Below are 288,358 nucleotides of genomic sequence, written 5' to 3' on the forward strand. Positions count from 1 at the left end.
CTTACATTTAGGTCTTTAATCCATTTTGAGTTTTATTTTTTTGTATGGTGTTAGGGAGTGTTCTAATTTCATTCTTTTATGTGTAGCTGTCCAGTTTTCCAAGCGCCACTTTATTGAAGAGACTATATAACCTTGCCATTGTATAACCTTGCCTCCTTTGTCATAGATTAGTTGACCATAGGTGCATGGGTTTATCTCTGGGCTTTCTGATCTATATTTCTGTTTTTGTGCCAGTATCATATTGTCTTGATAACTGTAGCTTTGTTGTATAGTATGAAGTCAGGGAGTCTGATTCCTCCAGCTCTATTTTTTTGTCCTCAAGATTGCTTTGACTATTCTGGGTCTTTTGTGTCTCCGTACAAATTTTAAGATCTTTTGTTCTAGTTCTGTAAAAAATGCCATTGGTAGTTTGATAGGGATTGCATTGAATCTGTAGATTGCTTTAGATAGTATATTCATTTTCACAACATTGTTTCTTCCAATCCAAGAACATGGTATATCTCTGCATCTGTTTGTGTCATCTTTGATTTCTTTCATCAGTGTCTTATAGTTTACTGAGTACAGGTCTTTTACCTCCTTATGTGGGTTTATTCCTGGGTATTTTATTCTTTTTATTGCAATGGTGAATGGGACTGTTTACTTAATTTCTCTTTCTGATCTTTCATTGTCAGTGTATAGGAGTGCAAGAGATTTCTGTGCATTAATTTTGTATTTTACCAGATTCATTGCTTAGCTCTAGTAGTTTTCTGGTGGCATCTTTAGGATTTTCTATGTATAGTATCATGTCATCTGCAAACAGTGACAGTTTTACTTCTTTTCCAATTTGTATTCCTTTTATTTCTTTTTCTTCTCTGATTGCCATGGCTAGGACTTCCAAAACTATGTTGAATGATGGTGGCGAGAGTGGGTATCTATGTCTCATTCCTGATCTTAGAAGAAATGCTTTCAGTTTTTCACCATTGAGAATGATGTTTGCTGTGAGTTTCTTGTATACGTCCTTTATTATGTTGAGGTAGTTTCCCTCTATGCCCACTTTCTGGAAAGTTTTTAACATAAATGGTGTTGAATTTTGTCGAAAGCTTTTTCTGCATCTATTGAGATGATCATACGGTTTTTATTCTTCAGTTTGTTAATATGGTGTATCACATTAATTGATTGGCATATATTGGAGAATCCTTGCATCCCTGGGATAAACCCCACTTGATCATGGTGTATGATCCTTTTAATGTGTTGTTGGATTCTGTTTGCTAGTATTTTGTTGAGGATTTTTGCATCTATGTTCATCAGTGATATTGGACTGTAGTTTTCTTTCTTTGTGACATCTTTGTCTGGTTTTGGTATCAGGATAAAGGTGGCCTTGTAGAATGAGTTTGGGAGTGTTCCTCCCTCTGCTATATTTTGGAAGAGTTTGAGAAGGATAGGTGTTAGCTCTTCTCTAAATGTTTGATAGAATTCGCCGGTGAAGCCATCCAGTCCTGGGCTTTTGTTTGTTGGAAGATTTTTAATCACATTTTCAATTTCAGTGCTTGTGATTGGTCTGTTTCTATTTTCTATTTCTTCCTGGTTCAGTCTTGAAAGGTTGTGCTTTTCTAAGAATTTGTCCATTTCTTCCAGGTTTTCCGTTTTATTGGCATAGAGTTGCTTGTAGTAGTCTCTTAGGATGCTTTGTATTTCGGTGGTGTCCATTTAACTTCTCCTTTTTCATTTCTAATATTATTGATTTGAGTCCTCTCCCTCTTTTTCTTGGTGAGTCTGGCTAATGGTTTATCAATTTTGTTTATCTTTTCAACGAACCACCTTTTAGTTTCATTGATTTTTGTCATGGTTTTCTTTGTTTCTATTTCATCTATTTATGCTCTGATCTTTAGGATATCTTTCCTTCTACTAACTTTGGGTGTTTGTTTGTTTGTTTGTTTGTTTGTTTTTGCGGTACACGGGCCTCTCACTGTTGTGGCCTCTCCCGTTGCAGAGCACAGGCTCCGGATGCACAGGCTAAGTGGCCATGGCTCACAGGCCCAGCCGCTCCGTGGCATGCAGCACCTTCCCAGACCGGGACACGAACACGTGTCACCTGCATCGGCAGGCGGACTCTCAACCACTGTGCCACCAAGGAAGCCCTAACTTTGGATTTTGTTTTTTCTTTTTTCTCTAGTTCCTTTAGGTGTAAGGTTAGGTTCTTTATTTGTGATTTTTCTTGTTTCTTGAGGTAGGATTATATTGCTACAAACTTCCCTCTTAGAACTGCTTTTGCTGCATCCCATAGGTTTTGGATCGTCGTGTTTTCATTGATATTTGTCTCTACGTATTTTTTGATTTCCTCTTTGATTTCTTCAGTGGTCTCTTGGTTATTTAGTAATGTATTGTTTAGTCTCCATGTGTTTGGGTTTTTTATGTTTTTTTCCCTGTAATTGATTTCTAATCTCAGCATTGTGGTCGGAAAAGATGCTTGATATGATTTCAATTTTCTTAAATTCATTGAGGCTTGATACGTGATACAAGATGTGAGCTATCCTGGAGAATGTTCCATGTGCACTTGAGTAGAAAGTGTAATCTGCTGTTTTCAGATGGAATGTCCTATAAATATCAAATCTATCTGGTCTATTGTGTCATTTAAAGCTTGTGCTTCCTTATTAATTTTCTGTCTGGATGATCTGTCCACTGGTGTAAGTGAGGTGTTAAAGTCCCCCACTATTACTGTGTTACTGTCCATTTAATCTTTTATAGCTGTTAGCATTTGCCTTATGTATTGAGGTGCTCCAATGTAGGGTGCATATATATTTGTAATTGTTATATCTTCTTCTTGGATTGATCCCTTGATCATTATGTAGTGTCCTTCCTTGTCTCTTATAACATTCTTTATTTTAAAGTCTATTTTATTTGAAATGGGTATTGCTACTCCAGCTTTCTTTTAATTTCCATTTGCATGGAATATCTTTTTCCACCCCCTCACTTTTAGTCTGTTTGCATCCCGAGGTCTGAAGTGGGTCTCTTGTAGATAGCATATATATGGATCTTGTTTTTGTATCCATTCAGTGAGCCTGTGTCTTTTGTTTGGAGCATTTAATCCATTCACATTTAAGGTAATTATTGATATGTATGTTCCATTTACCATTTTGTTAATTCTTTTGGTTTTGTTTTTGTAGGTCCTTTTCTTCTCTTTTGTTTCCCACTTAGAGAAGTTCCTTTAGCATTTGTTGCAGAGAATTTCCTTTAGCATTTGTAGTAAAGCTGGTTTGGTGGTGCTGAATTCTCTTAGTTTTTGCTTGTCTGTAAAGCTGTTGATTTCTCCATTGAATCTGAATGAGATCCTTGCTGCGTAGAGTAATCTTGGTTGTAGCTTCTTCCTTTTCATCACTTTAAATATATCGTGCCACTCCCTTCTGGCTTGTAGAATTTCTGCTGAGAAATCAGCTGTTAACCTTATGGGAGTTCCCTTGTATGTTATTTGTCGTTTTTCCCTTGTTGCTTTTAATAATTTTTCTTTGTCTTTAATTTTTGTCAGTTTGATTACTATGTGTCTGAGTGTGTTTCTCCTTGGGTTTATCTTGCTTGGGATTCTCTGCACTTCCTGGACTTGGGTAGCTATTTCCTTTCCCATGTTAGGGAAGTTTTCTACTATAATCTCTTCAAATATTTTCTCGAGTCCTTTCTCTCTCTCTTCTCCTTCTGGGACTCCTATAATGCGAATGTTGGTTTCTTTAATGTTTTCCAAAAGTCTCTTAGGCTGACTTCTTTTCTTTCATTCTTTTTTCTCTATTCTGTTCTGTGGCAGTGAATTTCACCATTCTGTCTTACAGGTCCCTTATCCATTCTTCTACCTCATTTATTCTGCTATTGATTCCGCCTAGTGTATTTTTCATTTCAGTTATTGTATTGTTCATCTCTGTTTGTTTGTTCTTTAATTCTTCTAGTGTTTATTCTTTAATTTTTCTAGGTCTTTGTTAAACATTTCTTACATCTTCTTCATCTTTGCCTCCATTCTTTTTCCAAGGGTCTGGATCATCTTCACTATCATTATTCTGGACTCTTTATCTGGAAGGTTGCCTATCTCCACTTCATTTAGTTGTTTTTCTGGAGTTTTATCTTGTTCCTTCATCTGGTACCTAGTCCTCTGACTTTTCGTTTTGTCTCTCTTTCTGTGAATGTGGTTTTCATTCCACAGGCTGCAGGACTGTAGTTCTTGCTTTCTCATGTCTTGCTTTTTAATTTGGAGTTTGTTAGATTAAGAAAGATAGCCAGATATTTAGATTTTCTTGTAGTGGTGTATATTCTGATGCTCATAATTCTGAATTGTTCTATTCAATTAAATAGTTTATATTTAGTTTGAAGTTATGTATTTAAAACTTTGGTTCAGGAGATAGCTATTTCTAAATAAAAATATATGTTTACAAACAAATTTAGTACTAAAAATTTTTCCTATACATGTTGCCTTATACCTGGTTAACAGTTCTATGAATCCGATCACAGATCTGGCTCACAGCTGAAATGGGAAGATTTTTGTTTTTTTTAATGACACAGTGTTGAGCCTTAAAGATCACACTCTCTGAGGGAGATTGGCCAAGTCTTCTAGGTTAAACAGGTCTTCAAGAAGATGATCCTGCAAGAACTAATCTCAGTTATTATCAGACTCAAGTGGCAACCCTCTGAGACTTACTGACCAATGAAGTTGAGAAAGGTAGGGACGAGCAGCACCAAGAAGGGAAGCAACTTCAGGTGAAAGATTTTCTTGCCGAGTGGCAGGACCACGAAGAACAAGAAGCTCACATCAGCAGACCTGTCATCATCATCCCCACACTGCCTCAATGGATGGAATCTTATGGACTCAAAGGAGACCCTAAGAATGAAAAGGGTTTCTCATTTTCTGAAGGCTTAAATTTAAGTCAGAGGTTTGGAAAACTGAAAACTTTTCATGATTAGGGTGTCTTGAGATTGCAAAAATAACAGTAGTGACAATGATAAATAAGCTAACACTTCTATGGCACTAACTATATGCTGGATACTGTTGTAAGCACTCCATCTATAAATCACTCATTTAATTCTCAGTATGATCCTATTGGATAAGTAATGTCTTTTTTTATTGGAGTATAGTTGATTTACAATGTTGTGTTAGTTTCAGGTGTACAGCAGAGTGAATCAGTTATACATATACATATATTCATTCTTTTTTAGTTTCTTTTCTCATATAGGTTATCACAGAATATTGAGTAGAGCTCCCTGTGGTTTAGAGTAGGTCCTATTGGTTTTCTGTTTTATATATAGTAGTGGATAAGTAATGTCTTTATTCTGATTATACAGATGAGAAAGAGGCACAGAAAAGGCAAGTAGGCAGTTTTCCGGAGTTCACGCATTTAGTAGGTGGTGGAGTCAGGAACTGAACCAGGCAGTTGGACTCCTAGGTCTGTGTTCTCAGTAACAACCTGAACAAGGAACCAGATTCCTAAAACATATTGCCACCAAGGGAAGCTATGCATGTCTAGATTCAAAGTGCTGGAAGCAGTGGAAACAGGCTATGTATCTGGCCTTCTAAAACAATAAAAATTCATCTGTTTTCTGGGAAGGAATCATTTTGGGCTATTTCCTATTTAGGGGCTTCTTGATATCTATTTCTGGAAGGCACCTGAGGGGTCATGCGCCAGCTGCCAGTGGCGAAGGGGTATTAATCAAATGATCATTAATAAGCACCATAGGAACAAGTTCATTTCAGAGTTATCAAAAATGATCTTTTGTTCTTCTCTCTCTTCAAAGGAAAGCCATTGAGGGACAGGGAAACCAACTGCTAGAACTCTCTGTCTGGTTTAATCAGACAATGAGCCATTGAATCAAGCCAATGTCCTTAGCTGCCCTTTGTTAGCTGCTCCTTGATTAGGCCAAGTGTAATGTGAGTGACAGAGACATGTTGGATGTTTGTGCCACATATTCTGATGAGTTAGCAGTCAGTTGCTGCTGTCACACAGCTTCTTAAAAGGAGCATTAGGATATCCTGTGGGGAAATAAGCAATGTTTCAAATGCCAAAAGGCTGCTTGAGGAGGGACTGTCCACAGTGGCACACACTTGCTTAGGCACACAGCCAGCCCTTCCGTGACTGACAGATATACTGCTCCCTTCATTTGTGATACTGCTCCTTCATTTGTGCTGGGAAAGGTATGAAGGGAACCTTTGAAGGAGGAGGGACCATGCATAATCATGTCATCTTTCTTTTGTTTAATGCAAATTCGTTATGGAAAGAAAAATGACAGTCCACTCTTGGAACCATTACCCAAATCTACTAATACACATTGCTGTGCATCGGATTTGTATGTTTCTAGGATTTTTTCCATGGGGACAAATTCATTGGCATTGATTACATGCTTTTGTTAACTTGAAAGTGTCTTAGGAGAAATAGGCAGTGAATCTCCGAGCGTTCTCAGTGGATCTACTTTATGTGGAAATACATAATTCCTAAGGTTTTATATAGTAGGGTTAAAACGTACAGTCATAACTCGGGTGTATAGAAATGATTGTTCATTTTTCTATTATTGACTAATTAATCCCTTACTCGCTCCACTGGTTGAAGACTGTTACTCTTGCCACTTAAGCTTAGTTCAGTTATTTCCAGTTTATTCCGTCAAATTCTGAGATTATCTTTCTGGCCCCGTGCTTTGATTGTCTCTGGAGATGATCTGCTGTGTGGTTTATAACTCATCCTGCCATTGGGAGAGAAGTGTCTTGGTCCTTGTTGGCTTCCACTGAGGTGTGCAGCATCTGGTGCTGATGTACTTGGCCTGGCTCTCTTAGGTTCTCTTAGACCACAGGTCCTCTGAGCACTTCCTTGTTTTTCCTTAGAGGATGCTCAAGTACTCATAGCGGCTTTGTATTGCAGAAAGTGACTTTGTGGCACTCTAGGAGGCTGCCTGTGGCTCAGCTGTCTAGAGCCTTCCCCAGCCATTGTGCTGGCCCTTGCGCCATGTTGCTTTGGTGTCATGCTGAATTTTCCTAAGAACTTGCAGGGTTCCCTGGCTATGCTTTGAGAAACAAAACATTTGCATCCCTGCTATGGGTGTTTTAATTGCTCTTTTATTCTGGAGTTTTAATCATAGTGGGGTGGCTGGGTACGTAGACTGTAAGTTATTCATCCACCCATGTCAGCGTGCTACAATATGCCCGATCTCTGTAAGCCTCACATAGGGCTCATCTCCTCTCTCCCACCCGCCTCCCATTGAAGGCTTTATCTACCTTTTAGTGTTGGAAAAACCTCATGTTTCATCCCTGCTCTAAGTTTTGTACTATAAATACTATGCTGAGTCACTTGAGCTCTGGCTTATTGGGACCCACAAATCAGTTTTCTCACAATAATAGCTGAAAGCCTTGCTTTTCAGACTGTTGTCTCAGCTACTGACTTTTAAAAAGCCAGTTTTGAATACCAAAGCTGAGGAATGATATTTTGGTTCTCTCCTGGAAGGAAGGAATTCAGTGGGTAGAGTAGCAAACATGAGGGACACCTGGGGAAGAAAATGCATCAGTTACTATTTCAAAAATATTATCCTAGCTATAACACTTTTTTTTTTAACTGCATGCACTTAAAAAAAAAAAGTTCAGTCTCTCCTCTTTTATTTTCCTTCTCTATTCTTTGATGACATTGAAACTTCTTCATTACTGGATAAATTTCTGTGCAACTGCAACTTGACCCCTGCTCCCCCAAATCAGAGTGCTCCCCATCTATAGACCGTGTAAAATGGGTGCTGACTATGAGGGAGGTGCTATTATGGTTTTTCAGATGAGAAAACAGATTTAGAGAGATTATGTCCAGATTAACTTAGCTAGTAAGTGATGAAGCTGAGATTCAAACTCAGGTCTGTAACTTCCTATCTAAAATTTCTAAAGTTGACATTATACTGCCATTTCCAATTTGAGTCTATTTCAAGCTTATCAAACAGACATTAAGCTAAGTCCATTTGAATACATTACATGGAAATTAATTTCCTACAAAAGGATTTTATATGTATACAATTAGAAAATTACATACAATTTTTATATTTGAAGGAAAATCAGCTCTCTGGTTTCTAATAATCTCAAAGTTTTTTCTGGATAGCTAAAAAAAAATCATGATTATGGGGCTTACCTGGTGGCACAGTGGTTGAGAGTCCGCCTGCCGATGCAGGGGACGCGGGTTCATGGCCCGGTCTGGGAGGATCCCACGTGCCGTGGAGCGGCTGGGCCCGTGGGCCATGGCCGCTGGGCCTGCGCGTCCGGAGCCTGTGCTCTGCAGCGGGAGAGGCCACAGCAGTGAGAGGCCCATGTACCGCAAACAAACAAACAAACAAAAATCATGATTAAATAGTGCTTAAGTGGTTCTTTAGGTATAAGCCCAGTTGTCTGGCAATCTAAAATGTGCCAGTAGGTCTTCAAAGAATACTGGAATTACAAATACCAATTGTATGTTTTTCCATATGATACCTTTGTAGAGAATTTAATTTGCCTGATAGACCTTATATCCATTAAGAAGGAAATGAAAGTAAAAGAGAAAGAACATAAGAATAAATTATCGGATGGAAACTTTGAATAGTTTTTAGATTACTTCTAAAACTAAAATTAAATAGTACAAGATAAATAAACATGAGTAGAAAAAAGCTCATGTAATATTGACAGGTGATTTCATTGTTTCAAGTAGTAGACATGTCAGCAGTTGATATCTGTGATAAATTTACGTCATACTCATAAACACACCAGAAACCCTTTCTTAATAATACCAGATGCATTTTAATAGGAATTTTTAAACTCTTGTACTTTGAAATGCTGATAAGCTCCAGAGGTGTATCCTACATTAGCTAAAAATGAATTACCGATTTTGGATTTCTATTTCCTCAAATCACCACCAAGTTCAGTTACAACACATTGCTAAGGAGTTAATTTTCAAACCAATGAGTGGAGAGAAGGGCTAGTGATAAGAGAAGGAGACAAAAGCAATTATAACTGGTAAAACTCTCTCCATGTGAATATTGTTTTTTCTTTTGTAATTGCTGTGTGTTCCAGCAGGAATGACAACTGCCTAATTCAGTTTGGTTGGAGTAACAGGCATGGGGTTTCAGTAACGACTTTATGTACAGGACAGCAAGTTTGCTCCAACATGGAACTGCCATCCTCCTCCAGTCGTGAGCCTGCCACACACAAATAACATACTTAGCACCTGCCAAAAGAGCCCCCTGAAGTATTGAGTAGTGACATACCCGAGTGTTCTCTACGTTTTACAGCAGCAATATCCAACTCTGTTCAATTGTACTGTTAATCAAATATGATACCCTGATTCCAAGGTGGATGTCTTGTACCATCCATTTGTAGTAAGCTACCACATTTCCCTGAATGGTGTTTCATTTTATATGAAAACTGTAAGACAGCAGTGATTCTTTTAGGATCAGTGGTGAAGTGATTCATCGGGTACTGTTGACAGATGATGTGCTTGTGCTTAGTCTGGTCTTGCACTGAGGCTAGAGCAGTCTGTTATCCTACAAAACACATGCCGTTTCCTCTTCCACACTACTCTCCAGTACTACTAATCTTTGCAGGCTGAAAGAACAATACTATAGCACTTGGTTCTCTTCCCGTAGAATATGGTGCTTTGATCCTCCTGGCCTGGGGGAAGGCAGCATAATTCACAATCCTTTTTTAAGATCCTCTTGCATGATCCATTTTTGTTTATGGCAGGATCTGAAATAACATAAGAGGTTGTATAATTATATAATGAAATTATCTTCCAAATTAATAAGGTGCTATTTTCAGATTTCTTATCTTGTCTCAATATGCTATTCAAGTTCTAAAGGCCATTGTAAATTTTATAGGAGCCTGGATTTCCTATAATAACAATAGCCAGGACATGGAAGCAACCTAAGTGTCCAACAACAGATGAATGGATAAAGAAGATGTGGCACATACATACAATGGAATATTACTCAGCCATAAAAGAAATGAAATTGAGTTATTTGTAGTGAGATGGATGGACCTAGAGTCTGTCATACAGAGTGAAGTAAGTCAGAAAGAGAAAAACAAATACCGTATGCTAACGCATATATATGGAATCTAAGGAAAAAAAGAAAAAAAAAGGTCATGAAGAACCTAGGGGTAAGATGGGAATAAAGACACAGACCTACTAGAGAATGGGCTTAAGGATATGGGGAGGGGGAAGGGTAAGCTGTGACAAAGTGAGAGAGTGGCATGGACATATATACAGTACCAAACATAAAATAGATAGCTAGTGGGAAGCAGCCACATAGCACAGGGAGATCAGCTCGGTGGTTTGTGACCGATAGGGAGGGAGACGCAAGAGGGAAGAGATATGGGAATATATGTATATGTATAACTGATTTACTTTGTTATAAAGCAGAAATTAACACACCATTGTAAAGCAATTATACTCCAATAAAGATGTTAATAATAATAATAATAAAGCCTGTATCCTTAATTCTTTCCATATTTATGTATATATGTATATAATGATGCCACACTTGAAATGTTCAACTTTTATATATTAAAGACTTTATAATACAGCCCAATAGTGAAGGTTCATTTGATCTTTGAAAAGAATCAGGAAAACAGAATTTTATAGTGGCTAAACTAATTCATTATATTAAAACAAGGTATCCTTATGCATTTAAGTAAAGGTATGCATTTTAATTTCAATAATTAGCTTCACATTCTTTTATTTTTTAATAGAAATGATCTTGTCTCGAGGAACTATTTTTGGCTGTGTTAGTGTTCTTGGGAGAATGCCATTGATCCCTGTTTAATTACTACTGCATGATTAAAAATCAGTCTAATGACATCTGGTGAGGATGGTAGGATGAATGTTGTGCAATTTATTAACTTCCAACATTACCCAATACATATGCTTGCATTCTCTTATAATTTATTATAATATATGAATATTGCAGATAAAGTAGAAAATAAAAACATTACATATCATCATACCACCATTTTTAGTATCATATATTTTGTCAACTTAGCAACATGAGGAGTGCATTGCTGTAGCCTCAACGTGAAAATTAAAACATTATGGATAAGGCTAAAATCTTCTTTGACAACACTCCTCTCTATGCAAAAACTCTTCCTGCTGCAGAGAAGAATATTATTACCAGTTTGATTATATCCTTTCAGACCTTTTTCCAGTTGTTTACAGACATAAATCACATGTGTTCGTTTTTGCCTCTGTGTGTTTTATTAATGTTATACAGTAGGTATTATTCTGTAAATTGCCTTTCTCACTCCCCAGTATGGCTCAGAAATCTTTCTATCTAGGCCTTAGCACTAATTAGTAGGGGAATCTTGAGACGACAACTTAATATTTGTGCCTCAGTTTCCTCATACATAAAGTGAGAGTAACAACGGAATCAGCATGTCAGGCTTGTTGAAGGATGAAGTGGGTTAACACACATGAAGCACTTAGAACAGAGCCAATACACAAAGTAAATGCTGTGTCAGTGTTTCCTCTTTGTGTGTAAAGATCTACTTTAATCTTTTCACCTGCTGCAAAATATTCCACAAAATTGGCACACTCTGTCATATCTCCATTAGATATTTTGAAGTAAAGTTTGGAATTACCCACAGAAGGCTCAACTTTATTAAAAAAATGTAACTTTTTTTTGTTTTTATGACTGATCTGATCTATTTCACTTGCTAAAAATTAAACTTTAAGTTTAATCTGCTAAATGTTGTATTGAGTCCAATGCTGCAGTTCAAACACTCCTTTTAGGTAACTCTGTCCGTGCTTGGTTGACCTATGTAGATGCTCAATTTTTCCACATCCCATCTGCTCACCCTGTTCCTCTTCAAGGTGGCATCTGGTTGTTTGGCTTACATGATTTGATGGTGGAGAAAGGAAGGGGGCCCGGATTGATGTAGTGTCTCTGGATCCTTGTTGATACCTACAGAGGGACTGAGCTGGTCTGCTCTCTGTGCTGTCTGTCATTTTGCTCATGTTTTAGTATTTCTCTAGATTACATACTGAGAAAAGTAATTACCATAGAGTATGCACATTTTACATTATATATTTTACTATATAATGACAAATTATGCTACAAAGTGGCTAGACCGATGTACACTCACATTATGAATGACTTGAGAGGATCCTTTACTCACCAGTACCAGACATTTTACGTAACTTATTCCGCTTACATTCTCTCAACAATCCTCCACAGGAGGGATTCTTATTCCCACTTTATATATGAAAACACTGAGGTTCAAAGAGTTAAAGCAACGTGTTCAAGGTCACACAGATAGTAAGCGGCTAATTTGGGAACCTTTTTAAGCAAAGTATAAGACATCTACTATTTAATCCCTCCATTCCAGAAATCAGTCTCTATTTTGGGTTAAACTTTATGATACTGATTACAATTGTTTTCTCATGTCCTAGTTAATAATCTATGATAAAATGAAAAATGATATGCAAGGACGGACAAATGATGCTATTTCCTTAGTTAGCTCAGTTTAAACACCTATTTACCGGTCAAAGGCAAATAGTTGACCTCACATGTTTTTGACTTGCAGTCATTAGTGATACAGAAGAACACAACTCAGTTGGATGAAGGGCTGATCTGCAAGTAGGTTTAGCACTAGGAATTGTGAGGCCTGAGGCATAGCCCCAAGACTCTAATCATCAGGGGTGCACTGGTGCAGAGGGACACACACCTTCAGAGTCTATATCACCTGCTATTACAAGCATCTTTATTGAGACTGACAGAATTCCTCAGGTCAGAAAACAGAACTCTTTCAGCTGGATCATGATATTTAAAAATCTCTCCCTTGGTCTCTTGCCTGGCCAAACTCTCCTCGGCAGAACAAACTGTTGGATAATGAAACATATATACTGTAGTTGGAAAGTGATGTCCTATTTACAGCACCCACTTCAGCCCGAGGCACATCTCTGGCTGCTCCATTTCTATCTATAAGTTAAAGCAATGGCCTCGGCAAGCAGTACACTCTGTACAGCAGCTGCAACTCGTTATCGGCTTTGTCCAGAATAACAAACAGAACAAACACATTTTGCAAGGGCTTTTTCCCCCTCTTATGTAGAGAAGGAGGAATTAAGCAATCAGTGAAATGCTGATTGATCAGTTGTGCTGACTTAGAGAAGTTCAAGGCCGCATTAGTACTATTAACCCCTGAAAAACAACAAAAAAGTTTTTAGAACTTTCTTTGAACCAATATTTTTGAGCTAAAAAGTTATAAATTTCCCCAAAGGGAAAAATGGGAAAATACTTGTGCTTCACTTAGCATAATTTACTCATCCAGATTGCTTTGTAATGTAATGATGGTTAATTATTTTTGTAAAGAGAATTCATGTTATTTGGCAGATGTTGGTTGACCACAGAGTACTGGAGTTGCATGAACTGAAGGGTATAATGAAACTCAATTTTAGCAAACCATCCCATTCCTATGCCTTAACTTTGACTTCAGCCACCAACTCCTGTGGCCACATTTAGACCTCTCTTTACCAGAAATTGAACCACCTCCAAAATTCAAGCATCCCTCTTTCCACATACCCCTTCCTTATTCTTTGACCTCATGCACTCAAGTATTCCCACTGTTAACATTTTTTTGAGCATCTCTCTTTTTTTTTTAACGTAGCTTAGATTAGGGTCTACCATTATAATCGTTCCTTTGCAGGTATTCTCAACTTCCCCACCCTTGTTTCTCTCTAATTGAACTGGCAAAACTCAGACCTTTGGTGAACAATCCTCCATCTCCATGCCTGTACTCGTATATTTGAACATGGCTGGAGAAAACCACATACATGGACATTCTGGTGTCGCTATAAATTCATGATCACCAACCTCAAATAGGAATCTAATACTACTGGATCTCCTGCAGTGATTCTTTAATGAGAACATGATCTGACTCTTCACAGGAATTATTTTAAACCTTTCCATCCTCAGTTAAAAACCATGCATCTTATTTCATTGTAAAGTAGGAACTATCAAGTGACCATGCTCTCATCTTTATACCACCAAGTCTACCCATCTTCAGCTAGAGAAGGGATATTTCATACATCTACTCCTACTGCCCTCCTGTTACAATGGTGGAAATGTGCCCCTTCCTATGAGTCCTTTTCCATGTTCTCTAGATTTCATCTTGACTCTCCCAAAGTCATCACCTTTTAGTTATACTCTGATGCAAATTTACCCCTCCCTTTCAGATAGAGCAGTCTCATCAAGTGCAGGTATGCCCTGGTCACTTTCCATTTACACACACACACACACACACACACACACACACAGCAAATAAACTCTCCCTTGCTTCACATTCTCATCCAGTTTCTATTATTTTACTTAACTGCTTTTCTTCCCATGTTGTCTCCATTTCTTTATGTCCCATTCACTCTATGCACTTCAATCTGGCTTCTCCCTTCACCACTAAAATTAAATTAAATATGTGGTCTCAGATAAATTCTAGCCTTGGCCGGATCCACAGGGGAGGGCTGTGGAGCACAAATCACATGGCAGAGTTGTCTGTTCTTGAGGGAAAGGAGTTTGGTCTTTCATGACCCTATGATGGAGCAAGGCAACATTGTCAACCAGGGCAATTCTCTGGAAAAGGTGTCAGATGTGACTGATTAGCAGGCAGCCCACAGTGGCTGGGAGATGGATATGCTGGCCTGGTAGAGGGTCTCTGAGCAGGGCACACAAACAGGTCTGCCACAGTTAGCTTTTTGTGTGGACTTACCTCATATGCAATGCATCCTCTCTAAAGCAATTGAATTGATCTTTTTATAACATAAACAAGATAATTTAACTTTCTTTGTGCTACAGGCTGAATTTTTATGTCCCCCTCACCCCCCTGCAAACCCACCCAAATTCATGTGTTGAAGCTCTGATCCCCAATGCCATGGTATTTGGAGATGCAGCCCTTGGGAAGTAATTATGTCATGAGGGTGGATCTCTCCAGATGGGATTAGTGCCCTTGTAAGAAGAGACACAAGAGAGCTTGCTTCCTCCTTCTTTCTTCATTGTGAGAAAAATAGGAAGAGGGTTCTCAGCAGAACCTGAGCATGCTGGCACCCTGATATCAGAACTTCTAGCCTCCAGAACTGTGAGAAATCAATGTGTGTTGTTCAAGCCACCCGTCCATAGTATTTAGTTTAGCAGCCTGAGCAGACTGACACCATGTTAAAATCCCTCGGTGGCTTCCTATTGTACTATGAATAATAAATCTACACCTTAACATGTCCTACCAACCCCTACAGGAGCTGGAGTCTGACTATCTCTCAGTTCTCTTCATGTCATACTCCTCCCTTGTTCAGCATCCTTTTATCCCACCAATCAGTCCCTGGAAGGTATCATCAATTCCCAACTCAGAGTCTTCATGAATGGTGTTCCCTCTGGCTAGAATACTTTTCCTCAACATTACCCATTTAATTAATATGAATCATTCCATTTCAGCTTAAATATCATTTCCTCAGACTGTTTCTAACCATCCAATCTAAATTTTGTTCTCCACTATTATTTTCTAGTTAAATACCCTGCTTTTCTCCTGTAGAGTTGTAATTATACATTGTAATATAATTTGTAATTATATGCTATGTGATTAATTACTAAACTGTCTTAATACACTGAAAGCCCTGATTCATTCATATTTGCAACCATCTCCTATGAGGTATCATGAGGTTTGGGGCCATGTCAGTTCACTTCATCATTGCCTAATGGAGTATTGGGTATATGGTAAAATATACTCAACTTGTTGAATGAATAAATGAATGAATGGATAAATGATGAATAAATTAGACATACAAAATCAGAGGATCAAGAAACACTTGTTCTCTGGTTATCCCTTAACAATTCTATTAAGGCTATTAATATAAGGTCATTTGATGTTTAATCAAATTGATGTTCTTTTGTGCTCTCTTCTGAGATCATAGCCTTGGTAGATATTCTCTCATTAACTCACGTGTCTCTGTCACTTATGTGGCATTGACTTGCCCAGTTTTTAGAGAAACTGGGATATTGAAAGGTTAATTGACTTGGCTAAGAATAGAACAAGTTTATAACAGAGCCAGGGATAGAATTTGCCTCTACTTCTTAACTAGTTTAGCATTTTGCACACTTGTTAGTGGTTAAAGAAAACATATTGGGAATATATCCACATCAGTAGGTTTGTAAAACTGGAAAATTCCTTCTGAAAGGTAGTACTATAAATATTCCTTCTCTGTACATAGCATATTTGATGAGATACACCTTTAGGCCAAGAACTCTTTTTTTCATGGTCATTAATCTTTCTCAATTTCCTTATGAGAAAATGATAAGGACAAAGGTTAAATAACTCAGTCACTGTGGTAGAATTAATTCATGTTAGAGCTTCATTCTGGGGCTTTGAGTTGACTTGTATAAACACTCAGTTATGTTTTTCATCGTCATTTGAAGAAAGGTTTATACACTTAATATTAAAAATCCTAATTCTCCTGATTGCTAAGACTTTAACATATGGAAGGAAGATTAATAGGAACAAGAATGCTTTGAGTCCTTCTAGGGAAATATTTTGTGTAACCTTTTACTTAACTCTTTAGGTACCATTCATACATGAAAATATTACTTAAAATATGTTTAAAGCCATAAATTATTTTCAACTGGCTTTAACAAGAATTTTCCTCACATTAGTTTGAGTGTATAGATAATCCTTGAAGTAGAAAAAAAATGACATCAGGCTTGAAATATAATTGCAAATAAAATTGGAGTGAATTTCTGCTGGTTAAGTCAAAGTGTGGTGTGATATTTTGAAGTATAATATATTAAGTATGTAAAAGAATGGTTGTCATATTTCACCTTGAAATTTATCGAGATAGTTAGGAATGTATTTACTGAAGAAATATGTTGATTTGAAGAATTTTTTTAATTGAATTAAAGTGTCTAGTACTTTTTATTTTTTTCGCCATCCCTACTAATTCTAGGTCAGGTGATCTGGCAAGGCCTCTAATTCTATTGGCATTAGAATATAACCTGTCTCCTGGACTTTGGAGCCATGTATTTTCTTCAGAGGAGATAAGGAGAAGTCTCTTATCTTAGGTCTGGAAGAAGCACAGAGTCCAGCATCAAGGTAGTGGAGTAGGTATTTTCCCAGACATAGCACAAGGTTTTCAAGCCTGAAGAAAGAGATTAACCTCCTTAAAAAAGGACTTTGCTGACTTGGGCCTGGACATGGCAATCCTGTTTCCAGCCATCCTGTGTATAAGCTTTAGCAGCCAAAAGTTTGTTTGTTTTGATTTTGATGTGGCTCATCTTTTCTTAGCTGCTCATATTCAAGATTTGGAAAAGAAGGAACAGTGGTGAGCTGAGTAATTCATTGGATTCTGATGAGGCGCTCTTGAGAAATTTTATTATTCCTGAGTTTTAAACCCTTGTAACTTTAATATAAATTGGGTACGAGCCTTTACTTTTTTCTCTACTATTTAGTAATTAAATATATTTTGGTATTCCTGTTGAGTGTTACAGTAGCTATACATTTATAATTTCATGGGTGTTTGGGATTTTATTATTTTAAAATTTGCTGTTTTTAAATATTAGGCCTTAAGTGTTTGTAATTCAATATTAACCTAAACTTATTTAAAATGTGTTTTATCATAAATTTCTCTTTCATGTGTTTTTCAGAAAGCATTCGGTTTCTTAAAGACATTAATGTGAGAGTTCATGGTTTATTCCTTGTTCTTTGTAGTTACATGTGGAGTGGATATTCAGTTTTCTCTCGTTAATTAGTTCAGTGTTGATCACTACACCCTTTAGCCAAAATTGGCTGGTGAAGAAGCGTTATTCTTTTTGTTCTCTTGAGAAGTTGTTGGATCTGAAGTGGCTTCTAAGGTGTGGGTCAGCTCCTTTGGAAAGTGAAAGATGATATGAGGGGTTTTTACTTCATAAAGTTCATTAACAGGTGATCCCATTTCATCCTGGGAGTGCTGCTGGAGAGGAATATTGATTTGGAATGTTATGCTTGGGTCTCACAGGTCTTGAGTTTCTTAGGTCTTCAGTTCTTTTTGTTATTCTTTATTGCTCAGTCTTGAGAGTAGAAAATAGATGTCATATCTCTTTTTAAGAATAAACCTGAAAGGCTTTTCAAGAGTGAGCTTTTTGGGGGACAAGTCTGTGTTCGAGTCTTATTTCTATTCTAAGATTTAGCATTGTCCTTGGCATCTAAATGGCCTTCAATAAATATTGAAGGAAAGAGTTATGACCTATGAGAGGTCACAGTTGCTACTATTTCCAATTTGTTCATATAAAACGGAGACAATGGAGAAACTACTTTGGATCATACAACATGAATGATGTATAAAAGAGCCTAAAATAGCGGAAAAGAGTATATATTGTATTTTTAGCTTTATACTGTAGTCAAGAAGCAGTGTGGAGCTGTTTAATGATTTTAATCAGGAAAATACATGAAATAAGAGTATGTAAATAGCAACTTAACTATGGTACAAACAAGATATAGATAAAGTTCATGAAGTAGGATTTCACATGGCTTTGAAGGATTGACAGGATATAAACAAGTTGAGAAAATTAATCTAACAAAGTACAGCCTCACATTTCTTCATCAAGTAAAATACTGCATCATCTTATGTTGGCTAAATGATTCACAGTCTGTTCTGTTAATTATTCCTCATAGTTTTCTTTATCAACTCAACTTTATAAAGAGAAAACTTCGGTTGACAGAAGTTGCGTGGTCTTTGACACCATTGGCAGTATGTCAAGTCACTGTGAGATCCATTTACATATTTTAAATGTATAGTCTTATAATCAAACATTCTTCTTTTGACTCCTCTTTTTTTCTTGTTCCTTGTACTCGTTCTATCATGTCCTAAGCATTTTCTCTGGTGAAATTTGTGTGGCAGGATGAGGAAAAGAAGAGAAAAAGGTAATCAGAGATGGGGAATACTAAGATGTCTCGGATTCTAGCTGGTGGCCATAGCTGAAGGTGGTAAATGAACATCAGCAAAACTGCACCCTCCTATTACTGAATGGCTCTAGTCTCTGCCAGGAGTCAGTCTTAGCCTTCAGTGTCAATTTTTTTTTTTTAACACCTTTATTGGAGTATAATTGCTTTACAATGGTGTGTTAGTTTCTGCTTTATAACAAAGTGAATCAGCTATACATATACCTATATCGCCATATCTCCTCCCTCTTGCATCTCCCTCCCACCCTCCCTATCCCACCCCTCTTTTGCATAGGATTTTGCTTTTATTCCTTATAGTACCATTGTGAAATAGCTGTATGTCCTACCTTCAATGTTCAAGAGCCGTCTGGGCCCGTTACCGTCCCTGCCCTACATCCTTGTGTCTGCCCAGGAACTGAGCCAAAGACTGCTTATAAACTGCAAGAACTGAAAATAACAGCTAAAAAAATGATAGTGCTTCATAGACGTATTTGGTCATTTTTTGTCAGTTAACATGATAAACAATTTCTATTTAAAGGTAAACATTATTTTAAAAGAAGTATTTTCTCTTTAAAAGACTGATTTTCATTGAAATTGATTCTGGTCTCTAAACAGAGAGTTAAAGGCAAAGACAATTTGCAAAATATGCACCCCATTCAGGAGTTTAATTTTGAGTCATTAAAAAAGTTTATTCTTGGATTTGAGTTCTGTTTTCTCAGGTCACTGTGATATTTCAATTGCTTTTAAGTATTAGCAAGATATGTATCGGGATATCTTCACAATAAAGAAATTTCCAAATTTTCTTACCCTGTACATTAAAAAGATGAGAGTTATGTAGTCTAGTGAATAGCAATTCTTTTCATATAATGTTAACAGAGTGGTCATTAGATCACAGGTGCTCTGATTTGCATGTGAACGGGGAAATTAAATGACACCCCTAAAAGAACTTTAGTTGAAGGTTTCAGTAATTTTCATTAGCTATTAATTCTTCAAAACTTATATGAATAGAAAAATAAGAAAAAAATTATGTCCTAATAAAAGACCTGTCTTTTATTTAAAGTTTTATCACACAATAAATTTATCTAGAGGATGTATAATTTTACTATGTGCAAATTTGGAGAAGAACGAGATATATTTTTTTTCTTTTTCTTTTTCTTTTTTCGAGATATGTTTTTGAGAGAATCCTTGGTTTGTGTTGGGAGTAGCAATAATTTATAACTAATCTATGTCCCTAAAAACTCGCTTTGTCTTGTTATAATAAAGAAGTATTGATTAATCAATCAAGTACTAATTGATTCAGTTAATTAATGGTAGAAAAACAGACATGTACGGACAAGTGACTTTTTAAGTCAGGGTCTTTAATAATTTGAGGAATGCAGTCACCAATTTTAGTACAAATATTTTCTAACTTGACAGCCCTTTTTTTCCAAGTTACATATTGGTGTCCCATCCATAGTAAGTAACATGGTGATAATACTTCTTCCTTTATACAACTTTATTTCTTTCATTTGTCTTACTGTTTTTTACAAAATGTCTAATCATTTCTTTTGTCGGATTTTTATTATTACTGATTAACTTCAACTTCTAATCCCAGTCAATTAGCTTTTAAAAACAAATTTTTGAAACCTTGACACAGTCTGCAACTTTTTAATGCTCAATCCCTTGCTTTTTTGGTCTGCAAAGCTTTCAAGAGTGTTCTCTTGAAATAATCAATCCCTTGAGTCCAATAGCAAAAACATTATATAATCCCCTCTTCCTTTCAGCTGAGGATGATCTTGATTAAGTCAAGTAGAGGTTAAAAATAAATGACATCAAATAAACAATACCAGAATAAAACACTTAATTCTTCAACACCCCAGGGAATGTCAGCAGTTAAAATCCAAATAGGCATTTTTGACTGTTAGCAGTTTGTAGCATTGAAGGATGAGGATGGTTTTTTTCCTCCTTTCTCCCCTTCTGTGTCTCCTTCTTGTTTTTCTTTTTTCCCTCTACAGCATTACTTTCCCCCCAAAATTTTTAACCTCGATAAAATAAAAAAAGGCCCCCCACCTTTCAATCACTCAACTTAGGAATCTCCAAATCTGCAAGAAGAAATAGCTGTATGGTCCATTCATGGAAATTTGCAATACTAGTTTAGAAAGATGGAACTTTACTGTTTGTGAGAGTGGTGATCTGATTGTTAGGAGGGCGGAATATATTTTCCTGGACCAAGTTCCCTTGAAAGCGAGAGGTCGTGAAAGAAATCAGATTTAATGTAACAAATACACTACAAAGGGAATAGAGTAGGAATGTGCGTGGGTGACCTGTTTTTAGTTTAGAAAAAAAAGTCTTCTACGTCATTCCCATGTAACCGGCCACCCCTTACTTCACGAGGTCAGAAATTTCAAGACACGTTGCACAACTTGCTTCTTTGTGATCCTCAAATATATTTAATTTAAAGAGGATCCAATACTCTCCCAGCACATGACCTGGAGTACCATGGGTAACCCCTCCTCATGGCTAGGGTTGCTCTTTAGAGCCTTGCAAAATCTTTTGTGTTTACTCTTGGCAAAAGTTAAGAATTAACAAGCCCATCAGAGCTGTTCTGTTCAGCAAAAGATGATTTTGTTGCAATGATAATCATTGTGCAAAAAAGGCTGGTGATGAATTAAATTTTAAAATTTTCCTTAGAAATATTTTACTCTTTAGAGTGACAATTGCCTAATGATTTAGTCATTCTATTTTATGAAATTTATGTTGTAGGCATGTTTAGGCCAAAATTTAAGAAAATGCTTAGGCCAAAATTAAGTGTAGAGTTTGATTTATGTAGTTGTTAATTTCTTTCACTAACTGTTCCATCATTTACAAAATTATTTCTATTGGAAAGGTAGTAATTGTTAGGAACTTACTTTTCTACAGCGATTTCTACTAAAGGCTTTAGATTTAGTATTAACTCAAAAATAATGAGATAACGTTGGCTTATTTAGATATCTATTTCTTATATCTGTAAAACAGAGCAATTAGAAAAGATGATTTTAAAAATCACTTTCAACTATATAAAACTATCTATTAGATAATTATTATGTTCTCTGTTTGATGATAGTTTAGGCAATACATTCAAAAAGAGATTAATTTCCTACAAAGTATCTTTTAGTTGAAAACAATCCTTTTTCCTGTTATACAGCATCTGATACATAGAAAGCACTCAATAAATAGTTCCTGAATAGGTTATTCTTTTAGCAATTCTAACTTTATGAGCAATTATGAAAATTCAATGGCATTAAATTATTCAGATTCTGAAATAAGTAACTTAAAGCAATAGGATGTAACACAGAAAAATATAAAATTTCCTTTGCTATTTTAGGTAAGTTGGGCTGAATCAGTTAGCCAACTAGAAGTATGACTCCCAGGCCAATTAGTCCCACTAGATAGATTATTGGGAAAAATTTATAGTTTTATTTCTATATTACCTTCTTCATTTTTTATATTATTTTAATTTTAAACATAACAATAAATCAGAGAAGTTATGGATACTTTCTTCTTTCTCATTCTTTGATTTTTACTGAAGTTACATTTTATCCATTTCCAGGTAATGTCATAGTATTTCTGAGCATTGCAACCTCTGCAATCATGTATTCTTTCTGCAAAATTCATCTTAACCAGCCTACTCTTTCTAAGTCATTTCATGTTGTTGCCTCTGTTTTTCCCAGGTATACTTGACATGCTGGAAAAAGAATGGACGTTGGCTGAGACCTGAGTTCTGATCTTGGCTTTGCAACTTATTAGCTGTGTGATCATGGGCAAGCTAAACTCTCTGGGACACACTCACCATCTTCATCTATGACATAGGGATATTATTAGCTACATTTAGTACAGAGATTGCTTTTAAGATTAGCAAAAAAGGCATTCCAAGTGCCTAGCTCAAGGGATGGCACTTAGTAGGTGATCAAAAAATGACAAGTACCTCAACTGTCAAGCAGGATCATATTTATCATCATTGGACTCATTAAAATTGATTTATTTAAATACTTATTTGCACTTACTGGCATCATAGTAAGTGGTGTATATATCTCTATATATAGATATAGGTATATGCTAATATATTGTGGTTATAAATTCCAATGTTTTAGCTTCTATTGTAGGATTTTTAAAATTTATACCCAAGAAATTCCTCTTTAAACATTTTTTAGACTTTTAGGAAGATTGAAAGCTTTTGATTAGGAATCCTACATGACATGATTTTAAATTTATAGTTATCTCAATGTCAAAATTTTATTTTTTGTGTTTCAAGTTATTTAATATTTAACTTTCTAGTGACTTTGAGTTTTCTTTCTTAAATTTCACTCTAAATTCTTCCTTCTTTGTATAATTTATGATTCAATGATTTACAACTTTAATGATGACAGCTTATTATGACTAACTTTGGGCAGTTGCTATACTGTATGACTGCTACATATGCTTTTTGACCTACTTCTATATAATCAGTCCTCTACAACTTGTATTTGTAGCTTGTTTTTCTTCCTCTTTTTGGACTAACTTACACTTGACCTCCCTTTGCTTGTACTTTAATCTGTTTGTGTTTGACTATGTCTTCAGTTTGCCAAGGTCACTGTGAATTCTGAATCAGCTTTCTAAGGCATTGTCCACTCTGTTCTTCTAATCCCACAAATCATAGAAAGCTTGTTTTACTCACTGGGTAATTCACTACACCCTCCTACATTTATATACATTCTCCAGCAAATGTGTATGCACCTAATAATGGTCTAGAATATATACTCAATGCTCTTGAATTAAAGTAGGTTACGTCTAACGTTTCTACATAGTCTGGTAATAATGTCTCTTTTTTAAAGGCAGGAAATTGGTATGATAAGATTTATTCTTTACAAACACATGCTGCTTGTACCAACTAACCTGTTCTCTTTAAGTTTTTTTTTTTACAAATGGGGTCTTATAAATGATTGCTTTTTTTATTATCCTAGAATATAATCACTTGTGCCTTGGATTTTAATGTGTGAAATCATTTTTTCAAGATCTCTTTTCCAGCTTCATTTTTTTCACCTTCCTTTGAGTCACTTCAACCTTTATGCTATCAAATGTTAGATTGATAAGCACATTCATGAACTTGGTTCTTCACCTTCTATTCCTCAAAATGCCAATTGGACCTTAATGAATGTGTCTTACTTGATTGGATTTTCAAAGACATCTGGTTATTTAAAAACCTCATCATCTAACAACCTAACATCTATTGCCATTATTGACAAATCTTCTCCCTGGCCAAACTTTATTTGAGGAATCTTTCTACCAGCTTATCCTAGTTTCTATGATGAGAGAAAGTATATGCTTTTTTATGTAGGTACAAATCCACACCACTTTTCTTCAAAGAGTAGCCCTTTTTTGTCCATATCCTCACTTGTGACAGTGTTCCTTGTTATATTAGGCTAATAAAAATCAGAATTGAACCATAATAATCATGTCTACCTTTTCTATTCTGTCTTCATGCATCCCTGCTCAAACACAAAATAGAACTTTTTTTTTTGAGGGGGGTGGTTCTTTATTTTCTTCTACTCTGAGTTTATTTGCTCTCCAGACATACCTTGCTTCTTGCCTTAAATTTATCGTCTTTTGTATAATTCTTAATTGACAGCTCTCTTTTCCTATTCCAAAGCATCTTTACTTCCTCTTATGTTCATCTGACCTAATTTTATTTGTTTCTGCTTAAATAAACATCATTCATCAGGCAGGAACTTGGCACACAGGAACCAATTCATTCATTCAGTCATTTTTCAGAAGCACCTCTTGCATGCTTGCTATATTAGAGACTTTTTGAAAAATGCATCACTTTCTTAGAGTTGTCTCTATTCATTCCTTAGTAAGACACACTTCAAGAAAGCTGTTGGCAGTTTCTGTACTTTTTAAGAAGGAATTACTAATGCCATTATTTTCTCTTTATTCCAAAACCTAAAGCCTTTATTATCCAGGATGAGCTGGTTTGATTTTTCCCAAATGGTAGCAGGTCTCCCTTACTTATATCAATGGATCGTCCAAATGAAGAGGACACTTGAAATTAGTACAAATACAGGCTATATCAATCAGTATTGCTTTACGTTTCCTTTTAAGAGGCTTTCTTGATCATTAATAGAAATGGATTAATGGGAACAGAAAGATGTAAGAAAAAAAGGAGAAATAGTACTAAGTAAAGGTATATGGAAGTGTTTGACTTCACGAGTTATTTAAAATTCAAATGAAAACAAAATACCACTTCCTGTGCTCAAATAAGCAAATGAAAGATAACACCTAGAGTTGGCAAGGGTGTATTGAAAGGGACATTCACATTGTGATTGGTATTGGGTACATTCTTTTTGAAGAGAAATTTGGCAATGTTTATAAAAAATTGCAATATTGATATGCTTTGTAGCAACAATAGAAACAATGAAAATGAAATATTTTGTAGCCATTTCAATTAAGGTTTGAAAAGAACATGTAATAACATTGAACATACCTTAAATATAATATTACCTCACAAAAGCGTAATGCAAGTTGATCACTGTTTTCAAAATTATGACTTGTATATAGAAATAAATGCTAGAGGAAGATATGCTAAAATATTAACAGAGGTTATGTTTTGGGAGTAGGCTATTATCTATTTTTCAGTGTTTTCTAAATTTCTTTAAGTAACAGGAAAATAACTACCACTTAGTGCTGGATATAGCACCATTTTCAATACCAGATATCCTAATGACAAATTCATCAAATTAAGTCTTCTCAGGGATTTGGAAGGCTGAATGCTTCCATTTCTCTTAAGAAATGATAAATAATTGTATTAGTTAAGGATACTTTTCTTGCTGTCTCTCTATATGTACATACATATTTTAATCTCTCTGCATACACATAAATACATATTTATTCATATATATATAATACATTTTCCAATTTATGGAAGAAATAAAATGCTTTATTAGCACTAGATTAAAAAGTACTAGAATGTTACTTACTCCATCAAAACTGAGAAATGTTTAGGTTCAATAATTCTTAATTTTCCATATGGAGGTGTACAGAGGAAGATAGCCTAATGCTGTAAACTGTGATAACTATAATAAGTGTATCAGTAGAAAAGAAGGGCTAAATTCATAAACAGTATTTTGCTGTTTTGAGTGAGTGACTTATAAGATTAGAGAACCCTTAATGACCTGACTCATACAAAATACATTTCAAATACAGATTCCCCCCAACCTTCTGTGTGTACATGTGTTCATGCTTTTACCCTGCTTAGTTGTATGCGGATAGCTTATGTGAGAGGAGGACCATGTAAATGGGATCAGAGAAAAAAATCATTCCAAACTGAAAAATACTTTCTTTTAAAGTGTGCTGAAAAAATGTCTTTCACAAAACTGTAATATTTCTACTATCTTTATGTCTTTCATATTCACTACTAATCAACTCTTATCACCTCACCCCTTTGATCTATCCAAATGTAAACTCCCTAACTAACATAATTTTCTTTTTCAGTTTGGTTGTAGATTTCAGTCCACCCTGAACACTCAAATCTGAAACTACCCACCATTTAATTTATTGGTCTTTCCAATTCCTGAGATGATTGTAGAATCATGATGGATGAATTTTCAGAATATTTAACCAAACTCTCCAAATCTTCTGCCCTTTCCTCTTTTATTATGGTGACTAGAAACATGGACCATAGCCTACATCCAGGACCTTTTACTGAAAAAAGTGAAAGCCCATTACAACTCTCAGGCTTATATTTTTCTTTAGGTTCTAGAGTTATGGAATTGTACCCTAAAATTGTTGACATCTTATTGGGAAACCATGCTCAGTTCACCATGCTTTTTGGTCAACTGTTAAAAGTGGTTATGAAGTCACTTACTAATGTCTTTCCTTCTTTAAGTTCTGGACTCCTTAGTACCCCAAAGCGTAGAGAATAAAGGGAGGAAACATACCACAGTGTTCACTGCATGGGTACCTCTGGGTAATGGGACTATGACTGATTTAAATTTATTGTGCATCTTAAAATTTTTTTGTGATAAGTACATGTTATTTTTCTTATTAGAGAAAGACAAATCCTCACTATATATATATTTTTATGTATATAGACAAGGATGAGTCCACGACCTAACGTACTTACTGGTCTAAACCAGTAAGCTCTGTTTCTAAGCTCTTAGTTCTTTGAGTTGGGAGTTTTTCTTCTGTTAGTTTCATCCTCCTTCAGTTCACTTTCCATAATCTTTCTTTCACAGTAATTTCACCTTTGTTCAAAACACTTTCATGACTACCAGGAACACTATTTATGGATTAAGACCAACCATTATAAAGCACACATAATCTTCCTTGTTACGGTTCCTCTTCATTTCCCCAACCTGTACTGTGCACCTAGGCTTTAGCAGACTGTTTTAGCTTTTTTTTTTCTTTAATATGCCATATGGTTTAATGTACCTGTGCTATTGCTCATGCTGTCCCTTCTGCTTTTTTCCCCTCCATCTACTTGGTATACTCTTTGAATCCTTCAAGATAATATGGTTCAACATAATCACATATTTAAATTTTACTGAACATGCACAAGGGAGTTGATCTTTCCCTTCCTTCCTTCCTTCCTCTCTCCCTTTCTGTCTCCCTTTCTCTCTCTCCCTTTCTTTCTCTTTCTCCATTGTATTTGGACACACTACCATACATTACTTATTTTATTAATTATATACACTAGATTGAGACTGTTTTTTCAGTTTTCTAGCACCAGGAGCTGTGAAGCAGTTTGGCTTCAGAGAATGTTTATACATGAATACATTAAGTAAGGCAGAAGAAGATGGAGTTTAAACTTTGTTCCTTAAAAACAAAAAAATCCTCAAACCCTCCCCCTCAACTTAATTCTAGCACTCATCCTACATCATGAAGTTTACAATCTCTGTGCCATTCTATGTTGTCTTTTCCATTGTGAAAAGTGCTAGGAAAAAGCCTTTATTTCTTGGCCTCCTTTGCAAGGATATCGAAGGATAATACTGCAGAGTTTCCTAATCTACATAAACACATGACTTAAGTGAGAGCTTCCTCCAGCCAATGAGACCCTTTGACTGCCTGATTAAACATGGGATTGAGGGCTAAGTGAATCAATTTCAACTCAGGTTGAAACACAAATATTCACGTTTTGAGAATTTTATATGTAGCAATTAAACAACTAAAAAAATCTTGACTTAGGAATGTGTTCTCATTAAAATCAGTGTTTACCATTATTTCATATACTTTTTACAAATTGAAAAATTAAGAGGGATAGAAATAGGCTACTTTGCTCCAGTTGTGTTTTAGTTGATATTACTGATTGCTTTAAAATTTGGAACAAAGAACAATACAATGGTAAGAATAATACACTATTAACTAAAAAAAAAAAAAAAAAAAAGCACAGTGTAGAAAGGTTTGTTCTCTATTTGTGGAGAAAAGCTTATTCTGATGTCCTTTTTACTCTATGTGATTTCCATTGTCTTTTCCAAGCAGAAAGTCGCAAGTCTTCAGATTCTTTGGGAATTCAAAATGTCTTTTAAGGCAAATTAGGCATTACATCTCACACAAGCAAAAACCTTTGATCCTTAGCATTATTAGAAAGTTGCTACTCTTTAGGGCAAGTGATATTCTTGAGGGTGTCCACTGCTTCTAGATCATTCTATTCAGCTGCATAAGCAATTCCTTTGACAGATGACTGTTTTTCCACAACACTAACATTATTTCAGCAGGAGCAGGTAGTGTTTGATGTGTTGCAATTTGTATTACATGTCCATCTCTGGACACTACCTCAGGAGGAGGGCTTAAGAGAAGGAGGAGCTATGGCCGAAGACATTTAATGACAGAATGAATGGAATTTCAAAGATCACTGTGCAGTCAGCCTTAAACACTAGATTGCACACCCCCAGCTTTCTTCACATTAATTTAAAAATCTTATAGCAAAATTCTCATAAAGTATATGCAATTTCATTTATTTTTAGTCACAAATCAACATCTTCAAAATGATGAGGATTTTGACAGCTTGCAAAGTGGTGAAGACCCTGAAGACAGGTTTTGGCTTAAACAATGTGACTGCACACCATCCATGGAAATTTTCAAGACCTGGCATCAGGCTCCTTTCTGTCAAGGTATTATTCCTGTATTCATTGTTTCCAATAAGATTGTATGGGGTGTAGTTTATCATGAAGCAAAGGTGTCACTTACAAAGGAAAAACATAGTTCTGAACTACTAACTTACTAATTTTCACCCAACATAAAGAAGGATCACAATTCCTGTGAATATGTAAAAATGTAAGTGTTCTGTTTAGAAAACGAATTTTTCAAAAGGCTATCAGGGCTCTGCTTGTGCCCAGACACTATTGCTCACACTTTGGGTTCAAGCATGGAGTTGTTTATATGTACATGAGCCACATGGCTGTAGGTAGTGTGTTTAACCCCTATTCTGTGTTGGCTCACTGTAAAATTTTCTGGGAAGAAATGTTGAGAGGAAAATATCTACATAATTTTGATATTTACAGATCATCATGTAGACACTTCCTTTGCTTTTTCCTTTTCCCTCTTAGCTCTTCTTTTAGAAGGACAAATTTATTATACTTATTTTGCAGATTAAGACACTAAGGCAATTATCAGCTGATGAGCCTGTCTCTCTGAATGTATCTGTAACTGAGGAGCAGGTTCAGGAAGAGAACATTAAGTGCTCTTCCCCCGCCCCCACCAGTGAGTTATGAAATTCCTGTAGGAACTTCTGTTCCTTCCTATACCTTTATGAAAACATTTATTCCCAGAGAAATCTGAAATTACTACAAGGGAACTTTGCTACTGAAAATCATCTTTAGTGAATATAAAATTTAAGTAATCACAGTAGCTTTAAATATATTGCTTCTATAGTAGTAAGAGCTGTAAAAAGTGCAGTAGGAAAAAAAATACCCGAACAACCTCTAGCTGTTGATGTAAAAATAGGTTGTAATAGTTTTGAGTGTACTGCTTATATTTTGTGTGCTCAGTGAGTTGGCTAAAAATCCTCCAAATACTTCCCCAGCTTCTATTGCTTAGATTGCTCAAGGAAGGATTCAGTATGATTTTAGCCCAAATGATATCTGCAGGGCTAAACAACACCCGTAGATTCTCGTGACCTCCACTGACTGGAGTGGGAAAGAAATAGGGGTGAATAAAAAGCAGAAAGAAGAGGGAGACAGAAAGAGAAAGGAGGTCTGAAGGAGTAGGAATGGTGGGGAGAGAGAGAGAAAGAAAAAGAGATCTCAAGAGAAAGTATAAGATACTACCATTCTAAATTAAGAAACCCAGGAACAGCCATTTTCTTGGGTTCAGTTTAATTGTACCAAGAGAGCCAGAAAGGAGATATGTTCCAAACCATCATCAACGACAGAGTGACTACATGTAAGCTATGAGAGTGAGTATTTGGTTTCAGTTTAGTGTTAGTAATATCTCAAGGGTACTCCTATATCACTTCAGAGAGAATAACTAGTGATGAATTGTATTGCTTAAAGTTAGACGTCTTTTAAGACTTTGAAGTTGTGTCCCTTGGAATATCTTTTTCTTCTCACAAAAATAGGTAGATAGAGTTAGGTGTATCTCCATCAGACATCAGAAACAAAGAAATTGAGTAACTACTTAAAATGGCATAGATGTGACTGATACTAGAAGCCAATTCTCCACTATCATAATAAGCACTCTATACAACCACAACTACAACAAAATGGTTTAATTACGTGGATGGTCCACTGTGAAAGTAGTTCTAGTTCATGGTGGCAGATCTGTTTTAAGGGTCTGCCAAAGTTCACAGCTAAGAATGACAAGTTTCTAGGAGGAATAAGCCATCATTTCACAGTGTAAAAGCCATTACTCATACTCAATCATTTCTGGCCAAAGTTTTGGAGGAATGCCAGGCATGAAAAATAGAAGTTCTTGAACTTCACAGTAGTGAATTAAAATTCTATACAGCAATCTAAGGGAACTTGTGTTACTATTCACTTATTTTGAAACAGTCCTCTACCAACTTTTCTTCATGCCTTCACTTTTAAAACTCAATTCTCTTAGCAAGATATATTTAAACTTACTCTTTTTATATGAGTATCCTATTTAAAAGATAGTTAAAATCATTAGGATATAGTTATATATGGTCAGTGAAGGGCAATGAGACTAGTCACTAAAGGTTAATAACATTATAGCCAGTTATAGATAGTAAATGGATTGTGGAAGATACCCTGGGATCAGATATATAAGCACTGCAGTGTAAATGGGTTGCCTTTTCAATGTCTTTGGAGGTCACTTTCCCCTTGGTGAGGGACAAGGAGAGTGGGTTTGACGACAGCAGTGACGCACTTGTACTTTTATGTGGTCCTTCCTCATGCGTTTGTTTGTAGCTAATATTTAGAGTGTACCTTGTTAATAGGCACAGTTATATTTCACGTATAAGGAAGAAGAAAGAATTTCAAGGTACTCTACATTTTAAAGGAATTTGATATCAAGGGTATAAATGATCAATCACCATAAAATATGAAATCTCTAGAGACAGTAATCTTTTTCTATTAGTATCTAAAATTTTCAGTGCTCATTATTACATTCAGCCAGTTGTACCTTGCAGTGGAAAACACACTGGATAGGAATAAAAGGACCTGGATTCTAACCTTTCTTATGCATTTTTCAATGCTCTGAACTTAGTCAAGTCACATATTCTCTCTGAACCCAAATTTTGTCATCCATAGTGGAAACAGTTCTTGATTTACTCCAAGAATTGTGTGACCACATGATCAGTGCTTAAAAATCTATAAAATATTTTAAAAGTAAAAATTATTCAGCAAGGTAGCAGGATACAAGATTAAGATACAGAAATTGGTTGCATTTCTTTGGAATAACAATGAAATATCAGAAAGGAAATGTAAACAAACAATTCCTTTTAAAATCACATCAAAAAAATAAAATACTTAGGAACTAACCTCACCAAGGAGGTGAAAGACCTGTATACTGAGAACTACAAAATATTAATAATGGAAATTGAGTCATCCCTCAAAGAAATGGAAAGATATCCCCATGCTCTTGAATTGGAAGAATTAATATTTTAAAATGGCCATACTACCTAAAGCAATTTACAGATTTAATGCAATATGTATCAAAATACCCATGATATTTTTCACAGAACTAGAACAGATAATCCTAAAATTTATATGGCATCATAAAAAACCCAGAATTGCCAAAGCAATCCTGAGGAAAAAGAACAAAGCAGGAGGCATAAACCTTTCAGAGTTCAGACAATACTACAAAGCTACAGTAATCAAAACAATGTGATATTGGCACAAAAACAGACATATGGATCAATGGAACAGAAGAGAGAGCCCAGAATTAAACCTACACACCTATGGACAATTAATCTTCGAGAAAGTAGTCAAGAATATACAATGAAGAAAAGACAGTCTCTTCAGCAAGTGGTATTGGGAAAGTTGGACAGCCACATGTAAATCAATGAAGCTAGAACACACCCTCACAGCATACATAAAAATAAACTCAAAATGGCTTAAAGACTTAAATACAAGACAAGACACCATAAAACTTCTAGAAGAGAACATAGGCAAAACATTCTCTGACATAATCGTACCAAAGTTTTCTTAGGTCAGTCTCCCAAGGCAATAGAAATAAAAACAAAAATAAACAAATGGGACCTAATCAATTTTATAAGCTTTCGCACAGTGAAGGAAACCATAAACAAGATGAAAAGACAACCTATGGACTGGGAGAAAATATATGCAAATGATGCAGCTGACAAGGGCTTGATTTCCAAAAAGTAAAAACTTGATACTTAAAAAACATTCTATTCTATACATTTTAGTAGAAGGACTTAATAGAAAGTTAGATCAGAGTTTCTTCATGTTTTTGTAGGCTATAAATTATTACAATGACAAGATATCTGATAAAAATTCTCAAATATCTTTGATGATTTTTTCACCTTTGCCTTAATAGCAAGCCTATCTCTAGGAAGATATTGCTTATAATGAATTAAACTCAAGGACTATGAAGCAGATATTTTTTTTCCACTATGTTGAATTCAATTCCAAAAGTTAGGATGTACATCTTAATATCCTATTTATTTATTTATTTAACAAATAAACATGAAACTTGTACCCTGGGAGTATACAGGGAGAATCATAAGTTGAAATAAATGGATAATAAGTGGATAGTCTCTGACTGCAGGAAACTTACAAATTAAAAAATTCTGAGTTCACAAGTCTTAGAAAGTCACTAAGACTAAATAGTTTTATTTTTACTTGCAAATGAATTTGGGAATGAAAGGTATTAAGTTGAAAAGGATAAGTTCCTTATGAATAGAAAAGGATTCAATAAGTACTGCTTCTAACATTAATCCACTCATTTATAAAAATGGTGACCTGTGTTACAATTAAGCCAGGAACCTAACAGTCCAAGTGTCCTTCACTCTGGTACTTCAGATATGAATGAACCCCCAGAATCACTATTCCTTTTGAAACGTTTTCATTTTGTAAGATATTATATTCTGATTGTAACATAGAAATAGCTATTTAGCTCAACCTTTGAGGAGCTGTTGTCATTTGATTAGAAATTGGCAACTACAAAAACTCCTACAATTAGAATCATTTAATTATATTGTAGTAGCTTTAAAGACATTCATAGGAAATAAAATTCATGATTATATAGGAGCCTCTTTATACATATTAAAGGTGGGGGTAGGGGTAAATTTATTATGCATCTTCAAGACTAATTATTGTATTATACTTTTACCACATATAGATACATTTATTTATTCATTTATTGGCTGCGTTGGGTCTTTGTTGCTGTGCGTGGGCTTTCTCTAGTTGCGGTGAGCAGGGGCTTCTCTTTGTTGCGGTGTGCGGGCTTCTCATTGCAGAGGCTTCTCTTTGTGGCGTCGCACAGGCTCTAGGCACGCAGGCTCAGTAGTTGTGGCTTGCAAGCTCTAGAGCACAGGTTCAGTAGTTGTGGCGCACGGGCTTAGCTGCTCCGCGGCATGTGGGATCTTCCCGGACTAGGGCTTGAACCCATGTCCCCTGTACTGACAGGCGGATTCTTAACTACTGCGCCACCAGGGAAGTCCCTAGATACATTTTAAGGATGGATTTTATCCATGATAATCCAAATTTTCGAAATAATAAATTGTGTTCCAATCCCAAATGAAATGTTGTAGAATTAGTTCACATGATTTAGCAACTTTACATATTTTTACTGGACAATATTTCATTAACTGGGAGGGGGCCTCTCTTTTGAACATTCTTGTTTTATGTACTCTACCATTCATAACCTCCCTTTCTGAGGTATAGACTCATTTGTTTGTCATCAACAGTGTCTTGACATTTTGAGCTTCTTGCCATAAAACCCTTGAAAAAGCTATAGTCGGACAGGACCTAGACTGAGGTAGGCGAGTGGGATGTCTATTGTACAACATTGAAGGAGGCTCTCACTACCAGGCCCACGATGTGCCTCGTCTGATATTGTGCCTTGAGCACCTCACTCGCCTCACCCTGGTCCCAGCCCTGGGTCGGAAGCCAAGAATTCTGGCTGGGGAAATGCCAGAAGAACTGGCACTAGTCTTGGCGTCAGGCAACCCTCTCCTGTTGACGGCACCTTGAGTTTCTATTTGACCATGTGTGGCCAGACTTACTGATAGTTTAAATGCAAATTTAGATCCTACTGCTGTGGAAATAAAGAACATTCCTCTGCTTTCAGGTCTTCACTAGACTTCCTTCATATTTCTGACTAGTACCGAAGGTTGGAGGGTGTAGTAGAGAGTTTCCAAGATCTCTTGGGCAATGGTCATACCAGAGCTCACTTCAAGGCTTCTGGAATTTGCTATGCAAGACTGAATGTCCTTGATGTGACTAGTATTTCCTAGGGTCTTTTCAATGACTGAAGGTTGAAGAAAGCTACATGGGCCAAGGTCGGGCCTGGTGTTGGACTGCTCAGCCCTAGCAATCCCTATCTTACACTTGATTTCCTTCATCTGGTCCAAATGAGTTCAACTCATGAAAATATTTTCAAGGCTCCTCTCTTCTTTTTCTCTTCTTTTTCTTTTTTTTTTAACTTAATAAATACCACATATTGATCTTTTAAATTTCACAGGGAGGTTATTGGCTAATGTGAGGTTCTTATAAATGAATCAATAGAGTTGCTGTTATCACTAAGAATTTTACTGAATAAATTTCTTCTATGATGTAGAACTAAACATAAGATGCATAATAATTTATAACCAAAAAGTAAACATTAGCTAACAGTATTGAAGATTCCTCCCAGATTCAGAACGATTTACCACATGGCAGATGCCCATTAAGTGCTTGTTAGTAAACCTATACTTTATACATGTATTTTGTGGTGGAATTTTTCTGAATGTTTTATTTATAATAAGAAACATAACTAGAATAAAAATTACTTATGAATCTGACTCATTTGTTTATAAATGTTCAGAACATAGAAGTATTCAAGTAAATTAACCGTGTAATTTTTTCCCCCAACATTGGTTTATGTTTAACCAAAGGCAGATGACTTAATATTAACTTAGGATGTTGTAAGGCTATTAACTTAAGATGTTGTAAGGCTTAATTGATTACTGCTGTTACAGTACTTTGAAATCCTGAAGTGTTAGGCATTGTAACTGCAGAGAAGTCTCATTAAATATTCTAGACATAGCAAATTGTGCTGTAATACTGAATCTTAAGTATCCATATGTTGAAAGTATTAACTCTAAGAATAAAAAATAAGATTTCATTTACCAATAAAGAACACTTCAAGATTTTAACTTTTAACCGTATTATCTGTGCAATAATAAACTAAAATTCTGGCTGTAAGGTTCCTACCTTCCAAAGGTTGGTTCAGATTTATTTTATTTCTTAAGAGGATGAGTACTGATGTCAACTAATAGCTGAGAAACCTCAGGTGCACCAGAAATCAAATATTTTATATAGCTTTAGGCCTGGGTGAAAATGGAGATAAACACATGGGGCTTCTATCTTTTCTGATATGCAAATAATTTACATAGACAGATGATTTAACAGCAATACAATCAGACTCCCAGAGTAAATAATTTTCATTTCCATTACTAGCTTAAGGAGATTATTGTAGCTATAATGTTTTATTCAAATCTTTTATGGAACTTATTGCTAAATTAGCTTAAGCTTTACCTCCAGAACATTTTGCTGGTGAATTCTCACACTCAGGGGAAGAAACAATGCTGTTCTTCCCATTTCATAGATGTGTAAGTACTGTAGTTAATACAAGGACACATGGATGTCTGTTTCTGCACACAAAGTGAATATACATGTAGCAACTCTGGGTAGAATTTTAATTAGGCCTCAAACATCATATGGCTCTTTTTAATTTGGCATTTTGTTAGTGTGCTTATATGTATATCTGAAGCCGTATTTGTTGTTTAACCTGGCTTCAGAATGATCTAAACAACTTCTCCTGCTGGATTTTATTTCTTACTCAAGAGCCCATATGCACTGTACTTTATCTCAATACAAAATAAATCAGATTTTTCTTTTCTTTTCCTTTCCTTTATTCCTTTTTTGATTCCATTTTGAGAACAGGTTGTTTAAATCAAAGAATCAGCGAGGATTCCTGCTTTATATGGACGTTAGTAATTTTATAAATACGATATTTTAGGGCAGTGCTGTTTTGTTGACATATTTCTTCCACTTCAACCAAAATATTGTCATGTGTTTGTAACAAAACAGGCTGTTTTTCAATTTCTTGTTTTCTTATATAGTCCTGTAAACTCCACATATACAAAAGTCTAATATGGTAGGTTACCTGGTGTGGGCTACTCCAGGAAGGGCAAGGCAGCTCTCTGCAACTGAGGTAGATCCTGAAGGAATTGACAGCTGGTGACCATCCACTGACCTCACTCCTTGCAGCAGGATGGCAGGTCCTTCCTGGAAGGGGACTGAGAAGAGCATCTCCATGTTTACAGCATCTTTGGTCCTAATAGTCTTGAGAGCTTGAAAATTCAAGGGCCTGGAATCAGAGTGAAGAGTTCTTAAAACCTGCTAGTTCTCTTCAGATTATAGGTTGTAATTAATGACTTGACGTTTTCACTCTGATGATTTACAGATTTACAGGTAAGTCATTCTTGGTTGACCTGGGCATGTTGCAGCTTATCTGTGGCAGTTTTGAATTAAAATTCTTATAAATAAATTTAAGTACAGTCTATGACTGAATTGCTTTTTATGCCCATTTTTAAAAGATTAGAAAACAGAAATAGAAGTAAGCTTAGAAAAAGAAAAAGAGGGGTAATATGTAAGTCAGTTTAGGCTGAAATTTTCTACGTAACGGCTCCATGGGAAGGACTACCGTAGAGTGATGGAGGGTTGTGGATTCGAAGCCACACTGATTGGGTTTAGAAACCACTACTCCTGCATTTACCAGTGAAATGATCTTGACTACTCTAAGCCTCAGTTAGCTCAACTGTAAAATGGAAAGCTTAATTTAATCTACCTCAGTGGGGGGCGGGGGAGGGTTGTGAGGATTAGAGAAAAATCCATCAATAGCTTGAGAGACAGTGCCTAGTACATTTATGTTAACTATTATTAATGATGTCTTAAGGAAGGGATCAGGGTGGGGTTTTCAGTGAGGGCAAAGTGCTCCCAAAACATATTTTTCCAACATAACTTCATGGTTTTATTTGAAGTAAGATACCTTTCTCAGAACAGTAGAAATGTCTCATTCAAATATATATACACAATTTATCTGTGCAACTGCATATAGACTTTAATAAGCATTGGTCACTATGTATGCAATCTTGTTAATGTCTTAATAGGGTCTCATTAAAGCAATGCCAAAGCAATGCCAAATGCCGAAGGGTAGAAATAGGACAGTGATAGGTCAATCTACTTCTATAAGGCATGCTTAAGAAATGTTAATGCTTTACTTTTTTCAAATATAAGGATTATTCCAGAATTAAAAAATAAAACAAAACAAAATGGGATGTGCTTTAACACATGAACTCAAACTAGAGAAAAATTGAAGTATACATGTTGTCCTTAGTTACTCTCCTCAAAATTAATTATACAAATATTTATTGAGTGTCAAGTATGCATCAGTACCATATGTAAACCTCAGTAACAATAACAATAGAAATATAGCAGCCTCAGGGTTTTTTTAGTGGGGGATAAAAATGGACTAATTATCAGTTGTAAACTATTTGGGAATTTGGCATAGAGTTGGTATATTATGAGACTGCATCAGTAAAGGAAAACAAACAAATTTGCTACTGACATACAGTAAAATTGGCAAGCACTTTAGACAAAAAGTAAAGAGAGGAAAGAGAATAATTGGGTTATGTATGCTGAATTCAATTTTCTTTCTTTTCCCCAGTGATGTTAAATTTTCTTTCTTTTCCCCAGTGATGTTAAATTTCTGTTAACATAAGATAATAAAATTTTATTTTATTGTGGTAAGAGTACTTAAGATGAGATCCACCCTCTTAACAAAGTTTTAAGTGTACGATATATACAGTCTAACAAAAAGTACAATGCTGTATAGCAAATCACTAGAACTTATTCATGTTGAGAACAATTGAGATTTTATGTCCATTGGTTAGCAACTTCCTATTACCTCCTTCCCCTAGCCCCTGACAACTATAATTCTTCTCTCTGATTCTATGAGTTTGACCATTTTAGATACGTCAGATTAGTGAAATCGTGCAGTATTTGTCCTTCTATGATTGGCTTATTTCACTTAGCATAATACCCTCAAGGGCCATTCACGTTGTCATATATAGCAGGATTTCCTTCCTTTTTTAAGACTGAGTAACATTCCATTGTGTGTATATGCCACATTTTCTTTATCCGTTCATCCATTGATAGACATTTAGTTTGTTTCACTATCTTGGCTATTGTGAAGAGTGCTGTGATGAACATTGGAGTGCTGATATCTCTTTGAGATCCTGATTTCAATTCTTTGGATAAATATCCAGAAGTAGGCTTCCTGGATCAGATAGTTCCAGTTTTAATTTTTTTGAGGAATTTACATACTGTTTTCCACAGTGGCTGTACCATTTTGTATTTCCATCAACAGTGGAATTATTTTTAATTAGAGTAGTAACTATTTAAGTAACTTTATTACCTAGCCTATAGGCCCAGATATGATTTGAAAGTTTCACTCCCAAGAAATGTTAGGAAAAGATGTCAAAGGGAGAGAGACTGTAACTCTAATATCTTACTATTAGAATTAATATCTGTGGGTTCGAAAGATTTGTAAGACTAACCACTACTAGAAAAATATTGAATTAGAAATCTATGTTTTAGAAAAGAGTTCAACCAAACATAAAACAATTAAGTTTAATTTTAAATGTGGTTACAAATAAATATTATATCAAGTATGAAATGAAAAAAAATAAATGTTTAATATTTTAAGTATGAAAAGTAATAATGGGGAAGATGCATGTAAGGTAAGAGAATATATACTTTTACTGTTTTCTGTTGTAATTTTCCCTCTTTCACTGAGTTCATTATTTAATCATTTAGCTGTACTCTGCTAAATAGTTAGTAGATTATCTAACTAAATTAACTTTACTAAGGTGTGAATAAAGCTTAATTATTATATAATGGCTTTATAAAAAGGAATTGCTGTACCGACTTACATCCCTACTTGGTGGACTATGGAAGAGAAAATACTATTAAAGTGGGTGTTCTTTATTCCCTTAACTAGTTTCCCAGGAAATAAATCACGTAGAATTAAATACAGCTATAAATTGCCCATTTCTTCTCATGTTTGTGAGCAAAGCCTAAGAGGAATAGTTAAAATACGACTGGAGTAAAGCAGGAGTGCAATTTGCAAGCCAGTTATGTCTCAGAGAAAGAAAAGTAGAATTATGCTGCATCTTTGCCACCCGATAGCCATTCATTCATTCATTCATTCATCCATTCATCCATTCATTCAACCAATCAGTATTTTCTAGGTATCTACTACAGGTAGGACTCTAGGAGTGATAATTAATCACACCTCCTTCTCAGCCTCTAAATTTAGAATCAACAAGACATAGAATTCAAAGAGATAGAGATCTGAGTATCAGCTTGATTACTGTTAAAGCTATTTGGAAAACAGGGTCTAGATCTGCAACCAAATGGACTTCTTAGAAATCCCCATTCCCTGAGTCAAATGTATTTGCTCACAACTGCAAATCTCCCACCTTGATGTGCACCTGAAAACAGGCTTCTTTGAAAAGACTGTTGAGAAGAGTTGAGCCAGTCTTGCTCAGTTCTGTTTCCCAAAGTCACCCATCATACCTGTTACTCTCCCTTGTGGACCCGGGGTTAAATGATCTTTCCAAAATCCCTGAAAGTTAACTTCATGGGCCAAAGTATGAATTCAGAGAGATGCAAAGTGGTTTCCCCAATTACCCACTAAGTGCCAGATGCTGTGTTATGTGCTAGTGATACTGTGTTGGACACAGAAGGCAGGGTCTCTCTCCTTGATGTTGTCTGGTGTTGACTATGATCTTATTGGAGAAATTAGTCAAATAGTTGGGTATACAGCAGTAAATTCTAAGAGCCAATTTTACTTAACCTTAAATTTAGAAGTGACGAATCCTTCAATACCTGTTTAGTTAGTGTACAAAGATGATCAGCTTGAGTTCCTAGCAAGAAGTAGAATTTGGATATGTGGAAAGAAGAGAGGGCAGGAATGAGGTGTCAGGATCTGGGTATATCTGAGTCATTATGCCTAGTGATCTTCAAGGTTTGTTTTTCTGACAAAGTCTCCAAAGACATCTGCAGAACTGACCTTTAATATACAACAATTGATCAAGAGTATAAAACCAAAAACCCAAACTAAGCAAACAAAGAAGCAAACCCAAAACGAGTGAAATCCGTATTTCAACAGGCAGGGTATGGGAGGGAAAAAGAAACCCAGATGGTGAAAGGTGGAAGAGATTATCAAAAGTGCTGTCTCCAGCCCAACCTCATTCATACCCCCTTTCCTTCCCTTACACAGAGCACGATTTCAAACAGTTCCTAATGGATAGGGCTACATATAGATTGGAATAATGGGGCCAGGGTAGAGGAAGTGATTGCCATAGTGTATGAATATTCTTTTCCCCTAAAGCATCTGCTCTTCTCAGTGCTTTTCTCCAGAAGTCTGCCCTCTTTATACTTAAAATAATTCCTCCCCGGTTGGATAGAAAATTATACTCTACTCTTATGTGGAAATGTCTTTCTAAACTGGTTTGCAATTTAGATTATGAATATATAAGCAAATTTGGGCAATAGTTATTTAGGGAATAGTGAGATATATATACATATATATAATGGATAGTTATTTTATCTTTCAAAATCTATGATCTAAGCATTTGCCAAACCCAATGTGCTTGATCTTATTGAAATAAGATTTCCAGATAGAAGCTTAATGTTTCCACTGCCCCTTGTGGTAAGGTTTCCCTTATTTTCTTTATTGGACTATGTATATTTGGGTTGATAAGTTACATTGAGTGAAGGATTTATTTACATTTGATTAATGAAAGCAGTTTAAATATCTCAACTTTTAAGTTGAAGACTAGTAGGATGGAACTCGAAACTTCTTTGTTATATTTCAGCATTTTGTGTCTATTTGGTTGAGTCAATATGAATAAAAGATAGCAATATCAACATCTAACTAGTCCTTTGACTCTGAGGCACTTAGATCTAAATTAGGTAATGAACTAAAAGTTAAATTTTTCTAATTGGCTATGATCTTGAGAGTTGAAGAATATTCTTATAACTTCATATGCACTTAAATAGCGATGAAGAATTAGACTATAATGAAAATGAGTACCCAGTTAAAATTAAGCCACTAAGTGGATCCTGTCACACATGGAATTTAATTTACATGAAGGTTTTACTGAGAAAAGTTATTGGAATATTAGTAAGAGACCCAGAGGGGAAAAAGTGAAATGAAGAGCTGTAAGGACATATTAAAAGAATTGAGACTGCTTATTCCAGATCAGGGAAAAAAGTAAAACAAAGAAAAAAAACCCAAAGTAGTCATCTGCCAATAAGACTTGTATACATATTCATATTTCGGAAAGAGAAAAGTTCTCTGTGTCTCGTGAGAGCAAACCGAACAAAATCTTTCTCAATTCCACTAAGAGGGAGTCAGATTAAACTCACCTTAGAATTTATTGCTTGCTTGTATTGCCCTGTAGTGATTGACCTAGAGAGAGGCAGCAGCTAGTTAGACTCAAATTTCAAATTGAACTGGGTGAATAATAGTCCATGCTTATTCAACTAATTTTGACGATTAAAAAGTTAATAGCTTTCACTGTTCAAAATAACTTTTGATCTCTTTGAATCTGACTTAGACCTGTCACTTGAATTTGCTATGGCAAAAATATATGAGAATAATATGAGAAATGTAAAATGTTTTTTCTGCGAAATTCATTTGTATAAGCTATTCTAAAACTAAGTAGAAGAATACAGGATTTTCTTTCCATACTCCTATATTTTAGAATACACTGGGTAAGGAGAGCTTTCTCGTTTTTTCTATATTTTCAAAGTGAAAAAGGGACTGAAACAGTTTGTTACGTTAATTCAAGCACTGTCATCCTCTTTCATGTGAAATCCCTAGGAAATTGATATGAATGATCCTTTTGTTTTGAATTACCATGATACTTGTTTTAACTCTGCATAAGATGTATTTGAACACTCACATGCAGCATACTCAGTATGCATATCCTGGGCTAACCATCCACTAACCTTTCTCCCTCAATGTCGCACACATCTCTTTCCCACCATAATATCTCCACATTGACTACACTTAAGGTATTGTAGAAAGGCACTGTTAAATAGTGAAAAGGCAACTCAAAACAGATATTTGCTATTTTAAAATATATATCTAGAATAAACTAAAAACCGAATGGATAATTATGTCTTTCAGTATTTTTAAAATAGTATTTTATTTCTTTATTTTTTAATTTTATTTACTTTTGACTGCTTTGAGTCTTCCTTGCTGCACGTGGGCTTTCTCCAGTTGTGGTGAGCAGGGGCTACTCTTCATTGTGGAGCACAAGCTCTAGTCACGTGGGCTTCGGTAGTTGTGGCGGGTGGGCTCAGTTATTGCGGCACATGGGCTTCAGTAGTTGTGGCACGTGGGCTTCAGTAGTTGTGGCACATGGGCTTCAGTAGTTGTGGCGCACAGGCTCTAGAGCACAGGCTCAGTGATTGTGATGCACGGGCTCAGTTGCTTCACGGCATGTGAGACCTTCCCAGACCAGGGATCTAACCTGTGTCCCCTGCATTGGCAGGCGGCTTCTTAACCACTGCGCCTAGGGAAGTCCCAGTATTTTTCTTTAGATTGTCACTTAGTGATGCTTTATTCATCCAACAAAAATTAAATGACTACCTACTCTGTACCAGGCACTGATGTTGGCCCTGGAGACAGGCACATCAGTGAACAAAGCAAACCCAAATACTCTGCCCACATAAAGTTCACTTTCTAGTGGGACAAGACAGATGTTTTAAATAAGACACTGGATGATATGTTAGAAGGCAATAAGTGCTGTGAAGAAAGAGTAGACTAAGTAGATAGGGTGCTGAGGGGTATATTGTAATTTTATTTATTTCCACTATTTTTCAGATTCTATTCCTGTATAGTTCATTACAGAGTATTCAGTAGAGTTCCCTGTACTATACAGTAGTTTCTCATTAGTTATCTATTTTATATTTAGTATAATATATCTAGTATAATCTGCCAATTTATCCCTCCCCCCCTTTCTCCCCCTGGTAATCATAAGTTTGTTTTCTACATCTGTGATTCTATTTCTGTTTTGTAGATAGGTTCATTTGTATCTTTTTTTTCTTTTTTAGATTCCACTTATAAGTGATATATGATCTTTGTCTGACTTACTTCATTCAGTATGACAATCTCTAGGTCCATCCATGTTGCTGTAAATGGCATTATTTCGTTCTTTTTTATGACTGAGTAATATTCCATTGTATATATGTACCACATCTTAATCCATTCCTGTTGATGCACATTTAGGAATATTGCAATTTTAAATAGGTTTTGCCAAGAAGATGGATGACATTTGAGTAAAGACTTGAAGGAATCTTTAAACTTTAGATTCAAAATTTGATGCATTTCTCTCTTAAAATTTTAACTTTATTACTGAAATCATGAATGGGAAGGAAAGGGTGAATTATTTTTTTAAAGAGAAATCTCTGAAAGGAAAGGATATTTTATTTATCTTTGTGTTTCTAGGTGTTTCAAAGGTAATCTTCTTGAGGTTCCTCTATTTTACCATCCAAGCACATAGCTGGCCCTTTTACTAAATTGAGGGTGGAAGGGGTGGGGGGGACTGGGGATATTTTTCCATGTAGCTCCAAAGCCTAGGATGAAACTTGGCACATGATGGGAGCTAAATGATGTTGTGACCTGAAGGTCTAAACTGTCTTATTGGCATATACATTTTTTGTTAAACAGTTAGGGACCATGTCATGATACAGGTCATTTATTTTGTAGAATTTACACTTATATAGCCTTTGGTTACTTTTCCTGACATTCTGTGAGTGTACAGACTTCTCATTAAGGTTTCCTTTGCACTTTCAGCATTCAAACTACCAAAGTGCTGCTCTGGCAGTAGGCACTTAAATGAACCCTTAAGGTTATAGTATAATGCCTAGACTATGGTCCTCTTTCTACTAGGACTGAGGCTACTAAAATATCTTACGCTGGTAGCAAGGTGATTTCTTTTAGACTCGTTGGAATGAAATAGCATTTGGGAACTTATTCGCTAGAAAAGGGGATTCCAAATAATAGCTCTTTGTTCAGAGTTTCTCCATCAATTCATAGATAAGTCAATTGGCACCCATCATTTTAGACTCGTTGGAGGCCAGTGTAGTTAAGTGAACTATAAAGGGTACTATAGGCAGTAAATAGAAGCCTTGTAACAATATAATGTGCAGTGGAAAAAAGGATTGGGAAATCTATAAAAGCTGCCGAAAAGAACAAAAAATATAATTAAAGGAGCAAAAAAGACGTATTGAACACAATCTCAGGGACTATTTCGGGCAACAGTAAATGTCTCCTCAAATATATCTTTAAAGGACAGAAAGCAAAGCAGAAAACTAGTCCCATGGAGAGAGGAAGAAAAATACCAAATAGAATTGTACGAATAGGCTAACAAGAGTCAGATTGCTTATGCTAATTTTTACCTTTCTTTAAAATAATTAGATGTTGTCAGATCGATCAGAGAATTTGAAATTCTTAGATGAGAATAGGATAGAGAAAAGCAAAAGGAACAAAATAAACAGAGGTGATATTTTAGGCAGGTATGGCTCAGAGTAGGGTAGATAAATTGGTATATAGAAGACAATTGAAATTTGCAGTTCACACGTCAAGTTTTGCCAAATAAGTACAGTTATTTTAGGTTCTATCAAAGTTAAATATTATTTAAGAAAATGTTTCCTACCTCACCTCCATTTGGTGAAAGCGTGTAGGCCACACATGACTTCCTCAAGAACAGAAAATAATACTTTCAGTAGAAAATATTTTTTGACAGTGAATTTCCATTACTTGGACCAAAGGTTTTCACCTAGTGAAACATGTCAGAGATACCTAGGAAATTTTCCCAATAAACTTACCCCTACTGAGAACCATCACCATAGACATTTGATTAGTTTATAATGTTCTTTGGAAATACACTGAACATAATCACACTTACTTCCTAAAATCAAGAACCTCTGTCTTGAATTATAAGTAAAGAATGATTGACAAATTAAAATATAAAATAAGAAAATTGTGTTATTAGAAGAAGTGACGTGCAAAGGTGACTTCCTGGACGCAGAGGCAGAATTCAGAACTTGTGTGTTAAGCCAGTCTCTGTCAGGGAACTCTTGTCATCATGTGTATTACATTAATTACTTATTGTGCTTTCCTCTGTGCTGAGTAATTCCAAAAACTTTTTTTTAATTTACTGTCTGAGAAGGTAAACCATGACTATTTAAAGAGAAAGTGTCAAGCTTGAGATCTTGAACACTGGTTCCAAGGCTGTAGATAAAACAGAACTTTACCTCAAAGATTATTTGATAAGCTGGGTGAAGGACAACATTCTTTTGGCTAACTCTGCCCATGGACACTCACATACAAACTCACATACACAAACACATATAAAATGTGCCGGACAGTACTTTGTCCAACTTTCTTCAAAATATAAATTGAAATCCGTGCATTGTACCCCCAATTAAAAACTAAACTTACTGTTGAGAGGAGTACCATAAACATATCAAATTTAATAGGGAATACTAAAATAGCTTTGGGTGTAAATATAAATTAATGTGTATGCACTACACATAAACAACACATAGGCACATGGTCTATTGATTTAAAGATAAACACTACATTGAAAAGCAGTCATTCCAGTGTCAAGGGACTTGTGTACTTTACAAGTAAAAGAGGCATCGTATTTCTAAAGAGAAGGTTACTATAGAAAAATAATGAGGTTTTACCATTTTAACTCTTGAAAAGCTGGGTGCTTGTAAAGCTAGAGGAACATATAGACAGAGGTCTAGAAATCATGTATTGCCTTCCTGCTGTATACTGAGATTGGTGTCTGTGTGTGCGTGTGTGTGTGTGGTAAGACTGGAGGTGGGTGATAGGATAGAAAAGGATTAGACGCTATGGGATCCAGAGCTAAAAAAGTGAGGAAAGTAGTGAATTAGTATGTTTCTATCTTTAATGGCTGCACTTAACCCTTGCAGAGAGAACAGCACAATGATCTTCCTTACTTCAGCAATTTCAACTCATGGCCAGATTTGTTTCATTCATATCCCTATTCATTCCCCCTAACCTCTGATTATTTTGAAGCCAATGTCAGATACCATATTAGTCTATGCTTAAGTATTTCAGTGTATATCTTTAAAAAATGAAAATTCTTAAAAATATAACCATAATGCCATCATCAATCTTAAAAATTACACTGAATACAATAAAATATCAATTTATTTTCAAATTTTCTAAATTATTGCAGAGATGTTTTCCTTTATAGTTTTTTTTTTTTTTTGCGGTACGTGGGCCTCTCACTGTTGTGGCCTCTCCCGTTGCGGAGCACAGGCTCCGGACACGCAGGCTCAGTGGCCATGGCTCACGGGCCTAGCCATTCTGTGGCATGTGGGATCTTCCCGGACCAGGGCACGAACCCGTGTCCCCTGCATCGGCAGGCAGACTCTCAACCACTGCACCACCAGGGAAGCCCTATAGTTTATTTTTAATAAAATCAAATTGTTCCCATTATTTTGTCCCATAGAGTTTTTTACAGAGTCTAGATTTTGCACCCCAAAGTGTGGTACTTCTCTCCCCCATGAATTGTATGGAAATTGAGAATTAGACCCAAATTGTTTCAACAATAGAATTTAGAGTATTTTTGAAGAGTAGATGATGCCTGCTTCTGAGATAAGTTTCTGTAATTGTCCCTCTTTTTAACCAAGAATTTTATAGAAGCTGGTTCAGAGATTAGTATGGTGAAGTAGTCAAATTCAGAATGCCTTGTAGTCTAAAGGGAGAACCAGACATGTATATAACTAACTCTACTAAAAAGCAAAATGCGATATATTTTCAGAAGTTCCACAGTGCTTGCTTTTGTATCAGTATTAACAGAATGATAAAGTTTCAGTTTCTTTATGATCCTAAAGCTCAGGGAGGCGGCAGCCCCTGAGACAACTCCATCAAACACAAGAGCTCTATGGAACGCAATTTGATGTATAACTTTGAAGATTCCTTCTAGCTCTAAGCCTCAGAGTAATGAGGAGCTGTATGGTAAAATTCACAAAGTTTTTGCAAACTCATGAATTTCCCTTAAGCTATACTTGACAAAGCTAGGGAATATTAAGAGAGAAAAGACAGACACATAGCATTAGAGCTAAACTGAAGTATTTCTGGATTGTCAATAACTCTACAAGTAGACTTAGGATAGACAATGTATCAACATGCTTCAGTTCCTCTTTCAAGCAAAACAAAATAAAACACCTGCCTGTGACAAGAGCCATACGTTTGAAGAAAACAGGAGAGTGACTCAGAATCTAGATAGTATGGTTTCATCAAATATACTGTTCATTTATTTAATACCTTTATGTGGTGTACCTTTGGAGTTTTTCAACTAGTTGTACTTTATATTTTGTATTCTGCTATGATTCATGAATCTGTTTCTTTAGGCACAGACAGCGCACATTGTCCTGGAAGATGGAACTAAGATGAAAGGTTACTCCTTTGGCCATCCATCCTCTGTTGCTGGTGAAGTGGTTTTTAATACTGGCCTAGCAGGGTGAGTAATGCTTCTATTCCAAGGCTTTATTCTTCCTCTATATAGAGGAATAACTGGATGATCTTATTCATGGTGGGAAATTGAAATCACCACATCATCATCATAATACTACACATTGTCCTGACGTTGCCCTGTGCTTGTACATAGCTTGCTCAAGCCAACCCTGAAAACGGCCATAGACACAAACTCCTCCCTGTGGCTGTAAATGGAAGAGAATACAGACACTGGTGTTCCCCTGCTAAAAAAGAACAAAATTAATTCTAGAAACTTAGGATACAAAGACACAAGTTATGTGAGATTACCAAGTGGCTTCTGTAAGGTGGAGAGTCAGTATCAATCTGACTTAAGGTGAAAATCGAACAGGGAAAAGGATGGGTAGCACTCTCTAGTGCCATTCCATTAGTGAAATTAAGAATCAACTTTGCACATCTAATATGAACTATTATAAAGAGCTAAGAAATTCCTTAGGTATTATAGTGCAAAATTATATAAAATACAATATATAATTTGCACTCTAATAAGAAAGGTAAAATAACAGATACATTTATTTTCTTAAAGTAATACACAGGAGAGCAGGTTCAAAGATCGGATATTTTCAAAATTTATCAACTGAGACTGAATTCAGTATTTAATTTCTGCTAATAGGTGTAGAGCAACAAAGATAAGAGTTGCTATAGAAATCATGTAGCTGTTCTTATCTAGCCAACAAATGTTCATCTGGGAACCAGGTGGCTGAAGTTCTGGTCTCAGTTCTAATGGTAACTGATTATGTGATATTGAGAAAATCACTTAACCTTTCTGAATCTTAGTTTCCACATGTAAAGTGTGAGGGGATTGGATTAGATAGTAATTTATGGCTAGGAATTTAAAAAATTACATCTTAAAAAATTAGATGGTTTCAAAAGGTTTCCATTAGAGATTCAGTAGACTAAACTGTAAAATATTTGATGAATTCTTTAGGGAAATTCAGTTAGCCTTTTAAAGACAAGGAGGCATTGGGTTAACTGGTATTGAAGATATTGATTGACCAAACTTCCATTATATTATTAATGTGCATTATCCTCTAAACTCTTAGCTCTCTGTTTGAAATAAAGAATATTAGATGGTTTTTAAAATAGTTCCACTGGTGAGAACATTAAATTACAGTGTATGAAAACTGTTTGCAAAGTTTTGCTTCACCAGGCAATTATTTAAGCCTTTTGACAGCACTAATTACTAACTGTGTTAATATACCTGCCAACAAACAGCTGTTTAATATAGATCAGAATGATGGAGGGCACTCGAGTTTTCTTCTCTGTGATAGATTATGGGTAATAAATCTTGTCACATCACAAAAGTCAAACAGGACCTGATGGATTAATTTTCTTCCAACACTGCAGTTCTCTAGGACAAGCTATATTTATTCATTTTCTGGAGAGAGCATTGTAGGCATATGTTTGAAGGGAATGGCCAGTTCTTTCATGGGAAGAAAGAAGAAAAGAAGTAAAATTAAATTAATTAAAGACTTCTTTTGATGTAGAAAAATGCATTCATTAATAAGATTAGTCCACACATCCTATTTTCCATTGAGAAATGCTGCTTTTATTCATGCGTGGCTCACTCAGCAAGGGGTTGATAATTAAGGGAGTTATTTTGTTTTTCATCTTCAAGAAATGCATTTATATTAGGTGTAAGCCTTGGTTAAAAAATTATTAGTTCCTGACAAGTGAGAGGGAATCTGAGAAATTAGCTGATGGAGGTGTGGGTAAATATCACAGCATCTTAGTCACTTTAGAGGTTGCTGAGCTGAGAGACTAAGTATTCTGTTGGCAAAGGGAGTTCTGGGAGAAGTTAGTCTGGATGAGGGTTGAAGAATTCGTGTTGACTACTGCTGGAGCTGAATTTTATTGCTTTCGAGGTTGTCAGTCTGTCCCCCTTAGTACCTAAATTGACTTTCAGTAGTAATCCACAAGAAAGATTAGGTTTAACTGTCTCTGTGGGAAGTGAAAATGTTAAGAGGGTGGGAAAAAAATCTCATTGCAATGCATGGAATAGCTGTAGATAGATCCTGGTATTTATGGGAATAATGTTTCTTATTATTAAGAATAGAAATTTTATATATAATTTTATTTATATGTAGAATAAAAACAAGAATACATGTATTCTTTTTTTTTTTTTTGCGGTACGCGGGCCTCTCACTGTTGTGGCCTCTCCCATTGCGGAGCACAGGCTCCAGACGCGCAGGCTCAGTGGCCATGGCTCACGGGCCCAGCTGCTCCGCGGCATGTGGGATCTTCCCAGACCGGGGCACAAACCTGTGTCCCCTGCATCGGCAGGCAGACTCTCAACCACTGCGCCACCAGGGAGGCCCAAGAATACATGTATTCTTATTTTTTCCTCCCCACACTTTAAAATAAATCTCTTCTGCATTTCTTCTTAATTCCACATCAGTACTTTAAAATAGTTACTTGGAATCTTTTAATTTAGAAGACAGAAATGCTTTGGGTCAATATTTTTGGGATTGATTTTTTTCTGTAATAAAATAATAACTATCAAACATATACTATCAATGATAACTTGATAATAACTATCAAACATACACCTCTCTATATAACTAAAATATTAAAAAAATCAACTTTATTAAGTATTTCTTTCATAGAAAATAAATCAGAGTTTTAAATGCTCAGTGAATTTTAATAAACATACATACCCAGGCAACCATCACTGACGTAATCAGCATGATCTTCAGTATCCTCAAAGATATTTTTTAAAAACTTTTCAATTTTTGACAGTTAATATTTTGGTGAAACTGTCAGCCCTCAGTAGTAAATATCATTTTGGACTCACTCATATCTGGTAGGCTAGGGGATTCTTGAGGATATCTGCAAACTTTAAATAGAGCAATATTTAAAAACTTAAGACCCGGGCTTCCCTGGTGGCGCAGTGGTTGAGAGTCCGCCTGCCGATGCAGGGGACACGGGTTCGTGCCCCGGTCTGGGAAGATCCCACATGCCGCGGAGCGGCTAGGCCCGTGAGCCATGGCCGCTGAGCCTGCGCGTCCGGAGCCTGTGCTCTGCAACGGGAGAGGCCACAACAGTGAGAGGCCCGCGTACCGCCAAAAAAAAAAAAAAAAAACAAAACTTAAGACCCTGTGAAGAATTTTTCAAGGAATTAAAACATTTAAGAAATTGAGGGAATGAAAATTAAATGAGAATATGCCATATTACTTAAGAGTCTTTTCATATCAGTAATATCATGGGATAAATTTCCATATTCTCTCATAAAATTTCCTTAGGTTTGGCAAAATCTAGAGACGAGCTTGTAGGATTTTATTCTCATGTTCTCTAATTTTCAAGAGTTCAATAATTAAGATCATGTATGTAGAATACATTTTTTTGTTGATAATTTCTTGGCATCTTTACCTAGGTACCCGGAAGCTCTTACTGACCCTGCTTACAAGGGACAGATTCTCACCATGGCCAATCCTATTGTTGGGAATGGTGGAGCCCCTGACACTACTGCACTGGATGAACTGGGACTTAGCAAATATTTGGAGTCCGATGGAATTAAGGTAGTACCAGTGATGACTATTTAAAAAGCATAGTTGATTTATTAAGAATCTAAGCTGGACAAAATTTCGGCCTCAATCCTATAGTACAAATCATTAAATTTATATTCTCAGTCTTACTCCTAGGTATATGAAAATAATCTTTAACATGACATTATTCTGAGTTTCATTTCTCAGGGCACTCTGGATTTATTTTTAATGCTGTGGATAAAACTGGCTTCATTTGGAAAAATGTTGTTATAAGTTCAGATAGCAACTATGCTGCAAGAATTCGAGTTGAATCACCTTTTAAATGGATTTTAAGAATCAACTCTGTATCAATTATTTACCTTTTAAATCTTATCCTCTTTGGGAGATGAGTAAAAGATAACGTGTATGCCAGCTGAAAAGTAAACACAATTAAAATTTCCTATTCAAGGCAAATTTGAATAATATCTTAGGGATGTGAACCATATAAACGATTCAAAAATTTACACTCTAAATTCATCACTCTATTTTTGAATGACTTGGACTGATCATTTAATTTAGTTTTATATCTCACCATTTCCCCCCAATATTTAGTTTCTTTTAAATGTAAATTTAAAAATTGTCTTATTCTCTACGTACATTAAGCAAATAATTATTAATTAGATTATCGATAAATGCCATTGTGGAAAAGTGCAGGGTACTGAGAAGGGGGACCTAGTTTACTCTCAGGATTTGGAAAACCAAGTAAGACTGTTCCCCGCATGGTAATTAAGGTAACAATTATTATATTTTACGAGAAAACTTTTTAATCACATTTTTTTTCAAGTTTCAAAATTTTAAGTGTTGTATCAGCGAATATAATAAAGCTTGAAGAATGCAAACTGACTCTTAAGTCATAACAGAGGGGATAGACTGGGAATTTGGGATTCACATGTACACACTGCTATATTTAAAATATATAGATAACCAACAAGGACCTACTGTATAGCACAGGGAACTCTGCTCAATATTCTGTAATAACCTAAATGGGAAAAGAATTTGAAAAAGAATGGAAAAAAGTAAATTTATTAATTAAAAAGAAGACAAGTCACAAGAGTTGGGTAGTATTTTGTGATCACATTTTTAGAATGACTGCCTGTCTTTCTAGGTTGCAGGTTTGCTGGTGCTGAATTATAGTGATGACTACCACCACTGGCTGGCTGCCAAGAGTCTAGGGCAATGGCTACAGGAAGAAAAGGTGAGAAATATGATAGGTCATCCAGCATCACCTAAGGACGATTGGTGGGGCCCGTGGAAAGTTGGGAAGGTGTATGTAATTGAAAAGGGCCAAACAGATAAAGCAGATCAGGCAGTTTGGGACCCTTTTGTTTCAGAGCGCGATTCCTTCAGGCTGAACTGTTACTACTGTCCAGAACTGTCCAGAACTCATTCTTTATATAAACACTGAGGACCTTATATTTTCAGTTTATCCACTAGGTGGCACTCATACATGCTTGGTAGACAGACTTTCTCATTCTGGAAAGGGGTTAGAGAAAATTTTAGAATTTTCTACTCTCCGGAGCAACATAACCTCCCCCTTTTAACGAGGATCTAGAGATGTAACTTGTGTCGTGGATTCTAGTACCAGCTCTACCATTAACGAGCTGTGTGACCTTGCTCAGGTCATGTAATCATACCATACATTCTTAATTTTAATTCTTAATTAATATAAACTGATTGCTGTCAAGTCTCTTTGGGCTTAAACGTTATGACTATGACGTATAATTAGATATCACTTCATTTGAAGTAATAAATAAGTTACTAACCTTATATCTTCCTTACTTTATTATTTTCTAATCAGATAAGGGGATTCTCCTGGTTTGAAAGTCAGACCTACTTAAAGTTAACAGACCTAATATACTAAGCTTTATTTCCAGTGTTACTGTACCTGCTTTTTGTTAAATTGCAACTGGGCCTGTAATTGACCGAATATTATTCTGAGAAACTCTGTCTCTCTGAGGAGCATCTGCCAACTGAGGCTAAACGTTTCCTCTTTCTAACAAAGCAAAAAATCTTGATCTTTGTTTCCTCATTCTTGCTAAATTTTTACAAGAGAGAAGAAGGCATATGTATTATCTCCTAGGTCTTTGCTAGTTTCTTCTCAATCATTATCTGAATTTACCTCCTTGTAATCATCATTCAGGAGACTCCTCCCTCTTCCCCTTAATGTTTCCTTTGTGTTATTTAGACACCTGATATTATAGCTGCTTTGTGTCAGAACTAATAGTCGAAGTATAAACTTAATCCATGTTTTGTTAGTTTGTTTTTAAAATGTGCTTTGAATCTTCTTCCATGATCATAGACACATAGAGTAGAAGAGTGTCTAACATAATAACCAGTTTACCTCCTTCTATGTACAGGTAATGGGAAAACATCTTGCTCAAATATCACTCAGATAAATGATGGAAGAAAAGAAACTAAAACCTGTTTCCTCATTCTTAACTTGCAGCTCTTTCCCCTTTTATCCGCGGTGAATACGTTCTAAGACCCCCAGTGGATGCCTGAAACCATGGATAGTACCAAACCCTATATCTACTAAGTCTTTTCCTATGTGTACATACTTATGATAAAGTCTAGTTTATAAATTAGGCACAGTAAGGGAATATCTGAATTGCCAGCGTCACTACTCTTGCACTGTGGAGCCATTATTAAGTAAGATAAGTGTTACTTGAACATAGAACTGCCATACCGCAACAGTTGACCTGACAATCCAGGTGGCTATTAAATGACTAATGGGTGGGCACCGCTGGACAAAGGGGTGGTTCAGCTTCTGGGTGGGACAGAGCAGGATGGTGGGAGATTTCATCACACTATTCAGAGTGGTGTACAATTTAAAACTTATGAATTGTTTATTTCTGAAATTTTCCATTTAATATTTTCAGATTATGGTTGATCACAGGTAACTGAAACCACTAGAAGCAAACCTGGGGAGAAGGGGGAACCTACTGTACTACATCTATCTCTATCCAACCTAGTCAAAGAAACTAAAACAAATGGTGGTGCCTGATTTACTCATAGATTGGGCAATATTTTAATACAGCATGACTACCTAACAAGCACCTTCAGAAAACCTTCAGGATTGCCTACCATGTGCCAGGAGCATGTGGTTCACAACATGGATTTGCCTATTAATTACATATCTTTGCTTATGAAGTTCACAAATTCCATTTTTTAAAAATATATATGTATCTATAAAATTATACTACTTATTTAACATCCTGGATCAAAAGCAAAAGAGCTGTAGCAGAAGACTGATGTTCAGAATTTCTCACTTTTCACTCTGAGGAAGGGTCTGGATATTAAGAGTCCTGTGCCCAACTGAACAGCAGTTTACCTTGTTCTTGTGACACAGACACCCTGGATCAGAGAAAAGGAGTAGGGAAATTATTTACTGCTCAAGAAGATAGATGATGTTAAGTTTGTAATTTGAAAACACTCTGCTGGACCAAATTTCCTCCAATTTTACTGTCACTACAATTATTTTCCTTACAGGTCCCTGCAATTTATGGAGTGGATACAAGAATGCTGACTAAAATAATTCGAGATAAGGTATGATAATCATATTTAGCCAAATCTATGTTTACATATATATATGTTTTATTCCCTTTGCCCAAGGAACCCATTGGTGTGTAAAAGAACAGATCTGGTCAATTTCTATCATTTGGGTCTCTGCCATCCTGTTTTACTGTTTTTGATGTAATTTTCAAGACTGAATACTTGATTGGGATGTTTGTTACTGAATGGTTTTAAGATTACTTCACTCAGCAGTAGTTTATTGAGTGCCCACTCTATGTTCACTATTCCAAGTGACAAGTTAAAGCCGTTGTAATTCAGCTCATGTGATAGGGCTAGTAAACAAGTGGAGAAGGTAACTAGGTGCATAAGAATTTTGCCTAAATTGAATACCTACCTGCTGAAAAAGGAAAACCAGGAAGTGTACAGCACTGGGGCCATTATTTGTTTAGTCCTCTTGGAGGAGTTTTTGACCTTAGTGAGTTATAGTTCATGGGTATATTAAATGAACCCTGCATGTATTACCTCAGTTATATAGTCTTTCTTGAAATTGTTCCAATGACCAAGATGAAGGTAAGTTTATCTTTTGCTTTCATATCTGCTAGATGAGATATTTGACCCTTCTTCTGAGAATATCTCAGCCCCATCTACTTCCTTCTTGTTAAAAGAGGTGGACACTTGTTTTAGAAACCTTCATATCCCAGAACAGAAAGAAACTTTATCTCATGAATGTTAACTAAATTCCCTTAATGCCACCAAAGTTTTCTCATTAAATTATATATTTTTTCTTAAAAAAGAAAAAAAAGATACAATTTCAAAGTGAAAAGGATTCTTCAAGAAAATCTGTTGTAGATTGTTGGCATATGTATAGACACAGGATCTCTGTAAACAGAAAGAACAGCTTTGAAAATAAGAACATGGCCACATACCCATGACCAGAAGAAAGACACTGAGAATTTTTGCAATCCTTCTACTCTATCTCTGATTTTATTCCCTCCTCCATGATATTCCTGAGAATAGATGTTAGTGAGATTATATGTCCCAGGTAGATTTTTGTAGCCCAATGATGTTGTGGGAGCAGTAAACAATGATGAGGATACCAGAATGGGAAGGGAATAAAATTGGGAAATTCAATTCACGCTGTAGATTTGGCAGGTTGAATAGAATATAATCAGTCCTAGTATTTGGGAAAACACTTTACAGGACCATATCATGTTCTTCATGTGATAGGTTAGTTTAAGGTGAACCCTGCTTTTATCAGAGGCAGTTAGGTTTTCAAAGTTTGGCTGAATAGATTAGCACAGACAAAATAGTGGTATTGCCTATTATATTTGATTATGAGTGATATGGGCTCATATTAAAAACATATGTTGAGGGGGAGACCTTCAAGATGGCAGAGGAGTAAGACGTGGAGATCACCTTCCTCCCCACAAATACATCAGAAATACATCTACATGTGGAACAACTCCTACAGAACACCTACTGAATGCTGGCAGAAGACCTCAGACCTCCCAAAAGGCAAGAAAGTCCCCACGTACCTGGGTAGGGCAAAAGAAAAAAGAATAAACAGAGACAAAAGAATAGGGACGGGACCTGCCCCTCTGGGAGGGAGCTGTGAAGGAGGAAAGGTTTCCATGCACTAGGAAGCCCCTTCGCTGACGGAGGCTGCAGGTGGCAGAGCGGGGAAGCTTCGGGGCCATGGAGGAGAGTGCAGCAACAGGGCTGCGGAGGGCAAAGCGGAGAGATTCCCACACAGAGGATCGGTGCCGACAAACACTCACCAGCCCGAGAAGCTTGTCCGCTCATCCACTGGGGCAGGCGGGGGCTGGGAGCTGAGACTCGGACTTCGGAGGTCAAATCCCAGGGAGAGGACTGGGGTTGGCCGCGTGAACACAGCTTGAAGGGGGCTAGTGCACCACAGCTAAGCAGGAGAGAGGCCGGGAAAAAGTCTGGACCTGCCTAAGAGGCAAGAGACCATTGTTTCGGGGTGTGCAAGGAGAGCGGATTCAGAGCACCACCTAAATCAGTTCCAGAGACAGACACGAGCCACAGTTATCAGAGCAGACACCAGAAACGGGCATGAAACGCTAAGGCTGCTGCTGCAGCCACCAAGAGGCCTGTGTGCAAGCACAGGTCACTCTCCACACCTCACCTCCCAGGAGCCTGTGCAGCCTGCCAGTGCCAGGGTGCCGTGATCCAGGGACAACTTCCCCAGGAGAACACACGGCACACCTCAGGCTGTTGCAAGGACATGTTGTCCTCTGTCGCAGCAGGCTCGCCTGACATACTATACCCCTCCCTCCCCCCGGCCTGAGTGAGCCAGAGCCTCCTAATCAGCTGCTCCTTTAACCCTGTCCTGTCTGAGCGAAGAGAAGACCCCCTCAGGCGACCTACACGCAGAGACGGGGCCAATCTAAAGCTGAACCCCAGGAGCTGTGCGAACAGAGAAAGGAAAATTCCTCCGAGCAGCCTCAGGAGCAGTGGATTAAATCTCCACAATCAACTAGATGTACCCTGCATCTCTGGAATACCTGAATAGACAATGAATCATCCCAAAATTGAGGGAGTGGACTTTGAGAGTAACTATATATATATATATATTTTTTTTTTTCCCCTTTTTCTCTTTTTGTGAGTGGCCGTGTGGTTGACAGGGTCTTAGTGCTCTGGCCGGGTGTCAGGGCTGTGCCTCTGAGTTGGGAGTGCCGAGTTCAGGACATTGGTTCACCAGAGAACTCCCAGCTCCACCTAATATCAAACGGCGAAAGCTCTCCCAGATATCTCCACCTCAACGCTAAGACCCAACTCCACTCAATGACCAGCAAGCTACAGTGCTGCACACCCTATGCCAAACGAATAACAAGACAGGAACACAACCACACCCATTAGCAGAGAGGCTGCCTAAAATCATAATAAGGTCACAGACACCCCAAAACACATTACTGGACGCGGTCCTGCCCACCAGAAAGACAGGATACAGTCTCATCCACCAGAACACAGGCACTAGTCCCCTCCACCAGGAAGCCTACACAACCCACTGAACAAACCTTAGCCACTGGGGGCAGACACCAAAAACAACAGAAACTACAAACCTGAAGCCTGCGAAAAGGAGACACCGAAAACAGTAAGTTAAGCAAAATGAGAAGACAGAGAAACAAACAGCAGATGAAGGAGCAAGATAAAAACCCACCAGACCAAACAAATGAAGAGAAAATAGGCAGTCTACCTGAAAAAGAATTCAGAGTAATGATAGTAAAGATGATCCAAAATCTTGGAAATAGAATGGAGAAAATACAAGAAACGTTTAACAAGGACATATGAGAACTAAAGAGCCAACAAACATGATGAACAACACAATAAATGAAATTAAAACTTCTCTAGAAGGAATCAATAGCAGAATAACTGAGGCAGAAGAATGGATAAGTGACCTGGAAGATAAAAGAGTGAAAATAACTACTGCAGAGAGGAATAAAGAAAAAAGAAGGAAAAGAGTTGAGGACACTCTCAGAGACCTCTGGGACAATATTAAATGCACCAACATTCTAATTATAGGGGTCCCAGAAGAAGAAGAGAAAAAGAAAGGGACTGAGAAAATATTTGAAGAGATTATAGTTCAAAACTTCCCTGATGTGGGAAAGGAAATAGTTAATCAAGTCCAGGAAACGCAGGGAGTCCGATACAGGATAATTCCAAGGAGAAACAAGCCAAGATACATATTAATCAAACTATCGAAAATTAAATACAAAGAAAAAATATTAAGATCAGCAAGCAAAAAACAACAAATAACACACAAGGTAATCACCATAAGGTTAACAGCTGATCTTTCAGCAGAAACTCTGCAAGCCAGAAGGGAGTGGCAGGACATATTTAAAGTGATGAAAGGGAAAAACCAACAACCAAGATTACTCTACCCAGCAAGGATCTCATTCAGATTCGATGCAGAAATTAAAACCTTTACAGACAAGCAAAAGCTAAGAGAATTCAGCACCACCAAACCAACTTTACAACAAATGCTAAAGGAAATTCTTTAGACAGGAAACACAAGAGAAGGAAAAGACCTACAAAAACAAACCCAAAACAATTAAGAAAATGGTAGTAGGAACATACATATCGATAATTACCTTAAATGTAAATGGATTAAATGCTCCAACCAAAAGACATAGACTGGCTGAATGGATACAAAACAACACCCACATATATGCTGTCTATAACAGACCCACTTCACACCAGGGACATAAAGAACTGAAAGTGAAGGGATGGAAAAAGATAGTCAATGGAAGTGGAAATCAAAAGAGAACTGGAGTAGCAATTCTCATATCAGACAAAATAGAGTTTAAAATAAATATTATTACAAGAGACAAAGAAGGACACTACATAATGATCAAGGGATCAACCCAAAAAGAAGATATAACAATTGTAAGTATTTATGCACCCAACATAGGAGCATGTCAATACATAAGGCAAATACTAACAGCCAAGAAAGGGGAAATCGACAGTAACACAATAGTAGTAGGGGACTTTAAGACCGCACTTTCAGGGCTTCCCTGGTGGTGCAGTGGTTGAGAGCCCGCCTGCCGATGCAGGGGACACGGGTTCGTGACCCGGTCTGGGAAGATCCCACATGCCGCAGAGCGGCTGGGCCCGTGAGCCATGGCCACTGAGCCTGCACGTCCAGAGCCTGTGCTCCGCAACGGGAGAGGCCACAACAGTGAAAGGCCAGCATACCGCAAAAAAAAACAACAAAAAGACCACATTTTCAACAATGGACAGAAGATCCAAAATTTTAAAAAAGAAGGAAACACAAACTATAAATGATACATTAAACAAGATGGACTTAATTGATATTTATAGGACATTCCATCCAAAAACAACAGAATACACTTTCTTCTCAAGTGCTCATGGAACACTCTCCAGGATAGATCATATCTTGGGTCACAAATCAAGCCTTAGTAAGTTTAAGGAAATTGAAATCATACCAAGTATCTTTTCTGACCACACCTCTATGAGACTAGATATCAATTACAGGAAAAAATCTGTAAAAAATACAAACACATGGAGGCTAAACAATACACTACTTAATAACCAAGAGATCACTGAAGAACTCAAAGAGGAAATCAAAAAATACCTAAAAATAAATGAGGATGAAAACATGATGACCCAAAACCTATGGGATGCAGCAAAAGCAGTTCTAAGAGGGAAGTTTATAGCAATAAATTCCTACCTCAAGAAGCAAGAAATATCTTAAATAAACAACCAAACCTTACATCTAAAGCAATTAGAAAAAGAACAAAAACACCACCAAAGTTAGCAGAACGAAAGAAATAAAAAAGATGATATCAGAAATAAATGAAGGAAACAACAGCAAAGATCAATAAAACTAAAGCTGGTTCTATGAGAAGACAAACAAAATTGATAAACCATTAGCCAGACTCATCAAGAAAAAAAGGGAGAAGACTCAAATCAATAGAATCAGAAATGAGAAAGGAGTAGTAACAACTGACACTGCAGAAATACAAAGGATCATGAAAGATTACTACAAACAACTATATGCCAATAAAATGGACAACATGGAAGGAATGGATGAATTCTTAGAAATGCACAACCTTGCAAGACTAAATCAGGAAGAAATAGGAAATATAAATAGGACAATCACAAGCATTGAAATTGAGACTGTGATTTAAAATCTTCCAACAAACAAAAGCCCAGGACCAGATGTCTTCACGGGCAAATTCTATCAAATATTTAGAGAAGAGCTAACACCTATCCTTCTCAAACTCTTCCAAAATATAGCATAGTGAGGAGCAGTCCCCAAATCATTCTACGAGGCCACCATCACCCTGATACCAAAACCAGATAAAGATGTCACAAAGAAAGAAAACTACAGGCCAATATCACTGATGAACATAGATGCAAAAATCTTCAACAAAATACTAGGAAACAGAATCTAACAGCACATTAAAGGGATCATACACCATGAGGAGGTGGCGTTCAGCCCAGGAATGCGAGGATTCTTCAAGATACACAAATCAATCAATGTGATACACCATATTAACAAATTGAAGGAAAAAAACCATATGATCATCTCAATAGATGCAGAAAAAGTTTTTGACAAAATTCAACACCCATTAAATGTAAAAAACCTCCAGACGATAGGCATAGGGAGAACTTACCTCAACCTAATAAAGGCCATATATGACAAACCCAAAGCCAAAATCGTTCTCAATGGTGAAAAACTGAAACCATTTCCACTACGGTCAGGAACAAGACAAGGTTGCCACTGTCACCACTCTTATTCAAAATAGCTTTGGAAATTTTAGCCACATCAATCAGAGAAGAAAAAGAAATGAAAGGAATACAAATTGGAAAAGAAGAAGTAAAGCTGTCACTGTTTGCAGATGACATGATAAAATATATAGAGAATACTAAAGATGCTACCAGAAAACTACTAGAGCTAATCAATGAATTTGTTAAAGTAGAAGGATACAAAATTAATGCACAGAAACCTCTTGCATTCCTATACACTAATGATGAATAATCTGAAAAGGAACTTAAGGAAACACTCCCATTTACCATTGCAACAAGAAGAATAAAATACCTAGGAATAAATCTACCTAAGGAGACAAAAGACCTGTATGCAGAAAACTATAAGACACTGATGAAAGAAATTAAAGATGATACAAACAGATGGAGAGATATACCCTGTTCTTGGATTGGAAGAATCAACATTGTGAAAATGACTCTACTACACAAAGCAATCAACAGATTCAATGCAATTCCTATCAAATTATCAATGGCATTTTTCACAGAATTAGAGCAAAAAATTTCACAATTTGTATGCAAACACAAAGGACCCCAAATAGCCAAAGCAATCTTCAGAAAGAAAAACGGACCTGGAGGAATCAGGCTGCCTGACTTCACACTACACTACAAAGCTACAGTAATCAAGACAGTATGGTACTGGCACAAAAACAGAAAGAGATGAATGGAACAGGATAGAAAGCCCAGAGATAAACCCATGCACATATGGTCCCCTTATTTTTGATAAAGGAGGCAAGAATATAGAATGGAGAAAAGACAGCCTTTTCAATAAGTGGTGCTGGGAAAACTGGACAGCTACATGTAAAAGAATGAAATTAGAACACTCCCTAACACCATACACAAAAATAAACTCAAAATGGATTAAAGACCTAAATGTAAGGCCAGACACTGCAAACTCTTAGAGGAAAACATAGGCAGAACACTCTATGACATAAATCACAGCAAGATCCTTTTTGACCCACCTTCTAGAGAAATGGAAATAAAAACAAAAATAAACAAATGGGACCTAATGAAATGTAAAAGCTCTTGTACAGGGCTTCCCTGGTGGCGCAGTGGTTGAGAGTCCGCCTGCCGATGCAGGGGACACGGGTTCGTGCCCCGGTCCGGGAAGATCCCACATGCTGCGGAGCGGCAGGGCCCGTGAGCCATGGCTGCTGAGCCTGCGCGTCCGGAGCCTGTGCTCTGCAAAGGGAGAGGCCACAACAGTGAGAGGCCCGCGTACCTCAAAAAAAAAAAAAAAAAAAAAAAAAGCTCTTGTACAGCCAAGGAAACCATAAAAAAGACAACCTCAGAATGAGAGAAAATATTTGCAAATGAAGCAACTGACAAAGGATTAATCTCCAAAATTTACAGGCAGCTCATGCAGCTCAATATTAAAAAAAAAAAACCCAATCCACTAATTGGCAGAAGAACTAAATAGACATTCCTCTAAAGAATATGTACAGATCACCAACAAATACATGAAAGAATGCTCAACGTCAGTAAACATTAGAGAAATGCAAATCGAAACTACAATGAGATATCACCTCACACCAGTCAGAATGCCCATCGTCAAAAAATCTACAAACAGTATATACTGGAGAGGGTGTGGAGAAAAAGGGAACCCTCTTGCACTTTTGGTGGGAATGTAAATTGATACAGCCACTCTGGAGAACAGTATGGAGGTTCCTTATAAACCTACAAATAGAACTACCATACGACCCAACAATCCCACTACTGGGCATATACCCTGAGAAAACCATAATTCAAAAAGAGTCAGGTACCACAGTATTCATTGCAGCTCTGTTTACAATAACCAGGACATGGAAACAACCTAAGTAACCATCGACAGATGAATGGTTAAAGAAGATGTGGCACAGAAATCTCTTAGATAACCTCATCCACCAGAGGGCAGACAACAGAAGGAAGAAGAACTACAATCCTGCAGCCTATGGAACCAAAACTACATTCCTAGAAAGAGAGGCAAGGTTAAAAAGCAGAGGGCTATGTACCAGGTGAAGGAACAAGATAAAACCTCAGAGAAGCAACTAAGTGAAGTGTAGATAGGAAAACTTCTAGAAAATGAATTCAGAACAGTGATAGTGAAGATGATCCAGGACCTTGGAAAAAGAATGGAAGCAAAGATGAAGAAGATGCAAGAAATGTTTAACAAAGACCTAGAAGGATTAAAGAACAAACAAACAGAGATGAACAATACAGTAACTGAAATGAAAAATACACTAGAAGGAATCAGTAGCAGAAGAACTGAAGCAGAAGAACGGATAACGGACCTTGAAAACAGACTGGTGAAATTCACTGACATGGAACAGAAAAAAGAAAAAAGAATGAAAAGAAATGAAGATAGCTTAAGAGACCTCTGGGACAACATTAAATGCAAAAACATTCACATTACAGGGGTCCCAGAAGGAGAAGAGAGAGAGAAAGGACCCGAGAAAATATTTGAAGAGATTATAGTCAGAAACTTCCCTACCATGGGAAAGGAAATAGCCACCCAAGTCCAGGAAGCCAGAGAGTCCCAGGCAGGAAAAACCCAAGGAGAAATTCACCGAGATACATAGTAATCAAATTGACAAAAATTAAAGACAAACAAAAATTATTGAAACGAGGGAGAAACGACAAAGAACATACAAGGGGACTCCCATAAGGTTAACAGCTGATTTCTCAGCAGAAACTCTGTAAGTCAGAAAGGAGTGGCATGATATATTTAAAGTGATGAAGGGAAAGAACCTACCACCAAGATTGCTCTACCCGGCAAGGATCTCATTCAGATTCGACGGAGAAATCAAAAGATTTACAGACAAGCAAAAGCTAAGAAATTCAGCACCACTAAACCAGCTCTATAAGAAATGCTAAAGGAACTTCTCTAAATGGGAAACACAAGACAAGTAAGGGACCTACAAAAACAAACCCATAACAACTAAGAAAATGGTAATAGGAACATAAATATCAATAATTACCTGAAACGTGAATGAATTAAATGATCCAACCAGAAGACACAGGTTCACTGAATGGGTACGAAAACAAGACCCATATATATGCTGTCTACAAGAGACCCACTTCAGATCTAGGGACACATACAGACTGAAAGTGAGGGGATGGAAAAGAATATTCCATGTAAGTGGAAGTCAAAAGAAAGCTGGAGTAGCAATACTCATATCAGATAAAATAGACTTTAAAATAAAGAATGTTACAAGAGACAAGGAAGGACACTATGTAATGATCAAGGTCCTTATTGTCAACTAAGCTATGACAAAGGAGGCAAGGATATACAATGGAGAAAAAACAGTCGCTTCAATAAATGGTGCTGGGCAAACTGGACAGCTATATGTAAAAGAATGAAATTAGAACACTCCCTAACACCATACACAAAAATAAACTCAAAATGGATTAGAGACCTAAATGTAACACCAGACACTATAAAACTCTTAGAGGGAAACATAGGCAGAACACTCTTTGACATAAATCACAGCAAGATCTTTTTGGATCCACCTCCTAGAGTAATGGAAAGAAAGACAAAGATAAACAAATTAAACATAAAGCTTTTGCACAGCAAAGGAAACTACAAACAAGACGAAAAGACAACCCTCAGAATGGTAGAAAATATTTGCAAAGGAATCAACGACAAAGGATTATTCTCCAAAATATATAAACAGCTCATGCAGCTCAATATTAAAAAAACAACCCAATCCAAAAATGGGCAGAAGACCTAAATAGACATTTCTCCAGAGAAGACATACAGATGGCCAAGAAGCACATGAAAACCTTCTCAACATCAGTAATTATTACAGAAATGCAAATCAAAACCACAATGAGGTATCACCTCACACCAGTTAGAATGTGCATCATCAGAAAAGCTACAAACAACAAATACTGGACAGGGTGTGGAGAAAACGAACCCTCTTGCACTGTTGGTGGGAATGTAAATTGATACGGCCACTATGGAGAACAGTATGGAGGTTCCTTGATAAACTAAAAATAGAATTACCATATGACCCAGCAATCCTACTACTGGACGTATACCCAGAGAAAACTATAATTCAGAAAGGCACATGCACCCCCATGCTCATTGCAGCACTATTTACAATAGCCAGGACATGGAAGAAACCTAAATGCCCACTGACAGACAAATGGATAAAGAAGATGTGGTACATATATAGAATTGAATATTACTCAGCCATAAAAAGGAACGAAATTGGGTCATTTGTAGAGACGTGGATGGATCTAGAGACTGTCATACAGGGGGAAGTAAGTCAGAAAGAGCAAAACAAATATTGTATGTTAACGTATATGTGTAGAACGTAGAAAAATGGTACAGATGAACCAGTTTGCAGGGCAGAAATTGAAACACAGTTGTAGAGAACAAACGTATGGACACCAAGGGAGGAATGTGGCGGCAGGGTGGTGGTGGTGTGATAAATTGGGAAATTGGGATTGACATATGTACACTAATATGTATAAAATGGATAACTAATAAGAACCTGCTGTATAAAAAAATAAATAAAATTAAATTTTTTTAATTAAAAAAAAAGATGTGGCACGTATATACAATGGAATATTACTTAGCCATAAAAAGAAATGAAATTGAGTTATTTGTAATGAGGTGGTTGGACCTGGAGTCTGTCATACATAGTAAAGTAAGTCAGAAAGAGAAAAACAAATACCGTATGCTAACACATATATATGGAATCTAAAAGGAAAAATGGTTCTAAAAAACCTAGGGGCAGGACAGGAATAAAGATGCAGACGTAGAGAATGGACCTGAGGGCACGGTGAGGGGAAAGGGTAAGCTGGGACGAAGTGAGAGAGTGGCATGGACATATATACACTCCCAAATGTAAAATAGCTAGTGGGAAGCAGCCGCATAGCTCAGGGATATCAGCTGGGTGTTTTGTGACCACCTAGAGGGGTGGGGTAGGGAGGGTGGGAGGGAGACGCAAGAGGGAGGGGATATGGGGATATATGTATATGTATAGCTGATTCACTTTGTTATGAAGCGGAAACTAACACACCGTTGTAAAGCAATTATACTCCAATAAAGATGTTAAAAACAACAACAACAACAAAACTATGTTGTGGCTTTCAGTTTTGTTAGTCTTAGGTTGAAAAGTAAGGGTGTTTGTCATTCAGCATGCTTTGAGAAAAAGGGAATGAGAACTGAAAACGGAATTTCAAAATTAGGGATCCATAACTATAGTCAAGGACTTCTGTGATTTGGATTATAAAAGTAAGTGGAGATCACTATGAAACTTAATAATCCAGTATGGAAGTGCAAGGTGATTTTTACTATTTTTCCCAGAGTGTGAGGTAGTACTCTGGTTTTAATAATCACACTGAAATAACCATTTGACCCTCTAACCATGTTGCTGGTACTCACTCACTCCCAAGTTACTTCTCCTAAGGAATGCGTTTCAAAGGGAAATAAAGGCTTTCCTCTATTTCCTTCAGTGCAACAATTTCGTTGGAGAAAAGCAAATCAATGAATTATTTTGATTTGTTCTCTCCCTCAATAAAGTCTTGATTACAAAATATACCATTTTCTAAATAGGTCAAAGTAGACTTACTAACAAATAAGTAAATCTCAAGACAGCTAAGAATAATACAACATTTGCCACGTTCAAGCTAGCAAGGTTAATTTGTGAAAACTTTACAGAGGGTTAAGGGTACTCTAAAGTTCAAGCCCTTATTAGCCTGTCTAAAGCAGCGAACCCTTTCATTGCAACTTCTCAAAGTTTGTGACTTATACAGCATTTCACAGTTTTTTGTTTGTGAATTTTACTCTCTAATAAGTTTGCATTCTTTTTCAATTTTCAGCTATTTTTAGATTTCTTTTTTTCTTCTCAATCGATTATTTTGTCGATGTCACCCACGAAATAGCTTTAGGTCATAAGTACTCTAAATACTCTGATTTGCATCTACTGGAGACCTGAATTCTGTTGCCCTTTGACTTTGCTTACCCCAGGTGACTGTCTCAGCCCTAAAAGAACTAAGGTAAAGTTTTCACAGATTAACCTTGCTAGCTGGTACCTTCTCATAGTGTTTCCCAAAATGTACCATGCACACTGCTTCACCTTTCCTAGTTGAGAACATGAAGATCTCTTGCTGATGGTTATGAGTATGTTCTAAAGACATCTAAATAGTGGAGCAGCTGTGTAAGTCCCTGTGAATTTAACCTGTCAGCACCTGCATCATTGCTCCCTGTTAACTGTCTAAATTTTTAATTTGATAGGGTACCATGCTTGGGAAGATTGAATTTGAAGGTCAGTCTGTGGACTTTGTGGATCCAAATAAGCAGAATTTGATTGCTGAGGTTTCAACCAAGGTGAGAAATTTTCCTTCATGTTTTGTAGTTTTATTTTATTCCCTTTAGACCTTCCTCTTTTGTAATATCAAAATCTTCTTTTAGGTAGAGGTCATCTTCCAGAAGCATCAGAGAGGGAGGGAGAAAAGGGTCTCATAGCAGTTAAAATTGATATATTACAAAATCAGTGCATTTAAAGTTATAACTTTTACTTACAGAGTGATCTTCATGGCCTGATTTAGAGGCTGTTTACTGTTGTTTTAATTTTTCTTCTCTCCTCTTGTGGTTCCTTAGCTCAAGACTTTAACAATGTCAAATAAAAGGGCGTTCAGTTGAATATCAGGAGTCAGTGAATGGTCTGCCAGAGAGTCAGGAACACTTTATAGAAATCAGACCCAGTACAGTAATCAGAATCTGGGGTCATTTTGTGCAGGGAAAAGTATTCCTGAGCACACTGAAGATTTAGTGTATTATAGCTCAGTTCAAAGAGTAGTATTCAGGATGATGACTGTATCACCCCAAAGTAAGATATGTTTATTGTATATTTACAGGAAGGTATAGAATACATCTTAGAAAGATGTGTTGATTTTGATTGAATATCTGTTAATGTAGTTGTGAGTCTCTTGGGCTACAGCCTCTGTCCTTGGGGACCATAGAGATTGGTGGGGTAGGCAAGCAAGTAGGCACCATGGAGAGAATACTATGATAAATGCTGTCCTTGGAATGTGCATGAGGTACCATAAAGGCATGTGTGGGGAAACATCCAATGTAATAGGTGGATCAGGGGAGGTTCTGCAGAGGAATTAGGCTTGTTCTGAGGCATAAGGAGCAATTCGGTAGATGGAGAACAAGGAGAACTTCGTTTCAGGCAGAGGAAATGGCATGTGTTGAAAGGCACAGAAGCATGAGACGATACGGTGTCTTTGAAGAGTTATGTGTAGTTTGGTGTGGCTGACCTAAGGGTTCACACATATAGGTTCTCGCATTTGGCCAAAGATGAGTGGAGATGGACGGGGCTAGAGCTAGATGGTTTAGTATCGTTGGCTAAATAAATCAGCTAACTTGGAGACTACTGGGAACCCATTTGGCATCATTTTGGAGCAAAGTAAACTGGATAAAAGAGCAGATAACTAGAAAGTTATTGCAACTAATTAGGACAACTCGTGAAAGCCTAGCCTGAGCAGTAACAGCAGGAAAAGAGACAGCAGGGTGGCTCAGACGAATAGGAGAAAGAGGTTTTAGCATATTTTCCTATGAAGTGATTTTGTTTGAGACACAGCATGATAGAGGGCTATTTTTATAGAATTTTAGAGTTTAGAACTACCTTGGGGATCTAGTCTAGATTTTCCAAATGTGAGAAGTATTGGCCTGGAGAAAGTCACCTTAAAAAAATTCTGTGGTCAAATAAGGTTGAAAAATACTGCATAATATATTCCTCTCTTGGAGATTCCTAGCAAATTCATATATCCCAGTTTCTGTGAGGTCTTGCTTACTTCTGTCATTCTGTACAGAGAGTATATGGTGTGTTTGTGTAGACACCAGGCTGCAAATTTCATCTAAAACCTTTAATAAACTTTGAAATCATTCTAAATTCAGAATGTGCTAGCTGACTCTTGAAGCTGGGACCAGTGTGGGCACCCAGCCCTCTAGGCTTTCTCTCTCTATATATTATTTCTCCTTTTATGACTTTGGGGAACTACTTCTTGGGTAAATGCCTGTGAAAATGGATCTGACTCCAAGCAGTGCTTAAAACATAGGTAATGATTATGATATGCTCTGGGATCCTTTTATGAAGTCTACCATTTAAATGCAAATGATTGCACAGTAACCTAAAGGGACCAGGGGTCTACACTAGCTTAGCAAGTCCTCTGACTCAGACTGATTTTATCCATTAGCCCCACTGCATAAGCCTAACGCACAACAGTGCTATCTCATCCAAACTTTATTGCAAGTTGAGGATCAAATGGTATTTAAAGCATGATATATCTATTACTACATCTGTTTAGTGCTGAATCAGGCAATAATATTTGGAAATTCCATTGCTACTGGTTGTTAATGAGGCCAAACATGGGAAAGATATTTGTTAATTATGGAAGCAACCAATTTCTTAGGGATAAATTGTTATTACTGTAATCAACATTTTATACAAAACAGCAAGGTACTTTGTTCTCATGAAGAAGATAGAGTTTGTGGCATTTGCTGTGCCTTTCTTACAAATTGATTGTTAACTGCCAGCCACTCCCTAGTAGTTAGCAGTCAATCTGTTACCAAGTGCAGAGCATCCTGAGATGTGTTTATGATATTGGTGTGTTGCTCATAGCTGGACCTTCTCTCTTACTCTCTGGTTTTTAAAATGGCAGGATGTCAAGGTGTATGGCAAAGGAAATCCCACGAAAGTGGTAGCTGTAGACTGTGGGATAAAAAACAATGTAATCCGCTTACTAGTAAAGGTAAGTAATTTGTTCCATCTCAAGGTTGGGGGTTTCTAATATTGATCATTAGTGTTAATCTGATTTCCTCTATCTGTTTCAGAGAAAGCTTGTGTATTCTGTCAGAATGTCAGGGGATATACTCTCTTCTTGTTGCCTTTGATCTATTAGATAACACATTTATTTCTGTTAAAATTAGAGATGTAGATTTCTGTTAAAAAAAACCCAAAAACCTCAAAGGCCACAAAAACACAGAAGGAAATGAAGACTGTTCTTTTCACTTACTGACGGACATTCTGAGACAAGACACACTCAATTTCTTGGGGTTTAGAGATAACCAAAAAGGTAGTCAGTAGGAGAACTCCCCCTTTGGGTTACATTTATTATGTACCACATGTTTGTAGGGATTATGCCCTGATATAGTACAAACTTGCACATTGCTTTATATCAACTCTTAGAGAACCAACTAAAATTAGACCTTAAAAAATACTTGAGGAGAACGTAACCATTATTACAATGTTTTCTTTTTTCTTTTTTTTTTTTTTTTGCGTTATGCGGGCCTCTCACCGTTGTGGCCTCTGCCATTGCGGAGCACAGGCTCCCGACGCGCAGGCTCAGCGGCCATGGCTCACGGGCCCAGCCGCTCCGAGGCATGTGGGATCTTCCCAGACCAGGGCACGAACCCGTGTCCCCTGCATCGGCAGGCAGACTCTCAACCACTGCGCCACCAGGGAAGCCCACAATGTTTTCTTAAACATTGTTTTGTTGAGATTTCTCCTTCTCTTTCTCTCTCTGTCTCCCTCTGTCTCTTTGTCTTTCTATTTCTCTTATACATATGTACCCCACCCCTAGATATATTTGCATAACACCAAATTAGCATGGGTAAAGGAGAATTCTTCAATTCACTTTTTTTGTTATAGAATATCACCAACATCCAGATCATGATTTTGAATGCTGGTCAATTTTATTAACAAAAATGTGCATGGACCCTTAAATAGTAGATGCTGTGGTTGGCCTAGCCATATCTCCCTCATTTTATCATCTTAAGGCATTTTGTTCATCTTCTAATTGCAAGTGTCTGCATCTTATTGCCTCAGAGCTCTCTTTGGTTGGTTGGAGGCTGCTGGCAGGCAGGAAATGACATAGAATTAATGGTCCCTGGAGCAGCCCCAATCAATGACAGAGTATAAATTCCCCAGCTCCTTTGCCACATTGCTAAGCTGTTGTTAGGTGAAATATGCTACACTGGCTCTCAGAATTCCCCAGTGGGCTGAAGCTCCTTTTCTTCATTGTGGTAACTGCCCCAAAATGCACACTTTATTAGGGTCTTTCCCCATGTTGCTTTCTATTGGTATTTCCTGGAAACCCCTCCAAAGAAACTTCTCTCAAATTCTTATATCAGGAAATGCTTCTAGCAAAATAATCAAAGACATCTTCCCATCCACTTTTGTATAGAAAAGTTCTAATTTTTCTATCAGAATATAGGTATTATAGATAATATGAAAAATCCCTAGGAAAGAAGTCACTAAAATTTGGTCAGACAAAAAATACAGAATTGAGGGCTTCCCTGGTGGTACAGTGGTTGAGAGTCTGCCTGCCGATGCAGGGGACACGGGTTCGTGCCCCAGTCCGGGAAGATCCCACATGCCGCGGAGCGGCTAGGCCCGTGAGCCATGGCCGCTGAGCCTGCGCGTCCGGAGCCTGTGCTCCGCAACAGGAGAAGCCACAACAGTGAGAGGCCCGTGTACCGCAAAAAAAAAACAAACAAAAAACAGAATTGAAAAAGGTGAGAGGTGGACCAAATTAAATTTTGGAGAAAGGAATTTATCTTCTCTTTTGCAACTCCCTCTCCCAGAGCTAGGGAAGATAAACTGTATTCCTGTGTGCCCAGTCATGAAGCCTTTAGGTCTACAACCTCCTGAAGTGTGGGGAAATGCATTATCTATTTTTTCAGAATCAAAATGTAAATAGTGTTTTTTTCCTCCACTTTCTATCCTAGGGTCCATTTACATCACACAAAATATGAGTCAACAGAGAGTTTTTTGCTCAGCATTATTTATTTGAATCGTGGACTCTGTTTCCCTTCCCTTTCGGGATTAATTAGCCAAGAGAAGGTTTACCACTTTGGCGAAGAAAAATGTTATTAAATTGACCATTCTTGTGTTTCTTTTCCAGCGAGGAGCGGAAGTGCATGTAGTGCCCTGGAATCATGATTTCACCAAGATGGAGTATGATGGGCTTTTAATTGCCGGAGGACCTGGGAACCCAGCTCTTGCACAACCACTAATTCAGAATGTCAGAAAGGTGCAGTGAACCTGGGATAGTCTGTGTCTGTGTGTGAAGTGGAGAGAGTCTGCTCTGCATGGCCGAAAAAGCTGTAATATATTTTATTCATACAAGTAATTTTTTAGTACTCCTATTTGTGACCTCTGAGGCAATGTCAGCACAGATAGTATATAGGGGGAACCAACGAGGAGAGAGTTCAACAGGAAGAAGAACAAAGAACTTTAGACAAAGTGACTGGGATTGTGTCCTTGAGTGCAGAGAGCTGGAGTCCAATCTCCAAATGTGTTGTCTGTACAACTGGAAAATGACAACTTGGGACCTATAAGACCTTCAAGGTTCCAGAGAAATATTAAATTAGATGTAGTTTAGTCTGGATGTTAAGTACATTCTATTGAACTTCAATGCTGCAAATTGTCGATCCCGTCCTTATTTATCGTCTAACTTTTTATTCAATTACTATTCTCTTTACCTTGTAAATTAAGAAAAAAAAAGAATGCTTCATTTTATTCCTTCAGAGATTGCATGTTTTGGAATCGTTCTTCTGGAGTAATAAAATTTTTCCCTGACTTAGATCTTGGAGAGCGATCGCAAGGAACCATTGTTTGGAATCAGTACAGGAAATTTAATAACAGGATTGGCGGCCGGTGCCCAAGCCTACAAAATGTCTATGGCCAACAGGTAAGGCAGTTATGCTTCTGTTTACATGTCAAACTGGCTCTGAAATACTGGTAGTAACTAAACCGAAAAGACTTAGAGAACTTACGTGCCATTTTCTTCAGAATAAATCGATAAGCACACTATTATATGGTTCACAGTTGTCTGACTACCTGATACCACTTTTATTGCATTTTGGAAAGGCAGCCTTCTCTAACGATAACTTTGCTGTAGTTTAAAGTTATTTTCCTTTCCTTGGCATACATTGAAGTTACAATACTCAATCAAATAACATTCCAAGGGAAATTGTTCTGATTTTAAGCTTGATTTCAGAGCATTGATAACATTGTAAAACTCTAGTGTGACTTAAGAACCAAGAAATCTTCAGCTCCTCTTGGTTTTACTTCCTTACCCCAAATGATGTTAATTTATTCAACATGGAACTTTCCTTCACAGTCCACCCTCCACATAAAGTATAATTCAGATTGATTCAGGACTGAGTAGTTATCTCTTTATTATCCCCCAAGAACTCTTCTTTGGCTTTAAAATTACTGTAGCTCCCTTAAAATAAGTGGCTTATGTGTGTCTCTGTTAAGCTAGTGAGCAAATCTTAGCTTTTTGTTATGAGTGCAATTCCCCTTTTCTAAAACTGATTACAGAAGTTTAATAGAACTGATATTTAACACACAGCAAAGCTTCCTGAATTGAATTTTTTCCTAAAATTATTGGGCTTAACAATCTGTGACTTTTCTCCTGCAGTAATTTTCACTAAGCAATTGAAACGTTTGAATTTTAATAGGCTTTTCTTGTTCACTATTTTACAACTAATGCATTTATATTCTTTTCTTCACTTTTCCTTTTCCATATTCTTTTTCCCCTTTTCCCTCCAGAGGGCAGAATCAGCCTGTTTTGAATATCACAAACAGACAGGCTTTCATTACTGCTCAGAATCATGGCTATGCCCTGGACAGCACTCTTCCTGCTGGTTGGAAACCACTTTTTGTGAATGTCAATGATCAAACAAATGAGGTAAGTGCTCTCAGTAAACCTGTTGAGTGTGTGATGAGAAGTGCAGGACTTTTAATACTCTGTTTTTCAATTACCTTTCCCTTGTTTATGTGGGCTTTTCTGGGGTGTGTATGTGGAAGAATTCTTGTCACAGATTATTTCCCACAGCCCTCTGCTTTTTAAAAAGTAATTTCTCTCTGTCTTATTCTCTTATCGGTTGACTCATTAAGAGCCACAATTTGAGTGGTTAGTCAATGGCTGTCTTACACATTCATTGCTAATGGGTGATTGGTGGAGGTCTGTTTGAGCCTAGTCTACGTGGGTCTCTGGGACTCACTTAGCACTGAAGTAGCCTTTGAGAAGACCCTTGGAGAAGTAATTTAGGAGTTGGAGAAAAGAAGAGGATTTGAGTTTATTCTGAACCAGAGCCTAGAGGGGCCTCAAAGGCTATAGACCAAATCAGTTGTTTTTAGTAAGGGAACGACACCAGTTGAATCTTTATTGGCCTATTTGTATTAGTACTGTTTGTTTTTAGAATGTTCTCAAACTTTTAACTTAGTTTTTAAAGTTTGGACTTTATTGTCCACTGAATCATACCTAGTCCTGGTTGACATTCTTTGCTACTGAAGGAATTTCTTCCCGTTTCTTTTTCCTTTAGGGGATTATGCATGAGAGCAAACCCTTCTTTGGTGTGCAATTCCACCCAGAAGTCAGCCCAGGGCCAACAGACACTGAGGTATGTCAGAAAGATGAGGCCCATTATGTATTAAAATTGTTTAAATCAGAAATATATTTATGTGAAAAATTGAGAAACCAAAATAATCACCTGGGTGGTCTTAGTACAGAACATTCTTAAAAAGGGTGCTTTGGAGCTTCCCTGGTGGTGCAGTGGTTGAGAGCCCGCCTGCCGATGCAGGGGACGCACGTTCGTGCCCCGGTCCGGGAAGATCCCACATGCCGCGGAGCGGCTGGGCCCGTGAGCCATGGCCGCTGAGCATGCGCGTCCGGAGCCTGTGCTCTGCAATGGGAGAGGCCACAGCAGTGAGAGGCCTGCGTACTGCAAAAAAAAAAAAAAAAAAAAGAGTGCTTTGATAATGCCTATATTGTAAGAAAATTTCCCCATGAATATCATGGAGGAAATTTCTATCGTTTTAAACAGTTAAAGTGGGAAAGCGCTTAAGAAACTGATGCAATGTGATTTTTATTTAAACGAGTATCATTCTAATATATTTAGTTCTGAAATTTACAATTGTGGTACTATGCAAATGAATTCCCTCTTGCTATCTCATTCTCATAACTGAAATGAAATTTTAATCCCCCATCTGTGACTTCACAAAAATCCCTATGGCAACTGTTTGCGTAGCCACGAAGGGAAAATAAACAGCAGCAGGAGCAGGAAGGAGGTCAGGGGTGTCGGGGAGGGTATACATGCACATGCATACGAGTCAGATGGCTTAAGAGAACCATAAGGAATGCTTAGAGGAGTTTTGTTTTTAATTTAAATATTTTTACTTATTTTGTAAGATTCTGGTGCAATGTTTAAGAACATCTTTCCAAACAAGAGCTTGTGGTGATACTCAGAAAAGTCTGGGAAGTCTGAAGTGACTCTTCCTCTCCTATACCCTAGGGCCTCCAGTAGTAATGCTGACAATTCTTCCTTATCAGCAGATGCTCTCAGAATAGACACCTGGGTAAAACAAAGAGGAGAATAAAAATTTTCCCATTGTAGACTCTACTTCCTCATCCCTGAGTTGCCTTTTCAGATATTTGTATTTTGTTCTTGTTTTAATATTATTAGGAAAGAATGGTTCTTAATAGCCAAAGTCACTACAACATTACCTACCCATGATGACACTCAAAAATAAAATTTAGTTTCATATATCTATTGCCTAATGCATGTTAATAGTTTTTTAACTTAAAATTTAAATTATTTGCCTATAGTAGGACTTCAGATTAGGAACACTGAAATTAAGATATGTGATATCCAGTATCACTTAGTTCTTTTTTTCTCCTGTCCTGCCAAATAGTTGCAAAATAAATATCTTTGTTGAAATTTGTCACCTCTAGTGCAACAGTGGAAGTAAATCATTGATAAAGTTTAAGAATAACCTTAGAGATATTTTAATACATAATACAATCTTTAGAGATATTTTTGACCTGATAGAAAATTTAAATATCCAGTTATTTCTAACTTTAGGGTGCATAAGTAATATAGCTTCATTTTTTTTGCATAGTTAGAATTTTATTTAGAAGAAGAAAATGATTCATAATTAAGGGGCTGAAAATGACATTCTCAGAAGGCATTATTTGAAATGTTCATTCTCTGCTGAAAACTTTTTTTTTACATCTTTACTAGATTATAATTGCTTTACAATGTTGTGTTAGTTTCTGCTGTACAACAAAGTGAATCAGTTATATGTATACCTATATTGAAAACTTTCTTTTAATAGGATTTGACATGAGCAGTTAGAAGTGTTTATTTGATCTAATTCTTATAGTAGTAAATATTTAGTTTTGCCAGCTTTGGCAAAACAAAAACAAACAAAAAAAAAAACAAAAAACAAATACTGCATAGCAATACTCATCCTAAAAAGTTATTTGTTACTTATCTAAAGTTCAACTTGAACTGGGTATACTGTATGTTATCTGAGAATTCTGTGAGTTTTGAAGCTTCTAACTAGTTGGCTATATTTTTTTTCTAGTACCTGTTTGATTCCTTTTTCTCACTGATAAAGAAGGAGAAAGGTACCACAATTACATCAGTTCTACCGAAGCCGGCCCTAGTAGCATCTCGAGTTGAGGTCAGTATATGTGGGCTTCCTTTTCGTTTATGTATTTTGGATTTTCTCTATTGTGTGATGACTTCTTTTTTAAGTGAATGATGTAAACCTTTTTGATGTCTATGAAAAATGATTGGTAATATTGCAATCACCCATCATTTTAGCATCTAATTATTTGGTCAGTTCTAGATGATTCATTGGATGTTCATTGGGATCTTCATGTTTTGATTTAAAAATCATATCTTTTAAAGTTCACTTCTTCTAGAACATTTGTAATGAAAATAATTTAACAGAGAATAAGGTTTAATTTAGTTTCAAATTTGATATATTTTTCCATTACTCAATAAACCACAGCCCTGTGTATGCTTGAGATACAGTTCAGGCTACAGAATCATTATAGATGATAGGAATTTTTGTTTCAACGAAAAACCCAAACGAACTTTTGGACAACCCAATACCTCTAAAGAGCAGATAGATAAGGATTAATATAGTGTAAGACTCGACTCCTTATTTGTTTGAATATGTATTTAATATGGAAAGGTTTCTACACATTTCCTTCATAGTTAAGGCACACCCACACCCACACCATTATTACATAAAATTTAGAAGGGTGTATGTATATTTTTAAGTATATACATACATATATATATAATCCTCTTTTTATGAACAAAAAGAATTGATTTATATGTTTACATGAAATGATAAATTGAGTTAGATGGTTTGTTTTAGATTTCTGTGACAGCCTTTTTTCCTGAGATGGAGAGATCGGAGGTAATCCAGCCACTCAATGTGGAATCAAACTGTGGATTCTTGGTAGCTAAAGAAGCCACCCCACCATACAGTGTATTTCTCAAAATATCAACTCATGTTTTTCAGATGCTTTTCTTTTTTTAAATAGTGAGGGAAACGTGTAATTTGGGATTCTACATTGCATTGCACATAGCAGGCACTCCATAAATACAAAACAAGTTTCCCAAGTCCTTGTCTCTTGCAGTGACCTAGAACATTTTTCTCCTCTGAAGGGCTTGGCAGTTGTGGTTAAAAAATAAGCAGAATTATTATTTGCTTGAAATCATATATACAATTTGTATGAATTTCAGTATGCTGCCAAAACATGATCTTTTCATTACTGTATTTTCTGTAAATATTTCCGGACTGAACTGCAAAGTAAAGGCAAAATGTTAATATGAAGGTGTCCCTGTGTCCCCTTGCCTCCTGTGTTTTCTCTTCGTTTGTTAGGAAGGGCTTGTTTGTATTTATGCCTATTCTTTGTCCAGTAGAAACCCATGGAACAGTAACACATTTAGTCAATTAAATTTTAAGGAGATTTTTATCTAAAAATTATATATATAAATTATATTTATTATATATACACATATAGATATACATTTCCATATATATTTATATAGTTATTTTTAGATATTTATATATGTTTAATTAAAATGTAGACCTCTTCCAAAAAGTTTTTACTTAAGTGAAAAAAACCATGACCTTTGGAAATTCCTTTTTGAAATTAGAGATGTTTAAATTGTTGGTCTTTTTACTCATATATTATGTATATTTCAAAACATTGTACTTTAAATCACCACATAAACACAGACAATATAGTTTATCTTTCCCATACTTAACAATGACTAATTTCCCCATCTTAGTAATAAAAGCAATGCTATCTTCTTATTGCTTACAGGTTTCCAAAGTCCTTATCCTAGGATCTGGAGGTCTGTCCATTGGTCAGGCAGGTGAATTTGATTACTCGGGATCGCAAGCTGTAAAAGCCATGAAGGTGAGAGACTCTGATCTTTGCTGGAATTAATATACACTCCCTTTATGAGTCTAATTAGTATTTTATAATTTAGATTTATGACACTACCTCTTTTCAAAGTCACTATAATTAATTTCCTTCCACATCTTATATGAAAGGAAGTTTGATCACAGACAAGATTTTTAACTTAAATGTGCACACCTGCAAATTAAGAAGGTTGGCTTGATCTCCAGAATTGTCTATGTTATCACCTATTTATATTGAAAACATAAATCTACACTTATAGATGTTACTCAATGAGGCAGTGAGCTTTTAAAACATATTTGTCTTTTGTGTGAAAGAGGGAATTTGGGTATCCCTGGTGCTCTAAAGTACTTCAAGTGTTCTACAGGATGCTTCAGGCATCTCTTTGGTTGAAAGGGGGAAGATCCAGCTGGAGGAACAAAGGAAACAATGCCTTTTGTTCAAGCTTTAGAAGTTATTGCAGGTCACCTAATTCCCCCATCTGTGACTTGGACTGGATGACTTACCAGGAAGGTATGGCTGGATTTTCAAGTGGAATAGAGGGTTTGATACCTAAGTTGGGAAGAATATCCTCCCTGTTTCTTCAGAGTCTCTCGAAATCTCCCCAACCTTTATCATAGTAAAATAAACCTTTAGAAAACTGACACTGTAAGTGTAAGATATTTCTATTGAAGAGCTAACTTGGCTTCTCTTTGGTGTCCTTATTTTCCACGATAGTCCCCATTTTGGTGCTAATCAAGCCATCCAAAGTCAATGTGAGCTCTCTGTGACCTTGCCACAGGCTTTGTGGAGTCAAGCCACTCTTACCAAGAGACCTGGCTAGGAGAGAGCAACATAGGGAAGGAAGCAGGAGACTAGGACAACCAACAAGAGAAACAGTTGGCCAAAATTTTCCTTTTTTTCTTTGCTTTATTCAGTATTCTATATACAGAGATTTTCATCTGACAGATGTCTGTTGAAAACAGACACAACCCCCCAATTACCTTACTCTTCTTCCCATTCGTTTTTATTTTTAATACTCTTCTCCATACACGCATGGATGTCCACCCCATGCACACATGTTTTTTGTGTACATTTTCAAAGTGTGCTTTATTTCATTGTATTAAGATTCAGTTTTTCTTTAGATAGATAATTAGTGGGTATCCAATGGTTCAGATCGGTTAGAACACAGTCTAAGTGTGTTAAGGGTTTAGAACACATTTAAGTGGCATGCAATTTTTTATCCTATTTGGTAGTTTTATAAAGAATTAATATTTCCATAGGTTGTATTTTTTATATGCATTACATCCAAAAGGTGAAGTTATTGATTTGAACTGAAGAATAGGAATTATTAGATATAGTATTGTGATTAAGAGGTTAATAAAGATGAATTTATGAACTGAGTATTTTTTAAAACTTAGATTATGCATAAATTATAGCTGGAATTATATTAGAAAAAAATTATGTAACATTTATTAAAATGGTTTGAATAGACACTCATCACATGAATTTATGGGACCTTTTCCTATGTAATTTGATTTATAAAAATAGCTATATTCATTGTACAGCACATGCAGGAAAATATTTAACAAATATACCTATCCATTGGTACTTTTCTCTAGTAGTGAGACAGTCTATAACTTCTGTTTATGATGTGCTCTCCGTTTGGACTCAATTATTTAAATTCTAACCCATATTTTAAATGCATTTGCTTATCTATATGTATCTATTCAATATTTTGTTAACAGTACTCTTTAAAATGTTCCTTACAATCTTAGAGAGGGCTCATATTGAGGAAAGGGTGTAGAACTTGAGTTCTTGGATTAGAGCCCTAATTTTGTCATTTATCAGCTGTATGATCTTTGGAAGGTCACTTAACCTTATTGAATCTCAGTTTCTTCATCTGTAAGGTGAAAATTTCTTTTATAGTCTTGCTATAAAAATCAAATAAATTAACAAAAAAGTACACTACAAGTTTTAAGGCACTATTTGAATTTAAAGTAGTATGAAATATATTTAATTTTTCATTTGGATTCACCACACCCCCAAGGATATGTAGGGCTTTCAATGACGATTTCTATACTTTCATATGAATATTTTGTTGAGTTTTTAGAAGACTTCAAAATTGACATGCTAATAGGTAAAAAAATAAGAACCATCTGGCCAGATTTCATAATAATTATTTTACTAAATGTCGCCCTCATCCTGGTCTATAAAGCTATTATCCTTAGTAGCCTACATGAAGAATTATTTTAGGGGTCTCTCCAGATGTCAGGAATGAGATAGGGCTATGAATATCTTCACACACACACAAATTTTTATTTTTTATTTTTTGCCATACGGTCATTTTCTTTTTATATAATATGTATAAACAGTTGTATAATGGTCTTTGTCAAAGCACTACAGCAGGCATGAAAATCTAAAGAAAATGGAAACCAGCAGAAGGCTCTCAGTGCTCCCAGCTAGAAGGGAAACACATTATCTTGCATTTAAAACGTGTGCTCAATGCTGTTCTTCAATAAACGTTAGAAAAGGAAGCAGCTTTGATGCTGCCTTTTTTCCATTTTATGTTTTACTCATTCAAAAAAATTTGGAATATTTTATTCTTTTAAGGTCGACTGAGCTGTAAAATTGAGTAATATTTGTGGACCTCCAGTCAAATTCTATAGAAAACATCTCCAGCTTTCCTTGATACCTACAGTGACAAGGAATTCAGGGTGATCCTCATGAGGTAGCCAGCTCTTTTTGGATAGTTTTATTTTCAAGCAGTTTTCTTCCTTCCTTTTACCAAATGTTTGTCATCCTTTAACTTCCATTCACACTGGTCCCATTACTGATCTCTAGAGCCCACAGAATAACTTTTTGTTACCTGTTAATACCCTTCATTTGAATATGATTTTTCTCTTTAGACCATATATTAAGATTCTAGATCTTTTTCTTTATTTCAGGAAGAAAATGTCAAAACTGTCCTGATGAACCCAAACATTGCATCGGTGCAAACCAATGAAGTGGGCTTAAAGCAAGCAGATACTGTCTACTTCCTCCCCATCACCCCTCAGTTTGTCACAGAGGTTATCAAGGCAGAACGGCCAGATGGATTAATTCTAGGCATGGGTGGACAGACAGCTCTGAACTGTGGTGAGTTCTTTTAAGTTTAATTGCAGAGTTTTGGTTCACACACTTATATACAATATTTTTTTGTTTGAATTTATTTAGCAGTTGTGCTCTGTGTGTTCATAAAAGTTTTCCACTGTGTGAGGAAGCTTAGTAAACAGCCACCTGAAAATGTCACATGATGAACATTACCAGTTTATTTCACAGAACAGCTGGGGGACAAAAAGAAACCTTTTGCTTTAATGCTGCATGGTGACTGAGTAGGTTTTTTGAGTCCCCCTCCTCCGTCCCAGGATACTGCTTTTCTCTGTTACCAGTGAAACTCTGAGAACTATTATGAGTGAAAAAGGGGAATTAACATTGATTAAGTGCTCTGTGCTCTTAGGTATCAGCCCTGTGGCATTTGACTTTCACATATATTTTCATGTTTACATAGATCAGTCTCTCTACCATCCCTTCATGCATCTGCTGAGTCCAATGCTCTGTCCTACTTAAAATATTTCAAACCTTCAGAATTAGATCATGAATGAGAATCTCACTGGCTAGTTTGGGTAAGCAGTTGGTGATATAATTTGTATGTCAACTATAAAAAACAGCCAAAGTTAGAAGTTAAGTTAGTGGGAACACAAACGATTTTGTTAATTTTTAACCTAGATAGATACCCACATCACTGAGATTATTTACACAAGAGAAGCTCATTATAGGAATAGACCTTCCTTAGAAGGAAATGAAATATACTAAAATCTTAAGGCTCACTGTAATTCTATGATTTTTATTAACGAGAATAATAAAAATCATTTGGAGAAGGTGATAATATACATAATAGTAGCACCAGCAAAATGTTTTGCTAAAATGTCTTCAGAATTTTTCTTGCAAAAATTTTTTTACTCTAAGTGCAATTCTGTTGTGGACTCTGGTGGCTTTTTGGAGTTAAGATTTTTTTTTAAAAAAAGTTGTATTCAGATATCTATTATAGAAAACATAAGAGTTTGATATGTTAAAAATTGATTTATTTTGTTTTTCTGTAGGAGTGGAACTATTTAAGAGAGGTGTGCTCAAGGAATATGGCGTGAAAGTCCTGGGAACCTCAGTTGAATCCATTATGGCCACAGAAGATAGACAGCTGTTCTCAGACAAACTAAATGAGATTAATGAAAAGATTGCTCCAAGCTTTGCAGTGGAATCGGTAAGAAATCTTTGTTCTGGAGAAACAGGACCATTATGTGTCTTGTGTTGTAGAGAGAATGATTTGTCATGCCTAAAAATAATAAAGTATTATATTTGTATATGTTATCTTCCAGAAATGTGTTATTACTTCAGAGACACTGTGTATTATTTGTGGCATTCAATGCTAAAACATTAGGGACAGGTATTAATAGTTTATTTTTATGAAAAGGGAAGCATAATCTCAAAGGTGATGTGGTTTATCAATGGTTGATGTGACCTGAGTATCAAATCTCCTGAATCAAAACAAAGAACCATACCAACTTGCAATGCCAAAGTAATTTTTACCTTCTTCCTGGGATCAGTCACACATTTTGTAAGTGCGAATGTCCTGCAAATGGGAAATGGTTGAATTTAAAATTTCTTTTAGGGACTTCCCTGGTGGTCCAGTGGTTGTCTCTGTGTTTCCACTGCAGGGGGCACAGATTTGATCCCTGGGTGGGGAAATACGATCCTGCATGCCGTGCAGCATGGCCAAAAAATAAACGAACAAATTTTGTTTTTGTTAGAATGGAATAAACATTTTACAATAAAATTATCTAGAAAAAAAAAGCCATTGGATCTAATCAGTTATATTTATGACTGAGAAACCTGTGGCTTAGATGGTTAAAGAGGACAGATTGTTTTGCATTTCTCTTAATCATTTTCCATCGTATCCTGTGCCTATTGATGGGCTATTACCAGGTGCCAGGAAAAGATCAGCTTCCTGTACATCTCTTTTTGTCCCTGACTTTATTCCTGATTTCAGTCAGTGAAATGGGGATACTGGAGACAGTTTCTGATGCAACTTCCTCAGTGTAGAAATAGGCAAATCCTCTGGGATAAGGCAAGTACTACTGGGACAACTAAAAATGGGCTATGTATGTTTTCAGAAAAGCGTGCTATCAAGTATATAGCATGTTGCAAAGCTGTCAATCAGGAACAATCCCAGGATAGCTCTGCTGAACATGTGGAAAGCTCCTGCCATATATTTATTCTTTCATTGCCAGATTTAATTATGTCCTTGCTTCCTTAGGATGAGAAACAGGCATATGGGAAAGGTATAATTACATTCCCATTGGTAGTGTAATAATATTCCATGACAGAAAAATATAGCCAACATATGCTGTATTCTGTAAGTTAAAAAAAAAAAAAATCCCAAGCTTCCGAGACTACTCTCTGACTGCACTTGAAAAATGAAAAATCTCTTTCTATATAATATTCCAAATGGCTTATTGCAGTAATATCAAGTTAGATTCTGTAGTAGAAAACCTTGCTTTGTTAAGAGACGAAGACTTTTAAACTGAACTTAAAAATTCAGTATAGCTCCCATTCTCAAATTAATGGCAACTATCTCACCTCTGGCCATTGTTTTATTTTTTATACTGCAAAATAAAATTTACCCCAAAGGTGTTAAAAAAAAGCCTTCACTGTATGTTAAAAAATTCTAAAATTTAACTTAAAATTTGTAAAATAACACTTGTTTTTCAGAAGGAGATGAGGGAATAATAGAACATTTTCATAGTCATTTTTTCCAAATAAACTGATTTACCTGAATTACCAGACTCCCTTGGTTGGTCTTTTCTACTGTCAGCTTTTAAAACTTTGAGTCCTTGTTCTTGTTGACAGATTGAGGATGCACTGAAGGCGGCAGACACCATTGGCTACCCGGTGATGATCCGTTCTGCCTATGCCCTGGGTGGGTTAGGCTCAGGCATCTGTCCTAATAAGGAGACCTTACTGGACCTCAGCACAAAGGTATGTATTTTCGCAGACCAAATTCTGACCAGCCAAGAAAACTCCCTGATATAGTCTTTCAATTAGAGAAAGTTATGTAGGTGAGAAATAACCTTTTCTCTGTTTATAAATCACTGCCACATCTCTAAATTGTTGTCCAAGAGGTGACACTTTTGAAAGGGAAATACAGTGCAATTACTTACACTGGAACATAGCATTAACCCAAAGTCCGTCTTTACTGTACTGTCTATTGATTTCATTGATAGACAGTCAATCCAGTTCCATCTCCCTCTGCTACAAAATCTGCTCCAAAACACCCATCATGCTAAAATATATTTTAGTCGAGTGGTTTTAAAAAAAACAATATAATGTCCCATTTTGCCATTATCTTTTGAAACAATAAGACATGGATGACATCTGGTAAGGGAAATAAAACACATTGAGTAGTTTAGCTTTACCTCAAATTCAGGTGTTTAACATATATACAATATAAACCTCTTAGTACTATGAATGAGTGATTACTCTGCCAACTGCCACACACATATATAAGCAAAAGTGAAATCTGAGTGCTTACCATTTACATAAAAATCACTTTATTTCTGAATACTCCTTTTCTTAAGTATTAAAGGAAAGATCTTGAAAATTAAGATATGCTCCAAAAAATAAATTAGAAATTAACACAGAAATCATGCTTCATGAAATCAGCGACTTTTGCCCACACTCTATTCCCACAGAATACAGCAGTGCCTTGCAATACTGGGGCTCAGTAAGTGCTAGTTGAATGAATGAATATGTGTGTGGGCAAAGAGGCTTATGTAACTTTCCATGTGGCAGTTGTGGATGTGAAGCTGACAGAATTATTGTGATGGCTATTTTTAGGAGTGCTGAGTAAATATCAAGCAGAGTTTATACCCTTATCATTATTTACGTTTTAGAGTGAAAAAGAATGAGCCCTTGAATTGTTGACATAAGATTTTGAGAAGAAACAGATAAAATTAAATGTATTTTAATAACTGCAATGACAAACGTACATGTCTACAAATTGGATTGAGTTTTTCTAAAGTTGCCAAAAGAAAACTCCAAAAGGGAAACATATCTAATATAAATGTTCCCTATTTCCATCTGGACTTCTGAATCATGTATTTAAAGAAAAGACATGTTTGTGGAGGTATACATTTTTTTCCTCTAGCATATTAGATGTTCCCAATCTTTTTATTTAAAAAATTTTTTTAACATCTTTACTGGAGTATAATTGCTTTACAATGGTGTGTTAGTTCCTGCTTTATAACAAACTGAATCAGCTATACATATACGTGTATCCCCATATCTCCTCCCTCTTGCGTCTCCCTCCCACCCTCCCTATCCCACCCCTCTAGGTGGTCACAAAGCACCGAGCTGATCTCCCTGTGCTATGTGGCTGCTTCCCAATAGCTATCTATTTTACATTTGGTAGTGTTATGTATGTCCATGCCACTCTCTCACTTCGTCCCAGATTACCCTTACCCCTCCCTGTGTCCTCAAAGCCATTCTCTATGTCTGCATCTTTATTACTGTCCTGCCCCTAGGTTTTTCAGAAACTATTTTTTTTTTTAGATTCCATATATATGTGTTACCATATGGTATTTGTTTTTCTCTTTCTGACTTACTTCACTCTGTATGACAGATTCTATGTCCATCCACCTCACTACAAATAACTCAATTTCGTTTCTTTTTATGGTGGAGTAATATTTCATTGTATATATGTGCCAATTCTTCTATATCCATTCATCTGTCGATGGACACTTCCACATCCTAGTTATTGTAAATAGAGCTGCAGTGAACATTGTGATACATGACTCTTTTTGAATTATGGTTTTCACACGGTATATGCTCCATAGTGGGATTGCTGGGTCCTATGGTAGTTCTATTTTTAGTTTTTTAAGGAACCTCCATACTGTTCTCCATAGTGGCTGCATCAGTTTACATTCCCACCTACAGTGTAAGAGTGTTCCCTTTTCTCCACACCCTCTCCAGCATTTATTGTTTCTAGATTTTTTGATGATGGCCATTCTGACTGGTGTGAGATGATATCTCATTGTAGTTTTGATTTGCATTTCTCTGATGATTAGTGATGTTGAGCATTCTTTCATGTGCATGTTGGCAATCTGTATATATTCTTTGGAGAAATGTCTATTTAGGTCTTCTGCCAATTATTGGATTGAGTTGTTTTTTTTTTTTTTGTTATTGAGCTCCATGAGCTGCTTGTAAATTTTGGAGATTAATCCTTTGTCAGTTGCTTCATTTGCAAATATTTTCTCCCATTCTGAGGGTTGTCTTTTCATCTTGCTTATGATTTCCTTTTCTGTGCAAAAGCTTTTAAGTTTCATTAGGTCCCATTTGTTTATTTTTGTTTTGATTTCCATTTCCCTAGGAGGTGGGTCAAAAAGGATCTTGCTGTGAGTTATGTCATAGAGTGTTCTGCCTATGTTTTCCTCTAAGAGTTTTATAGTGTCTGGCCTTACATTTAGGTCTTTAATCAATTTTGAGTTTATTATTGTGTATGGTGTTAGGGAGTGTTCTTATTTTTTTTTTACATCTTTATTGGAGTATAATTCCTTTACAATGGTGTGTTAGTTTCTGCTTTATAACAAAGTGAATCAGTTATACATATACATATGTTCCCATATCTCTTCCCTTTTGCGTCTCCCTCCCTATCCCACCCCTCTAGGTGGTCACAAACCACTGAGTTGATCTCCCTGTGCTATGCGGCTGCTTCCCACTAGCTATCTATTTTACGTTTGGTAGTGTATATATGTCCATGCCACTCTCTCACTTTGTCACAGCTTACCCTTCCCCCTCCCTATATTCTCAAGTCCATTCTCTAGTAGGTCTGTGTCTTTATTCCCATCTTACTCCTAGGTTCTTCATAACATTTTCTTTTTCTTATATTCCATATATATGTGTTAGCATATGGTATTTGTCTTTCTCTTTCTGACTTACTTCACTCTGTATGACAGACTCTAGGTCCATCCACCTCACTACAAATAACTCAATTTCGTTTCTTTTTATGGCTGAGTAATATTCCATTGTATATATGTGCCACATCTTCTTTATCCATTCATCCGATGATGGACACTTAGGTTGCTTCCATCTCCTGGCTATTGTAGATAGAGCTGCAATGAACATTTTGGTACATGACTCTTTTTGAATTATGGTTTTCTCAGGGTATATGCCCAGTAGTGGGATTGCTGGGTCATATGGTAGTTCTATTTGTAGTTTTTTAAGGAACCTCCATACTGTTCTCCATAGTGGCTGTACCAATTCACATTCCCATCAGCAGTGCAAGAGTGTTCGCTTTTCTACACACCCTCTCCAGCATTTATTCTTTCTAGACTTTTTGGTGATGGCCATTCTTATGGTGTGAGATGATATCTCATTGTAGTTTTGATTTGCATTTCTCTAATGATTAATGATGTTGAGCATTCTTTCATGTGTTTGTTGGCAATCTGTATACCTTCTTTGGAGAAATGTCTATTTAGGTCTTCTGCCCATTTTCGGATTGGGTTGTTTTTTTTTTTTGTTATTGAGCTGCATGAGCTGCTTGTAAATTTTGGAGATTAATCCTTTGTCAGTTGCTTCATTTGCAAATACTTTCTCCCATTCTGAGGGTTGTCTTTTTGTCTTATTTATAGTTTCCATTGCTGTGCAAAAGCTTTTAAGTTTCATTAGGTCCCATTTGTTTATTTTTGTTTTTATTTCCATTTCTGTAGGAGGTGGGTCAAAAAGGATCTTGCTGTGAGTTATGTCATAGAGTGTTCTGCCTATGTTTTCCTCTAAGAGTTTATAGTATCTGGCTTTACATTTAGGTCTTTAATCCATTTTGAGTTTATTTTTCTGTATGGTGTTAGGGAGTGTTCTAATTTCATTCTTTTACATGTAGCTGTCCAGTTTTCCCAGCACCACTTATTGAAAAGGCTGTCTTTTCTCCATTCTATATTCTTGCCTCCTTTATCAAAAATAAGGGGACCATATGTGCATGGGTTTATCTCTGGGCTTTCTATCCTGTTCCATTCATCTCTTTCTGTTTTTGTGCCAGTACCATACTGTCTTAATTACTGGAGCTTTGTAGTGTAGTGTGAAGTCAGGCAGCCTGATTCCTCCAGGTCCATTTTTCTTTCTCAAAATTGCTTTGGCTATTCGGGGTCTTTTGTGTTTCAATACAAATTGTGAAATTTTTGGCTCTAATTCTGTGAAAAATGCCATTGATAATTTGATAGGAATTGCATTGAATCTGTAGATTGCTTTGTGTAGTAGAGTCATTTTCACAATGTTGATTCTTCCAATCCAAGAACGTGGTATATCTCTCCATCTGTTTGTATCATCTTTAATTTCTTTCATCAGTGTCTTATAGTTTTCTGCATACAGGTCTTTTGTCTCCTTAGGTAGATTTATTCCTAGGTATTTTATTCTTCTTGTTGCAATGGTAAATGGGAGTGTTTCCTTAATTTCTCTTTCAGATTATTCATCATTAGTGTATAGGAATGCAAGAGGTTTCTGTGCATTAATTTTGTATTCTTCTACTTTACCAAATTCATTGATTAGCTCTAGTAGTTTTCTGGTAGAGTCTTTAGGATTCTCTATGTATAGTGTCATGTCATCTGCAAACAGTGACAGCTTTACTTCTTCTTTTCCAATTTGGATTCCTTTCATTTCTTTTTCTTCTCTGATTGCTGTGGCTAAAACTTCCAAAACTATGTTGAATAATAGTGGTGAGTGTGGGCAACCTTGTCTTGTTCCTGACCGTAGTGGAAATGGTTTCAGTTTTTCAGCATTGAGAACGATGTTGGCTCTGGGTTTGTCATATATGGCCTTTATTATGTTGAGATAAATTCCCTCTATGCCTGCTTTCTGGAGTGTTTTTATCATATGGATCTTGAATTTTGTCGAAAGCTTTTTCTGCATCTATTAAGATGATCGTATGGTTTTTATACTTCAGTTTCTTAATACGATATATCACATTGATTGATTTGCATATATTGAAGAATCCTTGCATTCCTGGATAAACCCAATTGTTCATGGTGTATGATCCTTTTAATGTGTTGTTGGATTCTGTTTGCTAGTATTTTGTTGAGGATTTTTGCATCTATGTTCATCAGTGATGTTGGCCTGTAGTTTTCTTTCTTTGAGACATCCTTGTCTGGTTTTGGTATCAGGGTGATGGTGGCCTCATGGAATGATTTGGGGAGAGTTCCTCCCTCTGCTATATTATGGAAGAGTTTGGGAAGGATAGTTGTTACTCTTCTCTAAATATTTGATAGAATTTGCCTGTGAAGCTGTCTGGTCCTGAGCTTTTGTTTCTTGGAAGATTTTTTATCACAGTCTCAATTTCAGTGCTTGTGATTGGTCTGTTTATATTTTCTATTTCTTCCTGGTTCCGTCTCCGAAAGTTGTGCAGTTCTAAGAATTTGTCCATTTCTTCCAGGTTGTCCATTTTATTGGCATATAGTTGCTTGTAGTAATCTCTCATGATCCTTTGTATTTCTGCAGGGTCAGTTGTTACTTCTTCTTTTTCATTTCTAATTCTATTGATTTGAGTCGTCTCCCTTTTTTTCTTGATGAGTCTGGCTAATGGTTTATCAATTTTGTTTATCTTCTCAAAGACCCAGCTGTTAGTTTTATTAATCTTTGCTGTTGTTTGCTTCATTTATTTTTCATTTATTTCTGATCTGATCTTTATGATTTCTTTCGTTCTGCTAACTTTGGGGTTTTGTTGTTCTTCTTTCTCTAATCGCTTTAGGTGTAAGGTTAGTTTGTTTATTTGAGGTGTTTCTTGTTTCTTGAGGTAAGATTGTATTGCTATATACTTCCCTCTTAGAAGTGCTTTTGCTGCATCCCATAGGTGTTGGGTCATTGTGTTTTTATTGTCATTTGTTTCTAGGTTGTTTTTTTTTAATTTTGCGGTATGTGGGCCTCTCACTGTTGTGGCCTCTCCCGTTGAGGAGCACAGGCTCCAGACACGCAGGCTCAACAGCCATGGCTCATGGGCCCAGCCGCTCCGCGTCATGTGGGATCTTCCTGGACCGGGGCACGCACCCGTGTCCCCTGCTTCGGCAGGTGGACTCTCAACCACTGCGCCACCAGGGAAGCCCTAGGTATTTTTTGATTTTCTCTTTGATTTCTTCAGTGATCTCTTAGTTACTAAGTAGTGTACTTTTTAGCCACCATGTATTTCTATTTTTTACAGATTTTTTCCTGTAATTGATATGTAGTCTCATAGCTTTGTGGTCGGAAAAGATACTTGACACAATTTCAATTTTCGTAAATTTACCAGTGCTTGATTTGTGACCCAAGATATGATCTATCCTGGAGAATGTTCCATGAGCACTTGAGAAGAAAGTGTATTCTGTTATTTTTGGATGGAATGTCCTATAAATATCAATTAAGTCTTTCTTGTTTAATGTATCATTTAAAGCTTGTGTTGCCTTATTTATTTTAATTTTGGATGACCTGTCCATTGGTGAAAGTGAGGTGTTAAAGTCCCCTACTATGATTGTGTTACTGTCGATTTCCCCCTTTTTGGCTGTTAGCATTTTCCTTATGTATTGAGGTGCTCCTCCATTTGGTGCATAAATATTTAAAATAGTTATATCTTCTTGGATTGATCCCTTGAGCATTATGTAGTATCCTCATTGTCTCTTGTAATAGTCTTTATTTTAATGTCTATTTTGCCTGATATGAAAATTGCTACCCCAGCTTTCTTTTGATTTCCACTTGCTTGGAGTATCTTCTTCCATCCCCTCACTTTCAGTCTCTTTGTGTCCCTAGGTCTGAAGTAGGCCTCTTGTAGACAGCATATATACGGGTCTTGTTTTTGCATCCATTCAGCCAGTCTATGTCTTTTTATTGGAGCATTTAATCCATTTACTTTTAAGGTAGTTATCGATATGTATGTTCCTATTACCATTTTCTTAATTTTTGGGGGTTCGTTATTGTAGGTCTTTTTCTTCTTTTGTGTTTCCTGCCTAGAGAAGTTCCTTTAGCATTTGTTGTAAAGCTGGTTTGCTGGTGCTGAATTCACTTAGCTTTTGCTTGTCTGTATAGGTTTTTATTTCTCCGTCGAATCTCAATGAGTTCCTTGCTAGGTAGAGTAATCTTGGTTGTTGGTTTTTCCCTTTCATCACTTTAAATATGTCCTGCCACTCATTTCTGTCTTGCAGAGTTTCTGCTGAAAGATCAGCTGTTAACCTTATGGGGATTCCCTTGTATGTTATTCGTTGCTTTTCCCTGCTGCTTTTAATATTTTTTCTTTGTATTTAATTTTTGATAGTTTGATTAATATATGTCTTTGTGTGTTTCTCCTTGGAATTATCCTGTATGGGACTCTCTGCAGTTCCTGGACTTGATTAACTATTTCCTCTCCCATATTAGGGAAGTTTTTAGCTATGATCTCTTCAAATATTTTCTCAGTCCGTTCCTTTTTCTATTCTTCTTCTGGGACCCCTATAATTCGAATGTTTGTGCATTTAATGTTGTCCCAGTGGTCTCTGAGACTGTCCTCAATTCTTTTCATTCTTTTTTCTTTATTCTGCTCTGCATTAGTTATTTCCACTATTTTATCTTCCAGGTCACTTATCCGTTCTTCTGCCTCAGTTATTCTGCTATTGATTCCTTCTGGAGAATTTTTAATTTCATTTATTGTGTTGTTCATCATTGTTTGTTTGCTCTTTAGTTCTTCTAGGTCCTTGTTAAATGTTTCTTATATTTTCTCCATTCTATTTCCAAGATTTTGGATCATCTTTACTATCATTACTCCGAATTCTTTTTCAGGTAGACTGCCTCTTTCCTCTTCATTTATTAGGTCTGGTGGGGTTTTATCTTGCTCCTTCATATGCTGTGTGTTTCTCTGTCTTCTCATTTTTTATAACTTACTGTTTTGGGGGTCTCCTTTTCGCAGGCTGCCGGTTCATAGTTCCTGTTGTTTTTGGTGCTTGCCGCCAGGTGCTAAGGTTGGTTCAGTGGGTTGTGTAGGCTTCCTGGTGTATGGGACTAGTGCCTGTGATCTAGTGAATAAGGTGAGATCTTGTGTTTCTCGTGGGCAGGTCTGCGTCCTTTCGTGTGTTTTGTGGTGTCTTTGACCTTATTATGATTTTAGGCAGCCTCTCTTCTAATGGGTTAGGTTGCATTCCTGTCTTGCTAGTTGTTTGGCATAGGGTGTGCGGCACTGTAGCTTGCTGGTCGTTGAGTGGAGCTGGTTCTGAGCGTTGAGATGGAGATATTTTGATGAACTGCCACTGTTTGATATTATGTGGAGCTGGGACATCTCTCGTGGACCAATGTCCTGAACTCGGCTCTCCCTCCTCAGAGCACAGTCCTGACACCCAGCTGGAGCACCAAGACCCAGTCCTCCACACAGCTCAGAAGAAAAGGGAGAGAAAATGAAAGAAAGAAAGAAAAAAACCAACAAAATAAAGTTATTAAAATAAAAAATAATTTTTAAATATAATAATATTTAAAAGTAATAAAAAAGGAAAAAAAGAAAGAAAGAGGAGAGCAACCAAACCAAAAAACAAATCCACCAAAAATAACAAGTACTAAATTTATACTAAAAAAAACAAAAGCAGACAGACAGAACCCTAGGGCAAATGGTAAAAGCAAAGCTATAGGAACAAAATCACACAAAGAAGCATACACATACACACTCACAAAAAGAGACAAAGGAAAAAAATATATATATATCGTTGCTCCCGAAGTCCACTGCCTCAGTTTCGCGATGATTCGTTGTCTATTCATGTATTCCACAGATTCAGGGTACATCAAGTTGATTGTGGATATTTAATCCGCTGCTTTTGGGGCTGCTGGGAGAGATTTCCCTTCCTCTTTGTTCCCACAGCTCCAGGGGCTCAGCTTTGGATTTGGCCCCGCCTGTGCATGTAGGTCGCCAGAGGGCGTCTGTACTTCGCTCAGACAGTACAGGGTTAAAGGAGCAGCTGATTCTGGGGCTCTGGCTCACTCAGGCCGCGGGGAGGGAGGGGTACGGAATGCAGGGTGAGCCTGTGCAGGCAGAGGCTGGTGTGACGTTGCATCAGCCTGAGGCACACCGTGTGTTCTCCCGGGGAAGTTGTCCCTGGATCCCGGGACCCTGGCAGTGGCGGGCTGCACAGGCTCCCGGGTGGGGAGGTGTGGAGAGTGACCTGTGCCACACAGGCTTCTTGGTGGCTGCAGAAGCAGCCTTAGTGTCTCATGCCCGTCTCTGGTGTCTGTGCTGATAGCCGCGGCTCGCGCCCATCTCTGGAGCTCATTTAGGTGGTGCTCTGAATCCCCTCTCCTCACGCACCCCAAAACAATGGTCTCTTGCCTCTTAGGCAGGTCCAGACTTTTTCCCGGACTCCATCCCGGCTAGCTGTGGCGCACTAGCCCCGTTCAGGCTGCGTGAACACAGCCCCCTCCCTGGGGTCTGACCTCCGAAGCTCCAGCCTCAGCTCCCAGCCCTGCCCGCCCCGGCGGGCGAGCAGACAAGCCTCTCGGGCTGGTGAGTGCTGGTCAGCACCAATCCTCTGTGCGGGAATCTCTCCGCTTTGCCCTCTGCACCCCTGTTGCTGCGTTCTCCTCCGTCGCTCCCAAGCTTCCCCCTCGCCAGCCCCTGTCTCTTCCAGTGAAGGGGTTTCCTAGTGTGTGGAAACCTTTCCTCCTTCACAGCTCCCTCCCACTGGTGCAGGTCCCGTCCCTATTCTTTTGTCTCTGTTTTTTCTTTTGCCCTACCCAGGTACTTGGGGAGTTTCTTGCCTTTTGGGAGGTCTGAGGTCTTCTGCCATAATTCAGTAGGTGTTCTGTAGGAGCTGTTCCACATGTATATGTATTTCTGATGTATTTGTAGGGAGGAAGGTGATCTCCACGTCTTACTCTTACTCCATCTTGTATGTCTCCCCCCAACAATGTGTTTAATATTAACAACCTCATTATTACTGTCAATCGTGACCAATGTATACTTATTCTCAATTTAAAATGTATTTTTTTACAGTATAAAAAGCATTCTAAACACTCAGTCGTATAAAAATATTTACAATGAAGACAACTTTGGAATGGGATATTTTTAAATTATTTATATTCCTCTAAAATAGTTAGTAAGCCATTGAATGGTTTTCTTTGTTGAAACCCTAGCTTTTCATTTGAGAATAATGACTTGTATTGTTATATCCCAAGCTACCGCTTACTCTCTTGGGATTATATTTAGCATTATTAGAAACTGCATTAACCTGGTCTAGGTCTCTAAATTAATCTTTGTATAAAATCTGAGACTTGAAAGAGAAAGAAGAAGCTGAGGCAACAGGTGAAGACGATCTCAATAGTCCTTGTGTCCAGTCTACTCCATTAGAATGCAAAAGCCTTCCTCAGCTTCATCTCCTTTGTTTCCCAGATTTTTTTTTTCTATTAGCAGGCTATCCTAATGACAAATAAATCATTATTAAATTGTTCACACTGGCTACAGAGTTTCCTAACCACTTTGAAAACCTCACCATGGGTAGCTGTGGGGACAAATGTGTTACATTTTGAAGTGCACATGCTGGAGCCTGTAGTGTTTGCTGAGGTTAAAAAAACAGTGTTGAGACACATCACGGAATAACTTACATTGAGTTATTATTTCATTATGCTACCTGCTAATAATTTGAAATAATTCAGATTACTTTCCCCAGTTGCTTTCTCTTACTTTCATTGCCATAAAAAATCAAATTTATTATGAGACAAAGGGACATTTCTGTCTTGGATTTTCAGCCACTAAATGTCCTAAGGTCGGAGACCATCTTTTTCAGATTTGGGGTTCAGCATTCTACCCACCAGGGGGTACAGAGTAAATAAGGAATGATAATTATACTAATTCATATCTGTTTAATCAGGCAGGCATGATATACGATTCAGTATTTAAGCACTTAGGCAGTGATTACCCATAATAATAGTCATGTATGGTTCTTTTAATTCCCAAGTTTCATGTGCCATCTTGGCTAACTGTTTACAACCATCATCATCTCCTTTCTTCTCCTCATCAACATCAACTGACTTTTATTGTGTGTGTTCTTTACAAAGCACCCTCAGCTATTTTAGAGAAAGACAGAATCTTTAGACTTATTTTTCCATATTTATTTGCACTTATCACATCTCTGCTTTCACAGAAGCCTAGCTGCAAAAATAATTTCATTTCCCTTTGCCTGATTGCTCAATTATTTTCTCTTTTTCCTAAATTAGTTTGATTTAATGTCATATCAGCACTTTGAATGGCAAGCCTCAATAATGTAAATCAAGCATATTCACTGCAGAATGCTATTCCTAGTGCCTCGCTGATTTTCCGACACATTGTGCCTTCTGCAGCATAGAGGAGGATGGAGACTAGGCAGTGCAGACCAGGATTTAGGCCAGGGCGCTTTGCCAAATAGCCACGTTAATGCTAGTGCCTTTCCTTACTCTTCGATGTCTTTTGTCACCAATTTCCAGGCCTTTGCTATGACCAACCAGATTCTGGTGGAGAGGTCAGTGACAGGTTGGAAAGAAATAGAATTTGAAGTGGTCCGAGATGCTGATGACAACTGTGTCACTGTCTGTAGCATGGAAAATGTTGATGCCATGGGCGTTCATACAGGTAGGCAAGGAATCTTCAAGCATTATGGTAATGGCTTCAGCTCATATCTCTGGTGGCTCATAGCAGTCTTTATTAAGTCCCTTTCTTTAAATTACTATTCTTAGCATACACATTAGTGATAAAATTTTACACATATATAGTATTTTACAGCATTGAAAATACTCTCATATTTAATTTGATCTTTACAAAAACCCTCTGAAGGAGGGCAGATGTTATTATCCTGATTTCATTTGAGGAAGGGGTAAAATATAAGCAATGCTGTGAAGGTAAAATCTGTAAGACTTGGTGTTGAGAAGTAAGGCGTGAGGTTAAGAAGGCTTGAAGCAGACTGGGTGTTAGTCACCAAGTGAATGAGAAAATAGCCACAGTAAATAGAAATAGGTGAAATAAATAGGTTTCTCAGGAAGGGAAACTGGTTAGACTAGAGGGCAAAGCTGATGACTTAGGATTTAGAAATGCTGAAGTTTAAAAGTGGGCGGAAATCTCAAGAAGAGGAGAATGTAGAGCTGGAACTCAGTAAAGAGGATAGAAATAAAGAAGTTGATGCAAGGTCATTGGAAGTCTTTGAATAAAGAAAATAGCGGAAGCTGGAAGCACAGACTGAGTATTCAAGGGCATAGGTGTAGAAGGAAAGAGAATAGGGTCCAGGACCATAGACTGATCTATGGGTCAAGAACCATAGACTGATCTAGATCTAAATGGGAAACATTTAGATTTATAGGGCAGAAGAAAAAGGACAGATTGGTGTTGAAGAAAAAGAAGGGAATGATAGTTACCTTATAAGCCAATGCACAAAAATATTTTATAAAAGAGCTTTGGTTTTGACTGTAGCAAATACTATGAAAGGTCAAGAATGAAGATTTAATGTTGCTTTTGGATGTTCAAGAGGACAGTTTCAATGCAAAGTTGGTTATGTGAGCCGTATGGAAAGGAATTATATGACTATGAGTGATAAGAAGACCTGGTAGGGCTTCCCTGGTGGCGCAGTGGTTGAGAGTCCGCCTGCCGATGCAGGGGACGCGGGTTTGCGACTCGGTCCGTGAGGATCTCACATGCCGCAGAGCGGCTGGACCCGTGAGCCATGGCCGCTGAGCCTGTGCGTCCGGAGCCTGTGCTCCGCAGCGGGAGAGGCCACAGCGGTGAGAGGCCCACGTACCGCAAAAAAAAACAAACAAAAAAAAGAACTGGTAAATTTTCGAAAGGTTTAGTCATGTAAGGAATGAGAGAGATGGTTCTTATAACCATCTGGCAGTTCAGAGAGGGGCTCCTTGAGCCTGTAGTGATCTGAGCTTGTTTGTAGGCAGAAGGGATGGTGACTAAGGACTAAGAGATTGAAGATACAGGGGGCTATAATTGGAGAGAAGTGAGAAAATGGGAAGGGATGAGATTTAGAAAATTGATGGGTGAAGACGAGCTGATATTTTATGGGAGGAAGAACTTGAAAGCTAATTCATGAGACATAGAAGGGAAATTGAAGAAGTTAATGTCAATCCAGTAAGTAGATGACTAAGCCTTGATAGCTTCATGATCTTGGGAAAGCTTAGTGATTTCTGTAAATATGTCGGAGTAATACAGGTAAAACAATCAGAGGGAACGTGCCTTGTATGTGTTTCCCTAAGATAATTCTTTTCCCAGCAAACCCTCAGCCTGTTCTGTTTCTTGTGTCATGCAAATAGATTGTTAAGTTACTAAAGTTGGTTATTTAGATATGCTACCAAATAACAAGTATTGCTTGGATGTACAGGTGATTCAGTTGTTGTGGCCCCTGCCCAGACGCTCTCCAATGCGGAGTTTCAGTTGTTGAGACGTGTTTCAATCAATGTCGTTCGCCACTTGGGCATTGTGGGTGAATGCAACATTCAGTTTGCCCTTCATCCTACCTCAATGGAATACTGCATCATTGAAGTGAATGCCAGACTGTCCCGAAGCTCTGCCCTGGCCTCAAAAGCTACTGGGTAAGGCCAGAACGATTGACCATGGGTTTGCAGATTGAACTGGAAAATTGAAAGCTAGTGGAAGAATGTGCTGCATTTGCAAACTATAGTCCCCATTTCTGTATGCTGACTCCCAGTCATGTCCTATGGACATGGTTATTAATGAGCTTGCCGCCAGATTGAGGCAAATGGTATTGCTAGCTGGCTTTGTTTGCTGGCTAATCATAAACTAATCAAGATCTGGGTGGTCAAAGCAGGCTGTGAAAAATCTGCTTCTTAATTGCACTTTGCAGATGTTGTTAAAAAGTACAAATTAATCCTTAATTTTAGTCCTTCACTGCCTTTTTTAGGTATATAACAAATTTTGGACAAATAATAGAGTTCACTTGACTCAAGCATGCAATCACATTATTTTATTTTAGCAAAACTTCACAAGAACAAACAACAGTAGGTTTTTTCTATAGGTAAATCTTGCAACTAAATAAATAAATTTGTATCTACTTAACAATTGCTAGCAAGCATGACTGGAAGGAACACTAATTAATGTCTTTTGTTTCTATTAATATCTTTAACATCTGGTATTTAAATTACATGATATTTAAAAAATATTTACCTCTCGAGCTATTTTTATGTAGCTAGACAGTGCTACATGGAGTGTGGAAGGAGTGATGAGCTAAACAAGAGTCAAGAGACCTGAGTTCTCCTTCTGGTCCTTCTACTAATTGTGGGACTTTGGATAAATCACTACTGTCTCTGTCAGTTTCTTCACCTCTTAGGTGGGGAAGTTGTACTAAAGGACTCATATGTAATTCAATAGTTCTGTGAATTAATTTTTCAAATACAATTACCCAAACTGACATTCCAGAAGAGTATGGTCAAGTTTCCAGAGTGTAAGTTGTGTAAGGAGCCCAAAGTTCAAAGATAATTTGGAAACAGAGCAAGGACCGAAACTTTCAAGGACTGCATTTTATGACCTTTACATACCCCATAGCACCAGCTAACTGTACCATCTTCCTAGGTGCAGACATGTATATATTTTTATAAAAGAATATTTTGCAGATCCTTATCTTAGTGGAAATTATACACAAGTGAGTACTTTATTTCTCAAGGAAGCTATTGATTTTGGCTTGAAGAGGTGAAGGTTGGGAGTTGTAGCACTGCATGTCAGGCATAGACAGTGAACTCTTTTGTGATCTGTGCTTCTGTACTTTATCATGACTCACTTTATTTTAGAAGGAGCTATTAAATTTTCTTACAGAACTGAGAATCAGGTGTGTTTTATACCTTGATGTGAAATAATACCAGAATATCTAAGAAAAACCAATTTATATTTTGAGCTGTTTTTAATGCTTATTGCTGAAAGAAAAAAAAATGTCTCCTCCTTTATAGCTACCCATTGGCATTCATTGCTGCAAAGATTGCCCTAGGAATTCCACTTCCAGAAATCAAGAACGTTGTATCAGGGAAAACATCAGCCTGCTTTGAACCGAGCCTGGATTACATGGTTACCAAGATTCCTCGCTGGGATCTTGATCGTTTTCACGGCACTTCTAGCCGAATTGGTAGCTCTATGAAAAGTGTAGGAGAGGTGAGTCCTTGGTTAATTCCTCTCTTTCATCCTTGTTCTCAGTTATTTTGTCCAACCCTAATGTCATTGAAAGTCTTCAGTTTCCTTGGATACTGGGTTACTGATTGGAGGATACATATGAATTTCATTTCCTCCCTAGTGTTTCCACATAAGGCATAGCTGTTTTAAATCTTAATTTTTTTTTTATCATGCTTCAAGGTGCACAATAGAATTATAACTCAAATGCCAGGAAAAGTTTTGTTGGTGGTGTTTCTGCCAAATAAACAACTGTTATTTAGTTTACATTTCACGGAAAGATTCCCCTTTCACAATGTGCATGGGAAAATTTGTTGGCCAAGGAATATGAGATAATTTTGTAATGTGTTAATTTAGGGTTTATTATCTGAAAGGTTTTTGTCTTCAGTGAATATTTAACACTTTACATTTAGTTCAACTCAAGTTAGCAGACATTTCCTGAGTTTTTACTACATGCAAGACCCTAGGATGATAAAAACAGTGAATAAGATGGAGATAATTGTGACATTATCTCCAGCTGATGAGTTCAGAATATATTCACAGAACTAAATATAATATGAATTAAACTGTGGTAAAAGTTGGAATGCAGTATTTATATGCAGGTGCTGTGAGAATGTAGTAGAATAGGGTCAGGGAAAGCCACAATAGATATTCCACTGAAAAATGGTGAAATCTTCACTTAATGAATATGAAGTTTAATAATATAAAGTATTAAAAAGGACAAATTTTGAGCAAACACTGTTATGTATTCCTTTATTATTATGTTTACTTCTCTTTTATTGAATGTACTCCATATACTATTATGTACAGTGTACTTTAATGAAAATTCATGGTGAATTACTTATAGAATTAGTTACTTTAGGGCCAACTCTTAAATATATAATACTTTAAAATTTTCTTAAATATTCCAAAAATATTTTCTTAATTTGATAGTGCCATAAACTATCTTATATCTGGTACCCTCTCCTATGCTTAGGCTAGAAAATCTATGAATATATTGTCTAACTCTTCAAATACCACTATGCCTCATAAATTACGTATCTGAATTGGACTAATATTTTGTTTATCCCTGCTCTTGAGACTCTTCCCTTATTTCTAATTAAATTTGGAGCAGTGTGAAAAGGTTATCTGTTTGGCTTTAGTGATCTTTGTATATGTAGCTTGTCACGCAATTGACATGAAGATTTACTAAACTGACATTAATGAGAATTCAGGTCTGTTTGAGGCATCACGGAAGTTTACTGAAGGCAGTGTTATGACTGTTATTATTTTAAATTGTAGACCAAAAATGCATGGCAATCTATTATTCCATGGAAAGAATCAAAGACGGTATTTATTCACTGAAAATAACTGAGTAGGCTTCAAGGTTAATTTTAGTTCTCACTTGTAACTTGTCCAAACTAAATCACCACATGGTTTTCCTAATTGATTAGCATACAATCAGCTGCAAAGATTGTGGGACGACATGTTGAATTTGTCATGGGGAATTTAGTCTCCTATATTCAAAATCTGAATCTGTCAGTATTTGTTATGATTCTCAAGGTCCTATTAATATTAATGCTTAGCTATAAAGAAAGCCAACCTGTCTGGGATACTGACTGATACCCATTTAGAAATAGTTCTGTTTTTGTGTTAATATATGTCTGGTTTCTCTTCGTTTGCTTTTTTATTCTAAAGGACATCTGCATGAAAGCAAGATCTTATTGAGGAAGGGTCTGTGTTCTCTGGCCACAGATTCTTTCTTTTAATGCTATGGTCCAGAGCAAGTACAGGTGATTTCCTCATCAGTCTCAGCAAATCAAGCTAAATTCCCTAAGTGGTAAAAGAGTGACCTAATGATGTTAAAAACTCATTACACCAAAACCACAGTAAAAAGGCAAGAAAGAAAAATAACTTAAATTTGAGTAGCATTCTTTTGATATATGTCTTGCTCCTAAGTCTTTTCTGAAAAATAGTCAACTTCTAGCTTTGTTACAAATTAAAAATATGCAAGCTCTTTTTAAAAATATGAGTCTTAAATGTGTATTACAGGTCATGGCTATTGGTCGCACCTTTGAGGAGAGTTTCCAGAAGGCTTTACGGATGTGCCACCCTTCTATAGCTGGTTTTACTTCCCGTCTCCCAATGAACAAAGAGTGGCCATCCAACATTGATCTCAGAAGAGAGCTGGCTGAACCATCCAGCACCCGCATCTATGCCATCGCCAAGGTAATATGTGACAAGGGGCGGAGAGCTACCCTTTTCTTTTCTTTCCCAGAATACAATCAGCTTGGACTTGAATGTAAAACTGAATCACAAAGTGGTCTTGAATTCAGGAATTTTGGGAAAATCTTTAATTCTCTTTAATAGTATTAAACCGGAGGTTTCTATGGACTTCATCAGATTATTCTATAGCTAATGAAAAATTACCCTTTTTTATTTTCACCTTAAGCCTGGACTTAAAGGGAACACTGCAGTTTTAAAGGATGATCACATAGATAAAATGTTCTTCCCTTTTAGTACATATATTATCAATACTCTTAAATGTTTGATAATATTGACTTATGATTTCCCATCACTCTCATTACTTGCTCATTGAAAATGTGTAAAATTATATTTTAGAAAGGAAGATGCGTAAAATGGTATCACTTAGTATGTCCTACCTAAGACTCTAGAATAATCTTTATTTGATTCTTCTTCTGTGTTTAAACAACAAACTCTAAAGAACTTCCATGATTATAGGCTTTTCTATGTAATTATTTTATTGGTCTTACTTATAGAACAAAAAAGCCCCACATTTCTCACTTCCACCCACTAGTTCCCTTTAATGCAAATTAAATGCCATATTAATCTCCTTTCATGTTTACTATGCTTAGAGTTTTGAAGTTTTAGTTCATCTGATTTTATAAAAGGTGATTTGGGCAGCTGGGATCTGTCTGGTCAGAAATCCTTGAATTGCTTTTTGACATTTAAGGAAGGTTAGGTATTAATCCTCCAACAGTACCAAACCACACTGGAGCTACAAAGTCCTCTGACCATTTTATGTGTGTGTATGTACATGTGGAAAGAGTTGATGAAAATATGAATTTTGTCTTTAAAAAGGGAATCTGTCTTTGTAACTTGTCTTTGTAGCAACAGAAAAATGCTGGTCTTTGTAACGACAGAGAAATGCTGTTAGTGATTTCGAACTCTGCAACTTTTATGCTCATATATAGAAGGAGGGGAGGGAATGTTTCCTTCATTGCATTTAATGTATTCTCCTCACCTTTATGGTTTCCAAATGCAGAATATTTCATTTCCATTGAAATTCTGAAGTAGTCTGAGAGATACTAGTATTTTTTGATGGACATTTCTCAAAGTTGACTTTCAAGGGAATAGAGAATTAACATTTTTCCATGGTGGTGGGAGTGATAGTAGTAATGAGAGGTCATTCTAGAAAGCCGTTTCACCTTCTTTATTGTTCTTATTTCAGTCTTTTGTTTAAAAAGCAACCTACAACATTCATACATGTGTATATATGTGTATGTGTGTGTCTGTATGTATACATATAATTTTTTTTTCCAGACAAAGGACAGTAAATAGATTTTTTCCTTGAGTCTAGTCATCATACTTCTGCCATTTTGAGGTGGATGAACAAGGGAAGTATTTCCAAGTTCCCAGTGAGGCTGTAAAACTCAAGCATATCTCTCATTCTTTTCTAACAGACTTATAAAGGATGAGAATTCAGGGAAAATGTGTGGAGATTCTTTCTTGCACAGAGTATGAGCAAGAAATGCAGGGTCTGAGGTATAAATTATTGCCTGCCAGCGTGCTGGGAGAAGGAACTGATTTCTGTTTGTTAGAGGTCATCATTACTGTTCATTTCCACAGCAACCAGGAACTTGGTGATTTTGACAAAGAGTGTGAGGAGTGTGGTGGGCTGAAGGGGAAAAAGATTGAAGGGAGTGAGTACATCTTTGCTCGCTTTCATAATTCTTAGAAAGGGCAACTTGCTCTGAGGTCTGATTTTTGCAGCAGTCTTATTTCAGGATGACTGGATCATCACCTCTTTTGATTTGGGGAGAATACAGGGCATTATTTTTGATTTGGGGAACGTTAGAGTAACCTCCAACTTGTTTGGGGTCATTACGAACTTCATTACGGCTGTGGTGACATGGCAAAGCTGCAGCTCTTGAAAGACCGGCAGGATCTTGCTTTCTGTTCGGAACTGTGGATGTGATTCTAGTTGTCCTTCCTCACAGTAAAATGACTGCAGATTCTAGGTCCTTCATCTGTCGCAGGGTAATTACTGTGTGCGATTGTGTGAAAATGTCCTTTGGTCTATCAGAAGTGTCACTACGACCTTAAGGTTCTATTCCCCTCACAGTGTTGATGGTCAAAGAGCCAATTGTCCCTTTTATCCCTTGGCAAATAAGGCATAATATTAAGTCCTTGGGAACCTGGCTATAGTTATAGGGAGAATTAAACAAAAAAACATAAATAGACTTACGAAACGAATATGTCTTTCAGTATTCACATTAGATGTCATTTTATTCTAGTCAATAGAATTATGAGCTATATTGTTTCTCAACATGTATGACCATGGTCTCTCTGATACCAGAAATAAGTAAAAGTTTTAGGAAAATTAAGCTCCCTTGGTTGAAATATAACAGCAGTTATTAGTTACATATATTTCCTAATGGTATTTAAAAATATAGTGTACCATAATAAAATATGTTGTTTTGAAATATTTGATTATCATTTTTCATTGAGTATAAATATTATCTAAACATAGAAAAGAATAAGAGTAGGCATCTTTTGAATATGAAGGTTTTGGTTTTGAGAGTTTATCTCTTCTTTCAGCTGCCTTTTGTGCTCAGCTTAATGACCCATAGCTGTAATTTTACTTTTGAGAAATTGCTAAACTAAGCTTGAGGAAAAAGCTGAGCTGCCTATCAGAACAGAAGTTATTACTACATTGTTTTGGAATATATTAGGATTTTGTAAAATGCCTGTCTTAGCACAAAAGTCACAGTAACTGATTCAAAATAATTTTTTGTTTGAAGTCTTCTGTGAGGTAATATTTGAGAGAAATAACACCAAGCCAAATGTGATCCATAAATTCTCAATGACTGGTTAGTGTGAATATGGAATGAAGTGATAAAAATATGCTAAATATGCTAAAGGGTAATTATCCAAAATACAAGTTAAATGATCATTATATTGATTCTACATGTTCTTACCAATTTGGCATAACTATAGTTTCAAGAGATTCTCTTTAATGCCAAAAAGATATACCAGATTTAGAATATAATTGGTAACACAGTCATATAAAAAGCAGGGAAGCAGAGCCTGTTACAGGAATTTTTCTGAGCACACACTACTCTGATTAACTCAGAGTACCTCCTGTTCATGCCATTTGTGGATATAGTTGGCAGTATCTGTAAGTTTATTGGGAGGAACGTCAATGATGTGATATCAGTTTCATTCTCAGGCTATAGCCTCAGGCTCTCTTAACATGGAGAGGAATGGCTGCTATGTTTTCAACCAAATAAGACCTTTATAAGATGTTTGCCAAAGAAAGCATCTCTTCTCCTTTTGGCAGGCCTTGGAAGACAATGTGTCCCTGGATGAGATTATGAAGCTCACATCCATTGACAAGTGGTTTCTGTATAAGATGCGTGACATTTTAAGCATGGAAAAGACACTAAAAGGGCTCAACAGGTAAGGCACTTGTGCTCTGATTCACTCCAGGTATCTTCTGTGCAGTTTTGTCTTCCTCTTACCCTTAAACATTTGGCCAAAATTCTGCTTCAATGAAGGAAATAGTGCCAATGCTGCAAAGCAATAGCCACAACCAGAAGAAATGGCAGTTTTTAGACATTTACCTTTTTAAAGGCATCTATTAATAATTTTAATTGTCTTCTACCCCTGCCCTACCCTTGACATGAAACAGTGATGTTTTTATTAGGTCTTCTGAATTTACAAAAATTGGTGTACATTTATGGATTGATGTGCTATTTAATTACCAGACATTACCTAGATTTAAATTTTATTAATCAATAATGAAATGAATACTATTTCTGTTTTCTATACATTTTCCAAGTTCTGAAGTCTATTTTTCTCTTTTAATATCAACTTACGTATTGCTGTGTATTGATGAGCAAACATATTCCTCTTGCATTCTACTGATATTTTTAACATTGGGACATCCAGTTCAGCATACAAATAAGCCACATTCAAATTTTTGTTAATAGACTCTTTACCTCTTACTAATTTGCATTTTTATCTCCTTTATGGCCAATTATGTAAAAAATTTTATTTCATGTTCAGAACATTCCTATAATGTCAGTGTTTTAAAATCTACTTTTTTCTATTTTCTGAGAAGATCGTTTGTTGAGGCAGCTCAGGCATATGAAGTCACAGATAGGTTTTAAACTTGGATCTGTGATAACAGGAACATGTATTACCAGTTTAAGAAAGACAATATATTTCTCTAGCTTCTCCTCTTTAAGAGGGCTTTGAAATACACTACTAATGGAAAGAAATCTCACCTACAAGCCTAGGCACATGTTTAGAGAGGGAAAAATTTTGTTTGCAGAAATTATTCTCAAATGATTTTAGTAAATGTAGAAAAATTAATTGCTTAAAATGTTGAAAACAGTGGAAGCTCTCAATGACTGGATTTCTCGACTATTTAGAAACTGCAACATATAATTGGGTTACTGGGTTTACTTAATCAAAATGTACACAAACTGGGCACTTGCTTCTCTTTTTGAGCAGAAGGAGGTTCTTTTTCATCTATTCAACAATCACCCACAACAAATGCTTGGTTTTGAAAATGGGGGACTCCAATCTGCCAAAACTGAAACTAGCTGTAGTTGCTTGTAAGTCATCCTTTGTAGTGATCATATAAAATGAACAGTAGATAGAAGTTAAGAATCGAGCCTATACATTCATCTTAGAATTTTGCTGACTTGAGGTTTCCTTTCTTGGTTTATGATGCCAGCAGAACTTCTATGTTGAATTATAGTCTGTTCCACTGTTTTCAGTTTCAGACAACTGATTTCAAATGCCTGTGAAACCATTCCAATTAAACCACATGAGGGTGCTAGAAACTTACAGTATGCCAACCGTAGCAGTGGAGGAGTCCTGGGGTGAAAAACAGCAGATGTTATTGTGATTTAAATTTCCACTTGATATACATTCTGATTTTTGGACAAATTCAATGTTTTAATTGAATAGTTTTTGTTACAAACAGAAGGCAGGTTGAAATTCTAACTAAGCAGAAATAAGTGTATATTGATAGTGAAAAAGCTGTTTGGAGGATTATTAGAACGACTCACAGTCGTAGATCACTTACAACATCGTTCTGACTTCAACATTTTATTGCATTTTTTGCTGTTAATTTGACATTTTAAAATAAAGTCTCCATTTTCTGGCATAAGTATAATTGTAAATAGAGATTTTTCTATTGTTCATAATCATCTACAATAAAAATTTTTTATATACAACTTAATAATTTAAAAGATTCTAAAACATAATACTTAACAATTGTCTCTTGCTTCAAGACCTCAACAGAGGATTTATGGTGTTAGTAAACCTAAACTCTGAACTTATTATTATCTGATGGACACTTTACATCCTTTTTTTTTTGAGTATCTTAGATGCACACATAGCAATTCAATAATGACTGTTATTTAGAGGTGTTGGATAAATAGAATAAGAACAGATGGCTACTGAAGCTACCTGTCTCAGTCATTCTGTGGCACATTGGGATCTGAAGTTGAAAGGATATTGCAACTGATGGTGGGTGAGTGCAGGACTTACATTTGTTTGTTTGTTTGTTTTTGCCCTATTTTGATTATCTTCATGATTAGCCTGGATTACGACATGTTCTGCTTTTTATCAGCCTCTAAATATCCAGAGAGGCTTGGTCATCAAGGCAGATACTGCTCCAACAGTAATAGCTATCTAATAACAGTTGGCATTATATGGCTGAGTTATATATTGGAGGAAGGTTAAGGTCAGCTGGTTCTTTTTTATCTGTGATTTGTTTCAAAATTTCAACTGCTCCCATGTTCGAAAGGCTGACTTTAGATGTAGACCCAGGAAGTAGCTATTTATTTGGTCTGATTTGGCCCGACCCCCAAATTCTCTTGCCTTAGCATGTCTCTGGTACCAATGTGCCCAGGTCCCTTTGCAATTTTCTTATAAGTCCCTGGGAAAATGGGCAGTGGGGATCTTAATTAGGAGAAAGGAGAAACTTAAAGAGAGGATAAAGTGTAGAATGCTAGACGTGGGTTAAGTTTCACCTCGTTCCTTCCTGTGCGCTGGAAGGAGCACAGGCTATGGAGCCAGTCAGATATGTGGGTGCACAGTATTACCAACTGCAGCATCATGGGCACATCACCTCCCTCACTTCTCCAACCTCACGTGCTTCCTGCTAATGTCTCCTTTATAGTTTTGTTGTGGAGTTTAAATGATATAAATGCAAAGGACCCTTGGCACATGATGAGTGTCCAAGAAAGTTTTCTCTTCTTCTGCCTGAAAATGAAAATGCTACTTGTTATACTGATATATGCATTTTAAGACTCATTTTCAGAGTCACGATTTGCATTTGCATTTGCATATATATTTTGCAATGTATCATTTCTTAATTTTCTTTATGATGCATTGTCACTTATTTTAATACCAGGCCTATTTTTTTAAAATAAGAAAGCAATGATAGCTAGTGATACAAATGCCATTCTTATCAAAAGATCAGTAGCACTCCGTTATAATAATGAACAAAAATTCCCACTTTACAGTTGTTAATCATGCTAAAATTCTTCTAAAATGCAATAAATACATTCACTAGCAGAAGATGAGAATAGCACTTAGATTGATGGCAGTCTATTACTTGTATTTATATATAGTCACCTGAAATGAAGTCCAGAATTTGACTTCCAAATAGAATATACCCACATATTAGGTGTATATGTGAATGTCCACAGACTGGAATAGAGAAAAGAAAACAATGATTGTAACAAGGTTAGCATTATGGAAATAACGGATGAGTTTTACATGTCTATGAGAAAGTAGGAATTACAGTTTTCTCACTTCCTTGAAGGGTGGAGATAAACATGTTTCTTGTTGAGGATGAAGTATGAAATCCCAGTCTTCTTCAGGGTGATGGGCCAAGTTAGACAGGTGTTAGAATAATCAACTCAGTATCCCTCAGCATCCCAGCTCTGAGTGCTTGCTTCCATCAGAACTCAGTTTGTTATCTTCAATACATGATCACAGCAATGGCAACCCTCTGGAAACTTCCAGAGCAATAGCCATTGTTACCAACTTAGGTGTTAATCATTATTCAGACAGCTTCAGCAAAGAATTTCTCTTCTATACTTCGGTTCACTGACTTTCTCTTTTTCTTCTTAAACTGTTTATTGCTTCCTGAGGGCATGCTAGGAAAGTTGACTGTCCTAGGCAGTTCCCCAAATTTATAAGCTAGTGTAGTGGAATGAATCGATCTAGAGTGATAACGTATTTCACTTTGGATTTCTTTAGGTTTTGAAAAGTTTCTCTTTACTCAATGTGATGTGAGTTGTATCATGGAGGATTCCAATGCCTATTATGCATATGCATTGGGATTCGTATGTTTGATCTATTAACCTCACATTACCAGATCACTTTGCAAGTAGTTTAGGAAAATTGAGCTTGTCAGAATTTTCAGTGTAATTGCAACATTTTCAAAAGCTCTCTTCATTGGCCTTCACTACCAAGCTATCCAGACTTTAGTGTATCTCTTTTCCCCATACTCACTCATCTTACCAACATTGACTCTTTTACACATAATGCTCCTCCCATATAGCATTTTCACTAGAAGAAAAATGCATTTATTTTGGTCTATTAAAAATTACAGAAGTCTTACCTGTAATCCTTTCCTCCATTAGTTCATAGACAGATTCAATTCTAGTCACGCAAATAAAACTGGATTGGAGGACAGAAGCACAGGTAGTATAAGTTAAACAGATAAATATGTCAAATGTCTTTATCAGCTAGGTTCTCTTGATATAGCTGGTTCTCTAAAGTAAAAAAAGAATGGATTTAGAGCTCTATGTGTTAATACAGAAACTTGAATTTTGATTCCATCAAACGCCTTCCAGGTGTAAGATAATGATCAACGAATTTATTGACTACATATCAGGCACTGTTCTAATTGCATTATTTCATTTAATCCTTACCACAACCTAAGAAAGTCAGTAATTATCCCAATTTTATAGGTAGTAAACTGAGGTTCTGAGATATTTAGCAACGTCCTTGATATCACATGCTAATAAATGACAGAATTGAGATCAAACCTGAGCAGGACTCCGGAGCCTAGGATGTTTTATATTTAAACCCTATACACATGCGCGCACACACACACACACACACACACACACACACACACACACATATATATATATATATATATATATATTTATATTTAGGGATGTGGAAAGGTGGAAAGGTGAATTATATAACATCTGGAGGAAATCAGACTACATGTAGTAGACACTTCCAGCATAGTGACAGTATTTAATAAAGCGATGATAGTCCCATCATCATAGAACTAGCACATTTGATAAAGGTTTCAACAATATTAGTAATAAATAGATAAGCACAGGTACAAAAATATCACAGTTGAACCCCTTTCACTATAAGTAAGGAAGTTAGTCAACTGTAGTAAATCTTCTTTGTGGGCAAGAACTATTTAAAGACACTACACCCCAAACCTTTTTATTTATAATATCAAGTTGGATTAACAATTTTAGATTGAAAGACAGTCATGATACTTAAAAAAAAAAAACCAACCTGAATATGCAAGAAAAAATGTGAATATGCTAATTACCAGCTTTGAGCACCTGCCTATCTTCTGCCTATAACTCTTTTTTACATTTTTTTTCTTTATTTTAATTCTTAGTTTCTTTTGCTATTTCTGACTGACGTGTGTAGCTGAAGAACTTTATTATACCTGCCTAAGTCGTATAATTTTGCTCTTTTACTGACTGGAACTAAGTTGAATTAAGTTTTGAATCCTTCTTTCAGTGATTAGCTTAAAGAAGGCAGCCATCCACTGCTTGTGCTGTACCATGTTAAATCACCAAATGGAAAGTTTCCACCCGTTATGATGACTGCTTGTTCTTTTGCATTTCATTCAATTTGGGCAATTTTCCCAGTATGGTCCATTTTGCTCTCTGGTGGTTTTTTTTTGCACAATGCTGCTATTTATGTTAGCAACATAATGCTTGACTGTTTAAAAGGACTCTGTTTTCATCCATTTTAGGTGTTCAAAAGTAGGGGATATGACCACTGTGATACAGTTTACACCATATATGTGGCTAAGTTTGGGGGCACCATATATGTGGCTAAGTTTTGGATTTATTTCTCTATTAAGGATTGATATAAATTTAATTTACTATGGATTAATATGCAAGTTATTCAGAAATTGCTTTTGTCCACTATTCTGTAGGCTCATATGTTGTTTTTTTTAACTTTTAATTCTGATAATATTAATATTCTCTTCCCCCTTCACTGCCACTTATTGCTACAATGTAGTAAAAAAAGAGGAAAGTGTGCTTTTGAAGGGCCTAATTTTCATCTGAACATCACTATGTTCAATGTGATAAACTACGTCCATTGGTGAGTGCTAAAAAGTCATAGGTGTGCCTATAGCTCAGGAAAACAATCTGGGGAAGCCTGGTGAGTTCCACTTGGGCATTCAAGTGCTAAATTGAGCTCAGTAAAGTTGGCCATTTCCCTGCAGCCACAAACTTCTGGCAGATGTAATAATGCAGGTGTCACCTTAGCTGGAACACTCCCTTTGAATGTCCTCTCCTACACACGTTAGTTTCTATTGACTTTTTATTTAACTTGTTCAGGAGGCGTGGCAAAACCAGACAAGAACGTTTTGTGCTTGTATTTGATTGAAGTTTTCTAGGGAAAAGTGTCACCTAAAAGTCATTAAAACTTAGGCATAACTACTATGTATACAACAGATAACTAATGAGAACCTATTGTTTAGCACAGGGAACTCTACTCAATAATCTGTGGTGACCTAACTGGAAGGAAACCAAAAAAGGGTGGATATATGTATATGTATAGCTGATTCACTTTGCTGTACAGCAGAAACTAACACAACACTGTAAAGCAGCTATACGCCAATAAAAATTTAAAAAAGAAACAAAACTTAAGCTTAAGACAGAGAAGGATCAGTACTTTACTTTCTACTTTTTGGTAGAAAAAATTAACAGTAATCATTTAGCCTTAAAGGGTATTTAATATAGAAGCAATTTAGAGAAAAATATACATTTCACTATATATAATGTATAATCACATGTTATAATTTTTATGATCCTTTACTATGATATATGCTTGTGATACCATTTGTTGTTTTCTCCACCCCAGTCTGTGGACCTTCATATATATATATGAACATATATATATACATACACACATACATACATACACACACACACTAATGTATGTATATGTGTGTGTATATATATATACACACTAAGTGTTTGGGTGTTTATTATTTTGAATGTAGAATGAGAATAGAGATGGTTGGACACTTTAGTGGAACCCATTGATCTGATTTGCAGAAAATAGGTTATGTCCTCTGACTTCACTATCAACTCACACTATATTTCTAAGTCTCAGTTTCACCCTAGTTTAAAAAATATATATTCTCTTATTCTACTAGTTAGCCATGCTTCTAAGCTGAATAGATATTATGTATAAAGTAATTGACTCTAAAGGAAAACAATTTTATTAGTTACTACGTATTAGTATCCTATGGTTTGTCTTCATACCCTAAACCATTTATCTAATAAACCTCTTCACGAATACTAAATATTGGACCTTACATAAAAAGGTTTGTTTTTCTTCTGGAAAAGAGGAACATTACTGTGGGAATTTCCATGCCCGTGAACTAATGCCAAAAATACATTTTATTTTTAATTTGTTTTTATGTTCCATGTGATATTTTAGGCGATGTCACAGATTTGACAAGGCTCTATTAATTTTTCTAACTAATAATTTATTATATCAGGTATATTGTGAATAAAATTTTACATCAAATATTTAATGTTCTGAGAACCCTCATTGAATTAATTATTTAAACATTGCTTTCATAGTTTTGACAAATAATCTTGCATTTTGAAAGAGTGAGAGAGAACTTGAGTCTGGCATGGGCAAGATGCATGTTTCACCTAAAATGTTTTCAGAGTGATGTTCACATCATTCATAAAGTAAATATTATATATTTTCTGCTTATTGATTCTTATATGTTCGATAGTTCCAAAAATCTTAAGTTGGTTTAAAATAACATATACTCATAATTTGTAGTATGTATGTATCTATTAATAGCCAGGATTTAATAGATTATCTGTATGTCAACATCTGTGATCTCAGCATGATAGGTTATTTACTTGATGACATTTCTCTTTATTAGGAACTGTTATTAGACCAAATCGTATTGTTAGTTGCCTTCAATGGGTTTGTAATCTATTTTTGAAGATTTGTATATGCTTAGGTATACATAAGACAGGATGCTTTTAATGGACCAAGAAGCTCTAAGATCTTTGTGTACTAAGTTATCTCATATAAGTCACAGTTTAAGAGTTCTTAGAAGGTATGCAACCCTACCCCATATTTTATAAACAAGACAGTGACTCAGAACATTTAAATAAATTTTTCAAGATTTCAGGGGAAGTGCACACGGAAGCCACGATCTGAGTTCAGGACTTTTGGAATCCAAGGATAGCATCTTTCCTTCAATATATCTCTATGCCATGGGAACCAAGGGAAGAGAGAATTATAAATAAATAAATAGGAATACACTGTCAACAATATGTCATGGTTTAGGGAGAGCAGAGAGGGAGAGAACTGAGCAAGTCCACCAAATTTGTTGATGGGGAGGAAAGAGTAGGAGCCTAGACTAAAAGGACCAAATGTGCAATGAGAAAGAAGTAGGTAAATGGATGAATTGTACTCAGGAAGTGACAAATCATGTTTGCTATTATTTTGTTATATTTATGCTGTATTTCATAAAAATGAGCATCTTCCTATAAGGAAATTAAGGCTGTGAACAGAAATTAAAGTGAATACTCTCTACCTGTTTGCTCAATGTACGTTATAGTTGGAGCCACACAATTTCGCTCATTGTTCTGTAATTACTACATACTAGGAGGATGCTCCAATTAATCTGTAAATTCCATTAGGGCAAATTTCAAATACCATGTCTTAATATACTTTTATTATAAGATTTTCTTAAAAGCTTTTGCTGATTTGTGTGAATGAAGAATGGACTTCACCATTCTAAAAAATAGTGTCAGTTCTGAAACAGATAAGAATGATTTTCAGTTCTTTATATACTATATATTTTCTTGGAAATTGACCTTGCATAGAGTAAAATCTCAATAATATTTGTATGATAATATTCCCGTTAAATAAATAAAAAATATTTTTGGTAGAAAGTGAAAATCAGAATTTTTCAGTCATGCCAAAGAAGGGAGATTGGAGTGGAGGAAAATATATTACAATTCCTGGTTGCTCAAGGGACCCACAAAATTATTAATTGGAAAATGTGTAGTCCAAAATATAAAGTCTGGGGACTTTCTAGTTGTTAAGACTCTGTGTTTCCAGTGCAGGGGTCATGGGTTCGATCCCTGGTCGGGGAAATAAGGTCTCACATGCTGCACAGTGTGCCCAAAAAATAAAATAAAATAAACAGAATATAAACTCTGTGTTGGAAGACACTGGAAATCAGCATCTCTAGGTTTTCATTATTTAAGTGACTATATATTTACTAATTAGCTAGGAAGTCTCTGAATGACTATTTTCTAATAAAAGGGGATATATCTAATTGTTTTTTACAGTCAAATAGAAATTATATATACTGGGAGCACTATAATACTTACATGGACATTGTAAACTCTATTGCCTGTTGAGAACAAGCCAAAATTTACACAGTTTGTTTGTTTTTTGTCTGTGCCATGGTTCCCCGACCAGGGATCAAACCCACACCCCCTGCAGTGGAAGTTCAGTCTTAACCGCTGGACCACCAGGGAAGTCCCTACCTAGTTTTGATTTTAAAAGTTATCTAAGTTTTCAAAATTGCAAATTTCTAGAAAACTTTTTATGAGAAATATTCATAAATATGTACAATGGTAGTGCAGCCTCTGATTTAATTAACCAGCAAAGAAGATTAAGGTGAAAAATATATAATCATTACACTTATGATACAGAGATTTGTATTTCTCTGGTGACCTTAATGTGAATTTCTGTTATAATACAGGTGGAAAATACTCACTATTCTATCTTTGTAGGTGGTGAAACTGAGTCACACAGAGGTGTGTGTCATATTTTATGTCACACCAGTCAGAGGAAAGCAAGAAATCTAGCACAGGGCTTCTGCCTTCAGTTCTAGTCGCTAACCCTTTTCAAAAGCTTCTTTGTAGAGATATGACTTTTAAATCAGACAGCTGGAGATCAGCTCCTCCTTAGCTGTCAAGTTGTGAGCTGCGTGTTTCCCTGCCTGAATTGTTGACCCCACTTAGAGCAGAAGCCTTGTAAGAGATGTGCCCTTCTCTAAACCCTTGTGAGGAAAACGCGGGGGCCTGGAAAGCAGAAAGCCTTGGTGAGTCACCTTTAAGAGATGTAAACAGAATTTTCAAGAGAATGGAGAGCTAGCGTAAGAATTTTCTTTTTAAATTTTTCTGTATTTATGAGACAGTATATATACGTGTGTGTATATATGCATACATACATACAGGTACATATATTTTTTTCTTTAAATAAAATGTAAATGCCTTACTTCCATGTTAATGCGGGTGTGAGTTAAAAGTTCCTGAAGTGTACAATGGAAATTAAATGTAGACAAAATAGTCTGCCTGAGCTATAATTACAGATGCTAGATAATCACTCACTGGCCCTCAGGATTTTTCACCTTCTCATTCATACCTGAGATGCCTTTATGGGCGCATAACCTCCGCTAGTGCCCTGGGAGCTAAAGTGGGTGATGCGTATCTCGAGGAGTGAGGCAGTGGCCTTGCCTCCCTGACTTTAGATTCAGTCAGTGATATTGGCCTATCTCGGGTTGAAGTAGGCAGTTAGGCACTATTTGCCTATGTAAATATAGTAATGATAACATAATGGCCATCACATGGTTATGTTGATATTGCCCATACTGCCTCATACCCTACCTACCACCTATCTTTAGCAGATGGTCTGGTTTAATTGACCATACTTAGCTCTAGGTAACTTGAAGAGGGAGCTACTCACTCGGTTCTTGAGTATATAGTTTTTAGTATGAAACAGATGAGAATTTTTGCTATCTGGGTATTATATGTCTTCTTCTGAAAAACCCTCAGTGATAAAGATTTTTGACTTCCATGTACATAGTAATCCTCAAATTATCATAGATCTAGTGTGACATGTCACCAGGAATTTAATTCTAGAATTTTTCTACATCTACATTTTTCTACATTTAATTCTACAATTCTTCTAGAAATGGCTTCTTATTTTTCCCCTTTCTAGAAAAGGCTTACATTTTCTCATTTAAGAACTAGAAAAATTTGATGAAAAATTATTTCTCCACAAGTTACGTTTAGCAAGAAAAAAAAATCTATGCAGTAGTTATCAGTAGATAGGCTTCACTTAACTAAATAATTTTAATAAGATTCTAAATAATAGTTTCTAAAAGTCAAAGAAAGTTACACATTTGTTATATATTTGTTGCTTGGACAACATATGTGATATTTGGAAAACTACTCTGTGGAAACGTGACTTGCTTTAAACAAAGATGATGGAGAAGTTTTAAAATATAGGACTTCCAAATAAACTTATTGTGACATCAAAGAATGCTCATTCAGTGTCAGTTTTCTACTGGGGCCTTATACAATATTTCTTTTTATCCACTGGATTTAAATTCTGGAGGTATAACAAACCTATATTCATGGAAAAATCCAGGATTTTGCTTACTGAATACATCCTCTTAATTTTTGAAAAAGAATACACTGAGTGTATTTTAAATTATAACTACATTTTCTAAGCAGAAATAACAGAAGCAATATTCCATAGTATAGACTTTGCCTTTTAGCTCAGTCTGATCAGGTGAAAGCTATTTTCTTAGTAGAAGCCTGCTCTTTTGAATGTAGCAGAACACTTTTTTATATACTAATGGACAAGTCTTATTACTGTGATTAGGTGGTTTCCATTTGTTTTTCATTGTTAGCAATCAAGGGCAGAGAAGGAGAGTCACAGCATTCTCAACTAGAGATCACTGAGATACAAAATGTGATTTATTAAGGATCAAAAATTATGACTAACCTAACCTGTATTAGGTTATTTTCCCCATTTTCATGACTTGGTATTCATAGAATATAATTATGATGTTATAATCATCATATATTAATGATGTATATAAATGAGCTTACCAGATTAAAAGTTATATAACAATATTTCTGGATTATTGGGATCACTAAAGATTGGCTAAAAATGAACATAGGATTCAGGAATTTAAAAATTGCCTACTTAAAAATATCTACTGTATCAGTTTCTCATAAAGTTTTCTTCTAGGTTTTGATTTTGTTGTTTGTGATAGCCTTTAAGGTGAAGTATAATTTTAAGTGTGTCATCCCTTGAAAATCAGCACTTGAAATTGTATAGCATTATTGTGATAGTGCTAAGTGAACCCAAATCCTAATAAATGCTTTTCATACTGTCATGGTTTCACATGAACATCGGATCACTGTTTGTCCCAGACATGAGAGATAAAGATCAAGGTTTTCTTTAACTCTTCCAAAGACCTCATTGCTGTACAGAAATAAGGCATGGTGCTCTCAAAAATTAAGAGAAAATAGTAGTACTTACCCAATTTCCTGGGTTTTATCCTTTGCTTTTCTAAACGCTGCTTCTGCTTTTGAAAAATGTCTTTCATTTCTCTCAAGGAAAGAGGTAACAACCCGTCTCCTTGACAGAAAAAATGAGAAGACAACTTCTCCACTTGATTGCGTTATTGTGATTGTGGCATGGTCCTGAACCCGTGAAATGCCAAAAATAATCAGTGAAGCCCTGTAAAACTCAGGGAAGAGGCTGGTGAGGGGTCTTGGAACAGAGCACATACATCTTTCTCAGTTCTCTTTCCTTATTAAAACTGGTGTCATTACTGAACATCAGGCCTAGTGTTTTTCTTAGCTTCTGCCTTTTGGGGGATGTTTTAGAAGAAGATAATAATAAAATTGTAAGCCCATCCCATAATTGTAGGCCAAGTGGAGTGCTCATTTTCACATTAGAGTTTGTGCAATCTGGAGGGAAATTTGTTTAGTATTACTTGTGAGTTGGTGGATCAGATAAAAGCCAGTCAAGTGGAAGAGAGGACCGAGTGAAGCACGCGGGCTCCCCTGGTAATCGCGAAGCTGCAGGCGCTCCTCCAGTCAGCTAAGAGATTTCCCCAGCTCCTGTGTGCCAGGTGAAAATTTCCTCATTAAGGGGAATTTATTCCATTTCCTTTTATCATTTATTATTGAAGACTAAGTGTGAGTGGCGGAAGCTTCAGAGATGACAGGGTAGGGTAGAATTTTAAACCACAACAACAAAATCTACATCGGAAGTCGAGGAGAAAGAGAGAGGCTCGTATTGTTTATAAAACGGGGAGAACACATGAGAGACTTCTCGCTGTAGAAGCTGAGCCATCCTGTCTAACCGTTAAAAGGTGATGTCAGAGCGTGTAAACGTCTGATCTTCTATTTTTAAGACGTTTTTCCCCCTCTAAAATTTCAGACTGTCATTTGGTGCTGCTAAGTAGGAAGAAACTGAAGATTATGAAAAGGCCAGGCTCACAGCTATTTGGGTTTCTTTGTTTAATTGTTTAGAATCTGTTATGCAATGATGAACGTGTAACCTTTGAAGAGTTTGCCCTTGAACTCTGAAAGCAAGGAAAGCTGGTAGGGGAAGGAAAATTTGTATACGCAGTATATTTTAGAGGACACGGTTCTGAAATATGGATTTAATGTGTTCATGTTCAAAGGAGTAAAGATAAACATACTAGTATACTCAAATACATATCGAATAACAGAAGGGTAATTTGTTTATTATACGTATTTTAACACTGTGTTCTTTAGTGCAATATGTTCCATTCAGCTGAGTACATTTCTCTCTCGGTATAATGCTTCCTCGATTTACAATATAATATAAATGGAGCATTTCCTATTGAGGATTCTAAAACGGTTTTGAATTACAAATTCAGTGTTTATCTTTCTTTTAGTAATTATTCTGTTTTGAGTTTGTTCCAAATTAAGGTTTTCATTTTCCCTTGAAAAAAATAGAAATATTATAGCCCTGTCCCTAAAACAAGCTTTTACCTAGCTTGATATAAAAAAAAAAACCTCACTCTGGTGGGAATTCCTTTTAGCAGACAAAATGGGGGCACCTCAATATGGGCAGATAAAGATGAGAAGCATATATCTAAATCAGATTGTTAAATGAGCTTTATGTTCATTTAAGATGATTCATCTTGTATTTGACTCTGAAGAGGTTTAACCTTATCTAAATCACTGGCGCAAAGCTAATGAATCATGTCTTCAAACTGTCTCTTCTCTTATTTTATTATAATGGAACTCAGAATAAAATTTTGTATCAGAACAAGTAGGGAATGAAGTGAATTTTCTTCTGTGTGTAATGACATGCCAGCCAACCTTGTGTTACGCAGAAACAGTGGAGAGAGTGAATGAGGGAAATAATGGAGAGCGGCCACCTACGTCCTGTCTCGGAGTTAGGGGTAACACACAGAATTAGGACCATGATCGACGTGGAAAGGAATCTAACTTGTCTGTGTCTTTGTAACTGCCATGGTGGGTCAGAATCAACATCTCTTTTCTCAGGGAGGAGGATTGCAAAGTGCTTTGCACTATTTCATAAACATGTCTAAAGGGTAGAAATTAATAACCGGAGAAGCCATGAATGAAGTACTGTAGAAGATACATTACTTGGAACTTCATAGGAACATATCTACCCAATATTTGCATTCAAGTTGAAATAGATGAACATGAATATATTCATATGCCATTCCAATTTAATACACCCTAATTTTAAGATGTTTAAATATCATATCATGCTATTGATCTAGTTATTTGAATATCGAGTGAAAGTTAAATCAGTTTTTGGCTCACCAAGAAAATATTCTGAGAATCAGCTTGTGAGCTTAAAACATGCGCTTTGTAGGTCTAGCTTGAAGCATCTGTTTTAGAACTCTCACCTGAGCGGGTGCCTATGGAGAAGTAGTTTTCACCCCCATTCTGAAACTCTGTCATTCATTATTTTGTGTTACTGTTGCTTTTCTCAGCATCCCCTTTAAATAATGAAAACTCTCTGAGGTGGGGATGCTATGGGGAGCAATAATGATTGAGTTAGTCTTAGCTATTTCTTTGCCGTAGAGCTGAGCACAAAATTAATTCACTTTACTTTTGTATGCACAAGGCCAATTCTGTCAATCAGCCTTCCTTTTTCTATTTTTTTTTATTTGTTTGTTGGTAAGAGTCCAATTTTATTTGGTGGGTGGAGGAGGAAGACTGTGTATATTTGCTGGAGATGTCTTTATATGCTCTACTGGACTCTTTTGGTGGAAAAGAATAAGAGGAATTATGCATATTTCAGCAATAGAAAAGACTGCATTGCTGAATGTGGACAAAACAAATGCAAATTTACTGCATCCCTAACAGAAATTTGAGGAATCTAAATGGTTTCTTTTTTTGTTTGTTTAATACCATTATTTATAATTTTTATTTAAAGCACTATAGCAGCCTTTGAAGAATTGACTGATCCTCCATATAATAAGAAATAAAAAATAAATCATTCAAAGCAAAAAAAAAAAAATCTCACCAGAAGAGTTAAAGATAAATACGGTACTTCTGGTTTTCTTTGGACTTGAAGAACTTGCATTTGTGCTGGTCCATAGTCATAATTATAGGTGTGATTGTTCTTTTCAAGGCATGTTTCTTATGTGTGTCCAGACCATTGCTGTTCAGCGTTAGCATTTAGTCATTTTAGTTAGTGTGGTTGTTGATATAGAAACATAATATAGGTTTTGCCTCAGATAGTTTTTTGGAAGAATAAAGAAATGTCTTATTGAAAATCTGTTTATTTTTGCTTGTTTTTCCTTTTACTGCCATCCCACAATGATGGGAAGATGCTCTGGCAGGTAGCTAAAAAAATCTACAGGTAAGAATTGGCTCAGTGTCGTATGCACAGTGTTTCTCCACCTAACTCAATCTTCATACCTGTGTTTGTAATCAGATTGCAGATCACAGGGAAAATGTGTAGCCTTTCCTCATACAGGTAAACATGATTTGAAACCATCCAGGAAACTCATGATTAAAAAAATACATCATCCAAAGTTTTAATTTAGGAAAATTGTTTATTTGTCAGACACTTCCACTTTGAGGCTGATTGCACACTTGCACATAAGCAAATGAGCAATTGGTTTAGGAATATAGTGTTGGCAAGGAGAGTAGAAATATGCCTTTATAAAACAAATAGCGACAACAACAACAAATCCTTCCTCTGCTTTTGTCTCAGACATTTTTTTTTTTTGCTAAACTAAAGGCAAACACCATAAATTTGGGTGTTTCAAGAAGCTTAGAAGCTCAGCAGTCACCTGCTGGGTAAAGCCTTTCCAGACTTCCCCAGTAGAAGCTGGGAGCACTTCCTCACAGCACCTCTCACTGTGCTATCAGAGAAATGGCTATTTGTCTGCCTTCTTATATACTCTGATCTCCTTAAATGTAGAGATTTGATATTTTATCTCTCCATCAGAATACGTAGGACAGTGCTCTGATACACAGAGCACTTGTTCACTAAATGTTAAAGCACTAATGAAGGAAATGACAGTGAGTGTTGCCCCGCCTTCACCATCCACAATGTCCTACTAACTCTTTCCAACTACAAATCCTCAGTATGTTCCTATGCCTGCCACGATTGCTTCCTCACATTACTGTGAATGCAGTTGCCCTTGCCTTGTCAACTCCTTTCATCTGTATAAACCTGAGCGTATTTGATGGTTCTGTTCTCATCCCTCTACTGCCATAGTATTTCGCAAGTGCAACCACTCATATTGTTGTCTACTTTCTCTGACCTCACAATGCACTACACAGCTTATCTCTTCACAAAATGTTTGGATCACTCTCTATCGCTGCATTGCCTCAAATACTGTTTTGTATCGTCTTGAGCAGCACTGTCTAGTAGAAATTTCTGTGATGATAAAATATTCTATAATCTGCACTGTCCAGTGTAGTAGGCACTCGTCTGTATGGCTATTGAGCACTTGAAATGTGACCAGTGAAGGTGTGGCTCTGAATAATCTAAAAACTTTTAAACTAATTAGCATCTAAATTTAAATAGTCATGTTTGGTTAGTGGCTACCATATTTGATAGGTAGCACAGTGCTTGGCACATAGTAAGTGACCAATAATACTTAATAGACTGTGTTCAGGAATTTGACAGGAAAATGTGTCGCTCTGAGAGAATGCTTATCAAATACTTGAGAAGACTGAGAAATCAAAATGGGAATAGGAAAAAAGAACTTAAATTCACTAGGAGAAATAATGGATTTGAGAGACAAGACAAAGTAGGTACCATAGAGAAAGTGAATTGATTAGGAAGACCTGTAGCTTCAGAAATCCAAACTAACACTGATATAAAAAAGCCAGAGAAGTAGCTATTAAATGTACCATCTTGCTTCTTCTGTAAACTCAGAATATGAGTTAATTAAATTAAGAAGATTGAAGGATAGAATGAACAAAATGCAGTAGGTTTAATTCAACTGCATTCTATTAGCAGAATTTCAATGAAAATGTTTTATTTATTATTAGATCTCTGGCAACACACTGTTATATTTTAATTTCATTGTATTGACTATCAAACTGTTATAACTGAATTTTATCATATTGACTATTGCTTGAAACAGGTTGGCCACAGCTATTTGGTTAGAGATGCTTTTATAGTAGTATTTAATTCTTCTGTAACTCGACCCTTTGCAAATTATTTTGTGTACATTTTGAATTCTAGTTATAAACTGATTTCAATAATTCTTTGTCTTTTCTATAAAATAAAAAAACTCTAGTGTTACAGTTTCCTTCATTCATGTAATAAATATTTATTGAATGCTGTCTGTGAGCCAGACAGTGAGCTAAGCTTTGGGAATAATCTAGTAAATGAGCCAAACATATTCTTTGCCCTCATGGAACTTGAATCTAGCAGGAAAAATGTCTGGCTGCTGAATAAAAGCTAACAAACATTAAAAATATCAGGAAATGATACATGCTAAACAGTATGATTCCAACTATGCCCCTAGCTCCTGTAAAAGAGTCAGTTAAGAACCCAGGAAGATGTGTGTGAGTTAGGGCAGACTAAGAAGGCTTTGAGGATGAGCCCTGGCTTTAGCTGACCTATGAAACTGGGAGCTGGAGAGAAGATGGGTGGGTGACAGGAATGTCAAAGGCATTACAGGTGAGAGAAATAACGTGAGTGGTGTCTACACTGTGGAAATGAGCATGGGGAAAGTGAGGAGACAAATCCGGTTTCAGTGGGAAATAATCATAAAATCACAGAACTATCTTCTCAACACAGACAGATACGTAACGTTAGTAAATAGAGACAGTTTACGGAGAGGATACCCAGTCTGATGCCATGTTGGGATGTGCAGATGAAGAAATTCTCAAAGCCCATAAAGACCTGGAACACAGGTCAGACACTGGAGAAGGGGCTACGGATTTGGGAATCATCAACTAGTTATGTAGGATAACTAGTCATTATGAGCCAATGACAGTGACTAAATTTAGGGAGGGAGAGAAAGTAGCCGGATATAAGCAGGTAACAGAGGATAGAGCCTTGGAGAAAAAAAACAGTAAATTATTGTTGTAATAAAGTAAGGTGGGAAGCAACTTATTGCCAGAGAAAAATGTCTTTTTAAAGAATGGAACATCAAAAGGGACATATGCTGAAAAACTGAGAAAATGAAAATTAAGAAAGACTCCTGGATTTAAGAGGTTCTGATTATTTTTGAAAGAGCAAATTCATTAGGACACTTGGTACAGAAGTCACTTTTCAGGAATTAAGAAGAGAAGAGGGTGCATAGGGTGTGAAAGTGGGAAACCACACGTTTGAGAAAGTCAGTATTGCAAATAGTAGACTTCCTAGAGGCTAGACCATTTAGTTGGTTATTCGTGTATTTTTAAAAGGCAGGAGACCTAAGTATGTTGAAGTTGGAAAATAAGGAGCCTTTGGTGATTTTGAAAGTGAATAGTTCACTTCTTCTTATTGTGTTTGGTCTAAACTTGAATCCTCTTTTTCATTAAATTCTAGTGAGTCCATTACAGAAGAAACCCTGAAAAAGGCAAAGGAGATTGGGTTCTCAGACAAGCAGATTTCAAAATGCCTCGGGCTGACTGAGGCGCAGACAAGGGAGCTGAGGTTAAAGAAAAACATTCATCCTTGGGTTAAACAGGTAAAGGAGAAAAGGAGTTTTTCTTTCTTCCCAGGATTTCTTGGGTGAAATGTAGGCACCAATTCATAGAGCCATTTTCAATAAAAAGGGGCGGAATTCGAAAGTGATTTTACTTTTTCAATTGATGCCCATGACATCACTTATTTTATTCAGCACAGGATTGATTTATGCTTTAAAGGGGAAAGGATGAAGGGACACTGAGATATAAAGGGAAGAGTGAGTACATGATTTTCTTGGCCTAAATGAAAAAAAAAAAATCAAAATGACCTCTCCTCTACTTTTTGACCCACGTGCAAATATATCTGTAGTAAGAGAAATCCTTAGCATAATAGAAGGACTTGAAATGCCCTAGTGTAGTGACTGACCCTCTTGAAAAGAATAGTCATCTCTTTTGGCACTGACTTTTTACAGGGTAATACTTTATTTTAAGTGCCCCATCATTATGGTTCATTTAGTATTCATTGTGTTAGGGTTGGGCATAATGAGCTCATCTAGTATTCATGACAATCACACAAGAATTTTCATAGGTGTACTGTTGTGATTTTTTTGGGGTCTTTAGTAGAAGAGATGCTTTGGCTTAAAGTACCACCAACTGGTTTTTGTCCTTTAAAATCATTGGCTTTTCCGCATGTGCTCAGGGGGCACACACATAACCTTAGGTCTCAGGCTTGAGGCCGAATATTTTCTACTCAGCAATTATTATCTTTCTTCCTTCTCACTTGCCTTACATTAGTTTGCCCTGTCAGCGCCAAATTCTTGCTCCCTAAGCTGAGCTCCTGGCCCTTGAGAGCTGAATTGATTTACTCTTTCCAAATATGTTCAATGAGATCTTGTCCCCTTCCCTTCTTCCTCATGCTTTGTGGTATTTATGTCATCCCATTGCTCAGTGCCATAGGTAACTTAAATCCTACGCATTAATTTGCAAACCAAAGACATCCTTATATATAGGTCATTTTGCTTTGATTTTAGGTTTTATTTGCAGTTGCTTTAGACAGCTGGTTGGGTAAGTTTTCCTGATAACCAGTTGGCTATATGACCACCTTGTTGTGTTCCTGAGAGGTACTATGTAATGATCTGTTGCTCTGGAATGCGTATTGTCATTCATTGCCCAAGTGATAGCTAAATTGTGTCATTATTTTTTTCTCCCCTCTCACTTTTAGCATTAGAAAGCAATTGGATTGTACATACCTTTTTCTTGTCTTTATATTTGATAGTAATGGACGTTAAAGGAATATGAATGCAGAACAGAAAAAAAATCCACAGCATCCTTGAAAAATAATTATAATAAGGGGAGTAAAAATCCCTATGTATGTAAGTATTTATTTATTTTATCTTGCAGATTGATACACTGGCTGCAGAATACCCATCAGTAACAAACTACCTCTATGTTACCTACAATGGTCAGGTAGGAACTGCCAAACTTCTATAATGCAGAACGCTCTAGATTTAGTAAATGGTCCACATGGGGGAATATACGTTTTGTGTGTCTTTGATTATCTAGTAATAAACAGTGACATCATGTGAGTTGAATGTGATGATATGTTTCTGTACCCAATCTTTTAAGAACTGCCCTAAGATGATGAAATCAAACAAGTGAAGAGATAAAGACAGTGGTTACATGATCATACAATTATGCTGTTTTCTCATGACTATCTAATTAAAAATATTGAATAATTTTTTAATGAATAAGTAGGGCTTGTATAACATTTTATACTTATGGGTTCCCAAAGACTAATAGAGGATGCTTATCAGCAAGAGGAAGAACGAGAAAGACACACTCAAAGACAGGACACAGTTTAAATAGAGGGAAGAATAATGTAATAATTTCCACATCTTAACTTTTTTTTCCCCTCAGGAGCATGATATCAATTTTGATGAACATGGAATGATGGTACTGGGCTGTGGTCCATATCACATTGGTAAAGTGATAACTTATATTTACAAAGGCTTTTTCAGTTTCATCCATGTTAATTCCATTCTAAGAACTATGTAAGCCAAATGCTGTCATAATAAAAATTTTACAAATTAGGAAACAGAGGTTCAGAGACATGTAGCCCAACTTATACATCTATTAAGTGGTAGAAGTAGGACTCAAATGTGGGTCTCAACCACAGATTCCATCTTCTTTCATTTTATCATGTCATCCCTTTATCATTTTCATCCTCATGAACTAAATTGAGCCTCTTACTGGGGTTGGGGAATGAATTACACTTTGACTTTTCTCTTCCCGCATAGTTTTTCACAAAGATCTATATTTGCTCAAGAACTTTATACATCAGCCAGTAATTATATTTGTAGACCCATTGTCTGACCTAACATGTGACTTGTGTTGACATTAGATGCAAAGAGCTCTTCTCTTTGGGGCACAGGAAGAGTATTACATAATTTAATTAAAACATTCTCACGAGAAATTGTTATATTTCTCCCAGTCACTTAAAACTGAATATTTAATAATGAATCAAGATCTATTACAGTTACAAAGTATATATTTAAATAGACATGATGTTTCTTAATAAGTATATCTAACATTTTGTCTCTGCAAGGTGTTCTAATATGGAAATGATGAAATATATGATTTAAGTGTATGTGGTCTTGTTTTGTTACTTTAAGCATAGTTTATTATAGTTTTTACAATTAACTAAGTGCTTTAGGATATGGTAGTTTGCCAAGTTTTGGCCAGATCTTAAAGTAGGTCAAAAGTATTTATACCTTTGCCACTTCAGTTATCTTATGGCTAAATGGTCTGGACGCCTTCACCAGGATCTACCCTTCTCTTCTCGAAACCTTTATGCAACAATTCTACATTACTTTAGGGCCTAGGAAAGATTAGCTGAGCTGATAATCAAGTGCATACTTAATTGATAGTGAGATTTAACATGCTACTATATTTGGACAACTTATTATTCCCGTAAGAATTTTTAGGAGACAAAGTCCTAATGCAAAGGATTAGTACAAATCCCAGAACTTTCAGTTCTATGCCATCCCAGTAGAGGTGATATTTTGAGGCATTTACGCCATTATTATACTTCAAATTACTTCCTAGAAGGTCGCTCACTCTGCATGGGGTGGCCTTGCCAAGCTTAAAAGGATATGCTTGGAAAGGCCAGGGCTTTCCAATCAATCAAGATATGTCAGAGCTGCAAGGCACCTCAGGGATCATTGGGTTTGGCCCTCAGACAACAGGGTAAGTGGAAGGACTGAAATAAGAACTCAAGTATTTTGATCTCTAACGTAACTACTTTTGTGTACTGAGGTCAATATGTTCACTTTGAGTTGCTTTTCAGTAAATGAGGTTTTTAAAATTATTATTACAGTTATCTCCCGTTAACTTTCAGATTCTGAATGCTTTGAATATGGAGATTACCTCTTGCAGAATTTAGCATACAAAACAAGCCAACGTGTCGTAGTTTAATTAGTCCCTGTTTTTACTACTAATAATATAGTGTGCATAATAGATCTCACCTTTATATTTTGGAGTTTTAAAAATTGAATTGAAAGGGCATTAGCTCCCTTAGCCTGGACTGATGGGCAATATATTTCTGCTTCTCTTTGTGCGGTAACTTCAGGCTTCTCTTCCCCCCTTTCCCTAATCTCATGGTCTCTGCAGGCAGCAGCGTGGAATTTGATTGGTGTGCTGTCTCCAGTATCCGCACTCTGCGTCAACTTGGCAAGAAGACAGTGGTGGTGAACTGTAACCCCGAGACCGTGAGCACGGACTTTGATGAGTGTGACAAACTGTACTTTGAAGAGTTGTCTTTGGAGAGAATCCTAGACATCTACCATCAGGAGGTAAAAAAAAAAAAAAAGAGAGAAAAATATATGCAGTGCATACTTTATATATGTGTATTCATGTATGTAGATTTACATTACAATTCCCCTTAGGAGAAAGAGCTGCCGGTGTCTTCCATTGTCTAATTTCGTAGTGAAACTCTAAAAAGAATCACCTAGCCTTAGATTCTTGAGACCCTGGCACAGAGTAATTATTTTTCATATAAAATTCACTTTTTCTTTCTAAGCATTCTAGCTCTACTGAAAATTCTTCTTGGTAACATGTGCCCGATACATATTAATTAGCACAAGACAGCCCCAATAAGTATTCTGCAAAATGATTTAATTGGTCATGTAGACATAGGATAAGCAGCCGAGTCTCTCTAGTTCACGTGCTGTTGCAGTTTAATGATGACCAGTTCTCAGAGGAGACAGTCAGTCGTTCACAGAGGACTGGTTAATTCTTTATGCTATCAGATGAAGCCAGTAGTCTTCAATTTAAAATCAGTGAGTTCATTCTGAATGATTTTGGTGCCTTTATAGCTTGCTTTTAAGTAGCTCTTCCATCTCACTCCAATATTATTGAGTGTATCTTCACTGTGGATTTATATGATCCCAGGTTACTGTAAGTCTGTAGAACAAGTTAGCTTACAATTAAAAAAATACCTATTTGGGGCTTCCCTGGTGGCACAGTGGTTGAGAGTCCGCCTGCCGATGCAGGGGACGCAGGTTCGTGCCCCGGTCCGGGAAGATCCCACATGCCACGGAGCGGCTGGGCCCATGAGCCGTGGCCGCTGAGCCTGCGTGTCCGGAGCCTGTGCTCCACAATGGGAGAGGCCACAACAGTGAGAGGCCCGCGTACTGCAAAAAAAAAAAAAAAAACCTACTTGAAAATTTTAGAGTGATGTCCAATAGTTGTGCCTTTTGATGTTATTGTAATTCATTTCCTACTACAGAGAATTATCCCTATGTACAAAATATGGTCACTTAAGGAAAAAAATATTCTAACTTGGAGCTGCAAGACTTAAATTGTTGACTTGAAAATTCATTTTTTTTGGCCAGTTATATAAATTCTCTGGGCTTCATCTTTTTTTTTGTTTATGAATCATATGAGTGTTTAAATGTTCTACATGCAGGTATTGTGAAGGCAACATGAGATTTGTAGTTGAGATCACATTGTCAAGTATAAAGTATTGTGCTAGAACAATGTAATGATTTTATTATTATGAAGAAAAATATAGACAAATTTAAAATTGATGTATCATCATGTTTTTCTATCAATATTTAGGCCTGGCCTACTAATATTGTAATATAATGAAACTGAACCATTAGGTAGAATATACACAATTTTTAGTTCTCTCTCTGACCTGATTTTTCTAATGATTTTTAAATTCATTTTAGACACATAAGTGGGGATCAAAACAAGTACATTCTGCAAATATTTCTTGAATACCTTTTAAAAATCAGGTTCAGCAGGATAGAGAGCTATAAAATCAGGTCCCTACATTTAAGACATTAAAATAAAACTGGAATCCATGATGTAATATGTGAAAAGTTACATAATTGTTTTAAAAATGTTAACAAGCATTACAAGCAATAGCAGCAGGCATTTGACGCATAATTAATTATTTCCCCATGAAATGGTTTAAGGAAAGATGAAAAACTTCTACAACTGCCTTTGGATGCAGTTACATATGATGATAATGAGGTCCTTTTACTATAACTGAATTCAGTATGATAGAAATAAATAAATTGGCCCTATTTGAAGCTAATTGGTTTTTATAGTGCTACTATATATAATAAGGTAATTGTAAATGTTATGTTGAAGAACATAAGAACGATGTGCCATTGATGTACTACCCCACAAGAAATGTTAAACTACCCCACAAGAAATGTTATATATCATATGCACATATCATACACATATGTACATATATTTGTGTATGTGTTCCCTTGTTGTGTGTCTCCTCACAGCAGGCTTTACAAGCATTGTCTCTCATACCGGGTGTGCCTCAACCTTCGGAAGGCTGCCCTTATTCGACCTCGGATGCCCCTAGAGATTCTGAAGGCACTGAGGCATTCAGCTGTAAATTTGCGGAAAATTGGAAGCACGTCTAAACTTATTTAAAAGCACACATTTGAGTCACTTAGAAGGGCAATAGGCTTTCCCAAGGATACATAGCTACATGGGATGATAGAAAATATGATAGGTCCCTTGGTCCAGGCCTCTTGGTCTAGTTCAGGAGCAAGCCTGTTTCCATGGAATCAAAGAAGCACCTCTAAAGAAACCATTAAGGGGAAGTCAGAAAAGTGACATGGCCTGTGAGTAAAGCAGGCTGCTTTGGAGGGAGGTCTTGATCAGAAGTTGAGTGAGAGGAGATACTAGAAATGCCAAAATCTCCTTCCCACTTGTTCTTTTTTTTTTTTTTAAGAGAAAATGTTATAGCAATATATCCCTTTGGCTGCAGACATTTTTTTTTTAACTTTATAAAGAGCAACCCTTTAAACTGAAGTCATTAATTCCTTATGACTGTGCTCATGAGTTCTGCTCCCTGAGAAGAGATTTGCTTTTTTTTTTTTTTTTTTTTTTTGCATTACGCGGGCCTCTCACTGCTGTGGCCTCTCCCATCGCGGAGCACAGGCTCCGGACGCGCAGGCTCAGCGGCCATGGCTCACGGGCCCAGCCACTCCGCGGCACGTGGGATCCTCCCCGTCCGGGGCACGAACCCGTGTCCCCTGCATCGGCAGGCGGACCCCCAACCACTGCGCCACCAGGGAAGCCCCGAGATTTACATTTTTATCTTTTATGTTTTGGTGTGTGAGTGTGGTACATATACACAATGGAATATTACTCAGCCATAAAAAGGAATGAAATTGGGTCATTTGTAGAGACGTGGATGGATCTAGAGACTGTCATACAGAGTGAAGTAAGTCAGAAAGAGAAAAACAAATATCATATATTAACGCATATATGTGAAACCTAGAAAAATGGTTCAGATGAACCAGTTTGCAGGGCAGAAGTTGAGACACAGATGTAGAGAACAAACGTGTGGACACCAAGGGGGGAAAGCTGTGGGGGTTGGGGGTGGGGGTGTGATGAATTGGGCGATTGGGATTGACTTGTATACACTGATGCGTATAAAATGGATGACTAATAAGAACCTGCTGTATAAAAAAATAAATTAAATACAATTCAAGTATTCAAAACAAACAAACAAAAATACCAGGCAACATATTTGACACCTTACGATGTCCCTGTCTGATTTGAGTCCTGATTATACAATTTTTCTTGCTTTTATGATGTATAATTTACTGGATCATACCCGATAGATATGTACTCTGCTTAATGATATAATTCTCCTATTTTTAACACCTAATACCATATGTATATGTAGACAATGGTACCTCTACTACAACTTGAGTTAAGTGAATGAAAGAGTGACAGACATTAATTAGTGACAGGCAAAACCCATCAGGTAATGCATCACTCTAAACCAGGATTGCGGTTCACTCCTAGCATTTGGTTTAATTGTAATTAAGTATAAGCTTAAGATTCTGTCTGAAATGTTAAAAATGTTTTACTAAAATGCAAATTACTAAAAAATAGCGCATGATCAACCTCACTGACAGAATATAAATAATGGAGGCTTGTACATTAGAGATAATACATGAAATTACAAAAATCAAGGCTATTTTTTGATGAAGTAAATGCTATTTCTGTTAGTAAGACAAGTTTTCTTACATTGTATTCTGTCAATAATACAGCATTTTAATTTGTTTATAAAAATAAGGACTGACCAAAGAGATTAGTGTCTAAGGGAAATTGAGATGTTCTCAAATAAATTTGAAGAATTTTCTTTTCATTCCTCACTGCTAAAAATAAATTTCAGGTTAAAGATTATTTCAGAAATGTTTTTGTGCAGTGATACCTTAGCTTTGTGATATCAGGTTTAAAAAACTAAGAAACTAAGCTGGGTAAAAATACTACAAACAAATCTAGGTAACATTGGTAGAACTTTGGGACGCTAATGGAATTACTTTAGGCCTAAAGTATTTGGAAATCTGGGAAACAAATCTGAATTTTAGAATATTTTATTTCAGAAAGTTACTTGAAACTATTTGTGTGATTGTATCAATATGTATGATAATAATTTATCTGTGTGGGATACCAGATTCTCTTCCCTAAGTCCCTACAAGTTCTGTGCTTGGAGTTGGGGCCAATTTAAGATAAAATTCTTCCACAAAACTCTCATCTATTAACTTCATCCCATAAATGTTCTCTTCTACTGAATTCTCTTTGCTGTACAGGCAAAACCTGCACAAACCGTCACACCATTACTCTAAAACATTCCTATGGATGTGATTTGTCTTCCAAATGATGGTCTTTATTTCTGGAGGTCAAAGACGAGAATAGGGTTTTGCAGTGAATGTTTTTCTATCTACCACTTTCCAAAAAGAGTGTTTTAGAAATTGCTCTTCTACTAACTTCTAACATTCACTACCTTTGAAACCAACCAGAAAAACAGGGTTAGCTTCAGATTCAAAGATTTGGTATATTAGGTAAGCATAACTGCTTTACAATATGTAGAATTGAGTTCAAGTAAGTCTGTATTTGCTAGATGAGAAAAATGGGCAAGTCATTTCACCTTCACCAAGCCTCAGTTTATTTAACTGCAAAATGGGGATAGTAATAACTGCCTCAAAGTGATACCATGACCATGAAAGTCAAAACATCGTCTAGGGTATACAGTAATGTACTTAGTAAATAGTAGCAGTGCATATTATTATTGTTTTTAAATGTGTTGATTTATTGAAAAATAAAAATCAATTCCATAGAGTTGTTTTTGAAAATATTGATATATTTATTACTTAGAGCCTTTTTATTCAACTGTAAGTACCTATTTAGTCCAATTGACTCTGATATTTCCTAACTGGCTACTTCTCCCTTAATTTTAGAATTTATTTTGAAGTCTTGCACATAAGAGACTTTTCTATATATTTAATTGAGGAATTCGTTTCTAGGCTTCTAAAATATTAATGCTGCTAATAAACTAAAAATAATAAGCAAATAAAAATACTGTAGTTAAGAGAATAATATTTATTAAAGGTTTTGCAAAAAATGGATATTGAACATAAAAAATGACGATAAAAGCAGTTTAAGTGTACTTATAAATATGCAGAAATGTGGACTGTTATTTTCCATAATGTTTACAATGAATTTAAGCACTCAATTGCAGGGTGTTTGCTTAGGCAGTACGTAATTTCTCTTATCAGAGAGAAATGAGCTTCATCCCTTTAAAAAATATTTCAGAATAACTTCAAATAATGACAAAATACATTTGGCACATAGGTATTCCTTCAGCAACATTCATTAGTAGGTCATTAAAGCAAACACAAATTACGCCCAGATCAATGGCCTATCAGATATTGTAATATTTTCTAATATAAATAATAATGTCTTATAATGTAGTAACACCTTTACTGTTTATTATCTTATTTGATCTACATACATAGGAACCTTATGAAGTAGGCAGGTATTATCCTAATTTTACAGACAAGAAGATTGAACCTCAGGGAGAGTTGCACGGAGGGAACCAAGAAGAGGAGGGACTTAAGTCCAAACCCAATTCCCCACCATCCCTCTTTGGCTCACCCTCACCTCTATACCACTAGTCTCAAGAACATTTGAGATTTGGTGGGCTTTTAAGAAAAAAATCTTGGAGTTTTGACTGCTCATAGGAGATTAAGTTTAACGATTCAGGGACTGCTTGTAAGGCAAATAGTAAGGAAATAGGAATTAAAATGAGTTCTGGGTACTGTAGACAGGTACCAAGCAGCAGTAAAGGAGGCAGGATATCACAATGAGAGGTAGGATTTAGACTGGACTTTAGGGATGGTTAGAAAATTGATAAGGGAAAGGAGAAGGGAGAAAGGAAACAGGCAGGGAAAGATTACGTGGAGGTGAGAAAGCTTGCTGGTGGGAATGCATGGAGGTGGGGACAGTGGGTAGGTAGTTTTCCTGGGGCTGACAGGAGTGATCATAGATAAGATTGGAAAGTCTTGATGGCCCCCGTGGTAATGAGTTAACACTATATCCTTTAGGCAAAGGAAACCTTTGGAGAACTCCGAGTATAGGAGTAACTTGGTGAAGCAGTCTTTTGAATGATCAATCTGAATGCGAAGTGCTGGGGTGGAGAGGAACAGCAGAGGGGAATGTTAAAAGGAGAGATCTGTATCCGTTTAAGAAATTACAACAGTAGTTCAAGAATTAGTTGATTATAATGTAAAGTACAGGATGGAAATGTTCATTGACTTAATTTTCTTTTAATTGCCACACATGCAAATGTCACACGTTTACATGCAGCTGTATGGAAGTCGTGCACGGTAATCACGTGTAGTTTTATGGGAGTCTTACATGGTTATCATGTGTAGTTAGTTGTATGGGAGTCTTACAAAGACTTTAACAGGTAAGTGCCTGGAAAGTCAGGACTAAATCCGTTTACCTCTTTGTGGCATAACAATATATTCATTGATGGGAATAATGAAAATATCACAGTCATGTTCATTCAGCATTCTCAGGAAGGCAGCAGAGGCAGTATTAGCACAGTTGTTCCTTATCCAGTGGCTGATATCGAGGACATATTTTTCAGGCATGTGGTGGCTGTATCATATCAGTCGGGGGCCAGATTCCAAACAACCTGGCAGTCCCCCTGTACAAGAACGGTGTCAAGATCATGGGCACGAGCCCTCTGCAGATCGACAGGGCTGAGGATCGCTCCATCTTCTCAGCTGTCTTGGATGAGCTGAAGGTGTCTCAGGCACCATGGAAAGCTGTTAACACTTTGGTAAGGAGAGAAACACGAGTCTGTTTTTAATGTTCCATTTTGAAGAGTCGTAACCTAAATGTTAACTACCGCAGATGCTAACTGCAGGGCAGAGAGAATGCACTATGCTCAGTGAATTTACTTTAAAGTTGCTGAATTTCCATGATCGCAGTTAAATGCTGGTTATAAACTGATAGGAGTATTCTCACTGATTCCAACAATGAAAACAAGTTCAAACTATTTTTGAACTAGACTTGATATTTAGAATTAGAAACTAGAAGTTTTATGTATTTTGGTGTCCAGTTTACATTTTAGTGGTGTCTTTTGGGAGGAAGAATAAAAGGAGTTGGGTTACCACTTGTTCTAACGATACCATTCTGCATTTTTATTGAATATTTTAAACTATTCATGCATTTTGTTGTTGTTGTTTCTATTAATTAGAATGAGGCATTGGAATTTGCGAAGTCAGTGGGCTACCCCTGCTTGTTGAGACCTTCCTATGTTTTGAGGTAATATATTGTTTTCTAAAACTATTATTTAAAAGTCAGGAGACACAGAACTGCATTCGGTATGCCAACAGCACTAGGCTTTGATGTGTAGTAATTTGTAAATCCATCGACAATCCCCATACCGACACAGCCAGAGTGAAGACCTGTGCACAGTTCTTCAGCCTAATGTTTTTCCTTCAGGGAGTGACAACACAGTGTCTCCAATCCTACATCTTAGGAGCATGGCTTAGGGCATCTCCTTGCCAAATGGAGGAGGATAGCTTTACATTAGAGAAGAGGACAATTTAAAAAAACGAAACAAAACAAACTTGGGATATCTCTCACCAGCATCTGTTCTCTGACACCCAGAAATGACAGCTTATCTTTGACTGTTGTCAGCACCTTCCGATGGTGCCTGTGGTTTGAATTTTTTTTTTTTGAGATTAGATTTTTTAAATAAATGAATTACAATGTTGGAGTTCATGGACAGTGTCTTTTATAATAAACTTTGAAACTAAGTTCTGTCATCAAAGGAGAAGTCGTCAATTGTCACTCTCTTCAGATGTTACCACATATAAAGAGCTACCTCACTGAACAGGGGATAATAAGAGAAACGTAATTTGTTGTGCACAATTTGAAAGTGTAAATGGAATGTGAGATGGGATCCTTTAAAATAATGAAAAATTTCAAGTGAGGTGGGAAACTTTCCTTTTTCTATAAGTGACATTCTGTGTAAACCACAGTCCAATACTACTGCTTCTCTGAGGTGTTAATGTACGTTAATTTAAACAACACAGGTACTTAAGGGGGGGGTCACTCTGACTACTGTGCTCCCTCACATCATTGCAATCCGTATCTTTCTTTTAGTTCCCTATACTGTGAATTATCAGCGTCCTTAGGACCTTAGCCTCTTAAATAGATGAAGAAATTGAAAGCTCTTCAAGCATAAAATTTGCAATATAGTAGAAAAGGTAAAGAAAAAGTTACTTTTAAAAGGAAGTGGAAAGTGATATTTTTCTTCCCTATTTCTTCCCTTCTGCTTAGTCTTCCTTCTTTCCTCCCCTCCCATCCCAACTCTGAAAATGCCAAAATTCAGAGTAAATTGATTTCAGATAGTATTCTTTCTCAAGAATTTGTAAGGACATAGCTGAATACATTTCAGTCAGATACCGTACATTTGCAAATGTTACTAAAAAGTTGATTCTTTAGTAACCCAGCTGAGATAGTAGAATGACCTGCTTTGACAGCATAGTTGTGGGTTAAGATCAGCTATGGGTAATGAACTCTGAAGACACAAGTTTAGAAAGCTAGATCCTGGGATGAATCCTGTTACAGTATAAGTGTTACCTGGAACCAGAAGAGAGTTAAAACAATAAATCAGAAAGGCTGGACCTTGGGGATGTGCCACTGCTAAGAGCTACCATGGTTCTCTTTGGGCATTATCACATGTCCCACCCCCCTTCCTCGTCCCCAACTTTGGGGACTTTTTACTTTGGTTGATTGTCCTGTTGATTACATAAAGTCTCAATGTAGAAAGAGACACCTTCTTACTTAGCCTAGTCTGGAACTAGAGGTTGCCTGGAACTGTTCTGAGAAGCAATCAATTCTAGCATGCTTTACTTCTGAAGTGGTAAAAGAAACTGACCTCTTTTTTTTCCCCCTCCTTACCCAGTGGGTCTGCCATGAATGTGGTATTCTCCGAGGATGAGATGAAAAAATTCCTAGAGGAGGCCACTAGAGTCTCTCAGGTAGTGTCCTATTTCCTTCTGGTGACTTTTACCTTTTCTGTTCATTGCTACCTTGTTTTTATGTTGTTTTTCTTTGCACAGGATGTTATGATGTTTTTCCTTTTTTCTTCTACCCATTATAGTCCTAAATATAGAAATGAGAAAACACATATGCATTTAATTATATTTGGATCCTTAGGGTTAGTGGAAGAAGAGGAAGACCAGTGAATATTCGATCAGAACAGAGATTTATACGATTTTAGTCTCCAAGAGCAAGGCTGCATAAGCACAAACTTGTCTGTTAATGAGTTAGATGCTGGTCAAGTTATCCATGGGATTCCCAGCCTCAAGGGCAGCCCAAGCATTGTCATCACGCACAAGTGAAGGCTTCCCTGATTTTTAATTCTCACACCTGGAGAGCCTTTCTTTGCCTTAGTCAATCCTGCAACTTCAATAGTAAATCCCCTCACTCACCTATTGATTTTTTTTCATTTTGGTACATTCCATTTGTAAGTTAATAAAAATGTTTATAATTCTGTGTTCACTCAACCAGCTTTCTCCACTGCCCCAGCTTTTACTTTCTCCTTCGGCGTTACCTGAGTGTAATCCATTTAAGATTTACCCAGTGGGGTTATTGATCTGCAGACCTTGTACTGTAGAGGATAAAAGTAATGTTTTCTTTTTAAAAGCTTTCAAAAGCTAGGTAGGGCTAAAAGAAAAAAAAAAAAAGGAGAGAGAGAGAGAAAACACAACTCATAGAGAAGAGTTTGATGTTAGGCAAGTGGAGTTTGGAGGGAGCCAAAGAGTGAAATCAGAGGCATTTGAAAGAGGAATAAAGAGCATGGACTGTTCCTGCACACATGAAGCTGGGCTTCGTTTCTGCGTGGCAGTTGCTCCCCAAGGAAATTTGGTCAGTGAAAAGAGTGCATAAGGATAAAGAGTGAGAAGAGACGGAGTATAAAAAAGAAACCAAGTGGATTTTGAATTCACTTTTGTGTGAAAGTCAGATAACTGAGGAGGGACTCTCTCCAAAGGGCCAGTTTTCATTAATGTGCTCTGGAGTGAGATACTGTCCTCTTCTCTATCTCACTCCCTGCAAGGGGTCCTGCCACACTCATCTTTTGAGAAACCAGCAGCCTGACCCAGCTGGTCTCATGTGAGTGATGAGGCAGGTGTTCTCTGTCTGGGACAGTGTATCTTATAGGGCCTCTACTTGGTAGAATATTTTCAAAATATTTTTTTTCTGCTAGCAGGTGGATAGAATCCTTACAGGGCCAAAGTTTTATAATAGAGGTGTCTTAATGGAGTACTTCTGGTTCAAGTCTCCCCATCAAACTACAGCAGAATCTGAGATTCTCAATTCAGTGAATCTAGAGTAAAACTAGCCCCCATTAATCATTGATCTATTTATGTATCCATTCATATTTAGCACCTGCTATATAACGACATTGTTCTCAGTATCAGGGGTTACATTCATGAAAAGATAGTCTCACAGAGGACTCTCTTTACTAGGGACATCAGACATCAAATAATTATAATTAAATATGATGAGCATTGCAACAGAGAAAATACATGATGTTGAAGGAGAGTGTAAAAGTATCGGGGTCCAGTCCTTGAAGAAGGGACTTTTAAATTGATTCCAAATGGTTGATTCAGAGTTAAAAGGTTTACATTGTGTGTGAGTAGGAAGAAAGAACAGCATATGTAAAGGCCTGAAGCTGAGAAAGAGCATGAAGTTTCTAGAAACTGATAAAGCATTCACTTATATGGCTAGGATGCCAAACATGGTGAGGAGTGTTGATTATAACGATGGTAGAAAGCAGAAAGACAAGGAGCAGATAAAGAGAACCCTGTCAGTTATATACTGAGGTGGATTTTAGTCATATTTTCTGAATACTGAATCACTATGCTGCATACCTGAAACTAACACAATAGTGTAAATCAACTATACTTAAACTAAAAAAAAAAGAGCAATTGAAAGTTAAAAAAAGAAAGATCACTCTTCTATAGTATAGAGAGTAAAATCTGGGACAAGTCTGAATTCATGGAAGGAGGTTAAGGGGCTGTTGTGTAGCTCAGGGTAGAGATGACAGTGCCTTGGATCAGAGTAATGGTAGTAAAGATGGAGAGAAGTGCATGTGTTCTAGAAATATTGAGAATGTGTATTGAGGTTGTGAATGGATGGAGGTGGAGGGTGAGAGAGGATAAGAGATGATTCTTGAGTTTCTGCCTTAGACAGCTGGATGGACAGTGGTACCATTTATTGAAACAAGGAACACTTAAGGGAGAAATTTTAGAAGGGGAAATCATATATGTAATATTTGACCTTTTGAATGTGAGATGCCTGTGAGAAGTCCAAGTAGAGATGTTCTGAAAGCAGAGGGTTACATAGAATTGGAATTGAAGATCAAGATCGTGGCTAAAGACAGAGATGTAGATATAGATTTGGAAGTCAATAGCGTATCATTGTAATTGAAGTTTTGAGATTGGAAGCAATCACCTGGGATAGTATAGAGGAAAAGGAACAGTTAAGACAGAGATGAAAGGAGTACTGGCATTTAATGGCTGAGCAGGGAAGAAAGAACCACAAAGGAGCCTGAGAAAGAAATATGAAAAGGTGATCATGGACACCTAAGGAAAGAAGTGCTTTAAGAGGGCCAACAATGTATATAATGTTGCTGAAAGACTGAAATGTATTAAGAAATTTTCTTCCTCAACATATTAAGGGCTATTTCATAAATGTGTTCAATTGGCCAGGATGGAGGATGCTGTTGTTGCCCCCCTTAGATCCCTTTACCAGGGGGGGCACCCATCCCCCAACTGCTGTGGTAGCTGATGACACCTCCTACCTATACTACTCAGGATAACTATTCTCAGTCAAATGGGAGCCTCTGTCAACCAGGAGGCAAGATACCTCACCTTACCACCATGCTCAAAATGCTGGACAGTGACTGCCCTTTGCCTTAAGATGGGACTTACTCTGTGCTGCAACTCAGAGCTCCCTCTGTGGTAAGGCCAAATCCAGTCCCCACTGAGACCACGAACTTCCTAGTTTTTTCCTGCTGCCCGATCCTGCTTTTCTCACTCCCTCGATAAATCACTTGAACAAGAACCCCTGTCTTAGGCTTGACTAGAGAGACTAAGACAGCTGTTAAACTTTATCTTTGTTTGCAGTTATATTGTTATTATAATATACGGAAAAATTCCCACGTAACTCTCAACACAGCTCTACCAGGCCTGCCAACAGTCAACATCCAATATTTTAAAAAAGAGAAACAGAGATGAAAAAAATTTTCCATGTCCGATAGGACTTTGAAGAAAAGGAAGTGGGGGAAATTTCTTCATTTAATAATAAATTTAAGAAGAGAGAAGCTTATTTATGGCTTGAGACATTGGTTATTTTGAATTTTTTTACAAAAAATTCACTTCTATTTAAAATGTTCTGTTAAAGGAGATAAGATATATTACATTTTTTTAACTATTTTATATTGGAGTATAGTCGATTAACAATGTTGTGATAGTTTCAGGTGCACAGCAATGGGACTCAGCCATACATATGGATGTATCCATTCTCCCCCAAACTCCCCACCCATCCAGGCTGCCACATAACATTGAGCAGAGTTCCCTGTGCTATACAGTAGGTCCTTTTTGGTTATCCATTTTAAATACAGCAGTGTGTACATGTTGATCCCAAACTCCCTGACTATCCCTTCCCCCCACCCTTCCCCCCTGGTAACCATAAGTTTGCTCTGTAAGTCTGTGAGTCTGTTTCTGTTTTGTAAATAGGCTCATTTGTATAATTTCTTTTTAGATTCCACATGTAAGGCATATCGTACAATATTCCTCTTTCTCTGTCTGACTTACTTCAGTCAGTATGACAGTCTCAAGGTCCATCCATGTTGCTGCAAATGGCATTATTTCATTCTTTTTAATGGCTGAGTAATATTCCATTGTATAAATATACCACATCTTCTTTATCCATTCATCTGTCAATAGACATTTAGGTAGCGTCCATGTCTTGGCTATTGTAAACAGTGCTTCAGTGAACATTGGGGTGCGTGTATCCTTTTGCGCCATCTTTTTCTCCAGATGTATGCCCAGGAGTGGGATTGCAGGGTCATATGGTAGCTCTATTTTTAGTTTTTTAAGGAACCTCCATACTGTTCTCCATAGTGGCTGTACCAATTTACATTCCCACCAACAGTGTAGGAAGGTTCCTTTCTCTCCACACCCTCTGCAGTATTTATTGTTTGTGGATTTTTTGCTGACAGCCATTTTGACTGGTGTGAGGTGATATCTCATTGTAGTTTTGATTTTCATTTCTCTAATAATTAGCGATGTTGAACATCTTTCCACGTGCCTCTTGGCCACCTGTATGTCTTCTTTGGAGAAGTGTCTATTTAGGTCTTCTGCCCATTTTTTGATCGGGTTGCTTCTTTTGATGATATTAAGCCTCATGAGCAGTTTGTAAATTTTGGAGACTAATCCCTTGTCAGTCACATCATTTGCAAATATTTTCTCCCAATCTGTAGGTTTTCTTTTCGTTTTGTTTATGGTTTCCTTTGCTGTGCAAAAGCTTTTGAATTTAATTAGGTCCCATTTGTTTATTTTTGCTTGTATTTTAGATATATTTAACACATATGCATAAGATGATAAACTCCAAGGTAGTGGCCAAAAGGAGTTAGCGTTCAGAGCAAAAAGACATGTTCAGAGAAGCCTTCAGGGAGGAGGTGGCATTGAAGCTAGGCCTTGAAGCATGGGTTGAAATTTGAAAGATGAAGCTGAGGAGAGAAGGTGGAGTGCATTTGTGGAAGAGAGGCATGGAGACAGGTAAAGACAGGGTCTGGTAAGAAAACAGCAAGTGGTGCCGGTTGCTGGTGCCTGGGGCAGGGGAGAAGAGATGCCTAAACCCTGGAGGCCTTCATTCAACCACTTCTTTTAGTCTGGAAAAGCACCTAGTGATCAAGCTGCGGAGGGCATTGCAGCACTGTCGTGAAGGAACTGAGTGTGGGAACAACATCAAGAATAATAAGGGGTCTGAAACAGCTGAGAGACGGAGAACATTTTAAGATTTATATAGAAAAATGTTTGATTTTGCAGTCACAAATGTCACACTTTAGAAGTGATTTAAAGCATGTCAATTCCATGTAAATAATTCATTCCATCTTTGGCCTAATAAAACTGAAACAAACAACAAAAAAAAACTGAAACAAAATGCTGTTCTCCTTCTAAGTTCATTCACAATTCTCATACAGAGAACTAACGGAGGGCATTGTAGTACTTAGAAAAGATAAGTGTAGGAAGAGAGGAAAAACCTGAACCAATACTGATATATAATTATAAATAAAATAGAGAGATATTTATAACTCTGGAGACAGAAAAGCAACCTCATTCTGCCCTCTCCTTAGCCTCCTCTTTTCTCTAACTCACCTAGAAGTCGATGTTTGAAATTTCAAAACTCATGTTCAATTCACTGAGAACTGAAAATTGGAGAAAGATTTCCTCTTCCTCACTGTTAGCAGAGAATGACCGTGTTCTTACCAAACAAACTGGCTAATGAGTTTGTGTAGTATGTTGAGCATTGTTTTTTTTTTAAGTATTGCCGTGGTACTGACTTAAGGTACACGATTTACTTGACCCCACACATGTAATTTCAGCTAAAGTTTCTGCCCTTCTGTTTTCCTCGGTGACAGGAACACCCAGTGGTGCTGACAAAATTTATTGAGGGGGCCCGGGAAGTGGAAATGGATGCTGTTGGCAGAGATGGAAGAGTAAGTGCTTTATCTCTCACCCCCTCTTCCTGCCTTCCCATCAGAATTTTTTTCTTGGCAATTTAGAAACGTAACTCAGATTAGAGTTCGTGATTTCTACAAAACAGGTCTCTAAAAATAATGGACAAGTCTGCTCAGTCAAAAAAATTGTTCCATTTCACTGACAATTCAGTTGATGTGTCATGGGTATCATATCTTCTGCTTTTCATACTGTTAGAATTTCTCTTTGATGATATTAAAAATTATCATCCTGTACTCGTTCTTTTTGAATAGATTTTCTCTCTCATTTTCTTTTGTCTTGGTGTTTCCTTTTTTGTTTCAATGGATATTAGAAAAACATCCAGTACTTTTCTTTCTGAAGTTCCTAATTGAATCCCTAGTTTTTCTTCTCTCTTGATTTTTTCCATCCTTCTCCTTTTTATTGGGTTAATAAAAGCAAAACTAAACAGAGTAGGGTGGGTAAAGATAATAACATAAAATTGGCTTACCATATCACATCTTGTATCACTAATACAATGAATGCCTCAAACTTCAGGGAGAAATGAAAGTATAAGAATTCTTTCCTTTAGTTTTCAAGTTGTACTAATAAAGCATGTTAAAGCTTTTTTTGTTTCTTTGTTTTGGTCTTTTTTTTTTTTTTCTCTTCCAGATTAACAGTTCAAATCAAGGTTGTTTCAAAAAAATACTATATATATAGTAAGGATGACCTCTTATCCCATAATCTAGAGTTTAAGCACCCTTAGATATCAGTTATTTCAACCCCTTACTCCCCAAGGATGAGAATTTTCTTCACAGCAACCCTGGAAAGTGGTCATTTGCTTTCTGTTTAACTCTTGGTTATACAGAGCATAAAAAGTTGTAAGATGACATATATATATTGTTTTGTTTTGTTTTTGCTTTTACTTCTTGGACATCCAATATATTCCTTCTCTTGAACTAAGATCTGCTTCCCTAGAATGTTCATCCCTGACCTGCTGGCCTCCAGAGTTATAGAGCATATGTATATTCTTTCCCACTTGAACATTTATGTATTTGAGACTGAGGTATAAAATAAGAGGAATGTGATCATACCAATGTGGAAGTGGAGAATGTAAGACTGGCCTACAGATATTTATGTTTTTTCACATATTGTGCTGGTAAAGTAATGCTGGTCAGTTGGCCTGATTTGGTTCCATTTTGCTAGGATATGCTCCTGCCCTAAGATTCTCTTAGACCTTGACCATTGCTTATCATCCTGGACTCCTTCTTTTGGAAGTGTTCCAGGTTATTCACATAACTTTTAAACAGTCACACTCAGACGTGGACCTAGTACTTCAGACATATAACTTTTTTTCAGAGTTCAGTGAGGTGTTGCCTCCCCATTTCTAGACAGTGTAAAAAATTTGAGCGCTTACTCTGCACTAAATATCCTGCCAGGCACTGTTTATGTGTTTTGTTTTATCCTTACAAACATTCTGTGAGGCAGATACCATTGTTATTCCTATCTTATCAGAAACCAAGGCTAAGGAGATAAAGTATCTCACCCAGGTCACAGAACTCATAAGTGACAGCAGGAGTACTGGGACTCAAATGTCACTCTGCTTTAAATCATCTATAAATCTGATAAACAAATCTTCACTGTAATTTATTTAAGTCTTTTACAGCCACCCAATTATTCTCCCCCACTCTCAGCTTTATCATTTTCCAAAGACACACATACTGTTAACATTCAGGTTATTGTGGTTGAGACCATAAACTTTGCAATCGGACAGATAAGTGTTCAAAATCCTGACTTGGTCACATAGCAGTCACATGTACCTGGGTTATTTATTCTTATATTGCCTTGGTTTTCTTACCTCTCAAAGAGGACAAGAATATTTTCCTCTTGCTTCCTTCCTGTCTCAAATTTCAGTTTAAAGATCTCTTGTAGGTGGCCAGTTAGCTCAGTTGGTTAGCGTGTGGGGCTGATAAAGATCTCTTGATCTTTAGATCTTACATTTTCTTTCTGATCCATCTAAGTTATGACATTTACCTAAGCTAGATATTGACCTCTCCCATCTTTTCTTTTCCAGTGTTTAAAACTTAACCTGGAAGGAAAAGATAAAGCTATCTCCAGTGCCCCCCAAATGCTTTATTTTCCTATCCATTTTTAAAAGTCATTATGAGTTGGCTTAGTTGCCTTCTTTTCCTGGTATTAATAACAATTCTAATCAATGGAAGGGGGAGGTAAGCTTTCAGACACTCTCAGCTGCCCTTAGAGGTGATCTGTCACTGCACAGGGAGGCTTGGTGACGCTACCTAGCTACCTATGCAGCTCTTTCTACTCCTCTCATCAGAGACTTAGCAAAGAAACTGCTCAATGCTGGAGGCATCTGTTAGAATTAGGGGGATGGGTCAGGCAGTAGATTCATTGAAGAAGAGCTGACACTTCTTTTGCAAATCTTCTTTTGGCCAGGTCATCTCCCATGCCATCTCTGAACACGTGGAGGATGCAGGCGTCCACTCAGGAGATGCTACTCTGATGCTGCCCACACAAACCATCAGCCAAGGAGCCATTGAAAAGGTCATCATTTATAAATAAAAGTGGAAGGGGAGAAAGATTTCAAACATTTTTTTTAATTGGGGCTGGATTGTGAAGGGTCTTTTTTTATTATGCATTTTCTCTTTTTGTTTATAAATTTATTTATTTTATTTATTATTTTTGGTTGTGTTGGGTCTTCGTTGCTGTATGCAAGCTTTCTTTAGTTGCAGCAAGCGGGGGCTACTCTTTGTTTCAGTGCTCGGGCTTCTCATTGTGGTGGCTTCTCTTGCTGCGGAGCACAGGCTCTAGGCACATGGGCTTCAGTAGTTGTGGCGCATGGGCTCTAGAGCGCAGGCTTGGTAGTTGTGGCGCATGGGCTTAGTTGCTCCGTGGCGTGTGGGATCTTACTGGACCAGGGCTCAAACCCGTGTCCCCTGCATTGCCAGGCGGATTCTTAACCACTGTGCCACCAGGGAATCCCATTAAAAACATTTTTTTAACTAGGTAGCAGTAGGACATGCCCCAGGTAAAATTTAATTTTGAGGGGAACTTCCTCCTCTGAGTCTGCTGGGTATTTTAAAGATGACAATTTCCTTCACTGCCCTTCAGAGCCCATTTGGTTGTATGCTAGTGCAGTGGCTCTCTAACTGTATGCATCATAACCACCTGGGGGACTTGTTAAAATACAGGTTACAAGACTCCTCCCCAGTTTCTAAATCTTTAGTTCTGAGCAGGCCCCCAGAATTTGTATTATTATCAAGTCCCCATGTGATGCTATTGCTGCTGGTCTGGGGACCACATTTGGATAACTACTGCTGCAGATGATTCTAATGTTTGGGCCACTTACAGGTGAGCAGCATCTAAAGCAATGTTTCTCAGAAGCAGGTATGCAGCAGTCACGTGAGAACTTTCTAGAACCGATGCTTTCACTGTCTGCCCTTACCCTCACCTCAAATAGTACCTTATGATATATCTCTTTCAAACCCTCTTTTGGAACCACTGCTTTAAAGACCTTTCCAGTAATAATGACTCTGCCTCAGTACTCAATATGCATGCTAGGTGTTGTCTTTGAGGCTGTCATCTTTTTTTTTTTTAATCAGTCAACATGTTTATTTGTGTACATTTTTTTAACATCTTTATTGGAGTATAATTGCTTTACATTGTTGTGTTAGTCGCTGCTGTATAACAAAGTGAATCAGCTGTACGTATACATATATCCCCATATCACCTCCCTCTGGCATCTCCCTCCCACCCTCCCTATCCCACCCCTCTAGGTGGTCACAAAGCACCGAACTGATCTCCCTGTGCCATGCAGCTACTTCCCACTAGCCGTCTATTTTACATTTGGTAGTGTATATCTCACTTCGTCTCAGCTTACCCTTCCCCCTCCCCGTGTCCTCAAGTCCATTTTCTACATCTGCGTCTTTATTCCTGTCCGGCCCCTAGGTTCTTCAAAAAAAATTTTTTTTTTTTTTTAGATTCCATATATATGTGTTCGCATACGGTATTTGTTTTTCTCTTTCTGACTTACTCCACTCTGTATGAAAGACTGTAGGCACATCCACCTCACTACAAATAACTCGATTTCATTTCTTTTTATAGCTGAGTAGTATTCCATTGTATATATGTGCCACATATTCCTTATACATTCATCTGTCGATGGACACTTAGGTTGCTTCCATGTCCTGGTTATTGTAAATAGAGCTGCGATGAACATTGTAGTACATGACCCTTTTTGAATTATGGTTTTCTCAGGGTATATGCCCAGTAGTGGGATTTCTGGGTCATATGGTAGTTCCATTTTTAGTTTTTTAAGGAACCTCCATACTGTTCTCCATAGTGGCTGTGTCAATTTACATTCCCACCAACAGTGCAAGAGGGTTCCCTTTTCTCCACACCCTGTCGAGCATTTATTATTTGTAGATTTTTGATGATGGGCATTCTGACTGGTGTGAGGTGATACCTCATTGTAGTTTTGATTTGCATTTCTCTAATGATTAGTAATGTTGAGCATTCTTTCATGTGCTTGTTGGCAATGTGTATATCTTCTTTGGAGAAATGTCTATTTAGGTCTTCTGCACATGTTTGGATTGGGTTGTTTGTTTTTTTAATATTAAGCTACATGAGCTCCTTGTAAATTTTGGAGATTAATCCTTTGTCAGTTGTTTTGTCTGCAAATATTTTATCCCATTCTGAGGGTTGTCTTTTTGTCTTTTTTATAGTTTCCTTGGCTGTACAAGAGCTTTTAAGTTTCATTAGGTCCCACTTGTTTATTTTTGTTTTTATTTCCATTTCTCTAGGAGGTGGGTCAAAAAGGATACTGCTGTGATTATGTCAAAGAGTGTTCTGCCTATGTTTTCCCCTAAGAGTTTATAGTGTCTGGCCTTACATTTAGGTCTTTAATCCATTTTGAGTTTATTTTTGTGTATAGTGTTAGGGAGTGTTCTAATTTCATTCTTTTACATGTAGCTGCCCAGTTTTCCCAGCACCACTTATTGAAGAGGCTGTCTTTTCTCCGTTGTATATTCTTTGCTCCTTTATCAAAGATATGCTGACCATAGGTGTGTGGGTTTATATCTGGGCTTTCTATCCTGTCCCATTGATCTATATTTCTGTTTTTGTGCCAGTACCATACTATCTTGATTACTGTAGCTTTGTAGTATAGTCTGAAGCCAGGGAGCCTGATTCCTCCAGCACTGTGTTTCTTTCTCAAGATTGCTTTGGCTGTTCGGGGTCTCTTGTGCTTCCATACAAATTGTGAAATTTTTTGTCCTAGTTCTGTGAAAAATGCCATTGGTAATTTGATAGGGATGGCATTGAATCTGTAGATTGCTTTGGCTAGTATCGTCATTTTCAAAATGTTGATTCTTCCAATGCAAGAACATGGTATATCTCTCCATCTGTTTGTATCATCATTAATTTCTTTTATCAGTGTCATAATTTTCTGCATACAGGTCTTTTGTCTCCTTAGGTAGGTTTATTCCTAGGTATTTTATTCTTTTTGTTGCAATGGTAAATGGGAGTGTTTCCTTAATTTCTCCTTCACATTTTTCATCATTCGTGTATAGGAATGCAAGAGATTTCTGTGCACTAATTTTGGATCCTGCTACTTTACCAAGTTCGTTGATTAGCTCTAGTAGTTTTCTGGTAGCAGCTTTAGGATTCTCTACGTATAGTATAATGTCATTTGCAAACAGTGACAGTTTTACTTCTTCTTTTCCGATTTGGATTCCTTTTATTTCTTTTTCCTCTCTGATTGCTATGGTTAAAACTTCTAGAACTATGTTGAATAAAAGTGGTGAGAGTGGGCAACTTTGTCTTGTTCCTGATCTTAGAGGAAATGGCTTCAGTTTTTCACCATTGAGAATGATGTTGGCTGTGGGTTTGTCATACATGGCCTTTATTTTGTTGAGGAAGGTTCACTCTATGCCAACTTTCTGAGGAGTGTTTTTCATAAATGGGTGTTGAATTTTGTCAAAAGCTCTTTCTGCATCTATTGAGATTATCATATGGTTTTTCTCCTTCAGTTTTTTAATACGATGTATCACATTGATTGATTTGCATATATTGAAGAATCCTTGCATTCCTGGGCTAAACCCCACTTGATCATGGTGTATGATCCTTGTAATGTGCTGCTGGATTCTGTTTGCTAGTATTTTGTTGAGGATTTTTGCGTTTATTGGCCTGTCATTTTCTTTTTTTTTTTTTTTAACATCTTTGTATGGTTTTGGTAACAGAGGGATGGTGGCCTCATAAAATGAGTTTGGGAGTGTTCCTCCCTCTGCTATAATTTGGAAGAGTTTGAGAAGGATGGGTGTTAACTCTGCTCTAAATGCTTGATAGAATTCACCTGTGAATCCATCTGGTCCTGGGCTTTTGTTTGTTGGAAGATTTCTAATCACAGTTTAAATTTCAGTGCTTGTGATTAGTCTGTTCATATTTTCTATTTCTTCCTGGTTCAGTCTTGGAAGGTTATACCTTTCTAAGAATTTGTCCATTTCTTCCAGGTTGTCCATTTTATTGGCATAGAGTTGCTTGTAGTAATCTCTCATGAGCCTTTGTATTTCTGCAATATCAGTTGTTCTCCTTTTTCATTTCTAATTCTATTGATTTGAGTCTTCTCCCTTTTTTTCTTGATGCGTCTGGCTAATGGTTTATCAATTTTGTTTATCTTCTCAAAGAACTGGCTTTTAGGTTTATTGATCTTTGCTATCATTTCCTTCATTTTTCTTTTTCATTTATTTCTGATCTGATCTTTATGATTTCTTTCCTTCTGCTAACTTTGAGTTTTTTTTGGTTCATCTTCCTCTAATTGCTTTAGGTGTAAGGTTAGTTTGTTTATTTGAGATGTTTCTTGTTTCTTGAGGTAGGACTGTATTACTGTAAACTTCACTCTTAGAACTGCTTTTGCTGCATCCCATAGGTTTTGGGCCACCGTGTTTTCATTGTCATTTGTTTCTACGTATATTTTGATTTCCTCTTTGATTTCTTCAGTGATCTCTTGTTTTTTTAGTAGCATATTGTTTAGGCTCCATGTGTTTGTATATTTTACAGATATTTTTCCTGTAATTTATATCTAGTATCATAGCATTGTGGTCAGAAAAGATACTTGATACGATTTCAATTTTCTTAAATTTACCAAGGCTTCATTTGTGACCCATGATATGATCTATCTTGGAGAATGTTCCATGAGCACTTGAGAAGAAAGTGTATTCTGTAGTTTTTGGATGGAATGTCCTATAAATATCAATTAAGTCCATCTTGTTTAATGTATCATTTAAAGCTTATATTTCCTTATTTGTTTTTATTTTGGTTGATCTGTCCATTGGTGGAAGTAGGGTGTTAAATTCCCCTACTGTGATTGTGTTACTGTCGATTTCCTCTTTTATGGCTGTTAGTATTTGCCTTATGTATTGAGGTGCTCCTATGTTGGGTGCATAAATATTTATAATTGTTATAGCTTCTTCTTGGGTTGATCCCTTGGTCATTATGTAGTATCCTTCTTTGTCTCTTGTAATAGTCTTCATTTTAAAATAAGTTTTGTCCTATATGAGAATTGCTACTCCAGCTGTCTTTAGATTTCCATTTGCATGGAATATCTTTTTCCATCCCCTCACTATCAGCCTGTATGTTTCCCAGGTCTGAAGTGGGTCTCTTGTGGACAGCATTTTTATGGGTCTTGTTGTTGTATCCATTCAGCCAGTCTATGTCTTTTGGTTGGAACATTTAATCTATTTACATTTAAGTTAATTATTGATATGTATGTTCCTATTACCATTTTCTTAGTTGTTTTTGAGTTTATTATTGTAGGTCTTTTCCTTCTCTTTTGTTTCTTGCCTAGAGAAGTTCCTTTAGCATTTGTTGTAAGGCTGGTTTGGTGGTGCTGTATTCTGTTAGCTTTTCTTGTCTGTAAAGGTATTAATTTCTGCATCGAATCTGAATGAGATCCTTGCTGGCTAGAGTAATCTTGGTTGTAGGTTTTTCCTTTTCATCACTTTAAATATGTCCTGCCACTCCCTTCTGGCTTGCAGAATTTCTGCTGAAAGGTCAGCTGTTAACCTTATGGGGATTCCCTTGTATATTATTTGTTGCTTTTCCCTTGCCGCTTTTAATATTTTTTCTTTGTATTTAATTTTTGATAGTTTGAGTAATATGTGTCTTGGCGTGTTTCTCCTTGGATTTATCCTGTATTGGACTCTCTGTGCTTCCTGGACTTCTTTGACTATTTCCTTTCCCATACTAATGAAGTTATCAACTGTAATCTCTTCAAATATTTTCTCAGTCCCTTTTTTTTCTCTTCTTCTTCTGGCACCCCTATATTTCAAATATTGGTGCATTTAATGTTGTCCCAGTGGTCTGTGAGACTGTCCTCAATTCTTTTCATTCTTTTTTCTTTATTCTTCTCTGCAGTAGTTATTTCCACTATTTTATCTTCCAGGTCACTTATCTGTTCTTCTGCCTCAGTTATTCTGCTATTGATTCCTTTTAGAGAATTTTTAATTTCATTTATTTTGCTGTTCATCATTATTTGTTTGCTCTTTAGTTCTTCTAGTTCCTTTTTAAGCATTTCTTGTATTTTCTCCATTCTCTTTCCATGATATTGGATCATCTTTACTCTCATTATTCTGAATTCTTTTTCAGGTAGATTGCCAGTTCCTCTTCATTTGTTTGGTCTGGTGTGTTTTTACCTTGCTTCTTCATCTGCTGTGTATTTCTTTGTCCTCTCATTTTGCTTAATTTACTGTGTTTCGGGTCTCCTTTTCACAGGCTGCAGGTTCGTAGTTCTTGTTGTTTTTGGTGTCTGCCCCCAGTGGGTAAGTTTGATTCAGTGGGTTGCGTGGGCTTCCTGGTGGAGGCGACTGGTGCCTGTGTTCTGGTGGATGAGACTGTATCTTGTCTTTCTGGTGGGCAGGACCCCTTCCGGTGGTGTGTTTTGTGGTGTCTGTGACCTTATTATGATTTTAGGCAGCCTCTCTACTAATGGTTGGGGTTGTGTTCCTGTCTTGTTAGTTGTTTGGCATGGGATGTTCAGCACTGGAGCTTGCTGGTCATTGAGTGGAGCTGGGTCTTAGTGTTGAGACGGAGATCTGTGGGAGAGCTCTTGCCATTTGATATTACGTGGGGCTGGGAGCTCTCTGGTGGTCCAGTGTCCTGAACTTGGCTCTCCCAGCTCAGAGACTCAGGCCTGACACCCAGCCAGAGCACCACGACCCTGTCAGGTACACAGCTCAGAAGAAAAGGGAGGAGAAAAAGAAAGAAAGAAAAAAAAATTTTAAAAATAAAATAAGTAAAAAGTTATTAAAATAAAATTTAAAAAAATATATTAATTTAAAAAAATAATAAAGAGAGCAACGAAACCAATAAACAAATCTACCAGTGTCAACATGCACTAAAATCTAAACTAAGATAACCGTATAAATCAAAAACTAGTCAGTCGCATACAGTAAACCCCAACTCTACAGTTGTTCCCAGAGTCCACCGCCTCAATTTTGGGATGATTTGTTGTCTATTCAGGTATTCCAGAGATGCAGGGTACATGAAGCTGATTGTGGAGATTTAATCTGCTGCTCCTGAGGCTGCTGGGATAGATTTCCCTTTCTCTTCTTTGTTCGCACAGCTCCTGGGGTTCAACTTTGGATTTGGCCCCACCTCTGCGTGTAGGTCGCCTGAGGGCATCTGTTCTTCTCTCAGACAGGACGGGGTTAAAGGAGCCGCTGATTAGTGGGCTCTGGCTCACTCAGGCCGGGGGTAGGTAGGGGTATGGAATGAGGGGTGAGCCTGCGGCAGCAGAGGCCAGCATGACATTGCAACAGCCTAAGGCGCATTGTGTGTTCTCCCAGGGAAGTTGTCTCTGCATCACGGAACCCTGGCAGTGGCGGGCTGCACAGCCTTCTGGGAGGGGAGGTGTGGATAGTGACCTTTGCTTGCACACAGGCTCTTGGTGGCTGCAGCAGCAGCCTTAGTGTTTCCTGCCCGTCTCTGGTGTCCCGCGCTGATAGCTGGGGCTTATGCCTATCTCTGGAGCTTGTTTAGGCAGTGCTCTGAATCTCCTCTCCTCTCACAGCCCGAAACAATGGTCTCTTGCCTCTTAGGCAATTCCAGAGTTTTTCCCGGACTCCCTCTCGGCTAGCTGTTGCGCACTAGCCCCTTCAGGCTGTGTTCGTGCCGCCAACCCCAGTCCTCTCCCTGGGATCTGACCTCCAAAGGCTGAGCCTCAGCTCCCAGGCCCCACCCGCCCCGGCGGGTGAGCAGACAATATTCTCAGGCTGGTGAGTGCTGGTCAGCACCGATCCTCTGTGTGGGAATCTCTCTGCTTTGCCCTCTGCACCCCTGTTGCTGCGCTCTCCTCTGTGGCTCTGAAGCTTTCCCCGCACCATCCCCTGTCTCCGCCCACGAAGGGCCTTCCTAGTGTGTGGAAACTTTTCCTCCTTCACAGCTCCCTCCCAGAGGTGCAGGTCCCATCCCTATTCTTTTGTCTCTATTTTTTCTTTATTCTTTTGCCCTACCCAGGTACGTGGGGAGTTTCTTGCCTTTTGGGAGGTCTGAGGTCTTCTGCCAGCATTCAGTAGGTGTTCTGTAGGAGTTGTTCTGCATGTAGATGTATTTCTGATGTATCTGTGGGGAGGAAGGTGATCTCCACGTCTTACTCTTCCACCATCTTGAAGGTCCCTCTCTGTCATCTTAAGTAACTTGGGGATGTTCCTTTAGTCTTCTGGTATATGAGGTTAGGCTTAGCTTTTTTAGTGAGACTTCCCAATAATCCTGCCATCAGAATCTAGGCAGGCCTGTCTGGCTAGTTGTACATTGGACTGAATTCTGAAGGTCTTACTTTGTTCTAGAATGTGAAGGTAGCAGGATGCTTTGTAACAGCAGCAACATAAAGGAACACTATCCTGGGATTTCAAATGTACTTCAATTTTTTATATCAGGATAAATGACCTCAAGAACTCAGATTTTTCCAAATCTCTCAGAGCTCATTGTGTCATGGACTCTGCTTCCTTTTATAACTGACTAAGTTGCTGAACCACTCTTGTAAGAGTAATGAATAAGGAACTCTTGGTTCCAGCAGTCAGTGCTCTCTCTTTGCATGAGTACCTTCTATCTCTGGTTGGATACAGGAATTCCTATATGTGACATGCGGAGCCTCCCTGCAAGGGAACATGTTTCCTTCTGACCGTAATATCTACCCTTGCAGTCTATGGCAAAAGAAAAGCACATAAAAGAAACCTCTCTGGTCTCTTTGCAGTACCATGTAATTTTAGGACCTGCACTTCTCAGCAGGTAGGTCATTAGATTGATACAGAGTTTGGACTGCAGTTTTGGTGCTAAAGCAACTAGACTGAAAGGATTCCATTTAGCCCTCAAAATAAAACCAGAGTATATAATTGTAGGTAGATAGATGCATTTGGCAGAAAGATAATCCTGTAAGATTATTTGTTCTTTTCCCTGCTATCCTGTTGTGAATATTTAGTACATTTGGTACAAATATTACTTTGTTAATAGAAGCCTAATAATGGCTTCTATGATTACTATTACTATTATTATTATCAGTGGAGATGTAGTTCTTTGTAAAGAGAAGTGAAAGAAATCTAAATTTAAGGTGCTGTATCTTTTTTGTTGGTTTGTTTTTAAACTAAGGAATGTTCTTTAGCACTGTATCATTGTCCTTTTTATCTAGGTGAAGGATGCTACCTGGAAGATAGCAAAGGCTTTTGCCATTTCTGGCCCATTCAACGTCCAGTTTCTTGTCAAAGGAAATGAGGTCTTGGTAAGAAATGCCAAGGTGTTTGAGAGGACACCACTGCTGTGTTATGTCATGTTGATTTGTGTCCCTCTGGTACTCTTCCCTGTGAACACCGCCACAGAGCAGCTGAGACCCCTGCAGCTGATTGTGTCTGAGTATGGGAGTTGCACAGCCCATAATGCCTGCCTTGTTTGAAAGCACTGGCTCTTGGTGGCACTGATATGTCAGTCACAGCTTTGAAAAGCACTCTGATCCACTGGAAAGAAGATCACTGACTGCCATCTTCAGTACAATATAGATGGATGCAGTAACTATCATAAAGTAATCTGTCCAGGTTACTGTAGAATAGTCATAAATTACATGTACTGAAGTTTACTTTCTCAGAGAAGAAAGCTGTTTTGGATACCATTTACCAAAAAAATAAAAAATGTTAAGTCAACTAGGTTAGTCTTAGTTAAGTTAGTTTATTTATTTTATTTATTTAATTTAATGTAACTAATCAGTAACCAATATTGATTCCTCACCTACTATGCAAAGTCATAAGGTGGCTACAGAGACGTATAGAGCCCAGTCTCTGCTCTCAAAGATCCACGATTTAGTGAGAACTGGGGAGAAGTTGAATTTTTAGATGATATAACATAAGTCAGAATATAATAGCTGCTAGAAGGAATGTACAAGTAAAGTGGTATCGGAGGCACAGAACAGAGAGAGCCTATCTATTAGTGTGTGTGTGTGTGTGTGTGTGTGTGTGTCTGTCTGTATGTATGTCTGTGTGCCTGCACATATGTGTATGAGCATGTATTTGACTGTCATATGCCTGATTTGGGATGGATCAGAAAAGATTTCAAGGAAGATTTTGTAATTTGAGCTGGGTCTTAAAGAATAGCTGAAATTTTGACAAGTAAAGGAAGATAGAAAGGACAGTACACATACAATATGTGTGGGTAAATTTGGCGCATTTTAGGAAATAGTGACTAGTTCAATTTATCAATGACCAGCTGATGATGACTAGCTCAGTTTATTATTTTTCCAGAGAAATCATGGAAGGTAAACTTAGAAAGAAAGACTGGGGTCAGAAAAGTGGTACAAGATAACATAGAGGCAAGAGGATAGAAGTCTTTCAAGGGCTAGACATTAATCTCATGGCCAGTAGAAATCCACTGAAGGCTTTCTAGTAGGGCTGTGGCATTATCTGAACTCTGCATTAAAACAAATCTGTCAAGAGTGTGTGGGGATGGAATTGTGGAACGGGGATGGGAAAAAGTCAGAGTTCAAGGACACTGACTGAAAGGAAACCAGTTAGCAAAAGTCAAGCAGTGGGGAGAAAAGGAAGAGGCTGGCAAAGCAAGACTGGGCCCCAGTAACAGCTGGAACCAAAGTGGCCAGGAGCATATTAATATTGTCATTGTCTCTCACCATCCTTCCTCTTCTTTTGAATTTTGTTATCTCTCCAGGTGATTGAGTGTAACCTGAGAGCTTCTCGATCCTTCCCCTTTGTTTCCAAGACCCTTGGGGTAGACTTCATTGATGTGGCCACCAAGGTGATGATTGGAGAGAACATTGATGAGAAACTCCTTCCAACATTGGAGCATCCTATAATTCCTGCTGACTATGTTGCAATTAAGGTAATATTTTCAAAAATCTTAGTCATTTTTTAAGTTCCAAAGAAATGAAAGGAATAATTTTTCATCAAAAATAATCTTGATACGTTCTGAACCTTGTAACTGAAGTGCTAGACTAGGGGATTATGATGTTTGCTTTGAATGCAGTTGCGATGCAATGTATAGCATTGCAATGCATGTATAGCATATTGCAATGTATAGCAGTGCAGTTGCTATACAGGCAACTTTATGTGTACTATTGTGCATTTCAAAAATTAAAATAATATTTAGAATTACATAACTTCAAAACCAACTAGCTGAGTGACTTATAAACTACATTTATGAAGCTGATGCATAATGCTGCCAGTTTAGTTGGTAGACAGAAATTCTGAACGTATCTTCTTGGGATAAGGCTTCAGTTGTGCCAAGACTTCAGGAATGCATGAATCTTGTAAAAGTGTTACCTTGTGGTGGTGGTTAAATGTTTACTGCCTTGGCTTAGTTCCTATTTTCTCTAGTGGCAGAATTTTCTCACAGTGGTACTGTGAGGGCAATGAAACTGATGGCACCTTTATGAAGAGTGACCAGGAAAATTTAAGGTTTGTTCACTAACTTCAAATACAGGCATGCCTTGGAGATATTGTGGGTTCGGTTCCAGACCACCACACAATTTTTTTGGCTTCCCTGTGCATATAAAAGTTATATTCACACTGTACTGTAGTTGGTTAAGTGTGCAATAGCATTATGTCTCAAGAAACAATGTGCATACCTTAATTAAAAACCACTTTATTGCTGAAAAATACTAATCATCATCTGAGCCTTTGGTGAGTCATAATCTTTTCGCAATAGTAACATCAATGGTCACCGATCGCAGATCACCATAACAAGTATAATAATAATGAAAAAATTTGAAATACTGTGAGAACTACCAAAATGTGACGCAGAGACATGAAGTGAGTAAATGCTGTTGGAAAAAATGGTGCCAATAGACTTGCTCAATGTAGGGTTGCTACAGACGTTCAATTTGTAAAAATTGCAGTATCTGTGAAGTGCAATAAAGCAAAGCATCATAAAACAAGATATGCCTGTATATGTGTATATTTTGAATAAGAACTTTATCATAAATCCATTGTGTTCCTCTAGCTGCCTCAGTATACCCATGAACAGAGTATTTATAATAATGACCTTTAACTACCTCACTGGACATTATGAGGATTAGTGAGATATTATGTAAATATATTTGAATTCTTTAGATAAAGCATACAAAAAATTAATTTATATTGTATAATATATTTATGTGACATTTACGTACTTTGGATGCCTTCGCAGGTTTCCACTCTTACGTGTACTAGTGACCTCAACCATAATTGTGTTACAGCTGAGACTCTGACTTCTGACTTTTACAGTGGAAGTTTTAAGCTGAAGCTATAAATCAAAAAATATTTATTAATCTTATTTAAGTTAATAATTTAGGATGCCTTGGATTTCATAGTGCACTGGGATGGAATGTCACCTCTTATGTTGGGGGAGGGTAACATTTTATTCCTGGAAGCTGTGACACAACATAAATTGTTAAAAGCTTTCAGTGGGAATATATGTACATAGGATTTTACTGTTTGAGACCAATAAGAAGAAGGCCCCGAAAAGTATTTTTCCACTGGAAATTGTATATATGAATTTCAAATTCATGTTTCTTTATTCTTAACCACAGGAATATACACACACATACACACACATATGTGTATGAAATAATTTCCAACTAATAACAATACTGAGGGGTAGATATGAATTTTTCGAAATGCACTGTATCTTTCAGTTTACTTCTTTCCTAGTTATCCTTGTGCATGAATCTTGACTTTTTTGTCAAATTACTTATTCAAAGTCAATCTTAATATAGTCCTAGTGAGGTGGATGGATATCAACAGATGAGATAGAGAGAGGCTAGAGGGCAGGAATATATGATAACTTGACTTAGGATGACCCAGTGAAATGACCCCAAGCTAGAATTCCCATGATGACTTAGAGGGGTACCAGAATCAAAGATGTATAGTCTAGGCTAGATAAATGGATATATGCAAGAAACAAGAATTCGATTCTTAGTGAATTGCATTGGTAAAATAAATGAAAAGGAAGCACTGCTATCTATGTTCTAGTTCATATGAAAGTTCTGGGCAAAAGTGTTCCCAAGCAGAATGTTTTTCAAAGCTTTTAAAGAGGTATCAACAGCAGTTTAATGTCTCAGAAGTCAGCTTGCAGACAGACCTTCCTGGCAATGTGGCTTGTTGCAAGTCCAAATAATCAGAACAAGAAGAGGAATGTTTCAGAAGCCTACCAAGGAAAAAGTGTGTTTGAACTCTGTGTCTGGGGAGACCAGTGCCCAATATACTTCGTTTGAAATCACTCCAGTAAGAATATGTGTAAGCCAGATTAGAAACACTGGCCTAGACAGGTCACTGGGGCCCTATTTACAGAAATAATTTGTGATTATTTAATCCAATTTTTGGCCCAAAGCTCAAGAAATTCCTGGAACAGAGGTTTAAAGCCACTTTTCAAGTCAGACGCTTGGACCAAAGAAATTTTTTACATGTCTACTGTAGCCTAAATGAACCCTATGAGAGATGATTCACTAAATATTTTTATCCTTGTTTATACCTTTTATACCCTTCTCTCAACATATTTTTCCTACCCGTTATTTTTGACAGGCTCCAATGTTTTCTTGGCCCCGGTTGAGAGACGCTGACCCCATTCTGCGTTGTGAGATGGCTTCTACTGGAGAGGTAACTAGTTAATGATCCATGACCACTTTCATTAAATCTACTTTGAAATCTATGCTTTTATGATCTGAATATAGTAAAGCAAGTTAGTAAGTAGTTAGTGGGATACTTCTTTTGCTATCAGAGTAAGTCTGAAAGGACTTAGGCATTTTGAGCTGAGGAAAAATCTTTGACTTTTGTAGCCCAGAGTCTAAATTCTCACTTATATTTCAGCATGTGTCATTCACTTCCACATTACACATTGAGAACATCTTTCAAATATTCCTCTAGATGTCTAGGTAAATATCTGCCAGGTATTTTTATTTTAAGGTTCTTAGATCTCTCTGTAACAGCACCTCTTGCTTCCTCTAACTTTCCTTGCTACTATGAAATTAGATCATCGAGATTTTACTAGCAATATGTGGAATGAATGTACAGCAGCAGAAAGATAATGGGGCCAAAATATTTTGGGATCTGCAGATATTTGCAAAATCCCAGAACCACTTTAAAAGCAACTTTAACTTCTTGGGGATTATCTAAAAACTATAGTGGGACTGGCCACTGGATGTCCCTCTTCACTTGTGTTGAGGACTCTGTCAGCTGAAGGTTTCTTTTTTTGTGGTACGAGCTGCGCAGGCTCAGTGGCCATGGCTCACAGGCCTAGCCGCGGGGGGTCTTCCCAGACCGGGGCACAAACCCATGTCCCCTGCATCGGCAGGTGGACTCTCAACCACTGCGCCACCAGGGAAGCCCTGAAGGTTTCTTTAAGAATGTGAAATGTGTTTCTTGTAGAAAGCTGTCAGATACCAGAGAGTTCCCTACATGTTAGTGCCAGGACATTTTATGAATTACCTAGCCCTTGACAGACTTACTAGGTACAGCCTTCAGATTCTCATCAGTGCCCATGGGGGTGGCAACATCAGACTGGGAGGCGTCATTGTTTCCTCTTGGTGTTGAGGAAAACCTGAAAGGGGAAGATACCTAATTGCAACATATACGTGATATTTTATATGGTTGCCTGGTTGCAAGCAAGATCTGTGATGAGAAGCCAAGTGAAACAGGAAGGGAGGCAGTGAGGAATAAATGGCTATCTTGTTCGAATTTGGACTGATGATTGCCTTCTCTTAGCTCCTTTGCTGCTTCTGTTAATTTAATAGATGAGAAAACCTAACTTGAAAACAAGGGACTTACATTACATTTCTCTGCTGTTTAAGGAGCTACTCTGATATTCATCGTGATCCCTTGGTCACTCAGTAGCAAGGCTGTTTTCAGCCAGCCCAGGATTCACATCAGGGAGAGATCTGTTTTCCTTCATGCTGTTTTCTTTAGTGTGGCAAATCTATTTTCAGTACTGTATCTATGTCCATTCTGCCTCCAGACATACGTTATTGGAGTTGTTGAAATACGAAAATATGAGAGAATTAGAAATTCAGCTCCCCCTTACTTGTATCTGTTTCAGAAGTACAGAGAGATAATTCTTCTTCCATTAGAGTCATATTTCCAAGTGTCACTAAGTACAATATTACAAGTTCTGTTTTATAACTGAAATCATAATAATAATTCTAGCTTAGTGAAATCTCAGTTATGCTTCAGAGACATTTTCAGTGTTAAAATGGCTTGTTGTGGGATTAAATAAACCTTTAGCTTTCCTAGTAGTGAGGTGGGAATGTTAGTCCTAATCTTTACTTACATATTTAACTACTTTTTATGTTATTTGTAGAAAACTGCTGAAACCTCTTGTGGGTTGTATATGCACTTATGATGGAATTGCCCAGGTTCTTTCAGTATGGTTTGGGTTCTGTTAGCTTAGGGTGACATTACTAATTTGGTTAGCCAGTTCTTGACCAAAGAAAATGTTCACTGTGGAGTAAAAAGCAGCATGTACTGGTGATCAACTGAAAATCATAGTCATGAGAACTTTCCTTTGACAGTAAGGTCGTCATTTGCTTAAAGAATGAATTTAGCCATCAGTTTTATTTACTCTAATGGTGGTTCTCTACCCGTGCCAAATGATGATGTGCATGGCAGAATCTACTCCTATCATGCTCAGATATACTTGTTCTGTAGTTAGTGTGGGCATTTGACTTGTAGTTATATTGTAGCACAGTTACCCTAGGGGAAGCCTCTGTATATCCCAACATTATATGTTAATTTGGAATTTTTTTTACTTTAGGCTATAATATTCAGGACTAGTAGCAAGGTATTTTGGTTCATTTTATGAAAACATAATAATAATAAAAGAACAAGTTCCTTTGAGATTTTCATAGATTTATTGAATTTCTCTGAAGGCTTTCTCATGCATATGAAATGACTCCTAACTGATTGATCAGCAGTTATGCATTTGTGCCACTGACCCATGAATTCATGCCCTGTTGCATAGCATACAAGACATATACCGTTATTTAAACGTTAAGTCGTATTAACATTTGGTAACTCACCATATTATGGGCCAGAAGCTGTAATTTGTATCCAGATATCTCACAGTAGAATCCAGTTGCGTTGCTCCATGGAGTGTTGTTGGATAGAGAAAGAATTGCTTATTTATTCATCATGCTTAATTAAAAACACAAGATACGTCTGCCCTAGCCAGATTTTTAATCCCTGGATTCAGATTACATGGTCCTTGGGTAACTCAATAAAATCTAGCATAGGAGTCTCTGACTTTTCATTTGTGTTTGTTTTTTGGTAAGGTTGGGTGACTATCATTTGCTTTCTTTTACTTTATTTTTTTCATTTATTCTAAACAGGTGGCTTGCTTTGGTGAAGGTATTCATACCGCTTTCCTAAAGGCAATGCTTTCCACAGGATTTAAGATACCCCAGAAAGGCATCCTGATTGGAATTCAGGTAAGTGGTGTGTGGTTGTATGCATGCCTGCGGGCACATGCTGGGAGTTGGTGGGGTAAATGACCTTAATGGTGGTATAGAAGAGGGGAGATTTGTTTAAAGTTCCACTATAAAAAAACTCCAGCAACTTCTAGAAAGAATGGACATTTGTACTCCATCTGTTCCCTGATTTTTGCTATTTCTCATTGCAGCAGCCAACACAAATAAGTGAATAAAGAACTAAAAAAAAAAAAGAAAGAAAGAAAAGAAAAAAATCTCTAGTGAAGTGATACTAATCCTGAACAGGATTTAGGGTAACTTCAAAAGGATTCTATTCTACTCTTTGGTTACATCTTTTCTATATTTTTATTCTTAGTTCTACCTCCTTAGCCTCTGAACCTAGGCTTTCCATAAGGTTGGGTCTCAACTCTTTTTCTGAGTCTGTGTCTATGTCTATGTCTAGTTCTTTCTCTTGACTTTCCCCTTTGCCAGCTCATTCATGTCTGTGGTATCCACTCTCCATCTAAAACTATCAACTTTAAATCTTTATCCTCAGCCATCCCCTGTTTCCAACAATTTGCTGGATACCTCTATCTGGATGTCTCAAACACAGCACATCCCAAACTGAAGTCAGTATTATCCCCTCCTAACCTCTGTTCCTTCCTTCCTTACATTCATTCATTCACATTTCAATTTCTACTAAATGTCAAAGATTCAAAGTTGAAGAAGACATGGGCATTATTTGAGAAATTTTCTTAGCCTGACACTCCAAGACGAATTGAAAGTTCTTAAAGGGCAGTGACTTAATGGGCTTAAGAAAGTCAGCACATCCCACAGTGTACTGTGGAAGTTCTTGAAATATTGTTACTTAGTAAACCTTCTAAGTCAAAGCAGGGTGAAGTAATTATACGTGAATATCTTCATACGGTGAGAAGGACATTATTGGTTTATTATTGCAAGTCAAATGTAAATCTTAGGGCAAAATGGGAGCCAGGAAACTCTTATTACTCCTTGGAATATTATTACAAGAGTGTACAAACTGTTTGTTTATAAATTTCCTGAAAAATACTAGATGTTTCCCAACTGATCATTCACTTTCATTTGAGGTTAGTAATTCTTGGAGCCTATAATAACAAAAGATGGTTTTATATATCACCCCTGCCATACTTTTAATAATTTCAAATCCTGCATGATTACATACAAATCAATAAAAATATAATTAGAATAATACCAGGTATTTTCAAATCAGTGGGTAATTATTAGAGATGCTGTCGCATTAGAGTGCCTTAATATCAGCAAATTAGTCTCTGGAGACAGGATGGGTAGCGGCTTTGGAGAAGTTTCTGCAAAGACTAAATTGGGATTTTGCTTCATAAAGGTGCCAGAAGGGCGATGGTGAACAGTTAGAACAGAAGCTAACAAGATGAATTGCAATTGCGAAGCTTAATGGCAGTTCAGAGACACATCACACCATATGAGAGACTCATCACATTATAATGGGTATTAAGTATTATTAAGTCACAAGTATAAGAATATTTCTCCAACTTCTAGTTATGGCTTAAAGTTTAATGTGAGACCTGGGGGCATCCAGAGGAGACCATGCCCTTAGTCCCCGTCCTCACAACTAATCAGAATAATGCTAACATTTTAAAATACCACTTTAAGAAGGCAGTGATGTATAAAATAGTGCCTTGTTTGGTTCCAGTGCTGCAGGGAAATGTAAAGCAAAAATTAATTTGATCCCCATGAAGTACTAGTGTGATTTTGGCATCAGTGAACAGAATTTTTGCTTTGTAGGGAAAAAAGGGGGTTTGTAGGGAACAAAATGTTTTCTTAAAGCAATGAGGTTCTGTCCATTTAAGTTTTACCTTTCGGTGTATTCTTTTTTAAAGAAATCAGTGTTCCAGCAGCTACATGAATTTTTGCAAAGAACTTTCTCCCTGTGCATGCATGCATAGTGTAAGGAATTTAAATATATATGTATTTTAATTACAGAATTTAAAAAGTATATTTAAAGAAATATTTAATAATAAAGTTATATTTAATAAAATATTTGCAGCTGTGGTAAAATTGATCATTAAGACTCTAAGCCTCTAGAGATATGCAGAAATCATTTTCTAACCTACTTTATATGGGAGGCAAAGAAAAGCTGCCGTCACCAACAGTCAGTGTATAATCTCTTCACTATTATATGGAGGATTTTCATTTATAGTGATTTCTTTAAAAAGGGTAATCACAAATTTAACTGAACAATATGACAGAATATACTAACCCTAGAGTTAATAGCTAAAACTCACTGGACATCTTCTTAGGCAGAATGGGAACAAATCTACCTAAGCTTCATATTAACTGTGGATAAAGTAATTATGATTCCATATTTCAGGATACATTATGCTTAAAAAAACACATTTTGTTTAACATGATTCCACTTGGACAGAAGAATTCATATAAATTCATCCAAATACATAAAGTCAGAACTGAAAAGGACCTAAAATAGTACTGCTAATATATAAACGGGGTTAAGGCCGGTAAATACAAGAGAATACATTTCGTTGAGTTATGTACTAAGAAAGAAAGTCCACCATTGCATTTTGATTTCCTGAGATAAACATTCATTTAGCATGATGTTATGTAGACTTCAATCACAGAAGAGCCCTGGTAGCCAGCACTGTTGCAGTTAATTTGCTTTATTATTCCTTCATGTATATATGGGGAGATTGGTCAACATCTATACCATTTATTTGAAGTAAAGGTCTTCTTTTCTCGTCATTGCCCCACCCTGACCCAGCTACCTGCTATGAGTAGAAAGATTTAATGGAAGAAACCTTACCTCTAACTTTTCACAGCAGGTTGCAAGAGAAAATTGGGGGAAAAGAGAAATATGGAGGAAAGGCAAAAAGGACGCTGAGCTGGGAAACATTTTTTCTTATTGTTGGTAGTTTAACACATATTTCAAATTTTAATTTATCACTAGCAAGTATCAACCACAACTCAACATTTAGTAAATAGATCATGTGTGTGTGTGTGTGTGTGTGTGTGTGTGCATGTGTACATGCTCATTGGTTATATTTCAGTGTTCCTAATTTTTCTTTATTTTCTCTTTCCTACCCTACTCCTTCACACACAGAGACCCTCTGTTTCTGCCTTCTCAAAGTTAATCCTATGGTCAAATTACTTGGGAAGTTTGAAATATTCATGACATCAATCTTGCGTAACTAGGACTTAGGGAAAAAAAAATCAAGATTTAGATTTTGTCAAAGTATCCTTGTCAGGCATCCCTGGTGGTGCAGTGGTTGAGAGTCCGCCTGCTGATGCAGGGGACACGGGTTCGTGCCCTGGTCTGGGAAGATCCCACATGCCGCGGAGCGGCTAGGCCCGTGAGCCATGGCCGCTGAGCCTGCACGTCCGGAGCCTGTGCTTCCGCAACGGGAGAGGCCCGCGTACTGCCAAAAAAAAAAAAAAAAGGATCCTTGTCAACAATTATATGTACTGTATGTCTACCAAGACCCTTTCCATAAGCATAGATCCTAATATAAGAAAGGCGTAATGTAGGTTTATGTGGCAACAAAATCGTCTTTGATTTTCCTGCAATATTTCCATCAGGGTTTATTTTTAGTTGCTATGAGTAGGCAATCTGCCTTGTTTTGAAGTTTTCTGGAACACCCTTTAACAATAAATGATTTACTCTAGAGTAGATCAAGAGCCCTCACTGTTTTTTCCCCTCTGATTGGGCTATTCAGTGATGCTTGTGAAGAGTACCATCCTGACATCTGCGCTTCAGCATTGCCCAGGAACACAAAGCAAGCATTTTATTTGAAAAAGACAACTCCAAGTGACATGAATAACCTTTTATCTTCAATACAGAATCATTAGGAACAACCATAGCATTGTCAATCCAGACGTCCCAGTAGAGTCCACAGGCATGACACAGCCTTAACTTGGCTTTTGGTTCTGTAGCCAGAAGTTGGATTAATGTGAAAATGATAATTAGAGGAAATATTTATTTTTATCATTTTTAAAAGACTTTCTTCCTTATAAATGTTTTCCAGGAAATAAATCAGCTTGTACTTTTCACCTTTAGTAACAAATGGTTTCTTACCCAGGTATTTTCAATCAGCTATTAAATCTGGGGCTACTCAGATGCAAGCTGACAGCTGTAATTTCTTTTTGTAGAGAGCCTATTTTACGTGTCACAAGTGTTCAATACATGTTTGGTAGAAGTTTTTCATGTGACTATGAAAGCCAACACCCCAGACCAGAAGGCAGAGTAGTTCCCTGGCTGGAAACTGCCAATACTGTCATATCGGATATTTATCTTTTCCACCTGGGGGACGACACTGAAACAGATCCATAATGAGGTTCTGACTGGTATCTGCAGGTCAGACAGTATTTGAAATGCAGCTTAGTGACTCCAGAGCCCATTCTTTTACCCTTTGCCAAACTGAGTTCCAAATGATTGACTTATTGTAGGGAACGGTGCATGAACTACTAGGATAGGACCTAGTTACTGAAGTGCAGTCCAAAGTTAGAATTCAGCAGTTAGAACGGGTTGAACAGCAAAACATCCAACAAGGCTGACTTGGTGCTGAGCGCCTAATCCAGGTGACTTTAAATCCAGGAGAAGGGTTCATCCAGAACTGGGGTGAATCTGATTCTACAGGCAGAGACTAAGTGGATTAAATAGGGGGTGAAGGAATTTGAGGGGTAAGAAGTAAGACAGTAGAAAGCAAGACAATGTGGATGGAATTTCATCTATATCGGAAAATAAGTAAGAGGTTATACTCATTAAAGGAGAATAAAAGGATAAAACTTGTCATCTTTGAATAGAAAGCACCTGGCAACACATGGCATTGCCTTTTATGACATGAGAGAATGCCATATTGCATGACTAAATGAATAACATGTATATCTGGAAAGTGAATTCAGTTAAATTCCTTTAATTTCAGCAATCATTCCGTCCACAATTCCTTGGTGTGGCTGAACAATTACACAATGAAGGCTTCAAGGTATGTGATATTATTTTTTTAAGTTGTTTTCTGTCAACATGCTATCTGCAAAAAAGCATACTGAAGAATATTAGCGAATAAAATAGCGCAAAATATAACCTCTCCACTTGAAAGATGTCTAACTTGACAGTTTCAAAACTTCAATGGAATAAACTAATTAGAAAGACTAGCTTTAAGTTTTAACACAATTACCACAAACTCAATAAAATTTGCTGGCTAAAAACTTAGAGAGTTTTGCAAACACAGAATTGGGATAAAGTTTCAACATATTTCCATATATTTTCCATTTTTCCTTTTTCTATTTCCGTACGAAGTCATAGTTTCCAGGTGTTAACAGTTACAGGCAAAAATTCTTTGCCATGAATGTCTCCACACAAAGCCTGGTTCTGTAAAACAGAATGAGTCCCAAGGCTCATTGGACCTGTGGTCATGAGGGTTTGTTGGCCTAATAACAATGAATTTTCAGCCATCAACAACTCTTTATTTTTCTCCTCTACAAAAGCAGTTACAATTGAGGTTATTAAATTTTTTCTTACTGCAAATATTTTAAAAATATTTAAAGTGCCCATGACTCTAGATGCTGAGTCTAAATCTCTATTTCTGACATCATTTTGCATCTCATATTCACCGTTTTTTTCTGCTCTATGCTTTAAATGACACATGTGTCCCAGTGGGTGTCTTTGTTCTGTGAAAACTTTCCCTGTGATACAGTAACCAACTTTTCCATCTTAAATGCAGCTCTTTGCTACGGAAGCCACATCAGACTGGCTCAATGCCAACAATGTCCCTGCCACCCCAGTGGCGTGGCCGTCTCAAGAAGGACAGAATCCCAGCCTCTCTTCCATCAGAAAGTAAGAACTGGGCAGAATATTCTGAGATAGCAAAACAGATGAAGGATTAACTTTGGGAACTATTGTGATGTAAATATATCACCTTACCCTATAGCAAGTCTTCTAAAAGTCTTCTTAGTCATCCAATTTAAAATGACGAAATTGGTGAACGATAGTAAAGCTTCCTTCTCATGAACTTTGCTATTACTGCAAAACACATAATTCCATATATGTACATGGTGATATGTAGCATCTCTCAAAATGTCTCCTAGTAAGTATCCATTCCTTGACTGACACCAAGATCTCAGTGGTGAGAATCATGGGCATGAAGAATGTAATGCAGTACTCTGTATTTTATGGCAAACTTATATTGTGTATATCAAGAATGCTCAGCTGCATTTCACTGAGGTTGTACATCAATGAATCAGTCAGTTTACTGAGGACTTGCAGCATGCAGGACACTAGGGGGCGTGCTATGGTAATGTCATCTATTGTATTACCTAATTTGCCATTCTTTGATCAGGTTGGTTGTTATGCCTTAGGCTATGTCATCATTAGGTTTTTTTTTTTTTTAACATCTTTATTGGCGTATAATTGCTTTACAGTGGTGTGTTAGTTTCTGCTTTATAACAAAGTGAATCAGCTATACATATACATATATCCCCATATCTCCTCCCTCTTGCGTCTCTCTCCCACCCTCCCTATCCCACCCCTCTAGGTGGTCACAAAACACCCAGCTGATCTCCCTGTGCTATATGGCTGCTTCCTACTAGATATCTATTTTACATTTGGTTGTATATATAAGTCCATGCCACTCTCTCACTTCGTCCCAGCTTAGCCTTCCCCCTCCCCATGTCCTCAAGTCCATTCTCTATATCTGCGTCTTTATTCCTGTCCTGCCCCTAGGTTCATCAGAACCTTTTTTTTTTTTTAGATTCCATATATATGTGTTAGCATACGGTATTTATTTTCCTCTTTCTGACTTACTTCACTCTGTATGACAGACTCTAGGTCTATCCACCTCACTACAAATAACTCAATTTCTTTTCTTTTCGTGGCTCAGTAATATATATTCCATTATATATATATATATATATATATATATATATATATATACACCACATCTTCTTTATTCATTCATCTGTCGATGGACACTTAGGTTGCTTCCATATCCTGGCTATTGTAAATAGAGCTGCAATGGACATTGTGGTGCATGACTCTTTTTGAATTATGGTTTTCTCAGGTATATGCCCAGTAGTGAGGTTGCTGGGTCATATGGTAGTCATATTTTTAGTTTTTTAAGGAACCTCCATACTGTTCTCCATAGTGGCTGTATCAATTTACATTCCCACCAATAGTGCAAGAGGGTTCCCTTTTCTCCACACCTTGTCCAGCATTTATTGTTTGTAGATTTTTTGTTGATGGCCATTCTGACCGGTGTGAGGTGATACCTCATTGTAGTTTTGATTTGCATTTCTCTAATGATTAGTGATGTTGAGCATTCTTTCGTGTGCTTGTTGGCAATCTGTATATCTTCTTTGGAGAAATGTCTATTTAGGTCTTCTGCCCATGTTTGGATTGGGTTGTTTGTTTTTGATATTGAGCTGCATGAGCTGCTTGTAAATTTTGGAGATTAATCCTTTGTCAGTTGTTTCATTTGCAAATATTTTCTCCAATTCTGAGGGTTGTCTTTTCATCTTGTTTATGGTTTCCTTTGCTGTGCAACAGCTTTTAAGTTTCATTAGGTCCCATTTGTTTATTTTTGTTTTTATTTCCATTTCTCTAGGAGGTGGGTCAAAAAGGATCTTGCTGTGATTTATGTCATAGAGTGTTCTGCCTATGTTTTCCTCTAAGAGTTTATAGTGTCTGGCCTTACATTTAGGTCTTTAATCCATTTTGAGTTTATTTTTGTGTATGGTGTTAGGGAGTGTTCTAATTTCATTATTTTACATGTAGCTGTCCAGTTTTCCCAGCACCACTTATTGAAGAGGCTGTCTTTTCTCCGTTGTATATTCTTTGCTCCTTTATCAAAGATATGCTGACCATAGGTGTGTGGGTTTATATCTGGGCTTTCTATCCTGTCCCAGTGATCTATATTTCTGTTTTTGTGCCAGTACCATACTATCTTGATTACTGTAGCTTTGTAGTATAGTCTGAAGCCAGGGAGCCTGATTCCTCCAGCACCGTGTTTCTTTCTAAAGATTGCTTTGGCTATTGGGGGTCTTTTGTTTTTCTGTGCAAATTGTGAAATTTTTTGTTCTAGTTCTGTGAAAAATGTGGTAGTTTGATAGGGATTGCATCGAATCTGTAGAATACTTTCAATAGTATAGTCATTTTCACAATGTTGATTCTTCCAATCCAAGAACATGGTATATCTCTCCATCTGTTTATATCATCTTTAATTTCTTTCATCAGTGTCATGGTTTTCTGCATACAGGTCTTTTGTCTCCTTAGGTAGGTTTATTCCTAGGTATTTTATTCTTTTTGTTGCAGTGGTAAATGGGAGTGTTTCCTTAATTTTTCTTTCAGATTTTTCATCATTAGTGTATAGGAAGGCAAGAGATTTCTGTACATTAATTTTGAATCCTGCTACTTTACCAAATTCATTGATTAGCTCTAGTAGTTTTCTGGTAGCATCTTTAGGATTCTGTACATCACTAGGTTTTGTAAGACATTTATTTCAGCACACTACATGAGCCTTCAGGAACACCATTACATCAACACTTATGGAGCTATGTGGCACGGGTACATGGGAGGTAATTCTCAGGCGCTACAGGATGTTACAGCCTACTAAATGGCTAAGTCATACCAAATTCTATGTGATATACTATTTGATAGGGCTCTTAAGAAAGTAACCTAAATTATTATCAAATTAATAAAAGAAGGGCACATTGTTCTGACTTTAGCAGACTTCTAATGATGCTATATGCCCTCCTTAGGGCTTTGTAAAACAATACTTCATGCTTTTGACATTTTGATTAAATGTCTCCTAGTGTGTGTAGTAGCCCAGCAACAGAATGTGAAATGTTTTAATTTAAAATCAGGCGACCTGTATTTCCACACCATCAGCTAAGGCACTGGGAAACAGGCAATGAAGTAAAGTTGATCTGAGGGGGGAGTATGGGGGCCAAATGGCCTTCAGTGCTGGAGGAACCACCTCCTGTAAAATAAATAATTGTCTATCCAATTACTAGTTCTTGCTATGGATAGATAGCATTTTAAAGAGAAACAAATATTTCCATTCGATTAGTTAGGCATTCACCAGAATTCTTTCAAGAACACGACAAAAATTTATAACCCCCAAATGTGTGTAATTTGTACATCTGCTTAGGAATAAAGGAGGGCAGGTGTCAATCAACTCAGTATGGAATGGACTTGAATCGTTAAGAGAAGTAATTTACATTAGTATTTTAAAAAACTACTTATAAAATATACATAGTCTCCTGCAAACTTGTGTTTATTTTGTTTATTCCTCCAGGTTGATTAGAGACGGCAGCATTGACTTGGTGATTAACCTCCCCAATAACAACACTAAATTTGTCCATGATAATTATGTGATTCGGAGGACAGCTGTTGACAGTGGAATTGCTCTCCTCACTAATTTCCAGGTATGTTCTTTTTCTCACAGATAGCCTGCCTGAGGGTTTTTATTTCTGCGCCTCCCTTCAGAGTGCACATCTCTCTTCTCCCTTTCTTGTAACTTTCAGAATGGAGAAGAATTTCTAAATAGAATCTAAAATAATGGTCTATTTTGGTAGGTCATGGCCTATCTGAGACAGTTGGTGATCAAGGAGTTGAGATAATCAGAAGCCATGGATAGCCATGGTTCTCTCATTACCCATACAATTATCCTTTAAATAACATGTGTGGTGTGGCATGGAATAAAGATACACAATTTTATTCCATCGTGTCTAAATGAAAGCCACCGCATAAAAGCAACAGGTTAATGATCATTGAAGATCCAGATACAGTGCAAGCACTTGTCCAATTCACAGGAAATGATCGCAGGAGGTATGTTCCCTTCTACTTGGACATGACCCACCAGATTTATCACAGGGAGAAGAAATGTTTGTCAAGACTCGTTAACTTTCTGCCCATTGTATTTTTTCCCCCTCAGTCAGTTTTAATCCCCATGGGGGGTGGGGGGAAATAAGCTCATTCATGTTGAGGTCTGAGATACAGGAGAAAGTCCCCGTTAAATAAAAATGTTTGTGTCTTCCATCTCCTGCCCCTTTGAAAATTGGGAACAGAAACTGTGACTTTTCACTCCTGCTGCATTAAACATTCGCTTTCATTTCATATGCGTTGCTAAGATTCCTACCCTTATATTTTCAGGTGACCAAACTTTTTGCGGAAGCTGTGAAGAAATCTCGCAATGTGGACGCCAAGAGTCTCTTCCACTACAGGCAGTACCGTGCTGGGAAAGCGGCATAGAGAAATGGATGCCCCATCTCCATTCTTAAATCAACCTAAGCCAGTTTTTTATCTAAAGAAACTGATTCACAACTTTCTTTCCCAGAGATGACTATTGATATCAAGGTTTATTTCAGTTTACTTAGTTATGCCTTAATATTCTCTTCTTTCACAATTAAATTGTTGTCAGTCACTTTTTAAAAACCTTACTTAGAGAGTCCTTCACGAGAATTCCTTCATTTACTAAATGCCTTATTTTTGGTGTGCTAAGCTTACCTACATGCTTCTTTGCAGCTAACATTTTATGGTGCTGATTAACGATGATCAAGGTCGAAAAAGTTGCTGCTCTATCTTCTGAACTCTTTCTATATATACTTTACGGACACTATTGTCATTGTTTTTAAATACCATCTGCCATACTCAGGACACTTTAACAAAGGCAGAATACTATAAAAATGGTTAAAATGAAATGTGGATTTAATTTATGAACTCCTCCATCATGATGTTTGTGTATTGCTTCTTTTTAATCATCATTCTCTCTGGCTTAACCAGGAATATCCTTATCCCCTCCCACAGTGCTGAATTTGAGACGTGTGACAGAGGTCTTTAAAGTATGGATTTCTTTAAAGGACACTGGTTTGCAGTTTTGTGTTTTGTAGTATGTCAGCAGATGGTGGATACCGCTGAGGTGGTTTCTTCTTGTTTTCCTTTGGATTTGTAACCTGAGCCAAGTGAAATCCTCAGATTTATGCCATCTCTGCAACCCCCCCTCCTTCCTGCCAACTTTGGAATAACTTGGAAGTTATGTTCATCCCCTTCAGATTATAGATTCTGTTGATCTGCTGAGTCCCACTCTGCGATGAGCGTTTTACACATTTTAAGCACAAGATCCTTGTTCCTTCTACATATAAGAAAAGTCTTTCCTACAGGCAGCCTTTGTCACTTTTAAACTTTTTGTGTTATTACAAGCGCTCTAATTGTGAACTTTTAAATAAAATACTATCAACAGACAAGACAGTTGTATTCTTGCTATTATGTGTTCATTTATTTTTACATTGATACACAAAATCTGTTCATTTCTCTGATGAAACAGGGTTTTGGGCCAAGATTATATCTTTTTTTTCTTTTTCTATTCAAAGCCCTATAGGATATGAACAAATTAATATTAAAATTAATGAAGCTTAAACTGTTACATTTCTCTTTTTTTTTTCTCCTCCCATAGCTTGCTTATCTCATTAAAAATTTATTTTCTTTTTATGTAGTTATATACTACCCTTGATCTGGACCCTTTCAAACATACAGCTATAATCACACACTGACTAATGATTGCCACACATACATAATAAACTAAACTTTTAAAAAACGTCTTGCATAACACAGAGAAAAGCACTTGAACCCAGTCAGAGGCTGATCCATATCGTCTGAAACATAGTGCCAATGGCCGTGGTGATACCATATCCCAGAAATACCACCTAAAACGTGGCTTTGTGAAATTTCTAAGATAATGAGGACATAATAGCTTTTATCCTTTCCCTTGATATAGATCTACATGAAGGCTTTTAAAATTTATTTTCCCCTTCTTTCCCTCTTGTTATCATTGTGGTTGAGACCTTCCTTACTTTTTTTTTTTTTTTTTTTTGGTGGTACGCGGGCCTCTCACTCTTGTGGCCTCTCCCGTTGCGGAGCACAGGCTCAGCGGCCATGGCTCACGGGCCCAGCCGCTCCGCGGCATGTGGGATCTTCCCGGACTGGGGCACGAACCCGTGTCCCCTGCATCGGCAGGCGAACTCTCAACCACTGCGCCACCAGGGAAGCCCAAGACCTTCCTTACTTCTTCCCCATAATATTATATTAATATACTCCCTGATCATTGATTCATTCACCTAAAAATACTTAATGAGTTTCTTCAAGTTTTAGTGTAGAATATACTATGATCCCTCCTACACCTATTATTCTAGTACTTTTCTGATGCTGTATTACTTTGCACCATCACACCACCAGCACAACCATAATAAGTAACTAACATTATGGAGTATCTGCTATTCCTCAGGTAGTTCTAAGTCCTTTACATGAGTTAACCCATTTAATCCTCAAAATACCCCTATGAGTAGGTGCTGTCATCTCCATATTATAATAAACTGAAGCACCAGAAGTTAATTAACATGCCCAGGGTCACACAAAATGCAGTTTCATTTTTTTATATCTTATATTTTAATGAAGACAGACATGTTAAAAAAAAATCACTTCTCACAGTGAAGAAAATACTTGCTTGCAGAGATCAGGAAAAGGCTTTTCTGGGGAGATGGTCTCAGGTGTTGTCTTGTACAGTGTGTTGTAGCTCTCCAGGTAGACTAGAGGATAAGCACACTCATTTGAGGAAATTACAAGCAGCCTGGTATACCTGGAGCTCAAGGCATGTGTGGAGAGAAAGAGCTATGGGGAGAGGTTGAGAATAAATTCTTAGTTATGCGTGTTTAAACCACATAGAAATTTTAAAACTTTTTATTTGGAAAGAATTTTGCACTTAAAAATTTGCAAAAATAAAAACAGTACACCCTTTGCCCAGATTTACCTATTGGTAATATTTTACCCCATTTGACTTAGTATTGCTTTCTCTATCCTCTATCAATCGTCTGTCTATCATGTATCTATCATGTATCTATCTATCTAAATACACATATGTATATACACACTCAGAGGAAGAGAAAAATTACACTTTGACCAAAAGTAAGCAGTTAGTGACCAATTTAGAAAAGTAACTCATAATTAGAAACAAAAGAATTGCTTGCTGAAAGTACCAAAAGGTCAAAGTAATAGTTAAGTTTTGTGTCGTGGAAATTTTATAAAGGCTCTCAATTTTTATATTAATTTGAAGAAGCTATTTGTAAAATACAATAAAATGAGAAGAGTAGTAATAATTAATCAAGCAGTACTGTTTCTAAATAATCCCTATATTTTTGTTCCTGAAATAAAGGATTTTGGGGAAACGGAAGATGATACACACTCTCTCCAAGGTGCTGAAAATGAAATTATATTAATTTTTGTTTTTGTTACCTTTGGGTTTCCTAATGTTCCAAACTTTAAGAAGAACTAAACACAAATAAATAACGCATTCAGTAGTTTGGTTGGAGGAGGGAAATGCAAGAAAATGAAAGCAGATTTGTGTTCAGATCTGACAAGGCTTTGTCCTTTTGGAACATTTGTACTCTTTTATACAAACAGGTTAACACATTTTAAAACCTCTGAATCTGTTATATATCACCAGTGCAGACAACATACGGGCTATGTCTGTCTGTAGAGCTGAATAAAAATCGAAGTAGCATTTTCCATGCTGAGAATTCAACAGTGGGCAAGGAGGACCAGGTCTACTGAGTGGGGTGTAAAGGAGCGCAGCCAGCTTGTGAAATGAAGAAGAAAGAGGACTAAAGAATGATCCAATTAGAGGTGTAGGATTTTACGGCTTTGGAAAGGTAAGTAGAGTATTTTAACTGTACTTTTGTCAAACTTTCCTCTTAAACAGCATTCCTCCTGGAAACTTTTTTAAAAACAGCTACTACGTTCATGTATCTCAACAGCTGCAGGTACTTGAACCTCAGCTTCTACAGTGTCCACAGCTTCTTGAACAGGGAAAGTGGAAATTATCAGAGAAGCAAACCAAGGCTGAATGCAGTTAAGTGCTCTGTAATTACACACCAGTATTACCATTTGGATGCTGGTGCGGCTCCCTTGCAGGCACAGGTGCCATAAATGCTCACATACACCCAATGAAATCCACAAAGACCTTTCATTATATACCACTGGAGACACCCTTAGCTTGAAAAAGACTAGCTTAAATTTCCTTCTTTCCTGTCTTTCTCTTACCACTTCTTTTTCCTTTGTTCTTATGTATAAAAATTCTATTTTTCCTGATGAATATTACTGTGCTATTTTATGAGACGCTGTTGCAATTGGTGAGTGTGAGGGGAATGTGGCAGGAAGAAGAACGTCCATCCTCCTCCTAAGCAGCTCCCTGGGCTCTGAAAAATTGGTAATAATTGTCCCTACTTCTTCTCTTGTGCACAGCGTAGGGTGCAAGGGGTCCAGAAAGAGAGTTTAAGTACCTACAGCTGTTGAGATCAATGCAGTAATGAATAAAAAACAAAACAAAACAAACCCTCAGCAAGTCAAAATTAGCACCATTTGTGAGTGGTCCTTGTTGCTTTAAGATCATTTTTAAAGGTTTTTACAACTTTCATTTTATAAAGGACTTGTGTTCACAAAGAAAACTATTGATTATTGACCAAAACAAAAAAATAGGCTTTTCTGGTAGCGGTAAAGGTTCACTTTCTCTCTCCTGAAACTACCAGCCTAGCTAATTATTTCTTTAAGGTGTTTCCTAGAAGAAACACACAAACTCCGTAGAAGTGCTTTTGTTCATCAAAGGAAGAAACAAGCATTCTCACAAAAAAGTCAAAACTGCTGTGTTCCCAAGTGATTATTTCCCACACAAAGCTTAGTGCTGTTGGCAGCTGCAATGAAGACAGGTGAGATGTGAGCATGCAGAAAAGAGAGAGAATCCAAAAGCTCAAAACATGTTATTAAAAAAGAGAAAGAACTTGAAAATGTACGTATTTTATTAATAAAAATACACTCTAATATCCAGTGTCTAGATAACTATACTTTCCTTTCTGAAATTTAAGCGCATTCAGTAATCTCCTTCATAGTCTCTCTTCTACCTGCCTATGCAATGTCCTGAAGGATGAAATATGGCATGGCTTTGAGGTCATTAGCATAACAGAAATATTCTGCTAAGTGTTTCCCATAACTCTTTACAAAATTCCACATAGAATGCTGCAAATGAAATTTATATGGAATAATTTAATTAGACTAATATTTATTTTAATCTCTCCATTCAAAAGGAGTTACATATGGATCCTTTTTAAAGAATGTTTTCTAATTAAACTAAGGACATAATTTCATATTATTTGCCAGGTTTTATAGGCTTTCCTTCCCCTTCATAATTAAAATATATAGGGAGCTGCAGGGGGAAAATGGTAATGTTGCAGTTAAGACGTGAGTGAATAGGAATTTTTAAAGATTGTTTTAAAACCATAAGGCACAAGCATTTGAAGTAAATTAGGTTCATACTTTATTTATTATATCAGAATAAGATAAAGCAACACTGAATTGACTTTCCCAATGTTGGGGGGCCTCCAGAGCAAAAGGTTACCTTGTGCTAAATCTATCATCACCTGCCTTGGTGTACTGTGTGAAGTCCTGTTTTCTTCAGAAGTAATTCACTCACTCTAGGGTCTGACTCTGTTGAAATCTGTGGATCTTTGGGGCCCCAGGGACTTATAAATAAACACATGGTACTTTGTAGACTGATTCATCAGGGAATGGTCCCTGGCTTACCCTAATTGGGTTTTGCCATGCTAATCTCTCTGGAAGGGTGATTTCAAACATATTTTCAGAAGTACATGAAACACATGGTTCTTTGATTACCATATTTGTACTAATGTCCATATGAAGGTGTTGCTTTTAATCAATGATGGTTTTTTTTGATCCATTGGGGTTATTCCACTATAAATAATTTCAGGTCATCTCAGCACTTATTTTCTTCAACCTGAAACCTAGAGCATTTGAAATCATGAGTCTCTGGTACTTACACAGATCTACAGAAAGTAAGGACATATTTCCCTGTTACATTCCTGGAACCTAAATTATAATAGGTGTTCAAAACTATTGAATCCACAAAATTTTGATTCTTAAAAATGATTGTGGTGCAAAGTGTTTGATCAGAATGATTGTGTTCCTGTCCTCCCTTTTAGTTATAAGTTCCTATTCTCCTCCTTTGGCTAAGGGAACTTGATCCAGTTTACACCGGACCTCCAGTCTTAATTTCACTCCTCATAAATTTAGGGGGCTGCAGAGTTTGTAAAGGAAACCCTGTAAACACTAATTTTCCAAAATCTTCAATCAACTTTCTCCTCAAGACTAGATCAACAGAATTCTCTTCAACCTTAGTTATTGTTTCAGTAATCTTCTCAATACTTGTGTATATCTCAGTGACCATGATTTTAAATAAGCACATATTTATCACCTCCAAGAGTGATGTTTAATCTATACCTTCATTTGTTCTTTCTCCATTGTAGTTTGCTCATGGCCACTCACTTACCATTCCTTTTTCATCTTTATAATTGCTTATTATAGAGTAGTTCACACAGAGTAGCCATGCAAATCTACTTTTTGGTAGAAAATAGACAATTTAAGAATATGTAGTTTCTTGTATATAGTATCTCTGTATCACTTTTCTTTAGCCGTTTGTGTCTTATATTTATTCATTAAATTCACAAACATTTATTGAGCATCTATAAATAGAATAGATTTGGACTTATGAAGTTTACAGTTTAGAGGTGGATGCAGAGAGTTTAAAAAAAAACTATTATGATAGAACTTGATTAATGCTTTTGTAAGGGAAATTTAGGGGCTATATGCACACATGCCTGGGGCAGATCAGGGCAGGCTTCCATAAACTGGAACTCGAGGGATAAGTAAGAATTTGCCAGGTGAAAAAGTGTGGTGTGTTCTACAGTGTGTATGCACAGTGAAAATAATGTGTGTGAAGACCCCGAGGCAAAGAAAACATACTGCGTTTAAAGAATTGAAGAAGGCTGAGTGTGACTGGAGCATCACTCATGCATGGTTGATGGTGAGGCTGGGACATAGCACAGGCTAAACCCTAACCACCCTATAAGCCATGTTGAGGAATTTGGACACTTTGCTAAGGATAGCAGGAAACTGTTGAAGTTAAGTTAGAAGGTAACATAATTACTTTAGCATTTTGGAAAACTCACTTTGACTGCCGAACAGAGAATGAATTGCATGAGCCAGGATTGGAGGCAGAGACTAGTTAAGAGGCTAATGCAGTGATCTGGTCCAGGACAGAGAGAGAGAGAGACAGAGAGAGAGAGAGAGAGGGAGAGACAAGCATCACTTGGACTGGAATAGGAAAGAGAAATCAATTTGAAGAATGATGTATTTGGGAGAAAGAACTGTCACGATTTGTTTGGATGAGTGAGAGGGGTTACTCAGATTCAGAGCTCCATGTTTGCCTGAGCATATAGGTGAGAGATCATGTGATATTTTTGGCATTAATAAACACAGGAGTTAGTACTGGGTTTTGGTTAAAAATGATAAGTTCTGTTTTAATCATGAGAGTTTCAGGTATCCATGAGAGGCAGAAAGGAAATGGTGTGTAGTCAGTGGTTAAAAGCCAGACTCTGGAGCCAATCTTCTTGGGTTTGAATCCAGGCTCTTGACACTCAGTAGCTGTGTGATCCTGAGCAGCTTATTTACATTTTTCATACTTCAGTTTCCTCCATAAAATGGGAATAATAAGCCCTATTCATAGGCTTGTCATGATTGTAAGATTGAGAAAATGAAATTAGGTACTTCAAATACTACTGGGTACAGAGTAAGTGCTATGGTAAGTGTTAGCCATTATTATCACTGTTGTTGTTGTTATTGTGATGGAACATCTAAATGGAGATGTCTAGCGGGCAGCTCTATATTTAGTTTTAAAGATTGGAAAGATATCGCTTATAAGTAAGTACATACCTTATTCAATATCTATCATATACTGGGGGAAAAAGAGCCCCAGAAGAGGAAATTCTAATAGTTATTATTAACTTCTTTGCAATATAAAAATGAAATTCATGCAATATTAAAATGTTTTGAAATTTCTGAACAAGAATGTCTTCTAGGAAGACAAAATTGCAAATTGTTATTTTTCTTGGTTGATATGAAAATGTAGTTCAGTGTCATACTACTTGGACTAAAATAACAAGTTTTAATATTCTGCTAATCAGATTAACCCAATCTGAAATAACTTTGATATGTCCATCAGAAATAATGTAATCATATTGAACAAAACCATGAAATTATAAAGAGTAATTTGGTTGCACAAATTTGGGTTTCTGGAAGGACCTCCGTGACAGTTTGACAGATAGTTTCTCTGTATGCTGGGGTTGGACATTATACTTATTCATACCATGGCAAGCTCTGATTTTCTGGGAAGTGTAGTTACTTTGATTTGAAGGTTTTGATTATGATTGAAGTGGTCCTGAATGAGCCCAAATGGAATTTAGATTTTTATGGGAAGGAGTGACGACGTGTTGTAGTAGTTGGTAGTCAGACAGGTGTTTATTGGCATGAGTTGACTGCCAGGGCCACTATTGCTTTAGGCTGAAGGATAATAGTAATGATCTTAATGAAGATGAACATATTTTGAGCACTTACTCTGCATCCTGTGATATGCTAACATTTAAATTATATGACAATTTTAATGTTCACTGCATCCTTAATTTACAGATGTGAAGAGAGGTAAAGTGACTGCCCAAGTTCATACAGAGGTGAAAGGAGGAGGTAGAAAGAAGCAGTAGGTCTGGGAAGGAGATGGAGCTGCAGGGGAGAGTCAACGAGAGCAAGGGGAAGATCAAAGAAGTTGAGAGAGGAGGTCAGGAGGAGTGGACAAGCAGATGAAGGAAGAGTTGGGTGTTGTCTGAATACTTATTTGGTCACATGAACTGATTTTGGGGTCCAGGTGAAGATGTTAATGAAAATGTGAATTATGATCAGAAGCTGTGGGAGCTTTCAGTGGACCCAGGGGATAAAGAATTCTGTCAGGTGAGCAGCCAGTGTGCATGGACTCATTTATGAATACAAAGGAGATGCACTCTGAGGGGCCGGTAACAGGGCAGAGTCAGAGATCCATGTTTATTGATCTGGATCCCAACACGGAAGTGAAATCTGCTTATAAATGTGAAATGACTTCTTTAGAGCCTGGGGACTTTGAGGTTATGTGATGACAGAATGTCAGGTTTGATTTTTCGTGGCAGAGCCATCTATCATTTTCTGCTGTGGTTATTTATCCATTGCTGTATAACAAACTACCCCAAAACTCAGGGGCTTTAAATGACTTTTTTATTATATCTTACAGTTACGTACGTTAGATATTTGGGCCAGACTTGGCCGTATGATTCACCTGCTTTTGTGACGTTGGTGGGGTCATTTTGTATACTCAGCTGGTAGCTGGGTTCGTTTTGAAGTTCCAAGATGGCTTCACTCACATATAGTGCCTGGGAAAGAACGAACGGAAGTGTGGCTCCAGCTGAGACTGTCGACCAGAGTGCCTATATTTGGCATCTCCAACATGGTGATCTCAGGGAAGTTGAACTTCTTACATGGCAGCTGGCTTCCGCCCAGAGTAAGCATTTGAAAGACCTAAGTGGAAGCTGCAAGTCTTATGACCTATCCTTGGAAGTCTCAGAATATCACTTTCTCCACACTGAAATTGGTCAAATACACCAATAAAGCCAGGTCAGATTCAAGGAGACAGAGAAATGAAACTCCACCTATCAATGGGAGAAGTAGCAAAGAATTTATAGCTGTATTTAATGAATCACACATCCCTAACTCCAATTAGATAACTTGCAAACAATTTCAATTGATTCAAGAGTCTGAAGACTTCTGGGCATCGTCACCATCATGCCTGTAAACGCCACTCACAGTGCAAACCTCATCAGCAGTGTATGAACAGCATTATCTTATTTGAAGACATACCTGGCTCTCCCACGGCACAAAGTAATATTTTGCTGTTGAAGCCTAGGTGGTACTTTAAAGTCAACCGAGGTCAAGATCTGTAATAATAGTAATTCTGACTGACTCAAAAGGAAAACAGAGAATCATTGCCAGAAAGATCTATTTGGATGAGGTTTAGAAAAGAGAAAGGCAGGAATTTCTGAAGCAACTGTGTAACTACAACTAGGAGCAGACTTGTCATCGTGGCAAGATGATGGACATGATCATCCTTTGGACATGATCTACCAAAAAGGCACCTACATATAGTATACACACATATGAGATTTTATGGTATTGTGATATCACAGTGCTAACAACAGTAAGCATGGGACAGGTTTTAGAGAAATGAGTGTACATGTATGTGTGCATACTTTTGTACCCTTTAGCCAAGCAAGAGTACTGGAGTATCATGATTAAAATCTGGATTTCTTGGGCTTAAAGTATGTCTTCACCGCTAACTGGCTGTATAACTTTGGGCAAGCTGTCTAAACTCCTTGTGCTTCAGTTTCCACATTACTAAAGAGGGGGCAGTAATAGTACCTAGTTTGTAGAATTGTAGTTCAGGTAAATAAGATAATCCATGTAGACTGCTATAGAAAATTACCTGGTACACTTAATAAAAGTACATTTATTAAGCAAAAGTTTAATAAATGTTAGTTCTTATAATTACTTTTTAAGAATGAACAGCTGATTTCTGGGGTCAGCTTAACCTTTTGTGCATAGAAGTGTCATTAAATCCATAATGTGCTTGTTAGTACACTTTCAAGGGATGATCTCACTCATTTACAACAGTCAACTCACAACAGGATCTGACCAAATCAGAATGAATTTTGAAATGTTTTGTCATGTTCGTGCTCTCAAGCACAGAGGTACCTAAAAATCAATGAAAAGACAGATATACGGCTGTTCAGAGATGAGAGGGAAATACTTCTCTTAATAGATAATGAAGAAAGTCTCTAAGGTGCAGAAAATGACAATTATATAAAGACACATCCAGGAAGTTAGTTCCTAACTAATGTTTCCCAAAATACAGGAATTAAGCTGAAGTTAATGGATGTATTTGATCTACCACTAAAAGCAATGTTATATCAAAGCTACTTAACTAAAAATAAAACGATATTTAAAAAATTAACTGTTGCTTCTGGGTCATCGCAGGGCACCGAGCTGATCTCCCTGTACTATGCTGTTGCTTTCTACTATATTTTAGCAGCATTAGGATGCAGGGTGAAATGGAGTGTATGTGGTAATATAGGACAAATATTTCATAGAGTGTAGTTTATTGATAATCACCACACGATCCTGTGTGATTTACATGCCTCTTAAAAATATGTAGGAGAGAGACGAGGGGAAGATGGCGGAAGAGTAAGACGCGGAGATCACCTTCCTCCCCACAGATACACCAGAAATACATCTACACATGGAACAACTCCTACAGAACACCTACTGAACGCTGGCAAAAGACCTCAGACCTCCCAAAAGGCAAGAAACTCCCCCACGTACCTGGGTAGGGCAAAAGAAAAAAGAATAAACAGAGACAAAAGGATATGGACGGGCCCTGCACCAGTGGGAGGGAGCTGTGAAGGAGGAACGGTTTCCACACACTAGGAAGCCCCTTCGCGGGCGGAGACTGCATGTGGTGGAGGGGGGTGGGAAGATTCGGAGCCACGGAGGAGAGCACAGCAACAGGGGTGCGGAGGGCAAAGTGGTAAGATTCCCGCACAGAGGATCGGTGCCGACCAGCACTCACCAGCCCGAGGCTTGTCTGCTCACCCGCCAGGGCGGGAGGGGCTGGGAGCTGAGGCTCGGGCTTCGGTCAGAGCGCAGGGAGAGGACTGGGGTTGGCGGCGTGAACACAGCCTGCAGAGGGTTAGTGCGCCACGGCTGGTCGGGAGGGAGTCTGGGGAAAAGTCTGGAGCTGCCGAAGAGGCAAGAGACTTTTTCTTCTCTCTTTGTTTCCTGGTGCGCGAGGAAAGGGGATTAACAGCGCTGCTTAAAGGAGCTCCAGAGACGGGCGCGAGCCGCGGCTAACAGCGCGGACCCCAGAGACGGGCATGAGACGCTAAGGCTGCTGCTGCCGCCACCAAGAAACCTGTGTGCGAACACAGGTCACTATCCACACCCCCCTTCCGGGGAGCCTGTGCAGCCCGCCGCTGCCAGGGCCCCGGGATCCAGGGACAACTCCCCGGGGAGAACGCATGGCGCGCCTCAGGCTGGTGCAAAGTCATGCCGGCCTCTGCCGCCGCAGGCTCGCGCCGCATCTGCACCCCTCCCTCCCCCCGGCCTGAGTGAGCCAGAGTCCCCGAAGCAGCTGTTCCTTTAACCCCGTCCTGTCTGAGCGAAGGACAGACACCCTCCGGCGACCTACACACAGAGGCGGGGCCAAATCCAAAGCTGAGCCCCAGGAGCTGTGAGAACAAAGAAGAGAAAGGGAAATCTCTCCCAGCAGCCTCAAGAGCAGCGGATTAAAGCTCCACAATCAACTTGATGTACCTGCATCTGTGGAATACTTGAATAGACAACCAATCATCCCAAATTAAGGGGGTGGACTTTGAGAGCAAGATTTATGGTTTTTTCCCCTTTTCCGCTTTTTCTGAGTGTGTATGTGTATGATTCTGTGTGAGATTTTGTCTGTATAACTTTGCTTCCACCATTTGTCCTAGGGTTCTATCCGTCCATTTGTTTTTCTTTAAAAAAATGTTTTTTTCTTAATAATTATTTTTTATTTTAATAACTTTATTTTATTTTATCTTACTTTATTTTACTTTATCTTCTTTCTTTCTTTCCTTCCTTCCCTCCTTCCTTCCTCCCTCCCTCCCTCCCTCCTTTCTTTCTTTCTTTCTCTCTCTCTCTCTTTCTTTCTCTTTTTCTCCCTTTTATTCTGAGCCGTATGGATGAAAGGCTCTTGGTGCTGCAGCCAGGAGTCAGTGCTATGCCTCTGAGGTGGGAGAGCCAACTTCAGGACACTGGTCCATAAGAGACCTCCCAACTCCACATAATATCAAATGGCGAAAATCTCCCAGAGATCTCCATCTCAACACCAGCACCCAGCTTCACTCAAAGACCAGCACTGTCTACAGTGCCGGACACCCTATGCCAAACAACTAGCAAGACAGGAACACAACCACACCCATTAGCAAAGAGGCTGCCTAAAATCATAATAAGTCCACAGGCGCCCCAAAACACACCACTAGACATGGACCTGCCCACCAGAAAGAGAAGATCCAGCCTCATCCACCAGAACACAGGCACTAGTCCCCTCCACCAGGAAACCTACACAACCCACTAAACCAACTTTAGCCACTGGGGACAGACACCAAAAACAACGGAAACTACGAACCTGCAGCCTGCAAAAAGGAGACCCCAAACACAGTAAGATAAGCAAAATGAGAAGACAGAAAAACACACAGCAGATGAAGGAGCAAGATAAAAACCTACCAGACTTAATAAATGAAGAGGAAATAGGCAGTCTACCTGAAAAAGAATTCAGAATAATGATAGTAAAGATGATCCAAAATCTTGAAAATACAATAGAGGAAATGCAAGAAACATTTAACAAGGACCTAGAAGAACTAAAGATGAAACAAGCAACGATGAACAACACAATAAATGAAATTAAAAATACTCTAGATGGGATCAATAGCAGAATAACTGAGGCAGAAGAATGGATAAGTGACCTGGAAGATAAAATAGTGGAAATAACTACTGCAGAGCACAATAAAGAAAACAGAATGAAAAGAACTGAGGACAGTCTCAGAGACCTCTGGGACAACATTAAACGCACCAACATTCGAATTATAGGGGTTCCAGAAGAAGAATAGAAAAAGAAAGGGACTGAGAAAATATTTGAAGAGATTAGAGTTGAAAACTTCCCTAATATGGAAAAGGAAATAGTTAATCAAGTCCAGGAAGCACAGAGAGTCCCATACAGGATAAATCCAAGAGAAATACGCCAAGACACATATTAATCAAACTGTCAAAAATTAAATACAAAGAAAACATATTAAAAGCAGCAAGGGAAAAACAACAAATAACACACAAGGGAATCCCCATAAGGTTAATGGCTGATCTTTCAGCAGAAACTCTGCAAGCCAGAAGCGAGTGGCAGGACATATTTAAAGTGATGAAAGAGAAAAACCTACAACCAAGATTACTCCACCCAGCAAGGATCTCATTCAGATTTGATGGAGAAATTAAAAACTTTAAAGACAAGCAAAAGCTGAGAGAGTTCAGCACCACCAAACCAGCTTTACAACAAATGCTAAACGAACTTCTCTAGGCAAGAAACACAAGAGAAGGAAAAGACCTACAATAATGAACCCAAAACAATTAAGAAAATGAGAATAAGAACATACATATCAATGATTACCTTAAATGTAAATGGACTAAATGCTCCAACCAAAAGACACAGACTGGCTGAATGGATACAAAAACAAGACCCATATATACGCTGTCTACAAGAGACCCACTTCAGACTTGCGACACATACAGACTGAAAGGGAGGGGATGGAAAAAGATATTCCATGCAAATGGAAATCAAAAGAAAACTGAAGTAGTAATTCTCATATCAGACAAAATAGACTTTAAAACAAAGACTACTACAAGAGACAAAGAAGGACACTACATAATGATCAAGGGATCAATCCAAGAAGAAAATATAACAATTGTAAATATTTATGCACCCAAAATAGGAGCACCTCAATACATAAGGCAAATACTAACAGCCATAAAAGGGGAAATAGACAGTAACACATAGGGGACTTCAACATCCCACTTTCACCAATGGACAGATCATCCAAAATGAAAAGAAATAAGGAAACACAAGCTTTAAATGATACATTAAACAAGATGGACTTAATTGATATTTATAGGACATTCCATCCAAAAACAACAGAATACACATTTTTCTCAAGTGCTCATGGAACATTCTCCAAGATAGATCATATCTTGGGTCACAAATCAAGCATTGGTAAATTTAAGAAAATTGAAATTGTATCAAGTATCTTTTCTGACCACAACACTATGAGACTAGATATCAATTACAGGAAAAGATCTGTAAAAAATACAAACACATGGAGGCTAAACAATACTTAATAATGAAGTGATCACTGAAGAAATCAAAGAGGAAATCAAAAAATACCTAGAAACAAATGACAATGGAGACACGACACAAAACCTATGGGATGCAGCAAAAGCACTTCTACGAGGGAAGTTTATAGAAATACAGTCCTACCTTAAGAAACAAGAAACATCTCGAATAAACAACCTAACCTTGCACCTAAAGCAATTAGAGAAAGAAGAACACAAAAACCCCAAAGTTAGCAGAAGGAAAGAAATCATAAAGATCAGATCAGAAAGAAATGAAAAAGAAATGAAAGAAACAATAGCAAAGATCAATAAAACTAAAAGCTGATTCTTTGAGAAGATAAACAAAATTGATAAACCATTAGCCAGACTCATCAACAAAAAAAGGGAGAAGACTCAAATCAACAGAATTAGAAATGAAAAAGGAGAAGTAAAAACTGACACTCCAGAAATACAAAAGATCATGAGAGATTACTACAAGCAACTCTATGCCAATAAAATGGACAACCTGGAAGAAATGGACAAATTCTTAGAAATGCGCAATCTGCCAAGACTGAATCAGGAAGAAATAGAAAATACGAACAGACCAATCACAAGCACTGAAATGGAAACTAATTAAAAATCTTCCAACAAGCAAAAGCCCAGGACCAGATGGCTCACAGGCGAATTCTATCAAACATTTAGAGAAGAGCTAATATCTATACTTCTCAAACTCTTCCAAAATATATCAGAGGAAGGAGCACTCCCAAACTCATTCTATGAGAGCACCATCACCATGATACCAAAACCAGACAAGGATGTCACAAAGAAATAAAACTACAGGCCAATATCACTGATGAACATAGATGCAAAAATCCTCAACAAAATACTAGCAAACAGAGTCCAACAGCACATTAAAAGGATCATACACCATGATCAAGTGGGATTTATTCCAGGAATGGAAGGATTCTTCAATATATGCAAATCAATCAACGTGATACACCATATTAACAAACTGAAGGAGAAAAACCATATGATCATCTCAATAGATGCAGAGAAAGCTTTTGACAAAATTCAACACCCATTTATGATAAAAACCCTGCAGAAAGTAGGCATAGAGGGAACATACCTCAACATAATAAAGGCCATATATGACAAACCCACAGCCAACATCGTCCTCAATAGTGAAAACCTGAAAGCATTTCCACTAAGATCAGGAACAAGACAAGGTTTCCCACTCTCACCACTCTTATTCAACATAGTTTTGGAAGTTTTAGCCACAGCAATCAGAGAAGAAAAGGAAATAAAAGGAATCCAAATTGGGAAAGAAGAAGTAAAGCTGTCACTGTTTGCAGATGACATGATCCTATACATAGAGAATCCTAAAGATGCTACCAGAAAACTACTAGAGCTAATCAATGAATTTGGTAAAGTAGCAGGATACAAAATTAATGCACAGAAATCTCTTGCATTCCTATACACTAATGACAAAAAATCTGAAAGTGAAATCAAGAAAACACTCCCATTTACCGTTGCAACAAAAAGAATAAAATATCTAGGAATAAACCTACCTAAGGAGACAAAAGACCTTTATACAGAAAATTATAAGACACTGATGAAAGAAATTAAAGATGATACAAATAGATGGAGAGATATACCATGTTCTTGGATTCGAAGGATCAACATTGTGAAAATGACTATATTACACAAAGCAATCTACAGATTCAATGCAATCTCTGTCAAACTACCACTGGCATTTTTCACAGACCTAGAATAAAAAATTTTGCAATTTGTATGGAAACACAAAAGACCCTGAATAGCCAAAGCAATCTTGAGAACGAAAAATGGAGCTGGAGGAATCATACTCCCTGACTTCAGACTATACTACAAAGCTACAGTAATCAAGATAGTATGGTACTGGCACAAAAACAGAAATAAAGATCAATGGAACAGGATAGAAAGCCCAGAGATAAATCCACGCACATATGGTCACCTTATCTTTGATAAAGGAGGCAGGAATATACAGTGGAGAACAGACAGCCTCTTCATAAGTGGTGCTGGGAAAACTGGACAGGTACATATAAAAGTATGAGATTAGATCACTCCCTAACACCATACACAAAAATAAGCTCAAAATGGATTAAAGACATAAATGTAAGGCCAGAAACTATCAAACTCTTAGAGGAAAGCATAGGCAGAACACTCTATGACATAAATCACAGCAAGATCCTTTTTGACTCACCTCCTACAGAAATGGAAATAAAAACAAAAATAAACATATGGAACCTAACGAAACTTCAAAGCTTTTGCAGAGCAAAGGAAACCTTAAACAAGACCAAAAGACAATACTCAGAATGGGAGAAAATATTTGCAAATGAAGCAACTGACAAAGGATTAATCTCCAAAATTTACAAGCAGCTCAGGCAGGTCAATAACAAAAAAACAAACAACCCAATCCAAAAATGGGCAGAAGACCTAAATAGACATTTCTCCAAAGAAGATATACAGATTGCCAACAAACACATGAAAGAATGCTCAACATCATTAATCATTAGAGAAATGCAAATCAAAACTACAATGGGATATCATCTCACACCAGTCAGAATGGCCATCAACAAAAAATCTAGAAACAATAAATGCTGGAGAGGGTGTGGAGAAAAGGGAACACTCTTGCACTGCTGATGGGAATGTGAATTGGTACAGCCACTATGGAGAACAGTATGGAGGTTCCTTAAAAAACTACAAATAGAACTACCATATGACCCAGCAATCCCACTACTGGGAATATACCCTGAGAAAACCATAAGACAAAAAGGTCATATACCAAAATGTTCATTGCAGCTCTATTTACAATAACCCAGAGATGGAAACAACCTAAGTGTCCATCATTGGATGAATGGATAAAGAAGATGTGGCACATATATACAATGGAATATTACTCAGTCATAAAAAGAAATGAAATTGAGCTATTTGTAATTAGGTGGATGGACCTAGAGTCTGTTATACAGAGTGAAGTAAGTCAGAAAGAGAAAGACAAATACCGTATGCTAACACATATATATGGAATTTAAGGGAAAAAAATGTCATGAAGAACCTAGGGGTAAGACAGGAATAAAGACAGAGACCAACTAGAGAATGGACTTGAGGATATGGGGAGGGGGAAGGGGAAGCTGTGACAAAGTGAGAGAGTGGCATGGACATATATACATTACCAAACGAAAAATAAATAGCTAGTGGGAAGTGGCTGCGTAGCACGGGGAGATCAGCTTGGTGCTTTGTGACCACCTAGAGGGGTGGGATAGGGAGGGTGGGAGGGAGGGAGATTCAAGAGGGAAGAGATATGGGAACATATGTATATGTATAACTGATTCACTTTGTTATAAAGCAGGAATAACACACCATTGTAAAGCAATTATACTCCAATAAAGATTTTTTTAAAAATTAACTGTTGGAAAAATAGCCTCAAAAATTTAACTCACTAGCTACAATCAAGAAAAAGCTTAACACCAATTGGTGGGTCCTTAGCGTTTAAGAATATATAATTAATTTTTATTACCTTATAAGTGATTTGGATTAATTATGTCCATAATAGGCTGTTGTTCATTCTCCACTTTAAGGGAGGAGATGGCAGTTTCATAGAACCCAGTCATTTATTGCAATCCTCAGCATTTCGTTTCCTGCCAAAGCAAATCTGCTACAAAGCCCCAGTTCCTCTTAGGAATTACTGAAAAGTGACAGGTGTTGATTTGCTGGTATCTTTCTCAACACATCCAAATGAGCTAAACAAAATGACTTTTCTACCAATTTAGGCAGAAAAATAAATGGGGGCACCAGCTAATGAGGGGGGATGTAGAGTTAGCTGGACTCGAAGAATTCCAAGCTGTTGGCAGCTGGAATCAAAAGAGGAATCCTGCAGACAGTTGTTCATGTTTATTGCTGAATGTGAAATTAGAAAGATGCTTCATCTTCCCCACAGGTGCAAGAACATACAGTTATTAATTACAGCAAAACATATTTATTGACAACCCCAAGCATACAAAATCCCACACTCAGCAAATGGCTTCCAAAGTTCATCCAAAAAGCACTTTAGAATCAATACAAAAGCACTGCAGGGTTGACACATCTGTGTCTAGTAAAATACTGTATCCTGAAAGCATGGCATAGACTCTCTTATTATTTATATAGTTGAATATCATCAATGCTTTCTTTGTTCTTATAGGAAACCTATAGACAAAAAAATATCCCCTAATTTCCCATTGTTTTGATTGGTAGGATTACAGAATATTAGAAAGATTGAACTGATTTTGCTTTTTTTTTTAGAGGCTTTAAAAACAATTTTATCCCTTCATTGAGCCATGGGACTGATTTACTCATTTGCTCATTTACTAATTTAATAAAGGTCCATTGAATACCTATTATGTGGCAAGTACTGTTATAAGTGCTATGGAGAACATACGTAAACAGGTAAGGATTTAAAATCTTATAGAATCTATATTATGAAGCAACTAAAACATACTATAAGAGAGTATTTAATCAAATGCTGAATTGTAACCAATGGACCTGACTGTAACCAATAGACCAGAGACAACTTAATTCTGAGAAGGGTAAGCACTTGAGAAATTTGCAGAGGAGGACATCCTGAGTGAGGTTGCCTACAGACACTGAATGGACACACATATTTTATATAGTTCTCTTTTTTTTTTTAACTCGTCTCATTCCAAATAGAATTTGAGACAACTTACAAAAATGCATGCAGGACAACATGATAAAATAAATTAAAAAATAAAACAAAATAAAATAAAATAGAGATGGAAAAAAACGACACCATGCAGTGATTCTAGGGCTGAGCTCAGGACTCCAAATATGCACCATAAATTTCAGTCTGGCTTTTGGAGATGGGTCTCAGATTTGGTCCTTTGTTTCTTGGCAGCAAGGGATAGAAACAAGATAGGGTACAAGAGATATATGATCCCAGATCAGAGCACACAAGTTGCTAGTTGCTCCTATATATAAATATGTAAGATAAATAACTCCTATAAATCCTTTAGAGGAATACTGTAGGGTATAGTGGATTAAATCCTCAAACTTGTATATGATATAAACATTAGATTTTATGGCTGATTGTAGGTCATTACTCTCAATGTAGGTCATTAGTCTGATAATCTAGCTTTATTTATTCAGTTAGGAAATACTCAAAATACTGAGCATTTGCCATGTGCTGGACTCTGCACTCCAAGATGGATAAGGTCTCAGAGATGATGTACTGTTTGAAAATAGCCGATAAAACAAACAAATCACTAAACTTGTTTCAAATAGTGGTAAGTGTCATGAAAATTATACAACAGGATTATGTGATGGAGAATAACTAGGAGGATGAGGAAGCCTCTCTGAAGAACAATAATTGAAGCACATTTAAATGATGGGAAGGAAACAGTCATGACAAGATTAGGAAGAAAGTTATTAGAGAACAACAATTTTTAGGTTTCAGAGAAAGAAACAGTTCTGGTGAGTTGGAGAGATAACAAGGAAACTGGTGTGGCTGGACTATAGTGAATGGGTGGAGATGGGATTAGAAGGCATAGTAACCTGTGGTAAGACATGTGGGTTTTATTCTAAGAGCAGTGGGAAACAGGTTATAGGATTTGGAATGTCTATAAAAATGGGTAATTGACATCCTCTTTGAGTTTTATTTCCTGTCAAACAATTAAAAAATATTGAACATTGGATGATTTGACCATATCTTCTCTGGCAAACCCTGGAAATCAGAAGAAATTCCCTTAAGGTCAGGACTGCGACTCACTTCTACTTGTTATCTGAATTTGGGTAGAATATTTGACAAGCCATATGATCTCAAAGCATTTTTTACTGTCAAGTCTATTTCAACAAATGAATAAAGGGGCATTCAAGTTCCTCAAATTCTATGACAGATAACTATATAACATGGTCATAACCATTTTATTCTGAGAAAAAAGAAAAGCCAAAGCAGGTGTTGCCAGTTGTTCACAGTAGCCATAAAAATATCAATAAGGCAACAATAGAATGCTTAATATTAATCAAAGACAATTTCTGGTATATCTCCAAGATAAACTGGTTAGAAATATATACCCCTAGGTAACTAAATGAATTGACCTATGATATAAACTTCTTAACTATAAGCCAGTTAAACTTTGCTAGTCTGCCAATTGATTTTAAAGCTTTCAAGTAGGTGTTATTAAGCCATACTTTCTGTCAGTAATTAGGTGACAGAATCAGTTATCCACTGAGTCCACTCTTAGTTGATGACAATAAAACACATGATCAGTATATACAGATACTCCCTCTCCCAAACTTTTGGCCTTTTCTTGGGGTAGCGAGGAGACTGATCTTTCTCACCAGTCAAGTCAGCCAATGTAGACAGTTTGCTTTCTATAACCTGGGTCCTTGAGTCTTTTTGATAGAGAGGGTTGCCTTGGAAATAAGAGTTTGATCATTATTCTCAAGCTGTTGACAGCCTCATCAAGCCAGTTGAGAGGAAGATCAGGCTGGGCAACAATAGAATTTTAGATTATATCCCAGGAGCAATGGGAAAATGTTGATTTAAACAAAATACCATGATCAATTTACTTTTAGGATACGTAGTTTGTGCACATGGTACATATGATGAAAAAGTATGTCATCCGGCCACAACCGTCCCCCAGGATAGTCATTTCTCTTATCCAGAGCACGGTAGACAAAAGCAATAACAGATCTGCAGAAGAAAGCAGACAATGACTACTTGACCCTTTTATGCTTTTAATTATTGTAACTTTGAAATATGATTTAATAAAAGACTTGTCTCTTCTTGTTATACTTCAACTATTATAATCTCCCAGCTAATTCTTTTTTTTTTTTTTTTTTTTGTGGTACGCGGGCCTCTCACTGTTGTGGCCTCTCCCGTTGCGGGGCACAGGCTCCAGATGCGCAGGCTCAAAGGCCATGGCTCAGGGGCCCAGCCGCTCCGCGGCACGTGGGATCCTCCCGGACCGGGGCACGAACCCGTGTCCCCTGCATTGGCAGGCAGACTCTCAACCACTGCGCCACCAGGGAAGCCCCCAGCTAATTCTTGATGTTAGTTTTTCTATATAAAGTTTACCATATCTTGTTCTAAAAGTTTGCTTTAGTAACTTTGTTTTTGAAGTATAACATATATACAGAGAAGTGCGCATATCATACATATACAGATTAACAAATTTTCACAAAGTGAACATACGCATGTAAGCGTCACCCAAACCAAGAGACAAAATATAACCAGCTCCCCAGACGTCACTTCCGGTCTACCTCCTCACAAGGGTAACCATTACCCTGCTACTAACACCATAGATTCATTATGCCTGCTTTTGCCTTTATAGAAACAGAATTGTATACATATATTCTTTTGTGTCTGGCTTCTTTGGCTAAAAATATGGTAGTAATACTCATCCACATTGTTTTGTGTAGCTGTAGGTTGTTCATTCTCATTGTTAAATCATAGTCTGTGGTGTGAATATACTATTTCTTTTTTATCCATTCTACTATTAATGGGTGTTTGGATTGTTATTGAAATAGTTGTTTTATTGGCTATTCTGGATTATACTGCTGTGAACATCCTTGTCCATATCTTTTGGTGGATATGAGTTATGTTGGGCTTTTATCTGAAAGGAGAACTGCTGAGTCAGAGAGTGTGCATACATTGTCAGCTCCTGTAGATACTGTCAAGCAATTTTTCAAAGCTGTTGAAACTGTTACACTCCCGCCAACAGTAAATGTTTTATTCGCTCCACACCCTCATCAACACTTGTATGTTTTTAAATTTATTTATTTATTTTGTATTTTAGCTCTCCTGGTAGATGTGTGATGATGTTGTAATATGGTTTAAATTTGTGTTTCAGTGATGACGAATGAAGCTGAACAGCTCTTCATGTTTGGTCATTAGGACACCATTTATTGTAACTGCTTGTTCAAATCTTTTATCTATTCTCTATTGGATCATCTTCCTTTGTCTTACTGATTTACAGGAGCACTTTATATATTCTACATTTGAGACTTTTGGTGACTATAGTTGAATGTATGTTTGTGTTGTATTACAAATTTCTCCCATTCTGTGGTTTGCTTTTTTCAGAATTTAATGAAATATTTTGATAAATCTTAAGTTCAAACTATTAAATTTAACAATATTTTACTTTTTTTAAACACCTTTATTATTTTTGATCAGACATTTTGTACACCATTTCAGAATTTTTTTTTCTAACTAAATGTCATGATGGGTTTGCCTTAAATTTAGGAACTTTATATTTCTCGCTTTCACATTTACATTTACAATCCATCTAAAATTTATTTTTGCATAGAGTATGAAGTAGGAGGTAGGGTTTATTGCTTTCTCAGCCTTGCTCTTTGTAAAAACTGTCCTTTCTCCAGTGTACTGCTTGTCATTTTTTATTTAATGAGGTCATCTTAAATTTATAAATTAATTCATTAAGCTTTGACATCCAAGAATAGGGATTGTTTTTCCGTTTATCCTAGGCTTCTTTGGGTCTTTTCTAAACCTTGAAGTAACACTTTAAGGTTTTCTACATAAGGATCTTTTACTTTTCTTAAGCTTGTTCCTAGTTATGTTATTTTTTTTTTTCATGATCACCTCCATAAAGAACATGTTCTCTTCCATTACATCCTCTAATGGACTTTTATTTGTATATATTGAGGCTATTATTTTCACATATTGATTTTGTATCCAGCCATCTTAACTGAAGTTTTTCATTATTTATAGTTATTTTCAGTTGCTTGAGTTTTCTAAGTTTTCATCTGCAAATAATTATTTTTCCTCTTTCTGTTCACTTTTCACTTTTTTTCACTCCTCTTTCTTCTAGTTATTTCTCCAAAAGAATTATAAATAATAATCGTGATAGCTGATATATTTGTGTTTCTGATCTTAAGGAGATGCTTCTAGGCTTTTTCCATTAAGCATAATCATGTTAAGAAAAATATCAGTTACCTCTTATTGTATTTAGACTTTTTATATCCATATTAATAAACAAAATTAGACTGTGGTGTTCATTTCTGTTTTATCTTAGTCTGGTTTAATGTCTCTGATATACTAAGAACTTAAAAATTAAAGGCATGATATCAATCCAATGTGAAGTTGTCCAGCACTGGCACCTTTTTGTGGAGGAGGGGTTGACTTTTGAACATCATTTAATCTAAAATAATTGTTCTATTTAGGTTTTCTATCTCTTTTCGGGTTATTCTTGGAACTTTATATTTTTCTAGGAAAGTTATTCATTTAATTTAGGCTTAGAGTAAATTTGTTTAGAGTTAAGCAATATACCTCCATGTTTTAAAATTTATATGTGGTTGGATCCCCATTACTATTCTTTTGTGTATTTGTGCTTTCCCCCATCCTTTGTTTCTTCATTAGATTAACTAATAGTTAATGTGTTGTATCATTTTTTCTTCCCCCCATTCACAATTAACCTACCCAGATTTATTCATAGTTTTAAATGTTCCTTTTTTCCTGTCATTGATTTCTGCTATTCCCTTGACTAATTACTTCCTCCAATTTTCTTAGGTTATTTTGTTACATTTTGTTTGTAACATCATTTGCTGATTGATCTATTAATTTATTTTTATTCTTTCTCTATAATTAATATGTCTCCAATGCTAAGAATACTACTCTAAGCCACCATTTTATCTGAATCCCATAGGTTCTTATTGCAATTGTTTTCACTTTAGTTATTTCCTAACAAATCTGCAATTTGAGTTCTGATTTTTAAATCAAATAATTCTGTAATAAAAAAGCCCTACATTTCCAAGTATTTTAACTGTTTTTGAGTTTTGTTATTAATTCCTAGACTTATTGCATCTTGAAAAAAAAATCACATTGTTTGCTATATTTTTACTTTTTAAATTTTAATGAACAATTTTTTGTGTCTTTACATATGGTAAATATAATTGAATTTCCAAGAGTATATACAAACAAGGTATGTATAGTGACTGATTTTTTTTTATATTTTTCACTTGATATATCATGGCTAGAGATAGGCAAATTTATTTTTGTGTATTTCACTTATTGTCCTTATAGATTTTATGCTTTGAATTTTAATGCTCTTTTTAGTACAAAAATATTCAGGGTGGGATGATCTTTATTGCATACTGTATATCATATTTTGTATATGGCATATTGTATTGATATGGCATATTATCATTAAAAATGCCCTACCTTATTTTATTACTTTTGTCTTTGTATTCAGCTTGGTTAGCTCTTATGATTATGGCCAAATTTTGATTTTCTTATTTTTATTTATTTACTGATTTTAAATTTGCATGTGCCAGGTAAGTTTGTAATTTTGTTTTCAGTCTTCAAAGTCACATTTATTTAAATGCACATGCATTTATTTTATGTAGCCAACAGTTAGGTTTGGTTTTTATGTGTCCACTCCTGTTTTTGTTGTTGTTGTTGTTTTGGGTTTTTTTATTTTTTGGTTTTTTTGGTAAGTCAACCTTTTCTTTCAGAACACTTTTAGAGTTACCAAAAAATAGCAAAGGTTGTACAGGAATTTGATATATAATTTATACTCAGTTTCCCCTATTATTATCATCTTATATTAGTATGGTATATTTCATTAATGAACCAATAGTGACATATTATTATCAACTAAAGTCCATACTTTATGCAGTTCCTTAGTTTTTACCTAATATTCTTTTCCTGTTCCAGGATCCTGCTGACCTAAAACAAATAAACTGCCAGCTATTCCTCCTGCAAAGCAGGGTTTATTTAGAATCAGCAGAGGATTGTAATACAGGGTCTGCAACCACGGCAAGCCACTCACAAGTCCAAGCACAACAAAGGAAGACCTCTTTTATGAAGAAGAAAAGGAAATTTACAGGGCTATAGTAAGTAAAGAATCCATGGCTTTTCATTAGCTGAGTGTTGCCGGGAAAGAAGAGGAGTATTTCTTCCTGTTGTTGGACTCTGCTTTCACAGAGCTTGAGCGCTCCCGCTTCTGGTCTCTCAGCTCTGTTTAATTGAGGCTTCTGTTTATTTTTTACAGTCCCATCCAGGATACCAGGTTACGTTTACTTTGTCTCCTTAGGTTTTTCTTGGCTGTGAGATTTTCCCAGACTTCCCTTGTTTTTGATGAACTTGACAGTTTTGAGGAGCACTTGTCAAATACTGAAAGTTCTTCAGTTGGGATTTATCTGAAATTTTCCTCATGATTAGAGTGAAGTTATGTGTTTTGGGGAAAAGATACTACAGAGGTGAAATGTCATTTTCATTACATCGTATGATGGGTACGTACTATCAGTATTAGGTATGACTGTTGATGTTAATATTGGTTCCCCGACTGAGGTAATGCTTGTCAGTCTTCTCCATTGTAAAATTACTCTTCATTTCCCCCATTCTATGCTGTACTTTTTGGAAGAAAGTCACTATGTGCAGCCCATATTTAAGGAGTAGGGAGTCATACCCCATTGCTTTGAGAGCAGAATATTTATATAAACTATTTGATATTCTTCTGCAATGAGTTGTCTCTTCTCCAGAATTTATGAATGTAATCACTTATTTACATACATATGGGCTCAGGTCTTTTCATGGTTTCACACTGTTATGGGTTAAGTTGTGTCTCCTGAAAATCTATATGTTGAAGTCTTAACCTCTAGTACCTCAGAATGTGACTCTAATTGGAGATAGGGCCTTTAAAGAGGTGGTTAACTTAAAATAAGGCATTTGGCGTAGGTTCTAATCCAATCTGACTGATATTCTTATAAGAAGAGGAAATTTGGAGAAACAGAGTGGTACCAGGGATGTGAGGACATAGCAAGAAAGTGGCCATCTGCAAGCCAGGGAGAGAGGCCTTAGGAGAAACCAGATCTGCTGACACCTTGATCTTGGACTTCTAGCCTCCAGAACTGGGAGAAAATAAACTTCTGTTGTTTAAGCCACCTAGTCTGTGGTATTTTTTTATGTGATCCAATCAACCTAATACAGATACTTCATTTCATTTATTGCTGAATATCCATTTTATGGGCATACCACAGCTTGTTTATTCATTGGCCTATTGAAAGACATCTTGGCTGCTTCGAGTCTTTAGTGATTATAAACATTTGGTGCTATAAACATTCACATGCAGGTTTTTCTGTGGATATAGAATTTTAAATCAGTTGTGTTTCCTCTGCTTCATCTCTGATAGTTTTCCTTGTTCTTAAATCTGCTTTGTTTGAAATTAATATACTGCTTCCGCTTCTTAAACAGTTAGTATTATCATGAGCTATCTTTATTTTTAACCTAAGTCTTTATATTTAAAGTGGGTTTCTTGCAGACAACATATATTTCAGTTTTGTTTTTATAGCCATTCTGAAAATCTCTGTCATTTCATTGGTATATTTAGATCATTTATATTTAAAATGATTACTTTACTAGCTTTGTCTTTTAACCTTTATACTTGCTTTATAAGTGATTGATCTACTACCTTTACTATATATTTGCCTTTCCAGTGAGGCTTTTTCTTTCTTATGTTTTCTTATTATTAATTATTGCCTTTTCTTTTTAGCTTAGAGAAATCCTTTAAACTTTTCTTGTAAGGATGGTTTATTGGTGATGAACTCTTTTAGCTTTTGCTTATCTGGAAACCTCATAATCTCTTTCAATTCTGAATGACAACCTGGCTGGGTAGAGAATTCTTCATTGGAAATTTTTTCCTTTCAGCACCTTGGATATATATATAATGTTACACTTTCTGATCTGTAAAGTTTCTGCTGAAAAATCTGGTGATTGTCTTATGGGGTTTCCCTTGTACATAATAGTTGGGTTTTTTTTTTTTTTTGCTGCTTTTATAATTCTCTCTTTACCCCTAATTTTTACCATTTTAATTATAATGTGTCTTGTTGTGTTTCTCTTTAGGTTCATCTTTTGGAACTCTCTGGGCTTTCTGAGCCTGGATGTCTGTTTCCGTCTCCAGATTAGGGAAGTTTTCAGCCATTATTTCCTCAAATAATTTTTCTGTTCCTTTCTCTCTCTCTTGTCCTTCTGGGAAGCTAATAATATGAATGTTATTCTACTTGATATTGTCCCAGAGTTCCCATACAGTATCTTCACTTTTTAAAATTCTTTTTACATTTTGTGGCTCTGTCTGGGTAATTTTCATTGCTCTTGTAAGGTCGGATCTTAACAAACGGCACCGCGAAACAGAGGAAAGCTTCAAGTGAGCTTTATTAGGGAGCGCTCCCAGGCGAGGTTCACTGGTCCGAGAGAAAGGGGCCAGAGAAGTCGCGTCCAGTACTGGATGAGGGGGATTTTTATTGGGGTAAAAGCAGAAGGTGGCTTGCAAGGGGAGGGGGTGGTTTTCTATACAGGGTAATTCCTTATTTGGTGAGGACACAGCAGGGCCAGGTGTTGGTTGGTCTGTTGTGGGGCGTAAGCCCATTTTCCCTTCCCATCAGCCCCATTGTTTTCTGGGCAGGAAGTTAGAGTTTCTTGTTGATTCCCAGAACAGGTGAGGTCGTTATGTCCCAATGCCTCTCCTACCTCATACTGGTCGATGTTTTCTCTTACCCCCTGGGCCTCCTTTCACCTGGGCCAACGGACCTTACAGCTCTGTCTTCTAGCTTGCTGATTTGTTCTTTTACTTCATTCAGTCTGCTGTTGAATTCCTAAAGTGTATTTTTCACTTCAGTTATAACTTCTGTTCTATATTTTATTATATTTTCTATCTCTATGTTGAAGCTCACTGTGTTCACCCATTCTTCACCTGAGTTCAGTGAACAACTTTATGACCATTACTTTGAACTCTTTATCAAGTAGGTTGCTTATCTCCATTTCATTAAGATCTTTTTCTGGGGGGTTGTCTTGTTCTTTAGTTTAGTTTGGGATTTGTCTGTCTCCTCATTTTTCCTAACTCTCTATTTATATGTATTAGGTGAAACAGGCTACCTCTTTCAGTCTTGAAGGAGTGTCCTTATGTAGGATATTATCTGTGGGGCCTGGAAGTGAAGTCTCTCTTGGCCACCAGAGTCAGGCATTAAAGAGGTGTCCCTTGTATGGGCTGTGTGTACCTGCCAGCTATAGCAGGGCTGCAGCTTCTGTGTAGGGTGGGTGAGGCACAGAGTGCTTGCCTGGCCTAGTTGTGGTGTGGCTGCTACATGGGGTGAATACGGGTTTGGGGCACTCACCCAGCTGGGTTGTGGCATGGGGTGGGCAGAGCACGTGCACTGGTGCTAGCAGGTTAGAGAGAGGGCACCAAAAATGGCACTTGCCAGTTCTGTCATGAGCTAGTTAGGATGAGATTACAAAAATGGCACCCACCAGTGCTTCCATCCCTGGCGAAAGTCCCAGCAGTTTCCTGCTTCTCCAGCAGCAGCTTTAAATCTGTAAGTAGACTTCCTTTTCTTATGTTCTAGGCATTTTCAAACTGTTGCTTCTGTGCTGGATATCAGTGCAAATGGAACAGTTCATGAGCCCTTTAAGAGAGGAGTCTCCATTCCCTACAATGCTATGGTTCTCCTGGACTTAATCCACATTGATTTTCAAAACTGGATATTTTGGGTGCTTGTCTTCTGGATTCAAGGGTCAGGGTGCCTGATGTGGGGCTCGATTCCTTCACTCCTTGAGGGAAAGCTTTATATTTTTGGTGTATCTCTTGATTGTAGGTCACTGCTCCTGGTGTATCGTCCAGGGTGAGACTGTATCTCTGTTTCTCCTACCTGTCTCCATGTGCCTCTTATCCTTTATTGTAGACACACTGTTCATCTACTTTTCAGGTCCTTTTAAGAGGAAAATCATTCCATATGTAGCTGTATATTTGTTGTGTCCATGGGAGCAGCTGAGTTCAAACCCAAAATATTTTATTTTATCTACATTTATCTCTTTTCTGAGTTCATGATCTATGTCATTTTACTTCCCAGAATGAACAGTAAGAAGTTAGTATATATTTCTATCTTTTTAGCCCCTTCTGTCTATGAAATGATTTCCATGGATTACATCACTTTTCTTAGGTTATCTATTGTTTACCTCCTTTAAATAAACTTATACTACTTATATAATTTTCTGTTTCAGTAATATATTTTATATTTTGTATATGAAATTTGAGGGAATCAGTCTTACACACTTCTATCTCCTTCTTTTCCCAGTTATCATTTCCATCATTTCCAGTTCTAAAATTCTTCTCCCCAAACCTCTTCTCTATAACTCCTACTGTGTTTTAGCTGGCTTGTTTTCTTTTCATTACTTCTCTGATGGATTTGATTTTTTGTGATTCTTTTTACTTCTTTCCTGAGCTCTGAAAGATTATGTTTCATCTCACTCTGTTGTTTCACTATGTTTTTTTCTGAGTTTTTGTAGTTCTTCTTTGAGCTCTTTGATTACTCTACTTGATTGTGTTGAATTTATGGCAATATGCTTGGCCTATATTTTTATCTGCTTGGTGGCAATATTTTTTCTAGTTATTGTTTTTGGTCTGCCTTTTGCTTTTTCTGTTCCTTCCTTCTTAAAAAATATTTTTAAATGATTTTGTCTGTGCTGTATCCTTTTAAAATTATTATAATTCACTTTTTAATCACATTTGAGTCAGTTATTTGCACTAAGCCTATGTGGGAATGTGGGGGGGCAATAGTATAAGTGGCAGAGATTAATTTGTATATGAGTTGTTTAGGCTTTATTTGCCCTCCTGTTCCCATATAATCTATTGTCTTTTCAGTTGCCCAAAATGACTGGAATTAAGACTCTCCTTAGACTCACCTGCAGAATATTTTCTGTAAAGATGGCATGCCTGTGTCATCTCATTCTGTAGTACCAAATCTAATCGTGGGAAAGTCCAGTTCCCAGTCCATTTGTTTTGTTCCTATTGCTCTAAATAATGTACATCAGTCAGTATCTCAGCAGGCTGGGTAGAGGAGAATGAACTATCAAAGGGAACTGAGATGGCCAGTCACAGCAAAGTAGAAGGAAACCCTGGAGGATCTGTCATCACAGAACTCAAGGAAGAAAGTATTTTAAAAAGGAGAGAGAGGCCAATTATGTGAAATGCTCTTAGGAAGTCCTGTAAAATGAAGAATTAAAACTTTCTTTGAGTCACAAAGATTATTTGCATTATTAAAATGTGTTTTCATTGGTGGTGTAATAGAAGCCATACTGAAATGGGTGAAGAGTCAATAGAGAGTAGAGATACTAAAGGCAGAGAGCTCTTTACAAGAGTTAGGGGAGAAAAGAGACAGAAGAATAGGTTAGGAGAATGTAGGGTCCAGGGACACTTTATCTTTCTTAATTTTTAAGGGAATGATTAAAGCGTGTTTAAATAGTAAAGGGTAGGGTCTAAGAGAGAGATAGCAGAGAGGCCAGGGAAGATAACCTCTAGCCGTGGAGTTATAAGAAGGTGGCAGGTAAGGCCCTTTTTAGGAGGAGGGATATTTCCTCCATTTTCAAAGTAGAAAAAGAGGTGAATCCAAGTGTCTATGTGAGTAGGTCTGTGTATTTGGTGATGAGAGTTGTGAAAACTTCCTTATCATGTTTCTAATTTATTAGCAAAATCAGAGAGTGTCATCCATTGAAATTCCAGAGGATAGGGAAGGATCAAAATTTAAGGAGAAAGCAGAAGACTTGAAATGATTATTGTGGAGAGTAGGAAAGCTAATCAGGCAGTCCTAAGGGCCTTGCTGGGTTGGGAAACCATAAATGTGCCCCATTGTGTTATTTTTCTCCAGCAATTTGGAACCATCTAAAAAAGAAAGATTAAAGGTAATGACCCTGGCATCTCAAGCCTGGCCGAAAGAGTTTCTGTGTTGTCTCTCTCCAACGTACTTTAATACTAGACCAAAGAGAAGCTAGTTTGACCTCTGTAGAACAAACTCCCTTTGTTGCTTAACTGGAAGATCATGTGGTAGATTCGCCATGTAAGGTATTTCTATTCTCTTAAATAAAAGCTCCCCTTGGAACAGTGATTGGTAAGGCCAACAGGTGGATTCTGAAGTAAGAAATCAAAATCCGCCTTTCATTGATTTTTCAGTCATTTGCCTCAATTCTCTACTTCAAGTTCAATTTGGAGTGCTTTTTACATACTAACATTGTGTCTAGCTGCATGATAGTCACAATAGATAAAGAAACATGAAGCATAGACTGTTCTTCAAGGAATTCATGATGTTCTGAGAGTTTACTTTTAAGAGACTATTTCTTAACATTCACATCAAAACTTTGAAAATGTGTTAACTCTTCAAATATTGAATTTACATGTATAAATCTAAAACTAAATTATTTCTAGAGCAATACATTTTAAAATATACTGTTTCTGTAACACATTTGACTTAGAAATTTCTGGCTTTGCTAGTATTCTGGTAACATTTCTCCTTTAAAAGAGTAACAAACTACATTTATAGAGTTGAAGACATTATTATATGGATATATTTTTTTAAATTAGAGACAGTTCAAATTTTCCCAAATTCTATTTTTTTAATCTATATCAGAATTTGAACTGCTTAATTTCCCCTTACTTCTCATACAATGCTGAGGAATGTCACAAATGTTAAAAAGAATTTAAAATAATGTTCTCATGAGGTGATGGATTGTAAGCCACACTTGAGTGTGTTGAAGAGTGAGCAGGAAGTGGTGGAAGAAAAGATAGCAGACAATGATTTCCAGGGGGAAGAAAGTTAACTCCTTTATTGAATCTTAAGTACTGGTGTGCATGAAAAATTTTACTGTGTATATCTAAGCCCAAAATACAGAAAGTGAAATGAAACCTGTCATTTTTAGATGCTTTAGGTCACCTATTCAGAATTACTCAAAAAGAGAGATGCTATAAATCTTTTTGTGCAAGAATTGCTTTTGTAAAAAGCACGTGTGGGTAGCTTTCATTTAAGACTAAAATATTTTGACAGGACAAAACTTCAACTAGAACCACTGTGAGTGATTTAAATACATACATTGAGATATAAAATGGCACTAATCACATATTTCAGCTGTCAAAATCCCTGGCAGAGTAGATTAGTGAAAAAAAGAAGTTATAAAAGAGCAAGAGAAAAAAATCTAAAAGGGAAAAAAAGATGGTTATAAATGCAACAGATTTCCTCTGAACATTCAAATGTTTTCACTAAACAAGTCAAGAAAGGATAATTTAAAATCTCTACAAGAGGATTTAGGAAGTCAAAATAGATGTGAAAAAGTTCATACACGTGACAGCTAAAAGAGTGGGGAGAAATCCCTAATAATTTTTATCTAAGGTCTTTTAATCTCGTTGAATTTGAATGAGATTCTAACTTGGAGATGTTAAGAAATCTAAGATCAGACTGGTTTCTCCTATTGATATTCAGCTGGAAGTGTAAGTCATACATAATTTAAATAAAGAATAATAAATCCATTTGAAAGGGCTAGATCAAACTCATAGAGATATGTATTATTCTCCCAGAACTTTACAGACTCCAAAGGCAAGAGGAAGACCCCAGAAGTCATGCAGTTCATTTTCCTGTTCTAAGAGAGCTCCAGAAAGACAACTTTGTTTCTTCTTACTAAATTTGCAGAGAGGCAGTTGGTATACTGCTCGTCCAAATTCCCCCATTAAATTTTGGTTCAATGATTTATTCTCCATTGTCTTCAACATCTTATTTATTCAACAATTAGCAAAAACCTAGCATACGCATCAAGGCCTGTAAGAACCTTGCCTATAGGGAGGAAAAGAAAAAGTGCAATCCATATGTAAAGACCTATCTGCTGCCTGACAGATCCTCCCAGGGAAAACGCAAGACTGGAATCTAAAAGAACACGGTGGAGCCGACCTTTCAGGAGACCTTGAAGTACCAGGTGGAGCCTACCCAGCTGGCGACCTGGCAGCTGCGGGTGTCTGTGTGGCACCTGGGCACGCTCGCCCGGAGGGTGTTTCTTGGAGAAGTGATCATCCCTCTGGCCACGTGGGACTTTGATGACCGCACGACCCAGTCTGCCCATTGGTATCCGCTCCAGGCCAAGGCAGAGAAAGACGAAGACAATGTTCCCACGAATAACGGAGAACTTGTAGTCCGGGCCAAACTGGTCCTCCCTGCAGGGCCCAGAAAGCTCCAGGAGGCTCAAGAAGGGACGGGAGATCAGCCATCACATAACGGTCAGCTCTGTTTGGTAGTGCTGGGAGCCAAGAATTTACCTGTGCCCTCAGATGGTACCTTAAACTCATTTGTTAAGGGCTGTCTCACTCTGCCAGACCAGCAGAGATTGAGACTGAAGTCCCCCATCCTGAAGAAGCAAGCCTGTCCCCAGTGAAAGCACTCCTTCATTTTCAAAGGGGTCACCCCTTCTCAGCTGAGGCAATCCACCCTAGAATTAACCGTTTGGGACCAGGCTACCTTTGGTGTGAACGACCGCTTGCTGGGAGGCTCCAGGCTTGGTTCCAAGGAAGAGCCAGCGGGCGGCGCGGACTCGTGCTCACAATCAAAACTCCAATGGCAGAAAGTGCTTTCCAGCCCCAACCTGTGGACAGACATGACCCTCACCCTGCACTGACCGGAGGCTCCGGGCGCAGTGGGTTTTCAGGTGCCGGGGCCTGATGGTCGGCTGCGGGGCTGGGCGTGCGGGCACGGGGGTGGAGGGTGGTGAAGGGCCCTGGGGGGTGTGAGCTCTCCCCATCTACAGCCGTCCTGCTGCTGAGACGTTCTTCCACATTCCTCTATGAGTATTTAGACGGAACCGTTATCCATGCTACGTTAGTTAGGTCTCAGGTTGGTTATCTGTGCTTTGAGAGATGTGGAAAATGACCCGATTTCAATAAATGTTCAACAGTTAAAAAAAAAAAAAGTCAGATACTGTAGTAATCCCTGAAGTAACAAAGGTAAATAAGAGGAGCTCTTTCCTTGGGAAACTGACTGCTAAGTGGAATGAACTGGGTGCCCTGGAGGTATGGGGAAGGGACTATAAACCAGATGGGGGGGCCTAAGCAGTGTATTTGAACTTAGTATTGAAGGTGCAGTATAAATTAGCTAGGAGAAAGAGTGAAAGCAGAACATTTCTGAAAGAGAAAAGAACACATGCAAAGATAAGAGGGTGTGAAGAGTGTGATGGCTTCCAGAAGCTCCATATACAGTGGGTAAAGGCTACTGCAGGTAGGAGGTGAGGCTAGAGTAACACTTTCCAAAATATCTTTTGAGGAATATTAATGCTGCTAGAAGCACTGAAAAAAATTCTTTCCAGACTTAGTAGATAGAATCTGATGGGAGTTCCCAATAGAAATTGTGGGTTCCGGAGGCTGTAGGAAGGTTTGGTTGGGAGGGCAGGCAAGGTAGGGAGTACTGGAGGCAGAGAGCTTGGAGCAGTATTGGGATAAAAGTCCAGGAAAGGAAGAAAAAACACAGAGGAGCTTACATCTGGAGCAGTGGCTCAGGAACACGAGGCTGAGGGTGACGTCCGGAGCTTTAGTTTCTATCACTACTAGATGGAGGCAACACGGAGATATTATCCAAGAGTATATGATGCTTCAAGTCTGTGCTCCAGTCAGGCTTTGTCCACTGAGACTTTCTTGAAAAATATTCTATGTTTTGTCTCCTCAAGTGATGTGGTTACCTACCCACATGCCTGGCTTCCTTTATACCTTCTTTCTGAATTGGATGTCTATAGGTAGGTCACAAACTGTAGAAAGTTTCCTCAAGGACAGGTTGGAGTTTCAAGGACTCTTGTTTAGCTCTTTACTCTCCTAATTTCTCTAGCACACCCTGTTCATAATCCAGTTCTTTATTCTCCTGCCAGCCCCTTGAGAATCGTGTAATTCTCAGGCTCACTTCAATTCAGGATGAGCGATGACAACTTTGCTTTCCCTTTTGACAACTCTTTGAAACTACAGTTTCATGCTGTGGTCGTATCCTTGATGGCATCTAGATATAGTCTTTTAGGTTGAATGCTCTGGTAGGATGACCAGTTTGTCCTTGTTTGTCTGTGGCTGAGGGGTTTCTGGGATGCAGGACTTTCTTTGCTAAAACCGGGAAAATCCTGGACAAATGAGGAGAGTTGGTCAGGCTAAGTCACTCTGTCTGTCTTACTCACCACTATCTCCCAGCGTAGTACCTGCCACATGATAGACCTTAAGTATTTCAAATAGATACTAGCTTAATTAATTGAACACTTAGATTTACCAGATATTTGTATGCATTGTATCATTTTATCTTTTTTAAAATAGATCTTTATTGGAGTATAATTGCTTCACAATACTGTGCTATAATTGCTACACAATACTGGTATAATACAATACCAATGCGAATCAGCCATATGCATACATATATCCCCATATGCCCTCCCTCTTGCGTCTCCCTCCCACCCTCCCCATCCCACCCCTCTAGGTGGTCACAAAGCACCAAGCTGATCTCCCTGTGCTATGCTGCTGCTTCCCACTAGCTAACTATTTTACATTCGTTAGTGTATATATGTTGATGATATCATAAACAAGACAAAAAGACAACCCTCAGAATGGGAGAAAATATTTGCAAATGAAACAACAGACAAAGGATTAATCTCCAAAATATCATTTTATCTTGATGGAGGAGAATCTCTATTTATTTTACATATGAGAAACTTGAAACTCAGGAGGTTATCATCTGCCCAAGGCAACAGAGTTAGTAGGTGGCAGAGTTATGTTTTGAACCCATATCTGTGTGATTTTTAAACTTGTGTTATTTCCAGAATGCAGAGGCACCTGTGTAACAGCCCACCATCCACCTGCTTAAGGCTTTGCGTTAGTGCTGAGCTTTGGGAGCTGTCAGAAACAGGCTCCCAGGGAATGAGAAATGTTAATGGAGTGCAGCACTTTGTAAACTCCCAATAATAGCTACTACCCTTTTCTCTCCAGGTCCCTTTTCCCCAGGGCAGCTTGTTATCTACAAGAAACATGAATTTGTGAGAAAGAGAAAATTCCAAACTATCAACATGAGTTAGAAGCCAGACATTTGTAGTTACCTTTATCTTTGTGCACATATCATTAAACGAATTGCTTTAATAACCCTAAGCCTTCATGTACTCTTTGAATAACAGCTTTTATAACTGAAGTCAAGATGCTATAAGGATAAAAGGAAATATTTCTCCTCTGTGTTTACTTACAGGTATCTTCACCATGGAATTTGCGCCTTATGTATTTTCTATTGACCATCTCATGACAATAGTTGGCATATGATACCTTCTATTTTGGAACACAGTAACTCTCCAATCACTCTAATTTCTCTCTGTAGTTTAGATTTATAATGCACTGTTGAACGTTCTTAATAGAATATTATTGTCAGATTAGTTATTATGGCAGCTATTATTTTAGTATAAAAAACAAAGGTACTCATAATTGTAAACGGTATTGTGATTAATGAATGCGTCATTCTTGCACCGCAGTAACGTATTTGCTCTTTGTTAATCAAATTTAAAAGGAAACGGAAGAAGGAATTATGATATGACACCTACTAAAGATGAAACTGATAATGGAGCTCCAGGTCAGTGCTTCTCTTTCCTGTATACGAGCAGTTTCCTTGATATGAATTATTTGTGTAGTCAGGGATCACAGTGGACTGAAATGTGCACAGGGTCACACATTCATCATTAATTAAATAATCCAGTGTGAAAAGTTCCCTTTTTTAAAAATGAGCAATGAAAATGAAAATAAGCCATGAACACACAGTCAATGGTTTCCCTAATATATATGTTTTAAAACTCTTCCAAATTGTCACTGTTTTGCTTCCCCAGGGTGTGAAGTGTAGGCAACTCTGCAATTTGTAGATTAGTTGGTTTAGCAGACTAAATTTTTTAAAAAATGTGTCTATACCATAGCTAGAATATTCACTAATAAAAATGAGAGCCTAATGTGGAAAGTAATGATTGATTATCAAAATGCTTTAAGCAATATTTCCATGAGTAATTTGAAGGCCAATAATTTGTAATGTCAAGTCAAAACAAAAATACCTTTGTTGCTAGAAATTGGGCTGTTTCACAGTTTTCATTTTTGAAGGAAGTGAAAATATTCTTATTTCTACCACCAAGTACAAGAAGCTTTGGGCAACTAGTGTGAACACTATGAGTAATAAACCTGGTGTATGATAACCCGAAGACCAATATAGTGGTCATTGCTTTAAAGAGATTCAAACCACTCATTTGGCATACTTATTATGTCTTATTCTCTCTCTGTCTCACTATCCCTCTTTTACTTAAAAATTTCTTTTATTTATTTAGTTCTGTTGGGGCTCAAGGCAGGCCACCCACAAATATGCCACAGTGGCATATTGATTATTTTGAATTAAAGTTACTTAAGAAATGGCCAATGCAAGAGGGACACTCTGACCCTTCTTTCTATCTCCCTGAAAGCAGGAAATAAATCTCTCATGTGAAAGGAGGTAGAAGGACACCTTTAATGCCAGAGATAGGGAATTCAGGCCCAGAAGACTGTATAAACAAATCTTATTACTTTAATTTACCACCCAAGCCCAAATTCTGTTTAGATTCTTCACTAATTGAGCATCCAAATCGTAAATTTCTTTGTCCTGTCAATTTCTCTTATGTTTATTGTTTTTTTATCTAAAAAGTACAAAAGCTGCCTGCTTTGGACACTTCTTAGGTCTCATTCCTTTGAGACCTCCCTGTGAATTAAAATTTGTTTCTTTTTCTCCTGTTAATCTATTTTGTATCAGTTTTATTATTAGTCTAGCCACAAGAACTCAAGACAGGTAAAGGCAGAAATTTCCCCCTCCCCATCAGTTCCTAATTTTCCATCTAATATTTAAGTAACTTGAGTTACAAAAGAAATTTTATCTGACGTCATATCTCTCATAAAGTCCAGCATAATAACTCACATCTTTTTGTCACTTATAAATTTGTATTGATTGCTTGATCTATAATTTTGGAATAACTGTGTTAAGAACATAGAAAGATTGCTATCGAGACAAGCAAAATAAATTGATGTGACATATCTCAAAGTTAAGGGATTAATCAATTACACTTCAAATTTGATAGAAGGAATAATATCCCACTAATTACCAGAATTTAATGATCCATCCTTGCCATCAATTTATTGCTGCTGCCATGAGCTAGGAGAGGGCCTGATTGCGGAATTGGATGTGGTTGGCTAAACACAGGCTTCTTACTGATGCCCAGTGAGGTTCAGCATTTTGCCATATTTGACAAGCATTATTTCTATTTAAAGGTCTTGTTTAAGTTGTTTTCACAATATTATGATCATTTCAGGAACCTCAGTGCTTTAGAAGAGTTTCTATAACTTTGTTTTTCGATGGGGCCTACCTTAGGTTATTTTCAAAATGTAAACAGATAAATATCAATTAAGTGACATCTGGCACCACTTTGGGAGTCAGATGACGAATGATTGCTGGGAGGGAGGAGTTAAAAAGAGTAAGCCAAGAAAGGACCGTACTGCTCCCTGTGAAAGTGGGCTTTCTGAATGACCATAATCACGTGGAAGGTATAAGGAAAGTGTAGAAGTTTCTCTTTTCTTCTATGTGCAGGAAAGAATATAGACGTTCTGCATGCAAGCAGTTTACAAAAGTAAACCAATTTTTTTCCCTAACTAATGTGGACACTGTGTCTGTGGCTGTGACAGAAGTTAAGAGAACCCTGCACATTCAAACGCTGAAGATGGTTGAGCGTAAACTTCTGGAGAGGTTTTTAAGCACAAGTTGTGTAATGTGTGTTAAAAAAAAGAAATGTCTGAGGTTTTTTAAATTTTTTCCCTTTAAAGTAATTACTAAGAAATACATCCTAGGTCTTTATTTGGGAAAGAAATCTTTCTCTAAAGGAATTATGTTTCATTGCCTAATATCCCTTATATTTACTTGCTTTAATAAAGAGTTATGTTTCAGTACCAAAAGATATATTCCAATCTCTTTTCTTAAATATAAATGGCTAAACTGCCTTTTTAAAAAGCACAGATATGGTATGGTGAGAAAAAATTGTGGGTCCAATGTCTTTGAGTGGTAAATAGCCTAATTTTAAAAGTTGACTCTCCTAAACTAAAAGCACAGCATAGAAGCCTATTGTATGCCTGAATAGAATTACTAATAATGAATTAGGCCAACCATTGATTTGGGAACAGAAGGGACAATATGGATTTTATTTACTAAGCCTCAGAATCTTTAGATGCAAACCTCACATCACTGAGCAATGCTGAACCTATCAATTCCTGGCCATGTGTTCACCTAGCAACACATACTTTATTACTGAAAAAAATCTGCAAAGAGGTTAATTAAAAAATTTTCTCTCTCTCCACCACACAACTAAAGGAATACTCTAAAAATTCTCTGGCAGAAGCACAAAGTTTTAGGTAAAATTCTAATAGTGTAAATATAATATTAGTTCATTAAGGAAGGTGACTGGTTGCATTGCCAGTTCTTAAAAAACAGCTGAAATATAATTTACCTACCATACAATTCACCCATTTAAAGTGTACAATTCAATTATATTTAGTAAATTATATTTAGTAAGTTCACAGAGTTGTGCAACCATTACCACAATCAATATGAGAAAATTTTAATGACCCCGAAAAGAAACCCCATAACATTTAGCAGTCCCTTTCCATTTCTTTCCAACAGCCTCAGCTGTAGGCAGCCACTCACCTTCTCTGTCTATGGACAAACTGTGGTCTTTCGTGAGTAGCTTTTTTCATTAGCATAATGTTTTCAAGGTTCATTCATGTTATGGCATGTATCAGCATTTCATTCCTTTCTTATCGCCAAATAATATTCCATTATATGAATATATGGATCACATTTTATTTATAAATTTGCCAGTGATGGACATTTGGGTTGTGTCTACTTTTTTGGTTATTATGACTAATGCTATGAACATTTGTGTATGTGTTTTTGAGTGGAGGTATGTTCTGTTGGGCTGTACCCCACAGGCCTGCAAGCCTGGTAGTTGCCCAGTCCTGAGACTGAAAGAAGATCCCGGAGGCAGGGACAGAGACATCAACAGTTATTGGACAGGGGATTTTATATGTATGAACCAAAGGTCCTGGAATGACACCCTGCCGTGGATGGCAGAGGGCAGCAGAACATGACAGCAATCTCCACTACTTGAGGGAGAAGGAGGCTACCATTTACAGGGGGAATTGATGTCAGGGTGGCTCATCAGTTACCAAGGAAACCAGCAGCTGGGGCAGGGGGCAAGCACATGGGCAGTTACTAATTAAGCTCTATATAAGAGGATTGGATCGTCCTGTGAGTGAAACAGGGCCTGGTCAAGCAGAGGATGTACAGAAAGCCAGAGAACAGCCATCCTGAATGGCCTAACCGTACATGTGGCAACTAAGGAATGTCGCTCACTACCCAGTTCTACAAGAATTAAGTCACTAGCCACTGCAGGCGTTGACCTACAACACACCCTGAAAGGAATTCAGTGGGAGATCAGAAATAAGGCACTCTGCTCTGGGAAAACTGTCCCAACAGAACCTCAGATAGTTAGATATTTTCAGGAGGAAATTTAATGAACTTGGATTCTTGCATCTTCCCATACTTAGAAAAGCACTAAAACCATTAACTGATATCTGTTCCTTAGCACTTCAACTGAGATGTGTGCTTGATTTCACATACCCCCTTGGCCAAAATCACATATATACTGGCCTCTCCCCACCACTCCCCACTTTAGAGCAGTTTCTCAGAACGATCAGAGAGGCTGTCTCCTGGGCTACAGTCCTCAGGAAGTCACCAAATAAAACTGAAACTCATGGCTCTCACATTGTATGCTTTTATTTCAGCTGACATATGCTTTCTTTTGTGGGGGAGGAGTATATAACTAGGAGTGGAGTTGCTAGATCATATGGTAGCTGCATGTTTAATCTTTTGAGGAACCATCAGACCGTTTTCCAAAGCGACTACACCATATTGCATTTCCATCAGCCTTCTATGTGGGTTCCAACTCTGGATACTGATATGTCCCTCCAGGACTTGCTGTGGGTGTTGATGTTTGTTTATTTGTATTTTTAGTTGCTTGGCTGGTTATTTCAGTGAAATCTGTTTCCTCACAGCATGCTGCCTCAGAGGATGCAGCCTCCGGCCACACACAGTTACCCTGGGATGACAATGGCTTTAGCTGATCTCTCTCTGTTTTTCTGATCTTTGTTAAACTGTCTGCCTCTGATGGTATCACATCTAGCTGCCAGCCTCCTCTAATTGCTGGTTGATTGTTCTACTGTTTTCAAGAATGTCCTGGGGTGTAAACCGCTCCACAGACCAGTCCAATTAAAGTCCATTCTCTGCAGGGGTAGTTTTTGAAGCTTGCCTTTCAGGTTTGTTCTGACCCCAGAAGGGATCCTCCTAGTTGTCTCTTTCCCTGGTGCTCTTTGTTAAACTCTACCTGGTCTATGGTTTAGCTTGTTGCTTTCATGGCGCTCTGGGCCTCCTTTTAATTGCTTACCACAAAAACCTCAGCACCACTGCTCCAGAGCTGGTGGCAAGGACAGTAACCCACTTCTCAAGAGATGATATTCCTTCTTTACAAGTGGGCCACTGTGTGGGGCATTAGCTTCTGGTCTTGGCTAGCGTCTTCAGGTGTAGAAACTCTGCCCTATCTACAAGCGAGTAGAAGCAAGCCAATCGGGAACCAGTATTCTTGATCTGATGCACCTGCAAGACGGCTTCCGCCATTGAGTGAGAGCTGGGTGGAAGAAGGGCGCGTAAGACCACTCAGTGACTCTTGCCTGGAGTATGGCTTCTGCAACACGGAGCTGGAGCATGAGACATACTGGCACCCTGCCCTGCCACGGGAGATGGCATGACCCTGGCGGAAGAGATTCCTGTGTTCTCGGCTGAACCTGCCGTAGTGGAGCTACGGTCATGGTGAGCTGCGGGAAGGGAAGGTAAAGGCTCAAAATGCTGCAGACTCTCTCTTTCCTTACCAAGACTGCATAGATTTTCTTAAGGGTTTCTCCATTTGCTGTATGTCTTTAGGGCAATATCCAGAGACCTAAAGTTTTTTTCTTTCACTAATTTTCACCAGTTATGGCTGTTTCACCAGAGATAGGGTCAACAGAGCTCCTAATGTGCTGTTTCCGAAACGTCTCTATCCATGCTCTCTTGAGAAGAATGTGCAATCCGTATAAATCTCAATTTGGTTAAGATAAAAAGAAAATTCTAAAAACTGCAAAAGAACAAGGGGAATCACCTACAAAGGGCCCCAAATCAATTTTAAGTCACATTTTTTACAACAGAAAACTGGTTGCAAGGAGATCATGGAATATTATTGCAGTACTGAAGGAAAAGAAAAAAAATAAACCAGCTATTTTTTCTCTCACAGTGTCTGCAGGGCAGGAGTACAGGCTCAGCTTAGCTGGAGTTTCTGCTCAGGGTCTCAGTCTATCTCGGTTCTAACCAAGCTGTAGGCTCATCAGGGCTTTTGCTGAGGGAAGTTCTGCTTCTCGGCTCCCTCTGGTTGTTGACAATGCGTCTCCTTGCAGCTGTGGAACTGAGGTCCCCGTTGTCTTGCTCACTGTTATCTCGGGGGGCGGCTGCTCTCAGCTAGTAGAGGCCCCCCAGTTCCTTACTATGTGAGCTTCCTCATGGGCCGTCTCACAACATGGCAGCCTTACTTCAAGGCCAGCAGGAGAAGTTCTCTCTCCAATCTTCTAAGCCAGAGTCTTATATAACATATTCATAGGAGTGACCTTGCATCACCTTTGCTATATAAAGCAACTTCATCAAAGGCTTGACATCTTATCACTTTTGCCATAATATATCATTTAGAAGCACTAGAAGGTTCCATCTGTACTCAAGAGCAGGCAATTATACGAGGGCATGACTCATTGGGATCACCTCAGAAGGTGACCTCCAAATTTCTATACTAGCAACATTTCAAAAGAATATTTAATACATGCCAGCATACAAGGTTTTATTTAATTTCAGGATAGTCAGTGGCAGGTTCCTAGTTGAACAATCAGTTCACAGAGAAGAGCTGGCTGAACATCTTCCTTCCAGACCTCCTTGATGCAGAATTTCTTTCCTCAGGGCAGTGCCCCAAACTTCATGTATTGCTCTGGAGGCTCTGAAGGGAATCACAACATCAGATTACAATATACATTATTTATTTTCCATTTCTACTTTACATTCTGTGGCTTCAGCCTCCAAGCAGCAGGGTACATACATCCTTGGAAACTGTTCTAAACTTAATCTTAGGACTTCCCTCGCGATGCAGTGGTTAAGAATACGCCTGGCAATGCAGGGGACACGGGTTCAAGCCCTGCCAGGAAGATCCCACATGCCACAGAGCAACTGAGCCCGTGTGCCACAGCTACTAAGCCTGCGCTCTAGAGCCCATGTGCTAAAACTACTAAAGCGTGTGCACCTACAGCCCATGCTCTGCAACAAAGAGTGGCCCCCGCTCGCCGCAACTAGAGAAAGCCCACACACAGCAACGAAGGTCCAATGCAGCAAAAAATAAATAAGTAAATAAATAAATAAATTTATTAATAAATAAATAATCTTAAAAGTGGGAACTTTGGGAGAGGAACGTTGTGAAGAAGCAGGACTAGATTAGCCAAGGCGAAGATTTTAGGAGACAAATGTATACATGAGATAAGAACAGGAACAGCAAGGGAACAAAAGGGCAGACTTTGTAATCTTTATAGTTCAGTAGCAAATCAAAAAAGAAATAAAATCAGCTCAGTTGTTGACTCACACCTGTTTTTAAATCAGGTAAATCAGTTAATGAAATGTTAAAAAAATGTCTAGAAGGTGTGAGGAGAATTCAAGACTAAGACATTAGTCAAGATTACACGATGAATTTCATCCTGTAGTCAGCAGTGAATCCAACGAAAAACTACTAAGGCAGCCAGTGACACAAAAGGGCTATTTCTCTACACAGATTTTTGGTTTTTTGGGTTTTTTTCTGTCTGTCTTTCCACGTGGTTCTAGTACTTGGTGGACTGCAGGTATATGTCAGCCCAGAGGCTGTTGTTGGCTTTGATTTCCAGAAGCTGAGTAATAGTCTTCCTAAGTAAGCAGAAGTTACCAATAAAATTGACTCTAATGGGTGCTTGGGGTGTCATTATTACACAGCTGCAGGCAATAAGCCAAGAGAGGAACAGATGATGTACATCTTGAGATCAAGATAAGAGGTGGTGCTTGGAGCTATAGTTTAGTAGAAATTGCAGCTTATTTATAATACTTATTGTTGAATATTTGCGGTGCATCAGCTGAATTGATGCATCAGTGTAAAGAGAGCCATCGATCTGATGCTCAAAAACACGTTGGGCAGAGGCTGACACTCCTAAGTATAGAGTCTTCTAATATGTCTATGCCAGTCACTGATGTGGGAGAACCTTGTAAGTCAGAAAATCTGCTCATTACCTTTCATCTGCTTAATCTGTTCACTGAATTTTTTTTTTTTTTTTTTTTTGCGGTACGTGGGCCTCTCACTGTTGTTCCTCTCCCATTGCGGAGCACAGGCTCCGGATGCGCAGGCTCACGGGCCCAGCTGCTCCGCGGCATGTGGGGTCTTCCCGGACCGGGGCACGAACCCGTGTCCCCTGCATCGGCAGGCGGACTCTCAACCACTGCGTCACCAGGGAAGCCCCTGAATTTTTATTTTAAATTATTATTATTATTTGATTTTAGGATGAATTTTCAGAACCTTATGTGACCTGCAAGACTTCCCATTATTTTTTCTTTAGTCTCTTTTCAGCCCTTGCTTCCAGTGCTCCAGCCTTCCTGGATATTGTTTTCCTTCAAAGTATCTGACTCATTCTGGCTTGGGTTTTTGCATAGATGCTGTTCCTTCTGCTATCAGTACTTTCTTTCCCTCTCCTTTATTGACTCTACTTATTGTTCATCTTTCAGGTTAAATGTCCCTTCCCTGAGGAGGCTTTTAATTGCAGTAAAATTAGTCTCCCTGATGTATGCTCTTAGAACTCCTTATACCTCCTGTGGTCCATAACGCTTGTAATGCTGCTCAGAATGTATTCATTCTCTAGCTTCCCTGCTAGACTGAGAGCTCCCTGAGGGCATGTCATTGCTGTGTCTTCAGCTGCTAGTAGTGTTGGGCACCCAGCAGGCTGCTTTGTATCTACTGCTCTGGTCAAGTGATGAAAAGAAGGATTTGGGGCCAGAAACAGCCAGCCACGAGTTGAATGCAGACTGCCCCCATAGACAGGCTACTTAATCTCGCTAACCTTATGTTCCTTCCCTGTGAAAAAGAATATCTTCCTTGCATAGATTTCTGACAATTAAATTAAATGAACTCATGCATATCAATCTGTAGGAACAGCATAAAAACTGTGGTTGATGAAGCACAGATAACTTGGTTGTGTCCTTTCCATGACATGCACCTCGTTATCTTTTTTTGTTTTTATTTCTTGGTGAAAAATGTACATATCCCAGAGTAAGGAGAAACATTTCACAATACACATAACTAATTTAATGCATTTTTGATACTTGTGGCTAGTGTCTGAGGTGCTTTTTTTTCTCTGGGTCATCAGCCTTTGTGTTGGGTAATTGCGGGTCGTAAGACCTACAGCTACTTCCTCCTACAGTCACGTGTGGACAGTCCTGCCCTGTGGTAGGCACCTCATCAACGTGGGTGTCTTGTGTTATCCTTGTGCCATAGAAAGTTTCCTTCTCTGTTGATTTGTTCTCTTTCAGGAGATTCACAGTGTTAGGAATACAGTAAAATGTAAAAAAGAAAGTTCAAAAACTGTAAAAATTAGCTTTTAATGAAGCGTGTCTAGCATGTTGCAGGAACTGCAGAAACTCAATAGTAAAACAGGATCACCACGTGGATTCACCGAGACACTCTTTTTAATTGTCCTACTATTTTTATGTAGGTAATGTTCCTTTTAACAACAGCAAGAGCCAAGATTTACATAGCCAGGAACCATACTAAACACTTTCCATGTATTAATCTTTGTCACAATATTTTTGGATAAAGGCTCTTAATATCCTTATATTAGGAACAAGGTACAAAGAGGTAAAAACGACGTGCTTAAGGTAAATTATACCATCATATGGTACAGTGGAGCTGGCATTCAATCCTTTACTACTTTGCTACTTAGCATGACATTTCTTGTCTCATACTCAGGAAGTATATTTCTCAGGTTTTAGAGGGACTCATAGCCGCCTGGAAGCATTAATAAAAGAATACATTTCCCTGGATCTAATACCAAAGATTCTGATTTAATAACCTGGGTTAGGGCTTAGAAATGTGTTTGTTTGTTTTTTTAATGTATATTTATTTCTTTATTTTCTTATTAGTCATCCATTTTATACACATCAGTGTATACATGTCAATCCCAATCTCCCAATTCATCATACCACCACCACCACCCCCCACCACTTTCCCCCCTTGGTGTCCGAACACTTGTTCGCTACATCTGTGTCTCAATTTCTGCTCTGCAAACCAGTTCATCTGTACCATTATCTAGGTTCCACATATATGCATTAATATACGATATTTGTTTTTCTCTTTCTGACTGACTTCACTCTGTATGACATGCTCTAGGTCCATCCACGTCTCTACAAATGACCCAATTTCGTTCCTTTTTATGGCTGAGTAACATTCCATTGTATATAAATACCACATCTTCTTTGTGCATTCATCTGTCAATGGGCATTTAGGTTTCTCCCATGTCCTGGCTATTGTAAATAGTGCTGCAGTGAACACTGGGGTCTATGTGTCTTTTTGAATTATGGTTTTCTCTGGGTATATGCCCAGTAGTGGGATTGCTGGGTCATATGCTAGCTCTATTTTTAGTTCTTTAAGGAACCTCCATACTGTTCTCCATAGTGGCCATATCAATTTACATTCCCACCAACAGTGCAAGAGGGTTCCCTGTTCTCCAAACCCTCTCCAGCATTTGTTGTTTGTAGATTTTCTGATGATGCCCATTCTAACTGGTGAGGTGATACCTCATTGTAGTTTTGATTTTCATTTCTCTAATAATTAGTGAAGTTGAGCAGCTTTTCATGTGCTTCTTGGCCATCTGTATGTCTTTTTTGGAGAAATGTCTATTTAGGTCTTCTGCCCATTTTTGGATTGGGTTGTTTGTTTTTTTAATATTGAGCCTCATGAGCTGTTTCTATATTTTGGAGATTACTCCTTTGTCTTTTGATTCGTTTGCACATATTTTCTCCCATTCTGAGGGTTGTCTTTTTGTCTTGTTTATGGTTTCCTTTGCTGTGCAACAGCTTTTAAGTTTCATTAGGTCCCATTTGTTTATTTTTGTTTTTATTTCCATTACTCTAGGAGGTGGGTCAAAAAAGATCTTGCTGTGATTTATGTCATAGAGTTTTCTGCCTATGTTTTTCTCTTAGAGTTTTATAGTGTTCGGTCTTACATTTGGGTCTTTAATCCATTTTGAGTTTATTTTTGTGTATGGTATTACGGAGTGTTCTAATTTCATTCTTTTACATGTAGCTGTCCAGTTTTCCCAGCACCACTTGTTGAAGAGACTGTCTTTCCTCCATTGTATATCCTTGCCTCCTTTGTCACAGATTAGTTGACCATAGGTGCATGGGTTTATCTCTGGGCTTTCTATCCTATTCCATTGATCTATAGTTCTCTTTTTGTGCGAGTACCATATTGTCTTGATTACTATAGCTTTGTAGTATAGTCTGAAGTCAGGGAGTCTGATACCTCCAGCTCCGTTTTTTTCCATCAAGACTGCTTTGGCTATTCGGGGTCTTTTGTGTTCCATACAAATTTTAAGACTTTTTGTTCTAGTTCTGTAAAAAATGCCATTGGTAATTTGATAGGGATTGCATTGAATCTGTAGATTGCTTTGGGTAGTAGAGTCATTTTCACAATATTTATTCTTCTAATCAAAGAACATGGTATATCTCTACAACTGTTGGTATCATCTTTAATTACTTTCATCAGTGTCTTATAGTTTTTTGCATACAGGTCTTTTGTCTCACTAGGTAGGTTTATTCCTAGGTATTTTATTCTTTTTGTTGCAATGGTAAATGGGAGTGTTTCCTTAATTTCTCTTTCAGAATTTTCATCATTAGTGTATAGGAATGCAAGAGATTTCTGTCATTAATTTTGTATCCTGCAACTTTACCAAATTCATTGATTAGCTCTAGTAGTTTTCTGGTGGCATCTTAGGATTCTCTATGTATAGTATCATGTCATCTGCAAACAGTGACAGTTTTACTTCTTCTTTTCCAATTTGTATTCCTTTTATTTCTTTTTCTTCTCTGATTGCTGTGGCTAGGACTTCCAAAACTGTGTTGAATAATAGTGGTGAGAGTGGAAATCCTTGTCTGGTTTCTGATCTTAGAGGAAATGCTTTCAGTTTTTCACCATTGAGAATGATGTTTGCTGTGGGTTCATCGTATATGGCCTTTATTATGTTGAAGTAGGTTCCCTCTATGCCTACTTTCTGGTGTGTTTTAATCATAAATTGGTGTTGAATTTTGTCAAAAGCTTTTTCTGCATCTACTGAAATGATCATATGGTTTTTCTTCTTCAATTTGTGAATGTGGTGTATCACATTGATTGATTTGCATATATTGAAGAATCCTTGCATCTCTGGGATAAGTCCCAGTTGATCATGATGTATGATCCTTCTAATGAGTTGTTGGATTCTGTTTGCTAGTATTTTGTAGAGGATTTTTGCATCTATATTAATGAGTTATATTGCTCTGTAATTTTCTTTTTTTGTAGTATCTTTGTCTGGTTTTGGTATCAGGGTGATGGTGGCCTCATAGAATGAGTATATTGAGTTTTCCTTCCTCTGCAATGTCTTGGAAGAGTTTGAGAAGGATGGCTGTTAACTCTTCTCTAAATGTTTGATAGAATTCACCTGTGAAGCCATGTGGTCCTGGGCTTTTGTTAGTTGGAAGATTATTAATCACAGTTTCAATTTCATTACTTGTGACTGGTCTGTTCATATTGTCTATTTCTTCTTGTTCAGTCTTGGAAGGTTATACTTTTCTAAGAATTTGTCCATTTCTTCCAGGTTGTCCATTTTATTGGCATAGAGTTGCTTGTAGTAGTCTCTTAGGATGATTCGTATTTCTGCGGTGTCTGTTGTAACTTCTTTTTCATTTCTAATTTTATTGATTTGAGTCCTCCCCCTCTTTTTCTTGATGATTCTTGCTAAGGGTTTATCAATTTTGTTTATCTTCTCAAAGAACCAGCGTTTAGTTTTGTTGATCTTTGCTATTGTTTTCTTTGTTTCTATTTCATTTATTTGTGCTCTGATTTTTATGATTTCTTTCCTTCTACTAACTGTGGATTTTGTTTGTTCTTCTTTCTCTAGTTCATTTATGTATAAGGATAGATTGTTTATTTGAGATTTTACTTGGTTCTGAGGTCGGCTTGTATTGCTATAAACTTCCCTCTTCGAATGCTTTTGCTGCATCCACAGGTTTTAGATCATTGTGTTTTCATTATCATTTGTCTCTAGGTATTTTCTGATTTCCTCTTTGATTTCTTCAGTGATCTCTTTGTTATTTAGTAACGTATTGTTTAGTGTCCATGTGTTCTTGCTTTTTACGTTTTTTTCCTGTAATTGATTTCTAATCTCATAGTGTTGTGGCCAGAAAAGATGCTTAATATGATATCAATTTTCTTAAATTTACTGAGGATTGATTTGTGACCCGAGATATGATCTATCCTGGAGAATGTTCCATGTGCACTTGAGAAGAAAGTGTAATATGCTGTTTTTGGATGGAATATCTTATAAATCTCAATAAAATCTATCTGGTCTGTTGTGTCATTTAAAGCTTGTGTTTCCTTATTAATTTTCTATTGGATGATCTGTCCATTGGTGTAAGTGAGGTGTTAAAGTCTCCCACTGTTATTGTGTTACTGTCAATTTCCTCTTTAGAGCTGTTAGCAGTTGCCTTATTTATTGAGGTGCTCCTATGGTTGGGTGCATATATATTTATAATTGTTATATCTTCTTCTTGGATTGATCCCTTGATCATTATGTAGTGTCCTTCCTTGTCTCTTCTAATATTCTTTATTTTAAGTGTATTTTATCTGATATGAGTATAGCTACTCCAGCTTTCTTTTGATTTCCATTTGCATGGAATATCTTTTTCCATTCCCTCACTTTCAGTCTGTATGTGTCCCTAGGTCTGAAGCAGGTCTTTTGGAGACAGCATATATATGGGTCTTGTTTTTGTATCCATTCAGCAAGCCTGTGTCTTTCGGTTGGAGCATTTAATCCATTCATGTTTAAGGTAATTATCAATATGTATGTTCCTCTTACCATTTTCTTAATTGGTTTTGGTATGTATTTGTAGGTCCTTTTCTTCTCTTGTATTTCCCACTTAGGGAAGTTCCTTTAGCATTTGTTGTAGAGCGGTTTGGTGGTGCTGAATTCTCTTCGCTTTTGCTTGTCTGTAAAGCTTTTGATTTCTTGATCAAATCTGAAGGAGTACCTTGCTGGCTAGAGGAATCTTGGTTGTAGGTTCTTCCCTTTTATCACTTTAAATATATCATGCCACTCCCTTCTGGCTTGTAGAGTTTCTGCTGAGAAATCAGCTGTTAACCTTATGGGAGTTCCCTTGTATGTTATTTGTCATTTTACCCTTGCTGCTTTCAGTAATTTTTCTTTGCCTTTAATTTTTGCCAATTTGGTTACTATGTGTCTCGGCATGTTCTCCTTGGGTTTTTCCTGTATGGGACTCTCTGAGCTTCCTGGACTTGGGTGGCTATTTCTTTTCCCATGTTAGGGAATTTTTTGACTATAATCTCTTCAAATATTTTCTCCGGTCCTTTCTCTCTCTCTCCTCCCTCTCGGACCCCTATAATGCGAATGTTGTTGTGTTTATTGCTTTCCCAGAAGTCTCTTAGGCTGTCTTCATTTCTTTTCACTCTTTTTTCTTTATTCTTTTCCATAGCAGTGAATTCCACTATTTTGTCTTCCAGGTCATTTTTCCGTTCTTCTGCCTCAGTTAATCTGCTATTGATTTCTTCTAGTGTAGTTTTCATTTCAGTTATTGTTCATCTCTGTTTGTTTGATCTTTAATTCTTCTAGGTCTTTGTTAAACATGTCTTGCATCTTCTCGATCTTTACCTCCATTCTTTTTCCAAGGTTCTGCATCACCTTCATTATCATTATTCTGAATTATTTTTCTGGAAGGTTGCCTATCTCCATTTCATTTAGTTGTTTTTCTGGGGTTTTATCTTGTTCCTTCATCTGGTGCATAGCCCTCTGCCTTTTCATCTCGTCCATCTTTCTTTAAATATGGTTTTGGTTCCACAGGCTGAAGGATTGTAGTTCTTCTTGCTTCTGCTGTCTGCCCTCTGATGGATGAGGCTATCTAAGAGGCTTGTGGAAGTTTTCCGATGGGAGGAACTGGTGGTGGGTAGAGCTGGTTGTTGCTCTGGTGAGCAGAGCTCAGTAAAACTTTAATCCTCTTGTCTGCTGATGGGTGGGGCTGGGTTCCCTCCCTGTCAGTTTTTTGGCCTGAGATGACCCAATACTAGAGCCTACCCAGGCTGTTTTGTGGAGCTAATGGCGGATTCTGGGAGGGCTTATGCCAAGGTGTACTTCCCAGAACTTCTGCTGTCAGTATCCTTGTCCCTTGGTGAGTCACAGCTGTCCCCCGCCTCTGCAGGGGACCCTCCAACACTAGCAGGTAGGTCTGGTTCAGTCTCTATGGGGTCACTGTTCCTTCCCCTGGGCCCCAATGTGCACACTACTTTGTGTGTACCCTCCAAGTGTGGAGTCTCTCTTTCCCCCAGTCCTGCCAACGTTCTGCAATCAAATCTCGCTAGCTTTCAAAGTCTGAATCTCTAGGAATTCCTCCTCCCATTGCCAGACCCCGAGGTTGGGAAGCCTGACATGTGACTCAGAACCTTCACTCCAGTGGGTGGACTTCTGTGGTATAAATGTTCTCCAATTTGTGAGTCACCCACCCAGTGGTTATGGGATTTGATTTTATTGTGATAGTGCACCTCTCACCGTCTCCTTGCAGCTTCTCCTTTGTCTTTGCATGTGGGGTATCTTTTTTGGTGAGTTCTAGTGTTTTCCTCTAGATGATTGTTCAGCAGTTAGTTGTGATTCCGGTGTTCTCGAAAGAGGGAGTGAGAGCGTATCCTTCTACTCCACCATCTTGAACCAGTCTCCCTATAAATTTGTATTTTTAAGCCATAATTCTAATGAGTTAAATGCAAGTGTTCCATAGGTCACTTTGAGAAGCATAGATCTATATAACCTTAAAACTCATTTAATCCTTTGAGTTTTTCTATAAGATAAGATATAAGATTGAAATTCTCAAGTGGTTTTATAAGAGCAAAAATCATTTTTATATGCTATAACATTTTTATCTTGATGCAGTTAAAACCAATCTTAGTTAACCAGATTAACTAGTACTACATTCAGAAGAAGGGGTCCCAGAGTAAATGATTATTGCAAGCATGTATGCTGGTGGAATAAGATTGTCCTTAAATTCTAGGAATCAGTACTCCTATCAGTGATATATTGTGGTTTGGGTCCCTCAGACAAACTTGACCATCATTGATGGCCATTCCACATGGCTCTCTTTAGTTCCTCTTCTTGGTTGCCAGCAAGAAAGAACTTGCACACACAAAAAACCCCCCAAAACAAACAAAAAACCCCACCCAAAAAATACAACCTGATAAAATGTATTTGGTTAATTCAGGTGAAAGAAATCCAGGGCGTATAAAATAATCCTGTTTATTATTATAATAATTCCCTCTGCTCCACTCTGAGAAATTAGGATGGGCCTGAAATGACTTGTTTGTGGTTGATTGTGCTATACCCAATACACTGTTTCCTCTTTAACCTCTTTTGTGTATTTTTCGCTAAAAATTACATCTCCAGTTAGGAATATAGCACCTGTCCTAATTTCAGGCTTTCCTTTGCCAAGTTGCACTTGGTGAATCCATGATCAAATTCTCCTGAGGCCAATCAGAGTAATCAGCCTGCCTAGACTGACCCAATTAAGTTTAATTAGTTGTTTTTTATCTTTGAATTTCCTAGCCAGGTGGATTTTATGATTTTTATTAAACAAGGAAGAAGAGCTGAATCTTTGGAAGTAGTTGGCCTCTCAGGTGCTTTCTGTTGGTAATAAAACTCCAGGAAATCTTAGGTCTCCATGAAGAAGTCAAAGGATACTAAAAAGCAATTTGACTGCTTCTCTTTGGTTCTCTTTTAAATGGAAAGTGTTCCTGTCTCCATGTGAACAAACATTAATCTCATCTATAGTTCTTGGCCAAGATTGTTTTACACTGGTGGACTGTACATGGCGGTCTAAGTCTCACCACTCCACAAATGGCATCTTTTTCAACTTTTTTTTTATTAGTTGGAAGTCAGCTGGATGGGTTAGAATATAGGCAGTAAAGGGAGTTTCAAGGAAGTAGTGAAGAATCTAGAATCAAAGCAGAAGTAAAGTAAGCCAAGAGGCCAGTTAGACAGAGAATAGGCCTCCTAAGAGATTTTGGCCTTGGAGAAAGTAAATGAAAATAATTGTTAATAATGGAGGAAAATAAAGGTTTTGAAGGGGCTGTGTTGAGCTAATATTGAGCTTTTTTGTGGCCAGTAATTTTATACAGATATTACCAGTATTAGGTGCCAGGGCACTTGAAAAAATGTTTTACTTTAATTTTCTCAGATTAATTCTTTCAATACTGTGAGGTGATTATTATTCATTTCTAATTAATAGACACCTAATTGATGACCATATATCCATGTAAGTGCTCATAGTTATCCATCAAAAGACACCTGTGATTCTCCCTTCCTTTCATGCTCCTATTCCTTTCCCCCATCTTCTTTCTTCTCAGACTTCTCCTCACTTTCCTTATCCCTTGTTCTTTCATTGTGCCCTCACTTCTTCTTTCTCTCCCTTTCACTTCCTTTTCTCCTTTCTCTCTCTCCCTCCTACTCTTTTCTTCCTGGTCCTTCTCTTCTGTATTCCTTGCCTCTCCCTTTCCCATCCTTTAACTCAGTGATTATCAAACTTTTCTGTGCATTGTATCACCTGGGGAGCTTATTAAAGCACCAGTTGCTGACCTCTACTCCCAGAGTGTCTGATTCAGTAAGTTTGCGTTGGGACCTGAGAATTTGCATTTCTAACAATTTCCAGGTGATGCTGCTGCTTCCAGTCCAGGGACCATACATTAAGAGCTACTTCTTTAACTGACATAATGCCCTGGTCTCTGCTTCACAGGTTAAATCAACAAAACTTTAGATCAATTTTAGGATTTGTTTGTGAAATTGCCAGTACTGTCCTAGGTGATGTCTGTTATCATTCTATGTAATGAAAATTGGTGTTACGAATACTTGATAGCTGTTCTGATGTAGTATTATAATATTAATACTGTCAATCAGAATCACTTTCCAAATGGAAAGAATTGGAGCTCCTAAATTGGGGTAATCCCTGAGCTGTATGTAATGCTGCCTCAGTGAGTTGTAGAGGCAAGAAAATCAGAAAAGCATAAAGGACCGCAACATTTTTCACTGATTTAAACAACTTCTAATTTTATGTCCAAGGTAATTGCTTTTTGAGTCTGTTTTTCTTTGCTTCTGCTGTCTTGTGCACTATTAAACTATCGCCCCCAATACATATTAAATATAATTTAGTTACCCTATCTTTGGGAAGAGATGCTAAAACTTAAAAGGGCTACTTTCCTAGATGCTAGGCAAGAACTAGTTGTCAGGTGGCAGGACTACACTGAAGACGGAGTAAGGGTTAAGGCCGGGGGGTGCTGGAGGGGCACAGAATGATGACAGAATGGTATTGCTGGAAACGTTTTCCAGCCCTAAATTTGAAAATAAAGTGCTCAGCAGCATTTGATTACTTCTTCCTCCTAGAAACATTCTCACATATTCCTTTCTGATACTCTTTGGATCTTATTGGGAACTCTTCCTTCTGTGTCCTTTGCTGGATCCTCCTGTCAAGCCTCTAAATGTTGAAACACCTTATAGTCTTCAGATCTCCATTCTGTTTTTACTCAGCCTCATATCTTGAGATAATGTATACATACGAATGCATTCTAAATGTATGTCTTCAATCCTAACTACTCCTCTTTGTCCATACTTCTATTTGAATGTCTATTTTTCCATCTCTATCATGCCATCATCATAAATAATGTCCCCATTTTCTTCTAGAAACTGTTTCTCTTCCAGTCTTTTCCATCCGAATATATTGCATTTCCACTTCCTCAGTTGCTCAGGCCAAAAATGTTGGTATCATTCTAGTTTCCTCTCCTTTACATTTCTAACCCATTGATGAATCCTGTTAGCTCCATCTTTGAAATATTTCTTAACTACATTCACCCTTATCCAAGCCACATTGTTCATCCCTTGGACTCCAGAAATATGCTCCTGACTGATTTCTCTGCTTCAGCCCTTCCCCCTCTATGATCTTCACAGAGCATCCAGAGTGAGCTTATAAAACATAAATTTTATTGTGTCATTTTTTGCTTAAAATTCTCCAATAATTCCACTCTACAGGCTGGACCCTCCATTATACTTGTTCCAGTGACTATAAATGGCTTCATTTCTTGGCTCTCTAGTTCAGTTTTGTCACCAACTTAGGACTTTGGCTTACTGCATACACAGTGCTGCTTCTTGTCTCTGTGTCCTCTACAATGGATTCCTCTGCCTGGAATATTCTTTCTCCCTATTTGCCTAACACCTACTAACTCTTACATCTAGAGTACCTCATTCCTCTTCTTCCTTTGCATGCTTGGTTTGAGAATGCTTTCTTTGTTCCCCCAAAGCTCTATGCATGTCTTTATCTATTCATTTTACACAATAATGATCGATTGTGCATTTCTATGTCTGTGTCCTCTACTAGGCTGTGAGTTTCTTAAGAGCAAGAGCTGAGTTTTAATCATCTTTATATCTCCAGAGCCAAACCCAATAACTGATGCATAAACATGGTCTGATGCTCAGTGCATGTTTAGTGAAGAAATTAATGAAAGAAGAGGCTGAACAGTAGTTTGGAAAAGAAAGCTGGGCAACTTTTCCCATGATTGTACCAAAGTGTAGAAGGATAACAGTAGATAGAATGGGTTTGATCACATGATATTATTAGGGTGGTCTAAAAAGTTAAAGGAAGTTTCATATGATGGATTCTCTCTCTCTCTCTCTCTCTCTCTTTTTTTTCCATCATAACTTAGGTAGTAAGAACATCTACAAAAATCAAGAGGATTGGAAGTAGGTACGGCACATGAAACAACTATTCTTTGGAATGGCCATTTTATAAAGTGGCTTGTTAGATTTCTTATAGGATTAAGTGACAGAAACTCAACTCAAAGTATAATACCTTAATGCTACCCACCTCTGCCCCACCACCAAATGAGTACTGTAAAGAACTGGGAAATCTATGGGTAGAGTTGGTATCAGAAACTCACATAATGTCAGATATTTTTCTGTCTCTTCTCCTCTTTTCTATCTTTGTTTCCCTCTGTGTTCTTTCCACCTTCTTTATTACTGTAGGATGTGTCTCCATGTGGTAGGAGAAATTAAGAGGCTGCAACCATTGCTACACTTGCATCATTCAGACTAACAGCCCAAAGGAAGGAGGCTTAAATAGACAAAGTTTCTGTGAAGGCTGCTGATTGATCCAACTTAGAGTTTGTGCTCATTGCTAGGCCAGCCACCACTGTGGGCATAGGGAGTCCTATAATGGGCCAGTCCAGGTCATGTGGTCACATACAAGGGTGGGTCGTTTGTTGTAGAGTCAGGATCTCTGTTACTCACAAGAAATCCTAACTACAACACTGGCGTAGACAAGATGGAAGTACAGGGACATTTCTGCTTCATGGAATTTTAGGGACTCAAGTGTATTCTCTCGTGTTGTTACAATGTGAAAAGGCTCCATTCCCAGGATCACCTCATAGTCTAAGGTTGCTGTTCTAGCTTCGACTTTCAAATTCATATTACATCCAGCAGGAAAGAAGGGTCACAAAAAAAAAAAAAAAGACAAAGAGCATTGCCAAAGTCTTTCAAGAGTGTTCGAGAAGGTGCCTCATGAAGCTTTATCTCATCTGCTAAAACTTAGACACGTGAGCTTTACAAAGAAGACTGAGAATTATAGTCTTTGTTCCAGCTGGCTATTATTTTGCTGTATTATTATGGAGGTAAAGAAAAACATTCTCCTGGAAGACAATTAACAGTTCCTGCTACTATATCATATGAGGATTGCTAGTTCTACAACCTCCTGGGAAGATAACAGCTACCTACTAAAAATAAACATTCCAGTAAACGTCTGAAGAAAGCTAGAAAATTTCCCTCAATGATTTATGTCATATTAATAGCCTTTCATTTTATAGTTTCATAGTGAACCTCACAACCTTTCTATTATAAAATCTATGCACTTACCACGTAATCCATATTGGTCTACACAGGAAAAGTTTGAAAATGAGACTTGTGTCCATGAATGTTAAGAAATTTGAAGTTAAAATGGTGGTGTAAGATTGTGTCATTTCTTGAACTGGTAATGATTTTATTTTTTTTAAACAGCTTTATTGGCGTATAATTGCTTTACAGTGGTGTGTTAGTTTCTGCTTTATAACAAAGTGAATGAGCTATACATATACATACATCCCCATATCTCCTCCCTCTTGTTTCTCCCTCCCACCCCTCTAGGTGGTCAGAAAGCACTGAGCCGATCTCCCTGTGCTATGTGGCTGCTTCCCTCTAGCTATCTATTTTACATTTGGTAGTATATATTATGCCACTCTCTCACTTTGTCCAAGCTTCCCCTTCCCCCTCCCCATGTCCACAAGTCCATTCTCTGCATCTGAGTCTTTATTCTTGTCCTACCCCTAGATTCTTCAGAACATTTTTTTTTTTAGATTCCATATGTATGTGTTAGCATATGGTATTAATTTTTTTCTTGCTGACTTACTTCACTCTGTATGATAGACTCTAGGTTCATCCACCTCACTACAAATAACTCAATTCTGTTTTTTTTGATAACCATCAATTTTATTTTATTTTACTTTTTTAATTTTTTAACATCTTTATTAAAGTATAATTGCTTTACAGTGGTGTGTCAGTTTCTGCTTTATAAAAAAGTGAATCAATTATACATATACATATGTCCCCATATCTCTTCCCTCTTGCATCTCCCTCCCTCCCACCCTTCCTATCCCACACCTCTAGGTGGTCACAAAGCACCGAGCTGTGCTATGTGGCTGCTTCTCACTAGCTATCTATTCTACGTTTGGTAGTGTATATATGTCCATGCCACGCTCTCACTTTGTTCCAGCTTACCCTTCCCCCTCCCCGTATCCTCAAGTCCATTCTCTAGTAGGTCTGCATCTTTATTCCCATCTTGCCCCTAGGTTCTTCTGAAGAACCTCTGTGCTGAATTTATAAATCTAGCCTGAGGGGGAAAAAACCCATATCTTAGTCTCTTCTACTGTAACCTTTTCCTACTGCTAACTATAAAATTATCTATATGCTAAAGAGGGGAAGAGTATGTCACTCCAAGTTCATTATGATTATCTGTAAGTGCCATTTGGTCTCTTTTGTTAACCCTATAAAATTTTTTTTTGGAGTTTCACTATCAGTTCTGTCTCATATTTTTTTCTTTTTGTTTTAATCATGATATGGAGAGAATAGTATCTGCTAGCATGACAGAAGTGTGATGAGAAATGTTTAATGAGTTACCATTTCCTCAGGCTCAAATAATTCAGTGCATGAAGTGAGATGATCAGTCTCCACCTAACCTAATTAAATTTAATTAGTGCTTTTGTTTCTAATTTTTCTCATTCATGTAGACGTTACAATTACAAGCACTGACTTTCTATTGGATGCATCTCTACTACACAAATTGCTGAAAAGTAGAAAAAAAGAGGTAAAATATGTTATTGGGTGGTCATTATGACATAAGAAATATTCGATCTTGGATTTTCTGAGATAAAATATATATATATAACTGAATCACTTGCTGTACACCTGAAACTAATACAACATTGTAAATCAACTATACTTCAATGAACAAAAAAAAGTAATTTTTGTGTGAGGACTGTAGAAGCTTAGCAGTGCAGGAAGTTTGGAAGAGAGTATATAAAATTGTGATCTTTATCCTCATGGAAACTTAGTCTCATTAAAGAGAGTAAAGATTAAATGTTGCTGGACATTGACCACGCTCTCACCTTACTTGAAATAAAAGATGGTTTAGTCAAGTTCATCCAGACATTTTGGCTTGGCTTCCCACCTTCCTCCCTTCTGACCTAACCTTCTCTGTTGTTTTGTTGTTTGTTTTTTTGTTTAGTTTTACACCTGACTGAAGCTGTTGACTTGAAAGTTTATTCATATTACCCTTTCTTCATACCTTAGACAGTAGATATGCTCTCCTTGGAAATCTTAGAAGGATCCATGGAATTCAGGATGCATGGTAGGGAATTCCCTGGCGGTCCAGTGGTTAGGGCTCCGTGCTTTCACTGCTGAGGGCCTGGGTTCAATCCCTGGTTGGGGAACTAAGACCCCACAAGCTACATGGTGCCACCAAAAAAGAAAACAAAAAATGAAACAGGATGCATGGTGACATCAAGAAAACATGGGATAACATTTTAAAACATAACTCAAAGGAATAAACTTTGACAAGTTTATTTAGACTATATCTCTCTATATATTATGTATGATCATTTATAATTACCTTTTCATGGTTTCTTTCCTTCTGATCATCCTAATAGCACCCATTCCATGATAAACGATGAGGTCCTTGGCATAAAGGACAAGAGAAGTCAAAAGAGCAAGTCAACAAATGAAAACTTTGTCTTCATTTCAGAGTTATTTGTCTTGGGGTCTTTCCCAGGCATCTTATCCTTGCTTCATGAGCCTTTAAATACTCAGCCACGCCAGCCAGCCACAACTTTGCAGTCTCATGTCGATTAAGGTACCTCTGTCAAGATGCTGCTCAGAGGCAAACTGTCCTTCTCAATGTCCAGAAGCAACTGACAGCCACCCATCTTATGGGGATCATTTTGAGCTTGCAACAGTTTCATCTTGTTTATGGTGCTTCCAAGTTCTCCCAGTTTTAACTCTTTGTGCTTTTGAATCTTTCAACTACCGTAACTGCTCTTATTACTTCCAATGTAGTCAGACATTTTTCTTCTTAAATTTTTACACCTTCACTAAAATTCACTGATAAGAAATATGGAACAGCACAGGGGAAAACACCTTCAAGAGTCTTCTTGAAGATTTAGAACTCAGCCTCCAAGTTGGCATTAGAAGCTGTTATAAGGAAAACTGTTCACTTGGCATGACTTTTCCCAGTGAACACATCATGGCCATTAGTAACTTCACTTTTTCTCTGTACTCATCATCCATTTGTTTAATAACTAGCACTAAACTCTGACCAGGGAACAGTGCCAATGTAAACCATTGGAATGTACAGAATTTAATAATATCTTCTTTCTGAAAATCAAGCTATTTGACAGTTTGGTGTTATAATACCTCTTTTAAAAGTTTCCATAATTTGACGATGTAAAAAATGATTAAGCTCATCTACAAGTTTTTTCTGTCTATTTTCCTAAAAGGAAGCTTATCCATATTATGTTTAATTTCAGCTATCACTTAATAATGTTCCTACTTTTTCCATTTTGAAAATAATTTTTTTATTTTTAAAAGATAAAAGCACAATAAAATTATATTAATTTTACTTTCTCTCTCATATAAATACTATACTATTTTTATAAGCAGTTTTAAAATGCAGGAAGTTTTTCAATGCAAGGGTTATTATCCACTTATACAGAAGAATCTTACATGAATATTTCACAAGGAAATCTTTCATTTTTGAGTAACTTAGTTTATGGTACACCACTGAAATGAAAAAGGAGCAGAATATGCAAAATATGTACTCCTTCCTTACTAAATTATTTATTATGCTATTTTTTTAATATAAACTGGTGAAATTTGAGGGGAATTTGCTCAACTCTGTGTCACCACAGTTCTGTCTTTTAATTTCTCTTCTGATGCCATGTCTGGTATCTGCTTATAGACTTGAAAAATATCTTTCTTTTTCTTTCAAATTTCAATTTAAAGACATTTGATTAGTCAGCAGATGTCCTACCTAACACGTTTCCCCAGTTCTCTTTGGCATTTTTCCTGTCACTTGATAAATTCTTTACTCTGATGTAAAATTGATAAGAATTTTGGATTATTCATACTAACAATAACTACCAGGATGTTGGACTCTAACTCAATTTTTCTTTTCTCCAATACACACACACACACACACACACACACACACACACAGGTTCCATGAAATGAGCCCTCTTCTTGGGTTAGCTAACTAAATGATGGTCACTGCTTTCTCTTCCTTTTAGTACTGTTCTACCTCCTACTGACCTTATGGGTAGGGTATTAAATTGGTAGTTATCAACCCTTTAAGAACCATTTGAGAACTTGCTGGAAGCTGTCAGATCCTCATAGCAATGCACACAGATTCACTGGTGTACTATGTGTTGGAGGGGGACAGGGGTGGGGAATTCAATTTTTGGACTTCCTGAATAGTGTTTGTGGAAACCAGATGAAGTATGTTTGGATTAAAGGCCAATCCAAGTTGCTTTTGGAGGTATTTTTCACTCTCCTGAGACAAAGGAACACAGAGGCTGTGTGCTGGGTAAGTGTTAACACACTCTTTATTCTGTCTGTGCAGAACAAAAGTCTTTACTGTTAGTCATGGTTATCACTACCAATAACAGTGGATAATAATGATGGGTGTGAATATAGTCATCTTTCTTTTTCTCAAAAGGCTTTCACCTATGTGTATAAAACAGAGATTCTTGCCTGCTGGGGCCTAAGGAATTCCTCTTTACGTTCAATAGAGAGTACGTTTCTATGAGGTTTTTTTTTTTTTCTTTTTACACCTTTATTGAAGCACAATTGCTTTATAATGGTGTGCTAGTTTCTGCTTTATAACAAAGTGAATCAGTTATACATATACATATGTTCCCATATCTCTTCCCCCTTGCGTCTCCCTCCCACCCACCCTCCCTATCCCACCCCTCTAGGTGGTCACAAAGCACCAAACTGATCTCCCCGTGCTATGCGGCCGCTTCCCACTAGCTATCTATTTTACATTTGGTAGTGTATATATGTCCATGACACTCTCTCGCTTTGTCACAGCTTCCTCTTCCCCCTCCCCATATCCTCAAGTCCATTCTCTAGTAGGTCTGTGTCTATTCCTGTCTTACCCCTAGGTTCTTCATGACACCTTTTTTCTTAAATTCCATATATACGTGTTAGCATACGGTATTTGTCTTTCTCTTTCTGACTTACTTCACTCTGTATGACAGACCCTAGGTCCATCCACCTCATTACAAATAGCTCAATTTCGTTTCTTTTTAAGGCTGAGTAATATTCCATTGTATATATGTGCCACATCTTCTTTATCCATTCATCCAATGATGGACACCTAGGTTGTTTCCATCTCCGGGCTATTGTAAATAGAGCTGCAAAGAACATTTTGGGACATGACTCTTTCTGAATTTTGGTTTTCTCAGGGTATATTCCTAGGAGTGGGATTGCTGGGTCATATGGTAGTTCTATTTTTAGTCCTTTAAGGAACCTCCATACTGTTCTCCATAGTGGCTGTACCAATTCACATTCCCACCAGTAGTGCAAGAGGTTTCCCTTTTCTCCACACCCTCTCCAACATTTATTGTTTCTAGATTTTTTGTTGATGGCCATTCTGACTGGTGTGAGATGATATCTCATTGTAGTTTTGATTTGCATTTCTCTAATGATTAATGATGTTGAGCATTCTTTCATGTGTTTGTTGGCAATCTGTATATCTTCTTTGGAGAAATGTCTATTTAGGTCTTCTGCCCATGTTTGGATTGAGTTGCTTGTTTTATTGTTATTGAGCTGCATGAGCTGCTTATAAATTTTGGAGATTAATCCTTTGTCAGTTGCTTCATTTGCAAATATTTTCTCCCATTCTGAGGGTTGTCTTTTGGTCTTGTTCATGGTTTCCTTTGCTGTGCAAAAGCTTTGAAGTTTCATTAGGTTCTATTTGTTTATTTTTGTTTTTATTTCCATTTCTGTAGGAGGTGGGTCAAAAAGAATCTTGCTGTGATTTATGTCATAGAGTGTTCTGTCTATGTTTTCCTCGAAGAGTTTGATAGTTTCTGGCCTTATATTTAGGTCTTTAATCCATTTTCAGGTTAATTTTGTGTATGGTGTTAGGGAGTGATCTAATCTCATACTTTTACATGTACCTGTCCAGTTTTCCCAGCACCACTTATTGAAGAGGCTGTCCGTTCTCCACTGTACATTCCTGCCTCCTTTATCAAAGATAAGATGACCATATGTGCATGGGTTTTCTATCCTATTCCATTGATCTATCTTTCTGTTTTTGTGCCAGTACCATACTGTCTTGATTACTGTAGCTCTGTAGTATAGTCTGAAGTCAGGGAGCCTGATTCCTCCAGCTCCATTTTTCATTCTCAAGATTGCTTTGGCTATTCAGGGTCTTTTGTGTTTTCATACAAATTGAGAAATATTTTTGTTCTAGTTCTGTGAAAAATGCCAGTGGTAGTTTGATAGGGATTGCACTGAATCCGTAGATTGCTTTGTGTAGTATAGTCATTTTCACAATGTTGATTATTCCAAACCAAGAACATTGTATATCTCTCCATCTACTTGTATCATCTTTGATTTCTTTCATCAGTGTCTTATAATTTTCTGTATAAAGGTCTTTTGTCTCCTTAGGTAGTTTTATTCCTAGATGTTTTATTCTTTTTGTTGCAATGGTAAATGGGAGTGTTTTCTTGATTTCACTTTCAGATTTTTCATCATTAGTGTATAGGAATGCCAGAGATTTCTGTGCATTAATTTTATATCCTGCTACTTAACCAAATTCATTGATTAGCTCTAGTAGTTTTCTGGTAGCATTTTTAGGATTCTCTATGTATAGGATCATGTCATCTGCAAATAGTGACAGCTTTACTTCTTCTTTCCCGATTTGGATTCCTTTTATTTCCTTTTCTTCTCTGATTGCTGTGGCTAAAACTTCCAAAACTATGTTGAATAAGAGTGGTGAGAGTGGGCAACCTTGTCTTGTTCCTGATCTTAGTGGAAATGGTTTGAGTTTTTCAGCACTGAGAATAATGTTGGCTGTGGGTTTGTCATATATGGTCTTTATTATGTTGAGGAAAGTTCCCTCTATGCCTACTTTCTGCAGGGTTTTTATCATAAATGGGTGTTGAATTTTGTCAAAAGCTTTCTCTGCATCTCTTGTCATGATCATATCGTTTTTCTCCTTCAATTTGTTAATATGGTGTATCACGTTGATTGATTTGCATATATTGAAGAATCCTTGCATTCCTGGAATAAACCCCAGTTGATCATGGTGTATGATCCTTTTAATGTGCTGTTGGATTCTGTTTGCTAGTATTTTGTTGAGGATTTTTGCATCTATGTTCATCAGTGATATTGGCCTGTAGTTTTCTTTCTTTGTGACATCCTTGTCTGGTTTTGGTATCATGGTGATGGTGCCCTCGTAGAATGAGTTTGGGAGTGTGCCTCCCTCTGCTATATTTTGGAAGAGTTTGAGAAGGATAGGTGTTAGCTCTTCTCTAAATGTTTGATAGAATTCTGTGAAGCCATCTGGTCCTGGGCTTTTGTTTGTTGGAAGATTTTTAATCACAGTTTCAATTTCAGTGCTTGTGATTGGTCTGTTCATATTTTCTATTTCTTCCTGATTCAGTCTTGGCAGGTTGTGCTTTTCTAAGAATTTGTCCAATTCTTCCAGATTGTCCATTTTACTGGCATATGGTTGATTGTAGTAATCTCTCATGATCCTTTGTATTCTGCAGTTTCAGTTGTTACTTCTCCTTTTTCATTTCTAATTCTATTGATTTGAGTCTTCTCCCTTTTTTTCTTGATGAGTCTGGCTAATGGTTTATCAATTTTGTTTATCTTTTCAAAGGACCAGCTTTTAGTTTTATTGACCTTTACTATCGTTTCCTTCATTTCTTTTTCATTTATTTCTGATCTGATCTTTATGATTTCTTTCCTTCTGCTAACTTTGGGGTTTTTTTGTTCTTCTTTCTCTAACTGCTTTAGGTGCAAGGTTAGGTTGTTTATCTGAGATATTTCCTGTTCTTAAGGTAGGATTGTATTGCTATAAACTTCCCTTGTAGAAGTGCTTTTGCTGCATCCCATAGGTTTTGGGCTGTCGTGTCTCCATTGTCATTTGTTTCTAGGTATTTTTTGATTTCCTCTTTGATTTCTTCAGTGATCACTTCATTATTAAGTAGTGTATTGTTTAGCCTCCATGTGTTTGTATTTTTTACAGATCTTTTCCTGTAATTGATATCTAGTCTCATAGCGTTGTGGTTGGAAAATATACGTGATACAATTTCAGTTTTCTTAAATTTACCAGTGCTTGATTTGTGACCCAAGATATGATCTATCCTGGAGAATGTTCCATGAGCACTGGAGAAAAATGTGTGTTTTGTTGTTTTTCGATGGAATGTCCTATAAATATCAATTAAGTCCATCTTGTTTAATGTTTCATTTAAAGCTTTCCTTATTTCTTTTCATTTTGGATGATCTGTCCACTGGTGAAAGTGGGGTGTTAAAGTCCTCTAGTATGAATGTGCTACTAACGATTTCCCCTTTTATGGCTGTTAGTATTTGCCTTATGTATTGAGGTGCTCCTATGTTTGGTGCATAAATATTTACAATTGTTGTATCTTCTTCTTGGATCGATCCCTTGACCATTATGTAGTGTCCTTCTTTGTCTCTTGTAATAGTGTTTATTTTAAAGTCTATTTTGTCTGATATGAGAATTGCTACTCCAGCTCTCTTGTTGATTGTGGAGCTTTAATCCGCTGCTTCTGAGGCTGCTGGGAGAGATTTCCCTTTCTCTTCTTTGTTCTCACAGCTCCCGGGGCTCAGATTTGGATTTGGCCCTGTCTCTGCGTCTAGGTCGCTGGAGGTCATCTGTTCTTCGCTCAGACAGGGCGGGGTTAAAGGATACGCTGATTCGGAGGCTCTGGCTCACCCAGGCCTGGGGGGAGGGAGGGTCACGGAGTGCCAGGGGTGGGCCTGCGGCTGCAGAGGCCGACGTGACGTTGCACCAGCCTGAGGCGCGCCTTGCGTGCGTCCTCCCGGGGAAGTTGTCCCAGGATCCCGGGACCCTGGCTGTGGCAGGCTGCACAGGCTCCCCGGAAGGTGGGTGTGGATAGTAACCTGTGCTCCCACACAGGCTTCTTGCTGGTGGCAGCAGCGGCCTTAGCGTCTCATGCCCGTCTCTGGAGTCCGCGCTGTTAGCCATGGCGCGCGCCCGTCTCTGGAGCTTCTTTAAGCAGCGCTCTTAATCCGCTGTCCTCATGCACCAGGAATCAAAGAGGGAAGAAAATGTTTCTTGCCTCTTTGGCAGCTCCAGAATTTTCCCCGGCCTCCTTCTCGGCCAGCCGTGGCGCACTAACCCCCTGGAGGCTGTGTTCACGCCACCAACCCCAGTCCTCTCCCTGCACTCCGACGGAAGCCCGAGCCTCAGCTCCCAGCCCCGCCCGCCCCGTATGGTGAGCAGACAAGCCTCTCGGGCTGGTGAGTGCCAGTCGGCCCTGATCCTCTGTGTGGGAATCTCTCCTCTTTGCCCTCTGCCCCCTTGTTGCTGTGCTCTCCTCTGTGGCGCCGAAGCTTTCCTCCTCTGCCACCCGCAGTCTCCGCCCGCGAAGGCGCTTCCTAGTGTGTGGAAACGTTTCCTCCTTCACAGCTCCCTCCCACTGGAGCAGGTCCCGTCCCTATTCTTTGTCTCTGTTTATTCTTTTTTTTTTTTTTTTTTTTTTTGCCCAACCCAGGTACGTGGGGAGCTTCTTGCCTTTTGGGAAGTCTGAGGTCTTCTGCCAGCGTTCAGTAGGTGTTCTGTAGGAGTTGTTCCAAGTGTAGATGTATTTCTGGTGTATCTGTGGGGAGGAAGGTGATCTCCGTGTCTTACTCTTCCGCCATCTTCCCGATTCCCTCGTGGGCTTTTCTTTTTCTTTCTCCTTTATGCTTTGTCTACTTTCCCTTGCTCAGAGGGTGCCGCGTGCAGAGGCCTCACACCCGGCCCTTCAGACCAGAGTTCCTGGTGCAAAATGGTGGCCCCGACACCTCAGCTCCGCGGGCACCTGCAGAAGCGCTTGAGAAACACCACCTCTATGACTTTTTTTATTAACAACATTTCTGCAAAACTTTGAATCTTTGCTAAACAGAGATGCAGATTTTCTTATCTTTTCCTCTTTATGATGGTTTATATTCTGTTCTTACTGTTTCTGCTTCTGGGATTCCTCCTACTCCTCCCCTCGTCTTTCCCTGAACATTCACTTTGTGCACTAGAGTAGACAGAAGACTAGATAAGATCTGTTCATCTGCTCCTATACACTAGAGTAGAGAGAAGACATTCTCAAGATACGGCTTCACCTCCTCTAACAAGATCAGCAAGCATGTGAGGAGAAATGCTTTTATGTGTATCCAGTGGGTTTGCAGACATTTCCTTCCTGTAGGTCTGTGGAAGAGTTTCCATACCTCACCTTTGCAATCACAGTACTTTGTGACCTTTGCTGGCAAAATCCTCCATAAACATCACAAGAAATTGCCTATTTGCCCTGCCTTTTGACATCTGGACCACTTGACCCTGTGTTGATTTACTTGCCTTCCTGTTAGTTTCTGTTGATTCATTAATCATTTGCAACTGGCACTCACAAGAACTAGATGTCACTTCCTTTCCTTCAGCAAACCCAAAGAGGCCCTTGACTTCTTTTGTATTAGTGTCAAACTGGACATTGAGTGATTTATTTTGGTTTGGGAAAAGATAAGCTTTGTTTCTCTGTTTTGCACACGATAAAGAAACGCTTCCCAACCTGGTCCTTGAGAGTAGTGGTTCTCTCACTGAGTTTGAAACTTTACTCTGGAAGGACCTATTTAAAGGAATGGAACTCAGTTCCTAGTAATCTTTCTTATCAGATGTAGTGGGTAAAGCAAGAGACTTTGAAAACAACTGCTGCTTTTTTTTTTTTAATTTTATTTATTTTTTAAGTCGTTAAATCCCTCTCCTGGATCTTTAAGACATCAGTGAGACAAAGAATAGTCAAATTTAAAATTTACTAGTCTTCCTTGGCCCTGATGTTAAGTGCTAATTTCTGTACCCTGGAAGGTGATAGTAAAATTCCCATAAAGATGAATCAACAGGAGTACTGTGTGGCATTTGAAACTGGAAAATTCTTTAATATTCAGAAAATATCAGTCTTTTTAATATGTATCTCACTTTATTATCTTTCTAAAAGTGACTTTGGCCAAATAGAATGTGGAATTTGAGATAGTGATGAGATTTCAAATTATAAGAAATGCTTCTCACTTTAAAAGTGCCAGTTGGTTTATTTCACTTTATTTCTGGGCCTCTGGGCTTCAAATATCCATAGCTTTTGACATATGTATGCCAAATATGAAAAATAAATTTGCTGAGAAAGAAATTATAATTGATTATAAATAATGTTTTGCAGGCTCAGTATGTGGTTTTCCTTATTGATTTCAGTACATGCAAAATTAATTTATTCTGAATTACTGTTGTAATTATTGATAATAATTTTCAGCATAATTATAAAACCTTTCACTCAGACAATCCAAGCATTCTACTCAGTTCTCCTATTAAATACATGGAAAATTAAATAATTAGTGTAAATTCAGAGGTTTACAGAGAAACAAAGCAACAAACAAAAGTATAGTTTATTGTCCTTTTGTTAAAAAAATCATTTTCTGAAGACTCTTCAGATTGATAACATCCAGAAAATTATTTGGACTTGTGTTTTTTGGAAATGATAAAGTTTATACAGTCTTTGGATTATATCAGTATTAAAAAGAAATATAGAAGATAAAACAAAGCTTTTATAAAATGTTCATTATTACAGGAGTGAACTCTGAATTGCAAAAGTTTCAATGAAACTGGGTAGATGACAGCCTTTTTCTTCTTTTTCTCCACCTTTTCTCTTCTTTTTAATGAAATCCTTTTTATTTCTGTTTCTTTGTATTTTGAGAATCTGAAAAGAGCTGAAGCAAAGCTACTGAATATCCTAACAAGAATCCAATCCAGACTTTGAAACTATTACAGATCTTCTAATGAGGCAATCTGCTGAAAAAGTAGCCCCATTTCTTAGTCTTACCAGATCTTTCTTGTCTTGAAAAGTACATGTGTCCTAGCTGAATTGCTGAATTTAATGTGGGTGATATGCACATTGGACTCTTTGAAAGAGACAAGAATGTTCTGATGAACTTTTTCTCCTATCGGTCAATCACCCAGTTAACACGTCCAAAAAATTCTCTGTATGCCCAGTTCTGTTAGTTGCTATGCAAATAAAGATCCTGGCTTCCTTGTCTACAGTTCTGAAATCCCAAATCTCAGAAAACTAAAAGCTTTCTTTTAAGTCATTTGGCTGCAAAATCTGACCTCAACTGAGCTGAGGTGACTTATAATCTTTTAAAAACTATGCTCAATTTGAATATTCATACATTTTGCCACAGAATATTAATGTGTTTGATTATGGGATGCTGCCTCAGACCTCACTGGAGGTATCATTCATGCAGGTTTTGCTGTGTATTATCTTTCTAAGGTCTGAGTAATTCTGAATTCTGAGATTTGGCCTTAGAGTTTTAGTTCAGGGACTATGGGCCTGTGCTACCACCATTGTAAATCATTTGGGGAAATGTTTTATAATCAGTTTTCCAGTTCTTTTTTTTTTTTTTTTTTTTTTTTTTTTTTGCGGTACGCGGGCCTTTCACTGTTGTGGCCTCTCCCATTGTGGAGCACAGGCTCCGGACGCGCAGGCTCAGCGGCCATGGCTCACAGGCCTAGCCACTATGCGGCATGTGGGATCTTCCCGGACCAGGGCACGAACCCGTGTCCCCTGCATCAGCAGGCGGACTCTCAACCACTGCGCCACCAGGGAAGCCCTCTTTTTTTAATATCATATATTGATTTCATATTATGCTGGGTTACTTGTTTAGGAGAAAAACTTTCTAAGAGTAAAATATACTTTAAAAAGTATCTATCTTTCTTTTGACTATTTACTATATGTGTGGTTCCCACTGAGTTTTTTATATATGTGTATTGCATCATTTTTAACATATATAAAGAAATATGTGTATCCCCCACCCCCAGACATTTTTCAGTCCAAAGGTTAGCATGCTATTCATATCTTCTGTACAAACACTGATCTGCTATCTATAGCTATAGATAAGAGTTCGCTTTTATTTTGTGTCTGGCTTCTTTCAAGCAGCCTGACGTTTTTGACATTCATCCATATTGTTGCATATATATCAGTACTTTGCTCTTATTTATTTTTAAATTACATTTTATATGCATAGACACTTGAAAGTTCTAGGGATCAGTACTACTTTTACTCATTAGTTTTTGCTTTTTTATTATTTTCTTCCCTGTGGTTTCCTTTATTGTTTTAATTGGGGAATTCATTTCATCTAGTTCATTTTTCTACTTTAATTGATATGAGTTTTCGTTTGTAAATTTTCATCTGATTACTCTCATATCCAGAGGTTATGATGCAAAGAAGTTCTCAAAAGTAATGATAAATTTTATCACTTTGGCTTATATTTTTCTTTCACGTGAGTTGTTCAATATGTTCTTCTAAATTTCTGTATAGAAAGGCTCTTAAAATTTTGTTATTAATTTCTAGTTTTGTAGTATTTCTAGTTTATAGAAATCATTGGTGTTTTCTTTATGATAAAATATGCAATAAAATTTTGTGACTATTTCCTGTATTCTTGAAAATAATTTTTCTCTGCTGTATAACCTTAAGGTATAAAGTTTAAATATGTGTACACACACAGTCTACATTATTGATTATGTTTTAAGTTTTCTAAATCCATGTTTATTTTTCTGTGCACTTCATTCTTGTATTGAAAGCAGTATGTTCAAATCTATTATTAGTGTATGTCCCCTTGTGTCTTCTATAGATTCTACTTTTTAACAGTTGTTACTATGTTATTTGGTGTATAGTCACAACTGTTTCAACTTTATTGTGAATTGTGACTCTAGATTATAAATTTTTCTTTTTAATTATATTGACTTTTTGTTTTGAGTTGTACTTTGATATGAAGGTTTTAACCTGTCTTTGAAAAGAATGATATTTTTGCATTTAAGAAGGTTATATATTTTTTCCTAGTGGTTACCTTTATAATTATACATCTTTATGCCCTATTTCTCTGCTTTTTACAATAATTTAACCTTTTAATGTCTTTTTTGGTCAGTTTTTAAAAATATGTTTTGGCATCTGTTTATTGCCTGTATACCAGTCATTGGTGTATTATGTTTTCCATTTTATATGTGCTTGCTCTACTGACATTTAGTTGCATTATTTCTACTCTTCCAAGTATAAAACATTTTTATTATCCTCTGTTCTCATCCCCACATTTCAAAACAATAATAGACTTTATTTTTAGGACAGTTTTAAGTTCACAGCAAAATTGAGTGGTGAGTACAGAGACGTCACATTTACCTTTGACCCCACATATGCATAGCCTCCCCTCCCATCAGCATAGCGCATGAGGGTGGTGCCTTTGTTGCAATCAATGAACCTATGTTGATGCATCATTAGCACTCAAAGTCCATAGTTTACATTAGAGTTCACTCTTGGGGTTGTACATTCTATGGATTTTGACAAATGTATAATGATATATATCCATCATTATGGTATCATACAGAGTAGTTTCCCTGCCCTAAAAATCCTCTGTGCACCTACTATTCATCCCTCCCTCCCCACTGACCTCTGGCAGCTCCTGATCCTTTAATTGTCTCCATAGTGTTGCCTATTTAGAATGTCATGTAGTTGAAATCACACAGTATGAAATATTTTCAGGTTGCCGCCTTTCACTTCTTAATATGCATTGAAGTTTCCTCCATGTCTTTTTATGGCTTGATTACTCATTTCTTCTTAGTGCTGAATAGTATTCCATTGTCTGCATATACCACAGTTTATTTATCCATTCACCTACTGAAGGGCATCTTGTTTGCTTTCAACTTTTGATAATTACAAATAAAGTTGCTATAAACCTCTATATGCAGATTTTGTGTGGACCTAAGTTTTCGATTCATACTGGTAAACACAAATGATTGCTGTATCACGTGGTAAGTGTATGTTTAGTTTTGTAAGAAACTGCTAAACTGTCTTTCAAAATGGCTGTATCATTTTGCATTCTCACTAGTGATGCATGAGAGGTCCTATTGCTCCACATGCTTGCTAACATTTGGTGTTGTCAGTGTTTTGAATTTTGACCATTCTAATAGGTATATAATGGTATTTCATTGTTTTAATTTGCAATTCTCTAACGACATATGATGTAGAGCATTTTTTCATCTGTGTATCTTATTCGTCATCTGTATATCTTCTTTGGTAAAGTGTCTGTTCAGGTCTTCTGATCATATTTTAATAGGGTTATTCATTTTCTCATTCTTGAGTTTTTGGAGTTGTTTGTATAGTTTGATAACAGTTCTTTATCAGATGATGTGTTTTAGAAATATTTTCTCCCAACCTGTACTTCTCTTGACATTACCTTTCACAAAGCAGAAGTTTTTAATTTTAATGAAGTCTAACTTATCAATTGTTTCCTTCATGAATTGTGCCTTTGGTGTTATATCTAATAAGTCATTGCCATACCTAAAGTCATCTAGGTTTTCTCCTATGTTTTCTTCTAGGGGTTTTAAGGTTTTGCATTTTATATTTAGACCTCTGATCCAATTTGAGTTAATTTTTGTGAAGCATGTTAAGATCTGTGTCTAAATTCTTTTTTTTTTTCCACGTGTGGATGTTTGTTACAATGCCATTTGTTGAAAAGACTCTTTTTTCCATTGTATTGCCTTGGTCCTTTGTCAAAGATCTGTTTACTGGCCTTCCCTGTTGGTGCAGTGGTTGAGAGTCCGCCTGCCGATGCAGGGGACATGGGTTCGTGCCCTGGTCCAGGAAGATCCCACGTGCCGCGGAGCGGCTAGGCCCGTGAGCCATGGCCGCTGAGCCTGCGCGTCCGGAGCCTGTGCTCCGCAATGGGAGAGGCCACAACAGTGAGAGGCCCGCATAACGCAAAAAAAAAAAAAAAAGATCTGTTTACTCTTTTTGTGTGGGTCCATTTCTGTACTATTATGTTCCATTGATCTATTTATTCTTTCACCAATACCACAGTCAGTTACTGTAGCTTTATAAAAAGTCTTAAAGTCCTCTGACATTGTTCTTTTTCTTCAATATTATGTTGGCTATTCTGGGACTTTGCCATTCCCTATAAACTTTAAAACTCAGCTTGTTAATATCCACAAAACAACTTTTTGGGATTATGTTGAATCTACAGATCAAGTTGGGGAAAACTAACATCTTGAAAATATTGAATCTTTCTTCCCATGAACATGGATGTTGAAGGAGATCATTGAAAAGCAGTGACCCCTGGTTAATGCGTGAGTTGGACCTAGGCAATTGGAGGCTCCTTATCCCCTCCCCTGTCCTTGGAATGGATGTTTTGCCCATCATTCCCACAGACAGAGCCATCTCAAGAATATGACCATGAAAGAATAATGTGTTACCATCTAGACTGTATATGTGGTTGAGCCCCATTAAGGCCTTTATATAAACAAGATTCTGGCAGGTATGTGTGAAGATCTGCTCAAACTGCAGCTGCCCAAGGCAAGCCCTGTCTGTAAATTCCCTTGCTGTGGTCTGCCTCTTTCATTGCTCTCTTCTTGCCCTGTATATGGAGGGCAGTTTCAGATTTCACCTGGGGAACTGCTGAGGTTGCAAACCAACAATGGAATCTCTCTCCATTTATTTGGCTCTTTGATTTCATTCATTAGTGTTTGGTAATTTTCTTCCTATAGATCTTGTACATATTTTGTTCTATTTATGCCTAAGCATTTCATTTTTTTTTGGTATTAATAGAAATGATATTGTATTTTTAATTTCAAATTCCACTTATTCATTGCTGGAAAGTGATTGACTTTTGCATACTAACCTTGTATCCTACAACCTTGCAATAATTGCTTATTAACTTCAGGAGTGTTTTTGTCAATTCTTCCGGATTTTCTCCGTAGACTATCATCATATCATCTGCGAACAAAGACAGTTTTATTTCTTCCTTCACCATCTGCTTCCTTAAAGACTGTTTCTTTTAGTTTCTTCTATGAATGGGACATACTTTCTTGTTTCTTTGCATGTTTCCTAATTTTTTGTTAAAAACTGGATACTTTGGATATAATCATGTGATAACTCTGGAAATCAGATTCTTCTCCCTTTTCATGGGGTTTGTTTATGTTGTTTGCTGTGGACTGTACATGTTTACTTGTTTAGAGATTTTCTAAACTATTTTTGTAAAGTCTGTATTCTTTGTCATATGTGAGCTCTAAAGTCTGTTTTTCTGTTATTTTAGTATGTGTTCAGCTAATGTTTTGAGAGGGATTTCCTTGAAGGCCAGGAGAAAAAAAAAGAAAAGAAAAAAAGAAAGGAAAATAAAACTTTTCCAGTTTTTGCAAATTGGCTTCAGTGCTTGGCGAAGGAGACTTAGCCTTAACTTCCTGTTCACCCTGAGGGTCGAGGATAGCTAGCGGTGGAAGCTTAGGGTCTTTTAACGTCTTTTCTGAGCATGTATCTTCCCCTGCACATGTACATGGCTTTCTAAATTTCTCAGTACACACATGTGTGCTTTTGAATGCTCTCATTTCTGAAAGGAGCACTCCCCCTAGAACTGTCTCCCCAGCTTTTCTCCCAGGCCTTCCACTTGTCTGTCTTTTGCCTCAGTTATTCATTTGCCTTACAGTGTTTCTAGGAATGACTTCTGCACAGCTGCTTTTCTTCCCTGAGTGCATTCTGAGTTAAGCAAAACAAAAATAAATGCCTTGGGCTAGCTCCTCAGTAGGTTAGAACAGACAAACACAATTCTCTGAGAATAAGATCTGCTCTGTTTTTTCCAGAATCCAGAAACAAGGTCCTCCACTGAGAACAAGGGCTGAGTCTCAAGACCACAACGAGCAGTGAAGGTAAGTCGGGCAAGAGCAAGTAAAGATGCTTCAAAGTTTTCCTATCATTTTTAAGTTGTATTTTTCCTGAGTAAGTGTTCACTTGGTTCCTGAAAATCTTGATTTTTTTCCCCCAGAATTCGTACAAAGTTGATTCTCACAGTTATGCTTAATTAAAAAAAAATTTGTGGATGGATGGGCCTTTGGAGCTACCTACTTTGCCATTTTTACTGTTTTAAGTCATTGCTCTGATGTAGTAGGACTCTGGTTGAGTTTTGATTTTTTACTTTTGTGGGAGCATATTTTATCTCAATCCCCTCTTCTCTCTTTTGGACTCTCTTTCCAAATGTCACCAACTCCCTAAAAATGTTGTGGCAGGAACCCAAGAAACAGTTCTGATGGAAATTGGTATTTATTTTTCCACTTTTAGGTATTCTGAAGTTTGCTGTGTTCTGTCTTCTAGTTTTGCTGATAACATGGAATTTGTGTAGTTTTATTTGTTATTGATCTGTATAATTTTTGGAGGATGCATGAAGAGTTAAGGATTTAGGGAGCCACCATTATCTTGGCTACCCAGAAGTCCTTTTACTATATATTTTATTGGGAATGATTATGAAGGTGGTGGCATCATTTTTATTCAGACTGACTTATCATTGCTTGTTATTATATTAACACATAGTCAGTATTTATTAAGTATATCTTAAGTGTCAAATTCTGTGTTGTGTTAGTGCTAAAAGTATGAAGAGCCTATGGCATGATCCATATTCTAAAGGGTTTATATTTCAGTGAAGAGATAAACAGTAATTTTCATATAATGTGGTAATTGGTCTTATCACTTTCTACACTCTATTTAAAGGGTGAATGCATGTCTCATCCTCATATTCTTAACATATGTCTTCTGTGGCAAATGGGAAACTCAAGAGCTCTTCTGTATAATTCAACAGTAAGATGATACATATCTTATACAATTATTGGGTGGCAGCTGTGGTCAGTTTTGGATACTAATCAAAAAACAAAAAGTACCATGGAAATGATGGTTGTGTTCATATCTCTAAACCTCCAGGTTTTCATATTTTAATTAATTTGTACACACCTGTTGAGTATCTGCTCAATGTAAGGCTCTATGATGGGTTGTTCTTCTATGGATAAACAATGAACGATAAAGAAGACCAAATCATCACTTTCCAGGTACCTGGTACAAATCAGTGGAGAAAAACACATACACAAGTTATTTAAAAATAAGGGCTATAATAATGCTGTATTTGAAGTGTGGGCAAAAAAGATATAGGCAAAGGGCTATGTAAGAAGGGTTAGGTGTTGGGGTGTCATCTGGAGTTTTGCAAGCAGGGAGGCATTTTCAGAAGCCTTGGGAAATGCTAATTCCTTTGCATATTGCATATTGACACTTTGATTTAAAAACAGTCAACAGTCATGCCAGCCTCCCTATGAGAGCAGACTTTTCATGTCCAGAGTGAAACAATAACTATCAGAGACTGCTACAGGCAGGATACCAGCACTGGACAGTAAAGCTGACTTCACTAGCCAAGCTTCTCGGTGTTTTTGAGCTAGGAAGCTGACAGGACTTCAGACTGGGTTGCATCCTATAATTGTAGTACTTGTGAAATTATTAATTGATGTTATCTTTGCCTTTTTAAAAGGGAGGCAGGTATGTAATAGAAGCCTAGAAGCTATAATGTATGTGTATGTCAACTCAAGATTTATTTCGAGATAAAAAATAGCTGGTTTGGCAGCAAGAATTTTAACTGTTGAATCTGTTATGATTCTGGATTTAATTAGTTGTTTATTGCTTATTTAAAACAGATTGATGATGTTGATTTGAAACAGTTTGTGATCATAACAAAAGTGCTTTTACGGGATTTTTCCTGATATTTTCCTTCTTAGAATATGTTCTTCCTGTCAGAGCACTGTGTGTTTACCTAATTGAAAATAAGCCCACCCCAATCCTATTGCATGTGTAAGGTAATATTGCTCAATTAGTTTGCATAATTTTATAACAGGAATCAGATTTATATTTTGAATTAGTTTTGTGAAACATGGCTCACAATTTTATATCTGAGCATCTGAGATATAGAGGACTCTGTTCCCATTAGTTAAGGGACACTGTATGATATGAAATTTATTTTAAACATTTTAAGTCTCATTTGAATCAGAAATTACAAGCTAGTGGCCAGAGGTCTGACCATGGGGCATTTCCAGGTTCCCATCACTTACCTATTTTGCCATCCCACATGGCAGTTTTGAATGTTAAAAAGTTCCTTACTGACATAATATGAAATTTGGATTTCTGGCTCTCTTGAAAATTCAAGGTGTTGGCAGTGCTGGGGTTAAGTTCTCACATGGCAAATCTCATCTAGAATTCAGAGACTTCATTCCCCTTCACATGGACCACATTTCCAATTTAACAGTCTCCGCCTTCTGTGTTTCTTCATACTTGCCTACCTCACTGCCTGTTCATTGTAGGCATTTTGGCTTATATTAAAGCATTTATAAACCCACATATCAAATACTGCCCAAACTGCCAAATTTAAAACTCTCTTTTCTTTATTTTATAGAACATATATACAACAAATTTTCAAGTATAGAACGTTTTCCAACAAATTTATAAGTAATAGTGATAACATAAAATATGTTCCATCCAGGACAGGTACAATTTTAAGAAATCATTTGGATGTTTTAGCAAGACACTAGGAGTGGCCATATGTGTTCATATATGGAAAATACTAGAAAGCAATGAAGAAATGAGAAGGCAAAAAGCATGCATGTAACTCTATTCACTTTTCTGAAAATTACTGTATGAGAAAGATTCTTCATTTTGTTACATAAATATTTAGTAGTATATATATTTAGTAAACACTAAAGAAATGAAATTTCAGAATGGGTGGAAAGCAATCACACTCATTTCTTTTTATCTTGAATTTAAATATACGTCGTCTCCATATTATGGTAACTTGCGGTATACTGCTGTATCTTATATACTGGCAATTATGTGTTTGCCAATGTATAATTGCTTTTGTAGTCAGGCAAATATTGATTACATATCTATTTAATCTTCACTTGGTAGAGATAAAGATCTCACCAGTAACTTAATGTGGCCCAATTATTTTTCATTGTCGTTGTTATAACAGAATTTAATGATATAATATCTTGATGGAATTCTGGTCAAGAAAAGGTACGGCCTACATCTTAGTTTTACAGAGATAAAGGCAGAGTCAAGAGTCCATGGTGGGTTTTTCCCAAAAAATTTGTAAGTGGAGTAAGGAAAGAAGATTTATGTTCTTAAACTTTCAAGCAAGAAACTTTTATATTCTTCAAAATATAATGTATGGATCAAAAGTGAGAACAGCAGGTTGGGAGAAAAACTATACTACAAGAAAGTGATCTTTTTTTAAAAAATTGTGATTTGTTTTTTCTATTTTCCTTTATCATGTTTAGCAAATGGTAAGGTAAACCAAGCCTTATCTTTCACACCGCACATCCACATGGAACATTAAACTTAAAATTCTTCTTTGGTTATCATGCAGTTTTCCTGTCTCTCTCCTTCTGCCTCCAACTGTTTATCAAATCAGGTTTGTTGGCAACTTTAAAGACTATGATTTTATTAGTTTCTATTTATTAGACTATTACCAATAATATTTTATAATTATTATGATACTAAAAAAAGTTTAATATATGTTTTAGACAGTATTTTGGATTCTTCCTGGACATTTTTTTCCAACAAATATTTATTGAGCACCTCTTAAATCAGGCATTCTGTTAGATTTGTTTCTAGATCATGGTTAAAATCCCACAAAAACTCCAGAATAACAGAATGAGAGATTTGAAGTAAATCAAGTTCTTCTTTTTTTTTTTTTTTTAACATTACAATCACTGTGCTTTCATGGTCTATTTAAAATGTACTGCTTAGATGGAGATATATGTGGTACCATGTGAGTTGAAAACAAGAACTGTGCCCAGTGCGAACTTGTACACTAATGACCCATTACAAATATACCAGGAGTTATTCAAATTGACATCTATGTAAAATATGGTGTTTATTAAAGTTGTTTATTACTATACAACAGCTAATTTGAAACTTATTACTGAAATTAATTTTGTTGTATAGAGGGAAGGGTGTGTTGAAAAATGATCTGCCTCAGGTGTCAAATATTCTAGATATAGTACTATTGTATGAATTACCCACTTGGTATTTATCACCTACTATCTTATATTGCACTAGATTTTAAGGTCCCTGAAGACAGGAAGGAGGCTTATGTTTATCCTTATCCTTTTGGTGGTTCAGTACAAAGAGAGACCTTGTAAGTAGTTATGTTTGTTGAGTGTGTGTGAGACTGATGGAGTGTTTGGTGAAAGCACTAGTGTTTAGTGAGTCCAAGTGATGTCCTCGGTGCTTTATAAGTTCAAGATAAAACTTGTCACTGATTGGTTTGGGCAATTAGTCATAAACCACTGAGATAGGTGGGTTTGGCTACCAGTCTGTACTATGTCACCATTTTTGGATGTGCTTACTTGCCCTTACTGAAGGAGGGGCCATGTGGCCAGGCTTCTGTCAGATGATTCATGCCTTATTGGTCCTGAGATGGATTCAGATCCAAGCTGAGAATATCAGATTCCCTTTCTCTAAAGAATTAATATGTTCTTAAGAGAAACAGACTGAATCAGATTTCATTAAACTTGGATACCTAGAATCTTGGTAAATGGGGAATTCAGCAGGAGCATCATGGCTTTACAAAGCCAATCATAACCCAATGTTTGGAGGAGCAAAAATTAGGAGCCTGTTAGAGATAGTTGGCAGACAGAAGAGTGGATCAGATATATTGCAGAGTAGAAGAGAGAGTGAGGGAGAGAAAGAAAATGTCTCGATTCCTATGACAGCTGGGCATACTTCTGACACTTGTGGTCTGGGCAATTCTCCTGAGAGGCCTGCGTACGGCAAAAAAAAGAAAAAAAGAAAAAAGAAAAGAAATCCTTCTGAAACACAAAGATGTTTTAAAATTTCTCCTCCTATAATTCTGAATTTTAAGGTTTACAACTTATTTAATATCAATATTATAGAATTCGAAGCATGTGTCAGATTTAAATTGCTTATATTTACTTGGCTATGAGGCTACCTTACCATATGTCTAGTCCAGGGAATGCAGCTACATCAATGAGAAAAATTCCACTTATAGACGAGAGTTTTTAAATTTAATATTAAATAATTAAAATACTTCTTCACATAGACATCCCAAATTAAGATTGTTTACATGCTCTTTAATTAGGTGCAATTAAGAAGCTCTCTCAAAGCATTTAAGCCCAGAGGGTATTCTTGGTTGTGTTGATAGAATGACTCTTAACATACAAGAAGTTGTCTTGTTAGTTGTTGAGGAGTTTCTCATTAGAAGACATGATGGGTACACTTTTCTTTTTGCCACATGAGGAAACAGATGCTGAGAATTTTCATTAGAGAAGGATGCATGAAAAGTTCTGCTTGACAGTCTAGGATACTAAGAAGGCTTCTTTGCTCTGTCATTGTCTTTTCTCATTGCAATAGTCATAGTGATACCTAAGCCAGATCATGTCATGCCTTTGTTCAAAACCCTTTAATGTCTTCGGCCTCGCTGAGAGTAAACCCAGAGCACCTCCCAGGGCTGGTCAGTCCCTAGTGCTGTGCACGATCAGGCTCCTCCATCCCCAACAAACATCGATCTTATGGTTCTTTCTTCATCTCCATCTCCTAATCCTTTTGCTCTGGCTTATTTGGCTCCGGACATGTCTGTTGTCTCTGCCTGGAATGTTCCCTGGACATTCACATGGCTTGCTCCTTCATTTCTTTTCAACATTTGTTCACATACTCCCTTTCAGTGGGTCCTTCCCTTGTTACCTTCCATATCCTTTCTAGCCCCTGCCCCTCCTTGATTCTACTTTCCATAGCCCACTTTTCTGGTTCATTTTTTTGCCCTGGCACTGATTACAATCTGACGTACTACATATTTGGTCAGTATATTCCATCTTTTTCAGCCAAGATATAAATTTCAAGAAGGCATAGGTTTGACTGTTTAACTCTTTTTGGTTTTTTTTTTTAAATCTGTCCCCAGAACCTATAAGATGATCCAAAGTAGGTGCTCAGTACGGATTTGTGGAGTGAATAATCAGTGGATGAATAAATGAATGAAAAGGTTGTAATGGGATTTTCTGATTAAATTACAAATTTGGGTTTGTTAAATTTTTATTTTTTAAATGATTATTTTATTTCTTGAGGGCTATATCTGTGCCCTCACTTTTAGCACTGGCCAATTCACCACTGCTTTGTTTAGCGGTGGCTGAAACTCCTCTGGCTAAAGTAGGAACTTCATGAAATTTGGTAACAATAGTTGCTATAAACTACTGTCTGTCTATAAATAAGAAGATAATTCAATATGACCATGCTGTTCACAACAGTGTGAATAAACTTCCTAGAGAAACCAATACACTTGAAGAAGTGATTAAGAATCTTAAGATAAAATGTAGAGTTTGAGAATGACCTTGGCAAAGAAAATAGGCTTACTCTTTTTTTTTTTTGATCTGATTAGTAATCATTAAAAGCACAAACTGTAAGTGAATGAGCTAGAAAGTAAAACTAACTAAAAGATTCATTTCATGTTTAACAAAATTCTCAAAAGACTTGAATAAGGAAGGGCTACAATATGTTCTGATTTCTGGGTGCTAGCTCTTCAATGAAGAGAAGAGAGGCTCTGCTTTGTTGTTAGGAATTGTTTGGTGTTGGAACAGTGTAAGAGGCAGGAGATGATCAAGCTTTCAGAAACAGACCTCTTTGCTATACAAATTCCTCTTGGCTAATTCTTTTCCATAACAACAGCATGCCGTGAGTGATGCAAGATGCCCCAAAGGCATCAGAGCTCTAACTCTGAACCATAGCATGTTGTATATAAAAAACAAAACACATTCACCTCTTTCTTAGAGTCCAAAATAGCAGGCAACTAGAATTGGATCATATTCATAGGGATTCTTTGGGCTATAACAATTCTGTTTCTGTATCCAAAAACTTAAAACATGGGGTCTGGCAAGAATATTGGAGGTTGGCTGTGTGCTGTTATAAATATGAAGTATAAGCCATTCCTCCAGCAGGTACTGTCAGTGGGCTGTCTTTCCTCCACCAGTGGGTCTGTCGTATATCAGATCATTCTGCAATTTTGTTCAGGGACTTTTAACTCAAAGTCAAATGGATGTCTCAAGAGTGGCAACTTCAGCAACTAATTTTGCTAAAAAAAAAAAAAAAAAGGGGGGGGGCAGGGAATTTAGTAGTCATTACTTGGGTAATCCCGGCAACCTCAGGTAAATCAAATGACCTTGTGGAATTGAATGTAAAATCCAGTGAGAAGAGAGATTTGCTTAGTTTGATTTGGGCTATTGTGATTTATTTAATATCCCTGTTCAGTTTTACACTCCAGGGATTTGTGAAGCTATATCACAGTCATAATCTGTTGGTGATTATTCATATAAATGAGTTTATAGATCCTGCAAGGACAAGCTTTATATTTGTTTTCTATAAGCAAATATTGTCAAAATTACTGGCATATGAAAGAATCTAGATCAGTGGTTAAACTGGCAAGACATTAAATTCTCTTTCCGTTTTGTAAAATACAAATGACAGATCATTAGGTCATTTAAATAAAGGTACTGATTTGTCAACACATTTCACCACTCAGAATACTTAACAATAAATACATGATGTTCTAAATTTTAAATGAATGTGAATGAGAAATAATTCTTTCACTAATAAAAGTTCACACCACCCCTAATGTGGAATATTCAGCCTGTTTGAATCTATTTTCCAAAGTAAAATGCTCCATTTGAATATTTAGCTTTTAAGTTTAGACATTCCTCCAAACTTATTCCATACTAGCTGTCCTCTTGGCACTGCAGATTATCGTTACCTATTGTTAAATAAATCAATCCCTATTGATATTCATTTTGGAACCTACAGTTGCCCATATGAGAAGCAGCTAGATAGAAAATTGGCACCTGTCCTTGAAACTTTAAAACATCTGTCCTTGAAACTTTAGTTTTGAGGCTTATATTTGGAGTCACTTCTTTCTTTCTTGGAATTTTAATATACATGGCATAATTCTTCTGATTGGAAGTTCACACGAGTCTCTTATGTTACCTGAGTTTCACCTTTTCTTGAGGGCGCTATTTTTATCTTTGAAGAGACTCCTTTCCAGGTCTCACAGAACTTTGAGAATGCTTTATATCCAATATTTTCAGCCACACCATATTCTCTAAAACTGTGCAAATATGTTTGGTCATTGTTGCATAATGTGATAATAGCCCAACAGAAATTTAGCTTTTTATAAAACTCAGTGAGTTAAAAAAAAATCACTGTGAGCAAAGAATTCTGGAAGAATGTGGACAAATTTGCTTATTAGAGATGCAGAATGACAAAATGCACAAAATCTTAGATGTCATTTTGCTATTGTAAAAATGTGTTTCATATAAGCAAATAACGGAAGACTTAGTATTTACTATTCTTATCAAATATTATTAATTTACTCAGAATTGACTATATATCTGACCCTTATATTATTGGACATACACATTCAGAGCACTGAAAGTTATGTAAAATTATTTATTACCCCAAGTTTTTCTTTAAAAGTTTTTATTAGTGAATCTATAAATACTCAGTATTTCTAGGTGGCTCAGATGAAGTTTAGAATATGAGGATAACCCACATTCCATTATATGAGGGATATTCTGAAGAGAAAAGGTTTATCATGCTTAGTCCGAGAGATACGGTTCATGTAGTAATTACATGGATCATTTTGCAGGGATGAAGTACAAGTGCCAGCATTCAGGAATGATTCTCTTTCCTGAAGGAACACCAGGTAGTGTTTTTATTTGATGGTTGATGTTATAAGTAAACAGTTCATAAGTTACCTTAACTTATTCCAGGGCAAGACCTATTTGAATCAAACTATAGTAATCATACTATGTAACAAATCCAACCCATTTGAAAATGAATTTTTTTGGCAATTTTTCCAGTATATCTTCTTTCTAAAATGAAGAGAGGACTCAGAAAATAAGTTAGTAGGGATGTTTTGTCAAATGTTAAATGTAAACTTTGTCCAGGAGTCACAATGGTTTCAGCCCCATCTGACTGACAACAATAGAATTTTCAACCAGAACCAAGAATGGGGAGATTGTTGATTCTTCAAGTCATTGTAAGATTTGATTATAAGATTCTTCAAATAATCAGTAGGAGTTCCTTTATCAAACACAGTGTGTACTAACACTGTGCAGTGATTTAGCCCATTGTGCTAATGATAGATCCCTCACATAATAACCGAATATGACCCCCAGCAATTTCCTAAAATTTCTATTTTCTTCAACACTCTTAAAATAAGCATTTGTTATTCTGTATTAGATTGTGACAGGAACTGAAGGACAGCAGAATATGCCACCCCAAGATATGCTGCATTGGTTTACGCATCATTTTGAGCTGTAGGTACCTGAAAATCAGCAAAAACAGAGGAAGGCTTTCTCTGAACCTCTCTTACATGCCTAAAAACAGCTCCTCCAAAAGGAACTCAATTGTCATCAAGCCCCTCCTCAAGAGCTTCATCAACCAGGAAAGACTGTTGTCACAGGAGGGGAGACTAGATGTCAACACCACATTCAGACAAACTTTGTCACAAACTATCACATCTCCCATCTGCCCTTCGAAGGAGCTACTCACCTTTCCTAAAATTCATTTACTTTCCCCTAAAAGGCCTTCATTTTCCTCTTAAGGCTCTTTCTCATTCCCTAGTGAGATGGTATTTAAGCCTGAGTTCTAAAGCCACCTCGTTGGATTACTTTTTTTTTTCCTGGGTGTCTCTCCTATGTGTACATAAAGTATACATAGTAGTAAACTTTTGTCTTTCTCTTGGTTAATCTGTGTTTTATTACAAGATCTCAGCCAAGAACTCAGAAGGGTAGAAGCAAAATAATTTTTCCTCTTCTACCAAACTGAGATCAAAGACCCAGTCAGGAAAACATATGAATGTTATACAATATGGTATGATCAGAGCTATAACAAAGGGAAGCTTCTGGGGTGCATCTGATCCCCACTGGGTTTGTTGGGAAAGGGTAGAAACAGGGAAGACATCTTATGAAAGTGCTTCTGAAATTATTTTGGAAGGATGGGATTCATTTGCCATGTAATTTAAATAAGGGAAGGTTAAGGGCACAAGGTTATGAGAGACATGGATATATCAGGAAAATTGAAAATTCTGATGTGATTTATTGTGAATGGGAAAAATGCAATCAAAATGAAAAAGAAATAACCCCCAAAGAGGACAAATCTGGTTATAAGGAAAGGAAACACAAATAGTTTGAAGATAAATGCAGTGACAGTTTTCACTGCTACCCTATAGTGTAGGAAAATGAAACTCAATGGGACCTTTATATCATTGAGCTGGAAAGAGAAATGAGTTATTGCTGGAGTAAGTATGGTTCATCCCCTGCAAGTAAGGAGAGGGTGAAGTGGTGATTTGAAAAGAACATCCTAAAGTAGTAGATGACAGAACAGAAGGCAGGGACCATTCATCTCTAATTGGTAGAGTGGTTTGTCTTGACTCAAGTGCGCAAAATGAGAAGAAAAAGGCACACTATGTTAAGAGCAATCAACCTGAGACATTGTCAGAAATTAACCTTTTTTTTTTAAATGGATAAATGGCCTTTGCTTCTTACTAATGAATTGATATTAACAACACCACAGTGTATTAATACTTCCCAGTTTATTTTTCAGAAATACCAAAGTATTTTTTTAAATATGCATCTTAAGCATATTTAAAAGACATTACATCTGCAATTGTTTCTTGCTGCAGTGAAAAGAGCTGGCAGCTGGATCCTTCCAGCAGATATTCAGCTGCCTTTTCTTTTCAGTAAGTGTAGAACCAAAGATAGGGATTACTTTTATAAATATGTAATTATGAATTTTTTTCAGATTCTGATTAATAATTCATCCCAACTCCTATAACGTTATGTTCTGAATGTTAAACAACTGGATGAGTCAAAATTTGATATTTAAGGAGATTAATGGGAATATTGTGCATATATTTTAGTTTCCATAGCTGCCTTGTAGAATATTAGGAGAGTATAATTTGAAATAAATTTGTTTCTCATACTGAAGCCACATACCATGTGTTTCACTCAAGAAAGATCACTGTTATCTATGGCTTTAATACTCATAGGGACTACATAATATGGTCCTGATGCAAAACAATAATGCTTATTTGAACTAGAAAGCAGAACTAGGTGAGTAGTGTGTATTCCTCCCTCTCCCCTTTTATTAACAAGGAATCTGAAGTCCACTTAAAAAGTTTCTATAGTATAATATAGCAGTTAAAAGAGACTCCCTTAATTCAAATCCTAGTTCAGTCTCTAAAAAGTTAGACAAAATTTGGGTAAGAAAGTATGTAATCTCTCCCTGTCTCTACTGTAAATAGAAAAAGTAAATATCTTTCCCCTACAGGGTTGTTATAAAAACTTAATGAAACATTGTTTATAAAGTGTTAAGTACAGTATCTAGTGTGTAATATGAATAAAGTTATTGAACCTTAGCTTTTTTTTTTTTTTGCAGTACGCTGGCCTCTCATCGTTGTGGCCTCTCCTGTTGCGGAGCACAGGCTCCGGACGCACAGGCTCAGCGGCCATGGCTCACGGGCCCAGCCGCTCCGCGGCATGTGGGATCTTTGCAGACCGGGGCACGAACCCATGTCTCCTACATCGACAGGCAGACTCTTAATCACTGCGCCACCAGGGAAGCCCAGAGCCTTAGCTATTTTTGTTATTATTCAAGGAGGCGTGCAATGGAGTGAAGTGTGTGTGTGTGTGTGTGTGTGTGTTTTGTTAAAGGAAAAATATTCTCACATTGTTAATGGTAAGGAAGACTTTATTCAAACTACTGTAATAAGGGCATTGCAATAGGAGAGATTGGGCTTAACTCCAAATATAGCAAAGGTAGCTGGGGACTGATAGCCAATGAGCAATGTGGTGTTCAGTGGATAAAAAATTACTATGTGGAGGGCTTCCCTGGTGGCGCAGTGGTTGAGAGTCTGCCTGCCGATGCAGAGGACATGGGTTCGTGCCCCGGTCCGGGAAGATCCCACATGCCGCGGAGCGACTGGGCCCGTGAGCCATGGCCGCTGATCCTGTGCGTCCGGAGCCTGTGCTCTGCTACGGGAGAGGCCACAACAGTGAGAGGCCCCGGTAACGCAAAAAAAAAAAAAAAAAAAAAAAAAATTACTATGTGGAGACGTTAGGGGTAGGGGGATTCTTGCTAAACTGTCCTAACAGGAGTCTTGCTAAAGACAGGCCAAGGACTCAGACATCAAAGGTGGGAGAGGAAGAACTTGACTATCAGGGATGGAGGATTCTCTGTAAACTGACTTCTCAGGATTCTTTGCTAAGACTGGGCTGTTGCGTTGGCTGAAGACAGGAGGGGTGGGGGAGTGAAGATCTAGTCAAAAAGAGCTTAGAGGAGCCTGACTAAAGTTTGGTGAAGAAGAGTCTTTGTCAGTGTGTGTGTGCATGTGTGTGTACAGTGGCAGTGAGTCCCAGGGCAAAGGAAAATATGGATCCTTTTGTCCAAAAATTATTATGAACTCGAAGATAGCAACAAAATGGCATTAAACCAAGACTGGGCCCAGCTAAGCCTGTGGCCTGAGTGACTCCACAGGTGTGATCCATAAAGCTGGCCCAAGGTAGGAGCAATCGACCGTAGGAAGACCTACTTTAAATAAAAAGCCAGAGAAATACAATTATTTGGATAAAGTTATAAAAATGTAATTTACCCAAAAGTTGCCTTAGTTGTGTTTCTGAATCAATTATTGCCTTAAGTGATTATCAGGGAAAAACTAAAAGAAATCAGTGTAGGGAAACCTAAGTACCTAGTGAGAATTGTGATCATTTTATGTGAATCCAGCCTTTTACGAAGCATTTTTCTGTATTAAGGCCCAGTTTTCATTAAGAATCTGTTTTTTGAGACTTGAAATTTTTAGAGAATACCTAAGAGAAGTTAGAAAAATGCTTATATCACTTTTTTTTTTAACCTTACTATGGCTTTCCCGTGTTGCATGAAGAATAGAATTCACACTGCTTACCAGCATTTACAAGGGTATGCTAGTTAGGATGGTATCAGCTGCTATAATAAACAACCCCCCAGGGGTTAACACAGTTAAAGTGTTCAGGTGATCATAAGTTTTCAAAAGGAGTACCACTGAAAAAAATTGTCATTTCTCTCTTTCTTACTAAATTTACCAACCCTGATCCAAGGAATAATGAGCCTCTTCCAAAAATTTACTGGTGTGTCTCAGCCAATCAAAGCTATGTTTGCTTATTTATTTTAGTGATGCTGGCCTCTCCTTTGCCCAGTCCATTCCTCAGCTTAGTGCATCAGTACAATAGAGAATGGAATTTATTTGCCCATCTAATTTCAGGTATGGTTTGATCCAGAAGTGTACTGTATTGTAGCAGAACTAGTTACAGCTGTTCCAGATGGCAAATCTTTATACCACATTGTCCAGAAAAAGAGCAAGAACTTCTTCAGGTAGTTCTCTCAGGTGATCAAGAAAAATGCTTTCCCCACACACATCTCACCTCTATTGAGGCATGTGGATCATGTCCCCATCTCTGAACCAATCACTGTGGTCAGGGGTATGCCATTGGGCTCAGTAAATCAAGACTTTCCCCTGCCTTCCCACCCCAAAAGGCATCCTCTGAAGCACATGGGCTACTTTGAGGTAGTAGATGTCCAACAAGTTGACAGGATAGTGGGAGTGAAAAAAAGAGTCAAACATGACTTCTAGTTGTATTTGCAGGAGCAACTGAAGGATGATAACAGTGAAGAGAAGATCAAGGAACAAGTCAAAGAATTAAAAAGCCAGTAGATTGGAAGCTTCTCTATGTAACTATGTGGAAATTGAAACACCAGTTATGACGCAAGTAGTATTTGTGGGAGAGTCAGTGAACCAGGGTCTGAAGTTTCGTGAAATAAAAAGGAGTGATGTTCATCTCTCCCACCTTCACCAGTCTGTGGATTACTGTGATAAGGGGGTGGAAGTAGGTGATACAGGAGACGGAGTGGGTTTTTAAGAAAATTGGACGAGCAAGCAGAGCACCTACTCCACCTCCAAAGACAGTAATGTGGAGCATGGAAGGAAAAACCACCACCCCTTAGAGGTAGTGTGCTCAGGGCAGAGCAAGTAACTAACGGGAGATTTAGAGAAAAATCTGTGAATATAAGAGGTTTGCATATGAAGAGCCATGGGTTTTAGAGGCCTCTACCCATGCCTGATGCCTTGTTTTTATTTCAGGCCAACTCTAGTCTATTGGGCCTCTCAGTACATATGAGCCCAGTGCATACTTGTCCCCCAAACATGCACACATGGATCCTTCACTGTTTCTCTGCACACTCATCTGCAGTGGGCATGGCTCAGGAGACTGTGCTCAGGTACCTGTTCAGCTATAGCTACTTTATGGAGAGAATATCGCACCACGTTGGATTCAGGACTGTGCCCAAACCAAGGCTTCCCTAAGACAGTTTCCCCTAGTCTGTGTGCAGAGCAGTGGGGACCCAGTTTCTGTGATCTTGGATATCCCCACAACTATCTACGCTATATTTACCCATCTAGCTTTTCGTCCTCTACCAGCCCCTCTCTTCACGCTTTGAGCTTAAGGAAGACAGTGAAAACTCCTATATCTCACCCCTTAATTTGTCCATTCTTTTCCTCTCCAGGCTCAACCATCCCTTCTCCCAAAACCCATACAGCCACTCGCTCCAAAGGAAACTTTTTTTATTCCTTTGAAGTGGATCACTTTCTATACTACATCTTACTTCTTCCCCCTTTTAGGCAAAAAGTCTCTTAGCCCATCACTAATGGTACAAGGTTTAAGGAGAAGGGAAAATCTGTATTTAAAAAGAACGATAAAATGTATCTGGAGGATTTTCAGAATATCATCCCCATCACATACCTTTCTAGAAAGCACATCCACATATAAAGCAAAGTATGCTTGTTTTCATAAAAGTTGATCTGAAAGTAGCCCCGTAAGGCTATGTTTTATTAGTTGTACTTCTGCATTACTTAAAAGTAAATAAAATACATAAAATTTTTCACCCAAATGGGGCAATTCTCCCTGCCTATCTTCCCTTTATTTTGAATTACTTAGATTTTATGATATCTGTTTATTGCTGCCCTTTCTTTAATTGTTCTTTTATCATCTGTGAATAAATAGTTTTGCTATTACAGTGATTCCCTGATATTTTATCTGCATAAATGGTCTGAATAACATATATAAAAATAGGGAAAGAAAACACACAGGTTTGGGAGTCCAGTGACGTTTTAATTCTTTGTCTGCTACTAACTTTCTGGTTAATTTGGAGACAATCTCTTTGTTTACTGAAGAAGTGGTTGCTCAGTGTTTACCCTACAGTGTGGTCACTCTCTCAGCCACTTACTTCCCAAAACTCTTGTTTCCCTTGTCAGTAAACGGAGAAGATTAATCCAGGTAGTCTCTAGAGTCCATTTCAGCTCTTTACTCTATGAACTGAATGTTTACGTTTCTTCTCTAAATGTTTATAAGCCATGAGTGTAAAATTAATTTATTGCTGATATAAAAGCCATGGACTTCACTAAATACAAATATGCAAACAAGTATGTTTTTGCTTCTGTTTCTTTTTCCCTCCTTTTTAATTTTGTAAGAGGGATAGCTTCAAAACTTCCCTTTTCCCCCTCTTGGATGGAAAACTTACCTCCAGCCAGCATTCAGGGAATATTTGTTAATTACACCCCATTGATCTACTTCCTGTGCTTCTCTGAGATGAGGAGAAACAGCAAAACAGCTTTTCTTTCTGTCGGCTGCCTGTTGAAGGGTCTACTGAGGTGAGCTCTAGGCTGTTGCCCTTTCTGGGTCAGGCCAGGAGCCTTCAAATGCTGCTCTCTGTGCTGCACACTGGGGATCACCTACCACCAGTCCTTACAAGATTCATTTACCTGCAAGACTGGAAAATAACCGATATTTAAAGATTAATAGACTGACATGACTCATGAAAACTGCCCTTGCCCCTCACAGAGTGTGGCGGAAAATGAGTGCTGAGCAGAATGTACTGTATGTACAACGGGAGTCTCCAAACCAGAAAGACTAACAAGGCTGGGATTTGCCACAGGACATTCATGGCTCACATTTCAGGTGACTGGATAGCATCTTGCAGTTTGCCATGGGGTTTTCTTTAATGATACATAAATGACAGTAACATTCCTATTCCCTCCATGTTCCTGTGAGTCGTCCACATTAAGAACTCCCATTCCGGGGGCAGTTAAATACTGTGGGAAAATGACTAGGCAGCCAGCTGCCTTCCCTTCCGGGAAGTCTCAGAAGACTTTGTTCCAGTAACAACTGATCATTAAGGAAAGTCGGGAGTCAAGATTCCCTGAGAGTAGGTAGGATTCCAGAGAGTGCTAGAGCATCTTTCAGAGCTCCAGGCTGAATTCTGCTGGCTGCTCTTGACAGAAGCTCTGAGCCACCTTGAGAGTGATTATCTGATGACAATGTCACAGCCTGTCAGTGACTGTCCTGCCTGACTTGCCCTGCTGAAGGTTAATGGGATTAATTGCTCTTTGGGGGAGAGGTTGTGGCGATGCTTGGGGGGTGAAGGGTGGCAGGGTATTTTATGAAGGGGTGTTGGGTGGATGGGGAGGAATCAAACTGTATATTCATTTACAGAGTGGGATGGTTCTATTTAAGATAACCTGCAGTCGGGCTTCCCTGGTGGCGCAGTGGTTGAGAGTCCGCCTGCCGATGCAGGGGACGCAGGTTCGTGTCCCGGTCCGGGAGGATCCCATATGCCACAGAGCGGCTGGGTCCGTGAGCCATGGCCACTGAGCCTGCATGTCCGGAGCCTGTGCTCCGCAACGGGAGAGGCCACAGCAGTCAGAGGCCCGTGTACCGCAAAAAAAGAAGGAAAAAGAAAAAAAAAAGATAACCGGCAGCCCCCTAAAACATTTTAAAGTTAAACTTAAAAGGATTGTACTGGGTTTTCTTTCTTTTCTGCTTTGTATTTGGTGGTGTTTGTTGAGGATTCCTCTCTAGTAAGAGCTGGGAAAGATGCCTGCATCAGCCATGCTCCCATGATTTAGCGGAGAAAGAAGGCTGAGTGGTCCAGCGTCTACTTCTTCATGCAACCCTCACCCCACAACCTCTGGCATTTCAATCTGTTGTAGCACACGAGTGGAATGAATGTGACAGTCTCATTTGTGTCCCTAGGGAATTTCTCTCTCTGTCAGGAGAACAAATCATGCCCACCAAAGCACAAAATGAATTTAGTATGTGACGTTGTCAGCAATCTCTATACGATCCTGCGTTAGAGGAAAATAGAGTGAGGCAAGGGATGTTTTCATAGAAGTCCTTCACTGTCAGATTCCTTGTATGACTGTGTGTTTCCCTCACTACTTAGAACTACAGTATCAGTCTCCATGTTGGGTAAATGGAGGCAAGAGATTTTTCCTAAACTGCATGCATCAGCATTGCCTAAAATGGGAAAAAGCCACATTAGCTTTTTCTCTTTGTTATCCTTTTCTGCTTCTGACTAGTGATGGAAGCTCTGGAAAGTCCAATTTGTTAATTCATTTTTTATTCTTAACTGTGTATTTGAAACCTTAACTATATTATGGGAAATGAGCCATACTGTCTGAGCACCAGCCCCTTTAGGACTCAGCTCTAGTCTGGGGTACTAAGGCCTGTGAAATCTAGATGGAAACCTTGGGCTGCACTTTTCAATGGCTACAAGAGTCCCTAAGCACATACCATGGAAATTGCCCAAATGCCGTTAAAAACAAGACAACAGGCCCCAAATGGAGTTCCTTATGCTAAGCCCCACATCACTAAACCAAGACTTAATTACAGTTTCAGCTTTTCCAGAAATGGAATCTTAAACCAGTCAATCAGGAATTGCCTGATTAACACTAGTTAGGTAATCTGCTTGATAGACCCCTGTAATCCCCTAAAGGAAGTAACTTTATAATAACCAGTCCACTTTTTTGTCCAGTATTACCTCCTTTTTTTCTACTTTCTTCTGCCTGTGAAAGTCTTTCATGTTGCACAGCAACTTGGAGCTCCTTTTTATCTGCTAGATTGGATGCTGCCCAAGTTGTATCAATTTTTGCTCAAATTCTTAAAATTATAATATGTCTCAGTTTATCCCTTAACAATATTAATCCAAATCACTGCTTGGTTTAAAATTTAGAAATACCAATTTAACAAATATGAAGAATGTGTTTACTTCATGTCTGTGAACAATTGCACATATTCATTAGAAAGCTAACTTTATAAAGTATATCCTGAGCTAAAAAAGAAACTTGATATTTATCTAATAGTCTGTTTACTACACATTCTCTGAATTTTTATTTTAACTGCAAAAAATATCATTATAGTTTTTGAACTAGTTTAACATAATAATCTTGTTATTTGTCAAAAGCCTTCACAAATTAAAAAAAAAAGTCTTGGAGGGAAGCAGTGACAATAATATGAGTAATTAAGCTGCTACTTTAAGACATAAAATGCTACGTGTAACAACTCTGAGCATTCCCCTGTGACTCCATGCTGTACACCTGCCAGACGATGTCAAGATTAAGTTGGAATGTGCTGTTCTGAGATATAATATGAATGTTGTCTAGCGGCTGCTTCCAGAGTACTATAAACATTTCTTTAAACTTAGAGTTGAATTTTATGAGGAAAGAGAAATCATATCTGAGATATGATTTTAGGACTATCAATATAATGCACATGTTCTGCCTTATGAGTTGTAATTTTCATATTCATCTTCATCATTTTTGCTATGAGGGTCATAGGATTTGGAATCAATGAATTTGGGAGTCAACCTACTTTGAATCCATTTTCAAAGGAGTTGCTGTAATGTGAGTGATATGAAAGCCATATATATTATATCTCTTGATGCAAGTCCATTTTAAAATGTCTTAGGTGGGAAAGATTCAGATTTTTTAAAGGTAGATCCCAAGGGCGTTTGTCTGATTCAGTTCTAGCCATTTGTTAAGCTCATTTGATTCTTGTAAGAAAGATGTATGTGTATGTATGTGTATATGTACCTATAAAACCTTATACTTGTAATAGGTTCTATCCTATATATAATTCTAGAAAAAGCTCATCTTCCAATGATATTTAATTTCTTCTTACTTTGCAACCTTTAAAACTTAAATCTATGTTACATGTATGTCATTTATGAAGTATAATAAACATCTCTGGTCTCATTGTAGGAACTATAATTTCTTCCTACTCTCATGTAACCTCAACCATTCTTCAAGTTCAGGTCAAATGTCATTTCCCCAGCAAGACATTCCCTCACCTCCCAATGGAAATCAATTCCTTCTCTTATAATAGCACCTTTCCCCATACCACTTCTCACATTTTATAATTATGGATCTTAAATATTTGTTTTCTCTTCTCAAATGTAAGCTCCTTGAGAACAGAGACCATGTCCTCACCGATCATTCACTCTAAACACGGTGAGAAGTATTCTCACCTAACAACTTGTATGAGGTAAAAGAGAGAGTTCACCTTCATAAGGACAAAGATCATATGTGAAGGATGTAATTGATAACTATTGAGAATATTTTTGTACAATGGCAATAGTTGGGACAAAGGCCAGATTTAATAAATTACGGAGCAAAACACTGGTAAAAAAAAGTAGAAGCGGGTACTATAAACTGCTTGTTCCAATCAAAGGAAAGGAAAACTGTATCTATCATAATATCAATAGAATAATATATTGGTAGCAGTGGATTAGGAAGGCAACAAGGTCATGGATACTCCCCCATCAATTTCTTCTTCTTTCTAAAGCAGATTCAAGATTTCACAGAAACAGAACCTTTTATTGGCCCATTGGCTTTTGTCAAATCCCACTTCTTCTCTGCTATAGTATATGGTCATCCTATCTGGGAGACAGCTTTTAGAAATAACAATATATTGGCCTTTTATTAGTTTATATTTTTTCTATGGCTGTATCTTCTTTAGGAAAACTGTTAATTAAAAAAATAAACATATAAAAATATACATATCATTTATTTTTACATTAAATCAGGATTTCCTTATTTTGAAACATGTTTAGTGTGAATGATCTGTTTCCTTTGTGTCTACAGTGTACTGCCAATCTCTAAACAGAACAAATTCTGTAAGTTGATCTTCTAGTGATGGAACTGTATGAATTGTCTGTGTTTTTACTTTTAATTCCGGTCTAACCACTTCAGTCTGGTACAGTGGTGCCAGTACCTAGTAAATCCACTTGGCGCGTGGAGGAAGTCGTTTAGCACTGTTGGCCTCATTCACAGTCATTTAAGAGCTTCAAATCAAGGTTTCAACTAGCTAAGCTGCTGTAGTTGCTTTCTGTTAAAATTAAAGAAAAAAAAATCTGATTTGTTTTCATCCTTTATTGGTTAGGCCTGAGCTATATCCTTTGCAATCTACGTTTCCTGTGTCAAGACTGACCAGTTTCACGTTAAGCGCACAAGTGAACTGAAAAGAAATGCTGTGAATGGACATAGGTTTGTAGGCAGAACCACATACAGTCTCTTCCAAAAAGACTGAGAGCCCTTTAAATAAATCAACCCATGGGTTTCCTCCAGCTGGTACGGAAAACACCTATAGGTAGGGCTGCTTCTATTGTTAAATTCTATTCTTGCTAACAAAACCCATGTCTATTAGTTTCTTGAATAAGCCCTGGTATTTTACAAAAAAATGCATTCTTTGGCTTGGGTCATAAAAGACTTTCTTGGTGTGCAGTAAAAGATAAATTTACCAAGGTGTTTTATTACTCCACAGTTGGAATTAATCTCTCCCTGCTTTATGCTTCCTTAGCACGTTGTAAGTGCCTCTACCACAAGCACTTATCACCATCTGCCTCCATTCAGAGTCATTAATGTGTATTTTTAGATTATGCGCTCCTGAAGGGCAAGGATCATGCCTTCCTTATTTTATGTCTCCCCTAAGGCTGTATGCAGTGACTTGCATTTAGTTGGTGCTAAATAAGTGTTTATTAAATTGACTGAGTAGGTGGCGTATACTTAGAAATAGACTGCTGTTCTTTGAAAGGAATATTTTATTTTAAAATCTTGGTTGCCAGGAAAATTTGGAAAAAATAAGCAGGCTGAAATATTATGCAGACATTTGTAGAAGAGGTGCACTCTCTTGGCCAGTTTTCTTTGATGTCATATTTGAATATGTATTAATCTGCCACCATCCACAAATTTGAGACCCCAGAAACCTGATGGTGTAGTTCTGGTTCAAACTCAAAAGCCTGCGAACCAGTAGAACTAATGGTGGAAGTTTCAGTCCAAGTCTAAAGGCCTAAGTACCAGGAGTGCCAGTGTCCAAGGCAGGAGAAGCTGAACATACCAGATCAAACAAGAGAGCAAATTTGCCAACCTTTATATTTTATTCAGGTCTTTAATGGATTGAATGATGCCCAGCTATATCTGTGAGGGAGATCTTACTCAATCTGCTGATTCAGATACTAATCTGTTCTGGAGACACCCTTACAGGCACACCCAGAAAGAACGTTTTATCAGCTATCAGGGCATCCCTTTTAGCCCAGTCAAGTTGACCCAGAAAATTAACCATCACACATGTAGATTGGCATAAAGACTTTGACTTTGAAGGCAGGCAACCCTGAAATCAAATCCTTTTCACTCTCTTCCTAGATACCCGATCCCATAGGATTTACTTAACTTCTGCGAGCCACAATTTCCTAACTGTAAAATGAGAACAATTGTATCGGTGTCAGAGTTCTTGTGAGACTCAAATAAGCTGTATATGGAAGCCAGCTAGCACATTCTGGAATCTAAATAAACAGTTTCCTTCTATTTCATTTTCTTCTCTTCTTTCTTTAGTCTAAAATTTTTTGATGAATTAAGATTTTTATATGTGGGAGGGTTTTATTCAATGCTGATTTATGGGACATTGTGTAGGTGCCTATGCTAAGCCCTGGAGGGACAAGGATGATTAAGACACATCTTGCAACATTCACAGTTGAATATGGAACAGCCAGTGGAAAAGATAATGTCCGTGCAATGCTGCATTACAGTAGAGATGTATTTGGGGTACCACAAAAGTGGAGAGGATGAAAACTTTCTTGTGGTTCCAGAAAAAAACTTCCTTGGAGGTGGTTATCTCTCAGCTTACTTTTGACACGAGTGTATTTAGGCAAGAAGTAGGAGGGGCATTCCAGGCAGAGGGAATAGTGTGAACCAAGGCAGGATCAGAATAAACCAGGGTGCTCTATGTCGTGAACTATTAGAATACAAACAGAGGGGATGGCAGGAGAAGGATCTGCAGAGTTAGGCAGGGCATAGTTCATGGGGATCTTGACCAGCTCTGCTAAGAAACTTTGACATTATTCCATAAGCTAGTGTTTTTCAACTTTTCTTAAATAAGGGACATCTTTTTTTGTTTTTGTTTTTTCTTCCAAACATATGTCTAAAAGGGAGTCTCATGTAGTAAGAATAGAGAGTAAAATAACAGCTCATATTCTCCCATCTATGATATACCAACTCGTTCTTCTTTACGTGGACCATTGAAGCAATTCCAAGGAGATCTCAGGATTTCAGGAACCTAATTTGAAAAAACCACTGCTGCAGAGGATAAGGTGTACCTGGAGAGTTTTAAGCAGGCTGTCGAATGAAATGGAAATAGTAATAGCAGCCCTTTGGGCACTGAACTTGAGTTTTGAACTCTAAAAAGTATCTCTATTTGCTATCAAAGGTCTTAACTCAGTTGTTGTGGGTTCTTTTGAGGTCAGAGTCTTTGAAAATAAAGAAGAGTATTGTTCCATATATCTGGATGCCAGATGATTTGGTTGGCTGGAGTTTTTTCTTATCTGGGTACTACTTCAGATCACATTTATAAGTTTTGTGCCAGGTTTTGAAGGTACAGGATAAACATTATGCCTGCCTTCAGGGATCTCACAATCTAGGGATGGTGACAGGAGATAAATAGTTTAGTAATTAGAAAAATTATATAAATTAGTAACTGTTATGTGTTATAGTAATTGATATAATAATGTCAGTGCATGGATAGCAGGGAAATCTTTCCAACAGGAGGTGATAATGTAGTGAAGGCTGAGACTGACAGAAATTAGTCAGGAAGATGTGGGGAGAAGACTAGTAGAGGCAAATGAATAGCAGGCCAAGGGAACAGCATGGGCACAAGCACTTAAAAGCAGGGCATGTATGGAGCACCTCAAGTATATCAAGGTGGTACATAAAGATTGTGCATCAGATGTGTCAGTCAGGGTTTAGTCAGGTGGTGTTATGGAATAAGGAATCTATCATAAGAATTAGATGTTACACAATTATAGGAGTTGGAGAAGTAAGGTCCAAAAGAGAGTTAAAGGACAAAAAATATATCACTCACCAGCCCTAGTATGGAGCTGGAGAGGAAATCTGTGACGTAGAAACTGCTTCCGGAGTAGAGATACAAAGGAAGGCTGGTATAAGAGTTATGGACATTTGTTAATCTTCGTGGCTACTACCTCTGTGAACTTGCAGTAAAGTGCATTCTTTTCAGCCCAAAGCCTCTGTCACTCAGCATGGTCAGCAATCAGGAATGAAACCTGGAAGTGGAAGGAAAGATACCAAGCTGAGACTCTCCGGCATGTCTGCATCTCTCTCCCATAGCCTCTAAACATCAATGACCTTCATAGTGTATTGGTGGTTGCTTCACTTCTGCTTCCCAAATCTCTCATGATCTTACTTTTGGTTAATTCTAACCTGGAATTCTATAGGAAAGGGGATTCTAGAAAACAGTTCCCTGTGTAACCAAGCTGACAAATGATCATCTAGCACATCAGAGTTGGTGGCATACAATTTTTGAAAAAGTTGATACAGATCTGATCAAAAAAGGCATTTCCTAAGTGAAAGGATTTGACTTTTATCCTGAAGACATTTATAGCTTGTTATCAAGAGAGTGACATCAGATTTGCATCTAGACTGTGAAAGATGGATTGTCAAGGCCTGGGGTTGAAGGTGGGGACGTCATGTCTCAAAGCAAGGAGCTGATATGAGGCTTCTTACTTATCCAAATGAGAGAAGATGTCTAAAGCAGTAGTACCAGAAGACAGAGGAAATTGGATGATACTCATGCTTCTGGTTTGGGAGATTGTGTAGATGATGACATTACACTGGGAATTCAGCAGGAGGAACTAGTAAGAGTAGGGTTGAGAAGGTTCATTTTGGACACAGTGAGTTTGAGATATCTAGAGAACAATCGTGTTAGGCTGAGTAAGTAGTTGGCAGTTTGAAATATAGGCCTGGAGCTTGAAAAGAAGTTATGGGGTAAAGATATAGATTCATTAGTTGTCACCATAGAGGTGGTGGTTGAAGTAATAAATGGGATTGGCTATGGAGACTGCATAGCATGAGGACACCAAGGCAACACCAACATTTAAAGAGAATACAGAGGAAGGGGAGCCAGTAGATAGGAAAGGAATAGGTGGGGAGCTGAGGATAGAAGCAAGTATGTTGAAAGCCAACATGGTAGAGTATTTCCAAGTAGGGGGAAAGTTCATTGTGTTCAACTCAACATAGAGATAATGGAAGAGAAGCATTGAGAAATTCCTGTTTTTCAGCAAAAGGATGAAAGTAGAGCATGGTTCAGAGGGGAGAGAGTGAGGAAAAAATGGAAGTGTTAATGTAAATTACTCCATCTAGAATTTTGGCCACAAATTAGAAAGAGGTAAATAGTATTAAGGAAATTTGCTTGTGGTGTGTGTGTGTGTGCATGTGTGTGAGTTTTCCTTTCTAAATGGGAAAATTTAGTATGCATGAATGCAAAAGTAAGAAATAAATTTGAAGTTGTTTTTTAGTTGCTTAAATACATCTTGTCACTATTGCATATGTGCCTTAGTTTTGTGTGCTCTTTATTCCATGTGTATGATCTGTGTATCTGAGCTGGGCTGTGAGAAATATGGCAGTGGTGCTAATAGAATGAAATTTGTCACCAAGGACAATCTCCTTCTACACATAGAACAGGTAAAATAGGAAAAGTTTGTCCAGAAGTCAAATGTGACCTCTGCAATTTGTCTCTTTCTATGGTTACAGAAGCGTAGAGTGCCAAAGTGCTTTACAAACCTTTATTTGATAGAAGGCTTTACACTACATTAGCATCAAATTTTTTTCAATCCCTTGAATTTGAACATGCTTTTTGATTTGAGTCTTTAGTATGGATGATGATTAAAGGTAATTTTATCTGAATATTACAAATATGGAAATGAGCAAGAAACCAAATGTTTTCCCACTTAGATATTACAGGACTTGAGTTCTTGACCATTTTCTAGTTACAGATTGAAATCTGCTCTATGTGTTGACAGTGTTCAGCTCATTGGCCGGTCTACATTCTCTAAAGTCTCAAATTTGAATAGAAGTGTATTGTGCGGGTGGCCCAATAAACCCATATATAGAAAAAGTTCTCTTTAATAAAGTGTGATTTTATTCCCACTAAGCCTGGTGGTATTTAGTTTAATCTCTATATTCAGCTCATCATCTTACAGATTTATCATCTATATTGTTATGTACAGCTCCCAAGTAAAGAATCACTTATAACTATCACAAAGCCAAATTCTTCCCTCAAACATATTATCCCGTGGAACAGCCACACAAATCCTATCACAGCCAATTCCAAGGGGATGTTTCTTTTGTCATGTTGAAAATAGATTTAAATGTTTTCTTGAAATAGATGAGCTCTTGGCTGGAGTTGAGACACGCAGAGATTTCAGCTGACTTGGTATTTGATGGGATAGGATTTGACCTGGTATTATGTAAACAGATTTTGGTTCATGCAATTATGTTGGAGGTTAATCCAGAAACATAGAGATGGAGAAAATCTCTAGGAATACATTTTAAAAGCCAGTTCTAATAAAGTAGTTCTTTCTCAATGACATAAATAGAATTTCTTAAACTTTTTCAGACTGTTCAGTAAACCGGCTTGCTCTGTAGGAATGTGTTTTCCTTTACCTGAATCCCAAATAGGATGTTTATGTTTGGCCAGATGTTAGTTAATTGAAACTAATTACATTTCCAGAATAATCCTAGCATCTGGTGTCAGTCAGGCTATAAAGTATAGCTGAACTGAAGCGTGGTGTTTTCCCTGCATTTCTCCAGCTGCTGATGGAAAGGAAAGATCAGTGGTGTAAGTACTTTAAGTCAAATAATCCAATTTAATTCATATATTTTATTTTAATTATTTTGTAAGTAGCAAGCAACATCCTGCCTGGTTATTGTTAAGCAGGGTTACCATGTTTAGACTAAAGAAAAAAAATCTTGGAAACATGTGAGCAGAAAACAACATCGAGATCAGGTATTGCTTTTTACTGAGTTGAATATTTTGTTCATGCCCTGCTTACATACACTTCAGTGCCAAGGGTGTTGTCTCATGTTGGTTGCATTTCTAAGCTTTAATCACTACAGTTTGCATTCCAGAAAGGTGGTTTAGGATTTTAAGTCATGGATTCTCCTTAACAATGTCTTAATGAAGAGACTCAGAAAAGGTTTTTTAAATTGCCCAATTTTTAAATCATAGGTGTTTTCGTTAACTTCCAAAGAGCTGAAGAGAATTTTTAGTGGCTCTTAATTATTGACAAGTTTCATGTGAAATGCTTGTGCAGCAAAAGAACTTTGTCAGGGACACAACGTTATTTTTGCCACCTTGGCAGCAGGCTGCCAAATGATGGAAAATAGTTGGCCTCATGATGGGACTGTGTTCATTCTGAGACTAGCTGATACGGTATAGAACTTCAAATCACTCTCAACACCTAAAACACAAGGTAACCACTCATTCAACAGTGAGTAAGTGAATGAGTGAATGAAGTAATTATTATGGCATACTATGGTATAGCTGAGTATAATAATGCTGAGAAACTTTTGAGATCTCTAGAAATATAATGATTTCTGGTAAGTCTTTTTCATCTATCCATACCTATCATTGAAACTGCTGGTATTTATGGACAGAAGTCAACCACCAGTAAAAAGGAAGCTAAGAACTGGCAAGAGAAGCTCTGAAAAAGAAAATTGGTTTTGAGTTTTGTTCCAATAGAGGTACAACTGAGATTAAAGAAAAAAACTAGGATGAGATGTTACCTAGGATATAGGTTCATTTATAATGCCAATAGGAAGTTTAAGATGAACATATAATATTATTTGAAGACAAGGTTAGAGGTGTGGTTGCAGGCTGCCTGATCAGCTCATACTGCACAATTCTCTGATTGCTTGATGGTGCGGTAACAGGGTGACGTTTAAGGGAATCTCAATTACCACTTTTCTGGCTCAACTGGTCTGGGGTCTGCATGCTGGTGGTCAGCATGCAGTTAACTTCTTCCACTTGGTGGGGGTTTTAGTAATTGCCAAACAACTCAAGGATATGGCTCAGGATATTATCTATAGCCCTTGAGGAGGAAATAAAGGTCCTTGGCTTTGTTTTATGGATAAACTATTATTATTTTGTCTTGCTTGACTGTTTTCCTTTGTTTTTGCATTTTCTCACTTCTCTGATTAAATTGCTCTTTGGAACTTGGGGAAGACCTAGGTGGCTAAAGCTTTGCTGTAAATAAGAGGTGGGAGACATAAGAGGGAGGTCTGTCCCTGGGAAGGTCCAATAGGGTCCTGCTCAGTTTCAATGATTAAGAGAGGGTATTAACAGGTGTTGATATGGACAGGTGACTTGGAAAATGAGAATTTCTTGAGTTGTACTAGTAGGCATTTTGACCATTAACGTGCCATTCAAATTGATGACTATATATAGAAAAGACATCAGAATCTCTACCAACACTTATTTTGCTATCCAGTTATGTACAAAATATGTGCTGCTTTGTATGAATACTGTTATTTTACAACTTAGGGAAGGAGCTCAAACTCTACTTAAGAAGCTCGATCTTGTGCAAATTAGAAAGGGAGAATAAGAAATCTGTATGTGTATTTCTAACAGGTGCTTCTTGTGTGGGAATGAGCTACAGGAGCTACTTGGAGTGAAGGAGCTGTGAGATGACAAGAGTCATGCGGGGGGCTGGTGATCTAAAATATGATGTTACCTGAGGATTGGGAATTCCTAAGTCTCAGGTTGATTTACTCTCCTGGTTAGTTTTTTTTTTTTTTTTTTTTAATACCTTTATTGGAGTATAATTGCTTTACAATGTTGTGTTACTTTCTGCTGTATAAAAAAGTGAATCAGCTATATGTATGTATATATCCCCATATTCCCCCCACTCTTGTATCTCCCTCCCACCCTCCCTATCCCACCCCTCTAGGTGGTCACAAAGCACCGAGCTGATCTCCCTGTGCTATGCAGCTGCTTCCCACTAGCTATCTATTTTACATTTGGTAGTGTATATAATAGCCTGGTTAGGTTTTTGAAAGAGATAGATTTTACCACAGATTTCAAGCTTCCCACCAAGAGATTTCTCTGCAACATTGGTGTGGCTACTGACAAATCATGTGTTCATGGGGGATACGCACGTGGGTCTGTTCATTCATTCACCGGTATTTAGTGGAGACTATTATAGTATGTGTTCTAGGTGCTGCTGGATACAAAGACTATGCTCCAGGAGTGGATGGAAACAGCTGGGATCACAGCTGTTCTGATTCTCTGTCCTCCATGGTCAGCTTTAAAGCCCAACTCTGGTCAAGCAATTTCTGTCATACTACTCAGGTTTGTAGGAAGTTACCTGCAGGAATGAAACAAGAGCCTTTTATGCTGCTGGCTTTTTCATCACTTCACATTACTTTTTAAAAGTAATGAGTCTTCATATTTGCTCATCTGTGACATTCCTGTTCAGGAATTTGCTCTTTTTCTTTTCCCTGGTTTTTTTTTTTTTTTCTTCCTGTCATTTTCTTATTGATATTTTGAATTTAGTTAAATTTGGGATTTAAATGTTGGTTATGTACTTTGCAAAAATCTCTTTCTGGTTCGTGACTTGTTATGTCACATTTATTAAGATATATTTTAATAAGCAAAATTCTCAATTTGAGTGGAATTTTTCTATAAGCTATAAATGCTTGATTACTATAGGTCTTGGCAAGATGAAATCCTAATCAGTACAACAAAATGAATAGCCTTTTGAGAAGCATTTCAAGGATAACAGCATTGTGGTTCTAGGACAAACTCACTATGGATATTAATTTATTGCTTTGGGAGGGGGAACAAGAGTCTATGGATAAGCATGTGTATACACTTATACACATGCATGTATGCACACATATATATATGTATGACAGTCTCCATCATTTTGAGAAATATCATGATGTGACTGTTTATAATGGAGTGAAATGCTGGTATGTATGCACTCTGATAAGTGAAACACCTTCTCTGAAATAATGCAATATCCAGATTGATTTGGCCATTTACTTTGTAAAACCATAAACTTTTTTGGCTGCAAACATATCTAACATGGCCTAGCTGTTTTTGGTTATTAGGAGCAAATTTTTACCTTTATTAATCATAGCCTATGAATCTGCTTCTGTTTTTATGCCTAGTAACATTAAAAATTAAAAGATGCTCCGTTGAGCTTCCACAGGCCAAATAGAAAGAGTTTGTGACGGGAAATTTTGAGTTTCTATTACTTGTTTCTCTACCTACAGTTCCTCTGAAACAGCTGACTTAAGTAACCTTTCTATTCAGTGGATCATTTCCTTAAAACAAAAAAACAAAACAAAACAAAAAACCTTTACTCTCTTTCCAGAGGCACGTGAGGGTTGTGGAACCTAATTTTATTTTAAATCCATCCATCCAGGTGTTAAACATGAATTGAATTCCTCTAATATGGGAGACACTCTGCTAGGGACCCCTTTCTGCCTGTTGGCAGACTCCTACGACTAAGGGGAGCTTCTTGGTCCCCTCTAAGCATGAGCTTCTTCCACTGCTTCACACAATATTTCTGGTCCTAAGCTCTGTCAGACTCAACACTCTTTTTATAGCCAATATTTTCATAACATTCATCTATTCACCTGATATAATAGTCATGGATAATGTAACCCATCTATTTACCTAACTCCTAAAAGCTCAATATAGTATCTTTATAGCAATATAAAAGAGAAGTAAAGAAAAGTAATTTAAAATAAAATATTATGTATGTCAATATTTAAAAACTCTAATGAAGGATATGGTGCAGGTCTAACTACGGGAACATAACACAACCTGTCACGAATGCCTATATCTGAAACAGTCAAGGCTTTCTAGAGAATCCATAAATGACTGAAATTGTCTTCTTTTATATCCTACTTGTCCTATTCAAAGTCAGAATGCTTCCATGTTAGTTTCCAGTCAATAGGCTTAGCTAAAAATATGTACACATTATTCACTGTTTCCAGACTACATCTTCCCTCCTTCACTTGTAAATTCTGTTTTTGCCTTTATTACTTGATTCAACCTACCAGTTTACTGTTCATATTTGAAAAACCAAATTTTAGTGGGCAAAATAATGTTGTGAACATCTCTGAATTATTTGCTGATGCTATAAACACATTGAAGAACCACCACAATAGAATAAATAATAAAATAGGTTCTTGTATCTACTTATAGTGAATAGGTTGTAATACTTTTAAAAAACTTTTTCCTTCCATTCGATAATTTGAAGTCAGTGAAACGTAAGTGCATTTCTATGTATGTGTACAATTTCTGTAAATGCAACAGCTACAAATAAAGAATGACTCAGGTACAGTATATTAATAATGGGAATAAAATACTCTGCTTTGCCAGGAGGGTCATGATATTTGGAAAAGATGAACAAACCTGGGGGAAGTTATAAACTAATTCCCATTATTTACATGGTATAAAATTCAGTTTATATTACAATCATGCAAAAGTATTTTGTGTTTATATAAAAGACCCAAATGATTATCAATAGGGTGGTCAGCCATTCTACATCACTATCCAGCAGAACACTTGAAATGTATGCAGAGTGTAGAACAGTCCTTTATTAGACTTGACTGTTCTGCACATTGAAGACCATCCAGGGTCCCTGCCCACTAAATCTGGCAGTGCTCCACAATCATTGTGACAACCAAAAATATATCTATACATTTCCAAAACGCCCTCTTTTTGTGGCATGGCTCCCACTGAGAATTGCTGTTGTTTACATTAGGTCTTATCCTGTACTGAGAATCCTATGGACCAATTGCTTCAATAGAACGCTTCTTGGCCCCTTTGCCACCTGGTCAGATATCCTGGTCTCAGCAGTCCTTCTTGGTAACTCCCTTAGGCTGTCCTCTATGCCCTTCCCCCAACTAGAGGACGTGCAGAGCCATCTTCCCACTGAGCTGTCCAGCATCAACACCACCAAAATGCAAGTCTGTTGAGAGCAACTTTCCTAAGAATCCTCCCTGTATGGTTTATGATTGCCTGAAGAAACAAATCCATGAAACAATACAGAGTGTCACATTCCTGATTCCCCAGGACTTCCTTTGCTGAGTCCTGAAGCAGGGCAGGAGTTTATTGATATTTTGTTTGCTCCAGGGGACTTGTCTCCTCTCTGTATTGCCAGGGAGACCCATTGTGCTTTCCTGAGAGCATCTAAACTCAGATCTGTAGACACATCATTAATCTGTGTTTTCTTTTAAAGTCCTCCTCCAACAAAGTTAGGTGTTGCAGTGCCTGAAGCTTATACAATTTGGGGGTATTCTTCAGGAAAAAGAATGTAAAATTACCAAAACAAAAGAAATATGTAGAGTGAAAAAAAGAAATCACAATGATGTATACATGTTGAAGAGGCACCAAATGTTACAAAGCCCAAAATCCAGAAAAATAACACACTATTTTTTATTATTTAAATGCTTAACACACCTCTGTAATACCTTTTAATCTACATTTTGGTTGCATGATTTGTGACAACAATTCCGCAATATCATTTTCTACAGAGGAAAGAGAAACATAATTAAGTCCTTTCTTAACCAGGGTTGATAAAAATTATACTTGATTATTGAAAACATGTAAAGTATTGTTCATCTTTACAACTCTTTATTGGTGTTGTCATGTAAATTTTTGGAACTGCTACATTTATGAAAAAACTTTCTCATTTGAACTGCAAGATTTTGAGGCATTACAAATTTTTATTTACCGTGAGTATTCTTAAATACTGTTTGATTTGACAACTCTTATTAGGCAATTGTCATTGGTGTCTTCATAGTATTAGCATATTATGAATTTTATATTTGTGAATGTCAGTATTTCATACTAAATCAACAAGAATTTAATAAGAATCTGTAGACATATTGTTGGGTCAGGCCATTTCAGGCCAAGGAAACAACGTGTACGAGAAGATGTATATGGATAGGATACAGGGAATTGTAGCATATCTGTGGTACGTACAAGGATGGAGCAGTCAGCAATAAATCTAGACAGGTGTGTCAGGGCCAGGTGAAGAAACACGATCTGGTGTAAATGTTGGCAAGTAGCTGAGACTCTCTTCTTTTGCCTTTAGGTTAAGGAATCAAACGCTTGTTGATGGATCACTAAGCATATGAAGGGCCATATTGTTCACTGTTAAGATCATTAGCATTGGAGTCAGACAAAGGTCAATTTGAGTGGCATCTCTTACACTTACTAGCTGGGCAATAACTTAACTATACAGGGAAGTGACTGTAAACTGTGCAAATATATCCTATAAACCCAAATTAATGTATCTCAAATGTAATCCACATTTAGCCACCTCCAAGAGGTACCAGTAGCTATGTCAATACCACCAGACACAAGGGAAAAGATAACAAAGGAGTAGATAGAATAGAAAAAATATAGCAGTTTTTATATATTTTACAAAAACATGACTCTGTGCAGGTACTACCTTTTCCCAGGGTCTTGGAAGGGGCCCATGCAAGTGAGGGGCCCTGCAGCTTAAGCGTTTTTAAGTTGAATATGCCTCCCTCAAAGGACACAGGCACACACCTGCAAATTGAATCCCAGCAACAGCACAGGTACCCCAGAGCTCCCCCAAATGATGCAGAGTAACACTAATTACAATCCTAGGCTACCTATAGATATGGACACTCTCCTCCCACAGTGCCAGGCTTACCTAGAAAGCCACAAATAGACTGTCTTTGATGGGTGTGCCAACTGGATGTCAAGGATGATTAGTGAGAAAGGAAGGAAGCCCTCCTTCCCCCACTGACTTCAGGGGCACGCAGAGCAGAGTGTGACAGAGGTCTAGAAGGCAACTGCCACATGGTCTGGTGGATGTGCATCCCTGCAGAATTACAATGATCTCTTTCACTTTGAAAGGTTGTCCACCTGTGTCTTTATGTACTTCTCTGCCTTCTGCACAGTTTTCCAATTTTTATTGCACATAGATTTGTTCCACTGGAGGTCTGGTTTCAAGGAGATTAAGGCTTGTTCTTCAGTTTTTCATTTTACACATCAGTTTTATTAAGCTATTGCACAACAATCCAAATGGTGAATATGATACATATCCTTGCCTCTATTTATTATTTGTTGGTTTGTCTGTAACTTCCTAAGTATCTAACCCTGTAGAATGCATTTGGACCTAATGTGTTGCATAGAAAGCAAATTTCCAAGGGAAATGGGTAGGAAAAGGGTCAAACTTACTAGCTGTGTATACCTCAGGCAAGTCAGCCTCTCTGAGCTTCAGCTGCTTCTTCTAAATATTGAGAAAATAAGGTCTTTCTGACTCTACAAAACAGGTGTGAAGATTAAATAAGGTGGTGTATATAACAGTGCTTTCCAAAGTATAACTGCTGATCTGGGTAGGTATAATTATTTCACCCCCTTGCTTTGGCATCTTTCTGTCCTTTCACTCAGTGGAAGGGTCTTCCAGTAGGCACTATTAAGCACCCAAAGAAACAGTGTCTAAGTAGGAGTCCAATTAATGACTGAATGTCTCCACTATATTGATTATAGTGTTCTTTTTTTTAAAATTGGTTTTGACTAAGGAAAAAATAATTTGGAAAATAAGGTATCAAGTCAGATAACAAGGGATGAATGTATGCAGAGTGTTGTTACACAGTGATATGAAGCATCAAAGGCTATGGTGGGTGGAACGTTAAAAAATGCAAGATATTTATTTAGTGTCTGTTTTCTGCAGGGCACTGTTCTGGGTGCTTCACATACATTATTGAACAAAATAGGCCAAGATTCCTGTCCTTGTGGGGCTTATATTCTAATGATTCAGAGTAATAGAGAAAGGTAATGCCAGGGCAGACTTGTATAGAATTTTGGAAATTTTAACAAAATATTTGGGAGGAAAATGGAATGAAAAAAAATATGTATTTGGCTTAATCATTGATTGAATTGCAGTTCTAGAATTTCTTTGTAAAGCAGGCATGAGTTGAGGATAGTCTTCTTGGAAGGATGCGCCAATTGACTGTTCTTGAATTGAAATTTACATAGAAATATAAAGAATATTTTAACTTAGATTTCTTATTTATTTGAAGTGCCTTTGGGGAAATGTTATGGAGTTATGGATTCTAAAGCCCCATCCCCCCATCCCAAACTACACCTTGTCTCCACTACTGAGCTCATTATTTTAGGCTAAAGTAAGTTCATTGAGTCACTAAATTGCTGATGTAATTCACTCATCTACTCATTAATTCATTTATTCATTCAAAAACTAACAAATATCTACAGTGTACTAGTTATTATGCTAGATGGTATTGATCCAACATGATATGAAAAAAAAAAGACTAAATGTCTGTGTTTGGAAAACTTATTGTTAATAATTAAACTTTGGGGTTCTATATGACCTGTCATAATGTGAAGGTCTTCAGTAGAGGGAAGCCTTTTATCTCATGTCTTGGTGAATAAAATAGAAATCATTTTAGACGCTATTAGCAAGAACTATTTCTCTATGTAAATGGTTCACTCCTACCTGAAATGTTTAGATTGCACCTTCTGTACTACTTGGGGAATTGAGTTTGGCTTGGAGGATATATTCTATATTAAAACGTGTAGACTGTTTCACGTATCAGAAGATAAAAGTTTTTTTTTTTTTTAAATCCCAGCATGTCGGGATAAGCCACCCATTTATGACTAAGATCTCTACAGATAGAAAATGATAGAATAATGGCTTACTGAAAGTCTCATAAAATTTATGCTGCAATAGAAGGTTGGCAAATTTAGGGTTAGATATTGCTGTCATTCAAAGGAAGAATAGGCAGAAACATATCTAAGTACTAATTAGAGAGCCAAGTTAATATGTATCTTACAGCAGAAGGCTTTTCCTGTATGGAGGTAGATAGATAAGTTTTAGTGCACCTGGAATAAGTGACTTCAGTCACTCCAGATCTCTTCTTTGGGTTGAAAATTTGGTAGCTGAAACATTTCTCCTTTTTTTCCCTATCCATTTTTATGCTTATCAACTTTATTATTTTCTCTGTGGAGGTGCTTCTAGAGTCTTTTGAAAGAGAAGAATGCACTTGATTATCAACATTTTTTTACAGTCCCACAATGTCTTGCTGTCAGTTCAACTTTTAGAATCATTTAATAATAATAAAAAAATGTAGCAATCAATAGATATGCTTTCAGGAAATGTTTTAAATAAATTTGTTGTATTTATCAGTGTCAGTATATATTTGGAAAGTACATTTGGGTGCAAAAAAAATATTTTTCCATTCTACTAACAATGCTTCCTCTGCATTTGGATTTGAAGACCCTTGGTTATTCCACAGAGGCCCCCAGAGGTTCGTGGTTCCTAGGATAGGAAGTAGCTCAGTTATTCCCAATAAAAGATTCTAGAACAACAGCCATATAGACCTCAAATGACTGTTAAGACTATAATCATTGATATTCTGTGTTCTGATTTATAGAACACCGTTCTATTTGTTCAGTGGGCCATGGAGAGCATTTGGCCAAGTATTGGCATTCACTTCCTGCCCTGGCCCCAGGGGCTTCTTAGATCTCAGAGTTCCAGAGGTTCTGTGATTTCAGAACTAGGACTTAAAGGATAACTAACAGATCAACTCTACTACAGTCACACAGGTCTGCCACTGCCATGACCTGACAAAGAAAATCCTGGGATTTTCCTGAATACAGTCTGTAAACCACTTTCTGACCTCTGACAACTTGTAGGCTAAATATGTAAACTTTAGAATCTCAAATGATGCCAGAAATGCTGGTAAATAAGATATCTGCTTAGGGCATCAGGCAGAAAAATAGATTAGGGAACTACTATTGTATACCATTTATAAAAGACTGTAGTCATTCCAAAACCTCTATTTATTTTATGTCATATAATGCAAATCAGTGGACCCCTGAGAACATTCATAGATAGGTATGGTCTATAAGTGGCTCACAGAGAGGCAGTGGAGTAATCTGCAAAAGTAAAAGTGTTTTCTAACCCTCAAATGTAGCTGCTCATCCCATGTAGAGACAACCTGCTCTAAACTAGACTCTGGGAGTCCTCTGCCCTTGCCAAGTGTCATTTAATTAGAGGGATTTTGTTTAGTTACTCTACTGCTCAGAATCCTTTCTGTCTTACTGGTCATGAAATTGCTTGGCTGAGCTAAAAGGCAAAGTGACAATAATTGGAAACAAAATGTCTTTGTTCCCTTTCCCTCTGAGCAACAGACTGCATCTTACAAGCACCATATTGGTGGAGGTGGCCTCTTTATGGAGCCTGCTGACAGAGGCATCCCGGCATATTTATAACAGCTGAGCATAGCGTGCCCTGAAGAGTGAACTTAATTCTGAGACTGCCAGGTAGTCTTCTGTGAATGACAGTGATTTGTCCCTTGCGATTCTTTTTCTTCCTTACTGACTATTCATAAAGCAGCATCTGACAGCCTAATTTTATATAGCTAATAGCACTTAGGAGCAATGTGATTTTAGAATGTCCATTAGCCTTTTCCATGATAAACTATTTCTAATAAATAGTTCTTTCCTACCCCCCTAGTTTTTGGCTTACCAAGATTTGATTACAATGTTTATTCTTCTTATTAAATAATCTTTCAGAGATGCATGCTAAGGATCATGTAAACAATCCTTGATCTTGTTTGGCATTAAATAAAACATAAATCTGAGTGTATTATAGGAAAATTCTTATATAGTTCAGTGGTTGCATAAAGGAATAATTTATTACATATTTATTCAACAAATATTTTAGTGCCTACTATGCACCAGACACTCTATTAGGAATTGGATATATAAAGATGAATACTTGAAATATACTTTGAGCCCTAGAAGAACTCACAGTTAAGAAATGGGAAAAACACTTTTCTTCGTCGTATTACCGTGACATAGGTACCAATGTGATCCCCATTTTACATATAAGAAAACCAAGGCTGAGAGAAGTTAAATGAGTTGCCACAAGCCACACTGTTAACACCTGATGGATATAGGATTCAATCCTAGACAGTTTGATGCTAGTGCCTGGGCTCTTAAGCACAATAGTATATTTCCTCTCATAGTTTTGTCTAGGGACACATTCATTGCATGTATATCCATTTTTATTCTGTTTTTGCACATAGTTCATTCATATTCTTCCAATCAGTTATGCTTCTCTGTAGTATTTCTATTCACTGTCCATAGACGATATTTATACTCAAAGGTAGTGAAAACAGAAATGAGGGAGAGAAAATAGTTTGCTGTTCTTTTTATCCCAAGCTAATAAAATGTTTCTTTAGGCTGAAGCTATGCCCAGGGACCACAGGTCATCTTTTCATCATTTCTAGCCCTCAGCTATATTTTACTTTTATGCGCTGTTGGACTCCCATAGGCACCCTATAAGGAATTTGTTTCCATTACAGGATGTGGTCTCTGGAAACTTTGCTGCTCAAAGGTCAAGTTTCCATTCTCGATAAATAACTTTACTTTGTCGTCCTGATTTCTTCCAGAATCTCATTTTTGTTTTCATGTGGATTTGTTTTTAAATTATACCCTCCCTTCAATTCATTTAGCCAGTGCTATGACCATCATGAAGAAAAAGTATCATCTTCACTGCTGAAACTCCCTTTCCAATACTCAGTTCATCCAGAGATGGGTGGTTGCACCAAGGAGGCTAGGCATCAAGGTCAGGATAGAGGATTCAGTGGTTTACTTTAGAGTGTTGGGATGTCACTATTTTAAGGATAGTTATTTTTCAGAACAGCCAGAGAAATAGAATTGTCTTCTCTTTCTTGGAGTTTTCAAGTTGGTTTATTCCACAGCAGGGTGGACATATTAGCATTGCCCTGTCAACATGGCTACATGCGGTCTATAATGCGTACCCACCATTCCAAAGCAAGTCACCCTATCATTAAGCTACAGAGCTCAAGGATATTTTCATTTCACAATCTTTATAATGTAAACAGAGCAATTATTTTTTGTTCTTTCATGAGTTTCAGGTATAGATCTTGGAGAAATCTGACCCAACGCTCATATCCTTTGGCAGCCAACATATATGTTTCACCCATGAGACCACTAGAGTTGTTTTAGATGGAAAGTACTCTGAGACAAGGTTTTGTAATATCACTTTTGTACTTTTTAATTATAGGGTCTCCAAATACCTTTAAAAGATAATATCACTGTTATGATTTTCCTCTTTTGTGTCACTCTAGTAAAAAATAGGGATACCGATGATAGAAATAAATGTCATGAATTAAGCATTTACCATGTGGCAGGCACTGTGTCAAATATTTTGCATAAATTTTAATGCACCAGGGAGGAAAATTCTAATCCCCATTTATCATGTGAGGACATTGGGGCATAAGGAGGGATGTATAACTTGCCCAAGGTCATAGAACACAGACAATCTGATTCTAAAACCAACACTCTCATCTTCTGTATACTTTAGTATTTGAAGAATTTCCTGCTTCCTATGCTGTTTTTCTAAACATATTCGATTGCCACTCAATTTCTCCAGTTGGAATAGTTTTTAAATTGTGCTCACAGACCTATTTTATTCTTTCATACAGTATTTATAGTGGTGATTTTGATAGCTTAGAATAGTGCCTTATAAATAATGATGTAAGACCTCAGGCAAATCACTTAACCCCTCTGAACTTCAGTTTCCTCTTTTGTAAGATGATGAAATAATAATACTTGCCTCACAGGATTGTTCAAAGATCAAATGCAATAATGCCAGCAAAGTACTCTCAATGAATAAATGTTAGCTCAATTTCCTTCCTTTCCCATGATTTTACTTACAAGTCCCAGGATAAGGAAATGTGGCAAGACTCATGGCAAATTTGAATACTGTGAAGATTCCTGATTAAGTAATGAATATCTCATCAAATTCCCAAAAGGATTTGAAGCAGCTCAATGAACATGAAAGTAATATAATTATTGTAAACCTGTTACATTTCCCTCATTTCATCCTACCTGTTACACTATTCTCCCCATTCATTTCATTCATTCATTCTGATGATCAGTCATTTATTCCTTGAAGAAATATTGATTGCATACCTACTAATGTAATGTTTGCCAGACATTGTTTTGCAAGCTAGTCTGCTCCACATATAAATTTCTTCTACTGCTCAATTGTTCTTTCTTCCTCCCTCCCTCCTTGCAGTAGGCAGCCATTCTTTTTAACCTTTCATTCACTTGTCAACCATCTGTAACCTGACTTCTGACTTTTTTGTTATTGTCCCCAAATAACTCTCTTAATGCTAGACACAACAGAAGCTTTTCCTTTTTTCTCTTTGTTGACTATTGCATTTTACAGTGTTGACCTCTTCTTTCTTTTCAAAGAATTTTGGTGGTTTTTTGGTTAGGCATTCTCCTTGTTCTTATTTCTCATACTGTATCTTCTCTGACTCCATCATACACCCTCTTTGCATTATCTATTCCTTAAATATGGTTGGCCTAAAGAGTTCAAGTCTAAATAGATTCTTCTTTCCTGTCTATTGCTTTTCTATGATTTTTGTTAACTATATTTTAATGACAGTAAATAAATATACATGCCCAAGCTAGAATTATCTTTCAAGATTCAAATTCATATATATTATTGCTGACTAAACATTTCAATCACCCCAACCTAAAATAACTAAAAGTTAATTTATTCCCCTCCACAAATAAACATTTGTTCCACTAACATTCTCTGTACCTTCACCCAGTCATGATGCTTGGAACCAACCTAGAATATATTATTGAATCCTCCTTATCCCTGAATTTCCTATGTCCAGTCAATAACCAAGTCTTTTCATATTGCCTCCCAAATAATCCACTTCTTTCTGATGACCTACATACTAGTTTATGTCACTATCCTTCTTTTTTTTTTTACTGTTTTGCTACTTGCTTTATTATTCTTAACAATCTAGTTTGAACTTTCTTTTATTTTTTTGAATTTTATTTTATTTTTATGCAGCAGGTTCTTATTAGTTATCTATTTTATACATATTAATGTATACATGTCAATCCCAATCTCCCAATTCATCCCACCGCTCCTCTACCCCCACCCCCACTACAACCATCCACACTTTCCCCGCTTGTTGTCCATACATTAATTCTCTACATCTGTGTGTCTATTTCTGCTCTGCAAACCGGTTCATCTGTACCATTTTTCTAGATTCCACATATATGTGTTAATATACAATATTTATTTTTCTCTTTCTGACTTACTTCACTCTGTATGACAGTCTCTAGGTCCATCCACGTCTCTACAAATGACCCAATTTCATTGCTTTTTATGGC

The 288,358-nt window shown here is 37.3% G+C and overlaps 1 protein-coding gene and 1 pseudogene across 2 annotated transcripts; both read left to right on the forward strand.

The window, feature by feature from the left end:
• The first annotated feature begins 28,704 nt into the window (after positions 1 to 28,704).
• CPS1 (carbamoyl-phosphate synthase 1) lies at positions 28,705 to 173,193 on the forward strand. Its single transcript, XM_082841477.1, has 38 exons — positions 28,705 to 28,980; positions 48,031 to 48,140; positions 51,546 to 51,690; positions 52,802 to 52,891; positions 55,186 to 55,242; positions 67,748 to 67,840; positions 70,180 to 70,269; positions 72,424 to 72,552; positions 73,106 to 73,212; positions 74,079 to 74,217; positions 74,855 to 74,932; positions 76,899 to 76,997; positions 78,664 to 78,759; positions 81,690 to 81,879; positions 82,884 to 83,041; positions 84,688 to 84,816; positions 96,259 to 96,403; positions 98,148 to 98,358; positions 99,727 to 99,925; positions 101,972 to 102,148; positions 105,504 to 105,622; positions 124,289 to 124,430; positions 125,770 to 125,835; positions 126,286 to 126,349; positions 128,038 to 128,219; positions 134,849 to 135,043; positions 135,464 to 135,531; positions 137,183 to 137,258; positions 142,931 to 143,008; positions 145,443 to 145,550; positions 154,687 to 154,776; positions 156,207 to 156,377; positions 159,056 to 159,130; positions 161,854 to 161,952; positions 166,878 to 166,937; positions 167,676 to 167,788; positions 171,246 to 171,375; positions 172,103 to 173,193. Exons 1-38 carry the CDS (start codon positions 28,855 to 28,857, stop codon positions 172,199 to 172,201), a joined length of 4,503 nt encoding a protein of 1,500 aa, XP_082697603.1. The 5' UTR covers positions 28,705 to 28,854; the 3' UTR covers positions 172,202 to 173,193.
• Positions 173,194 to 180,616: 7,423 nt separating this feature from the next.
• LOC309963303 (synaptotagmin-like protein 3) lies at positions 180,617 to 206,330 on the forward strand (annotated as a pseudogene). Its single transcript has 3 exons — positions 180,617 to 180,677; positions 180,765 to 180,847; positions 205,458 to 206,330. The product of its transcript is annotated as a synaptotagmin-like protein 3 (transcript).
• Positions 206,331 to 288,358: the final 82,028 nt, after the last annotated feature.

This window comes from Leucopleurus acutus (genome assembly GCF_964270905.1).
Source record: "Leucopleurus acutus genome assembly, chromosome: 6".
Classification (NCBI taxonomy): Eukaryota; Metazoa; Chordata; class Mammalia; order Artiodactyla; family Delphinidae; genus Leucopleurus; species Leucopleurus acutus.

Bases quoted from the DNA above. Each gene is read 5' to 3' on its own strand.
- CPS1 (XM_082841477.1), top strand. From the start codon at position 28,855: ATGATGAGGATTTTGACAGCTTGCAAAGTGGTGAAGACCCTGAAGACA. The intron at 76,998-78,663 runs GTCAGTATATGT...TATTGCTTACAG, and splicing joins TAGTAGCATCTCGAGTTGAG to GTTTCCAAAGTCCTTATCCT. The intron at 167,789-171,245 runs GTAAGAACTGGG...TTATTCCTCCAG, and splicing joins AGCCTCTCTTCCATCAGAAA to GTTGATTAGAGACGGCAGCA.